The 288358-nt window shown below is 36.0% G+C and overlaps 7 protein-coding genes across 7 annotated transcripts; 1 reads left to right on the forward strand and 6 right to left on the reverse strand.

The window, feature by feature from the left end:
• Nucleotides 1–13067: 13067 nt before the first annotated feature.
• Nucleotides 13068–35878, reverse strand: LOC149189240 (UDP-glycosyltransferase 85A8-like). The gene is made up of 2 exons (XM_089413169.1): nucleotides 35272–35878; nucleotides 13068–14424 (listed from the first exon to the last, which is right to left on the reverse strand). The coding sequence occupies exons 1-2, from the start codon at nucleotides 35813–35815 to the stop codon at nucleotides 13514–13516; spliced, it is 1455 nt and encodes a 484-aa protein (XP_089269295.1). The 5' UTR covers nucleotides 35816–35878; the 3' UTR covers nucleotides 13068–13513.
• Nucleotides 35879–40125: 4247 nt separating this feature from the next.
• LOC149189241 ((R)-mandelonitrile beta-glucosyltransferase-like) lies at nucleotides 40126–72454 on the reverse strand. Its single transcript, XM_089413170.1, has 2 exons — nucleotides 71829–72454; nucleotides 40126–40623 (listed from the first exon to the last, which is right to left on the reverse strand). Exons 1-2 carry the CDS (start codon nucleotides 72370–72372, stop codon nucleotides 40136–40138), a joined length of 1032 nt encoding a protein of 343 aa, XP_089269296.1. The 5' UTR covers nucleotides 72373–72454; the 3' UTR covers nucleotides 40126–40135.
• Nucleotides 72455–76376: 3922 nt separating this feature from the next.
• Nucleotides 76377–140647, reverse strand: LOC149189242 ((R)-mandelonitrile beta-glucosyltransferase-like). The gene is made up of 2 exons (XM_089413172.1): nucleotides 140076–140647; nucleotides 76377–77102 (listed from the first exon to the last, which is right to left on the reverse strand). Exons 1-2 carry the CDS (start codon nucleotides 140617–140619, stop codon nucleotides 76561–76563), a joined length of 1086 nt encoding a protein of 361 aa, XP_089269298.1. The 5' UTR covers nucleotides 140620–140647; the 3' UTR covers nucleotides 76377–76560.
• LOC149189243 (putative germin-like protein subfamily 1 member 9) lies at nucleotides 99852–101025 on the forward strand. Its single transcript, XM_089412390.1, has 4 exons — nucleotides 99852–100063; nucleotides 100178–100314; nucleotides 100439–100575; nucleotides 100699–101025. Exons 1-4 carry the CDS (start codon nucleotides 99852–99854, stop codon nucleotides 100870–100872), a joined length of 660 nt encoding a protein of 219 aa, XP_089268516.1. The 3' UTR covers nucleotides 100873–101025.
• Nucleotides 115056–115871, reverse strand: LOC149189244 (uncharacterized). Its single transcript, XM_089413171.1, has 3 exons — nucleotides 115688–115871; nucleotides 115509–115584; nucleotides 115056–115408 (listed from the first exon to the last, which is right to left on the reverse strand). The coding sequence occupies exons 1-3, from the start codon at nucleotides 115854–115856 to the stop codon at nucleotides 115291–115293; spliced, it is 363 nt and encodes a 120-aa protein (XP_089269297.1). The 5' UTR covers nucleotides 115857–115871; the 3' UTR covers nucleotides 115056–115290.
• A 6639-nt stretch (nucleotides 140648–147286) lies between the features above and the next one.
• Nucleotides 147287–167319, reverse strand: LOC149189245 (UDP-glycosyltransferase 85A8-like). Its single transcript, XM_089413173.1, has 2 exons — nucleotides 166719–167319; nucleotides 147287–148522 (listed from the first exon to the last, which is right to left on the reverse strand). The coding sequence occupies exons 1-2, from the start codon at nucleotides 167257–167259 to the stop codon at nucleotides 147558–147560; spliced, it is 1506 nt and encodes a 501-aa protein (XP_089269299.1). The 5' UTR covers nucleotides 167260–167319; the 3' UTR covers nucleotides 147287–147557.
• A 97556-nt stretch (nucleotides 167320–264875) lies between these two features.
• Nucleotides 264876–265412, reverse strand: LOC149189246 ((R)-mandelonitrile beta-glucosyltransferase-like). Its single transcript, XM_089410164.1, has one exon. The coding sequence runs from the start codon at nucleotides 265410–265412 to the stop codon at nucleotides 264876–264878; it is 537 nt and encodes a 178-aa protein (XP_089266290.1).
• Nucleotides 265413–288358: the final 22946 nt, after the last annotated feature.

Raw genomic sequence — 288358 nt, forward strand, 5'->3', positions numbered from 1 at the left:
CATCTCTAGTTCTTATGTCTTTCTATTTCTACATTTATTTTCTTGTTTTAGGATTGATTTAATGGTTAAGTGATAAAAATAGAGATTGAGTTTTCAATGTAGTTAGGATAGGATTTGATTCATAATAGAGGAAAGAATGTAATGACAGAGAGTTTAGATGATCGAGAATAGAGTGAGTAAGCGAGAGGTGTGACAGACATAGGATTTGAGATTGAAACAGAAGTCAAACAAACTGTTATAATCGAGTCAAGAGGGCCAAGACTCTGTAATTTCCATTTTCTTGAATAATTGATTGAAGTGTGGTGTGGACACACTGTTCTGGTGCATAAATTCATTTTTCTCTGTGTATCATCATTTTGGACCTTAATCAGGTGTCTTTCTATGTCTATGTGTTTTATTGGTAAAATCATAGTCTATTAGCATTAAGAGTTGACATTGAGATTTAGTGCTAAACCCTTGGTTAAATGTATTTCGTTAGGTTCTGTATCGATTAGCACTAAGAGTTAACACTGAGAGTTAGCATTAAACCCTTGGTTAAGCATCTTTCTTTAAGTTCCATATCGATTAGCGTTAAGAGTTAACCCTAATATTAAGCGCTAAACACTTAGTTAAATGTCTTTTCCTTAAGGTATGAATCAAGCACGTGGGCAGTTTTCCAAGGATGGTAAGTGGTATATCGTGCACCCTAAAGGTGGGAAGTAGTATTCAGAAATTTCACGCAATTACACTTAGCGAGCGACATGTAGCATAAGAAAACAACTTTTCTCACGTGCTTTTGGAGCATTAACATTCATGCAAGATTTCGCGTGAGATTGCACGACAACAGTTTGATTAGATGGGTTGCATCGATAGTGGAGATCGACCTTGTTATTTGGAAAGCGAGTTGCACGATAGTCGTTGGATCCGATGGGTTAGATCCAACGGTAATCACGTTGGAAGCTCCACGCAATTTAATCTAGATTTCGAACGCGATGTTTTATGGATTTTGATTTAATCTAGTTGAATTTTGGATCAATCATATCCATTTTTTATGAAAGGACAAGGTCCGATGGTAATCGCGTTGGAAGATGCATGTGATTTAATCTAGATTTCGAACGCGATAAAGTTTTGAATATGATTAAATTTATTTGGGATCTGGTCATAACGTCAAAGAGTTGAACAACGCAATATCCATTGGATCTGGTGAAGTGAGATCAATGGCGAGGATTCAAGTGCTTGATAAATTCAGATAAGCAAGACCCTCTGGGTGAAAATCCATCTATAGAGTCTATTTCTGCATGTTGATTGGTTACAAAGCTAAACTGTAGTCCAATTACAACCTACCACCTTATTTTCGTTAAGACAAAATGACAAAAACAAAAACAAAGTTATTTTATTTACATGCATAGCAGTAGAAGGTTTGACGGTTTGAATTTGCATGCTTAGAATAGTAGGATTAAATACATGTTAACTTAGCATTATTTTGTAGCAAAGCCTATTAGGAGTTAGTTAGAAAATGGTGTGTTTTAGCATTTGATTTCATTCTCTTCCCTTGTACTTTCTTTCTTGAAATAGGTTAAGGTTCCATTTCAAGCATTTCATCTTATGCAATTAGTTTAGGATTTGACTTCAGTACATGAACTCCATTACATCATGACAGCAAAGGAAGGACACATTGTATGCTACACATATAGTGCCGATACCTCTTAAGTTTCTACGAACCCCGGGTTGATATTTAAAGTTGGTAGCCTTGGGAGTTGCAGCATTCTTATTTCAATACCAAGGCTCATCAAGAAACAAAACATACACTTCTTCAGATTGAGCGTGATCTGGTACCTTTGACAGGTACCTAACATTAAGCACAGACTTGCCACATGACGCTTGACCAATCCAAGCATTGTCCAATCGTCAAAGTACACTTCCAGGAACTTATGAATGAAGTCTTTGAATGCCGCAATGACTACACGCGAAAAGATGGTTGCTGCATTCTTTAGCCCAAAAGTCATTACAGTATACTGAAAAAATCCCCATTCCGTTACAAAGGTCATCTTGCTTCTATCTTCAGGCGCAATTTTGATCTGATGATACCCAGAGAACCCATCAGTGAAAGAGTATGCTTCTTGGCCACTTGCATTATCCCTCATCAGTGAACAGGGTTAGGAAGGGGTCATGCACGCAAGCATCATTCAGCTTCTAGAGATCCACATATATCCTTATTTCTTCTTTCTATTTCTTTTCCTGAACCACTATTGGGCTTACCCAATCAAACTCTTCTACTGGTTCAATAATCCTTGTCGCGAGTATCTTATCCAAGTCAGCATGAGAACTTTCCTCATACTTAGGATTAAGGTGGTAAGGTCTTTGTTTCACAAGCTTTGCGTTCAGTTTCAGGGTGATCTTCATGACACCCAGGCAACCTATTATCCCTTTTAAATCAGAGAACTTTGTGGGGAATAAATCATGATATTCACGCAGGAGCTCAACAAACTTCTCTACTGTCGCATCATCCTAATAGTCCCCAATTTTTGCAAATTTTTGTTCCGCCTCTGTGCCAATGTTGACCTTCCTAGTTTTCAGTGGCTCGGTTATGTTAGGCTCATCTATCTGCGGACCTTCAACCTCGCGGTGACCTTCCGTTTCCGTAATATTAACTTTTCGGGGATCCTCGTCTACTTCTTCAACGATCACGTTATAGCATTCTAGTGCATGACTCAACTTGGTAGTCTAATCAGGTTGTATCAAGTCCAAAGGATCTTATGGTATCCTAAATATCGTTGCTTTAACATCTTGTAGCGCCATGTCAATACAGCGAAACCCATCCTCAAAGCTAAACGTCATGAACAATCCCTGGCACAGGATGTCCCATTCCTTTGTGCCATGGCGGAGCTCAGTTTCCAAGTACTAATTCATTGGTATGACACCCAGGGTATGACAAAACAGATGCACCCATTCAGGCTGGGGCTTCACGCCATAAACCTTATTCCATTTAACCAAGTGATTGTGTGGGTCATCTCGTCCATCATACTTATCTATAATATGCACTTTTGGCTGCCAAAAATGTATTCTCATCATCCTCCTATAGTCACGCCAATAACTAAAACAATCCTTGTGTGTACCCCACCATCCTGCAAGCGTAGCGCGCAGTACCCAGTCCAAGGCCTGGAAATGATGTTTCTTTGGTACTTCTCTCTCAAATGCATCCAAAAAGCAATCAACATTAGCTAGCCCATCATAATGAGGCATATTCCTGACTTCAGATGACATACATCGCAATGATTTGGTCATCATATTACAACACAATGTCGATACTTCATGTAGCCGGTTCTGCCAATTCTCCAATTATTCATCCAAATATGATGTGTAGGAGCTTTTGCAATCCCATGCAATGCATCCATCCACTGTTGGATTCACCCAATCCTGGTCTCGCGCTGTTAATTTGTAAATCTGGTTGAGATCGTCATTGCTTTCGTAATCTCGGACTAGTTCTGTATAGCGCGTTCCCTCCGCAGGATCCAGTGGCACCACTATGTAGAGCGACTTGTTTTCAAATATCATCTTTTGTTTCTTCAGGTTGACTACCCCATTCATGTCAGTGGCCCAATCAATTCCAAGAAGCGCAGGGTAGGGATTGTTATCATCCACAAACTCTATTACCTAAAAATCTGCTAGCATGCTTGCAACATTAACATCAACTGTGACCCCTTGCAGCCTCCCCAGTGGGATAATTTTCTGTTGATTCGCCATCCTTAACTGTATCAGAGACCACTAGAGCGCAAGTCTCCCCATTCTTTCCCAGGTCTGTTCTGGAAAAAATTCATGTCGGACCCCAGATCCAGGATAACTTGGTCCATCTCGTATTCCCTTATCTGCATGGTGAGTGTCATCTCCCACTCGGTCCTTGCCTTGTGCTTTCCAAGCTTCCTAACCATGCTCGGTTCACTCATAGCACTATCCTTACCATCGCACCGATTAATCAGCTCCTACAGGCCCTTCAAAACCTTACTGTCACGGAGCAACTTCATACAGGTCTCCAAGAACGTGGTAAGCATGGACAGGTCCATTTCTTTAGCTGGTTTCTCCTGACTTTCGAAGGTAGTGACATCAGCGAAGCTTTTCTTCGCTTCCATAAATGTTTCTTTTGTGTGCTCAAAATCAAACCTAGTCTCCTTTTCTAGTGCTTTGCAGACTCATACACCCTCTGCAGGTTGCTTCCCTTTATCCTACCCAGTAGTGGTTCCGCTCCGCAGCATAATGTTTACCTTAGGGTCTTCCTCGTGAGGCTCAGTTTTCATCATCTGGAGGTTCTGCATTGGTTGCAAATACTAGGCCCCCTTTTCACGAATCTTAGCCAACAATATTGGGCAATCCTCAGTCACATTGTCAAACTAAGTATAGTAGCAGCATGAAAATCACATTGGATTTGGATATCCCCTCGCGTAGTGTCGTGGGCCCCCGCAATTGTAACAAATTAGTTGTCCTCGGCCTCTTCCAGGCCCTCCTCCAACTCGGCCTCAGCCGCGTCCTTTATATTCACCTTGCGTTCCCCCAACACCTTGGTCTGGAGGATGCGTCTCTATCTGAATTTTGTATGCAGATGTCATATCCATCATCAATTCGTAACTTCAACAATTGTGCTCATCATGGCCTACTGATTGACAAAAATTGTAGAACAATTGCTGCAGTGTTTATACAAATTTCTGTAGCAAATGGCAATTATCAGCCGTGTGTTTCCCTTCTACCTGATATATATCACACCATAGCGCAGGTCCTGCACTTGGCCCTACTGCAGCCTCCGGTCGTAGAGGCATTGGTCCTCCTACTGCAACGTAGTTCGCGAACACTGGGCAGTGATCCTTGTCATGCCCTTGACCCTTGCATTTTATGCACCAAACCTCTTCACACACCTCCAGCTGAGCAGTTCTATCCTGCTTCAGACTTTGCATTTCGAGACAAAGGTTTTGCAACTGTGCATGAATCTGCTGAACCCCCAGATTCGGGTCTTGCATCAACGTTTCGTGCAGTCTCATTGCAATCTCCAAGGCTTCCGCCTGAGTCGTAATCTTCTGGTATGACAACGCAACCCTCAGGTGAGGCAGGAGTGAAGCCATGAACCACTCGCGGTGCTACCCATCCATCAAATTCATATTAGCTTCGCAGATTTTACACTTCAATCCCTAATCTAATTCCCAAGGGGTCTTGCTTGGTTTCATCACAATTTCCTTGAATCCCACAATCAACTACGTTTCGGAATTAGGCCCACTGAATTCCTTATTCAACGTGGTCTGGATCTCTGCCAGTGTAGCTGACTGGTTGTCATTAGAGTACTTCATGTACCAGGTTAGTGCGTGATCATGTAAAGCACTAACCAATGTCGTCACCTTCCTCATGTGATCATCAGCAGCGCCCTCAGCTTCCCAAACAGCCTTTATGAAGAACCAAATTTGGTCGGGGTGCTCATTCCCTATGCCCTTGAATACAGGTAGTTTTACGAGTTCACAATCTTTAATAGTGGAGGTGGCGGTGGTGTGGGTGATGCGGTGAGTGGTGGAGGTGAGGATGGAGGTGGTGTGGACGGATGTGATGAGGGAAGAGGTAGTGTAGGTATTTGCGGGAACCCTCGTCTTATCAACTGACTAGCACTCAGGGGAGAAATCTGCGATGTCCCTTAATCATCACTTAAAGGGAGTCTGATCAGTGGGCTATCCTTAGGACCTTTTCTTCCTTCATCCTTGAAATGTTTTCCGCTTCGCATAGCTCCAAACATCAAGGTAACCGCATAACCCGTTGTTCACACAAGAGCATCTTAATCCAAGTATTCAGTGATATTAAATACTTACCTCGTGTTCCTTTGAAGAAGCGACCCTCTGCTTCACTGTAACTGACAGAGGTATTGACTGCGAACTCATTCATAAATCCTCCTATGATATGGTCAAGCCAATGGTCAACAGTGCACGCGATCTTATATTCAGAAGCATATAACCTTCGTACTAGCTCCGGTGTCCAAACAATTGACTTATCAAGCCTCCACCTTCCTTGACCATCTGCCAACTTTGTGATCCACTCGTATAACTCAACCAAGAAGGAACAGAAGAAGATTTTGTGTATTTCTGTCTACAGGTATCTGTCCAGACACTGTTCTTTCATTAATCGCTGGGTCTCTTGTGCTGCGAATTCGTGGATCTTTCTATCCAACCAAGTTTCAATTTCTTTCTTAGTTGGATTCCAATGATATGACATCACACATCTCTCATGCAGATCCCGCTCCTGGCAACAGAACCATTTTTTGGCTTGATGGGCCCTCACCCGAGTTCAACGTTAGTCAACCAAGCAAATCCCTACACTACTGGCCCTTTCAGCATCAGCCTGTGGAGCGCGGACCGAAGTCTCACCCGAAGCAATATGGGGGGAAGAAGGAACCAATCTTCCATGCCCTGAGATGGTTGTGATGTCGGTCTATACTTCTTGATCCTACCTTCGTGCAGATCAATAAGTCTTTAGGGATTATCAATGTCCCTTCTCTTCCGTCCTTCAGTACATCCACAAAGGTACTCAACTGATCTTTGCGCAGCCCTAACCCGAGGTCCAGGCACTTACGCGCCTTTGTGATTGAATTACTATATAAGTTCCCAAGTTATCTTAAGTGTTACCTAATCTACCATGCATTTACAGTTACCTTCACGTAATCCTTTACTCTTGCTTGCATTCAATTAATAGATATAATCAAATACATTCACGCATCAAATAAGCATTATAATGTAAACCCAAATCGTAACATAATATAATCAGATGCATTAAACAGAGACAAAATACACAATGATTATAGAATAATTCTCTTTATTGATATCTCAAGTTCAGTACAAACTCTATCCGCCCTACGCACATAGCTGCAGGGGTCTGCGCACTCAACTGTAGAATTCCACCCTAGGCCTCTGCGCACTCAGCTGCAGAGCCTCTACCTATGCTAAGACTCGAGAACACTTAGAACTTCTTACCCAAAATCCTTCTTCTTGTTTTTTCTTCTTAGACTCTTCTAAGACTCCCTTTTTATACAATCCCATTGTTTGCGAACCATGGGTATATATTTATAGCCGACATGATACAAAACAAGCGCGGACAACCCTTTGACCTCTTTGCGCTATGTGACCACAAAATGTGGAGACTTTACATCTCTATTACAAAATTTGGGCCTTCTGCCCCAAAACATGGGCTTTTAGCCCTGAAATTGGCTCTTGGTGGAACCCGTTCCCAACAGGAGGAACAATTTCCATACCTTTCGTTACTCCTAGCACTGTTATATTTGGCTCTACTTCCATTCCATCTTCAAGTGGGGGCACCCAACCTTTTACCTCTAGCACTGGTTTTTTCCCCTACGGAATGCCGACTAGCACAATTCCTTCTGTTCTGTTAAGTATTCGATCAGCTGCCTCCACATCCATGACTTCCATGGCAAGTGGGTCAACTTATTTTCAGGGTTTCCCATTTGGGGGCAGTCACATACCACATTACAACCCATCTTTAAGATCAATACCTTTTACCTCTATGGGTCAACCTCCTATATGACCTTAAGGAAGTGGAGTCGAGAAAACAAGACCTTACAAACCTCCCTCGAGTGTTAAAGGACCCGCAAGAGCTAGTCCACCAATCCAGGTGCTCAACCCCTGAGTTAACCTAGCCTTTCAATGAATTAAACCCCCAATCGCTCACATGACAAGGCATGCATGTGGCTGGAACCCTCCAGTCGCTCCCACAATGCCTTCAAGGGAGAGAGAGTAGTCCTTTTCATCCAGTTCTGTTCTAGAGACCGCGATATTTAAGCCAATTTTTCAGGGCTAGTATCCAAACCACTACCCAGAACTTTATGAGACTTTCTGAGACAATAAATGACACCAAGACAAATATTCTAACATAAAATTTGATCAATAAATTTAACTAACCAAGCAAAACCATGACATTCATTCCATCAAACACATGATGAACATGCAACCTACAGGTCATGAGTGTGAGTTTGAACATAAGGACATGAAAACATATTATAGGTTTAACAAGAAGAACCACTGCGTTCTCACATTAATTTTCATAAAATCAATTATGTCTTGCATTCATTATTCATTTAGTTACAAATAAAAACATGGAAAGAGCCATGACTAAGAACTGTCAAATAACCATGCTTATAACCAACATATAACTAGATAAATGAAAATGAGAGAACAACCATTAAAGTCACATAATAATAAGTACATATAATCATCAAAAGAATGGGAAACTTAGCTCTTATTAAACATAGGAAAAATCCAACCAAGTTTGGGACTTCCACGTGCCACCCGACCATAGATTGGTTGAACCAAATCTTTCTTACAGCCAATAACCCTCGTGCCAAATTCCAAGCATGAATATGAGATCTCATGGGATAAACCAATCCATAAACAACCAAGGGAATCCAGAGGTTAAACACCTCTACCCTCACCATACCGTGACCTCACCTAAATTGGTGGTGATATCACAAAACCAAATTTAGCTTAGATGCCTCAGAATTTCTTCTCCAATACCTTGAGGAATTTTCTCATCTCCACCCTCCAGCTTTATCGTGTATGCCACCATTACCATTCAAGAGATTCCTAGGCCTTGTAGAATTTTCCTGAGACCACCTTACCCCGATCTAAAATATTCGGGTAATCTAAACCTCAAACCAAGAAAAGTCCCATCACATCATAGCTATCCAGAAATGGCAAGGCTAGGCTAAAATCCACTGTTGAAAACTGGCAAAATCCATGCCAATGATAGCAAAAGCACCAAATACCAACATGCACATACCATGCATGTCAAAACCAGCTAGGAAATCATACATGCAACGTGTTACCTACAAGTATTCCTCCTAAAGCTTCTTGATCCAACTTTTCCTTGCTTGATCCTTGCTTTTCCTTTGCTTTCCTTGTCCTTCCTTTGCTTTCTTTCTTTCATTCTCCTCTTGGTGTTGTTCTCCTCTCTCGGACTAATTCCAAAATTGAACTAACAAAAAGTTGTGAGTTGATCCTCATAATCCTTTTTGTCATTAATGCCTCTAATTTCTTCAATTTTGCATTATTTTCCTTCATTTTCCTCCTCACATGCAACCTGTGACCTTTCACCTCCCTTTTCTCCTATTTTCCTTTATTTTCATAAATAAAATTCCAATTAATGCCTTTGTGCCTTTTCAAAGCCTTTGCCATTGCCTTTACCAATTTTCTCCTAGCCATAATAATCGAAATGAACACCCACTAGGATGTTTTGCCCAACATTCATCTTGGATAAAACTTGGTTCATTGTAAATGGGTTTACAAACCGGCTAATGTAGCAAATGAGTTTTTTGACAAACTTAAGGCATGTCTTGTGGAAAAGATATTTTCACAAATTGAAGGGGTTGAATATCCTAAAAACCTTTGCATATATTGTAAACATGAATTATATATTCCTTGTGTTGTTTCCTTATGCCTTCCAAAGCTATTTAAATGTACAAGATTGAGGCTATGATCCTCTTTCTACAAGGTGATATACATGATGAAATCTACATGGAGAAGCCTCATGTTTAAGAGTAGGATTCTTCTAATATTTGTTGACTTCAAAGCTCATTGTATGGTCTCAAACAAGCTCCTCAACCTTGATATGAGAACATGGATAGTTTATTCGCTCCTATATGGTACAATCATTGTCATTCTCATCCTATAGTTTACATTTAGAGGAAGAAAACATATATTTTTACTATTTGATCCTCACAGGGAGTTTTTCATCTAGTTATGCAATTCTTAATAGTTAGGAAGTTATTTGGATTGGAGAATTAATGATAGAGTTTGACATTCATCATTTCATCCCACTGAACTACAATTATTTGGCTTGGTTAATTTTACTACTAAACTACAAGTTGTTCACATGAGGTCTAAATAAATGTTAACAACATGTTGAGATCTAAAATTTTAAGTGAAATTTATGATTCGGTTGTTGATAGTAGTCATTCATTCTTGGTTAATTTTCCTACTGATATACAAGTTCATCACATCTTCACTAAACCTTCCACATCAAATTTAAAGTATGTTGAGGCCTAAACAAATGTTAGCAGTATGTTTGGACAAAGATCCACTAGTATGAGAAAATGAAAGCAAAATTGTAATTAAACTCTGTAAAAACTGAAATAAATAACCTAAATATACTGTGAAATGTTTTGTGATGGTATGTCTCTAGGGTTGGTGAATAGTATGAATGTAAAAAATGCAAGCTCAACAAGGGTTGAACTTCTTTTATAGTTTTTTGCACTTGAATTTGATTGGTAGTAAGGATTGACATGGATTTAAATCTCTCAAGTTTGAATGTGTGATCTGGATTGATTTGAATGTGATCCAATGGTTAGGAATTTGTTATGGTCGATCTATGTGATTTGAACTGTTTTAATGGGAAATTTAATGGCTTGGGTGTCATTTATTGAACACAATGATTGAATTGTTGAATAACACAACAATTATGCCTAACACACATCAACTTTTTATATGTGTAGGCATGAATGTGCATTTGGGATACATAACTTTAGTTCAGTTCAGTGGGGTTTGAAGTGATGAATACTTTGTATTTCTGAAATAAACCATTTTGGAAGGATTTGTAGTTTCATTTGTTTTCTAGCTGGAAAAAGATGTTTTGTACTCTTGATATTTAAAAAACTATTTATGAACAGTTGTGGGCCTAGTCAATATTTGGGGAAAACTTGGACATAAATTAAAAGATATTTGCACTTACTATTATATATTTTTGTTTAAATATTGGTTGCACATCTCTCAATTTCTAGTGCCTTGGGGAAATAGTACTATAAAAACTACTGATCCTTTCGCAACATTAGGCATCTCCACTAGTGATATCAATTATCTAATTTTATTTTTTTATTATTCTCGGGTAGAGGGATTCCATGCTTTGTTTCTCCCACTTTTCAAATCCACATGCTTTGTTTCTCCCACTTTTCAAATCCACATTTACTTTTGTTGCTTAAAGTAGACGTCAATATTATATGTGGAGATTAAGTCGGTGCATCACCCGTCATTTGTCATATACGCTGTTACTCATTCATGCTAAATACAGAGGAGAGGATGAATGGAAATACTAGGATAAGCCACATATTCCACATGCACCAAGCTTTCTTTCCTAGTGGCTAATAAATACCATTGCATCTTGCATGTAGAATCTACTTTCCAACATAGACTTATTCATTTCTATTTGCACTCTTTATGCCTAATGATTATCCAAAGCAGTAGACCATTTTCCTGTTACGCCGCAAAATTCTCTGAACTTTAGCTCCATTACCCCACAGGCCTTTCATGTCACCTTGTCGCTTTGTTGCTTTTGTCAGTTGTGGGTTGGATTCTAAATTTTACGTCTTCGTCATTTCTTTTTTAAGGAAAGCAACAAGACAAGAGCCTAATCGTATTTTAACATTTTATGTTATATTTTTCTATCAATTTTATTAAAAGTTTGGTATGGTTTAGTCGGAAACAGTTGTATAGTTTATATAATTTGAGTAAATACTTTAAAATCTATTTTAAATCATTAAAATTCATATTTAAGCTGATATTGGTTTACAATTTTTATTTATTTTTTAAATAATCTATATGTGCTTTTTAAATAGGTTAATTGTTTTTAAAATTAATAGTAATAATAATAATTTAAAATAAAGTTGGGGGAGACATAAATGGGAGGAGTTATCTTTCAGCAAATGAAGAAATATTTTTGGTTTCCATGTTTATAATTTATACTTAAATGTGTATAGTGTAGGATTACATTTTGTGATTCATGACAAAGATGAGCTTCTAGTAAATCCAAAGATCCATTATAGATGAGCCTATGCTTATCTCGAAGTCTCATCTTAAAATCTTAGTATTGTAGGTGTTGCATAGTGCGATACTTATCTTGGAGTCTCAACCAATAGAATCACTAACTTCTTTTGTTTTCTATACTTTTATTTGAAATTTATTTCATATATGTATATGTATATATGGATACAGGTAAATTTGAAAGTTGCCTATTAAATTGATGGTTTGAAAAATTAGGTAAAGGCCAAGAAAGCACTGGAAAAGGGGTTTAACTTTTAGTGGCAAAATAAATGAGGGGATTGATTAGTTTAAGAAGAAAAATAATTAAGTTTTGGAAGATAGTGGATATATAATGACCCAAAAATATTTTCATTTGGATGACTATAGAAAATAAGGCATTGACAATGAAATCACTATTATGTTATATCAAAATAACAAAAAAATAAAAAAATTAATCAATGGTACATAGGGCTCTAAAGAAAGAGGTGAGAAGTAAAAAAAAATGAGAAATTGCAATGTCAAATGAAGAGTATTAAAGAGGAAATAGCATGTATAGAACCAACAAAACAAATTCTCAAAGTCAATTTAAGGTCCCAAACAATTCTCGCACAATAGTGTTAGCTCCACATTTAAATCCTAGAATTAGATGTAGTTATTTCAAAGTACAATGTTGAGATGAACTTTGTTGGACCATCTATTTTAAGTGTATAATGAAAAGAACTTAATACATAACAACATTCTAGATTGTCTTGTCTTGTCTTAGTAACTTGAGTTGTTAGGAGCTAGGTGTGTTCTTCCATCTAGTTGGGTTCAATCTTGAGAGACATGTGTGATCCATTGTGATGAGGCTAAAAGGGTAGGTGTTTCGGTTCAATTCCAAGGGACATGTTTGGCCCATTGATAAAGCTAGAAGTGTAAACGGCCCAACTAAAAAAGATGTTTCTCAACTATTGCTAAGTCACAAGTCATTGCTATATTTGACTTGTGGACATTCTTACAAACAATAACACCTGACTACACAACTAGAGTAAATTCCTTCAACCTAATTATGTCATAGAATATCCTCACCAAAACCACTAAAAAGCATACATTAATGTATACCCCTAGTAACTACCTAACATTTTAAAAAGATCAATTTCTAATTTCTTCATCACCAAAACTCCACCTAATTACACGTGCAAATAATAAAAAAACATTGGTTCTCACCATCCTATACAAGATTTTTAACACGTTCTAAAAATTTCCCAACAATGATTCAACAAGGGGTGGTTGATTAAACCTCCATTGTAACTTTTCATAATAAAATTGTCCCTCAACTACTTGCACGAGAAGCGAGAAGATAACATCGCTTGCCTGATAAGATAACATTCTAGGTGATGGATATGACACACACATTTCCATTAATTTATTTAAACCATGAAATGCAGTGAGGCTGAGCATAACATTTATGTGAGCCATATATATAACATAAAATGTATTACGGGCATTCACCCTGTGAACACAGAGGTGAGTGAGACCTGAGAGGCTTTAAAGCCCTCCCCATCCCTGTTCGTCTAGGAAACGGGAGAGGTATCCAAAGATTCAGCACAAATTTTGATAGTGATCATCACCTTATTCTCAAATCTCCATGTATTTTTATGGCATATTCTGAAAACCGAGTCACATGGTTTCATTTTCGGATTGGACTGCTTTACTCATCGTCATCATGTCTTTTACAAAGTGTTTAAATTCAGGAAAGAAGATCCTCCGGGGAGGACTGCCTTCGTTGACGACTCCTTCAGCCTGAGAACGTTGTCTCTCATCTTCTTTCCTTCCGGTGTTGTCATCATTCTCCTGATAACATCCTCCACCTCTTCTTTCATGACCACCTTGTGGTTATCTACCTCCACATCCTGGAAAGCTAGGCCGATTTTCCACACCTCCTTGGCGAATCTGCAGTTAAGGAACTGATCAGCGGCATATGGGAATCCCACTACGTGAACTCCCATGCTCATTGCCTCCAAGGTAGAGTTCCATCCGCCGTGTGTGAGGAACAATCCCACTGAGACATGGGCAAGTACTTTTGACTGTGGTGCCCACTTCACAAACAGTGCCCGCTCCTTTGTTCGTTCTTCAAAGCCGTCGGGTAGTATCGCAACCTGGCTTTCTGCAATATCCGACCGAAGAACCCACAAGAAAGGTTGTCCGCTGCCCTCTAGCCCTAGCGCTAGCTGTTCTCGCTGTTGCTGAGATTTCGCAGCCATGCTCCCAAAGGAAACGTATATAACTGATCGTGGTTGTTGCAGATCGAGCCATGCGAGGCAGCTCTCCTCCTCCTCCAACAGACTGCTGCACGAATACCTTCCCTGTAAAAAATTGGGAAGAAAAAGAGGTCCAATGGCCAAAGCAGGACAGCCATTCAAACAGAGTGCTGTTATTGCATCCCTCCCTTCCAGTTCCTCGAACGTGTTCACTAATACGTAGTCGCCTTTGCTTTGTTTCTGTGATTCGTAAAGAAAGATATTGAAACGAATGGCCGACGGATCGTGGTCTGCTTTCCGGTAAATCAGGTCAGTTGGCTTCAATGGTGGGATGTTGCCCGGACGGCAAGTGATGAGTTTTTCTTGATTTCCGGCTTCCCTTACTGAACAAGTCACAAAGAAAGTAAAATCATTATCTTTGCAGAGCAAAAGAAAAGCATTTAGGTTTCTATAGTGTAGTGGACACGGTACAGAAAATAAAAATAGAAATGAAATGATTGCTTTATCTTTCATTCTCAATCTCCGATACTTTCATTGCAATTAGAGTCACGAGGATTAGCTCGATATACATCGTAAATATATAAATCCCGAAAAGACTCATGTAAACATGGAAAATTAAAGATAAGAGTAATAATCAATCATTTCTTATAATTTTGTTTTAATTTTAATTTTAATAGATAATTAATATTAATTAAATAAATCCGTGTTTTTCAAAATCTGGATAAGTCTAATAGGAAAAAGATTGATAATTTTGTATGCTTAAGTCACCCAAGACCCACTTTTATAAGACAATCGAAGATGAAAGTAATAATTAATAATAATAATTTTTTTAACAATAAATAACTTTGTTGAATAAATAAAAATTAATAGTTTTTTTAAAGTAATCAAAAAATTATTTTTTTAGAAGGCGATTAAAGAAGAGAATAATAATAAATAATTTTGGAATGAAGATTTTTACACTTTACTCATTTTGCGTGACGGCATGTTTGAAAATAATAAATTAGAAATAAGGGTGGGTAACCCTTAATCATGAATTTTCAAATTTATCCTATATGAAGATCGAATTTTCAGATTTACTATCCATGGGTCAATTGTTCAGTCGAAACATTGGACATTGAAGTTTCTTCATACATTTTTTCCTAAATTTTTTTATTTCTAATAATAAATTAATTTTAATAAACTTATTTTTATTTTAAAATAATCATTAATAATAAATAAATTTATAAATATAATATATGAAATTATTCTTATTAATATAATATTATTATATTTTTTATGTTAAATAATGGAAAGCTAATTTTTATAACATTTAACATTGATTTAAAAAATTAAATTAAATTAATAAATAAAAGGTAGGAAAAAAATTATAAAAAAAATGTTACTAAAACTAAAACTATTTCTATTTTGGTTGATGGTAAAAAAAAGGGTGAGATTTGAAAGATGAAATACTACCATTTCTAAAAACATGTACTAATAATACGGGAACCTACTTAAATCATTTCTAAAAACATTGAATAATGAGTGTTGCTATTATTATTATATATATTTGTATAAGTAAAGGAGGCAAAAATTATCAAAGCCCATTAACCATATATATATGAGATAAAAAATGCCAAATTAGATATCTGTAGGGACATTATAATTTATTTAGCTATGATATTTCACATTGTCTATTCATATTATATAAAAAATTATGTTAGTTAAATTCTAATTTATTTATTTTAATAATAAATAATAGTTTTTTCCCCAATTTAATTGGTGCAACTCAGTGGTAGATTGGCAATTCCCTAATTATAGATTCCTTGGTATAATAATAATAATAAGAATAAGAATAAAATTTTGAAAACAATTTTTACTTAAAATGTTAAAATTCAAATAAATAAATAATATATAAATTTTTAAAAATAAAAAGCAAAAAGAGAATTAAATATTGCAAAATAAAAAAGAGGAAAAAAATTCAAATCTAGTACAGACTAATGATTTGATATACCATAGAATTTCAACATTTTATCTTCAGATCTAGCAAGACAAAGTGTGGACCATTATCATATTTTCCTCATGTAATAAGGAAATTTTACTTTTGAAAGTTATAACTAAAACATTAAAATGTAATATTACAACTCACATCTATATATTTAAATGAATAAATAAAACTCCCCGGTTGGGGTGTGAGATGATATCCGGGCGTTGATGGGATCCGTGCCATGGCCAAATGAGTAATGGGAAAGCGCAGTGGATGATTGATTTCCAACCCTCACACAATCACGTTCAAGTGCAAGGTGGCAAAGTGCATGATAGACATTAAATGGTAGTGGAGTGACCAATGAGATATCTCATCATTGGGATTTTTTGCAACAAGCCTAACACGGTTTGGAGGTATTGTTTCATGTTTGCTTGCAATCTCCAGGCTGCCTGTGAAGGCATCTCAACAGGTTAGCCATCCAAGTGTAAATGGCTTCACCCTCTTCCTAGTGGATGACGACTGTGGGTATGCTAACTCTGTGTGTTTCATTCATACCCTTATCCCTGAGATTCATACGCTTATCCCTGAGATTCTCTACTCTCTAATACCTCACTAGAGGCGTGTCTTTAAGATGTTGTCTTGGGTCAGAAAGGAAACCTCTCATGAAATTAGGGAGGCAAGAATAGTTTACTCTAATGGGTTGTCTGAATATAGTAGAAGTATCTCTATCTGTTATGGAATTTTTCTTTCTAGGATGTGCATGCATTTTTGGTTTGAACAATGGAATCTAGTCTTCACTTCTTGCATGGGGGATTTTGTCTATTAATTAGTATCTTTGATGTACCTGTTGCCTTATATGAAATGGGGACTCCTCGAAAAGGAAAATCCTGAATTGACACTAGGTCTTGCTCAAAGAACATTAGGGGAGGCATGGGTTGTTGTGAAAGGCCTGTTTTGACAAACCCAGTTCATTATCATGGTGAAACATATGGTTTATAGTCTTCATGCTCATAATCATGTTGTATTATGTTGTTGTAATAGTACATATTCGAACTCCCAGTGTTTGCGCTAGGACCCTAAGCTAGGTTGTCTCCCCAAACTAACAATCTTGGCTTTTGATTTCAGGTTATTCCATTACCTTTGTGGTTGGCATAGCTTCAGAATGGTGTTTTTGTTCTCTAGTAGAGATAACTCGACAAGGAGAGGTGCGGGAGGAATCAGGGTAGTGGTCAAAGGCGAGGAGGAAGCCAACCCAACCACGTCCAACTAGGGGACGGGGTCGTAGATCCACCCCATTTCTAACTCGGGAAGCTTCTCAAGCCTACAATCCCAACACTCAACCTCAAATCACCAGCTAATTTTTGGGTGAAAAGTTGACTTAAATCAACATGTAGAAAGAGTGGATCTAGATATGGAGGAATGGCAGGATCTTGTGCCGGACCCTGGACATTCAAGAGACTACCGCTCTCAATGTAAATAAATTGTGTATCTTTATTGGTTGATGAGGAATATCATAGCTAAAGCCTTGGCGACTTCCTCTGCTAAACCTTCCAAGACTGAAACAAAATTCTAGGAAATTCACAAGGAATTTCAACTCATTCAATTCCAGATTCAACAACAGAATGCCAACCTCGGCCGCATAGAGAAGCACATTCCATGCCTCCCTTAGACCAAATTGTCAGGTTCCAGTGAAAAATACCCAACACCCGTGGACTCGTCCGACGAGTAGCAGCATGACTTGCATAGTTTGACTTTTTACATTTTGCTATGTATAAATGAATGATTTGCAAACTTTGATGTTTTGTCTTAGTTATCTCGTCACTAGGAGAATTAAGGACAATCGTGCCTATATAACTATGATACATAGTCTTAAACTCTTTTATTTTTGGATGGCTTATAATGCGGTAAGGATGCCAACAAACCTGGTTTCTCAATGGGTAGGTTGAAACCGCTTAACAAAATAGATATAGATGTAGAACCTACTTATTTTTGTTGAAAATAAATGAAAAAGATCTGTCAAACTTACACACAAAAAATAAATAAATAATCATATAAAATATTAAAGATACAATAAATTTTAAATGTAAACCACACAAATTACATTATAATTAAAATATAATATTACAACTCACATCAATGAACAAATAATTTAAATTACATTATAATTAAAATATAATATTACAACTCACATCAATGAACAAATAATTATATAAAATATTAAAGATACAATAAATTTTAAACATAAACATCACAAATTCATTTTTGCACCATTCCCCGTAAACAACGCAAGTAAGTATTGCTAAAGAAAAATAAGAATAAAAAATCATTCCAGTCCTGCTTAACATTCAAAACCACTTTATTGGAGTCTGAAAGATTGTCTTGATATCATTGATGGTAGAATTTCAACATTTTATCTTCATATGTAGCGGTACAAAGTGTGGGCTTCTATCTTTGGTTCTATATATATATATATATATATATATATATATATTACTCTGTCATGGAATCTCGTGAAATGCAGCGGTATAAGAAAGTTATCGAAACGTGTTGAATATTTTCGTCGCGAGAGGAGAAAACTTGCCTTCGTATGGTAAAACTCTTTTGGACTCAATATGTAAATCAGGATAGTAAATCAAGAGCAGCTAAGAATGAATATATAACTTTAGTGTGCACTAACTCTTTTCAATGAAATTTGATAATCACGAAGTCAAGGCATTAAAGGAACATGCGGAGGTGGAAGACCTAAAGAAGACTCACATAGAAAAACCTTATGAGGAGAAGCCATCAAAGAAATCATTGTGCATGAGTTTCTGTAAGTTTTAACTTTTTCCTTCAGAATAGCATGATTGCTCGACACAAAGTCGTCTTTGTAGATGAGTAGGCAACAAGAGTTAGCGAGTTAAACATGTGATCAGGATTGTTGTGGCCATTTTTGTGCTTATACGAAGCTAACTGTACATCCTGACTATTCGTGTAGTAGACAATAAGACAACATGGAAAGTCAAGGGGACATCCGCGGGACCTTGACTATGAAGGCCTCCTAGGAACACACAAATTTCTTACTAGTAAAGTCCAAATACCTTCATCTGCATATGCTCTGTAAATTTTAAGGTCTGGACATAAAAATGCCTCGAAACCAGATCTATTTGGTCGATTGCAAAAGGCACAACAATATTTTTTCACATTTTTATTTGAACCTAAACCAATGCTTAATGGAAATAATTCTATCATTTTCACATGATTTGATTTGATTAAAGCCCTTGGGATCATGATTGACAGGAAAGAAATAGGCTTTGAGTTACATTAACAAAACAACAACTTTTGGTATGATTTGGTTCAAAGCTCCAGGAAGACTGTAACTATCAGGTTAATAATATACACTCATATATTTATTAACTTTTATCAATTCATATATTTATTAACTTTTATCAATTCATATATTTATTAACTTTTATCAATTTATATAATTAGATTACAAAATTCCATGAAAATTGGTGAGCCCTTTGAAAACTAGCGAGGAGTGAACATGGGATAAATGTTAGGAAAATGAAATGATAACAAATTAATCTTTTAAATTAAAATAAAAAAGACTTTAATCATTTATCATGTTAACAAGCATTATAACTTGCCATGCTCAGTGCAAAACTAATAATAGTCAATAGGCAAATCTATTTATAGAGTCCTACCTAGCTAGAGACTAATAAGACAGAGAAACTACCATGCCATATGAGAGAAAGAAAATAAAATGCAAATAAAACATTATATATATATATATATATATATATATATATATATATATATATATATATATATATATATATATATGAGTATAGTTATATAAATAAAATGGTTGTGAAATGTAAGATAAGCATACAAACACTTATTTATGATATATTCATGCAAACTAGTACAACCATATAAATTAAATGGCTAGTAAATGTTAATAGGTATCAATCTATAATATAGGTCAAAACACTTACTTCATGATACATCTTTCAAAAGACACATAAAAACTATCTAAATTAAATTATTATAATTTTTTATTATAAAAACAATTAATATATGATTTAAACAATATTCTTAACCACAGAGATTCATCTCACTTTAACATAGAAATTATTAACATGTGAATAGCTTTTGATACACTACCATGGCTTATCAATACCACATGCCAAATATGACACATTGATATGACGTTTTCTTTTATTAATTAATTTGAGATAAAAAAAATTTAGAAAAACAAAACTAATTTGGAAATAAATATTACTCATCAATCTATGAATACAAATATGAATTTTCTAGCATATTCCCTTGAGATTAAATCTCTACCAACCACCTAATAATTACATATAATTGAATTAAAATTTTGGAAGACCTATTCTGGAATAGACATACCTATTGGCATACTTAAATGTTGGTAAACGTCCATAGCATCATTCCATGATAAACATCCAAACACTTAAGATACATTTCGAGTTGCCAAAACTTAAACAATTAGCTAAATTATAACGTTATATTAATTATTATTATATTAATTATAAAAAGAATTAATATAAAAATTAAAAATTTATACATCAAAAAATAAACATGTAACAAAATTTTCAACCATGGAGATTCACCCTCACTCATGAGATTCTTAATTTTAAATAGACTTTGTCACAATCCCACATACCCAAAAAATATGTAATCATTTTAGATGACACTTGCTCATATAACAATTTTTTAATTAATCCAATTATTTAGAAAGACAAAAAAGGAATAACTATTTTGGAGATAAATCTCAACCTTTGATCTGTGTATATGACTAAAATATTCTAAAATATTCCATAGATATTAAATCCATACCATCCATATACCATATACTGAATAATTATTGATAATTAAATTAAAATTTTGGATGTCTTGTTCCAAAATAAACACACCTATACATGTAATAAATGGAAAGAGGTATGTCATAGCCATCACCTAAAATGATCTCTAATCATGCAAGAAAGTAATTGAGTGCACATTTTATTATGAAAAGCTACAATGAACATTTAATCAACCATCCCCTTATTCAAGCATTGTTGGGAATCTTTTTGATGCGTCAAGATCTTGGATATGATGGTGAGATTTAGTGTTTTTATTGTTATTATTTATAGGTGGATTTTTGGAGATGAAGAAATAAGAAACTCATCTTCTTATAATATTTTAGGTAGTTTCTAGGGTTTTATTTAAGGTATATGGTTCTTAGTGATTTTGGTGAGGATATTCTATGGTATCTTTTTGTGGAAGGCATTTACTCTAGTTGTGTAGTCATGTATTATTGTTTGTAAGAATGTCCACAAGCCAAACATGGCAATGACTTGTGACTTAGCAAGCATCGAGATATGTCTTTTGCAATGGGAGCATTTACCCTTCTAGCCTTATCAAAATGGGCCAATAATGTTACTTGGAGTTGAACCTAGTGGGCACACCTATCCTCCTAGCCTCATCACAATGGCCTACACATGTATCTCTGAATTGAACCCAGGTAGATGGAAGCACAAAAATTTCTCCCGATAGCTTGAGTTTATAAGACAAAACAAACTAAAATGTTGTTATGTATTAAGTTCTTTCTTTTAGAGACCTAACATAGATGGTCCAACAAAGTTCATCTCAACATTATAATTTGAAATAACTACCTCTAGTCCTAGGATTTAAAGGTGGAAAAAACATTGATGTATCAAGAGAGTTTGGGATCTTAAATTTAATTTGAAAATTTGTTTTTCTTGTTCTATACATATTATTTCCTCTTTAATACTCTTCTTTTGATATTTCAATTTCTTTGGTTTTTTTTGGGTGACTTCTCAACTCTTTCTTTAGAGATTTATGTATCATTGATTAAATTTGTATTTTATTGCTATTTTCACATAGCATATTAGTGATTTTATCGCCAACCCTTAATTTCTATAATCATAGAAATATAAATATTTTTTAGCTCATTATATGTTTGCATCTCAAAATATTTGCATCTCAAGAGATTTGATCTCTCTTGATGCTTGGGTGCCACCCACTAGTAAAGGAATACCATTGTTTCACCCTCTACTAGAGGAATACCGAGGTGTCAATCAATCCTCTTCATTCTTCTATATTGATCTGAAAGGGAAAATTGGTTTTGTTGTGCTAAATTCCTTTTCAAAATATTTTAAAAGTTCTTAAGGATTCATGATGTTAATTGCAAGTTTAAACATGAGTTTTTGAGTGCTTTTATGTAAATTTTATGTGCAAATTAACATAAACAAATGATTGAATAATAACATATAAAAGACATGAACATCACCAAAAACAGTATCACAACAGCGCATGATGAAGTGAATACATCAATTTACAATACTCAAAAAGCTCTGAAACATATTCCAATGGCTCTAGAATTCCCAAAAATTCCTGTGTAGCCTATTTCTACTCCCGATTTGGTCAAAAACTGAAGAATTTATGGCTTCCCCAAGTATTTATGCTAATCACACCTCAAATTCCCCAAAATTCAGCACCATCCTACAAATTCGCTCCAAATCATGCTAACAGAGCGACACTTTCACCGATTTTCGTGAAAAATTGTTGGATGCTTTAATTAGCCTCCAATGCCTTATATCCGAAATTTGTGGCTATATGAGGGACACGTGCCCGGGGCTAAGGCCAACGACCTGCCCTCGTTGACCGGGCCCCCACTCCATTCACTAGTGGTCGTATTGGTGGCATGTGCCCAAGGGTTGGCCCCCATGGGTTGGCCCTTTCCCCAAATTGGTGCACCCATACAATTGAAATATATGTCGAAACCATTATATGTTTACACTTATGGCATGATGTATTGGTATGTGGCTTGTCTCGTTGCTTGGTGATCATGGGTTCGACCCTCACTGTTGTTGCCTAGGCCTTGACCAAAAATTTTGGTGGCCCCTGGGCTGCCATGTGCCGACCTCTAGTTGGGCCATGGGTCAACCCGTGGTTGGCCACCAACCAACCAACCAAAAACCACCAAATTGCACCCAATGAGAGTGTGCCACTTGGCACAATGTGATTCTCCGAAGGTCGTTGACCATTCAAACTACACATAGACCTACACAGTCAGCACCACGTCAGCAATATAGACTGCTGACTAGGCTGCCACATTTTACAAAAATTCGCTTGTTTGGGAAAGTGAAGAGAACATGATTCTGAAAGCATATGTGTCCATTTCGTGTGAAATGAGTTGCATCGTATTCACCAAGACGAGCACTACATGGTCCTTCAGGCTCCATGCCAATCTGGCAACTTTGAATTATGAGCTATTTTTTTTAGCACCTGATCATTCCTCCCAACTGGAAGCCTTTTGGACCCCAAAATATCACTTTCAATTGTCCAACGGGTGCATATACAATTCCCTCACCTTTCCAATCTCGATCCATTTAGATTTTGAAGGATTTGTTCCTTTGAGCCCCACTCGAAGGTAATCCACATTCCCTCGTTTTGGAGACCTTGTTCTTCGGTCAAGAATGGTGTCTTGCTATAGTTCATCAATGTATTCAAGAGAAAAATCCTCAATGGAAGGAATTTGGACATTTTCTCCTTGATTTTATATCAAAAGAGGTTCATACAAACTTAAGTTCTCAACATTAACAACAACATAAATTTGCATATATGAAGGAAAATCCAACCTAAAGGCATTGTTACCAATCTTTTCCATAATTTTGAGTAGACCATATCTAATTGGTTTTAGCATTTTACCTTCTCCTTAGATCCTCTCTTTGCTAATGTGAAGGAAAAATTCATCTCTAAATTGTAACTTGTGATTTACACGATGCTTGTCGTGCCTTTCTTTATACTTTCCTTGGCTCTTTTTTAGCTATTCTAGAACTCTTTGGTGTACCAATTGGATTTGTTCAATGAACCTTCTTTCTTTGTCTATGTCACTATGAACATCAATAACAACATCTTTTCTAAAAATGAAATCCAGAGGAGACTTAGGAAAGTATCCCAAACCTACTTCAAATGGCGATGCTTGAGTTGAAGAGTGCTTGGCCTAGTTGTAAGCATGTTGGATGTAGTGAAAATGTTCATTCCACAACTTAGGATGCTTGCTACAATACCCACAAAGAATATGTATCGCCATCCTATTCACCACCTCTGTTTGACCATCTGTTTGTGGATGAAATGTTGTACTCTTTTTCAATTCGGTGTCCATGAATCCTCACAAGATTGACCAAAAATTCCCAACAAAGTAATAATCTCAATCACTAACAATGGATGTGGCTAATATAAAATTCACTAATGGTCGTATCGGTGGCATGTGCCCAAGGGTTGGCCCCCATGGGTTGGCCCTTTCCTCAGATTAGTGTGCCCATACAATTTAAATATATGTCGAAACCATTATATGTCAACACTTATGGCATGATGTATGGGTATGTGCCTTATCTCGTTGCTTGGTGATCGTGGGTTCGACCCTCACTGTTGCTGCGTAGAACTTGACCCAAAATTTTGGTGGCCCCTGGGCTCCCACATGGCGGCCTCGAGCTAGGCCACGGGTTAGCCCATGGTTGGCCACCAACCAACCAACCAAAAACCAACAAATTGCACCCAATGAGAATGTGTCACTTGGCACAATGTGATTCTTCGAAGTTCCTTGACCATTCGAACTGCCACATAGAGCTACACAATCAGCGCCACATCAGCAATATGGACTATTGACTAGGCTGCCACATTTTACAAAAAATTGCTTGTTTGGGAAAGTGAAGAGAACATGATTCTGAAAGCATGTGTGTCCATTTTGCGCGAAATGAGTTGTGCTGGATTCACTATGACAAGTGCTACATGGTCCTTTAGGTTCCACGCCAATCTATCAACTTTGAATTTTGAGCTATTTTTTTTAGCTCCTGATCATTTCTCCCCACTGGAAGCCTTTTGGACCCCAAAAGATCACTTTCAATCATCCAGCGGCTGCATATACAACTCCCTCACCTTTCCAATCTCGATCCATTTGGATTTTGAAGGATTTGTTCCTTTGAGCCCCACTAGAAGGTAATCCAAATTCCCTCGTTTTGGAGACATTATTCTTCGGTCAAGAATGGTGTCTTGTTGTAGTTCATCAAGGTATACAAGAGAAAAATCCTCAATGGAAGGAATTTGGACATTTTCTCCTTGATGTTCTATCAAAAGAGGCTCATACAAACTTAAGTTCTCAACATTAACAACAACATAAATTTGCATATATGAAGGAAAATCCAACCTAAAGGCATTGTTACCAATCTTTTCCAGAATTTTGAATGGACCATATCTAATTGGTTTTAGCATTTTACCTTCTCCTTGGAGCCTCTCTTTGCTAATGTGAAGGCAAAATTCATCACCAAATTGTAACTTGTGATCTACACGATGCTTGTCGTGCCTTTTTATATACTTGCCTTGGCTCTTTTTTCGCTATTGTTGAACTCTTTGGTGTACCAATTGGATTTGCTCAATGAACCTTCTTTCTTTGTGTATGTCACTATGACCATCAATAACAACATCCTTTCTAAAAATGAAATCTAGAGGAGACTTAGGAAAGTATCCCAAACATACTTCAAATGGCAATGTTTGAGTTGAACAGAGCTTGGCCTGGTTGTAAGCATGTTGAATGTAGTGCAAATGTTCATTCCACAACTTAGGATGCTTGCTACAATACTCACGAAGAAGATGTATCGCTCTATTTGACCATCTGTTTGCGGATGAAATGTTGCACTCTTTTTCAAGTTGGTGTCCATGAATCCTCACAAGCTTGACCAAAAATTCCCAACAAAGCGATAATCTCGATCACTAACAATGCATGTGGGCAATATAAAATGCACCCATACATTCTAAAAGAATAACTGAGTAATTTGTTCATCTGAAATTTCCTTTCTACATGGCCTAAAAATACACATTTTTTTGAACCTATCCACATCTACATACAAATAATCATGACCTATTTTTGACAATGCAAAACCTCCTACAAAATCCATAGAAGCACTCTCCCACGGTCGTGAAGGAACCGAAAGTGGTGTGTACAATCCTAACCTCCTATTGATAGGCTTACTGACTACACATAATCAACATCCTTTAATAAAACGTGACACACTTTCAAGCATACAAGGCCAATAACAATACCTTTGTAGATGTGCCACCATATTACTTACACCGAAATGACCAACAATAAGAGAAGTATGTTCCTCTCTTATGATGTTGACTCTTTGTTCCTATGGAATAAAAAGCTTTCCAAGATGGTACAACAAGTTATCATGCAATTCCTCTACTTGGTTACCTTGACTCAAGATTGCATAAACATCATGAAATTCATTGTTTAACACATATTGCTCAATATCAATTTAATTAAAAACATAATTATGCTTGAGTAAATTAGTTGCACTAATAATAGGCATAGAAAGCATATTAGGAACCTTATTATAGATACCTTTCTTATACCTTTTTACCAAGTGGAATTGTTGAAGAAAACCCATCCATCGGAAGTGCCTTGATTGCTGCAACTTAGATTGAGAGTGCAAGTATTGCAATGGCTAATGATCAGTGTGAATGATTGTTTCCTTACCCATAAAGTAGTGTTTCCACCTTTTCACACTTTCACCAATGCATACAATTCCTTGTCATATGTAGGATAATTAATCATTGCACCACTGAAGGTTTCTGGATGAAAACAGATCGGCCTACCATGTTGCACGAGGACTGCACCCATGGTGTAGTCACTAGCATCAGTATGGATCTCAAATGACTATCTCAAGTCTGGAAGTCCAAGTACTAGAGTTGAACTGATATTTTCCTTCAATGCATCAAAGGCCTTTTGTTGTTTTCCTCCCCACTGAAAAACCTTTTTCACACTAGTCAATCCATGCAAAGGAGCTACTATAGAAGAAAAGTCAGCAATGAATTTCCTCCAATATTTAGTTTCTCCCAAAAAACTTCTTACCTCAGTAACTGTCGTAGGCCTTAGCTAATTCAAAATGACATCAACCTTGGAGGGATCTATTTTCAGATCACCTCATCCAACAATATGACCCATGTAAACTAAAGAAGTTTTTCCAAACTCACACTTTGACATCTTTAAATACGACTATCTTTCCTTAAGACATCAAGTACTTTTCTCACATGTATGACATGTTCATCACAAGATTTATTGAAAATTAAGATGTCATGTAATTAGACTATAACAAACACATAGAGAAATTGCCTCAGCACATCATTCATCACACGCATGAAGGTAGCAGGAACATTACATTAACCAAAAGGCATAACTAGCCATTCAAACAAACCTTTTTTTGTTTTGAATGTTGTCTTCCAAATGTCTCCTTCAACAATTCTAATTTGATGGTAGCCACTCCTTAAGTCCAACTCAGTAAATAATTTGCATCTTTCAATTGATCAAGTAAATCTTCTATTCTAGGCAGTGGGTAATGTTTATTTTCCATAATCTTTTTCAATGCACAAAATTCCACACACACATGCCATGTTCCATCCTGCTTTGGCACCAAAAAAATAGGTGACCCACATGGCGAAGAACTTGGCTTGATGATCCCTTTATCCAACAACTTTTGAATTTTCATTTTAATTTCTACACTTTCCATCACTAACATCCTGTACATTCCAATGTTAGGGAGAGGACTATCTTGCTGCAACTGTATCTCATGTTGGATTCCTCTCTTGGGAGGTAATCCTTTTGGTTCTTGAAACATCTCACCATATTGGTTAACAACATTAACCAATTCAGATTTCAATATTTAATAGCAATCTTGAAAAGCTTCATTTTCAACATCATTCTTGGGTTTGATCATTAGAAGCACAAAATTCTTGCTAGAATTCACTAGTCTTTTCATCTGCCCCGCATTAACAAGTGAAATATTCAGTTTCTTGCTATGAGCTGTCACAATATATTCTACTCCATCTTTGAACAAATGGTATTTTTTTTCATGTCTATGGGTGACAGCCTTTCTGTCATAGAGATACAGGTTGCCCAAAACTATAACACATATGTCTAATGGCACAACATCAAGCTCCAATTCATCTATGAAATTTGCAGTAATGGTGAATTTCAGTTTACACTTTCTGGTTACTTGCAATTGTGCATTGTCACACACCCATCCTAACGGATATGTCTTATGATGTGGAATGGTTTCCAAGTTTAAATTTTTGACAATGCTTTTAGAGATGAGATTGGCTTGAGAGCCACTATAAAAAAGAATATCAATTTTTCTATGTTTTGAGATTACCCTTATGTGAAAAAGTTCTATCCTCTTCATTTCATTTGGAGTTTCATTGTGTAAATTTGAAGTACTAGTGATAGAAATGGATTCTTTTCCTTTCATACCCATCGCTGTAATTTTAGTTTCATCACCCGAATCGGATCCCAAATCTTGTTGAGTGGTTGCAGCTGTCTTTTGTTTTCCCTTGTTGTTGAATTTCCTTGGTTTCATCTCAGGATGAAGCTTCCAACAATGAGATTCATCGTGACCCTATTTGGAACAATTCCTGCATGTTAAGTTCTCTCCTTCCTTCTTAATAGATGCATTTTTCTTTCTCTTCCCTTTCAAACCCTTTTCTTTTCCTTTATCCTTAAATGGATTTTTACTACCCTCTTCTCAAGTATTTTTTCCTCTTGCGTCAATATGAGTAGCTTGCACACACACCTCATCTAGATGATTGGGATTAAACATAAGGATAGTATGACTAAGGTAACTGTGTAAACCCCCTATATACTTTAGCAACATGTCTTCTGATTGAAAATCCACACCTAACATTAGAGACTGTTTCCTAAATTCTTGGGTGTAATCTTGCACATTTTCACCTTTAAGTTATCTAAAGTTCTGCCAATTCATGATGGATTTCTACATATATGCTAGAGGGTAGAATTTTCTTTTAATTGCAGTAATCAAATCAGACCAAGAAATTTATATCTTATCATGTTCTTTTATCTCTTCTTGTGTCTTTGATTCCCACCATACTAATGTTGCACCCTCTAGCCTCAAGGAAGCTAGATGAATCTTTATGTCATCATCTTGAAGTTTTTGAATTCTACAATAGGCCTCTAACTGATGGTAATTGTCAAGCTTCTCTTTATTCACTTCACTATTATACATGGGAAGTTCAAATTTAACATCAAGTTTTAACAAGGGTGATTTACCAGTTCCTTTTGAGGTATGTTGATGAGTATGAGTAAGGGTTGTATTAGTGGAAGAGGGTGAAGATGGCTATGAAGATGAAAATGAAGAAGAGGGTGGAGAGGGTGGAGGCTTACCTCCATTTCCATTACCTCCTCCTCCTGAAGAACCTTCTCCTTTGGGAGGCTTGGAGCTTTCACCCTATATTCTGGTATTCTTCTCTCCATAGAGGACCTTCACCATCTTTTTCATATCAAAAAAGGCCTTCGTAAACACATTCTCATCCTCTGTCATGTTTTTAACCTCTCCTTCATGGGACATGTCCACTGAAGCCTCAACTGCAACTTGTGGAATAATTAGTGGTGGAGATTGTGGAAACCTTGCACTCCTTCTCCTTGACCCAACTTTAGGGCTTTCAACCAGCTTCCCTTATCCTCTCTTAAGCTTCAACCTTGTAAGCATGTAATTCACCTGCAAACAGTTAAATCGTTCTTGCACAAAGAAAACAAAGAGCTCTGATAAAAAACTTGATCTGAAGGGGAAAATTAGTTTTTTTTGTGCTAAATTCCTTTTCAAAATACGTTAAAAGTACTTAAGGATCCATGAGGTTAATTGAAACTTTAAACGTGAGTTTTCGAGTTCCTTTATGTAAATTTTATGTGCAAATTAACATAAACAAATGAGTGAGCAATGCCATATAACAAACATGAACATCACCAAAAGTAGTATCATAGCAGCACATGATGAAGGAGTTCACCCCTCCTAGGCTATGTCTCCTTAGTCGAACTTCCAATGGCTTGACCCTCTCTATTATGCTCAAAAGTCTAAATACATTAGTTTACAATGGTCAAAAAGCTCTGAAACATATTCCAATGGCTCCAAAATGCCCAAAAATGCTTGTGTAGCCTATTTTTGTTCCCGATTTGGTCAAAAACTGAAGAAGTTATGGCTTCCCCAAGTCTTTCTACTAATCGCACAACAAATTCCCCAAAATCCGACACCATCCTACAAATTCGCCCCAAATGACGCTAATGGAGCGAAAATTTTGCCAACTTTCGGGGGAGATTGTCAGGCGCTTTAATTAGCCTCTAACTCATTATATTCAAAATTTGTGGCTATATTGGGGCTATGTGCCCAGGGCTGAGGCCAATGGCCCGCCCCTGCCAGTCGGGCCCCCACTCCATTCGGTAGTGGTCGTATTGGTGGTACATGCCCAAGGGTTGGCCCCCATAGGGTGGCCCTTTTCCTGGATTGTCACGCCCATACAATTTAATCATATGATGAAACCATTATATGTTAAGACTTATGCCATGTTATATTGGTATGTGGCTTCTCTCGTTGTTTGGTGGTCACGGGTTCGTTCCCCGCTGCTACTACCCGGTCCTCGACCCAAAATTTTGGTGGCCTCGGGCTGTCACGTGGTGGCCTCTAGCTAGGCCACACGACTAAATGACCAACAAAAAACCACCAAATTGCACCTAATAAGAATGTGCCACTTCGCACAATGTGATTCGTTGAAGGGCGTTGACCATTCAAACTACCACATAGACCTGCACAGTCAGTGCCACGTAAGCAATATGGACTGCTGACTGGGCTGTCACATTTTGCAAAAATTCACTTGTTTGGGAAAGTGAACAAAACATGATTCTGGGAGCATACATTGTCCGTTTTACGCAAAATGAGTTGCACTAGATTCAGGATGAAGAGAACTATGTGGTCATTCAAGTTCCACACCGATCCGATAAATTTGGATTTTGAGCTATTTTTTTTAGCACCTAATCATGTCTAGATCCCTGAGATGCTTGTGAAAGTGTTCAAGAAAGTGCATGATAACCATACGATTTTCATATCTTTCCATAATCATTTGGCCTAGTAAAAATTTCACCTGCCAATACATGTCTACAATGTGCATGTAAAGATTGATCCTACCCCTTGGGTGTCTTGTATCTGGGATCTGAAAAGCCCATTCAGTCAGCACTTCCGTGTTTGAGAGAGTAGTCTTGTTAGAGGATGCTTCTCCCTTAGATCAATAGAGTACTTTCTAAATGTTGTCTAGTGTAAGCTCCTGATACCATGATGCAAATCCTTCTAATCTATGAAGCATACAAGTGTGGCCTCAATGGACCCATTCTTGATAATAATCAACCCCTCTTTGAACTTGATCCTGTTGGCATGGCATGTTGGTCGTGCTAGGAAAAGGAATCTAGACAATGAATAGTCTCAATCCCATGTGTGAGAGTTGCAAAGGTGCAAGCCCAAAAAATATTGAACTTGAACCAAAGCACCAAGTCTCCCTAGAGTGAGAAAGGGGCTATAAAATTCCACCACCCACAGATTTTTTGCCTAGCTTACAACACCACTAGAGTCAATAAACCACTTGAAAATCCAACTTTTGATAGTGCAAAAGTTGACATGTCAACAAGACTTTGACTCTATTCGTAGAGAGGGTAAGTCAGTAACACTAAAAGAAGACACCAAACAAGATAGGAAGTTGAGGCTCTACCCCAATAATTTCCCAAGGAAAGAAGGAAAAGGAACTAAAAATGAGCAACAACAGATCGACCTATCGGCTACAAGTTTCCTAGCCAAAACATCCCAGCACCAGTATCGATAAACCAAAAACACGGAACTCCACTCAACATGAGATAACCTCCAGGCAATAAGGGAACCAACACTCGTCAAATAGGGTGGAAGACAATAATGGAAAGCTTACAATAGAACTGGGGGAATGGACTTAACAACTTACTCTAATATTGTCAAACAACAAAAGTGGAAATCTCCACTTTGATAAACCATCATGAGAGAGTGAGGATAGAAAAATAACATACCAACACTCTCGTTTATACACCACATAAATCCTCTTGATGTAATTCCAACTTAATTGAAACGAATGAAAGTTAGGGACAAACATAATGATACCAGGTAGTCGATGAAGCCACATTGATTGGAGGAGGACACTAGTTACATGCAGGAAGTAGACCAACTAAGGGGTTGGAAACACCACCTTGTAGACACCTTCCTCTTGCTACATGTTTAGATGCCCTAATCACTAGCAGGGTGGACACAACCTACCCCACTTGATTCCCTCTATATGTAGCCAAGCTTCGAACATTCCATTGTTGTGAATTTAACAAAATGGGTGAAATTGTTGCCTCTCCTGACATCACACAAATACAACATCTTCCCTCACCAGCCATAACCTATCATCTTCATCTTCCCAATAAGGATGAAAAATATTGCTCAATATCCAATATTCTAATGTGTTATGTGCATTAAGCTTCATTGGGGGTGAGCGCCACATCCCCTAACTCGTTTTTCAGGTTGGATAGTGTCGTCTAGTGCACACCCATTGCCACATTTGTCACCCCATTCAGAGTAAAAAAACATAAAATTTAATTAAATCATAACTTTATTATTATTATTATTATTATTATTAAAATAATTAATATATGAGTTAAATACATATACATTTAAAAACCATGTAACAAGTATTTTAAACCATGGAGATTCATACTCATTTTATCATACATGTTTGTTATAATAGTGTACATTGATTTATCAATACAAATTTTCCAAAAAACCATAAATCATTTCACAATGCAAATATTTTATATAATTTATTTTAATTTCATTTTCCAACATTTTTTAATTAAATTGGAAAAAAAAAGGTATTTGAAATAAACACTTTAAAATATTTTGTGGAGATTCATGTCCTAAAATAAACACATCGCTCACAATTTTTTATCTTAGATTTAATAGTTTTAAATTGTATTTTATATTTTAAATTTATCTTTTTATAAAGTTTTAGAAATAAATAGGAAATTTAAAAAAAAACGAAACAAAAATATTTTTTTTAATTATTTTTCATTTTTTTTATAAATTTAGTTAAATATTTATTAATACATCTCGAAAATATATTTATTATTTATATAAAAATTGATTAATAATAAAACTTTAAAATAACAATAATAATAATAAGTTGAGGTGGAGAGGCATGTGGCTACCATCGTACTAGCTCATGGGCTAGCCAGATATAGCCACACACCCCGTGTTTAATATATTTCATGCAACATACACCATTTAGCATAATGCTCCATCGTCCGACGATATCAAAAGTTAAATCCTACAAGGAGTTTATGTTAATGGGGTCGGCAAGCAGTATGAGCATATCTGGAGTAAATAGAATGTGTACTAGGTAGCAAGGGGAGCCTATCAGTATAGGCTCTCACACCAAAGCAACCTTCAATTGGCAGTATTTGGTTTCAAATCATAACACTATGATCGCCAAATCATTATTTGGCAACGTACAAGGTGTGGCTCTGGTGTATCTTCTTAGGAATGGAGGCAATCCAACAACTTGGAGGTTGGGGTTTTTTCTTCTTTAACACATGCATCACGTCAAGATTGGCATTCTCCTCCTCGTCAATTATTTAGGGTGAGAGTTAGTTAAACTTGGGATCTCTTCCTCGAGGATACAAAGAAGAGTTAGCTAATACAAGTGGTTTCCCTCACCCTCCTTTTGGATTATGCACAATCCCTCACCCTCCTTTTGGATTATGCACAATCCAAGGTTTGTGGGTGGTTTAACGGTAAACGGGTAGTGTTGGAGGTGAAATTTCCATCCACCATAGGTACTCAAGTTAAATTCATCGTTTCCCTCAGTGTCAAATCACTTCTAAGTAATAGTAGTCCGGGGCGGCATCAACCAGCAATTAGACTCTTCTTATCAACTTATAGTTCGAATAGTCCATCTGTTGAGGACTTAGTCTCCTTTGCTTCCCCAGTAGCAACTCAACCAATCTGCACTCTACTCTACTCTACTCAAGGCTTTTTAGGATTCTTGATTGGCTAGCATCTTTGCACTATGCGGGGCCCTCAAGGGCTCATCAGTGCTCAGAGACCTAACCCCCTCCAGTCTCGTTATTCTCTTTGAGAAATGACGATCAGTTGATCGGTGCGGCATATTACCAGGAACGTGAGCGTTCAAGGGTGCAAATGGAGGCTGAGGGTTTGACATCCAGATATGGGGAGCTCATTCTCAAGCTCATTCTCAACCGTTTCAAGAGGAAGTCGCCCACACAAAGCGTGAACTAGTTGATGAGTGAACTAGTTGATAAAAGGTGCACTCTCACTGATATAGAGTTTTTGACAAAGGTGGAAGGCTAGGTTCCGAACGCAGGATATACCAGAGGCCTTTACAACTAATACACGTACACTATTGATTTTTATTGGCACCTGAAATTTCATGTGGGAAATGTTTTACTTAATAGAAATGAAATTAACAAAAAAACATCCCACTTGCATAGGCACATGATATCAATGGATCAAATACTAGTAAATCTACAGAAGCAAATGGGCATCCCACTTGCTTCCCAGACAACAAGAAGAATCCATACTACAACAACCATGGATTCTATGGATTCTAGTACCTCTAATTAAATGTCTTGTAGTTATCATGTTTTGACTATTTAGATGTTTATGCTGTGTAGTTTTTTTGCTCAAAAATAGTTGTAGAGACCAAATAATTAGTTATTGTATTTTTGTTTCCATGATTCTGACGACGACTCTTTTTTCTGGAATCAATACAACAATTAATATTTTGTATTTGGTATAGTTTTTCCAAACCAAAATAAACTCTTGTACAGATAAATATATATATCTAATCAGAAGAACTAGAACATATTTAGTTATTAAAAAAAATACTTATTAGGAAAATTATTCAACAATTCTCGCAAATTGTAAAGTGTCCACCGATTAATCCTGTAAGATCACTGTTAAATTCTGTAAAATTAAATTCACAAAACGTAACGCGTCCTAAGATGAATCTTTCATGGTCATGGACAAATTTTGTAAAATAAAATTCTCAAATATATAATTAAAATGAAAAATAAAACAACGCTGTGTACTTAACAGAAGAAACGATTCATATTAATACCTAAATAAATGGACACCTAAAATTATTTATAGTTATCCCAGTTTAAATTGAATTTACGGAAACGGAGAAATAAAAAAGAATATGTATGGCATATTTGGGATTTTTTTACAACTTTGCTCTGGTATACTTTTCTATTTATCCAATTCAAAATATTCAGAAATTAAATTCAACGGACTAAAAAAATCTATACTGGGTATCGACTGCAAAGAGAAAGACATACCATTTACTGGAATATGTCCCTCAGAAGCAAGCAAATTGCTGTAGCATTGAGAAATGGAGGCAGCAGCACATACAGGCCAGAAGATAACTCTGGGCAATTTCATATTGCTCGCGACTTGCTCCGTGCAGGACATGAAGGCGTCTGTGATTATGAATGTGATGGGTGGAAATGATGGTGATTTGCCATGATCAGTGGTAAGCAGGTCCTCCAAAGCAGGGCCTAACTTTTGCAGCGAAATTAATAACTCGGTCGTGTTGGAGATGCGGCCATGGTTAGGGGGTAAACCATCAGGAATGGACAGAAAACGAATTCTCCCTCCTTGCTGCTCCAAATCTAGATCGCCTTTGGAAACAGGAGATTTAGGTTTCTTTGAAGTTTCCACCATGCGTTCATGTATCCACTCAGTATTGACGAAAGTGACAAACACTCCCCTAATAGCCAACAGCTGCGCCAATTCCATGAGAGCATTAACATGACCCTGTGCAGGAACTGGCACAATCACTGCATGCAGAGCATGTTTCCCCTCTTGACTCGTCATATTCATATCAATATTGCCCAACTTTATTAGTTTCTTTCCCTTAATCCAGCACCACAGTTTCTTGCTCTGGATTTGAGCTGCGAATTATGCACATACCACTGTTCTTATTGAGTACATCTCATTGTCATCGACCTAAGCAGTGATGTCAGTATCAAATAATTGCGGTCCATGTTTTGTTTGTGCACTTCAACTTGCTATTTGTCATCAATGGCAACTTGCCAACAAACTTTCCTAAATCATTCTCATTCTCATGATTCACACCTATCTTTATTTAATATTAAAAATACCATGTTTATTAAGTATTTAAAAATTGGAAATCGATGGGCAATCGAAAAAGTGATTTTTCTTTTAAGATTTTATAATATTTTTACTACTATTTTTTTAATTTTTTAAAGATTGGTTTTTAAATGAAGATTTTAAAAAGTTCAATATGAATCATTCCCCGCAATTTTATGTACGAAAATCACCGTACAGAAGACTATAATATCAATTACGAAAGTTTATTGTTTTATTTCATTCATGATTCTCGGCTACAGCGATTCCATACTTTGTTTCTCTGACTTTCCAAATCCATGTTTGCTTCTTTTGCTTAAAGCAGACGTTAATATTATATGTGGAGATTAAGTGGGTGCATCGCCCCTGATTTCTCATATATACGCAGTTACTCTTTTATGCTAAATACAGAGGCAACGATGAACGGAAGTACATGGATAAAGATAAGATAAGCCACGTATTCCACATGCGCCCAGCTTTCTTTCCGGTGGCTAATAAGGACCATTGCGACAGGAATCTACTTTCTAACGTAGATTTATTCTTTTTTATTGCATTTTTTGGTAGGGTAAGAATTTCGAAACAAGTACACTTCGCCCAGCTTTCTTTCCGGTGGCTAATAAGGACCATTGCTACAGGAATCTACTTTCTAACGTAGATTTATTCATTTTTATTGTATTTTGCAGTAGGGTTAAAATTTCAAAACAAATACACTTTTTAAATAGGAGGAACATTTTCGCATTTCCCATGAGTATTCACAGTTTTAATAAGAAATTTACAATTTTACAAATTTTTTACCTATATTTAACAGACAAAGCACCTCATAATAAATAATTTCTTTTTTCAGTCTCATAATAAATAATTTCATAACAAATAATTTACATGTCAATTTCTATCCCTGCTCTCTATGCTTATTAACTATTTTAATAGCATACCATTTTTCTTTTACCCAGAATAATTTCATAACAAATAATTTGCCTACAATTTCTATCCCTGCTCTATACCTATTGACTATTTTAATAGCATACCATTTTCCGAAATCCTCTGAACTTTAGTTCCGTTACCCCAGAGGCCTTTCATGTCACCCTCCCGCTTTTGTCAGCTGTCGGTTGGATTTAGAATTTTACGACTTGGTCGTTTCTTTGTTTGGGAAAGCAACGGGACAGGCTAATCGTATTTTGACATTTGAAGTCATATTTTTACTATCAATTTTATTAAAAAGTTTGGTATAGATCAGTCGGAAACAGTTGTATACTTTATATAATTTGACTAGATACTTTAAAATTTATTTTAAATAATTAAAATTCATATTTAGTTTAATATGTGTTTAATTTTTTTTTATTATTATTAATGTATATATTTTTTAATATGTTAATTATTCTTATAATTATAAATAATGATAATTTAAAATAAAGTTGAGGGTGTAAGAGTGGAAGGGGTTATTTTTTCGTCTAATGAAAAATATTTTACATTTCAATGTTTATCGTTAAGTGTGTACAATGTAGGATGAGGTGTTGTGATTGAAAACAAAGATGAAATTTTTCTAATAAATCCAAAAATCCATTATAGATGAGTTTATGCTTATCTTGAAGTTTCATTTTAAAATTTTAGTACTATGAGTGTGGCATAGTGTTATATTCATTTTGGAGTCTCAACCAAGAATCACTAACTTCTTTTGTTTCCTATAATTTTATGTATGCATATATGGATGGGGTAAATTTTTAAGCCACCTATCAAATTGATGGTTTGAAAAATTAGGTAAAGGAAAAGAAAGAAGTGGAGACGTGGTTTAACATTTAGTGGCAAAGTAGATGAGGGAATGATTAGTTTAAGAAGCAAAAGAATTAAGTTTTGGAAAATAGTAGACATATAATGACCCAAAAATAAGGCATTGATAATGAAATTATTGATAGGTCAAAATAACAAGAAAAATAAAAATTTAAATAATGGTACATAAAGCTCTAAAGAGAAAGGTGAGAAGTAAAAAAAAATTAGAAATTGCAATGTCAAATGAAGAGTATTAAAGAGGAAATAAAGAGTATTAAAGAGGAAATAACATATATAGAACTAACAAAACAAAATTATCAAAGTCAATTTAAGATCTCAAGCTCTTTTCATACATTAATGTTGGCTATTCTAGGATTAGATGTAGTTATTTAAAATTATAATGTTGAGATAAACTTTGTTGGACCATTATTTTAAGTGTCTAATGAAAAGAACTTCATACATAACAACATTCTAGTTTATCTTGTCTTAGCAGCTTGAGTTGTTGGGAGCTAGGTGTGTTCTTCCATCTACTTGGGTTCACTTCATTGTGATGAGGCTAAAAGGGTAGGCGTGCCCACTGGGTTTAAATCCAAGGGACATGTTTGGCCCATTGTGATAAAGCTAGAAGTGTAAACACCACCTCACTATGAAAGATGTTTCTCAACAATTGCTAAGTCACAAATCATTGCTATATTTGACTTGTAGACATTCTTACAAACAATAATAAATGACTACACAACTAGAGTAAATGCCTTCCGCTTAAAGGTGTCATAAAATATCCTCACCAAAACCACTCAAAAGCAAACCTTTAAGTAAACAGCTAATAACTACCTAACATATTGAAAAAAAAAATCAATTTCTAATTTCTTCATCACCAAAACTCCACCTACAAATAATAAAAATAAAATGCATTCGTTCTCATAGTCATATCCAAGATTTTGACATGTCGAAAAAGGGGAGGTTGATTAAACTTTCATTGTAACTTTTGCATAATAAAATTTTTCATGAACTACTTGCACGAAAAGATAACATCTCAACTATTTGCTTGCATGATAAGATAACATTTTAGGTGATGGATATGACACATTTATTTCTATTAACTACATTGGTATGCGTGTTTATTTTGAAACAAGATTTCCAAAATTTTAATTTACTTATCAACAATAATTACTAGGTCGATGATATAAGTTTAATCTATATAAAATATTTTAGAATATTCCTAGTAATATACACAAATCAAAAGTAATTATTATCTTTTTTATTTTTTAATTAAATTAATTAATTAAAAAAATATAATATAAACAAATTTCATATAAAATGACTAAAAACGTTTTGAGCTTGATCAACCATAATATCAAGTCATAATATGACAACAAAAAAATCATAATATTAAACCTTGATATTACAACAAAACCTATTTAAAATTAAAAATGTCATGACTAAAAAGTAAATTTCCCTATTTAAAATTTTTACCATGGTATCTCCATATGATACAGGGGAGTTGGAATATTTACTAGATCATGTAATGGAAAACTAAGAAAGCCTTAAAATTAATGAAGTTATTTACAGTAAGGCTGATCATAACATTTATGTGAGCCATATATATAACATAAAATGTCTATTAACAAAAAAAGGTTAAAAATATATTTTTCAAAAGCCACAAAATACTTTTGTTAAGAAAAATATTACGGGCATTCACCCAGTGAACACAGAGGTGAGCGAAACATGAGAGGCTTTAAAGCCCTCCCCATCCCTGTTCGTCTAGGAAACGGGAGAGGTATCCAAAGATTCAGCACAAATTTTGATAGTGATCATCACCTTATTCTCAAATCTCCATGTATTTTTATGGCATATTCTGAAAACCGAGTCACATGGTTTCATTTTCGGATTGGACTGCTTTACTCATCGTCATCATGTCTTTTACGAAAGTGTTTAAATTCAGGAAAGAAGATCCTCCGGGGAGGACTGCCTTCGTTGATGACTCCTTCAGCCTGAGAACGTTGTCTCTCATATTCTTTCCTTCCGGTGTTGCCATCATTCTCCTGATAACATCCTCGACCTCTTCTTTCATGACCACCTTCTGGTTATCTACATCCACATCCTGGAAAACTAGGCCGATTTTCCACACGTCCTTGGCGAATCTGCAGTTAAGGAACTGATCAGCAGCATATGGGAATCCCACTACGGGAACTGCCATGCTCATTGCCTCCACGGTAGAGTTCCATCCGCCGTGTGTGAGGAACAATCCCACTGAGACATGGGCAAGTACATTTGACTGTGGTGCCCACCTCACAAATAGTGCCCGCTCCTTTGTTCGTTCTTCAAAGCCGTCGGGTAAAATCGCAACCTGGCCTGCTGTTCTAGCTGTTCTAGCTGTTGCTGGGATTTCGCAGCCATGCTCCCAAAGGAAACGTATGTAACTGATCGCGGTTGTTGCATATCGAGCCATGTGAGGCAGCTCTCCTCCTCCTCCAACAGACTGCTGCACGAACACCTTCCCCGTAAAAAATTGGGAAGAAAAAGAGGTCCAATGGCCAAAGCAGGACAGCCATTCAAAGAGAGTGCTGTTGTTGCGTCCCTCCCTTCGAGTTCCTCGAACGTGTTCACTAATACATAGTCGCCTTTGCTTTGCTTCTGTGATTCGTAAAGAAAGATGTTTAAACGAATGCCCGACGGATCGTGGTCTGCTTTCCGGTAAATCAGGTCGGTTGGCTTCAATGGTGGGATGTTGCCGGGAAGGCAAGTGATGAGTTTTTCTTGATTTCTGGCTTCCCTTACTGAACAAGTCACAAAGAAGGTATAATCATTATCTTTGCAGAGCAAATGAAAAGAATTTAGATTTCTACGAGGATTAGCTCGATATACATCGTAAATATATAAATCCCAAAAAGATTCCTAAACATGAAAAATTAAAGATAAGAGTAATAATCAATCTTAATTAAATAAATTTATGTTTTTCAAAATCTGGATAAGTCTAATCAAAGAAGATTGATAATTTTGTATCCTTAAGTCACCCAAAACTCACTTTATAAGACCATTGAAGAAGTAATAATTAATAATAATAATAATTTGGAATAAAGATTTTTACACTTTACTCATTTTCAAAAACGGTAAGTTTGAAAATAATAAATTAATAAATTAGAAATTTTGAAAATAATAAATTAATAAATTAGAAATAAGGGTGTGTAACCCTTAATTATGAATTTTCAAATTTACAATTCATGAAAATCGAATTTTTAAATTTACAATCCATGAAGGTGGGTAATTGTTTAGTCAGACATTACAGTTTCCCCATACATTTTTTCCAAATTTTTTATTTCTAATAATAAATCATTTTTAATAAACTTATTTTTATTTAAAATAATCATAAATTTATAAAGATAATATATGAGATTAGTATTATTAATATAATATTATTATATTTTCTATCTCGAAATAATGGAAAGCTAATTTTTATAACATTTTAATATTGATTTAAAAAAAAAATTAATAAATAAAATTTAGGAAAAATATTATAAAAAAAAATATTATTGCAATTATTTCTATGATGGTTGATAGTAAAAAAAAGGTGATATTTGAGAGATGGAATACAATTATTTCTAAAAATATTGACTAATAACACAAGAAACTACTTAAATCATTTTTAAAAACATTAAATAAGGAGTGTTGGTAAATGAAACACAATTATTTATATATATATATATATATATATATAAAAGTAAAAGAGACAAAAATTGTGAAAGCACATTAACCATATATATATGACGAAAAAATTGTCAAATAGATATTAGTAGGAACATTATAATTTATTTAGTTGTGATATTTCACATTGTGTATGCATATTATATTAAAAAAATATATTGTGTATGCATATTATATTAAAAAAATATATATGTTAGTTAAATTTTAATTTATTTATTTTAATAATAAATAATTATTTTTTTTTCCGTATTTAATTTCTGATGACCTAGTTGCCTTTGCAATGACTCAGTGGTAGATTGACAATTCCCTAATTGTTAGATTGCCAATTCCCTAATTACAAATTCCTGTATTAAATAAATAATAATAATAATAATAATAATAATAAAATTTAGAAAACAAATTTTACTTAAAATGTTAAAATTCAAATAAATAAATAATGTATAAATTTTTAAACATAAAAAGCACAAAGGGAGTTAAATATTACAAAATTAAAAAATAGGAAAAAATATTCAAATCTAGTACAAAATAATGTTTTTATACCATAGAATTTCAACATTTTATGTTCATATCTAGCAAGACAAAGTGTGGACCTCTATCATATCTTCCTCCATGTAATAACCAAATTTTACTTTTAAATTTATAATTAAAACATTAAAATATAATATTTAGATCAATAAATAATCTCCCTAGTTAGGGTGAGAGACGATAACCAAGCATTGATGGGATCTGAGCCATGGCGAGGTGAGTAATGGGAAAGGACAGTGGGTTGTCAATTGTTGGCCCTTGCACACTCGTGTTCAAGTGCAACGTGGCAAAGCACATGATAAACATTAAATGATAGTGGAGTGATCAATGAGATATCTTATCGCTAGGGTCTTGTGCAACAATCCTAACTCAGTTTGGAGGTATTGTTTCAGGTTTGATTGCAATCTCCAGGTTGCCCATGAAGGCATCTCAACAGGTTAGCCATCTAGGTGCAGATCGCTTCACCCTCTTCCCAGTGGATGACGGTTGTGGGTATGTTAACTCTGTGTGTTTCATTCATGCCCTTATCCCTGAGATTCTCTACACTCTAATAGCTTGCTGGAGGCGTGTCTTTGAGATGATGTCTTGGGTCAGAAAGGAAACCTTTCATGAAATTTGGGAGGCAAGAATAGTTTACTCTGATGGGTTGTCTGAATATAATAGAATTATCTCTGTCTATTATGGAATTTTTCTTTCTAGGATGTGCATGCATTTTGGGTTTGAACAATGGAATTTGGTTTGCACTTCTTGCATGGGGGATTTTGTCTATTATTTAGTATCTTTGATGTACCTGTTGCCTCATATGAAAAGGGGATTCCTGGGAAAGGAAACTCCTGAATGGACACTGGGTCTTGCTCCAAGAAGGCTCGAGGAGCCATGGGTTGTTGTGAAAGGCCTGTTTCGGCAAACCCAATTCATTATTGTGGTGAAAGATATGGTTTATAGCCCTCATTCTCATAGTCATGTTGTATTATGTTGTTGCAATTCTACAGGTTTGAATTACCATTGTTTGTGCCAGGACCCTAAGCTAGGTTGTCTCCCCAAGCTAGTAGTCTTGGCTTTTGATTTTAGGGTATTCCATTATCTATGTGGTTGGCATAGCTTCAGAATGGTGAGTTTGTTCTCTGATAGAGATAAATCGACAAGGGGAGACCATGGGAGGAATCAGGGTAGTGGGCAGAGGTGAGGAGGAAGCCAACCCCAAGCACGTCCAACTAGGGGACACAGTCGTAAATCCACCTCATTTCTAACTCTGGAAGCTTCTCCAACCTACCATGCCAATACTCAACCTCAAAATCACCAGCTAATTTTTGAGTGGGAATTTGATTTAAATGAATACGCAGAAAGAGCGGATGTAGATATGGAGGAATGGCAGGATCTTATGCCGGACCCTGGATATTCAAGAGGCTACTCCTCTCAATATCAATAATTTTTTTATCTTTATTGGTTGATGAAGAATATCGTGGCTAGAGGTTTGGTGACTTCCTCTGCTAGACCTTCCAAGACTAAAACAAAATTCTAGGAAATTCACAAGGAATTTCAGCTCATTCAATTCTAGATTCAACAACAAAATGACCGCCTTGGTCGCATAGACAAGCATTTTACATAACTCCCTTAGACCAAATTGTCGGGTTCTAGTGCAAAAGACCCAACACGCATGAACTCATCCCATGAGTAGTAGCATGACTTGCATAGTTTGGTTTTTTACATTTTACGATGTATAAATGAATGATTTGAAAACTTTGATGTTTTGTCTTAGTTATCTCGTCACTAGAAGAATTAAGGACAATTCCTATATAGCTATGATATATAGTCTCAAACTCTTTTGTTTTTGGATGACTTATAATGCTATAAGGTGGCCAGTAGACCTAATTTCCCAATGGGCAGATTGAGGCCACTTAACCAAATAGGTATTGATGTAGAACCTACTTGTTTTTCTTGAAAATAAATAAAAAAAATTTGCCAAAATTACACACAAGAAATGAATAAATAATCATATAAAATATTAAAGATGCAATACATTTTAAACATAAACGACATAAAGTACATTATAATTAAAATATAATATTACAACTCACATCAATAAATAAATAATTATATAAAATATTAAAAGATATAATGAATTTTAAACATAAACATCACAAATTCATTTTTGCACCATTAGCCATAAACAACGCAAATAAGTATTGCTAAAGAAAAATAAGAATAAAAAACATTCGAGTCGAAATGCATTGAATATTTGCATCACGAGAGGGCACAACTTGCCTTCGTCTGGTAAAAATCTTTTGGATTCAACATGTAAATCAGGATAGTAAAGTAGGAGCGGCTAAGAATGAAAATATAGCTTTATTGTGCCCTAACCCTTTGTAATGAAATTCGATAATCACGAAGTCAAGGCATTAAAGGAGCATGCGGAGGTGGAAGACCTAAAGAAGACACGCATAGAAAAACCCTCTGAGGAGAAGCCATCAAAGAAATCATTGTGCATGAGGTTCTGTAAGTTTTAAATTTTTCCTTCAGAGAAGCATGATTGTTCGACACAAAGTCCTCTTTATAGATGAGTAGCCACCCAGAGTTATCAAATTAAACATATGATCGGCATTGTTGTGGCCATTTTTTCACTTATACGAAGCTACTGTAGATCCTAACTATTCGTGTAGCAGACAATAAGACAACATGGAAAGTCAAGGAGACATCCACGGAACCTTGACTATGCAGGCTTCCGAGGAACACACAAACTGCTTAGTAGTAAAGTTCAAATACCTACATCTGCATATGCGCTGTAAATTTTAAGGCCTGGACATAAAAGTACCTCGAAACGGGATCCGTTTGGTCGATTGCAAAAGGAACAGTAATATCTTTTCATACTTTAATTTGAACCTAAACCAATTCTTAATGGAAGTAATTTCATGATTTCCACATGATTTGATTCGATTGAAGCCCTTGGCATCATGATTAACATGAAAGAGATAGGCTTTCAGTTACATTAACAAAATAAAAACAAACTCTGGTAAGATTTGGTTCAAAGCTTGGGGAAGACCTAAACCAATTTTTAATGGAAATAATTTCATCATTTCCACATGATTTGATTCGATTAAAGCCTTTTGGCATCATGATTAACATGAAAGAAATAGGTTTTTAGTTACATTAACAAAATAAAAACCTATGGTACGATTTAGTTCAAAGCTCGGGGAAGACTATAACTATCGCGTTAATAATCTACAGTCATATATCTATTAACTTTTATCAATTTATATAGTTATATTATGAAATTCCATGAAAATTGGTGATCCTCGTGAAAATTGGTGAGATCCAGGGGTGAGAAAATTTCATGGGAAATCCAATGAAATGAAATGATAAAAAAATATTTTTCAAATTAAAATAAAAAATACTTTAATCATTTATAAACTTAAGCATTATAAGCTGTCATGTTCAATCTAAAACTAATAGTAGTCAATAGGCAAATCAATTGCTAGATTCCTACCTAGCTAGGCTCTAATAACACAAAGAAACTACCAAAAATGATATCCCACACGAGTGTTAATAGGTATCAATCTATGATACAGGTTAAAACACTTACTTCACCATACATCTTTCAAAAAACACATAAGAACTATCTAAATTAAATTATTATAATTATTAATTATAAAAACAATTAATATATCATTTAAACAATATTCTTAACCATGGATATTCATCTCACTTTAATATAAATAGCTTTTGATACAATATCATGGCTTATCAATACCACATGCAAAATATGACACATTGATATGACGTTTTCTTATATTATTTAATTTGAGATTAAAAAACAAAAAATTAGAAAAAACATAACTAATTTGGAAATAAATATTAATCCTCAATCTATGAATACAAATATGAATGTTCTAGTACATTCCATTGAGATTAAATCTCTACCAACCACCTAATAATTGCACATAATTGAATTAAAATTTTGGAAGGCCTATTCCGAAATAGGCATGCCTATTCGCATTAAATGTTGGTAAACATGCATAGACATCACTCTATGATAACCATCCAAACACTTATGATACATTTCAAGTTGCCAAAACTTAAAAAATTAACTAAATTATAACTTTATATAAATAATTACTATATTAAATATAAAAAGAATTAACATACAAATTAAACATTTATGCATTAAAAAATAAACATGTAACAAAATTCTCAATCATGGAGATTCACCCGCACTCACGAGATTCTTAATTTTAAATAGGCATTGTCACAATACCATGGCTTATCAATACCGCATACCCAAAAAACCTTTAATCATTTTAGATGGATAGCTTTTTAATTAATCAATTAAAAAGAAAAAAAAAAGAATAACTATTTTGGAGACAAATCTCAACCTTTGATCTGTGACTAAAAATATTCTAAAATATTCCATAAATATTAAATCCATACCAATCATATACTATCTACTGAATGATTATTGATAATTAAATTAAAATTTTGGAAGCCTTGTTCCAAAATAAACACACTTATCCATGTAATAAATGGAAATAGATATGGCATAGCCATCACCTAAAATTATCTTCTATCATGCAAGAAAGTAATTGAGGGAAAAAATTATTATGAAAAGCTACAGTGAAAATTTAATCATCCGTCCCCTTATTCAAGCATTGTTGGGAATATTTCTGACGTGTCAAGATCTTGGATATGATGGTGAAATTTAGTGTTTTTTTTTTGGTGGAGTTTTGGTGATGAAGAAATAAGAAACTGATCTTCTTCTAATATTTTAGGTAGTTCCTAGGGGTTTATTTAAGGTATATGGTTCTTAGTGGTTTTGGTTAGGATATTTTATGGTATCAATTTGTGGAAAGCATTTATTCTAATTGTGTATTCATGTATTATTTTTTGCAAGAATGTACACAAGCCAAACATAGCAATGGATTGTGACTTAGCAAGCATTGAGACATGTCTTTCACGATGGGAGAGTTTTCCCTCTAGCCTTATCAAAATGAGTCAATCATGTCCCTTGGAGATGAACCTAGTGGGTGCACCTATCATTCTAGCCTCATCACAAAAGGCCAAACATGTATCTTGGAATTGAACCCAGGTAGATGGAAGAACAAACTTTCTCCCAACAACTTGAGTTGCTAAGACAAAAAAAACTAAAATGTTGTTATGTATTGAGTTCTTTCCTTTAGAGACCTAACATAGATGGTCCAACAAAGTTCATCTCAACATTATAATTTGAAATAACTACCTCTAGTCCTAGGATTTAAAGGTGGAGCATACATTGATGTATTAGGAGAGTTTGGGATCTTAAATTGACTTTGAGAATTTGTTTTGCTTGTTATATACATACTATTTCCTCTTTAATACTCTTCTATTGATATTGCAAGTTCTTGTTGGCATTATGATACAGGTGTTGTCCTTGATGGCAACTTACTAAGATGACAGGTCACAGTTCAGGCTCACAGAATGAAGAAAAAGAGATATACGCAGGTTACCCTTGATAAAGCCGCGTATACATGCGAGTTAGCCGACCAAAAGGTGCATATATGTATACACGCACTTTCATGCAAGGGAAGGCGCATACATTGGGTTTTGGTCCGTGGTATTTGGACCATGGTATTGTGATCCATGGTATTGGTCCAAGGTATCTTGTCCGACGTGTTAACCCCAGGTATTTGGTCCAAGGTATTGGTTCTAAGTGGTTTTGGACCATGGTATTGAGTAAGGCCTAAGACTATAAAAGGAGGAGAAGATCATTAGGCAAAGGCACTAAGAAAGTCTTGAATATCTGATGAAGTATGAGATCTAGTATGCAAGTTATGGGTTCATGATGCTTTGATCTAAGCTAAGGAGGAATCTTAGCGGTTGATGGAGAACAATATCTAAGGATAGATCGGGATCTAATGGCTTGGAATGAATCATCTCTATATGGTTTGATCATGCTTATTCTAGATCTGTATACTGACACATATAATGTTCTGTAAATGTTATGATCTGTGTATGACTGATGTCTGGAACAGTTGCAAAGTTATTAGTAAATATTTTCAGATCTATACGCGGGTTGGATTTGGTAAAAGCACGTACATACGTTGGTTTGGTTCATCATAGTAGCATATAGATTATGAGATATGATATTTGAAGTTGCAGTTGGATCTGGTTATTGTTGCAGAATTATGTGTTCTACTCTGTGTTCTGGTGACTATGTTTTGTTGACAGGGTTTTAGTGATTCTATGTTGGGTGATTCAGAAATGAATGATGCAAGTGTAGTTGATGGTTGTATTGCAATAGTGATTGCTTTTGTGCTTCAATGTTGTTAATGGGTCCAGTATGAAAATTGGATGAAACGTGGCCTTTGGATTAAGATGTTGTGTTCCATGAGCATCCAGTCTGAAAATTTATGAAACATGGTACCCGGAGGAAGAAAGAGAAGGTTGTAGCCTTCTGTAGGTCAGCACCTACGTACTAGTACATCAGCTAGTACAAGAGCTATGGGGGTTGTAACTCTCTTCCAGGAGAAGTTGGAGAATGAGAGAAGGTTGTAGCCTTCTACAGGTAGAAGCCTGCGTATTGGTATAAGTCTGCTCCAGTACATAAATATTGTAAAAAGAAGTTTCTGTTAAGAAATTTACTACATAACATAAATAATTACTGAGAGGAATAAATATAAAAATAACCAGCAACAACCATAAACACATAAACACAAATTTTTATCCGGGAAAACCCCAAATCCGAGGAAAAACCCAACCATAATGAAATTTCATTATCCTTGGCCAAAACCCTGGCCAATCCGGCCAAGTGAACCTTCACTGCTCACCTCCAGGCCTTGCATTACAATGAAGTCCTTCCAGCCTTCTATAAGCTCCATTACATATAATACCACGAGCAAAATACTATGGGTGCACAATACCATGTGCCCCAAAACCATCACTGTTTAACCTGGTCAACTTTGACTCTATCCTGAGTCAAGTTTATCTAACAATTCCCCCCTTAAACTTGACTTGGGGTTCCTTGACTAACTCCAGCCAAACCTGCTAAGTGAGACAATCTCGCTCACTCTAGCTCTTACCCCCCTCGGAGTTTTTACCCGAGGTATTGTTAACCCGACATCCCCCCTATCACCTAGGTCTAACCCAGACTTTACCGGTGATCACCGAGGGATACACATGCCTTACCAGGTCTTACAGTAGTATGCCCATTTACATGCAATAATTTTGACTTCATTAAATATTTTTTTTTTTGTTTATTGCTGCTACGATTCTGATCCATCCTCTCTCAATTTGATTTGCTCAAAAACTTCTATCAAACCACTTCAACTGTGAGCCCGACGAGAACCTTGTAGATTCCAGCACCGATGGCCTCACGTAGCAGAAAACGAACAATTTTTTCAAAGCCACATGAACAATTCATCAGCATGTTCCAAACCGCTAAATATCACAAGTGTACTGCGATCCCTGGCAGTTACGACACTATCTTCCACACATTCTCCTTGAGGTTCTTCCGCGTACGATTGTTCCACCATTATTTTCCAGACCCAGATCTGTAAAAAGCTTGCATTTATCTCATCAGCCACTATAAACCCCTGGCATCAAAGAATCCCTTTAAAGCCAATATCTGGCTCCGATACCAGTTGTTAAGAAATTTACTGCATAACATAAATAATTACTGAGAGGAATAAATATAAAAATAACCAGCAACAACCATAAACACATAAACACAAATGTTTATCTGGGAAACCCCAAATCTAGGGAAAAACCCAACCATAATGAAATTTCATTATCCTTGGCCAAAACCCTGGCCAATCCGGCCGAGTGAGCCTTCACTAGTCACCTCCAGGCCTTGCATTACAATGAAGTCCTTCCAGCCTTTTATAAGCTCCATTACATATAATACCACGGGCAGAATACTATGGGTGCACAATACCATGTGCCCCAAAACCATCACTGTTTAACCTGGTCAAATTTGACTTTATCCTGAGTCAAGTCTATCTAACAGTTTCTTATTAAAGGAAGATAGAAACGAACTGCAGTAGGTGGTTTTCACGCACATTGGGTTTGCAACTTACATCATGGTGTTCATGTGTGCTTCTTGTGTGTGATGATCTGTCCTGTTTTACTACATCTGTTTACTGTTCATGTGGTTAATGGAGTTCTGATGCACTAACTAAAGATCAACATTTAATGGATTAACTCGATCATAAGTTTACTAGATATATGCTAGTCGGATTAGACACAATTGCGTGTACACGTGGGTTCTCGTAACTGAAGTAGCGTATATGAATTTGACTATGGAAATGAAAAATTTATTGATTTGATAACATTGATTCAACCCCCCCCCCCCTCTCATTATTATTTCCAACAATTGGTATTAGAGCCGGTCCTTTGGTAGAAGCTTGATCGCTTGAAGGAGATCCGTAGAGCAATGGGAAGGAAGCTAAAGAAGAAAGCACCTCAGAAGAAGAAGACATCTCAAAGGAGCTATGACAGTGGGAGAATCGATTGGGGAATATGTGGAAGAAACACTTCAGAATCAGAATCACTTCTAAATGAAGATGAACAAGCAAAAGATCTATCAGGTATGAATTTGTTATCCTCTGGTGATACATTTCTCCATCCATTTGAAGATGATGAAAGTGATAGTGAAACAATTGAATTTTCTCTTATTGGTGAGAAAGAAATATATCAAATAGAGGCAGAATTTAAAAGGCTTACAGACAAAATTAGAGATCAACAAGATCTATTGCACAAAAGGGAATGTGTCTCCAAAGAAGAAGTTACCAAACTAAAATCTCAACTAGAGGAAGGAAACAAGGTAAGGAAGCTATTCAAGGAAAATGAAGATCAATGTCAAAAGTTGCAGGATGAAGTGACATCATTAAGAAATGAAGTAAATGAAAGGAGCACAACAATCAAGAAACTCAAAGATAAATCTAGTTACTATGAAAGTCTTGAAGCTAAGATCCTCTCGCTAAAAGAAGATCTTGAATAATCAAATAAGCATAATAAAGAACTACTCCAAGCTTTTGAAAAACAAGAAAGCGAAGTTCTTGAATTAAGACATCAGTTGGAAGAAGGAAGAAAAGCTGAAGGAAACATGAAGAAGCAGTATCTTGAAAAGGAAGAGTAACATCAGGTTAAGGTAAATATCTTGAAAGGTAAATTAGAAGAAAAGGATAAACTATTACGAATTCAAGACAGTACTAAGATTTTGGATGATATTCTTAGTAGTCAAAGGTTGCCTACTATCAAAACTGGTCTTGCTTTTTATGAATCTGTTGAAGGTGAATCTAGCTCACAAGGTGAGGCAAGGAACTCTAATGAGAAATCTAAAATGCTCACCAAGGAACAACCCAAGAAAGAAATTCCTCAAAGAAAATCTTTTATTCCTAACTATGGAAGTGATATTCAGTCAATTCCTCAAATGAATAATGTTGAATGCTATGTATGTCATAATTTTGGACATGTTGCAGCCAAATGTAGAAGAAGAATGGTTCAAGACCATCACACAGAAAGATCATCACATTCCAAGTACTTTAAGGGATATTGTTTTTCTTGCAATATGTTTGGTCACAAAGCCATTGAATGTTATAGAAGGAACATGAAACATATGAGATGTTATGCATGTAACAAGCTTGGACATATAGCAAAGGAATGCAGAAACAAAGTACGGGCACCATACCAAAAGAAGAAAACGTCATCACACTTGAAGATATGGAAGAAGAAGGAAGTACAGTCAAAAATATGTGGCCCAGCACAATGTACCGACATAACAGACTCAGAGGAAGCTGAAAGTGTGAAAATTCAGTGTTCTAAATATCATACACAAGTTTCATGAAGAGAAGTCGCATTTATACGCAAGTTAAAAACTGTACAGTCACGTATATGTTAGTTTGAGGAAAACCAATGAGATAGGGTCACGAAAAAGGGTCTGATATGATTCAGTCCATTATTTGCTCTGTTTGATAATGGTTACAATCTGTTGATGATGTGTGGAAATGTCTTGATACTCATAAGATGTTTAGAAGTGTTTTGATCCTAACTTGATGATGATGATGCCTTGATACTTCTTGCTGATATATGCATGATTAGATCTGACAATAAACAGATGGCACAGGTTTAGGGGGAGCGTATGCTTTGAATAATGCATTGTTGGCATTATGGTTAGAAGTCCTTGATGATGATGCTTATATGGCTAAATGATACATCTTGCTATATGTTGTCCATAACAAAATCTCATATGATTCTTGGGGTACATAGTTGGTGTTCAGATCAGATTTGTGATTGATTCTCTGATGATGCATATATGTTGCTTACATGGTGATCTTCATAAGGATAAGGAGAAGTACAAAGCCTGAATACACAACTTCTTTACTTGATGATGAGTCACTCATATGCTACTGTCAACATATAATACAGTTATGATGAAGGATTCCTATAGTTCTTGGCACTCACATGGATGAGGATTGTTGCTGTTGATGATATCAAGAAGTCTTGGCAAAAGATCTTGAGCTCAAGATACATAGTGCTATATATAGTGTGCTGGATACATGGATGATTACTCAAAGTTGCTTTGTTGGAGACATGATGATAATGAGTTTTTACCTATATGATGATAGGTTAATGCTTATTTATGATTGATTGATGCAGATGAGGGATGTTCCCGAGTGATGATACATGGATGGTTTATAAGATCATGCAGATCTTGATGATGATGAGATGACTATGGTGTTTTTCACATATGATATATTGTGAATGATTTTGTATACAGAATTCATTCATGGAAGGCTATGATGATGTTCAAAAATGAGTTGATATCTATATGCAAACATACCTTGTTACAAGTTGATGACTTCTACACTAATGGACATATACAGGTTGCTGATCTGGAAGCGATTGATAGATGCCTATGAAGTAGATCATACAGTGCTGATGATACTTTCTAATGACTATCATAGTCTTGTCTTAGATATTTAGTCTCTATGTCATGCATTTCTTTTATTATCAAGGTCATGTAATGACCTGTCTTATTTCCCCACTATGCCTGGGAATGGATGATGTAATGTTCTTGTTTTATCATGTATAAGCTTTTGGTGTATCCCCACTTGGTTGGGTGGATGAGTCAATATTGGTATATCCCCACTTGGTTGGGAGTTGGATGTATGTATGAGCCTTTGGTGATAGGAAGGTCATTTAAGATGTATAGGGTCATATTTTTGCTGACCTTGCTTACAGTCAGGGGGAGCATGAATAGCACATTTCAGCAGAGCAGAGATTTCAACATGTACTCAGAGGGAGCATGGACAGATTGGTACATCTTGGCATATACAAAGGGGGAGCTCAATCAGAGATTTGAGCAGTACTCAGGGGGAGTATGGACAACGGAATGTATATCAGGAAAGAGAATATCTTGGTTCGCCCTTTGCCCTTGATGTCAAAGGGAGAGAGTGACTTGGTGTGGTTGTTGCCATCAAGTCCAAAGGGGGAGATTGTTAGCATTATGATGCATGTGTTGTACTTGATGGCAACCCACTTGTAGCAGAACATCTCACTTATATATAACTAGATGAATCTACAGAAGAGATATCAGATATGACAGAATACATGGGATGCAGCGCAACTCAAAGGAATCAGTTCAGATGTAATGTACAATGGCAATGATAGTTCTCAGTATGGCAAGTTAGCTTTGCCATCAAGTCCAAAGGGGGAGATTGTTGGCATTATGATACAGGTGTTGTCCTTGATGGCAACTTACTAAGATGACAGATCATAGTTCAGGCTCACAGAATGAAGAAAAAGAGATATACGTAGGTTCCCCTTGATAAAGTTGCGTATACACGCAAGTTAGCCGACCAAAAGGTGCATATACGTATACACACACTTTCATGCAAGGGAAGGCACGTACATTGGGTTTTGGTCTGTGGTATTTGGACCATGGTATTGTGATCCATGGTATTGGTCCAAGGTATCTTGTCCGACATGTTGACCCCAGGTATTTGGTCCAAGGTATTGGTTCTAAGTGGTTTTGGACCATGGTATTGAGTAAGGCCTAAGACTATAAAAGGAGGAGAAGATCATTAGGCAAAGGCACTGAGAAAGTCTTGAATATCTGATGAAGTATGAGATCCAGTATGCAGGTTATGGGTTCATGATGCTTTGATCTGAGCTAAGGAGGAATCTCAGCGGTTGATGGAGAACAAGATCTAAGGATAGATCGGGATCTAATGGCTTGGAATGAATCATCTCTATACGGTTTGATCATGCTTATTCTAGATCTGTATACTAATGCATGTAATGTCCTGTAAATGTTATGATATGTGTATGACTAATGTCTGGAACAGATGCAAAGTTATGAGTAAATATTTGCAGATCTATACGCGGGTTGGATTTGGTAAAAGCACGTACATACACTGGTTTGGTTCATCATAGTAGAGTATACATTATGAGATATGATATTTGATGTTGCAGTTGGATTTGGTTATTGTTGCATAATTCTGTGTTCTGCTCTGTGTTCTGGTGACTGTGTTTTGTTGACAGGGTTGCAGTGATTCTGTGTTGGGTGATTCAGAAATGAATGATGCAAGTGTAGTTGATGGTTGTATTGCAGTAGTGATTGATTTTGTGCTTCAATGTTGTTAATGGGTCTAGTATGAAAATTGGATGAAACGTGGTCTTCGGATTATGATGTTGTGTTCCATGAGTATCCAATCTGAAAATTTATGAAACGCGGTACCTGGAGGAAGAAAGAGAAGGTTGTAGCCTTCTGTAGGTCAGCACCTACGTACTAGTACATCAGCTAGTACAAGAGCTAAGGGGGTTGTAGCTCCCTTCCAAGAGAAGCTAGAGAACAAGAGAAGGTTGTAGCCTTCTGCAGGTAGAAGCCTGCGTACTGGTATAAGTCTGCTCCAGTACAGAAATATTGTAAAAAGAAGTTTCTTATTAAAGGAAGATAGAAATGAATTGCAGCAGGTGGTTTTCACCCACATTGGGTTTCCACCTTACATCATGGTGTTCATGTGTGCTTCTTGTGTGTGATGATCTGTCCTGTTTTACTGCATCTGTTTACTGTTCATATGGTTAATGAAGTTTTGATGCACTAACTAAAGCTCAACATTTAATGGATTAACTGAATCATAAGATTACTAGGTATATGCTAGTTGGATTAGACACGGTTGCGTGTACACGCGGGTTACCATAACTGAAGTAGCTTATATGAATTTGAGTATGGAAATGAAAAAGTTATTGATTTGATAATACTAATTCACCCCCCCCCCCGCCCCTCTCAGTATTATTTCCAACAGTTCTTTGTTGCGTTTTTTGGTGACTTCTTACCTCTTTCTTTAGAGCTTTATGTATCATTGATTAAATTTTTATTTTATTGCTATTTTAACCTAGCATATTAGTGATTTTATAGCCAACAACTTAATTTCTATAATCATAGAAATGAAAATATTTTTGGCTCATTATATGTTTTCATCTCAAAATATTTGCATCTTAAGAGATTTGATCCCTCTTGATGCTTGGGTGCCACCCGCTACTAAAGGAATACCATTGTTACACCCGCTACTAGAGGAATACTGAGGTATCAATCAATCCTCTTCATTCTTCCGTCTAGATCCCTCAGATGCTTGTGAAAGTGTTCAAGAGAGTGCATGATAACCATATGATTTTCATGTCATTCCAAGATCATCCAGCCTAGTAAAAATTTCACCCGCCAATACGGGTCTACATTGTGCATGTAATGATTGAGCCTACCCCTTGTGTGTCTTGTATATGGGATCCAAAAAACCCATTCATTCAGCACCTCCATGCTTGAGAGAGTGGTCATATGAGAGGATGATTCTCCCTTAGATCAAGAGATTCCTTTCTAAAAGTTGGCCAGTGTAAGCTCCCAATACCAAGATGCAAATCCTTCTAACATATGATGCATACAAGTGTAGCCTTGATGGACCCACTCTTGATAATAATCAACTGTTAGAAAATTATATATTACAAAGCAATGGAACACATAAAATATTGCAGAAATATAAACACAGAAAACACATAAAACAAGAGAGACACAGACATACGTGGTTCACCCAGTTTGGGCTACATCCACAGAGAAACAGCCAGTCCTTCTTTTATATTATCCAGCCAACTGAAGAGATACAACCTATAGCAGATCCGCTGTAATTCACTCTTCGCTCTCAATCTCCTCTCTCTTCCTCACTCAGAATACAGATCTACATAGACGCAATACAATTCCCTCATATATAGCGAGGGGTTGCCTTCTAGGGAAAAAAACCCTAAATTAAACATAACTTCTACCGTCGGATCTCCGCCTAATGAACGGCCTAGATTGACTACGAAATTACAACATTTTACAAGGCAATTTTACATCTATTCTCAGCTTCGGGGACGCTGCCCCCGATCCCCACACCGTGGGACCACTGGCCCCTGGACCCCCCAGCCGAGAGGGATTAGCCTCCCTGGACCCCCACAAAGGGGACAAGTCCCCCCCTCACCCCCCCGCGTGGAGGGGTGTACAATCTTCCTAGGGTATACATCCGGCTGAAACCTTTGAATACAGAAGATAATTAGGCTCCACACCCAACAATCTCCCACTTGGAGACTGATTATAGAAACTCCACCGCTGCTTCATTTGCTAGAAAACGACTCCACTTTGGACCTGGTTGTTTCTCATCTTCTTCATCATACTTGAAGACCAATTGAAACTAAGCAAATTTTCAGTTTCTCCCTGGTTACAACTTTTGTTAAGATATCTGCAGGATTCTGGCTAGTGAGTATCTTTTTCAACTTCAACTGTCCATCTTCCAATGCTGACCGTATGAAATGGTACTTGACCTGTATATGCTTAGTCTTGGAATGAAATGTAGAGTTCTTTGCAAGATGTATGGCACTTTGGCTGTCACTGTATAACCTGCCCAACTCCTGCTTCTTACCCAATTCATCCAGAAACCTTTGTAGCCAAATCATTTCTTTACTAGCCTCTGTAGCAGCAACATACTCTGCTTCTATTATTGAGAGTGCAACAACACTTTGCAGTTTTGGCACCCAACACCAACCTCTCTTTGAACACAATAATGTTGCCGCGGTATGTTGGTCCTGCTAGGAAAAGGAATCTAGACAATGAATAGTCTCAATTCCATGTGTGAGAGTTGCAAAGGTGCAAGCCCAAAAAATCTCCAGCTTGAACCAAACCTAAAAGTCCCCCCTGGAGTGAGAAAGGGATTATAAAATTCCACCACCCACAAAAATTTTACCTAACTTACAACACCAATAGAGTCAATAAACCACCTGAAAATCCACCTTTTGATCAAGCAAAAGCTTGCATGCCAAAAAGACTTTAACTTTATTTGTAGAGAGGGTGAGTCAACAACACTAAAATAAGACACCAAACAAGATAGGAAGTTGAGGCTCTACCCTAATAATTGGCTAAGGAAAGAAGGAAGAGGAACTAAAAATGAGCAACAACAAATCAACCTATTGACTACAAGTTCCCTAGCTAAAACATACCATCACAAGTATCAGAAAACCAAAAAGATGGAACTCCACTCAACATGAGATAATCTCTAGGCAATAAGAGAACCAACAGTGGTCATATAGGGTGGAAGATGATAATGGAAATCTTAGAATAGAAATGGGGGAATGGGCTTAACAAATCACTCTAATATTTTCAAACAAAAAAAGGGGAAATCTCCACTTTGATAAACCATCACGAGAGAGTGAGGATAGAAGAAGCAAAGACCAACACTCTCGTTTATACACCACAAAAAGCCTCTTGTAGTAATTCCAACTTAATTGAAACAAAGGAAAGTGAGGGTTAAACATAATGATACCAGGTAGTTGATGAAGCCACATTGATTGGAGGAGGACAAAAGTTGCATGCAGGAAGTAGACCAACTAAGGAGTTGAAAACACTACCTTGTAGGTGCCTTCCTCTTGCTCCCTGTTTAAATTTGCTAATCACTAGGAGGATGGACACAACCTACACCACTTGCTTCCCTCTGTATGTAGCCAAGCCTCCAACATTTCATTGTTGTGAATTTAACAAAGTGGGTGAAATTATTGCCTCTCCTGACATCACACGAATACAACATCTTCCCTCACCATCCACAACCTATCGTCTTCATCTTCCCATTGAGGATGAAAACTTTCGTTGAATATCCAATATTCTCATGTGTTATGTGCATTGAAATTCATTGGGGGTAGGCACCACATCCCCTCACTCATTTTCTAGGTTGGGTGGTGTCGTCTAGTGCAAACTCCCTGCCACATTTGTCATCCCATTCAGAGTAAAATAACATAAAAATTAATTAAATCATAACTTTATTATTATTATTATTAAAATAATTAATATATGAGTTAAATATTTATACATTTAAAAATCATGTAACATGTATTTTAAACCATGGAGATTCATACTTATTTTATCTTATCAAGGAGGCTTGTTACAATACTGTACATTGATTTATCAATACAATATTGTCCAAAATACCATAAATCATTTCATAATGGAAATATTTTATATATAATTTAGCTTAATTTCATTTTACAACATTATTTAATTAAATTGAAAAATAGAAAGGTATAACTACCTTTGAAATAATCTTTACCTCTATATTACTACTATTTAAAATATTTTGTGGAGAAACCGTGTTCCAAAATAGACACATCGCTCGCAATTTTTTATCTTAAATTTAATAGTTTTAGATTGTATTTTATATTTTAAATTTATTTTTTATAAAGCTTTAGAGATAAATATGAGATTTAAAAAATAATTGAATAAAAGTAATTTTCTAAAAAGAGGAAAATTTTTCTTTTCATATATATATATATTTTTATGAATCTAGTTAAATATTTATTAATACAGCTAAAAATTATATATTTATTAATTAAACTAAAATTAATTTAAATAAAAATTAATTAATTGAAAAACTAAAATAACAATAATAATAATAATAAGTTAAGGTGTGGAGGCATAACAATAATAATAATAATAAGTTAAGGGGGGAGGCATGTTTTTACCATCCTACTAGCTCATGGGCTAGCCAGATATAGCCACACACCCCCTTAAGTGTTTAATATATGTCATGCAACATACACCATTTGGCATAATTCTCCATGGTCTCATAATATCGAAAGTTAATTCCTACAAGGAGTTTATGTTAATGGGGCTGGCAAGCAATATAAGCATATCTAGAGGAGTAAATGGAATATGTACTAGTTAGCAAGGGGAGCCTATCAATCTACGCTCTCACACCAAAGCAACCTTCAGTTGGAAGTAGGAGGAAGACATTTGATTTCAAATCATAATAATATTATTGAGAAATCATTATTTGGCAATGTACAAGGTGTGGCTCTGGTGTATCTTCTTAGGAATGGAGGCAATCCATCAACCCGGAGTCTGTGGTTTCTTCTTCTTTAACATCCATCACGTGAAGGTTGGAATTCTCCTTCTCCCCATGAATTATTTAGTGTGAGAGTTAGCTAAACTTTGGGTATCTTCTTTGAGGATACAAAGAAGAGTTGGCTAATACAAGTGGTTTCCCTCACCCTCCTTGTGGATTATGCACAATCCAAGCTTTGTGGGTGGTTTAACGGTAGATGGGTAGTGTTGGAGGTGAAATTTCCATCCACCATGGGTTATCAATTTAAAATTTATCATTTCTCTCAGTGTCAAATCACCTCCAAGCAATAGTAGTATGGGGTGGTATCAACAATCAATTAGACTTTTCATATCAACTTGTAGTTCGAATAGTCCATATGTTGATGACTTAGTCTCCTTTGCTGCCCCCAATAACAAATCAACCAATTTCCACTCTACTCTACTCAAGGTTTTTTAGGATTCTTGATTAGCTAGCATCTTTGCACTATGCGGGGCCCTCAAGGACTCATCAGTGCTAAGAGACATAGCCCCCTTCAGTCTCATTATTCTCTTTGAGAAATGAAAATCAGTTGATCTAGCTTAATATGGAAACTTGTTGGCAATGTTGACTTGCTCTTTCAATTGACATTCATCATGCCCCAACATAGAGAAAGGGTATGTTGAGGTGCGACATATTACCAAGAACATGATGTAGGAGCGTTGGCTTAGAAACATCATTGTATTTTAGTAGACATAGGGGGTCTTGTATTTTCAAGGAAGTTGGATTCCTATGTATGTAATTATTAATGTTTTAAGTGATTAGAATAGGAATTAATTAGATATTGTGAGGATAATTGTAAATTCTCTCGAATGTAGGAGAACATGAGAGATTAATGATGATGAGAGAGTTAGAAATCAATTGAAAGTCTTGGACTAGAAAGTGGTTTCATGATTCGAGGAGCTAGAGAGGATTCTTAGGGATAAGTAGGAGTCAAAAGTGGACTTCGAGGATATTGAGGAGTTAGTTCAACGGATTAAGGATCTGAAGTAGAATTAGTTCAACAAAACCTTTTGTATAAATGTAAGCCTAAAAGGCATAAATAGGAAGTAGGTAGAGAAGTAGCTAGAGAATAGTTAGAGGAGTCAGTCAGTCAGACTATAAGCCTACGGGAAAGAGAGGAACAAAGGCCACTGATACAGAATATTAGGCTAAGGAAAGAGTTCCTATGTAAATACATGTTTATTAATACAAACAACTCAATTCTGAGTTATGTGTGTGTATGGAATGGGTTAATTGTAATTTGTGTGTGAATTACAGATTTTGTATCGTATATATATGGAGGTGGAGTTCGGGTAGAATCAACGGTGAAATACAGAGAAGAGTAACATAACAACTCCCAACTACGGTTGGGTAGAAGTTGTTGAGGCACTCCACAGTTGCAATTATGTGTAGAGTTGTCTTAGAGATAACAATTCCAGTAATAGAAGTGTTGGGTAGAATTGTTAGTCAGAAAGAGGTTCGAGGAGAGAACCATATAGCTTGTGTTACGACTTTGTATACATCGAAGGAAGCCTTTAGTGTTACAGTGAAGGTGGAAGAGCATAAAGGCAAGTGGAGTTAAGCGAAGGTGAGATTTGTGGCAGAACAACGAAGGGCCAGATCCCTGAAGAAAACCGGAATCACATAAGACATTGAAGAAACGACATAAAACCAAAGTAAAGAGTTGTGGGGGTAGAAGAGGGAAAATTCCCTTGATCGTGATTAAAGTCCCACAATTGATCTCAACCGTCGATCATAGAAGTGAACACTTATGTCATGGTCAACTACGGGGGTTGAAAGATTGATAACCCGCGTGCTAGTTGAAGGGCAGTAGACCATAGGATTTAAAGGCCTCATCATCCAATGGATATCGGGCCATAAAGAGATCAAACATTAATTGCAAGGGCAAACCCGAACTTTTATAAATTGAGGATTTATAATTCTCATCAGGTCCGTAAAGGCGTTAAATGTTGTGCAAGTGATCCACCCAACATCGCTGGGGACCATCGAATCAAGTGGATCTTGATCAACAGTTAGAAAGCGTCAGGTTAATTTAGTGATTGGGAAAAATTGTAGCCATCGGATTGAAGGTAAGATCGACGGTAGAGATTCAAATGAAAAGATTTGTAGAAAAGGCAGACCCGAGGAAGTTATAGGCGTGACTTTAATTTATTTGAAGTCTGGTTGTGTTATCGGATATCACATGTGATAAGCGATGAAGTCATGTGATGGTTTGATGCGATATTGTGACAACGTTGATCTGGTGAATGAAATCAACAATGGGGAAAGTAGTCACATATCACAAGTCAATAGTTTCAAAGGAATACTCTATTGAGTTATAAGGTTTCGCGAAAAGGACTAACCAAGATTGCCATAAAGGGTGAAGGGTTGAGTTATAAAGTCCCGATAGAAAGATAGATGAAGGGTTAGATTATAGAAAGTCTAATGAAATGTCTCTGCATGAGGTTTAAATGAAGGGGCCTTAACCTTATCTTATGAAGGTTTGACCAAGAAGGTCATAGTAATTCTTGGGACGAATGAGATTATGCATTTTTTTATGCATACTGTGGGTAGCGGGTCTTTCGCTGTGTCAGAGTGGTATCAAAGATAGTTAAAGCTCTTTCTTAAAGTAGAATTGTGCAGAATACAAGTGTGATTGCAAAAGAAAGAGGAGATTAGATTATTTGAATCTGATAAGTAGAAGACATGACATAAGATGAGAGTATGTGATATTATTAATCAGAGATTGCAAAAGCATAAAGAAAACACAGTGATGTTTTTTTTCTTGAGGAAAGTGGAGGTTCACTCAAATGTGAAGAGTGGATGGAGACTGCTTGTGACGCCATGCAGTGGTAGTGAACCTGAAGAGTCCAACTAAAGGTTGGACAGAGAGGATAATAGTGTTCTCAGAAGGAAGCTGAGAAGAAAACTTTTGAAAGCTTGGGAATGATCTTTGGTTTGAATAGCATTGATATACAGATGACAACAAGGGAAGGTGAGAAGATTGCAACAACCTAGACCAAGGAGTGCTCAATTGGTTCCAGAGGAAAGAACTAGAGAAATGCTAAAAGACTGAGCTCAAAGGAGAGAAGCTTAGTGAGGCATATGTAGCAAGAAGGAGACTTGTTACTGCAGAGGTAGTGTTGTAGCTCACAAAGGCAATTCCACAAAGGATGTGGGTAGAATTTCTAAGGGATGAAGAAAGTTGGTAAGAATTTCTGAGTGAAAGGAGAGGTGGTTAGAACCTAGTATTTCATTTTTGATTGAAGTACAAGAGGAAAATTGTGTTCTTAAAAGGTGTAGATGAGTTGAAGCCTAGAAGGAGCAGAGAGAAGTGCTCAAAGAGGTTCCAGAGAATAGAGAACCAAGTGCTTGCCAAAAGACCAAGTACAGAGGAAATCTTGGTGAGGTAAGTGGCAGCAGGGAGGACTTGTTGTTGTAGAGGCTTTAATGCAGCTCATAGTAAGTGAGTGAGGAACTCATGAAGATAGAGAAGAAGATGACTATTGATAGTCATAATAGAGATAACAGAGGTTCTGAAGAAGACCACAGCAAAAGAAAAGTGAAGAAGGAGAATGCCAAGGTAAATGGCAAGAGGATGAGTCAAGAGGAACGTGACAAGGAGATTGTAGAGTTAAAAGAACAACTCGATGCATTAAGAAGGATACTGGAGGAAAGCCAAAGACAAGGTTGGGCCTTGAGGAAAAAGGCAGTGAAGTGGTCTAAGTTACAGAGAAGACTACAACAGAGGCAAGTGAAGAGCTTGATGGAAGAACTCGGAGAAGTTGAGTTGGAAATGGAAGTGTCCATTTATGAAATAGAACAGGGTGAAGTTTTGGATGAAGATGAATACTGGAGATCTATGGAGGATCTTATGAATCATATGAAGGATTCAGAACAATAAGGAGATATGATGACTGCAGCATCAAGTGAGACCACAAGGTCTTATGTTTTTAGAATTGATCGTTTGTGTATGATTCCAGGTATTGCAAGAGAAAAGAAACCTTTTGAAGATGTCTTCAGAATAAATGAAGATCTAGAAGTAAAAGGTAATGAATAGAAGATTAAAGGCAAAGAAGAGACTATGTCAGCTGAAAACATAGTAAAGGATCATCATTCCATCATGATGATAGGCACAGTGGAGATAACTAGGGAAGCTTTTGAGGCAATCAATAAAGAAGAAGGACTAAACTCTCATCAAAGCATCAGTGAATGGGAGACAGAATTGGAGCTACTAGGGAAATGGCTGAAAGCACTAGTAGGGAAGAAAGAAACTGATGAAGATTGCAAAGGATATGCAAGGGAGGAAGAGGAAAGAGTCCAATGAAGAAGGGAGTTGGAAAAGCAGAGGATATATACTCAGGATAGATTCCTGAAAAAGGAAGACAAAGAAATTGTCATGAATGACAATCATAAGGAAAAGGATATGGCAATGAAAGTTCAGCAATTTGACATTACAGAAGGAAGAGTTCATTATTGTGAACCAGAGCAGAGAGATATCATTGAAGAAGATGGTATGGAGGAGAGACTAGCTGACAGTCTCATGAATTCTTTTGAGAATTCAAATCAACATACTGATGTGCTGATAGAGGAGGAGAAATAAGAGCAACATACTGATGTGTTGCCAGAGAAGGAAAAGGTAATGAGGCCTTATATTTTTAATTCTAATAATTGTTTTATGATTACAGGATTTGTTGAAAATGAGACAAACATGTTTCAAATTGAGGAGTCAGTTTTAGAACTGAAGAAGACTGGAAGTTGCCAGGACAGACATGCTGATGAGGAAAAAGAAAAGCATGAAGATACTATGCTTGAAGAAGTTAAATTGATTGTTAGAATCAGTCAAGAAAGTGAAGGACAATTACTAAGGGTTGTCAAGGAAGAAGAAGGAAAATATGTTGGAACTGATGAACAACATAGTGATGTATTTGAGGGGAATCAAGTACAAAGGAAATTGGAGGACAATTTACTTTTTGAAAGTAAATTTACATATATTGAACAAAGGTTGTTTGGAAAACAACAATAGGGTAAGGATGAAAGGTCGGTAGTAAGAATCCAACAACTTCAAAGAGAAGACAGTAAACAGCAGTTTGAAGATGAGTGGACAGAGTACAACAACAATTGGCAAAGTAATTATCAGTCAAAGGATAAATTGGACATAGAGATTGAAAGAATAATAAGATTGATGATGAAGGTACCTCAGAAGAAAACAACAATAAGAAGACCAAGGAGCAGCAGAAAGAGAAACACAGCAGTAGACTGTGACAGCATAGCTAGTGCAGAAATATAGCATAAAGTGTGGAAACCTGGAGAACAACAACAAACAACTTCAGCAACCAAAGGCAAAATACAGAACAAAGTATGGGATCCAGGGAGACAAAAGACAAAATCACATGATCAAGAGATCATGATTATTTTAACCTTGGGAGTCTGATGCAGGAGCATTGGCTCAGAAATATCATTGTATTTTAGTAGACATAGGGGTTCTTGTATTTTCAAGGAAGTTGGATACCTATGTATGTAATTATTAATGTTTTAAGTGAGTAGAATAGGAATTAATTAGATATTGTGAGGATAATTGTAAATTCTCTCGAATGTAGGAGAACATGAGAGATTAATGATGATGAGAGAGTTAGAAATCAATTGAAAGTCTTGGACTAGAAAGTGGTTGCATGATTCGAGGAGCTAGAGAGGATCCTTAGGGATAAGTAGGAGTCAAAAGTGGACTTAGAGGATATTGAGGAGTTAGTTCAGCAGATTAAGGATCTGAACTAGAATTAGTTCAACAAAACCTTTTGTATAAATGTAAGCCTAAAAGGTATAAAGAGGAAGTAGGTAGAGAAGTAGCTAGAGAAGAGTTAGAGGAGTCAGTCAGTCATATTGTAAGCCTACGGGAAGGAGAGGAACAAAGGCCACTAATACAGAAGATCAGGTCAAGGAAATAGTTCCTATGTAAATACATGTTTATTAATACAAACAACTGAATTCTGAGTTATGTGTGTGTATGGAATGGGTTAATTGTAATTTGTGTGTGAATTACAGATTTTGTATCGTATATATATGGAGGTGGAATTTGGGCAGAATCAGAGGCGAAATACAGAGAAGAGTAACAGAACAAATTCCAACTACGGTTGGGTAGAAGTTGTTGAGGCAGCTCCACAGTTGTGATTGTGGGTAGAGTTGTCTTAGAGATAACAATTCTAGTAATAGAAGTGTTGGGTAGAATTGTTAGTCAAGAAGAAGTTCGAGGAGAGAACCATATAGCTTGTGTTATGACTTTGTATACATCAAAGGAATCCTTTAGTGTTACAGTGAAGGTGGAAGAGCATAAAGGCGAGTGGAGTTAAGCGAAGGTGAGAGTTGTGGTAGAACAGCGAAGGGCTAGACCCTTGAAGAAAAATGGAATCACAGAAGACATTGAAGAAATGACATAAAACCAAAGTAAAGAGCTGTGGGGGTAGAAGAGGGCAAATTCCCTTGATCATGATTGAAGTCCCGCAATTGATCTCAACCGTCGATCATAGAAGTCAACACTTACGTCATGGTCAACTACGAGGGTTGAGAGATTGATATCCCGCGTGCTAGTTGAAGGGCAGCAGATCGTAGGATTTAAAGGCCTCATCATCCAATGGGTATCGAGCCGTAAAGAGATTGAACGTTAACTGCAAGGGCGGACCCAAACTTTTATAAATTGATGACTTATAATTCTCATCAAGTCCGTAAAGGCGTTAAATGTCATGCAAGTGATCCACCCGACATCGCTGGGGATCGTCAGATCAAGCGAATCTTGGTCAACGGTTAGAAAGCATCGGGTTAATTTGGTGATCAAGAAAAAGCGTAGCCGTCAGATTGAAGGTAAGATCGATGGTGGAGATTGAAATGAAAAGATTTGTGGAAAAGGCGGACTCAAGGAAGTTATAGGCCCAACTTTAATTTATTTGAAGTCTAGTTTTGTTATCAGATATCACATGCAATAAGCGATGAAGTCACGTGATGGTTTGATGCGATATTGCGACAACGTTGATCTGGTGAATGAAATCAATAGTGGGGAAAGAAGTCGCATATTGCAAGTCAAGAGTTTCGAAGGCATACTCTATTGAGTTATAAGGTTTTGCGAAAAGGACTAACCAAGGTTGCAATAAAGGGTGAAGGGTTGAGTTATAAAGTCCCGATAGAAAGATAAATGAAGGGTTAGAATATAGAAAGTCTAATGAAATGTCTCCACATGAGGTTTAAATGAAAGGGCCTTAACCTTAGCTTATGAAGGTTTGACCAAGAAAGTCATAGTAATTCCTGGGACGAATGAAATTATGCATTTTTTTATGGATACTCTAGGTAGCAGGTCTTTCCCTGCGTTAGAACGTGAGCATTCAAGGGCGCAAATGTAGGCTAAGGGTTTGACATCCAGATATGGGGAGCTCATTCCTAAACCGGTTCAACAGGAAGTTGCCCATACAAAGCATGAACTAGTTGATAAGAGGTGCACTCTCACTGATATAAAGGTTTTGGCAAAGGTGGAAGACTAGGTTCTGAATGCAGGACATACTAGAGGCCGCACAACTAGTATGTGTACACTATTGATTTTTATTGACACTTGAAATTCCATTTGAGAAGAGTTTTAGTTGATAGGAATGAAATCAAGGAAGACATGCACATGATATCCATGGATCAAATACTTGTATGTCTAGAGAGGCAAATGGGAATCACCATGGAATCTCCTTCACACGTTAATATTGACGACTCCAGATTTGATTTGTACCACTCGGTAATACCTTTTTCCAATGCATAGCTGGCAGCATGTGGTGCTATTACTTAACACACAACATATAAACCAAGACTACATTGCTCGCAGGATCTGCGACTTGTGGATTCAGGAAGATGGCACACTTTTTTAAGGTAAGTTTGGTGGGTTACATTTTTATCATATTTAATATTGAATTGGTGAAGGAAAATGGTAGGCATAATTATTTTGATGGTGACGTTTGCAAATAAAATAACTTCTGGTCTCAATACTTCACAATTTCACTTAGAAAATAATAGAAATTTCGGTATGATTTAGAAAATTTGACAGAAATTTTTCAAAATTCAGGTGCCAGAGTTTTAATGATGTTGAATCCATTTCTACAACCAAAAAATAGATTTAAAACACTGCCCAATTTAGATTTCTAAAAAAATTAACCCCATTTCAACTAAAAATTCACTCTTCAAACTAAATTGAAATTATGGCCTCTATAGAAAAATGTCATAAAATAATATTTAAAATTCTTAATTTAAAGAAAATATTAATTTAAATTAGGAAAAGGTTACATATTCCTTAACGAATATATTTTTCTCTTATTGTTAAGAATACAAATTTGTAAGAAAATTTATATTTTAATTGAGAAGAAAAAGTAATCTGGACAATGAATAGTCTCAATCCCATGTGTGAGAGTTGCAAAGGTGCAAGCCCAAAAAATCTTCAACTTGAACAAAACCTCCAAGTCTCCCTTGAGTGAGAAAGGGACTATATAATTCCACCACCCACAGATTTTTTGCCCAACTTACAACACCAATAGAGTCAATAAACGACTTGAAAATCCACCTTTTGATAGTGCAAAAGCCTGTTGCCAACAAGACTTTGACTCTATTCGTAAACAGGGTGAGTTAGTAACACTCAAAGAAGAAACCAAACAAGATAGGAGGTTGAGGTTCTACCCGAATAATTGCCTAAGGAAAGAAGGAAAAGGAACTAAAAATGAGCAACAACAGATCGACCTATCGGCTACAAGTTCCCCAGGCAAAACATCCCACCACCAGTATCGATAAACCAAAAATATGGAACTCCACTCAACATGAGATAACCTCCAGGCAATAAGAGAACCAACACTCGTCAGATAGGGTGGAAGATGATAATGGAAAGCTTAGAATAGAACTGGGGGAATGGGCTTAACAACTCACTCTAATATTGTCAAACAACAAAAGGGGAAATCTCCACTTTGATAAACCGTCATGAGAGAGTGAGGATAGAAAAAGAAAAGGCCAACACTCTCATTTATACACCACACAAAGCCTCTTGCAGTAATTCCAACTTAATTGAAACGAAGGAAAGGCAGGGATAAACATAATGATACCAGGTAGTCAATGAAGCCACATTGATTAGAGGAGGATATCAGTTGCATGCAGGAAGTAGACCAACTAAGGGGTTGGAAACACCACCTTGTAGACACCTTCCTCTTGCTACATGTTTAAATACCCTAATCACTAGCGGGGTGGACAAAACCTACACCACTTGCTTCCCTCTGTATGTAGCCAAGCCTCCAACATTCCATTGTTGTGAATTTAACAAAATGGGTGAAATTGCTGCCTCTCCTGGCATCACACGAATACAACATCTTCCCTCACCAGCCACAACCTATCATCTTCATCTTCCAATGAGGATGAAAAATCTTGCTCAATATCCAATATTCTCATGTGTTATGTGCATTGAAATTGATTGGGGGCGGGCGCCACATCCCCTGACTCATTTTCTAGCTTAGGTGGCATCGTCTAGTACACACCCACTGCCACATTTATCACCCCATTCAGAGTAAAATAACATAAAATTTAATTAAATCATAACTTTATTATTATTAAAATAATTAATATATGAGTTAAATACATATACATTTAAAAACCATGTAACAAGTATTTTAAACCATGGAGATTCATACTCATTTTATCATGGAGGTTTCTTATAATACTGTACATTGATTTATCAATACAAAATTGTCCAAAAACACAATAAATCGTTTCACAATGGAAATATTTTATATATTATTTATTTTAATTTCATTTTACAATATTTTTTAATTAAATTGAAAAACAAAAAAGTATAACTACCTTTAAAATAAACTTTAGCTCTCTATCTCTTACTACTATTTAAAATATTTTATAGATAAACCATGTTTCAAAATAAACACATCACTCACAATTTTTTATCTTAAATTTAATAGTTTTAGATTGCATTTTATATTCTAAATTTATTTTTTTATAAAGTTTTAAAAATAAATATGAGATTTAAAAAAATAATTGAATAAAAATATTTTTTTAAAGAAGTGAAAAATTATTTTTCATATTTTTTATGAATCTAATTAAATATTTATTAATTAAATTAAAATTAATTAATAAAAAATTTAAAATAACAATAATAATAAGTTGAGGTGAGGAGACATGTTGCTACCATCCTACTGGCTAGCTCATGGGCTAGCCACAATTCCCGTGTTTAATATATGTCATGCAACATACACCATTTGGCATAATGCTCCATCGTCGGACGATATCAAAACTTAATTCCTACACAGAGTTTATGTTAATGGGGTCGGGAACCAGTATGAGCATATCTTGAAGAGTAAATAGAATGTGTACTAGGTAGCAAGGGGAGCCTATCAATTCACGCTCTCACACCAAAGCAACTTTCAGTTGGCCGTAGGAGGAAGACATTTGGTTTCAAATCATAATACTATGATCGATAAATCATTATTTGGCAATGTACAAGGTGTGGCATTGGTGTATCTTCTTAGGAATGGAGGCAATCCAACAACCCGGAGCTGGGGGTGTCTTCTTCTTTAACCTCCATCACGTGAAAGTTGGCATTCTCCTTCTCCTCATCAATTATTTAGGGTGAGAGTTAGCTAAACTTGGGTCTCTTCCTCGAGGATACAAAGAAGAGTTAGCTAATAAAAGTGGTTTCCCTCACCTGTCCTTGTGGATTATATACAATCCAAGGTTTGTGGGTGGTTTAATTGTAAACGGGTAGGGTTGGAGGTGAAATTTCCATCCACCCTCGGTTCTCAAGTTAAATTTTATCGTTTCCGTCAGTGTCAAATCACCTCTAAGCACCAGTAGTCCGGGGTGGCATCAACAAGCAATTAGAATTTAATTATCGACTTATTGTTCGAATAGTCCATCTGCTGACGACTTAGTGTCCTTTGCTTCCACAGTAGCAACTCAACCAATCTGCCCTCTACTCTACTCAAGGTTTTTTAGGATTCTTAACTGGCTAGCATCTTTGCACTATGCGGGGCCCTCAAGGACTCATCAGTGCTCAGAGACCTAGCCCCCTTCAGTCTCGTTATTCTCTTTGAGAAATGACGATCAGTTGAACATAGCTTCACGTGGCAACTTGTTGGTAGTTTTGACTTTCTCTTTCAATTGACATTCATCATGCCCCAACATAGAGCAAGAGTATGTTGAGGTGCTACATATTACCAGGAACGTGAGCCTTCAAGGGTGCAAATGCAGGCTGAGGGTTTGACATCCAGATATGGGGAGCTCATTTCTCAACCGGTTCAAGAGGAAGTTGCCCACACAAAGCATGAACTAGTTGATGAAAGGTGCACTCTCACTGATATAAAGTTTTGACAAAGGTGGAATACTAGATTCCAAATGCAGGACATACTAGAAACCTCTACAACTAATACAAGTACACTATTGATTTTTATTGAAACTTCAAATTTCATGTGAGAAGAGTTTTAGTTAATAAGAATGAAATCAAGAAAAGATATCCCACTTACAGAAGCACATGATGTCAATGGATCAAATACTCGTATGTGGGCATCCCACTTACTCCCCAGACAACAACAAGAATCCCATACTACAACAACCATGGATTTTAGTACCTCTAATTAAATGTCTGTAGCTATCATGTTTTTACTATTTGGATGTTTATGTTGTGTAGTTTTTTAGCTCAAAAATTGTTGTAGAGACCAAATAATTAGTTATAGTATTTTTGTTTTCATGATCCTGACCACGGCTCTTTCTTCCGGAATCAATACAACAATTAAAATTTTGTATTTGGTATAGTTTTTCCAAACCAAAATAAACTCCTGTACAGATAAATATATATCTTTAATCAGAAAAAATAAAACATATTTACTTATAAAAAAATACTTATTAGGTGAAATTATTCAACAATTCTCGCAAAACGTGAAGTGTCCTCCGGTTAATCCTGGAAGATCACTGCTAAATTCTGTAAAATTAAATTCACAAAACGTATCGCGTCCTACGATGAATCTTTCATGATCGTGGATAAATTACGTAAAATAAAATTCTCAAATACATAATTAAAATGAAAAGTAAAACAACGCTGTGCACTTAACGGAAGAAACGATTCAAATTAATACCTAAATAAATGGACACCTAAAATTATTTATAGTTATCCCAGTTTAAATTGAATTTACGGAAACGGAGAAATAAAAAAGAATATGTATGGCATATTTGGGATTTTTTAACAACTTTGCTCTGGTATACTTTTCTATTTATCCAATTCAAAATATTCAGAAATTAAATTCAACGGACTAAATGTTAAAAAGAAAAATCTATACTGGATGTAGACTGCAAAGAGAAAGACATACCATTTACTGGAATATGTCCCTCAGAAGCAAGCAAATTGCTGTAGCATTGAGAAATGGAGGCAGCAGCACATAGAGGCCAGAAGATAACTCTGGGCAATTTCATATTGCTCGCGACTTGCGACGTGCAGGACATGAAGGCGTCTGTGATTATGAATGTGATGGGTGGAAATGATGGTGATTTGCCATGATCAGTGGTAAGCAGGTCCTCCAAAGCAGGCCCTAACTTTTGCAGCGAAATTAGTAACTCGGTCGTGTTGGAGATGCGGCCATGGTTAGGCGGTAAACCATCAGGAATGGACAGAAAACGAATTCTCCCTCCTTCCTGCTCCAAATCTAGATCGCCTTTGGAAACAGGAGATTCAGGTTTCTTTGAAGTTTCCACCATGCGTTCATGTATCCACTCAGTATTGACGAAAGTGACAAACACTCCCCTAATAGCCAACAGCTGCGCCAATTCCATGAGAGCATTAACATGACCCTGTGCAGGAATGGGCACAATCACTGCGTGCAGAGCATGTTTCCCCTCTTGACTCGTCATATTCATATCAATATTGCCCAGCTTTATTCGTTTCTTTCCCTTAATCCAGCACCACAGTTTCTTGCTCTGGATTTGAGCTGCGAATTATGCACCCACATCTCATTGTCATCGACCTAAGCAGTGATGTCAGTATCAAATAATTGCGGTCCATGTTTTGTTTTGTGCACTTCAACTTGCTATTTGTCATCAATGGCAACTTGCCAACAAACTTTCCTAAATCATTCTCATTCTCATGATTCACACCTATCTTTATTTAATATTAAAAATACCATGTTTATGAAGTATTTAAAAATTGGAAATTGATGGGCAATTGAAAAGTGATTTTTCTTTTAAGATTTTATAATATTTTTACAACTATTTCCCCGCAATTTTATGCACGAAAATCACCGTGCAGAAGACTATAATATCAATTACGAAAGTTTATTGTTTTATTTCATTGATGATTCTCGGCTAGAGCGATTCCATACTTTGTTTCTCTGACTTTCCAAATCCATATTTGCTTCTTTTGCTTAAAGCAGACGTTAAAATTATATGTGGAGATTAAGTGGGTGCATCGCCCCTGATTTCTCATATATACGCAGTTACTCTTTTATGCTAAATACAGAGGCAATGATGAATGGAAGTACATGGATAAAGATAAGATAAGCCACGTATTCCACATGCGCCCAGCTTTCTTTCCGGTGGCTAATGAGGACATTGCGACAGGAATCTACTTTCTAACGTAGATTTATTCATTTTTATTGCTTTTTTAGTAGGGTTAGAATTTCGAAACAAATACATGTCGCCCAGCTTTCTTTCCAGTGGCTAATAATGCTACAGGAATCTACTTTCTAACGTAGACTTATTCATTTTTATTGTATTTTTTAGTAGGTTTAGAATTTCAAAACAAATACACGTTTTAAATATGATAGAACATTTTCGCATTTCCTACTAGTATTCAATAAAAAAATTTACAATTTCGTACCTAACAAATCACCTCATAATAAATAATTTGCCTGTCAATTTCTATCCCAGCTCTCTATGCTTATTGACTATTTTAATAACATACCATTTTTCTCTTATCCAGAATAATTTCATAATAATTTCATAACAAATAATTTGCCTGTCAATTTCTATCCCTACTCTCTGTACCTCAATTTCTATCCCTGCTCTCTGTACCTATTAAAACATACCATTTTCCTCTTACCCAGCAAAATCCTCTGAACTTTAGTTCCGTTACCCCAGAGGCCTTTCATGTCACCCTCCCACTTTTGTCATCTGTCGGTTGGATTTAGAATTTTACGACTGGGTCGTTTCTTTGTTTGGGAAAGCAACGGGAAAGGCTAATCGTATTTTGACATTTGAAGTCATAATTTTTAAATCAATTTTATTAAAAAGTTTGGTATAGATTAGTGGGAAACAGTTGTATACAAATTGACCAGAGACTTTAAAATTTATTATAAATTATTAAAATTCATATTTAGTTTAATATGTGTTTAATTTTTATTGTTATTATTAATGTATATATTTTTTTTTAATATGTTAATTATTTTTATAATTATAAATAATGATAATTTAAGATAAAGTTGAGGGATGTAAGAGTGAAAGGGGTTATTTTTTTGTCTAATGAAGAAATATTTTATATTTCAATGTTTATGATTAAGTGTATACAATGTAAGATGAGATGTTGTGATTGAAAATAAAGATGATCTTTTTCTAATAAATCCAAAAATCCATTATAGATGAGTTTATGCTTATCTTGAAGTTTCATTTTAAAATTTTAGTATTGTGAGTGTGGCATAGTGTTATATTCATTTTGGAGTCTTAACCAAGAATCACTAACTTCTTATGTTTCCTATAATTTTATGTATTCATATATGGATGGGGGTAAATTTTTAAGTCACCTATCAAATTGATGGTTTGAAAAATTAGGTAAAGGCAAAGAAAGAAGTGGAGACGTGGTTTAACTTTTAGTGGCAAAGTAGATGAGGGAATGATTTGTTTAAGAAGCAAAAGAATTAAGTTTTGGAAAATAGTAGACATATAATGACCCAAAAATAAGGCATTGATAATGAAATTATTGATAGGTCAAAATAACAAGAAAAATAAAAATCTAAATAATGGTACATAGAGCTCTAAAGAGAAAGGTGAGAAGTAAAATAAATTATGAGAAATTACAATGTCAAATGAAGAGTATTAAAGAGGAAATAAAGAGTATTAAAGAGGAAATAACATATATAGAACTAACAAAACAAAATTCTCAAATTCAATTTAAGATCTCAAAGCTCTTTCCATACATTAATGTTGGCTATTGTAGGATTAGATGTAGTTATTTAAAATTATAATGTTGAGATAAACTTTGTTGGACCATTATTTTAAGTGTCTAATGAAAAGAACTTAATACAACAACATTCTAGTTTATCTTGTCTTAGCAGCTTGAGTTGTTGGGAGCTAGGTGTGTTCTTCTATCTAGTTGGGTTCACTTCATTGTGATGAGGCTAAAAGGGTAGGGGTGCCCACTGGGTTCAAATCCAAGGGACATGTTTGGCCCATTGTGATAAAGCTAGAGTGTAAGCACCCTTACTATGAAGGATGTTTCTCAACAATTGCTAAGTCACAAGTCATTGCTATATTTGACTTGTAGACATTCTTACAAACAATAATACATGCCTATACAACTAGAGTAAATGTGTTCCACCTAAAGATGTCATAAAATATCCTCACCAAAACCACTTAGAAGCAAACCTTTAAGTAAACAACTAATAACTACCTAACATATTGAAAAAAAGATCAATTTCTAATTTCTTCATCACCAAAACTCCACCTACAAATAATAAAAATAAAAAAGCATTGGTTCTCATAATCATATCCAAGATTTTGACATGTCAAAAAAGGGGAGGTTGATTAAACTTTCATTGTAACTTTTGAATAATAAAATATTTCATGAACTACTTGCACGAAAAATAACATCTCAAGTATTTGCTTGCATGATAAGATAACATTTTAGGTGATGGATATGACGCATTTATTTCTATTAACTAAGTTGGTATGGGTGTTTATTTTGAAACAAGATTTCCAAAATTTTTATTTAATAATTTTTATTTACTTATCAATAATAATTATTAGGTAGATGATATGAGTCTAATCTATAAAAAATATTTTAGAATATTTCTAGTAATGTACACAAATCAAAAATAATAATTGTCTTTTTTATTTTTTAATTCAATTAATTAATTAAAAAATATAATATATACAAGTTTCATAACCTAAAACTTTTTTTTAACATACAATATTGATAAACTATAATATCAACTCATAATATTACCCAAAAAAAAAAATCATAATATTAAACCTTAATATTACAACCAAACCTATTTAAAATTAAAAATCTCATAATTTTTACCGTGGTATCTCCATATGATACAGGAGAGTTGGAATATTTACTAGATCATGTAATGGAAAACTAAGAAAGCCTTAAAATTAATGAATTTATTTACAGTGAGACTGATCATAACATTTATGTGAGCCATATATATAACATAAAATGTCTATTAACAAGAAAAAAATGTTAAAAATATATTTTTCAAAAGCCACAAAATTCCTTTGTTAAGAAGAATATTACGGGCATTCACCCAGTGAACACAGAGGTGAGTGAAACATGAGAGGTTTTAAAGCCCTCCCCGTCCATGTTCGTCTAGGAAACGGGAGAGGTATCCAAAGAGTCAGCACAAATTTTGATAGTGATCACCTTATTCTCAAATGTCCATGTATTTTTATGGCATATTCTGCAAACCGAGTCACATGGTTTCATTTTCGGATTGGACTGCTTTACTCATCGTCATCATGTCTTTTACGAAAGTGTTTAAATTCAGGGAAGAAGATCCTCCGGGGAGGACTGCCTTCGTTGACGACTCCTTCAGCCTGAGAACGTTGTCTCTCATCTTCTTTCCTTCCGGTGTTGTCCTCATTCTCCTGATAACATCCTCCACCTCTTCTTTCATGACCATCTTCTTTCATGACCACCTTCTGGTTATCTACCTCCACATCCTGGAAAACTAGGCCGATTTTCCACACGTCCTTGGCGAATCTGCAGTTAAGGAACTGATCAGCAGCATATGGGAATCCCACTACGGGAACTGCCATGCTCATTGCCTCCAAGGTAGAGTTCCGTCCGCCGTGTGTGAGGAGCAATCACTTTTGACTGTGGTGCCCACCTCACAAACAGTGCCCCTCCTTTGTTCGTTCTTCAAAGCCGTCGGGTAAAATCGCAACCTGGCCTGCTGCGATATCCAACCAAAGAACCCACAAGAAAGGTTGTCCGCTGCCCTCTAGCCCTAGCGCTAGCTGTTCTAGCTGTTGCTGGGATTTCGCAGCCATGCTCCCAAAGGAAACGTATATAACTGATCGCGGTTGTTGCATATCGATCCATGTGAGGCAGCTCTCCTCCTCCTCCAACAGACTGCTGCACGAGCACCTTCCCTGTAAAAAATTGGGAAGAAAAAAAGGTTCAATGGCCAAAGCAGGACAGTCATTCAAAGAGAGTGCTGTTATTGCATCCCTTCCTTCGAGTTCCTCGAACGTGTTCACTAATACATAGTCGCCTTTGCTTTGCTTCTGTGATTCGTAAAGAAAGATATTTAAACGAATGCCCGACGGATCGTGGTCTGCTTTCCGGTAAATCAGGTCGGTTGGCTTCAACGGTGGGATGTTGCCCGGAAGGCAAGTGATGAGTTTTTCTTGATTTCTGGGTTCCCTTACTGAACAAGTGACAAAGAAAGTATAATCATTATCTTTGCAGAGCAAATGAAAAGCATTTAGGTTTCTACGAGGATTAGCTCGATATACATCGTAAATATATAAATCCCAAAAAGATAGCTGTAAACATGAAAAATTAAAGATAAGAGTAATAATCAATCATTTTTTATAAATTTATTTTAATTTTAAATTTAATAAGTAATTAATATTAATTAAATAAATTTATGTTTTTTAAAATCTGGATAAGTCTAATAGAAGAAGATTGATAATTTTGTATCCTTAAGTCACCCAAAACTCACTTTATAAGACCATCGAAGATGAAAGTAATAATAAATAACTTTGTTGACCTACCAAGTTAATAAATAGAAATTAATAGTTTTTTTTAATCAAAAATTTATTTTCTTGAAGGATTAAAGAAGAGATTAATAAAAAATAATTTTGGAATAAAGATTTTTACACTTTACTCATTTTCAAAGATGGTAAGTTTGAAAATAATAAATTAATAAATTAGAAATAAAGGTGTGTAAATTTTTAATCATGAATTTTCAAATTTACAGTTTATGAAGATCTAATTTTCAAATTCTCTATACATTTTTTTCTAAATTTTTTATTTTCAATAATAAATCATTTTTAATAAACTTATTTTTATTTTAAAATAATTATCAATAATAAATAAATTTATAAAGATAATATATGAACTTAGTATTATTAATGTTATTATATTTTCTATCCTGAAATAATGGAAAACTAATTTTGATAACATTTTAACATTGATTTAAAAAAGAAAATTCAATTAACAAATAAAATTTAGGAAAAAAATTATAAAAAAAATATTACTGGAACCATTTCTATTATAGTTGATGGTTAAAGAAGAGGTGAGATTTAAAGATGGAATACTACCATTTCTAAAAACATTGACTAATAACACATGAAACTACTTAAATCATTTCTAAAAAGGTTGAATAATCAGCGTTGTTAAATGCAACACAATCTTTCATATATATATATATAAGTAAAAGAGACAAAATTTGTCAAAGCCCATTAACCATATATATATATATATAAAAGAGGGAAAAATTGTTAAATTAGATATCAGTAAGGATATTATAATTTATTTAGCTGTGATATTTCACATTGTGTATGCACGTTATATAAAAGAATATTTTAGTTAAATTGTAATTTACTTATTTTAAAAATAAATAAAAAATTTTCTGCTTTTAATTTGTGATGACCTAGTTGCATTTGCAATGACTGAATGGTAGATTGGCAATTCCCTAATTCTTCCAATAAATAATAATAATAATAAAATTTAGAAAACAAATTTTACTTAAAATGTTAAAATTCAAATAAATAAATAATATATAAATTTTTAAACATAAAAGCACAAAGAGAGTTAAATATTACAAAAGAAAAAAATAGGAAAAAATATTCAAATCTAGTACATATGATACCATAGAATTTCAACATTTTATGTTCATATCTAGCAAGACAAAGTGTGGACCTCTATCATATCTTCCTCCATGTAATAACCAAATTTTACTTTTAACTTTATAAATAAAACATTAAAATATAATATTACAACTCACATCTATATATTTAAATGAATAAATAATCTCCCTAGTTGGGGTGAGAAACGATAACCGGACACTGATGGGATTGGTGCCATGGCTAGACGAGTAATGGGAAAGGACAGTGGGTGGTCGATTACCGGCCCTTGCACACTCGCGTTCAAGTGCAAGGTGGCAAAGTGCATGATAGACATTAAATGGGAATGGAGTGATCAATGAGATATCTTATCATCGGGATCTTTTGCAGCAAGCCTAACTTGGTTTGGAGGTATTGTTTCAGGTTCGATTGCAATCTTGAGGTTGCTCGTGAAGGCATCTGAAAATGTTAGCCATCCAAGGGCAAATGGCTTCACCCTCTTCCCAGCGGACAACAGTTGCAGGTATGTTAACTCTGTGTGTTTCATTCATGCCCTTATCCTTGAGATTCTCTACACTCTAATACCTCGTTGGAGGCGTGTCTTTGAGATGATGTCTTGGGTTAAAAATGAAACCTTTCATGAAATTAGGGAGGCAAGAATAGTTTACTCTGATGGGTTCTCTGAATATAATAGAAGTATCTATGTTTGTTATGGGATTTTCTTCCTAGGATGTGCATGCATTTTTGGTTTGAAAAATGGAATTCGGTGTGCACTTCTTGCATGAGGGATTTTGTCTATTATTTAGTACCTTTGATGTACCTGTTACCTAATATGAAAAGGGGATTCCTTGGAAAGGAAAATCCTGAATGGACACTAGGTCTTGCTCCAAGAACGCTCAAGGAGCCATGGGTTGCCGTGAAAGTCCTATTTCGACAAACCCTGTTCATTATCGCAGTGTTCATTATCGCGGTGAATCATATGGTTTATAGACTTCATGCTCATAGTGTTGTTGTATTATGTTGTTGCAATTCTACAAATTCGAACTCTCGTTGTTTGTGCCATGACCCTAAGCTAGGTTGTCTCCCCGAGCTAGTAGTCTTGGCTTTTGATTTCAGATTATTCCATTACCTTTTTGGTTGGCATAGCTTCATAGTGGCGAGTTTGTTCTCTGATAGAGATAAATCGATAAGGGGAGGTCACAGGAGGAATCAGGAGAGTGGTCAGAGGTGAGGAGGAAGCCAGCCCGAAGCACGTCCAACTAGGGGACAGGGTCATAGATCCACCTCATTTCTAACTAGGGAAGCTTCTCTAGCCTACCATGCCAATACTCAACCACAAATTCACCAGCTAATTTTTGAGTGGGATGTTGATTTAAATCAATAGGCAAAAATAGTGGATCTAGATATGGAGGACTGGCGGGATCTAATGACGGACCCTGGATATTGAAGAGGTTACTCCTCTCAATATCAATAATTTTTTTATCTTTATTCGCTGAGGAAGAATATCATGGCTAGAGCCTTGGCGACTTCCTCTGCTAGACCTTCCAAGACTAAAACAAAATTCTAGGAAATTCACAAGGAATTTCAACTCATTCAATTCCATATTCAACAACAAAATGCCTGCCTTAGTTGCATAGACAAGTATTTTCCATGCCTCCCTTAGACCAAATTGTCAGGTTCTAGTGCAAAAGACTCAACGCACGTGAACTCGTCCGACGAGTAGTAGCATGACTTGCATAGTTTGGATTTTTACATTTTTCTATGTATATATGAATGATTTGCAAACTTTTATGTTTTATCTTACTTATCTCGTGACTAGGAGAATTAAGGACAATGAGGCCTATATAGCTATGATATATAGTCTCAAACGCTTTTGTTTTTAGATGGCTTATAATGCGGTAAGGTGGCCAATATACCTAGTTTCCCAATGAGTTAGTTGAGGCCACCTAACCAAATAGATATGGATGTAGAACCTACCTGTTTTTCTTGAAAATGAATGAAAAAGATTGTCCAAACTTACATAAAAAAATTGAATAAATAACTATATAAAATACTAAAAATACAATAAATTTTAAACATTAACGACACAAAGCACATTATAATTAAAATATAATATTACAACTCACATCAATGAATAAATAATTATATAAAATATTAAAGATACAATGAATTTTAAACATAAACATCACATATTCATTTTTGCACCATTCCCCATAAAGAACGCAACTAAGTATTGCTAAAGAAAAATAAGAATAAAAAACATTCCAGTCCTGCTTAACATTCAAAACCACTTTATTGGAGTATGAATTAATGTTTTGATATCATTGATGGTAGAATTTCAACATTTTATCTTCATATGTAGCAGTACAAAGTGTGGGCCTCTATCTTTTCTTCTCGTGTTATCTTCTTCATATATATAAATCTCTCTATGCTGGAATCTCACGAAGTGCAGTGGCATAAGAAAGTTATCGAAATGCATTGAATATTTTCATCATGAGAGGACACAACTAGCCTTCGTCTGGTAAAAATATTTTGGATTCAGTATGTAAATCAGGATACTAAAGTAGGAGCGGCTAAGATTGAAAATATAACTTTATTGTGCACTAACTCTTTGCAATGAAATTCGATAATCATGAAGTCAAGGCATTAAAGGAGCATGCAGAGGAGGAAGACCTAAAGAAGACACACACAGAAAAACCCTATGAGGAGAAGCCATCAAAGAAATCATTGTGCATGAGTTTCTGTAAGTTCAAAAATTTTCCTTCAGAGAAGCATGACTGTTCGACACAAAGTCCTCTTTGTAGATGAGTAGGCAACCAGAGTTATCGAGTTAGACATATGATGAGGATTGTTGTGGCCATTTTTGTGCTTATTGTTGAGTCTTGAAAATGTCATTCATTTGCATTACACTTTCACTATTATGTCCATTATATCATTTCCATTTCACCTCCATTTCACTACTATGTCACCACATTCATCCCACTTTCATTATCATTGGGCCACCTTTATGTTTTTCCAATCTTTATTATTTCTAAGCCTTTTAAGTGAATTTGTGGTTAAACATTAGAAAATAATGTGCATATGCTTATACCTAACAAATGGGTTGAGGTTGTTGACATGTGTAGGTTGAAAGGAGACTTCTAGAAGACCCTTATGTGGCACCCCAAGGCCAAATTCGAATTTGGTTGGAAAGAATCATGGGATCATGAGGATATGTGTCACATCTCCTAATTGTATTGTAACTCTAAGAAGACATGTGTCTTATCAGTTCCTATTTTGATTAGGACTCTAGAGGTAGAGGGAGAGATTCATGGATTCTCATTAATGAGATGGCTCTCATCTTTTTGTATAAATAGGAGATCTCTCTCCTTCATTTGTTAGTCTTTCCTTTTAGTCTTTTTCTTAGTCCTTTTAGCTTGTTAGTCCCATGGCTTTTGAAAGCTTTGGAGAGCTTTGTTGTACTTTGCACTTTTGAAGAAATTGAATAAAGCTTTGATGTTCTCAACATGGAAGGAGATGTGAAGTAGATGTCATGGAGCACATTAGGATGTAAGGTAGAGTAGATTTCATTTTGTAAATATTGTTTTGTAGAATGTAAGGTAGATTAGATTTTTCATTCATGCAATTTTAATTCATGCAAGTGTGTTTAATTTTGCTTTGATTTCATGACTAATGGCATATGTGATCATCTTGTCTATGTTGCTGACCTTTATTTTTCTAGTTTGATTTTCATTAGTATCATTTCTTTAACTTGCACTTTACTTTCTGCTCTTAGATATCAAGTTGTTCATCTATTGATGGTTCTTTTTCCATAATCAAATAACTTTATTGGAGCCAAAATATCACTTAGTACAGCTTGGTTTAGTTTGCTTTAAGACTAACATTGCTGATTTGTTCATAACTGTTATCACATGATAAATCTAGCTGAAAGGCAAAAAGGTTAAGAAAAGGTTAAAGTAGTGTGATTTGTCTCCGTTATGTAGTGTCACTTAGATTTCAAATTTCATTTTCATTTTAAATCAGCAGCAGAGATACTGGGCCGATGTCATTAGTCCTTTATTTGATGTCTTTATTTTCCTTTAAGAATTTGATTTCATAGGTAGTAGGGGGCCCCTGCCTTGTATAGTTGTCACTTTAATTTCTTGCATTTCTTTTTCTTATTTCATGTATATTAATGTACAGATGTCTTTACTTTATTTTCTTGTATTTCTTTTTCTGATTTTCATGTATATTAATATACAGTTTGAATTACTGCATTTTATTTTCTTTTTAACATGTATATTATTGTACATAAATTGCTTTCAAGTTGATTGTAGATTAGTGATGCACATAGCCTTTTAATGAACTAATGACGTGATAGAATCATCTTGTCCTTTTGCTGAAGCAGCAAGGATACTGGGTCTCATAGTCATTCTCTCATTATTTGATTATTGCATTTTATTTTGATTGAACTAGTTGTATATTTACACTTTTGTTTAAATACTAACTCCATCAATAACATGTTTTAAGTTCTTTTGAAGTGCTAAGTTTTGGAAGTTACCATTAAGGACATAGGCCTTGTCTTGAAATCTTTATCCATACTTGTCCTTTAAAAGTATTCTTAAGACCTTAGAAAACCAACAAGAACAAAACCCCAAAAAACAACATAAACTGTAAAACAACGAAGTAAGAGAAAGGTTAACTAAGCACATATAGTGCACCACACTTCATCAGTTTACGATACCCGGATTGATAATTTATGTAGAGAAATTTAAGACGTTAAATTGACTAGACATTTTGGCGCCGTTGCCGGGGAAGTGTAATTAGGAGACCTTATTTCTTACATCTGAAAAAAAAAATTAACAATTCTTGAGTATGCTCTCCTCTTGCACTTTGTGTGATCTAGAGGATCAGAAAAAGGATTGTTAAGTAAAAAAGGAAAAATAATAATTCTTGAGTATGCTCTCCTCCTGCACTTTGTGTGATCTGCAGGATCAGAAAAAGAATTGTTAAAAAAAAAAAAAAGATAGGAGACAAAATAAACTTCATCACTTCAATTGATTCAAGAAAAAAAAAAAAAAAAAGAGAAAAAAAAGGAGAAGAGAAAAAATAAACTTCATTTCATTTCCATTTTCACTCCATGCCATCCATTTCATCAATAAAAGTTATTTCCCCATGATCATTTCCATTAAGATTGCCTAACTATCTCTATTTAGCTAAGTGGTTGCTGTGACACTGGTTTCCGCAGCTGATACCTGTTTCCGCAGCTGATACCGGTTTCCGCAGCCACCACTCTGTTTTTCACATTTACAGTCAAGATGTTAGTGCAATAAAATGAAAATGCAGGAATGACTAAGCAATATAAAAATTCACAATTTCAGAGAAAAAAACAATCTATGGCTATCTCCATTCCTAGGTATTCGGGAATAAGCTCCTCACAGTTGTTCATTATGAAAACCCTTCTCACATAAAGCTTAATATTGTTGAGCTTCTTCTTTGTATCAAAGAGATCGAATGGAGCCCTCTTCGGAACAAAGAGAACAGCCTTGAACTCCAATTGACCCTCTACAGAGAAATGCTTCACGGCCAAGTGATCCTCCCAATCATTGGTGAGACTCTTATAGAACGATGCATACTCTTCCTTTGTAATCTCCTCTGGCTTTCTCATCCAGATGGGCTTTTGCTTGTTGACGAGACTCCATTCATGCGACACTTCCTTTACCTTCTTTTTCTTCTTATCTTTCTCCTTTTCCTCCTCCACTTCCTGGATATCCCCTTCATCTTCCTTCTTCTCCTCTGTCTCCTCTTCGTCGTCACTGACCTCCTTCTCGGTGGTCTTCTCAGTCCACAAATAAATGGGGTAGCTAATGAACTCGGAATGCTTCTTGATCAGATCCTTCAGCCGCCTCTCCTCCAAGTATTCCATATAAAAAATTTTCAAAATCAATTTCACAGCCGAATGCAGAACTGTTAACTCAGGAAAAATGCGTAAACACAGAAAAAATGTCAAACTTCAAACGTTCGATTTGACCAAATGGAGACGAATTTTGAAAAACTAAAACATGGGTTTTTTGGCCAGGTGGGTTAGTTAGATAACCCAGAAACCGTTTGAAGAAATTTGTGGCGGTCTGGGAGAAATCTTCGGTTCTTTGGAGCCTCGTTTTTGCCACCGCGTGAAGAAAAACGTGAGTTAACTGATAGTTTGATGTGTTCGGCGTACCTGAAGAAGGGGAATTCAAATTTGGTTCTATGCTGCCACCTCTACCATGTCCTCTGCCCATATGCCACCCGTTGCAATTCATTAAAACCAGCAGTGATCCAAGTGAAGACAGCTCTGTTTTCACTCCATTACGTGATTTGGTTGGATACGGCTCTTCACAGCCGATTGATAAACGTGGCGTGAACCAAGCACGACTCTTCTCCACCGTATAACTCTTATTTCCGTTGCTTGTCTTCCACTCCCTCACTCACTCACACCATTTCCACTCTTATTCTCGCTGCAAAATCCACAGTTCTGTTTTAAACTCCACGGCTTTGTTTCAAACCCCGCAGCTCTGTTTCAAGCTCCACAGTTCCGTTTCAAACTCGTATTACCTTGCATAACACTGCGGCTATTCCACTTACAGCCGTAGTCCATCCATATTTCCCGTGAGCATCCTCCTTGAGCATCCATAAACAGTCAAAGCTTCAGCCGAAGTTGAGATGGGGAAACTGCTTAGTTTGTTCTTCCCTTGAACGTCCACACACAGTAAAATTTTCAGCCGGAGTTGAAAGCTGAGAATGGGAAGCTTGGCAGAGCTGAACCGTGAATTGCACTAGTTAAGTTAGTTGTCTTGAAGGGGCACATTTTTTTTCTCTTCCACGCACACAACCACTCCATTTCACAGTACTTTCTACACTCTGCACTTTCCGTAGCCAATACAATGTTTCCGCAGCTCACACAGGCTTTCTGCAGCCAATCCCGGATTTCGCAATTGTTTTGTTAAACTATAGGTTGCAGGTGTCATCAGGCAAAACAAGTCACATGGGTAGCTAGGGAAATGTTGGTACATGGATGGTGTCCTATTCATTCGATCAAATTTGATGAAAAAGACCCCGGTCAAAGGGAAGTCAAAATGTGTGTTATCCCAAAGTCGCCACATAGAGTCGCCACACTAAGTCGCTGCATGTCAAGAAAAAATAATAATTTTGAATCAATGAAATGAACAAGTTATTTTCTCACTTTTCTAAAGGTATTGATTAATTTTGGACTGATAATGAAAGATGAATGGCTAACTTTTTATTCAAGATTTTTAGCTACAGAGCTGTTCCCCAATTCTGTAGCCAGAAAAACCTCATTGTTCAAATCAGCCTATCTTTCTCATACAAAATCAGATTTTGATGATTTAAATACCATTGGAAAGATCTCAACAAGATCTATACAATGAGAAATATATCATTAGAGTTTGAAATGGCAAATAATGAAATAAATTGCTGAACGGAAGCAACATCAACTTGAGGCACTAATTCCAAAGCAGGTATAAATTCTTTTGATTTTTCCTTTGAGAACTTGTTTCATTAATACAAATTCTTTGTTTTGTGTGTAAATATCATAACTAGAGAGATTGATCACCTCTCTCCTTTGATAATCTTACATTCCATTGCAGAAGAAGTATTAGTTTTTTTGCAGGTTCCAGGAGGAAGGACAAATGACTACAAGAGAATGGTGTCTCTCTAAGAGACCAATTTGTTTCATAAGAGGATGATCAACAACAAAGAGGAAATATGCTGATGTAAAATCAGATCCAAACACTTGAAAAACTTTCAGATACTATTGTCTCCATCACATCCATCCATCACATCCATACTTCATAATAAACCATTCACCTCATTCCACTCCATACTTTTCACTTACATTCACATACACTTTCCATCTCTTTTTGTCCATTCATAACCCACAAATAAAAGCAAGAGGCTCATTCACATGCTTATTGCCATTGCCATTTCTGTTCTCCATTGCCATTTTCCATTTTCATTTTCCATTCCTTGTCATTTTCGTTCCACAAATAAGCCCTGCTTCAATGCAAATTATTGAGTCCATAGTCCTTTGAGTCTAAGTTCTTTGTAAAAACAGCTTGAGGCTTGCATGCCTTAATGGCAAGTCCTCATGCTGACAAACAATGGGAATACATTAATGTCCCTTGTTCGTTAGATCTTCTAGGTGATTCGACATCAGCAAATTCATTCGTACCTAGCAAGATGTGTTTGGGCATCTTGACTCTCATTGTCATCAATGGTGAGAGTTCTCGTGTTGACTAGTGGCATCCATTAATGGCCACTAAGCCAACAATTTCCTACTATGTTCGACATCAGAACATCTTTTCACATAGTAGGAATTGTGCCAATGAGTTTTGAAGACATGAAGACTATTATTTTCAGCATTTTGGAGCAGATTCAGCAAGTTTTAGTAGAAGCAATAAAAAATCATCTTATCTCTCTACCCATGACTCCTCTTGATCAGCCACTTGAAGAAGAAAATGATCAGAAGTTTTCAGCCACCACACATACAACTCATCCATTCCAAAGGGTAAGTGAAGGTACGGAATTTTCTAACTTTTAACCATAGAATTCCATAAAAAGCTAGAATGATAATTGTTGGAAAAACATTTCTCTTCCTCATTTCATAAAATTGCCAATACCATCAGTTGGGGGGGATACATTCATATTCATATCTTGCCATGTCCATATCATATTCAAGAGCTCACATACTTCCAACATATATTAATTATTACATTGCTATTATGAACATACAATGGCTTTTGAAAAAGTGCTTAAAGGATAAATTGGATACAAACAAAATCATGGTTGTCACACAAGAACCAACCATCATGCAATCCAATAAAGATATACTTTGCAACAATAATCAAAATATCATTATGCAAAGTTCAAAGATCAAAATAGAAGGCAACAAAAAAAAATGGTTGTGATGCAGGAGCATCTGGTCGACAGGGCACAGACCGAGGAGAGGCAGAACAGGTTTCTGAAGAAGATTGGGAGAAGTGAATATTTCTACAGAAGGACAGCAAGACTGTCTTAGTTTTTTTTTCATTATTATCTTTTTTTTGTTGTTCTTTAAGGATTGGACTACAGCATTTAGTTTCTTAGCTTAAATGACTTGTTAACTTGTTTCTGTTTCAGTTGTAATAACAGGTCCTAACTATAATAATTAAGGACTTGTAGTTATAGGTTTTGAATTAAGATTATTAGAGAATTAGACAAAAGACCATAAATCATGGTAAAGCATCAAACCCTTACGAGACAGCAAGCACAGATAAACTAATAATAGCCAAATCATGTAACTGGAGTAACTGTCAGGTAACTGTAATCTGGAACTAACTACCAGTTACCTAACCACTGAGTTATGGTATAAGAAGGGAGGGAAAATACATGTAAAAGGTTCTGGAGTGCGACATTGAAATAAGAGAAATAACAGAATACTATTCTTTTTCCTTCATATATATTATTCAGTGCATCCTAACTAACTTACAGATTGTGATTTTATGTCCTCAAAACATATCTTACATCTACAGAAATTCTTATCAATGCATCTATTATGAATGCGAACCGTGACAGAGTTTCACACAGCATCCACGCACAAAACATCTAATTCCATTTACTGTTTACATCCATCCATTGCAAAGTAACATTGTAACCAAATTTCATTAAGTCGAGAGGCAAATGCATGCATACATAAAGTTCTGTTCATTACAATAAATTGCAGGTCAAACAGTGACAGGGTAACTCCAAGTACAAGCGTCTCACAACCAGCCGAAGCGAAGTCAAGCGAAGAACAAAAGGAGTCGAGCAATCAAGCAAGAAGAGCCACGGTCCTCAAACCACAGGTAAGCAACCACACCGAAGTCCAAAAAGGAATTATTACATTAGCTGTGTAAAAAAAAATTATTATCCAGACATAACATTGCCAACGGCCAAGCAAGCGAGAGCTCACAAGGCTAACTAAGCACGGCTGTAGCATGACCAAGTGATAAAAGGCAAAGGACCGAAACATTCGTCGACCAATACCACAGAAACCCTCTGAAGATTACAGAGTGGGTCGAACCCCCAAAAAATACTTGACTCATTAACGAAATACAGACACCCATGGCAAACAAATCCCGTGCAGACCAAAAGACACAGAGAAAGGTGAAATAGAAACAGAGCTACCCGAAAGATAGGCGGTCGAATCCCCTGCAAGGCCACGGAACCAGTTACCTGCAATCACCGTGACAAACAATGTTAGGGTCGCGGACATAAACAAGCTCATGCAATAGTAAATAAACCATGAAAGCCGAATAGACAGGACAGAGGAAGGAAAGACCAGACGGGTAGGACCTTACCAGTTGTAACCAGGTCCATAAACCGCAGAATGCTCAGTGACAACCTAACCACAGAGGAGCTATGAAGGGTTAGGCAAGCATTCGAGTTGAGAATACGAATATATAGCATGCAACGAATTCTTACCTGAATCGACGGAGTTGGGCGATGGTTTGAAGCCAGAGACGGAGCTGCAAGTTTGAGTTCCCCACCGAGACGGAGCCGAACCTCTGAACAGAACCCATAAGCAGAACCGAATACCATAACAGAGCCACAGAGGGCGGAGTGTTGCAGAGAGTGACAGAACTCATAAGCAGAATCAAATATCAGAACAGAGCCACAGAGGGCGGGGCATTGCAGAGAATAACCAAGTTCATGCACAGAGCCGAAACACCAGCATAACCACAGAGAACAAACAAACAGTGAAAATGACCGAATGACCGCAAACAATCCGGAGAAAAGGCCAAGTGAGGATTAGGGTTTTGTCAAATCCCAAGGCGGACAGGTGGAGCGTGGAGAGGCGGAGAGGTACAGGCGGGTGATTAAATATCATTGCAATATAATCACACAAGTCCACGTAAGGTGCGGGAGTGAAGGCCACGTGGGCTGGGTCCCCATCAATTGGTACGTAAATGGATTAAGGATGGAGATACTAGATGAAATTAGTATTCTTTCTCCCCGGAATATTGAAGAAGCCTTTCAGAGCGCTGTTAAGGCGGAGGAAAAGATTAACAGAAAACAGAACAGCAGAAGAGGGAGAGGAAGTAGCAGAGGACGAGGACAGTCCTACGGAAGAGGTAAGAGTGCTGCAAACAGCGAAGAAAGCAGCAGTTCAAAAGCTTCAGGGACAGCCGAAAAAGGAGATAGCACCAGAGGAGGTCGGTCATACCAGAGAGGACGAGGAAATGGCCGCGGAAGAGGGGCGAATGTCCAGTGCTACAGGTGCCACAAGTGGGGGCACAGAGCCTTTGAGTGTCCAGAAGCTGAACAAGCTGGTCAAAGGGGAACGCTGATGGCACAGCCTGAAGAAGCTGAAGCACAACCCCGGGAAGTGGAGGACATGGCAGAAACGGGGGAAGCTTTAATTTTGAATAAAGTGTTGATAAAGCCAACCAAAGAAGTGGCTGAAACAACCCAGAGGAAGGCACTATTCCGGACAGTTTGTAAGTCGCATGGAAAGTGCTGTAAGGTAATTATAGACAGCGGGAGCACTGACAACTTGGTAGCCACGGAAATGGTGGAAAAGTTGGGGTTGAAGCGGCTGAAGCACCCCACACCTTATAAGGTGTCGTGGCTGCAGAAAGGACACCAGTTGTTGGTCGATGAACAATGTGAAGTGGAGTTCCGCATTGGCAAGTATCACGATACAGTGGTCTGTGATGTCATGCCAATGGACGTGTGTCACATACTGCTCGGAAGGCCATGGCAGTATGACAGGAAGGTGACACACGATGGAAAAACAAATTGTTATAAATTTACAAAGGATGGGGTCAAACATACTCTTGTACCCATCAAGGAGGAAGATACAGCTGAGTCCAGTGGGACAAAAGCATTATTACTTGGAGGAAAGCAGTATATAAAACAGATTGAAAAAAATGAGATTAATTTTGCAGTGGTAAGGAGAATGAAGCCAGTATTACTGAGCGTGGAAAGGTCAGAACTGCCTAAGGAGATCCAGGAGCTGTTAGAAGAATTCAATGAAATTGCGGCTGAGGAGTTACCTGATAAGTTACCTCCCAAGAGGAGCATCAGCCACCATATTGACTTTATACCCGGATCAAGTTTACCGAACAAGGCAGCGTACAGAATGAGCCCCAAGGACAATGAGGAGGTACGCAAACAAGTGCAGGAACTGTTAGACAAGGGACTGATCAGAGAGAGTTTAAGCCCCTATGCGGTACCTACAGTCCTTGCACCCAAGAAGGGGGGAGAATGGCGAATGTGCACAGATTCGCAGGCCATAAACAAGATCACCATTCGATATAGGTTTCCCTTGCCTAGAATGGATGATATGATGGACTGCCTTAGTGGGGCAGCGTATTTTACTAAGATCGATCTGAAAAGTGGGTACCATCAGATCAGGATAAGAGAGGGAGATGAGTGGAAGACAGCCTTCAAGACCAACGAAGGACTGTACGAATGGCTGGTCATGCCATTTGGATTGAGTAATGCTCCAAGCACTTTTATGAGATTGATGAACGAGATGTTAAAAGAGTTTATAGGAAAATTTGTCATAGTCTATCTGGATGATATTTTGATTTTCAGCAGGACGAAAAGAGACCACCTTCAGCATATCCGGAGGGTGTTCGAAAAGCTGCAGCAGAACAAACTGCTGGTGAATTTAAAGAAATGCACTTTCTTGCAGAAGGAGTTGATTTATCTGGGATTCGTGGTAGCAGAGAATGAGTTGAAGATGGACCCAGAAAAGATTGAAGCGATCATGAGTTGGCCGTCACCCAAGAGTTTGTTCGAGGTACGTAGTTTTCACGGTTTAGCAAGTTTTTACCGGAAGTTTATCAGGAATTTTAGTGAGATCTGCGCACCCATGTTGGAGACCATCAAGAAGGCCAGCCAACCTTTTTGCTGGACTAAGGCGGCAGAAAACAGTTACCAACTCCTGAAGCGTAAGATAATGGAAAGGCCAATCTTGAGACTGCCCGATTTCAGCAAACCTTTTCAGGTTCGGTGTGATGCCAGCGGGACAGCTATTGGCGCTGTACTCAGTCAAGAGGACAGACCAGTGGCATTCTTTAGTGAGAAGCTGAATGAGAGTCGGCAGAAGTATTCGTCATATGATAAGGAATTTTATGCAATGGTTCAAGCCTTGAAACATTGGAGGCACTACTTACTGGGAAATGAGTTCGTTTTGTTCTCTGATAATTCTGCTTTGCAGTATATAACTCAGCAGCACAAACTGAACCATAAACATGCCAAGTGGGTGGAGTACCTACAGAGTTTCACCTTTGTGTTGAAACACATAAGTGGGCAAGCCAACAAAGTGGCGGACGCTTTGAGTAGAAGAGCCCTGCTCTTACAGGAAAGTGGCATACAGGTGATGGGATTCGAATACTTGAAAGATTTATACCAGATGGACGCGGATTTCAAGGAAGCTTTTGAAGCATGCCAGAATCCCGTATTGAGAAATACAAGCCCATGGCTAGATTACAATCTACAGGAGGGATTGTTGTTTCGAGGGGGACAGCTGTGTGTTCCAGATTGTTCGATGAGGGAAAATCTGGTGAGAGAGAAACACAGTGGCGGACTAGCGGGACATTTTGGTGTCAATAAGACAGTGGAGCAGCTCGCGCACTTTTATTACTGGCCGAGGATGAATCGAGACGTGCAGCGATATATAACCAGGTGTAAAATCTGCCAACTAGCAAAGGGACACAGCCAGAACACGGGGCTGTATACACCCCTACCTGTTCCAAGCAGACCGTGGGATTCAGTCAGCATTGATTTTGTCCTAGGATTGCCTAGAACACAAAGGGGGTATGATTCGGTGATGGTAGTGGTGGACAGGTTTTCAAAGATGGCTCATTTCATTCCTTGCCGGAAGACAAGCGACGCCACGAACGTGGCACATCTTTTTTTTACAGAAGTAGTTCGACTACATGGCTTACCAAAAACTATTGTTTCAGACAGGGATGTGAAATTTACAGGACATTTTTGGCGCACCCTGTGGAAAAAGCTGGGCACACAATTAAACTTCAGCTCTGCGTATCACCCGCAGACTGATGGACAAACAGAGGTGGTAAACAGGAGTTTGGGCAACTTATTACGCAGCTTGACGGGAGAAAACTCACGATTATGGGACCGAGCTCTTGCCCAGGCAGAATTCGCTTATAACGATTCGCCAAACAGGAGTACCGGTCTTAGCCCATTTCAAATCTTGTATGGTATGCATCCGCGAGGAATACATGAGTTACGAGATTTGGGACAGCTAGAAAGAAGGAGTGCAGACGGGGAAGATTTTGCAGAAGCAATGAGTGAGCTGCATGAAAAGGTCAAGACAAGACTACAGGACAGCACGCAGAAATATAAACAACATGCAGACATAAGGCGGCGAGAGGTAAACTTTGAAATTGGGGACGAAGTCCTTGCACATTTGGGCTGGGAACGGTTTCCTAAGGGCACGTACAACAAACTGAAGTTTAAAAAAATCGGCCCATGCAAAATTCTACGAAAATTCTCAGCAAACGCATATGAAATTCAGCTGCCACCTGATATAGGCATATCACCCATATTCAATGTGGCAGACCTGTTTCCATACCATGCCCAAGCAGAGGAAGGACGAGTGGTACAGCCACAACGGGATACCCAGTTCGAGGACAATCTTTGGAAGAAACAGTTACCATCGGTCAAGACTCATGAGATAGAAGGAATCATCAGCACGCAGGTGGCCAAAAAGACGCGCAGAAAGGAATATCTGCGTTATCTCGTTAAATGGAAGGACCGCCCAATGGAGGACAGTTCTTGGCTTGACGAGATGCAGATCCGAAAGGCAGGTTACTCGGTGGAAGAACTCATGGAACGGAGCCATGAGAACTCTCTTTTACCCCGGCAGCCTGATGCAGGAGCATCTGGTCGACAGGGCACAGACCGAGGAGAGGCAGAACAGGTTTCTGAAGAAGATTGGGAGAAGTGAATATTTCTACAGAAGGACAGCAAGACTGTCTTAGTTTTTTTTTCATTATTATCTTTTTTTTGTTGTTCTTTAAGGATTGGACTACAGCATTTAGTTTCTTAGCTTAAATGACTTGTTAACTTGTTTCTGTTTCAGTTGTAATAACAGGTCCTAACTATAATTGTTAAGGACTTGTAGTTATAGGTTTTGAATTAAGATTATTAGAGAATTAGACAAAAGACCATAAATCATGGTAAAGCATCAAACCCTTACGAGACAGCAAGCACAGATAAACTAATAATAGCCAAATCATGTAACTGGAGTAACTGTCAGGTAACTGTAATCTGGAACTAACTACCAGTTACCTAACCACTGAGTTATGGTATAAGAAGGGAGGGAAAATACATGTAAAAGGTTCTGGAGTGCGACATTGAAATAAGAGAAATAACAGAATACTATTCTTTTTCCTTCATATATATTATTCAGTGCATCCTAACTAACTTACAGATTGTGATTTTATGTCCTCAAAACATATCTTACATCTACAAAAATTCTTATCAATGCATCTATTATGAATGCGAACCGTGACAGAGTTTCACACAGCATCCACGCACAAAACATCTAATTCCATTTACTGTTTACATCCATCCATTGCAAAGTAACATTGTAACCAAATTTCATTAAGTCGAGAGGCAAACGCATGCATACATAAAGTTCTGTTCATTACAATAAATTGCAGGTCAAACAGTGACAGGGTAACTCCAAGTACAAGCGTCTCACAACCAGCCGAAGCGAAGTCAAGCGAAGAACAAAAGGAGTCGAGCAATCAAGCAAGAAGAGCCACGGTCCTCAAACCACAGGTAAGCAACCACACCGAAGTCCAAAAAGGAATTATTACATTAGCTGTGTAAAAAAAATTATTATCCAGACATAACATTGCCAACGGCCAAGCAAGCGAGAGCTCACAAGGCTAACTAAGCACGGCTGTAGCATGACCAAGTGATAAAAGGCAAAGGACCGAAACATTCATCGACCAATACCACAGAAACCCTCTGAAGATTACAGAGTGGGTCGAACCCCCAAAAAAATACTTGACTCATTAACGAAATACAGACACCCATGGCAAACAAATCCCGTGCAGACCAAAAGACACAGAGAAAGGTGAAATAGAAACAGAGCTACCCGAAAGATAGGCGGTCGAATCCCCTGCAAGGCCACGGAACCAGTTACCTGCAATCACCGTGACAAACAATGTTAGGGTCGCGGACATAAACAAGCTCATGCAATAGTAAATAAACCATGAAAGCCGAATAGACAGAACAGAGGAAGGAAAGACCAGACGGGTAGGACCTTACCAGTTGTAACCAGGTCCATAAACCGCAGAATGCTCAGTGACAACCTAACCACAGAGGAGCTGTGAAGGGTTAGGCGAGCATTCGAGTTGAGAATACGAATATATAGCATGCAACGAATTCTTACCTGAATCGACGGAGTTGGGCGATGGTTTGAAGCCAGAGACGGAGCTGCAAGTTTGAGTTCCCCACCGAGACGGAGCCGAACCTCTGAACAGAACCCATAAGCAGAACCGAATACCATAACAGAGCCACAGAGGGCGGAGTGTTGCAGAGAGTGACAGAACTCATAAGCAGAATCAAATATCAGAACAGAGCCACAGAGGGCGGGGCATTGCAGAGAATAACCAAGTTCATGCACAGAGCCGAACACCAGCATAACCACAGAGAACAAACAAACAGTGAAAATGACCGAATGACCGCGAACAATCCGGAGAAAAGGCCAAGTGAGGATTAGGGTTTTGTCAAATCCCAAGGCGGACAGGTGGAGCGTGGAGAGGCGGAGAGGTACAGGCGGGTGATTAAATATCACCTAACCCTTAATTACACAATCAACAAATATCTCATTGCAATATAATCACACAAGTCCACGTAAGGTGCGGGAGTGAAGGCCACGTGGGCTGGGTCCCCATCAGGTTGTAACACAAGAACCAACCATGTTGCAATTCAAGTGAAACACTTTGCAGAAATATGAAGTTATCAAATGATATCATGCAAAGTTGAGCCAAAGCTCAAGGATCAAAAGAGTTAATGTAATATATATTGCATGAGGACATGCAATAGCTTCAGTTGGGGGGTATGTTGAGTCTTGAAAATGTCATTCATTTGCATTACACTTTCACTATTATGTCCATTATATCATTTCCATTTCACCTCCATTTCACTACTATGTCACCACATTCATCCCACTTTCATTATCATTGGGCCACCTTTATGTTTTTCCAATCTTTATTATTTCTAAGCCTTTTAAGTGAATTTGTGGTTAAACATTAGAAAATAATGTGCATATGCTTATACCTAACAAATGGGTTGAGGTTGTTGAACAATGTAAACTTTGAAACGGGAACTGATACTGTTACCCGTTTTGTAGAGGTGGCAAAAAAATGACCCGATTTTCAAAAGTGGTGATGCAGAATACACATGCTTTTTTTAGAACATGGTTTTTGGAACTTTAATTTTTTCATGTGCATTAAGTTTTAGAATGGTAGTGAATGGTAGTGATTTTCATCCTGATTTTAAAAAGTGAGTATTCTGCATCACACCCTTTTTTTAAAAGACCTATTTTTTGACTATAAATTTTCTAGTGTGTGAAATGTAAAAAATTATTTTCTAAATTTGATAGTTTTTGAAGTGGTCATTTTATTCATATTTTCTTGTTCTCTATCTTAATTTTTTTTTTTTTTTAGTGGGGTTTTATTGTTTTGCGTTTTTAAATTAGAAAGTCGATAGTTTGAATTTTAGATAATCTACATATTTATACATCCTTAATTAATTTTTCAATCCACATGAAATAATTGTTTCTAAAAAACAATATTTTTTAACAATGGACATAAAAATAACCATTTTTAACATAAATATAACAAAAAAACTAAACGTTTTGATAATTTTTTGCTAGAATTAACATGTCAAAATCACAATTTTTATACAAAAATATTAACTAAAAATGGTCAAATAATAGTTTTTTTTATGAATTTCATGTCAAAAAAATAATAATAACAACTTTTTTTTTCAAAAAATAATAATTAACTAAAAAATCAATGCGAAAATCACAGTTGTGCTCTCCCCCGCCCACCCCTCCACCGCCACCGCCCCCGCCCACCCCTCCACCACCACCGCCCCCTCCCCGCCCACCCCGCCCACCCATCCCCCGCCACCGCCACCGCCACTGCCCCCCCGCCCACCCTGCCCACACCCTCCCCGCCCCCCCTCCACCGCCACCCCGCCCACCCCTCCACCGCCACCGCCCACCCCTCCCCTGCCACCGCCCCCTCCCCAGTCCCCCCGCCCACCCCGCCCACCCCTCCACCGCCACCGCCCCCTGCCCGGCCCACCCCGCCCACCCATCCCCCACCACCGCCCCCTCCCGGCCCCCTTGCCCACCCCTCCACCACCACCGCCCCCTCCCCGGCCACCCCTCCCCCTCCCCCTCCCCCGCCCCCTCCGCGGCAGCGGCACCCCCGGGCCGCCTCGCCCCGCCCTCCTGGCGGCGGGTCGATTCCGGGAATCGACCGCCGCCGGTCGGGCAGGGCAGGGCGGCTCGGGGGTGGCGCTGCGCGGATCTAGAACACATCTACCCAAATCTTCAAGTAATTTCGAATCAAACAATGAATACTTTATTCTCCCACCTTCACATGCAATTGTTTTATTTCTAGACGCACCTTATGAGGGACAATGTTGAAAATGGATCCACCTTTTTTAAGAGTTGATCTAGTCTATATACTCGTCGCACTTCATTTTATCCCATTCTCTTCTCTTAAACTTCTCTTTTCATTCCTTTTCTAGTTTGTTTCCTCCTATTTGAATTCTCTCATGCATCCCCCTAGCAACTTCCCCTGAATCCTTCTTCTTATTCCAAGAATGGAGGTGAGACACCTCTTTAGTCTTCCTAGTCAGAATTTGCCTCCAAAATTTCTTAGGAGCTAGCTTAGAGAGGTGTAAGAGATTCCCTTGTCTTTGACGAATGTATTGCCTCTTTTTCCTTTTAGTTAGGGCTTTATATATTTTTATCTTGTCCATTTTAAGAGATTCATCAACAGCTTCCTTAATTGCTCTCCTCGCACTTTTACACTCTTTGTCATACCATGGATTGGTTTTGCTATTTCTTTTATTATTTGATATAGGAAAAATAATTTGCAAAATTTGATAACTAATTCTCTAAATCCCTTTCCAAGACTAACACTTGAAAAATCAATTAGGTAACAAACATGCTATTAGATAGAACTATTTGTTTCTTTATTTCACCAAACCAAATTGAAAAAATAATTTTATAAATTAAAAATCAATAATACAATCTTAGAAGCAGTTTAAACCTATTATTATAATCATGATGTGAAATTGAATAGCTAGATTCTTAGCACATCTAATATTCTCTTTTATTCTGCTATCAATGATATCATATTTTCCAACGTTTGATACATTGTGCAAGGCCTATCTATATAAAAGGATCATGAAATACAAAAAATGGAGAACCTTTTCCCACGAGCATGTGTGTGCTTGACACAATAATACTTGCAACAACAAATATTCAATAAGATGTAGACACTTTTAAATTGGTTGTAATTTGGAGAACCTGATCTTTTTTCAACCTTTTGAACTCATTTCTGTATCAGCCATAGCCAATATTATGCTTTGACTTCCTTAAAATTTTCAATGGTTAGAAGAATAAATTACTGATTAGCAGAAATAGTAAGATATGTACAATTTTGGTTTTGTTAATATCACAGTTATGAGATCAAATTACATATTATAAGTTTAGAAATTTAATTTAAGACATCATTAAATCATTATCCAATATAGCATACAACATTTAACCTTATAAATAGTGTTTTATTAGCACAGGGTCCACATTAAATATATTATTTACTTCTTCCAAATCATCTGGGGAGGGTTTCAAATGGTCTGCCTTCCATACGCTACATGCAGAAAATACATTCCAAATAAGATTTAATTTTATAAATAGTGTTTTTGTTAGTACAGGGTCCACATTAAATATATTACTTACTTTTTTAAATCGTTATACATCTTTACAAAAAAAGAAAAAGGCAGTGACATCATTACCAAGGCAGTGACATCATTACCATGCAACTCTTGTGTTATAAAGAATACGAAATTCAAATATAAAAGTGTTTATGAATATCAAATATAAAAAATTATATATATCGTATAATTTTTTATTATACATTTTTATACTTTGAAATTCGCATATTTTAAAGCTCCAAATTACTTTTCCATTATTCTAGAGTCGTATAAGACAACCAAGTTGAATAATCAAACACCAACTGGAAACTAAAAGTCCGATATCTTGCGAGAAAACTCGAGCGTTGTACTTAATATGTTATTTCTCAAGTGATTCTCTGTATTCTATGTTTTTAAGAATTCCTAACTAAGAAGTTGTTTGCTAAACCAACCAAAAACCGAGACAATCAGGCACAAAATCATGACAATTTGTAATAAAACAATAACTAATATACTGTATACAATATTGAGGAAAGCTTGATGATGGTAATACAGCAAGGAGAAAAAACTAAAATATTCGGTACCGTAGCAAATAATCCCTGAATATATAAACTAGAGCTCACAAGCTCCAAAGCCGGTACGGGTCGATTCCCGGAATCGACCCGCCGCTGGTCGCGCACCCCCGCGCCGCCCCGCCCAGCCCGACCAGCGGCGGGTCGATTCCGGGAATCGACCCGTACCGGCTTTGGAGCTTGTGAGCTCTAGTTCATCCCACATTTTATATTAATATGGCAAGCTTAACCACACATAACGAGAAAATTAATGACTTGCATGTACATCTGCCGTAATAAAAGAAAAACACTATAATTTTATATCCTACTTTGCAAATTCCATGTTGCCACTGGCTAGCGCAAAAGATAATATGTAGCGCTAGCCAATGAATTTTCGGTAATTTGCTTCTAGTGGGCGAAGGTGGAAGATGGCTGGTGTGGTATAGATATGTGGACTAGAGTTTGTATCAAAATTGAGTACATGCTCCCACTGCAATTATTAATATTTACTGAGTCAAGCCTGATATGGAAGTTGAACATATCCTAAAGACTAGTCCACTCAGTGATCGTCCGTCCATATATAGAGAGTTGTATGGGCAATACTATCAAGCGTTGCACTGCACTCGCGCAGTTCTATTGATGAGATATTATAAACAATGGTGGCATAGAGATATTGATGAGGACAATTTCATGGTTTCAAGCCTATAAATACTCATTACAGTGGTATGAATCTACACAAGCAACTAGTCTAATACATCGTTTCGTTTCGTTTATATCTTGCAAGTGAAGATGAAGGCGAGTCCAGTCCTACTTATTTCAGTTGTGTTAGTCTTTGCTACTTTTCTTAGGTCTGCTTACTCTGCAGATCCAGACCCCGTCAGAGATTTTGTGACGGGATTGAGTACCTTCACTCTGCGTAACATTTTCAAGAATGGAGATGTTAGTAGCGATACCGGAGGGATTCGAGCTGCAACCAATCCTCAAAACTTTCCTGCAGTCCAGTAATGTTCAATATATTCATGTCATTCATATTCACATATTATTTGCTTGTAGAAATATTTTGTTTGTATGGTCTGTACATTAAATTAATTAACGGTGTTAAACTGATTTGGCAGAACGCAAGGGCTATCTGTAGTGAGGTTTAAAATGGTTCCGTGTGGAAGCAACCTTCCTCACACCCATCCAAGAGCTTCAGAAGTTCTCTCCCTTTTGTCTGGTGGACCCCTTCAAGTTGGCTTTGTTGACACCACTGGTAATCCAACTACCAACCCACCTTATTCTCTTATTATCATGATGTCTATTCACTTATTATTATATATATATATGATCTGATCATTCAAATTGATTTGTTGTAAATTAATAATTAATTTATATAGGTGCGTCACACATTGATATTCTTTACCCGGGGGATGTTACCGTATTTCCCAGAGGTGTGCTCCATTTTGAACTCAACGTTGGAAAGGTGGAAGCTGAGTATTTGTCGGCACTTAACAGTGAAAATCCCGGAACTTTGGTATGCCTTCCTCCCTGCACCAATTATATCTTCATTATAATTTGAAACCTAGTGCCGCAATATTTCGAATGGTTGTTGATTATATAACGTTATGCGTTCCTATATTGTTTTATATGATTTCAGACGAGCACCGAAGCTCTATTTCATATTCCCCTGAGAGCACTGGCAACATCGTTGAACGTGGACCAGAAGACCATAAATGGGCTGAATTCAACTGTGCCCCGATACGCTCCTGGTCTGAAGAAAACTGTAAAGAGTGGTTGTGTCCCCGGCAGAGATATTACCACAGCCTTTTAGTCACCTTATAATTTACTGGAATAAACCACGCCAACACGTAGGCGATCAAGTAGCCAGAATGACTTTTGTCTTTCGACATTGAAATGATAATAATGATGTTGTAAAAATAAATAGTTGTGATGTCAAAATAAATGATTGGGAATTTCGTTCTTGGTTTGATTCATCTCCAACCCTGAATACTGAACAACTACATCTGCCACCATCTTTTTGAGGAGAAAAAAACGCTTTCTTTTCCTTCCTTAAAAAAAAGAGAGTACGTTCTATCAAAACATCAGTTTACGTGTGTATTCCATTTTATATGTTTCTACGATTTGCTTTCTACTAGATCTCCCATAATCGATTAGATGTTTACGTGTAATTGTGTACTCAACATGTATATATGGTTTGCTATCAAAATGTGGGATGAACTAGAGCTCACAAGCTCCGAAGCCGGTACGGGTCGATTCCCATAATCGACCCGCCGCCGGTCGGGCAGGGCGGGGTGGCGCGGGGGTGGCGCTGCGCACCCCCACGCCGCGCCGCCCCGCCCGACCGGCGGCGGGTCGATTCCGGGAATCGACCCGTACCGGCTTCGGAGCTTGTGAGCTCTAGTTTATATATTCAGACGGATTATTTGCTACGGTACTGAATATTTTAGTTTTTTCTCCTTGCTGTATTACCATCATCAAGCTTTCCTCAATATTGTATACAGTATATTAGTTATTGTTTTATTACAAATTGTCATGATTTTGTGCCTGATTGTCTCGGTTTTTGGTTGGTTTAGCAAACAACTTCTTAGTTAGGAATTCTTAAAAACATAGAATACAGAGAATCACTTGAGAAATAACATATTAAGTACAACGCTCGAGTTTTCTCGCAAGATATCGGACTTTTAGTTTCCAGTTGGTGTTTGATTATTCAACTTGGTTGTCTTATACGACTCTAGAATAATGGAAAAGTAATTTGGAGCTTTAAAATATGCGAATTTCAAAGTATAAAAATGTATAATAAAAAATTATACGATATATATAATTTTTTATATTTGATATTCATAAACACTTTTATATTTGAATTTCGTATTCTTTATAACACAAGAGTTGCATGGTAATGATGTCACTGCCTTGGTAATGATGTCACTGCCTTTTTCTTTTTTTGTAAAGATGTATAACGATTTAAAAAAGTAAGTAATATATTTAATGTGGACCCTGTACTAACAAAAACACTATTTATAAAATTAAATCTTATTTGGAATGTATTTTCTGCATGTAGTGTATGGAAGGCAGACCATTTGAAACCCTCCCCAGATGATTTGGAAGAAGTAAATAATATATTTAATGTGGACCCTGTGCTAATAAAACACTATTTATAAGGTGAAATGTTGTATGCTATATTGGATAATGATTTAATGATGTCTTAAATTAAATTTCTAAACTTATAACATGTAATTTGATCTCATAACTGTGATATTAACAAAACCAAAATTGTACATATCTTACTATTTCTGCTAATCAGTAATTTATTCTTCTAACCATTGAAAATTTTAAGGAAGTCAAAGCATAATATTGGCTATGGCTGATACAAAAATGAGTTCAAAAGGTTGAAAAAAGATCAGGTTCTCCAAATTACAACCAATTTAAAAGTGTCTGCATCTTATTGAATATTTGTTGTTGCAAGTATTATTGTGTCAAGCACACACATGCTCGTGGGAAAAGGTTCTCCATTTTTTGTATTTCATGATCCTTTTATATAGATAGGCCTTGCACAATGTATCAAACGTTGGAAAATATGATATCGTTGATAGCAGAATAAAAGAGAATATTAGATGTGCTAAGAATCTAGCTATTCAATTTCACATCATGATTATAATAATAGGTTTAAACTGCTTCTAAGATTGTATTATTGATTTTTAATTTATAAAATTATTTTTTCAATTTGGTTTGGTGAAATAAAGAAACAAATAGTTCTATCTAATAGCATGTTTGTTACCTAATTGATTTTTCAAGTGTTAGTCTTGGAAAGGGATTTAGAGAATTAGTTATCAAATTTTGCAAATTATTTTTCCTATATCAAATAATAAAAGAAATAGCAAAACCAATCCATGGTATGACAAAGAGTGGAAAAGTGCGAGGAGAGCAATTAAGGAAGCTGTTGATGAATCTCTTAAAATGGACAAGATAAAAATATATAAAGCCCTAACTAAAAGGAAAAAGAGGCAATACATTCGTCAAAGACAAGGGAATCTCTTACACCTCTCTAAGCTAGCTCCTAAGAAATTTTGGAGGCAAATTCTGACTAGGAAGACTAAAGAGGTGTCTCACCTCCATTCTTGGAATAAGAAGAAGGATTCAGGGGAAGTTGCTAGGGGGATGCATGAGAGAATTCAAATAGGAGGATTCTCATAGATATGATTGCGCTTAGTTAAAAAACAACTGTGCATATTCATTGAACCCTTATGCTTTGGAACAATACAAATATTAGGATTGGATAAGTTCTTTAGTGATGCATACACCCTTTGGTTGGAAGTCCTCACATGTATAGTGTATTTCAAGACCATATTACACTTCATGGACTCTTAAAGACTATTGTAATATATTGTATTTTATTATATGATACTGTGAAGGATGCCTCTTAGGTCAGCAATGGTCCAAGTAGCATGTTTTTGAAAAATTAATTGTATATATTAAATTTGTTATTTATTATGTGAATGTTTGAGCAACGATATCTATATTTGGTCGAGCTCTATTATTTTGTCTGTACTCCAATTATATATAGGTAGCATTATAGTTTTGATGAAAATTTTAAGGTGACGTTAGGTTGCCTTCGCATCCCCGACTACAGGTTTCGAGGGTGGACGTCAGCTTGTATGTGCGATACAACGGACAGAGAGACAGTACGCGACAGAGAGACTCGGCAAAGTGAAAAGACACAGACATTCTCCATTGACGGGCAGCTTGGGTTTTACCAATTCCACACATCAAATGACGATCCACATTACCAATTCCACGCAGCGGCACCCCCGGACCGCCCCGCCCCGCCGGACCGGCGGCGGGTCGATTCCAGTATCAACACTTTCGTTTTGAAGCTATATTTTGCAGGAAAATTTCATAGAAAATTTCGTAGTCATTGCCATTTTTAAAACAGCCGCAAAATTGACACCTAAAAAAAAAATCATTATTCCAGTATCAACACTTTCGTTCTGAAGCTATATTTTGCAGGAAAATTTCGTAGAAAATTTCGTAGTCACTGCCATTTTTAAAACAGCCGAAAAATTGACACCTTAAAAAAAAAACATTGTTCCAGTATACACACTTTTCATTTTGAGCACTATTTTTGTGGTTTTTTGGGGGTTTTTGGGCCAGAGTTCCCGTTTTGAGTTTATAGTTCCCGTTTCAAAGTTTACATTGTTGTTGACATGTGTAGGTTGAAAGGAGACTTCTAGAAGACCCTTATGTGGCACCCCAAGGCCAAATTCGAATTTGGTTGGAAAGAATCATGGGATCATGAGGATATGTGTCACATCTCCTAATTGTATTGTAACTCTAAGAAGACATGTGTCTTATCAGTTCCTATTTTGATTAGGACTCTAGAGGTAGAGGGAGAGATTCATGGATTCTCATTAATGAGATGGCTCTCATCTTTTTGTATAAATAGGAGATCTCTCTCCTTCATTTGTTAGTATTTCCTTTTAGTCTTTTTCTTAGTCCTTTTAGCTTGTTAGTCCCATGGCTTTTGAAAGCTTTGGAGAGCTTTGTTGTACTTTGCACTTTTGAAGAAATTGAATAAAGCTTTGATGTTCTCAACATGGAAGGAGATGTGAAGTAGATGTCATGGAGCACATTAGGATGTAAGGTAGAGTAGATTTCATTTTGTAAATATTGTTTTGTAGAATGTAAGGTAGATTAGATTTTTCATTCATGCAATTTTAATTCATGCAAGTGTGTTTAATTTTGCTTTGATTTCATGACTAATGGCATATGTGATCATCTTGTCTATGTTGCTGACCTTTATTTTTCTAGTTTGATTTTCATTAGTATCATTTCTTTAACTTGAACTTTACTTTCTGCTCTTAGATATCAAGTTGTTCATCTATTGATGGTTCTTTTTCCATAATCAAATAACTTTATTGGAGCCAAAATATCACTTACTACAGCTTGGTTTAATTTGCTTTAAGACTCACATTGCTGACTTGTTCATAACTGTTATCACATGATAAATCTAGCTGAAAGGCAAAAAGGTTAAGAAAAGGTTAAAGTAGTGTGATTTGTCTCCTTTATGTAGTGTCACTTAGATTTCACATTTCATTTTCATTTTAAATCAGCAGCAGAGATACTGGGCCGATGTCATTAGTCCTTTATTTGATGTCTTTATTTTCCTTTAAGCATTTGATTTCATAGGTAGTAGGGGGCCCCTGCCTTGTATAGTTGTCACTTTAATTTCTTGCATTTCTTTTTCTTATTTCATGTATATTAATGTACAGATGTCTTTACTTTATTTTCTTGTATTTCTTTTTCTGATTTTCATGTATATTAATGTACAGTTTGAATTACTGCATTTTTTTTTCTTTTTAACATGTATATTATTGTACATAAATTGCTTTCAAGTTGATTGTAGATTAGTAATGCACATAGCCTTTTAATGAACTAATGACGTGATAGAATCATCTTGTCCTTTTGCTGATGCAGCAAGGATATTGGGTCTCATAGTCATTCTCTCATTATTTGATTATTGCATTTTATTTTGATTGAACTAGTTGTATATTTACACTTTTGTTTAAATACTAACTCCATTAATAACATGTTTTAAGTTCTTTTGAAGTGCTAAGTTTTGGAAGTTACCATTAAGGACATAGGCCTTGTCTTGAAATCTTTATCCATACTTGTCCTTTAAAAGTATTCTGAAGACCTTAGAAAACCAACAAGAACAAAACCCCAAAAACAACATAAACTATAAAACAACGAAGTAAGAGAAAGGTTAACTAAGCACATATAGTGCACCACACTTCATCAGTTTACGATACCCGGATTGATAATTTATGTAGAGCAATTTAAGACGTTAAATTGACTAGACACTTATATGAAGCTACTGTAGATCCTAACTATTTGTGTAGCAGACAATAAGACAACATGGAAAGTGAAGGAGACATTTGTGGAACCTTGACTATGCAAGGCTCCTAGGAACCCACAAACTGCTTAGTAGTAAAGTTCAAATACCTTCATCTGCATATGCACTGTAAATTTTAAGGTCTGGACATAAAAATACCTCGAAACCAGATCCGTTTGGTCGATTGCAAAAGGCACAGTAATATCTTTCATACTTTCATTTGAACCTAAACCAATTCTTAATGGAAATAATTCCTTCATTTTCACATGATTTGATTGGATTGAAGCCCTTGGCATCATCATTAACATGAAAGAAATAGGCTTTCAGTTACATTAACAAAATAACAACCTGTGATACAATTTCGTTGAAAGCTTGGGAAGACTCTAACTATTACGTTAATAATATACATTTATATATCTATTAACTTTTATCAATTTATATAATTATATTACGAAATTCCATGAAAATTGGTGATCCTTGTGAAAATTAGTGAGTTTTTGTGGTAAGAAAATTTTATAGACAACATGGGACAAATGTTAGGAAAATGAAATGATAACAAATTATTTTTAAATTAAAATAAAAAATACTTTAATCATTTATAAAGTTAAGCTTTATAACTTGCCATGCTTAGTCCAAAACTAATAGTAGTCAATAGGCAAATCCATTGCTAGATTCCTACCTAGCTAGGGACTAATAAAACAGAGAAACTACTTAAAATGACATGTCACATGAGGGATATTGCAAAGAAAATAAAATGCAAATAATATATATATATATATATCTATATAAATAAAATGGTTGGGAAATGTTGATAGGTATCAATCCATGATAAGGATACAAACACTTATTGATGATATATTCATATAAACTATTACAACCATATAAATTAAATGTCTAGTAAATGTTAATAGGTATCAATGTTAAAACACTTACTTCACCATACATCTTTCAAAAAACAAATAAGAACTATCTAAATTAAATTATTATAATTATTGATTATAAAAACAATTAATACATGATTTAAACAATATTCTTAACCATGGATATTCATCTCACTTTAACATAGAAATTCTTAGCATGTATATAGCTTTTGATACAATATCATGGCTTATCAATACCACGTGCCAAATATGACACATTGATATGACATTTTCTTTTATTAATTCAATTGAGATAAAAAAAAATTAGAAAAACATAACTAATTTGGAAATAAATATTAATCCTCAATCTATGAATACAAATATGAATGTTCTAGCATATTCCCTTGAGATTAAATCTCTACCAATCACCTAATAATTACATATAATTGAATTAAAATTTTGGAAAACCTATTCCGAAATAGACATGCCTATTCGCATTAAATGTTGGTAAACGTCCATAGGCATCAATCCATGATAAACATCCAAACACTTATGATACATTTCAAGATGGCAAAAACTAAAAAATTAACTAAATTATAACTTTATATAAATTATTACTATATTAATTATAAAAGGAATTAATATACAAATTAAAAATCTATACATTAAAAAATAAACATGTAATAAAATTCTCAATCATGGAGATTCGCCCTCACTCATGAGATTCTTAATTTTAAAAAGACTTTGTCCCAATTCGATGGCTTATCAATACCACATACCCAAAAAAACTTTAATCATTTTAGCTGACACCAACTCATATGATAGTTTTTTAATTAATCAATTTAATTAAAAAGGAAAAAAGGAAATAACTATTTTGGAGATAAATTTCAACCTTTGATCTGTGTATACGACTAAAAATATTCTAAAATATTCCATAAATATTAAATCCATACCAACCATATACCATCTACTGAATATTTATTGATAATTAAATTTGGAAGTCTTGTTCCAAAATAAACAAACCTATCCATGTAATAAATGGAAAGAGGTATGTCATAGCCATCACCTAAAATTCTCTTCTATCATGCAAGCAAGTAATTGAGGGAAAATTTTATTATGAAAAGCTACAATGAAAATTTAATCAACCATCCCCTTATTGAAGCATTGTTGGGAATATTTTTGACATGTCAAGATCTTGGATATGATGGTCAGATTTAGTGTTTTTTATTATTTATATGTGGAGTTTTGGCGATGAAGAAATAAGGAACTGATCTTCTTCTAATAGTTTAGGTAGTTTCTTGGGGTTTATTTATGGTATATGGTTCTTAGTGGTTTTGGTTAGGATATTCTATGGTATCATTTTGTGGAAGGCATTTACTCCATTTGTGTAGTCATGTATTATTGTTTGTAAGAATGTCCACAAGCCAAATGTAGCAATGAATTGTGACTTAGCAAGCATGGAGACATGTCTTTCGCAGTGGGAGGGTTTACCCTTCTAGCCTTATCAAAATGAGCCAATCATGTCCCTTGGAGATGAACCTAGTGCGTGCACCTATCCTTCTAGCCTCATCACAATAGGCCAAACATCTACCTCAGAATTGAACCCAGGAAGATGGAAGAACAACCCTTTCTCCCAACAACTTGAGTTGCTAAGACGAAAAAAAACTAAAATGTTGTTATGTATTAAGTTATTTCATTTAGAGACATAACATAAATGGTCCAACAAAGTTCATCTCAACATTATAATTTGAAATAACTACCTCCAGTCCTATGATTTAAAGGCAGAGCATATATTGGTGTATCAGGAGAGTTTGGGATCTTAAACTCACTTTGAGAATTTGTTTTGCTTGTTCTATACATACTATTTCCTCTTTAATACTCTTATTTTGATATTGCAATTTCTTTGTTTCTTTTTTTGGTGACTTCTTCCCTCTTTCTTTAGAGCTTTATGTATCATTGATTAAATTTTTATTTTATTGCTATTTTGACCTAGCATATTAGTGATTTTATTGCCAACACCTTAATTTCTATAATCATAGAAATGAAAATATTTTTGGCTCATTATATGTTTTCATCTCAAAAGATTTGCATCTCAAGAGAGTTGATCCCTCTTGATGCTTGGATGCCTCCCGCTACTAAAGGAATATCACTGTTTCACCCGCTACTAGAGGAACAATGAGGTGTCAATCAATCCTCTTCATTTTTCTATCTAGATCCCTCAGATGCTTATGCAAGTGTTCAAGAGAGTGCATGATAACCAAATGATTTTCACAAGTCTATAATGTGCATGTAATGATTGAGCCTACTGTTTGTGTGTCTTGTATATGGGATCCAAAAACCCAATTCAGTCAACACCTCCATGTTTGAGAGATTATTCCTATGAGAGGATGATTCTCCCTTAGATCAAGAGATTCCTTCCTAAAAGTTGGCCAATATAAGCTCCCAATACCAAGATGAAAATCCTTCTAATATATGATGCATATAAGTGTGGCCTTAATGGACACACTCTTATAATAATCAACCTCTCTTTGAACCCAATCATGTTGCCGTGGTATGTTGGTCCTCCTAGGAAAAGGAATCTAGACAATGAATAGCCTCAATCCCATGTGTGAGAGTTGCAAAGGTGCTAGCCCAAAAGATATCCAGCTTGAACCGAACCTCAAAGTCTCTGTGGAGTGAGAAAGGGACTATAAAATTCCACCACCCACAAAATTTTTACCTAAGTTACAACACCAATAGAGTCAATAAACCACCTGAAAATCCACCTTTTGATAAAGCAAAATTATGCATGCCAAACAAACTTTAACTCTATTTGTAGAGAGGGTGAGTTAATAACACTGAAGGAAGACACTAAACAAGATAGGAATTTGAGTCTCTACCCAATAATTTCTCAAGGAAGAAGGAAAAGGAACTAAAAATGAACAAAAACAGATTGACCTATCAGCTACAAGTTCCCCAGCCAAAACATCCCAACACAAGTATTAGAAAACCAAAAAGATGGAACTCCACTCAACATGAGATAATCTCTAGACAATATGAGAACCAACACTGGTCATATAGGGCGAAGGACGATAATGGAAAGCTTAGAATAGAACTGGGGGAATGGGCTTAACAACTCACTCTAATATTTTCAAACAACAAAAGGGGAAATCTCTACTTTGATAAACCATCACAAGAGAATGAGGATAGAAAAAGAAAATACCAACACTCTCGTTTATACACAACACAAAGCTTCGTATAGTAATTCCAACTTAATTGAAAGGAAGGAAAGGGAGGGATAAACATAATGATACCAGGTAGTCGATGAAGCCACATTGATTGGAGGAGGACATCAATTGCATGCAGGAAGTAGACAAACTAAGGGGTTGTAAACACTACCTTGTAGGCGCCTTCCTCTTGCTCCCTGTTTAAATTCACTAATCACTAGTTGAGTGGACACAATCTACACCACTTGCTTCCCTTTGTATGTAGCCAAGCCTCCAACATTCCATTGTTGTGAATTTAACAAAATGGGTGAAATTATTGCCTCTCCTAACACCACAAGAATACAACATATTTCCTCACCAGCCACAACCTATCGTCTTCATCTTCTAATTGAGGATGAAAACTTTTGTTGAATATCCAATATTCTCATGTTTTATGTGCATTGAACTTCATTGGGGGCGGGCACCTCATCCCCTGACTCATTTTCTAGGTTGGGTGGCATCATCTAGTGCAAACCCACTGCCACATTTGTCATCCCATTCAAAGTAAAATAACATAAAAATTAATTAAATAATAACTTCATTATTATTACTATTAAAATAATTAATATATGAGTTAAATAAATATACATTTAAAAGTCATGTAACAAGTATTTTAAACCATGGAGATTCATACCCATTTTATCATGGAGGCTTGTTACAATACTGTACATTGATTTATCAATACAATATTGTCCAAAAAACCATAAATCATTTCACAATGGAAATATTTTATATATAATTTATTTTAATTTCATTTTACAACATTTTTTAATTAAATTGAAAAACAGAAAGGTATAACTACCTTTGAACTAAACTTTAGCTCTCTATTACTACTATTTAAAATATTTTGTGGAGAAACTATGTTCCAAATAGACACATCACTCACAATTTTTTATCTTAAATTTAATAGTTTTAGATTGTATTTTATATTTTAAATTTATGTTTTTATAAAGTTTAGAGATAAACATGAGATTTAAAAAAAGAAAAGAAAATTTTGCTTTTCATTTTTTTTAATAAATCTAATTAAATATTTATTAATACAATTGGAAAATATATTTATTAATTAAATTAAAATTAATTAATTGAAAATTTTAAATAATAATAATAAGTTAAACGGGGGAGGCATGTTTCTACCATCCTACTAGCTCATGGGCTAGCCGGATATAGCTGCACACCCCCTTAAGTGTTTAATATATATCATTCAAAATACACCATTTGGCATAATGCTCCATGGTCTGGCAGTATCAAAAGTTAATTCCTACAAGGATTTTATGTTAATGGGGTTGGCAAGCAGTATGAGCATATCTGGAGAAGTAAATGGAGTGTGTACTAGTTAGCAAGGGGAGCCTATCAATCTATGCTCTCACACTAAATAAATCTTCAATTGGTAGTAGGAGGAAGACATTTGTTTTCAAATCATAATACTATGATCGAGAAATCATTATTTGGTAATGTACAAGGTGTGGCTCTGGTGTATCTTCTTAGGAATAGAGGCAATCCATCAACCTGGAGCTTGTAGTTTCTTCCTCTTTAACATCCATCACGTGAAGGCTAGCATTCTCCTCCTCCTCATCAATTATTTAGGGTGAGAGTTAGCTAAACTTGGGGTATCTTCCTTGAGGATACAAAGAAGAGTTAGATCATACAAGTGGTTTCCCTCACCCTCCTTGTGGATTATGCACAATCCAAGCTTTGTGGGTGGTTTAATGGTAGACGGGTAGGATTAGAGGTGAAATTTCCATCCACCCTGGGTTCTCAAGTTAAAATTTATCGTTTCCCTCATTGTCAAATCAGCTCCAATAAATAGTAGTCCAAGGAGGCACAACCAAGCAATTATATTTTTCTTATCAACTTGTAGTTCAAATAGTCCATCTGTTGACGACTTAGTCTCCTTTGCTACCCCTAGTAGCAACTCAACCAATTTGCACTCTACTCTACTCAAGGTTTTTTAGGATTCTTGATTGGCTAGCATCTTTGCACTATTTGGGGCCCTCAGGGACTCATCAGTCCTAAGAGACCTAGCCCCCTTCACTCTCGTTATTCTCTTTGAGAAATGATAATCAGTTGATCATAGCTTAACGTGGCAACTTGTTGGCAGTGTTGACTTGCTCTGTCAATTGACATTCATCATGCCTCAACATAGAGCAAGGGTATGTTGAGGCCCGACATATTACCAGGAACGTGAGCGTTCAAGGGCACAAATGTAGGCTGAGGGTTTGACATCCAGATATGGGGAGCTCATTCCTCAACCAGTTCAAGAGGAAGTTGCCCACACAAAGCGTGAACTAGTTGATGCAAGGTGGACTATCACTGATATAGAGGTTTTGGCAAAGGTGGAAGACTAGGTTCCGAATGCATGACATACTAAAGGCCGCACAACTAGTACACGTACACTATTGATTTTTATTGACACTTGAAATTCCATTTGGGAAGAGTTTTAGTTGATAGGAATGAAATCAAGGAAGACATGCACATGGATGAAATACTCGTATGTCTAGAGAAGCAAATGGGAATCACCATGGATTCTAGTACCTGTAATTAAATGTGTTCTAGTTATCATGTTTTTACTATTTGGATGTTTATATTATGTAGGTTTTTTTGGTTCAAAATTAGTAGTAGAAATCAAATATTTAGTTATAGTATTTTTGTTTTCATGATTCTGATTATAACTCTTTCTTCTTGAATCAATTCAGCAATTAAAATTTTGTGTTTGATATAGTTTTTCGCAATTAAAATAAACTTTTGAATGCATAAATATATATTTCTAATTAGAAGAACAAAAAATAGTTATTATTGAAATTTTAATTAAGGTTATTGAGAAGAGAGGCAATCAGCGTCTCAGCTCATTCTATAGCACAGCCCAATATGATGTGTGGTCATCAAAATTGAAATTTTACTATATCTATCAAAAATAAAAGAAATCTAAAAAATCCGAAAAAATATGCAGATAAAACCTGTAATATCACTGTTAAATTCTATGAAATTAAATTCACAAAACGTAACGCTCCTGCGATGAATCGTTCATGTTTATTTCGTTAATAAATTCTGTAAAATAAAATTCTCAAATACATAATTAAAATGAAAAATAAAACGACGCTGTGTCCTTAACGGAAGAAACAATTCGAATTAATACCTAAATAAATGGATACCTAAAATTATTTATAGTTATCCCAGTTTAAATTGAATTTACGGAAACGGAGAAATAAAAAAGAATATGTATGGCATATTTGGGAATTTTTTACAACTTTGCTCTGGGTGTACTTTTCTATTTATCCAATACAAAATATTCAGAAATTAAATTCAACGGACAAAATGTTCAAAAAAAAATTATATTCGATATAGACCGCAAAGAGAATGTAATGACCCCGGTAACCTGTAATTCTAGATAATTACTGTGGTAAAAACAATATGAGTAATAACTTATTATTATTAAAAGACATTGTTATTTTTTGAAAGTGAATATAATAGACTATTTTGCACATGTGTATGGATGAAATGCTGGCAGCCTTCAAAAGGAGGATTTTCTATTAAAAGAAAAATAAATCAGTTATGAAACTGAAAAACAACTGCCTCTCACCCAAGGAAAAGTCCTGGGAGGAAAACCTCTGGGCTGTTGATGAACAGTTGAGGAAAGTTTCCAGAGAGAGAGAGCAAGTGGAAAAGTGGGTTAAGTCTAGTTGTGATCAGATAACCCAGCACAGTGGTGCATGAGTCTTGTTGAGGGCTGCAGGCCTGCAAGACGGCTCGGGGGGAGAGTCCAGTGCAGTGGATCTCAAGGTTGGGAGGTTAAGAGCAGAAACATTGCAGGTGACTTTTGAAAGTAAGGACTTCAGTAGCAGGAATAACCAGGTACGCTTCCTCTAGTTGGTTAAAGAAAAAGCACAGGTATTTAAGAGTACAAGAAGATACAATAGTTGTATTATTTCTTTAAGTTATTGTGGTATGATAGATAGGATAAAATTACAGTTTCTTTTCCAAGAAACTGTGATGGAAGGTGTGACTGTGTCACATCTGTAGAATGTATTCATTTAAGCTCGCACAGTTACAATGTGCTCAGCTTGGAGCCAACTAAGAACTGTGGAAATGGTAAGAGGGAACAGTACCATTTAACAGTAGGAACAATCAGAGAAATAAACTAAACAGAAAACCTTAATGTTCCAGGAATTTGGAGAGTAAAGATTTGGGAAACCGGAAAGGCCGAGCTGGCTATAAATATTATACAGACACAGAATCTGAGTTTGTATGTAAACAATATTAATGCATAAGTCAAAACTATAGTTACGAATTTAACCATGTGCAACTGTTCTTTAAATTAATGCTGTGTAAGCCGAACGAGATAGTGTAAATGAAACGTTTATTCGAGAACGTTACGGTATTAACAGTGCCGTGTGAACATGATATATTAAATAAACCAACAACCCAGGAGCTGTACTATCATTTCAACCAATAGCTGTATAGCGGAACGTGGACACGGACAGCAGTGATATAAAGAGAAGCATTATAAAGCTTAAACATTGACGCACGTCAAACCCTAACCTCAGAGCTTGGAACCGGTTACATTCATAGGAACAAGCTAAATTAACTGAGCATGTTGTACAGGAATCAAGATATAACATCGAACAAAAAACGTTAAGTAAGCACCTCGTCAAATAATAGCCATATAACCCTGCTAGTTGAGTTATGGCAAAGACTGTGCGCGGAGGGGTAAACCCTACATTCATAATACGAATGCAGGACAACCCTTGTCGCCGTATGAAAATGCATATAAGAATTTGAATCGAACTGTAGAAAATCAAGTACAAATAAACCTTACGGAACTAAGTCATAATAACCTTATTGCAATAGAAATGCCATAACTGTAAACGTTATCGAGTATTGGAAAAGAGCGGCAGCGAATACACAGAACATTGAACTTAATCATAGTAACCCTAATGCAAAGGAATATTATAACTGTAAATTTGTCGAGTATGAACGACAAACTTTCATATACACCAGAACGAAGATTTAAATGTCCATTAACAGATATGGATATGTATATATTCAGGAAACAGAGTCATTAAGAAACTGTAATAAAGTATTACATTAGCCATGAAGAAGTCCAGGCCGGACAAACAGAGGGGAGCCGCAGGTATTAACATGGCAAACGTTCTTAAACTCATACATAACCTTACAAATCCATCAACAGCTCGAAAGAGCTTTCAAACGAACAGACAATGTCAGATGAATCTGAAACCCTAGCTAGTTACATACATAAAACATAAGGCGTGGAAGCCATGAACCCTCATGCTGGATAGACCGCCAAATGAGGCCACCAGATTTAAAGTGCATAAGGGTTTTGAGCACGGTAATAACCTGAGACAATAGGCAGAAACAAGCCCTGTCTCAGCTGCATTCACCTTTCATCAAATCATGAAATTTACCATGAGAAGAAACTGTAAGCGGATAGGCATACCTTAGGATCTGTAGCAGCCAAACCCTCTGGCTCGCTGTGGAGGATAAATCGTGGACAGCGACGGATTTGTAACTATCTGTAAGCAGCAACAACCATAGTCAGGGTACCGACGATTACAGGAATACCAATAAACTGGAAGCTAACTGAAATGTAACATTTAAAGAGTACGCGGATCGAACCTGAGGCTGGTAGGAGGAAATGAGCAGGAGAGATTGCAGAGGGTTCTGTCGAAGAGCTCAGCTGTTGCTGAGTGAGCAAATGAACCAACGATGAATCCGCTGAACAAATATATACCATGACAAACCCTAAAACGAGCTGGGCCGTCCGATAAGGGAGAGCAATCTCCATCGTTGAATTAGGCGGGAGGCCTGGCGCCAAACCCCAGAACAGGTCAGCTCACCACCAGTCACATGGGCAGCACGTGATGCTGGGCCATCTGGCCACGGAAGCTGTGAGCTGGCTCCACAGTACTGCCATTTGGCGTTAACTTTGTACCAAAACATTAAAGCGAATCAAGCCAACTTATGTCAAACAAAATAACAAGCATCGGTAATGCGGAACTTAATCGAGGGAAGGGTTAAGTTATATATGATGCCGCAACATGAATTAACCAGTTATTAAATCAATTAACATATGCTTAAGGGGGTTACATTGTGAAAAGGGGAGTTACGTTGTAAGAGTGGTGACGGGTCCACATAAGGTTAGGAGTATAGTAGTGTAGGGTGTGGGTAACGGGTAAGTTACCATACTCTATATATATATATAAAAAAAAATTATTTACTGTTTTGAGTTGAATTATGATGAGATCGTGACAATGTGGTATCAGAGCAGAGGTTTCAAAACTGTGGCCTCTGGAACAACAAAGATCATCTTATAATGTATATATAGAGACAATGCAACTAATTGCCTTTCTTGTGTATACCAGGAGAACCATATACATTTAGCTAACTGAGTTGCAGTGATGGGTCGAATCTGAATAGGATGTTTAATGCCCTGCAATTCCTGCTGCTGCCCCAAATCATCCTTGTAGTATATGGTCTTGGTTTTGCAATTCACCAACGACCAGTGCTTTTCCAGCCAATCCATACCAATAAGAATGTCAGATCTATGCCATACAAGTTGGCTATGCGAACCAGAAAGATAAGATGTCTGCATTAGATGATATTCCAGTGGTACAGGAATTTACAGATGTATTTCCTGAAGAGGTACCGGGTTTGCCTCCAAGAAGGGACATAGACTTCACTATAGAGTTAATACCGGGGGCGGCACCGGTATCGCGAGCACTGTACCGGATGAGCATACCAGAGTTAACGGAGTTGAAAATGCAGCTCCAAGAGCTGTTGGAGAAACAGTACATTCGACCCAGTGTGTCACCCTGGGGAGCTCCAGTATTGTTCGTGAAGAAGAAGGATGGAACCCTTCGCATGTGCATAGATTACCGGCAGCTGAATAAGCTCACGGTCAAAAACAAGTACCCTTTACCCAGAATAGATGAACTCTTTGATCAAGTGAAAGGGGCAAAAGTGTTTTCCAAAATTGATCTGCGATCTGGTTATCATCAGATCAGGATTAAGGATGAGGACATTGCCAAAACTGCTTTCCGGACACGCTATGGGCACTACGAATTTGTAGTGCTACCTTTTTGTTTGACCAATGCACCTGCCACTTTTATGTGCATGATGAATAACGTGTTTCACAGGTTTTTGGACAAGTTTGTACTGATATTCATTGACGACATATTGATATATTCTCGTTCCCAACAGGAACATGAGGAGCATCTTAGATTGGTATTACAAACTCTTCGGGAGCATCAGCTATATGCTAAGTTTAGCAAATGCGATTTCTTCAAAGAGGAAATTCAGTATTTGGGCCATGTGATTACGAAAGAGGGAATTGCAGTTGACCCCGAGAAGAAAAAATCTATTATGGAATGGCCTATACCCAAAGACGTTGCTGATATCAGATCCTTTATGGGGTTAGTTGGTTATTACCGGAGGTTTGTGGAAGGCTTTTCTAGGATAGCCTATCCTATCACCTCATTGCAAAAGAAAGGAAAGATATTCAGATGGACAGCAGAGTGTCAACAGAGTTTTGACCGCTTGAAACACCTCCTCACCACTGCACCCATCCTGAGGATCGCTGATCCTAATAAGGATTATGTGGTGTGCACCGATGCAAGCAAGGAGGGCGTAGGAGGAGTACTAATGCAGGAAGGAAAAGTAACAGCATATGAATCAAGGAAACTAAAAGAGCATGAACAGAGATACTTTGCTTACGATTTAGAGTTAACTGCTGTGATTCACGCACTAAAGATGTGGCGACATTACCTTCTTGGAAAGAAATTTCTGTTGTTAACAGATCATCACAGTTTGACGCATTATTTCAGCCAACCTACATTAAATGCGAGGCAAGGCCGTTGGGCAGATTTTCTAAGTGGGTTTGACTTTGAAATAAAGCATTTAAAGGGCAAAGAAAATCGGGTGGCAGATGCCTTAAGTCAAAAGGTACATTGCTTATGTGAACTTTCAGCCAGCAGGTGGCGGAGTTCGCTGGTTGAACAAATAAAAACAGCAGCCAGTGATGACTCTGAATATCAACATTTAAAACAGCAGGTACATCAATCTGATAATGGAAAGTTACAGCAAGGGTACACATTAGATAATGCTGGATTGCTGTATTTTAATAAAAGAATGTATGTACCTGATTCAAATGACCTTAAGAAGCTGATTTTAGATGAGTTCCACATCAGCCACTACACTGGCCACCCAGGGTACCAAAAGATGGTCACGGCACTCAAGAAAGAGTATTTCTGGCCAGGAATGAAGAAGCAGGTGGTGGAATACTTGGCAAGATGTTTGGAATGCCAGCAAATTAAGGCTGAGCATCAACACCCAGCGGGACTGTTGCAGCCTTTGCCTATTCCGGAATGGAAATGGGAAACCATTTCCATGGATTTTGTAACCGGGTTACCACGAACAAAGAAGGGCAATGATTCTATTATGGTCGTGGTTGATAAATTGAGTAAAGCAGCGCACTTCATACCTGTGCAGTCCACTTACAAGGCGGTACAAATCGCGCATCTCTTTATGCAAAATGTGTTCCGTTTGCATGGAATGCCAAAGGTAATCATATCAGACCGTGATGTGAAATTCACTTCCACCTTCTGGAGAACATTGTTTGCCGAGTTGGGCACTCGGTTGAATTTTAGCACGGCTTATCACCCACAGACCGATGGTCAAACTGAGCGAGTCAATCAGGTATTGGAAGACATGTTGAGGGCGAATGTGATGCTAAAGCCTGGTCAATGGGAAGAGTATTTTCATCTGGTCGAATTTGCCTACAATAATGGGTATCATACTTCAACCCAGCTAAGTCCCTTTGAGGTTCTGTATGGGCGAAAGTGCCGCACACCCTCAAGTTGGAGTGGACTGGAGGATAAGCTGAGTTTGGGTCCGGAAATGTTAAAAGATATGGAAGATATGGTGAAGAGAGTGCGAGCAAACTTAAAGGCTGCACAAGACAGACAGAAAAGTTTCGCAGACAGGAAAAGAAGATTTACAGAATACAATGTGGGTGACCATGTGTTTGTAAGGATTCAAACCAGAAGGAGCACACTGCAGTGGAGTGGGTGCGCCAAACTGGCTCCTCGATACTTTGGACCGTTTCAGATCTTAGCTAGAGTGGGGCCTGTGGCCTACCAACTTGCTTTGCCCAGTCATATTAAGATTCACAATGTGTTCCATGTTTTTGTCCTAAAGAAATATGTGTATGACCCTAAACATGTTATTCAATGGCAAGATGTGCGGGTAAGAATTGATCCGGTTGTTTCGATTATGCAGCTATGTTCAATAGGCAATTGATTATGTACTGGTTGTTTGCAGGTCGAACCGGAAGGCGAGGTCCTGGTCGAAGCACAGAGCATTCTCGACCGGAGAGAAGTGCGGCTGCGGAAACGGGTTATTACCCAAATTAAGGTGTTGTGGCAGCACTATGGCCCTGAGGAGGCTACGTGGGAAGACGAGGAACCTTTCAGAAAGGCTTACCCGAATTTATTTAATGAGAATGGACATCGGGACGATGTCCAATCCCAGGGGGGGAAGATGTAATGACCCCGGTAACCTGTAATTCTAGATAATTACTGTGGTCAAAACAATATGAGTAATAACTTATTATTATTAAAAGACATTGTTATTTTTTGAAAGTGAATATAATGGACTATTTTGCACATGTGTATGGATGAAATGCTGGCAGCCTTCAAAAGGAGGATTTTCTATTAAAAGAAAAATAAATCAGTTATGAAACTGAAAAACAACTGCCTCTCACCCAAGGAAAAGTCCTGGGAGGAAAACCTCTGGGCTGTTGATGAACAGGCAGAGGAAAGTTTCCAGAGAGAGAGAGCAAGTGGAAAAGTGGGTTAAGTCTGGTTGTGATCAGATAACCCAGCACAGTGGTGCATGAGTCTTGTTGAGGGCTGCAGGCCTGCAAGACGGCTCGGGGGGAGAGTCCAGTGCAGTGGATCTCAAGGTTGGGAGGTTAAGAGCAGAAACATTGCAGATGACTTTTGAAAGTAAGGACTTCAGTAGCAGGAATAACCAGGTACGCTTCCTCTAGTTGGTTAAAGAAAAAGCACAGGTATTTAAGAGTACAAGAAGATACAGTAGTTGTATTATTTCTTTAAGTTATTGTGGTATGATAGATAGGATAAAATTACAGTTTCTTTTCCAAGAAACTGTGATGGAAGGTGTGACTGTGTCACATCTGTAGAATGTATTCATTTAAGCTCGCACAGTTACAATGTGCTCAGCTTGGAGCCAACTAAGAATTGTGGAAATGGTAAGAGGGAACAGTACCATTTAATAGTAGGAACAATTAGAGAAATAAACTAAACAGAAAACCTTAATGTTCCAGGAATTTGGAGAGTAAAGATTTGGGAAACCGGAAAGGCCGAGCTGGCTATAAATATTATACAGACACAGAATCTGAGTTTGTATGTAAACAGTATTAATGCATAAGTCAAAACTATAGTTACGAATTTAACCATGTGCAACTGTTCTTTAAATTAATGCTGTGTAAGCCGAACGAGATAGTGTAAATGAAACGTTTATTCGAGAACGTTACGGTATTAACAGTGCCGTGTGAACATGATATATTAAATAAACCAACAACCCAGGAGCTGTACTATCATTTCAACCAATAGCTGTATAGCGGAACGTGGACACGGACAGCAGTGATATAAAGAGAAGCATTATAAAGCTTAAACATTGACGCACGTCAAACCCTAACCTCAGAGCTTGGAACCGGTTACATTCATAGGAACAAGCTAAATTAACTGAGCATGTTGTACAGGAATCAAGATATAACATCGAACAAAAAACGTTAAGTAAGCACCTCGTCAAATAATAGCCATATAACCCTGCTAGTTGAGTTATGGCAAAGACTGTGCGCGGAGGGGTAAACCCTACATTCATAATACGAATGCAGGACAACCCTTGTCGCCGTATGAAAATGCATATAAGAATTTGAACCGAACTGTAGAAAATCAAGTACAAATAAACCTTACGGAACTAAGTCATAATAACCTTATTGCAATAGAAATGCCATAACTGTAAACGTTATCGAGTATTGGAAAAGAGCGGCAGCGAATACACAGAACATTGAACTTAATCATAGTAACCCTAATGCAAAGGAATATTATAACTGTAAATTTGTCGAGTATGAACGACAAACTTTCATATACACCAGAACGAAGATTTAAATGTCCATTAACAGATATGGATATGTATATATTCAGGAAACAGAGTCATTAAGAAACTGTAATAAAGTATTACATTAGCCATGAAGAAGTCCAGGCCGGACAAACAGAGGGGAGCCGCAGGTATTGACATGGCAAGCGTTCTTAAACTCATACATAACCTTACAAATCCATCAATAGCTCGAAAGAGCTTTCAAACGAACAGACAATGTCAGACGAATCTGAAACCCTAGCTAGTTACATACATAAAAATTAAGGCGTGAAAGCCATGAACCCTCATGCTGGATAGACCGCCAAATGAGGCCACCAGATTAAAGTGCATAAGGGTTTTGAGCACGGTAATAACCTGAGACAATAGGCAGAAACAAGCCCTGTCTCAGCTGTATTCACCCTTCATCAATTCATGAAATTACCATCAGAGGAAACTGTAAGCGGATAGGCATACCTTTAGGTTCTGTAGCAGCCAAACCCTCTGGCACGCTGTGGAGGATAAATCGTGGACAACGACGGACTTGTAACTATTTGTAAGCAGCAACAACCATAGTCAGGGTACTGACAATTACAGGAATACCAATAAACTGGAAATGAGCAGGAGAGATTGCAGAGGGTTCTGTCGAAGAGCTCACCTGTTGCTGAGTGAGCAAATGAACCAACGATGAATCCGCTGAACAAATATATACCATGACAAACCCTAAAACGAGCTGGGCCGTCCGATAAGGGAGAGCAATCTCCATCGTTGAATTAGGCGGGAGGCCTGGCGCCAAACCCCATAACAGGTCAGCTCACCACCAGTCACATGGGCAGCACGTGATGCTGGGCCATCTGGCCACGGAAGCTGTGAGCTGGCTCCACAGTACTGCCATTTGGCGTTAACTTTGTACCAAAACATTAAAGCGAATCAAGCCAACTTATGTCAAACAAAATAACAAGCATCGGTAATGCAGAACTTAATCGAGGGAAGGGTTAAGTTATATATGATGCCGCAACATGAATTAACCAGTTATTAAATCAATTAACATATGCTTAAGGGGGTTACATTGTGAAAAGGGGAGTTACGTTGTAAGAGTGGTGACGGGTCCACATAAGGTTAGGAGTATAGTAGTGTAGGGTGTGGGTAACGGGTAAGTTACCATACTCTATATATATATAAAAAAAAAAAATATTTACTGTTTTGAGTTGAATTATGATGAGATCGTGACAGAGAAAGACATACCATTTACTGGAATGTGTCCCTCAGAAAGAAGCAAGTTGGCGTAGCGTTGAGAAATGGCGGCAGCAGCACATAGAGGCTAGAAGGTAACTTTGGGCAATTTCATATTTCTCGCGACTTGCTCCGTGCAGGACATGATGGCGTCTGTGATAATGAATGTGATGGGTGGATATGATTGTGAATTTCCATGAGCAGTAGTAATTAGGAGGTCCTCCAAAGCTGGGCCTAACTTTTGTAGCGAAAGAAGTAACGCTGTCGTGTTGGAGGTGCGGCCATGGTTGACGGTAGACCATCAGGAATTGACAGAAAACAAATTTTCCATTCTTGCTGCTCCAAATCCAGATCGATTTTGGAAACAGGGGATTTAGCTTTCTTTGAAGCTTCCACCATGCGTTCATGTATCCACTCAGTATTGACGAAAGTGACAAACACTCCCCTAACGGCCAGCAGCTGCGCCAATTCCATGAGAGCGTTGACATGACCCTGTGCAGGAAATGGCACAATCACTGCGTGCAGATCATGTTTTCCCTTTTTGATTCATCATATTTATATCAATATTGCCAAAATTTATTCGTTTCTCGTCCTTTAATCCAACATCACAGTTTCTTGCTCTGGATTTGAGCTGCCAATTATGCACCTACCACTGTTCTTATTGAGTCCATCTCATTGTCAACAACTTAAGCAGTGATGTCAGTATCAGATTATTGCGGTCGGTTTTGTTTGTGCATTTCAACTTGGTATTTGTCGTTAATGGTAACTTGCCAGTAGACTTTTCCTTCCTTTCTGCAGGATAATCTTCTTCACACGTTAATATTGACGACTACAGATTTGATTTGTACCACGCGGTAATACTTTTTTCCAATGCATAGCTGGCAGCATGTGGTGCTATTACTTAACACACACCATATAAACCAAGGGAAGTTCTTATTTCCACTTCTATAGGTTTATTAATGCGCCTTGATATGCGTCTTTGATAGCCCGATGTAACATAGCATTATTTTTTTTCCACCTCTATAACAGCATGCGTGTTATATCTGGCTATCAAGGATGCATGCATGTGAGGGCGCATTAATAAACCTATAAAGGTGGAAATAGGAACTTCCTAAACCAAGACTACATTGCTGGCAGGATCTGCGACTCGTAGATTCAGGAACATGGCACACTTTTTTAAGGTAAGTTTGGTGGGTTGCAATTTTATTATATTTAATATTGAATTGGCCAAGGAAAATGGTAGACATAATTATTTTGATGGTGACGTTTGCAAATAAAATAACTGCTGGTTTCAATACTTTACAATTTCATTTAGAAAATAACAGAAATTTAGGTGTGAGTTAGAAAATTTGACAGAAATTTTTCAAAATTCAGGTTACAGGGTTTTGGGTGTCAGAGTTTTAATGATGCTGAATCCATTTCTACAACCAAAAAATAGATTTAAAACACTGCTTAATTTAAATTTCTAAAAAAATTAACCCCATTTCAACTAAAAATTCACTCTTCAAACTAAATTGAAATTATGGCCTCTATAGAAAATAGCACCCAGCGTGCATGATTAGACGGCTGGGGCGGATGGCTTTCGCTCCCCTCAGCCGAGTTTGAACCCTGCGGAGACCCCCTTTCGACGAATTGTGATGGCTTTGCCGTATCTGCCGGCTTTGGCCGTATTGTATTCCGGCTTCTGCCGTATTCTGACTGGCTTCGGCCATAATGTAATCATGAGGGCTGCGGCCATATGTAGATTTTCACTCTGAAAAAAGAAAATGTCATAAAATAATATTTAAAATTCTTAATTTAAAGAAAATATTAATTTAAATTATGAAAGGGTTATATATTCCTTAACGAATATTTCTCTTATTTTTAAGAATACAAATTTGTAAGACCATTGCATATTGCGTCTACAATCTACTTTTCAACATTGACTTTTTTAACAGCAGACCATTGCATATTGCACTCTTCATGCCTATTCACTATTTTAACAGCACACTATTTTCCTGTTACCCCGCAAAATCCTCCGAACTTTAGTTCCGTTACGCCACAGGCCTTTCATGTTACCCTCCCGCTTTTGTCATCTGTCTGTTGGATTTTGAATTTTACGACTAGGTCGTTTCTTTGTTTGGGAAAGCAACGGGACACGCTAATCGTCTTTTAATATTTAATGTCATATTTTTCTATTAATTTTATTAAAAAGTTTGGTATGCATTAGTCGGAAACAGTTGCATAGGGTATATAATTTGACTAAATATTTTAAAATTTATTTTATAAAATTTATATTTAATTTTATTATTATTAATGTATATGTTTTTTAATTATTTTTTAATTATTAATAATAATAATTTAAAATGACCCGGATGCGGGTGTCTTTACTAGCCCCTCACCATGGCACGCGCCATGACAACTGTAGGCGGAAGAGAACGCCGACGCCTGTACAAGGCAACCTGTACAGAGCTCTTAGAGTTAATGCAATGGTTTATTATTCTTGGTCTGCGGCAAAAGAGAGAGGACGCTGCATTAATGCCGAGCATGGCAATTCAGGCTCTGATGCGAAAGGGGAGAAAGGCCCAAAGCCTTTCCCCCGTGTTGAACCTGCAGGTTAAGTATTCTATGGCTCTTGAAACGCTAGTCACAGCGCAGAACCATTCTATTGTGACTTTCAGTGCACTGAGTGAAGGCATCTTGTCTGCAAATTCTCAAGGGCTCGCTGAGTGTTTGGTTGTGCTTATCCTTCAAGCCATGCTGCGCAGTAGAGGGGTTCCTAGGCATGGAGGAAGGTCTGGCACCCGCGTGATTCTGGACGATTTACACCCAATTGCGCCAATTGCTGTAGAGCCACCCTCATCCTCTAGTTCGGAGCAGGAGTGTCTCCTCCCACAGGGCACTTACCAGACCTTCAGATTTCGTTTTCCTAGCCGCCTTGTTCGCCCTGAAGTGGTGGTCACCTTTACAGTCTTCATCTCTGAAGATGAGCCTGGCCGGTCTAATTCCAGCTCCCCCACAGTGGAAATTGTCTAAGACAGCGATATCCTCCTGACTGATATGGAAGGTTTGGTGTATCGCACTCATCGACACGCAGCCCAGCAAGCAATTCAGGAAACTTCTGGCTATGAAGCCTCTGTGCAAGAGGTCCAGCCGCTGCCCAATTCCAATGTGGAGATGAACGTTTACAGCCCCTGTGCTCCAAGACAGGGCATTACCGGTCATGCCGCCGCTGTACACGAGGTCATGCCACCGCCCAATTCAAATATGGAGGGGGAAGTCTTCAATGTTCGTGCTTCGCCAGTTCAGGGACACCCGCTTCAGAACGAAGACGAGTCGGTGATTTGGCTCGGCCCGCCAAGCCCAGATACTGGAAGGCAGGAGGCCACATCCAACCAGCCAGTATAAGTCACAGGTGCTCTGTTTTAGTTTTTCTTACCGTCATGATACTGCATCTCATGTTGTGTTTTTGGAGTCCTTTTTATGTTTTTGGGTTAGATCTTTGCTGCAAGCCTCAGGCTTCAGCAATTTGCTATTTCTGTTAAATGGTTCATGTTGTAAATTGGCTCTGTCCGGCCAGTGAATATGCAGTCTTTGTCATTTTGGGTCTAGATTGTATGAAGTCCAAGAACTATAATGGACTCTGTCTCATGATACGGTTAAAGTTGCTTAAGCTTGAGGACTGGCTTCGGCCTCCTCACAGAAAGTAAACCTCTGTAAATATTTTATTTTCCTTAATATAGCAGTAGTCTTAATTTAGAAAAATAATAATAATAATTTAAAATGAAATTGCCGTGGGCAAAAGTATGAGAGGTTATCTTTAGCTTAATGAAAAAATATTTTAGATTTCAATGACCCAAAAATATTTCCATTTCTATGATTATAGAAAATAAGGCATTGAGGATGAAATCCCTATTATGTTAGGTTAAAATAACAATAAAAATAAAAATTAATCAATGGTATATAGAGTTCTAAAGAGGGGTGAGAAGTAAAAAAAATAAAGAGAAATTACAATGTCACATGAAGAGTACTAAAGAGGAAATAGCATGTATAAAATCAACAAAACAAATTCTCAAAGTTAATTTAAGGTCCCAAACTCTTCTCATACAGAACGTTGCCTCCACCTTTAAATCCTAGGATTAGTTGTAGTTATTTCAAATTATAATGTTGAGATGAACTTTGTTGGACCATCTATGTTAAGTGTCTAATGCAAAGAACTTAATACATTACGACATTCTAGTTTGTTGTGTCTAGCAACTTGAGTTGTTGGGAGCAAGGTGTGTTCTTCCATCTAGTTGGGCTCACTTCCGAGAGACATGTGTGTCCCATTGTGATGAGGCTAAAAGGGTAGGCGTGCCCACTAGATTCAATTCTAAGCGACATGTTTGACCCATTTTGATAAAGTTAGAAGTGTAAACACCACCACTACGAAGGATGTTTCTCAACTATTGCTAAGTCAAAAGTCATTACTATGTTTGACTTGTGGACATTCTTACAAACAATAACACATGACTACAAAACTAGAGTAAATGTCTTCCATCTAATGATGTCATAGAATATCCTCACCAATACCACTAAGAAACATACCTTAAGTAAACACCTAGTAACTACCTAACATATTAGAAAAAGATCAATTTATGATTTCTTCTTCACCAAAACTCCACCCACAAATAATAGAAAAGCATTGGTTTTCACTATCATATCCAAGATTTTGACACGTCCTAAAAGTTTCCCAACAATGGGTCAACAAGGGGAGGTTGATTAAACCTTCTTTGTAGATTTTCATAATAAATTTCCCTTACTACTTGCATGAGAAGATAACATCTCAACTATTTGTTTGCATGATAAGATTACATTTTAGGTGATGGATATGACACATCTCTTTCCATTAATTATGCTGGTAGGTGTGTTTATTTTGAAACAAGACTTCCAAAATTTGAATCTAATAATTTTAATTTAGTTATCAATAATTATTACATGGATGGTATGGGTTTAATCTACACAAAATATTTTAGAATATTATTATTATTATACACAAATCAAAAGTGGTTATTGTCCTTTTTTCCTTTTTAATTAAATTGAATAATTAAAAAATATAATATGAGCAAGTATCATATAAAATGACCCACAATTTTTGGTGCATGTAGTATTGATAAACTATTATGAAACCAGCTCACAAAAAGATAGAAAGGATAGATAAATTCCTTAGATATAAGCCTCTTCAAGGAGGCAACCTCCTTTACATTACACAAATGAACAATTCTTGGATAATACAAATGACAAGGCATCCTTTCTATATATAGGAGTCTAAGGGGTCATAATATAATCAGAGTGGACATAACAATAATAATGTAACAGCACAATAATAACAATAGTGGGCTTCTATGGGGCACAATAATAACAATATGGGGACTACATGAGCACAACAATATAATAAGGGGTTTGTAATAATAACAATAAGGGGTTACACCAGTGGTATAGGGACCTAACATGCCCCTCTCCTTCAAAAAGTGTTGTCCTCAACGCTTGAGTAGTTCTTGATGCTTCTGTATAAAATTCTTGTCCTCCCATGTGGAATCTTCAGCGGGTAAGTTCTTCCACTTGATAAGATACTCTGAAATTGAATGATTTCGTAGCTGTCAAGTTCTTGTTTCTCTAACTACTCCAGGTTCCAATATGATTTTTCCTTCCTCGTCAAGTTCTAGAAATATTGTTTGAATTGGGATCTTCTGCAACTTTTGAATGAGTTTCCACCCTGCTTTGTCATTCTTTCATTCATCCCTTGTTTTGTTTATTGAGTTTGGTTGGATAATTATACCAACCCCTAGCATTTTTGCAACCATACATTCAATTTCACTCTTTTGGGCATATGGATATCTGTAAGGCATGATGTTTGGAGGAACACTTCTTGGAAGTAAATGAATAACATTGTCATGATTACGAATAGGTGGGAGGCATTTGATTGTCTCAAATACTTTGGAATGATTGTCCAAGACTTTTTGGAGATCTGGAGAAATAGATGATTTCAATCTGGGAACCTCTAGCGAACATAATTGTGCAATTATGCCACATTGTTCTTTCTTTAGAAGCTTTTTCATTGTGTTAAAGTTGATTATCTTTCCTTGTTTCCCTGTGATACCCCTTACTTCAACTTCCTTTCGATTCGAAGAAAATTTCATGAAACGTTCTTGAAAATTAAAAGCTATTGTACCCAAGGATTGTAGACATTGGACTCCTAGTACAACATCAGCACCACCCATTGAAATGGAAAGCATTGGGATATTCAATACATATTCTTCCATGGATAGCTTGATATTATGCCACTTTCCAGAGCAATTTATGGTTCCTCCACTTGCAACCATCACTTGGCACTATGGTGTTGGATATATGAAGCAATTCAATTCCTTGGCTATCTTACAATGAATAAAATTATGGGTACTACCCGAATCAATCAACACTATTACCTTTTTCTTCTTGATATGCCCTTCTATCTTGAGAGTTTGAGGAGTGGTAATTCCTGTCAATGCATTACAAGATATGGTTAGATTCATTTCATCTTTCTCTGGGATTGGTTCCTAGTATATATACTCTTCTTTCAATGTTTCTTGTTCCTTTTCTTGCTCCTCTTCCCCATCTATGTAAATTAATTTCTTCTCAGCACACTTATGACCTTTAGTGTATTTTCTATCACAATTGTAACAAAGCCCTTTTACTTTTTTTTCTTTCAATTGTTTTGGTGTAAACCTTGTAGGTGGTGAACAGATAGGAGCAACAACAGATCTATCTTTATAGTTATAAGTGGTTGGCTTCCTTGTTTCCATAATTTTGCTTTCAACTTTTCTTGCCAACATGTATGCCTTCTCCAATGAATCAAGTTCCCAAAGGCGAACCTCATGTTGGATGTTATCATTTAAAGTCCCTATGAAGACTTCAATCCTATGCTTCTCTGGAATATCATTTACCCTTATATTCAATTTTTGGAAGTCCTCAATGTCCTCTACCATCAAACCCTTTTGTTCTAGATTTATCAATTCGCTAAAGAAGGTGTTACTCTTTGTATCCTCATAATGTGCTATAATTTCTTCCGCCAAAATTTACCAAGTGACAATTGCTTTACAAGAACAAAGCCCTTTATACCATAAAAATTGATTTGGTTCTAAATATAAAGATGCAATATATACCTTTTGTAATAGTGGTACATCATGTAGATCAAAATATTTCTCCATCTGTAGTATCCATGTTACTGGATCCTTGCCATCAAAATTCCTCATATCTACCTTTGGAATATGCTGGGTCTTCAATCCAATGTTATATTCTATGAAATCATCATTAACATTACGTTTGTTCTCATCATGAGTTTCCTCTACTACCTTTTCGCCATTAGGAGGCCTTTCTTGTAATAGCTTTGTCCCACCTTCCTTCAAACCTTCCATGTATTTCTTCAAATCTTCCCCGCATTTCTTCCAATATGCTTTCATATCATCGATATCAGCTTCGATGAAATAGATAAAACTATTTATCTTAGCTTTGATTACATTCTTCAAATCATCCAACCAATTTTGATTACTAGGTGTTTCTATTTTCTTGATTTGATTCATTCTTTTCGTGCTTTTAGGACCTCGATCTTGAATATGTTGTATCTCTAAACCTGCGGATCTCCAAGGTTTGAAATTGTGACCTGTGGTAGCCCTCTGAGTCCTCTTTCTAACCCCGTAAGTCTTACCATCAATAGAAACATCCTTTCTAAAAATGAAATCCAAAGGAGACTTTCTAAAGTATCCCAAACATGCTTCAAATGGAAATGTTTGAGTTGAAGAGTGCTTGGCCCGATTGTAAGCATGTTGAATGTAGTGCAAATGTTTATTCCACAAATTAGGATACTTGCTGCAATACCCATGAAGAAGATGTATCACCATCCTGTTCACCACCTCTGTTTGACCATCTGTTTATGAATGAAATGTTGTACTCTTTTTCAATTTGGTGTCCATGAATCCCCACAAGCTTGACCAAAAGTTCCCAACAAAGCGAGAATCTCAATCACTAACAATGGATGTGGGCAATCCAAAATGCACCCATACATTCTGAAAGAATAACTGAGCAGTTTGTTCAGCTGTAATTTTCTTTTTACATGGCATCAAAATACACATTTTTCTGAACCTATCCACAACTACATACAAATAATCATGACCTCTTTTTGACAATGGAATACCTCCTACAAAATCCATAGAAACACTCTCCCACGGTCGTGAAGGAACCAGAAGTGGTGTGTACAATCCTAACTTCCTATTGCTAGGCTTACTGACTGCACTCTTTGAACATCCTTTAATAAAATGTGACACACTTTCAAGCATACGAGGCCAATAACAATACCTATGTAGATGTGCCACCATCTTACTTACACCGAAATGACTAGCAATAAGAGAAGTGTGTGCCTATTTTATGATGTTGACTCTTTCTCCCTGTGGAATACAAAGCTTTCCAAAATGGTACAACAAGTTATCATGCAAATGATAATTCAATTCCTCTACTTGGTTACCTTGACTCAAGCTTGCATAAACATCATGAAAGCCATTGTTTAATGCATATTTCTCAATATAACTTTCATGAAAAACATAATTACGCTTGAGTAAAGTCGTTGCACTAATAATAGGCCTAAAAATCATATTAGCAACTTTATTGTAGATACCTTTCTTATACCTTATTACCAAGTGGAATTGTTGAAGAAAACCCATCCATCGGAAGTGCCTTGATCGCTGCAACTTAGATTGAGAATGAAAGTATTGCAATGTCTGATGATCAGTGTCAATGATTGTTTCCATACCCATCAAGTAGTGTTTCCACTTTTTCACACATTACAGAAATGCATACATTTCCTTGTCATATGTAGAATAATTAATCACTGCACCACTGAAAGTTTCTGAATGAAAAAAGATAGGCTTACCATGTTGCATGAGGATTGCACCCATGGTGTAGTCACTAACATCCATATGGATCTCAAATTACTATGTCCAGTCTGGAAGTGCAAGTACTAGAGCTGAACTGATCTTTTCCTTCAATGAATCAAAGGCCTTTTGATGTTTTCCTTCCCACTGAAAAACCTTTTTCACACTAGTCAATGCATGCAAAGGAGCTAATATAGAAGAAAAGTTAGCAATGAATTTCTTCCAATATTGGGTTGCTCCCAAAAAACTTCTTACCTCAGTAACTGTCATGGCCCTTGGCCAATTCAAAATGACATCAACCTTGCAGGGATCTATTTTCAAATCACCTCCTCCAACAATATGACCCAAGTAAACAAAAATGTTTTTCCAAACTCACACATTGACATCTTTAAATACAATTATTCTTTCTTTAAGATATCAAGTACTCTTTTCACATGCATGACATGTTCATGACGAGATTTATTAAAAACTAAGATGTCATCTAAGTAGACTATAACAAACACATCAAGAAAAGGCCTCAACACATCATTCATCACATGCATGAAGGTAGCAGGAGCATTACATTAACTAAAAGGCATAACTAGCCATTCAAACAAACCTTGTTTTGTTTTGAATGTTGTCTTCCAAATGTCTCCTTCAACAATTCTAATTTGATGGTAACCACTCCTTAAGTCCAACTTAGTAAAATACTTTGCATCTTTGAATTGATCAAGTAAATCATCTATTCTAGGCAGTGGGTAACGGTTCTTTACCATAATCTTGTTCAATGCACAGAATTCCACACACATGTGCCATGTTCCATCCTGCTTTGGCACCAAAAAAATAGGTGACCCACATGGCAAAGAACTTGGCCTGATGATCCCTTTATCCAAAAACTCTTGAATTTTCTTTTTAATTTCTACACTTTCCATCACTGACATCATATACATTCCAATGTTAGGAAGAGGACTATCTTGCTACAGCTGTACCTCATGTTGGATTCCTCTCTTGGGAGGTAATCCTTTTGGTTCTTGAAACATCTCACCATATTGGTTAACAACATCAACCAATTCAGATTTCAATCTTGAATCACAACCTTGAAAAGCTTCATTATCTATATCATTATTGGGTTTGATCATTAGAAGCACAAAATTCTTGCTACAACTCACTAGTCTTTTCATTTGCCCTGCATTAACAAGTGAAAGATTTAGTTTCTTTCTATGAGCTCTCACAATATATTCTACTCCATCTTTGAACAAATGGTATTTTTTTCATGTCGATGGATGATAGCCTTTCTATCATAGAGATACGAGCTGCCAAAAACTATACCACATATGTCTAATGGCACAACATCAAGCTCCACTTCATCTATGAAATTTGCAGTAATGGCAAATTTCAGTTTACACTTTCTAGTTACTTGAAATTGTGCATTGTCACACACCCATCCTAATGGATATGGCTTATGATGTGGAATGGTTTCCAAGTTTAAACTTTTGACAATGTTTTCAAATATGAGATTAACTTGAGAGCCACTATCAAAAAGAGTATCAATTTTTCTATGTTTTGAGATTACCCTTATGTGAAAAAGTTATATCATCTTCTTTTCATTTGGAGTTTCATTGTGTAAATTTGAAGTACTAGTGCTAGAAATGAATTCTTTTCATTTCATACCCATGGATGTAATTTTAGTTTCATCACCCAAATCAGATCCTAAATCCTGTTGAGTGGTTGCGATTTTCTTTTGTTTTCCCTTGTTGTTGAATTTCTTTGGTTTCATCTTGGGATGAAGATTCCAACAATGAGATTCATCAATGCTTGCATGTTAATTTCTCTCCTTCCTTCTTAATAGATGCATTTTACTTTCCCTTCCCTTTGAAACCCTTTTCTTTTCCTTTACCCTTAAACTAATTTTTACTGCCCTCTTCTGGAGTTTTTTTCCCTCTTGCCTCAAGATGAGTGGCTTGCACACACACCTCATCTAGATTATTGGGATTAAACATAAGGATAGTATTCCTAAGGTAATTGTGTACACCCCTTATGTGCTTCAACAACGTGTCTTGTGTTTAAAAATCCACACCTAACATTAGAGACCTTTTCCTAAATTCTTGGGTCTAATCTTGCACATTTTGACCTTTAAGTTGTCTAAAGTTATGCCAATTCATGAAGGATTTCTACATATATGCTAGAGGGTAGAATTGTCTTTTAATTGCAGCAATGAAATCGGACCAATAAATTGAGCTCTTATCATGTTTTCTTTATCTATTCTTGTGCCTTTGATTCCCACCATACTAGTGTTGCACCCTCTAGCCTTAAGAAAGCTAGCTGAATCTTTATGTCATCATCTTGAAGGTTTTGAATTCTGCAACAAACCTCCAACTCACGAACCCAATTGTCAAGCTTCTCTGCATTCACTTCACCATTATACATGGGAATTTCAAATTTAACATCAAGTTTTAACAGGGGTGATTTACCAGTTCCTTTTGAGGTATGTTGATGAGTATGAGTAAGGGTTGTATTAGTGGAAGAGGGTGAAGATGCCTATGAAGATGAAGATGAATAAAATGGTGGAGAGGGTGGAGGTTTACCTCCATTTCCATTACCTCCTCCTCCTGAAGAACCTTCTCCTTTGGGAGGATTGGAGCTTTCACCCTACAGTCTGCTATTCCTCTCTTCATAGAGGACCTTCACCATCTTTGTCATATCAAAGAAAGCCTTCCTAAACACTTTCTTATCCTCTATCATGTTTGTAGGCTCTCCTTCATGAGACATGCTCACTGAAGCCTCAACTGCAACTCGAGCAAAAATTGGTGGTGGAGCTTGTGGCAACCTTGCACTCCTTCTCCTTGACCCAACTTTAGGGCTTTCAACCAGCTTCACTTCTCCTCTCTTGAGCTTCAACCTTGTAAGCATGGCATTCACTTGCAAATAGTTAAATCCTTTATGTGCAAAGAAAACCAAGAGCTCTAATACCAAACTTGATCTGAATGAGAAAATTAGTTTTGTTGTGCTAAATTCCTTATCAGAATATGTTAAAATTACTTAAGGATTCATGAGGTTAATTTCAAGTTTAAACATGAGTTTTTGAGTGATTTTATGTAAATTTTATGTGCAAATTAACATAAACAAATGACTGAACAAAAGGATATAACTGACATGAACATCACCAAAAACAGTATCACAGTAGCATAAGATGAAGGATATCACCCCTCCTAGGCTACGTCTCCTTGGTCCAACTTCCAATGGCTTGACCCTCTCTATTTTGCTCAAAAGTGTAAATACATTAGTTTACAATGCTTAGAAAGCTCTAAAACCTATTCCAATGGCTCCAAAATTCCCAAAAATGCCTGTGTAGCCTCTTTCTACTCCTGATTTGGTCAAAAGCTGAAGAATTTATGGCTTCCCCAAGTCTTTCTGCTAATTGCACAACAAATTCCCCAAAATCCGACACTATCCTATAAATTCGCCCCAAATCACGCTAACAGAGTGACAATTTTGGTGATTTTCGAGCGAGATTGTCAGACACTTTAATTAGCCTCCAAGGCCTTATATCTAAAATTCGTGGCTATATTGGGCCCATGTGCCCGAGGATAAGGCTAGCGGCCCACCCCCGCTGGCCGGCCCCTGCTCCATTCGCTGGTGGTCATATCAGTGGCACGTGCCCAAGGGTTATCCCACATGGGCTAGCCCTTTCCTTGGATTGGTATGTGGCTTGTCTCGTTGCTTGGAGGTCGCAGGTTCGTTCCCCGTTGCTGCTGCCCGGACCTTGACCCAAAATTTTGGTGGCCTTGGGTTACCATGTGGCAGTATCTGGCTAGGCCACATGTCAACTTGTGGTTGGCCACTAAACAACCAACAAAAAACCACCAAATTGCACCCAATGAAAATGTGCCACTTGGTACAACGTGATTCACCAAAGGTCATTGACCATTCAAACTACCACATAGACTTGCACAGTCAGCGCCATGTCAATTGTATGGACTGCTAACTGGGCTGTCACATTTTGCAAAAAATTGCTTGTTTGGGAAAGTGAACAGAACATGATTCTGGGAGCATATGGTGTCTGTTTCATGCGAAATGAGTTGCACCAAATTTAGGATGAAGAGCACTACACGGTCGTTTAGGTTCCAAAATGATTCAACAAATTTTAATTTTGAGCTATTTTTTTGAGCACCTGATCATAGCTAGCTACTTGAGATGCTTGTGCAAGTGTTCAAGAGAGTGCATGATAACCATACGATTTTCATGTCATTCCAAGATCATCCATCCTAGTAAAAATTTGACCTGCCAATACAGGTCTACAATGTGCATGTAAAGATTGAGCCTACCCCTTGGGTGTCTTGGCTCTCGGATTCAAAAACCCATTCAGCCAGCACTTCTGTGTTTGAGAGAGTAGTCCTATGAGAGGATGCTTCTCCCTTAGATCAATAGAGTCCTTCCTAAATGTTGGCCAGTGTAAGCTCACGATACCAAGATGAAAATCCTTCTAACCTATGAAGCATACAAGTGTGGCCTCAATGGACCCATTCTTGATAATAATCAACCCCTATTTGAACCCAATCCTATTGGCATGGCATGTTGGTCCGGAAAAGGAATCTAGACAATGAATAGTCTCAATCCCATGTGTGAGAGTTGCAAAGGTGCAAGCCCAAAAAATCTTCAACTTGAACAAAACCTCCAAGTCTCCCTCGAGTGAGAAAGGGACTATATAATTCCACCACCCACAGATTTTTTGCCCAACTTACAACACCAATAGAGTCAATAAACCACTTGAAAATCCACCTTTTGATAGTGCAAAAGCCTACTGCCAACAAGACTTTGACTCTATTTGTAGACAGGGTGAGTTAGTAACACTAAAAGAAGAAACCAAACAAGATAGGAGGTTGAGGCTCTACCCGAATAATTGCCCAAGGAAAGAAGGAAAAGGAACTAAAAATGAGCAACAATAGATCGGCCTATCAGCTACAAGTTCCCCAAGCAAAACATCCCAACACTAGTATCGATAAACCAAAAATATGGAACTCCACTCAAGATGAGATAACCTCTAGGCAATAAGAGAACCAACACTTATCAGATAGGGTGGAAGATGATAATGGAAAGCTTAGAATAGAACTGGGGGAATGGACTTAACAACTCACTCTAATATTGTCAAACAACAAAAGGGGAAATCTCAACCTTGATAAACCGTCATGAGAGAGTGAGGATAGAAAAAGAAAAGGCCAACACTCTCATTTATACACTACACAAAGCCTCTTGCAGTAATTCCAGCTTAATTGAAATGAAGGAAAGGCAGGGATAAACATAATGGTACCAGGTAGTCAATGAAGCCACATTGATTAGAGGAGGATATCAGTTGCATGCAGGAAGTAGACCAACTAAGGGGTTGGAAACACCACCTTGTAGACACAACCTACACCACTTGCTTCCCTCTGTATGTAGCTAAGCCTCCAACATTCTATTGTTGTGAATTTAACAAAATGGGTGAAATTGCTACCTCTCTTGGCATCACACGAATACAACATCTTCCCTCACCAGCCACAACCTATCATCTTCATCTTCCAATGAGGATGAAAAATCTTGCTCAATATCCAATATTCTCATGTGTTATGTGCATTGAACTTGATTGGGGCCAGGCGCCACATCCCCTGACTCATTTTCTAGCTTAGGTGGCATCGTCTAGTACATACCCACTGCCACATTTATCACCCCATTCAGAGTAAAATAACATAAAATTTAATTAAATCATAACTTTATTATTATTAAAATAATTAATATATGAGTTAAATACATATACATTTAAAAACCATGTAACAAGTATTTTAAACCATGGAGATTCATACTCATTTTATCATGGAGGTTTGTTATAATACTGTACATTGATTTATCAATACAAAATTGTCCAAAAAAACAATAAATCATTTCACAATGGAAATATTTTATATATTATTTATTTTAATTTCATTTTACAATATTTTTTAATTAAATTGAAAAACGAAAAAGTATAACTACCTTTAAAAGAAACTTTAGCTCTCTATCTCTTACTACTATTTAAAATATTTTATAGACAAACCATATTCCAAAATAAACACATCACTCACAATTTTTTATCTTAAATTTAATAGTTTTAGATTGTATTTTATATTTTAATTTTTTTTTTTAATAAAATTTTAAAAATAAATATGAGAGTTAAAAAATTAATTGAATAAAAATATCTTTGTAAAGGAGGGAAAAATTATTTTTCATATTTTTTTAATGAATATAATTAAATTAAAATTAATTAAATAAAAAATTTAAAATAACAATGATAATAAGTTGAGGTGGGGAGACATGTTGCTACCATCCTACTAGCCACACACCCCGTTTTTAATATATGTCATCCAACATGTACCATTTGGCATAATGCTCATGGGCTAGCCACACACCCCGTTTTTAATATATGTCATCCAACATGTACCATTTGGCATAATGCTCCATCGTCCGACGATATCAAAAGTTAATTCCTACAAGGAGTTTATGTTAATGGGGTCGGCAAGCAGTATGAGCATATCTGGAGGAGTAAATAGAATGTGTACTAGGTAGCAAGGGGAGCCTATCAATTTACGCTCTCACACCAAAGCAACTTTCAATTGGCCGTACTCACACCAAAGCAACTTTCAATTGGCCGTAGGAGGAAGACATTTGGTTTCAAATCATAATACTATGATCGATAAATCATTATTTGGCAATGTACAAGGTGTGGCTTTGGTGTATCTTCTTAGGAATGGAGGCAATCCAACAACCCGGAGCTTGGGGTTTCTTCTCCATTAACCTCCATCACATGAAAGTTGGCATTCTCCTTCTCCTCGTCAATTATTTAGGGTGAGAGTTAGCTAAACTTGGGTCCCTTCCTCGAGGATACAAAGAAGAGTTAGCTAATACAAGTGGTTTCCCTCACCCGTCCTTGTGGATTATATACAATCCAAGGTTTGTGGGTGGTTTAATGGTAAACGGGCCTCACCCGTCCTTGTGGATTATATACAATCCAAGGTTTGTGGGTGGTTTAATGGTAAACGGGTAGGGTTGGAGGTGAAATTTCCATCCACCCTCGGTTCTCAAGTTAAATTTTATCGTTTCCGTCAGTGTCAAATCACCTCTAAGCACCAGTAGTCCGGGGTGGCATCAACAAGCAATTAGAATTTAATTATCAACTTATTGTTCGAATAGTCCATCTGTTGACGACTTAGTGTCCTTTGCTTCCACAGTAGCAACTCAACCAATCTGCGCTCTACTCTATTCAAGGTTTTTTAGGATTCTTAACTGGCTAGCATCTTTGCACTATGCGGGGCCCTCAAGGACTCATCAGTGCTCAGAGACCTAGCCCCCTTCAGTCTCGTTATTCTCTTTGAGAAATGACGATCAGTTCAGAGACCTAGCCCCCTTCAGTCTCGTTATTCTCTTTGAGAAATGACGATCAGTTGAACATAGCTTAACGTGGCAACTTGTTGGTAGTTTTGACTTTCTCTTTCAATTGACATTCATCATGCCCCAACATAGAGCAAGAGTATGTTGAGGTGCTACATATTACCAGGAAGGTGAGCCTTCAAGGGTGCAAATGTAGGCTGAGGGTTTGACATCCAGATATGGGGAGCTCATTTCTCAACCGGTTCAGGAGGAAGTTGCCCACACAAAGCATGAACTAGTTGATGAAAGGTGCACTCTCACTGATATAAAGTTTTGACAAAGGTGGAATACTAGATTCCACATGCAGGACATACTAGAAACCTCTACAACTAATACAAGTACACTATTGATTTTTATTGACACTTCAAATTTCATGTGAGAAGAGTTTTAGTTAATAAGAATGAAATGAAAAAAAGATATCCCACTTACAGAAGCACATGATGTCAATGGATCAAATACTCGTATGTGGGCATCCCACTTACTCCCCAGACAACAACAAGAATCCCATACTACAAGTCTACAACAACCATGGATTTTAGTACCTCTAATTAAATGTATGTAGCTATCATGTTTTTACTATTTGGATGTTTATGTTGTGTAGTTTTTTAGCGCAAAAATAGTTGTAGAGACCAAATAATTAGTTATAGTATTTTTGTTTTCATGATCCTGACCACGGCTCTTTCTTCCGGAATCAATACAACAATTAAAATTTTGTATTTGGTATAGTTTTTCCAAACCAAAATAAACTCCTGTACAGATAAATATATATCTTTAATCAGAAGAAATAAAACATATTTACTTATAAAAAAATACTTATTAGGTGAAATTATTCAACAATTCTCGCAAAACGTGAAGTGTCCACCGGTTAATCCTGGAAGATCACTGTTAAATTCTGTAAAATTAAATTCACAAAACGTATCGCGTCCTACGATGAATCTTTCATGATCGTGGATAAATTATGTAAAATAAAATTCTCAAATACATAATTAAAATGAAAAATAAAACAACGCTGTGCACTTAACGGAAGAAACGATTCAAATTAATACCTAAATAAATGGACACCTAAAATTATTTATTGTTATCCCAGTTTAAATTGAATTTACGGAAACGGAGAAATAAAAAAGAATATGTATGGCATATTTGGGATTTTTTTACAGCTTTGCTCTGGTATACTTTTCTATTTATCCAATTCAAAATATTCAGAAATTAAATTCAACGGACTAAATGTTAAAAAGAAAAATCTATACTGGATGTAGACTGCAAAGAGAAAGACATACCATTTACTGGAATATGTCCCTCAGAAGCAAGCAAATTGCTGTAGCATTGAGAAATGGAGGCAGCAGCACATAGAGGCCAGAAGATAACTCTGGGCAATTTCATATTGCTCGCGACTTGCGACGTGCAGGACATGAAGGCGTCTGTGATTATGAATGTGATGGGTGGAAATGATGGTGATTTGCCATGAACAGTGGTAAGCAGGTCCTCCAAAGCAGGCCCTAACTTTTGCAGCGAAATTAATAACTCGGTCGTGTTGGAGATGCGGCCATGGTTAGGCGGTAAACCATCAGGAATGGACAGAAAACGAATTCTCCCTCCTTGCTGCTCCAAATCTAGATCGCCTTTGGAAACAGGAGATTTAGGTTTCTTTGAAGTTTCCACCATGCGTTCATGTATCCACTCAGTATTGACGAAAGTGACAAACACTCCCCTAATAGCCAACAGCTGCGCCAATTCCATGAGAGCATTAACATGACCCTGTGCAGGAATTGGCACAATCACTGCGTGCAGAGCATGTTTCCCCTCTTGATTCGTCATATTCATATCAATATTGCCCAACTTTATTCGTTTCTTTCCCTTAATCCAGCACCACAGTTTCTTGCTCTGGACTTGAGCTGCGAATTATGCACCTACATCTCATTGTCATCGACCTAAGCACAATGGTCAAATTTGAAGGTCTACTCTTAATTTCATTTGGAAGGCCATATATTTATCTAACCCTTCAAGGATGAAAGGTTATAAGAAAAGAATCACTTCTACTGAAAATTATATATTAAATAAACCCCTCAAAAAAATTCCATAACGAAATAGTGTCAAATATTGTCAAATTCTATTAAAAAAAGGTAAACATATGTTTCTTCTATTCATTCTATGATTTTCAAAAGTATTTGGATTTAAATAATTGAAAATATAAATATATTTTCCCAATAGAAATGGATTTCTAGTTTTCATTTATTTCCATACATCATAAGTAGCATTCCAATCTACCTCATTCAGAGCATGATGTGCACTTAGAAATAGAAACATTAACATATCTAGTGTCCCCAATGAAAGTCTTTATCTATCATCATTTTTTATCCTGTTTAATTTTCAAAAGCCTCTTTCACACACTAATGTGGTTGTTGGGATAACAAGAATAGCTTGCCATAATTGCATCAAATATGGAAAGTCTTCAAACCATTCATGTTCATCTCCACATAGGTCTCATGTCATACATATGATTTTTAGGGTATGATTTACAAATAGCACAAATAAATTCATTCATTTCATCCAAACATCTAGTAGTATCCACAATAGATGATTCTCCAACGCTAATTTTTTTCACATAAACATTTCAACTATATTTTTGTTGGACAACCTATATCATTCACTTCTTCATAATAATGTTGAGAAGTGAAAAACTTAGCCACATTAAATAAATGTAAATCTATGAATCTCCTGTCTAAATATTTAATCACCTTTACAATAAAACATTTTCCCAAAAGAATACAATCATATAGTAGCCCCGAATATTTTCATCTTTGGAAAAATTTTGAACCTCAATGGATGAAAATGTACCATACTATGCAGGCATTCCTCTTTATGCTTTAACTAAGAAAGAAGACATATGCATTGCATCTACAACAAAAATTCTTTCCAAAAATTGTTTATGAAGCATGCTAATAGAAACATCTAAATTTGTGTCAATATATGTAATATCAACATGATCCTCTTCGAACCTTTGATTCAACTTATTTAATTCAACGAGCATGTCTGCAAGTATATGGATGCAAATTTTCACTTGAAATATTGTTGCCAACTCATTCATTTTTTTCTCCCCTAACTGCCAATCCTAACAAATAATGCATGAGTTTAACACGTCTTTCCATAACCTTTCCTCTTGAGATCCACCTAATTTTATGAATTTGTAAGACCACTAACTTAGTGATTTAAAATGTATACATTAGCTCTCTCAATTTTCCATGTCCTTTAGTTGATTTTCCACGCCATGGATAGACTTTGTTTCAAAGTTGTTAGTATATCGCAACTCTGGGAAATGAGATGAAGCCTCATTGCTTGTTAATGATTCCTTGTGAGCCATGCAATGGATAACTAATAAATCGGGACCATACGAAGCTTAGGAGATAAACATTCATGAATACCCCTCATGGAAGATACACCATCTGAACAAAAAGCAACAAAATTCATCAAATATAAATCCATTTATACTAAAAGAGTTCTCACTAGATCATACACACATTGAGCTATTCCATCCTTTATTTGAAGTAAACAATGTTAAACATTTACCTTTTCCTCAATTCGTCAAATATGTAATATAAACAATCAATTGGTGTTCCATAATTTGATCAGTTCATTCATCAACTGAAATTGAGTAAAATGACCTATGCAAAATCTTCTCTTTTAGATTGTTCCAATACACCTCTTTAGAAACTTGAAGAAAATATTTTCCTGGTGTGGTATTTGTGTATGCATAAATTCATTGTTAGAAGCATGCGTGGAGTGCATTTATACCAATTCAAGTCACATATGGACTTATACATTTCTAAAGATGTATAGCAACACAATACATGTTTTCAATCATTGATATAATTTTCTCCTTCCTAGAATTTACCATTACTTCTACATGTTTAGTGATTGGAATATTGCTTCAATGGATTTTTCCCTCCAAAATTTGTAAAACAAAAATTGAGCTTTTGATTTTGCATGGCCACTTATACCAATAACATGAAGAGTGGTAGTTCCCCCTTTTGAAAATGGAGTCTCACTTTTAAATTTAACACGTCAAAAACATTTTATCCTTTCATTACCATTAAATGTTCTAAAACATAAGCCCATGGAAACCTTGTATTCTATTTAGATTTGAATATTATTTTGTGTTTCTTTGATGGGTTTTCTATTTCAAAAAGCTCTACACTATTTGATTCATCATATTCATGTAGATAAGAATCAACTTAATTTTGAATATTACATGGTTGATCAGAATGTTGTGTAAGACCAAATGATTCAAAATTTGACAATTTCATTTTATCCTTCTTAGGACGACCAATAGGAAACATTTTTCAATATTTACACTATTAAATAAATGAAAAAATAGAATAAGTAAATACATAAATTAACAATCCTTTTATAAAAAAAATTCAACCTGAGCAACATGCCATAGGATTTGACTATAGATTTCTTGATAGGTTATTCATTGATTTGTTGAATTATGTTTTGTAACATTTAAGGAAACTTGTAGCTTTATGATAGAGAACAAACACTTCATGAAAAATGGTACTTGGACAAGAAATATGTATGGATTTAAACAACGAAGAAAAATAAGTAAGAGTTTGAATGAGAGCATTATAGTTGTGGAGTCCAATACCCTAAATATAAAATAGATATTCTTTTGATATTTGGTCGATTCATATCTAGCCACAATTTTGATTTCCTAGGGTGTGGATTCTATGGTGCCGAGGATAAATTGTGTGACCACCAAGGCTGTCATTTCTTCAAGGAGTGTTGCATTAAAGAATCCATAGAATGAAAAAACCAAATGTTAATGAAGATATGAGGAGGTTAATGAAAAATACCTTATAGTCTAGCATCGAACGATAACTTTACTTCTGTGGATGATGGGTTGCAATTCAAATGAAAATGGAAAAAATGGATGCAGGGAAAGAGCACTCAAGGATAATCACGGAGGAGCAAGAGCATGTGCATAGTTGTTGAATGGTTATTCAATGTGCTCTGTCGCCTTGTGCTAGGTGTAATATTACCATTACTGTTGCATGTATTATTGTTGCAAGTTGCATCATGTTGGCGTAAGTTGGGGGCCTCAGGGAAACATCCCCAAATCATGACATAACTATTAAATTGTATGAGGTCATTTGGACTTTGACTGGTCTCTTCTATGAAACTATCACTAGTCAGAGTGATTTATGCACTAGTACAGACTCAAAATTATCATAAACTTAAAAAATTATTGACAGGCTATTAAAAATATTACCCTTCTTTTGAAATATAAAAATTTAATCTAACCTTTGTAATTGATGAGTGATTTTGATATTTTAAATTTTTTTCGAAGTGTATTTTTTTTTTATTCCTTCTAAGAAAGGCCAGGAACCTAAAGAAAGGCTAGGAAGGGTTCAATTTTGAACGTTGCCTAAGCAGTGATGTTAGTATCAAATAATTGCGGTCTATGTTTTGTTTTGTGCACTTCAACTTGCTATTTGTCATCAATGGCAACTTGCCAACAAACTTTCCTAAATCAATCTCATTCTCATCATTCACACCATCTTTATTTAATATTAAAAATACCATGTTTATTAAGTATTTAAAAATTGGAAATTGTTGGGCAATTGAAAAAGTGATTTTCCTTTTAAGATTTTATAATATTTTTACTACTATTTTTTTAATTTTTTGAAAATTGGTTTTTAAATGAATATTTTAAAAAGTTCAATTTGAATCATTCCCCGCAATTTTATGCACGATAATCACCGTGCAGAAGACTATAATATCAATTACGAAAGTTTATTGTTTTATTTCATTCACGATTCTCGGCCAGAGCAATTCCATGCTTTGTTTCTCTGACTTTCCAAATCCATATTTGCTTCTTTTGCTTAAAGCAGACGTTAATATTATATGTGGAGATTAAGTGGGTGCATCGGCCCTGATTTCTCATATATACGCAGTTACTCTTTTATGCTAAATACAGAGGCAAGGATCAATGGAAGCACATGGATAAAGATAAGATAAGCCACGTATACCACATGCGCCAAGCTTTCTTTCCCGTGGCTAATAAGGACCATTGCGAGAGGAATCTACTTTCTAGCGTAGATTTATTCATTTTTATTGCATTTATTCATTCATAACAAATAATTTGCCTGTCAATTTCTATCCCTGCTCTCTATACCTATTGACTATTTTAATAGCATACCATTTTCCTCTTACCCAGCAAAATCCTCTGAACTTTAGTTCCGTTACCCCAGAGGCCTTTCATGTCACCCTCCCGCTTTTGTCAGCTGTCGGTTGGATTTTGAATTTACGACTTGGTCGTTTCTTTGTTTGGGAAAGCAACGGGACAGGCTAATCGTATTCTAACATTTGAAGTCATATTTTTCTATCAATTTTATTAAAAAGTTTCGTATAGATTAGTCGGAAACAGTTGTATAGTTTATATAATTTGATTAGATATCTTTAAATTTATTTTAAATAATTAAAATTTATATTTAGTTTAATATGTGTTTAATTTTATTATTATTATTATTAATATATATATATATTTTAATATGTTTATTATTTTTATAATTATAAATAATAATAATTTAAAATAAAGTTGGGGGAGGTAAGAGTGGAAGGGGTTATTTTTGGCTAATGAAAAAACATTTTACATTTCAATATTTATGTTTTATGTATGTACAATGCAAGATGAGGTGATGCCATTGAAAACAAAGATTAGCTTTTTCTAATAAATCTAAAAATCCATTATAGATGAATCTATGCTTATCTTGAACTCTCATTTTAAAATTTTAGTATTGTAAGTGTGGCATAGTGCTATATTCATCTAGGAGTCTCAACCAAGAATCACTAACTTCTTTAGTTTTCTATAATTTTATGTGTGCATATATAGATGGGGTTAAATTTTTAAGTCACCTATAAAATTGATGGTTTGAAAAATTAGGTAAAGGCAAAAAAAGAAGTGGAGCCGTGGTTTAACTTTTAGTGGAAAAGTAGATAAAGGGATGATTAGTTTAAGAAGCAAAATAATTACGTTTTGGAAAATAGTAGACATATAATGACCCAAAAATTAGGCATTGATAATGAAATTATTGAAAAGTCAAAATAACAAGAAAAATCAATTTAAGATCTCAAACTCTTTTCATACATCAATATTGGCTATTCTAGGATTAGATGTAGTTATTTAAAATTATAATGTTGAGATAAACTTTATTGGACCATCTATTTTAAGTGTCTAATGAAAAGAACTTAATATATAACAACATTCTAGTTTATCTTGTCTTCGCAGCTTGAGTTGTTGGGAGCTAGGTGTGTTCTTCCATCTAGTTGGGTTCAATACATTGTGATGAGGCTAAAAGGGTAGATGTGCCCACTGGGTTCAAATCCAAGGGACATGTTTGGCCCATTGTGATAAGGCTAGAAGTGTAAGCGCCCACACCATCCAAGGGACATGTTTGGCCCATTGTGATATGGCTAGAAGTGTAAGCGCCCACACCATGAACGATGTTTCTCAACAATTGCTAAGTCACAAGTCATTGCTATATTTGACTTGTAGACATTCTTACAAACAATAATACATGACTACACAACTAGAGTAAATGTCTTCCACCTAAAAATGTCATAGAATATCCTCACCAAAACCATTCAGAAGCAAATCTTAAGTAAACAATTAATAACTACCTAACTACCTAACATATTAAAAAAAGATCAATTTCAAATTTCTTCATCACTAAAACTCCACCTATAAATAATAGAAAAGCATTGGTTCTCATTATCATATCCAAGATTTTGACATGTCGAAAAAGGGGAGGTTGATTAAACTTTCACTATAACCTTTCATAATAAAATTTTCCATGAACTACTTGCACGAAAAAATAACATCTCAACTATTTGCTTTCATGTTAAAATAACATTTTAGGTGATGGATTTGCCACATTTATTTCTATTAACTACATTGGTAGGCGTGATTATTTTGAAACAAGATTTCCAAAATTTGAATTTAATAGTTTGAATTTACTTATCAATAATAATTATTAGATGGATAATATGGGTTTAATCTATATAAAATATTTTAAAATATTTTTAGTAATATACACAAATCAAAAGTGATTATTGTCTTTTTAAATTTTTTAATAATCAATTTTTTAATTTTTTAATTAAATTAATTAATTAAAAAATATAATATAAACAAGTTTCATGGCTTTAAAACACTTTGAACATACAATATTTTAAATCATCATATCAGATCATAATATTACAGCAAAAAATCATAATATTAAACCTTTATATTACAACAAAACCTATTTAAAATTAAAAATCTCATAATTAAAAATAAATCTCCTTATTTAAAATTTTGACCATGGTATCTCCATATGATACACGAGAGTTGGAACATTTACTGGATCATGTGATGGACAACTAAGAAAGCCTTAAAATTAATGAAGTTATTTATAGTGAGGCTGACCATAACATTTATGTGAGCCATATATATAACATAAAATGTCTATTAACAAAAAAAAACGTTAAAAATATATTTTTCAAAAGCCAAAAAATTCTTTTGTTGAGAAGAGTATTACGGGCATTCACCCAGTGAACACAGAGGAGAGTGAAACATGAGAGGCTTTAAAGCCCTCCGCATCCCAGTGAACACAGAGGTGAGTGAAACGGGAGAGGTATCCAAAGATTCAGCACAAATTTTGATAGTGATCATCACCTTATTCTCAAATCTCCATGTATTTTTATGGCATATTCTGAAAACCGAGTCACATGGTTTCATTTTCGGATTGGGCTGCTTTACTCATCGTCATCATGTCTTTTACAAAAGTGTTTAAATTCAGGAAGGAAGATCCTCCGGGGAGGATGGACTTCACTGCGGACTCCTTCAGCCTGAGAACATTGTCTCTCATCTTCTTTCCTTCGGGTGTTGTCATCATTCTCCTCATAACATCCTCCACCTCTTCTTTCATGACCACCTTCTGGTTATCTACCTCCACATCCTGGAAAGCTAGGCCGATTTCCCATACCTCCTTGGCGAATCTGCAGTTAAGGAACTGATCAGCAGCATATGGGAATCCCACTACGGGAACTCCCATGCTCATTGTCTCCAAGGTAGAGTTCCATCCGCCGTGTGTGAGGAACAATCCCACAGAGACATGAGCAAGTACTTTTGACTGTGGTGCCCACCTCACAAACAGTGCCCGCTCCTTTGTTCGTTCTTCAAAGCCGTCGGGTAAAATCGCAACCTGGCCTGCTGCGATATCGAAACAAAGAACCCACAAGAAAGGTTGTCCGCTGCCCTCTAGCCCTAGCGCTAGCTGTTCTAGCTGTTGCTGTGATTTCGCAGCCATGCTCCCAAAGGAAACGTATATAACTGATCGCGGTTGTTGCATATCGAGCCATGTGAGGCAGCTTTCCTCTTCCTCCAACAGACTGCTGCACGAACACCTTCCCTGTAAAAAATTGGGAAGAAAAAGAGGTCCAATGGCCAAGGCAGGACAGCCATTCAAAGAGAGTGCTGTTATTGCATCCCTCCCTTCGAGTTCCTCGAACGTGTTCACTAATACATAGTCGCCTTTGCTTTGCTTCTGTGATTCGTACAGAAAGATATTTAAACGAATGCCCGAAGGATCGTGGTCTGCTTTCCGGTAAATCAGGTCGGTTGGCTTCAATGGTGGGATGTTGCCCGGAAGGCAAGTGATGAGTTTTTCTTGATTTCTGGCTTCCCTTACTGAACAAGTCACAAAGAGAGTATAATCAAAGATAGTATAATCATTATCTTTTTCAGAGCAAATGAAAAGCATTTAGGTTTCTACGAGGATTAGCTCGATATACATCGTAAATACATAAATCCCAAAATGATTACTGTAAACGTGAAAAATTAAAGATAAGAGTAATAATCAATCCTTTCTTATAAATTTATTTTAATTTTAAATTTAGTAGATAATTAATATTAATTAAATTAATTTATGTTTTTAAAAATCTGGATAAGTCGAATAGAAGAAGATTCATAATTTTGTATCCTTAAGTCACCCAAAACTCACTTTATAAGACAATCGAAGATGAAAGTAATAATTAATAATATTAATTTTTTTAATAATAAATAACTTTGTTGACCTACCAAGTTAATAAATAGAAATTAATAGTTTTTTAAGTAATCAAAAGTTTATTTTTTAGAAGGGATTAAAGGAGAGAATAATAAAAAATAATTTTGGAATAAAGATTTTTACACTTTACTCATTTTCAAAGATGGTAAGTTTGAAAATAATAAATTAATAAATCATAAATAAGGGTGTGTAATCTTTAGCCATGAATTTTCAAATTTACAGTTCATGAAGATCGAATTTTTAAATTTGTGATCCATGAAGATGGGTCAAGAGTTTCTCCATGCATTTTTTCCTAAATTTTTTTATTTTTAATAATAAATTATTTTTAATAAATTTATTTTTATTTTAAAATAATTATCAATAATAAATAAATTATAAAGATAATATATGAGATTACTATTATTAATATAATATTATTACATTTTTTATCTTGAAATAATGGGAAGCTAAATAAGGACATTATAATTTATTTAGCTGTGATATTTCACATTGTGTATGCATATTATATAAAAAAATATGTCAGTTAAATTCTAATTTATTTATTTTAATAATAAATAATATTCTTTTTCAGCTTTTAATTTGTGATGACCTAGTTGCATTTGCAATGACTCAGTGGTAGATTGACAATTCCCTAATTGTTAGATTGCCAAATCCCTAATTACAAATTCCTCTCGTAAATAAATAATAATAACAAATTTAGAAAACAAATTTTACTTAAAATGTTAAAATTCAAATAAATAAATAATATATAAATTTTTAAACATATAAAGAACAAAGAGAGTTAAATATTACAAAAGAAAAAAAATTGGAAAAAACATTCAAATCTAGTACAAAATAATGTTTTGATACCATAGAATTTCAACATTTTATGTTTATATCTAGCAAGACAAAGTGTGGACCTCTATCATATCTTCCTCCATGTAATAACCAAATTTTACTTTTAATGTTATAATTAAAACATTAAAATATAATATTACAACTCACATCTATATATTTAAATGAATAAATAATCTCCCTAGTTGGAGTGAGAGATGATAACCAAGCACTGATGGGATCCGTGCCATGGCCAGACGAGTAATGGGAAAGGACAGTGGGTGGTCGATTGCCGGCCCTCGCACCCTCGCGTTCAAGTGCAAGGTGGCAAAGTGCATGATAGATATTAAATGGGAATGAAGTGATCAATGAGATATCTTATCATCGAGATCTTTTGCAGCAAGCCTAACTTGGTTTGGAGGTATTGTTTCAGGGTCGATTGCAATCTCCAGGTTGCCCATGAAGGCATCTCAACAGGTTAGCCATCCAGGTGCAGATGGCTTCACCCTCTTCCCAGCAGACGACAGTTGCGGGTATGTTAACTCTGCATTATTCATTCATGCCCTTATCCCTGAGATTCTCTACACTCTAATACCTTGCTAGAGCCATGTCTTTGAGATGATGTCTTGGGTCAGAAAGGAAACATTTCATGAAATTAGGGAGGCAAGAATAGTTTACTCTGATGGGTTCTTTGAATATAATAGAAGTATCTATGTTTGTTATGGAATTTTGCTTCCTAGGATGTGCATGCATTTTTGGTTTGAACAATGGAATTTGGTGTGCACTTCTTGCATGGGAGATTTTGTCTATTATTTAGTATCTTTGATGTACCTATTGCCTAATATGAAAACGGGGTACGTCGGAAAGGAAAATCTTGAATGGACATTGGGTATTGCTTCAAGAATGCTCGAGGAGCCATGGGTTGCCGTGAAAGGCCTGTTTCAACAAACCCAGTTCATTATCTTGGTGAAACATATGGTTTATAGTCTTCATGCTCATAATCATGTTGTATTCTGTTGTTTCAATTCTACATATTCGAACTCTCATTGTTTGCGTCAGGACCCTAAGCAAGGTTGTCTCCCCGAGCTAGTAGTCTTGGCTTTTGATTTCAGGTTATTCCATTACCTTTGTGGTTGGCATAACTTCAAAATGGCTATTTTTTTCTTTGATAGAGATAAATCGATAAGGGGAGGCTGCGAGAGGAATTAGGATAGTGGTCAGAGGTAAGGAGGAAGCCAACACCAAGCACGTCCAGCTAGGGGACGGGGTCGTATATCCAGCTCATTTCTAACTCGAGAAGCTTCTCCAGCCTACCATGCCAATACTCAACCACAAATTCGCCAGCTAATTTTTGAGTGGGAAGTTGATTTAAATCAATAGGATGAAATAGTGGATCTAGATATGGAGGAATGGCGGGATCTTATGACGAACCTTGGATATTCAAGAGGCTACTCCTCTCAATATCAATAATTTTTTATCTTTATTGGTTGATGAAGAATATCATGGCTAGAGCCTTGGTGACTTCCTCTACTAGACCTTCCAAGGCTAAAACAAAATTCTAGGAAATTCACAAGGAATTTCAGCTCATTCAATCCCAGATTCAACAACAAAATGCCTGCCTTGGTCGCATAGAGAAGCATTTTCCATGCCTCCCTTAGACCAAATTGTCAAGTTCTAGTGCAAAAGACCCAACACGCATGAACTCATCCGACCAGTAGCAGCATGACTTGCATAGTTTGGATTTTTACATTTTTCTATGTATAAATGAATGATTTGCAAACTTTGATGTTTTGTCTTAGTTATTTCGTCACTAGGAGAATTAAGGACAGTCAGGCCTATATAGCTATGATATATAGTCTCAAACTCTTTTGTTTTTGGATGGCTTATAATGCGGTAAGGTGGCCAATAAACCTGGTTTCCCAATGGGCAGGTTGAGGCCAGTTAACCAAATAGATATGAATGTAGAACCTACTTGTTTTTCTTGAAAATGAATGAAAAAATTCATCCAAACTTACACACCAAAAAATAAATAAATAATCATATAAAAAATATGTAAAATACAATAAATTTTAAACATAAACATCACATATTCATTTTTGCACTATTCCCCATAAACAACGCAAATAAGTATTGCTAAAGAGAAATAAGAATAAAAAACATTCCAGTCCTGCTTAACATTCAAAACCACTTTATTGGAGTATGAATTAATGTTTTGATATCATTGATGGTAGAATTTCAAGATTTTATCTTCATATTTAGCGGTACAAAGTGTGGGCTTCTATCTTTTCTTCTCGTGTAATCTTCTTCTTCTCGTGTAATCTTTCTCTGTCATGGAATCTCACGAAATGCAGTGACATAAGAAAGTTATCGAAACGCATTGAATATTTTCATCGCGAGAGGACACAACTTGCCTTCCTCTGGTAAAAATCTTTTGGATTCAGCAATGTAAATCATGATAGTTAAGTAGGAGCCGCTAAGAATGAAAATATAACTATATTGTGCACTAACTCTTTGCAATGAAATTCGATAATCACGAAGTCAAGGCATTAAAGAAGCATGCAGAGGTGGAAGACCTAAAAAGGCACACAAAGAAAAACCCTATTAGGAGAAGCCATCAAAGAAATCATTGTGCATGAGTTTCTACAAGTTTAAAAATTTTCCTCAGAGAAGCATGTCTGTTCGACACAAAGTCCTATTTGTAGATGAGTAGGCAACCAGAGTTATGAAGTTAGACATATGATCAAGATTGTTGTGGCCATTTTTGTGCTTATATGAAGCTAATGTAGATCCTAACTATTCATGTAGCAGACAATAAGACAACATGGAAAGTCAAGGAGACATTTGCAACACAAGTAGTCAAGTTCAAATACCTTCATCGGCATATGCGTTGTAAATCTTAAGGTCTGGACATAAAAATACCTCGAAACCAGATCCGTTTGGTCTATTGCAAAAGGCACAATAATATCTTTTCATACTTTTATTTGAACCTAAACCAATTCTTAATGGAAATAATTCCATCATTTCCACATGATTTGATTCGATTAAAGCCCTTGGCATCATGATTAACCTGAAAGAAATAGGCTTTCAGTTACATTAACAAAATAACAAACTATGGTAAGATTAGGTTGAAAGCTGGGGAAGACTTTAACTATCAGGGTAATAATATACATTTATATATCTATTAATTTTTATTAATTTATATAACTATATTATGAAATTCTATGAAAATTGGTGATTCCTATGAAAATTGGTGAGTTCTAGTGGTGAGAAATTTTCATGGGCAACATGGGACAAATGTTAGGAAAATGAAATGATAACAATTTTTTTTAAATTAAAATAAAAAATACTTTAATCATTTATAAAGTTAAGCATTATAACTTGCCATGCTTAGTCCAAAATTAATCATAGTCAATAGGAAAATCGATTCCTAGATTCCTACCTAGCTAAGGACTAATAACACAGAGAAATTACTTAAAATGACATGCCACAGGAGAGATATTGCAAAGAAAATAAAATGCAAATAAAACATTATATATATATATATATATATATATATATATATTAGTGTAGTGATATAAATAAAATGGTTGGAAAATGTTGATAGGTATCAATCCATGATAAGCATACAAACACTTATTTATGATATATTCATGTAAACTATTACACCCATATAAATTAAATGGCTAGTAAATGTTAATAGGTATCAATCTATGATACACGTTAAAACACTTACTTCACGACACATAATTCAAAAAACAAATAAGAACTATCTAAATTAAATTATTATAATTATTAATTATAAAAACAATTAATACATGATTTAAACAATATTCGTAACCATAGATATTCATCTCACTTTAACATAGAAATTCTTGACATGTAAATAGATTTTGATACAATATCATGGCTTATCAATACCACATGCCAAATATGACACATTGATATGACGTTTTCTTTTATTAATTAATTTGAGATAAAAAAAATAGAAAAACATAGCTAATTTGGAAATAAATATTAATCCTCAATCTATGAATACAAATATGAATGTTCTAGCATATTCTCTCGAGATTAAATCTCTTCCAACCACCTAATAATTACATATAATTGAATTAAAATTTTGGAAAGCCTATTCCGAAATAGACATGCCTATTGGCATTAAATGTTGGTAAATGTCCATAGGCATCAATCCATGATAAACATCCAAACACTTGTGATACATTTCAAGTTGCCAAAACTTAAAAAATTAACTGAATTATAACTTTACATAAATTATTACTATATTAATTATAAAAGGAATTAATATACAAATTAAAATTTATACATTAGAAGATAAACATGTAACAAAATTCTCAATCATGGAGATTCGCCCTCACTCATGAGATTCTTAATTTTAAATAGAATTTGTTGCAATACCATGGCTTATCAATAGTGCATACCCAAAAAACCTTTAATCATTTTAGATGACACCAGCTCATATGAGAGTTTTTTAATTAATCAATTTAATTAAAAAGGAAAAAAAGGAATAACTATTTCGGAAATCCTTTGATCTGTGTATACAACTAAAAATATTCTAAAATATTCCATAAATATTAAATCCATATGAACAATATACCATCTACTGAATATTTTTGATAATTAAATTAAAACGAAGAATAGGGTATGGAAGTCGGTTTTTTTTGGAGAGGCTGGGAGATGGCGCGCACTCGTGAAGGCCTTGGTTAACCTAGGGTTTCTTCCTGAGCTCTGCAGAATTCCGTCACGGTTTCGACAAGGCGCACTGTACACCCTACATCGTAGCAGTCTACACCCGTCGCTTTCGGAATATGACCTGTGGTAGGATATGGACGATAATATGGAGACGGAAGCGGTTGATTATTCTGAGGAGCCTTACCCGGACAGAGTCATCTTTGATAACCCTAGTTTCACTCCTGCCCCTCCGATTGTATCGACTTCGTCGTTGGCTGGCCCGGAACCGTCTCATCGACCTCCCGTTGTTTCCCTACCGCGACACAGCTCTGTCCCTCCCCTCATCGGGTCTCACCCTATCGAATCTCCTAATTTCGAAGTCCCTCCACTCTCTCCGGGCACCCTACACATTCTATCCTCTCACACCCCTCCCTCGCCCTCTTTTGACCCGCTTTCCTCATCTTTTTTTACTGCTCCTTCTGTCAATCCTCCGGTCACTGCAGCGGCGCATACCTCTTGTGTGGGAGCCCGACCATCTGGGTGTTTCGAGACTCCTGCTGTCAAGGTTAAACCAGCTAAACAGTTCCCTCAGGAAGGCGTACCAAACCCCCTGGTGGACCACCCGTCTGCTCCCCATACCAGCAAAAGGAAGTCGAAGTGCATCAAGGCTACCTCAAAGGATATCACCATCAGGTTCGGTGAGACCTCGGCAATAGGCGATTTTGCAATCATGGCAAGCACTGTGTTGGTGGGGCATGTCCGGGGACGGGCATATTCGGCCAATAGGCTGACACAATGGGTGAAGGAGATTTGGGGAGGTTTGCTTATTGATCTGCCAGAAGTCCATGTCCTGCCAAGAGGTTGGTTCTCACTACATTTCTCAAAGGAAAGTTACACGGACCTGGTACTGGCACATTGAAATGGCCCCGGTCCTCCTCAAGAGGTGGAGTCCTTTATTTGACCCAGAACGTGAACAAATTGGAGCTGGACCGATTTGGGTGCGCTTGCCGGGTCTTCCACTGCAGTTCTGGGGTGAAGAAGTTTTCATCAGGATTGGTAATGCACTGGGTACATATCTAGATCATGACCGCACATTTGTGGAATCAAGAAGCAGGACCCTCGCGCGTATATTGGTTCACTTGGATACCCGTGAAGGGCTGGAGGAAAAGATAACACTACAGTGGGGGAGATACATCAGAGTCCAGATACTGGACTACGAGGGGGTCCCGTTCCGTTGCAGGCGATGTCACAAGGTCGGGCATCTCTACAAAGACTGCCCACTCAACCGAAAAGCTGAGGACTCCCCGAAGAACACTCCTGCACCTTCCAGGGCTGCTTCACCGGTCTCCTCGCGCCCCATTCCTACTGGTCCGTCTCCGGTGGCATCCTCACCAGCGGTTGACCCTGGACTCAGGCACTCCTCGCCGCCGATGACCAGGGCTCGCTCTGCAGCTGAAGCAGTTTCAGCCTCGGGTACTCCTCTGAACCCTCCACTCTCTTTTATTGATCATATTATTAATGATACAGGTGCCTCTTTCCAGACATCTATGGCTCATTGTACTATGTCATCCCCTCCCCTCATTGCCTCCACTGGCCCCTCATTGCTCTCTCCCTCCTCATCTTCTTCCCCCCGACCATCCTCCGAGGCCTCTCCCCCTCATCCTTACTTCCTTCGGTCCAGATCCCATTCCAAAGATTTGTCGGCCCACCAGTCTGGTCTTGGTATCTCTTTCCCCAGAGCCGCCACCCTGCCTACCAAAGGCAGGAAGTCTGATCTCTCAAAGGCTATTAAGAAAGAAGGGGCGGAGGTCATCTCTGGTCGTCAATCCACCATTGACGGGGTCCTTAGAGCAGGATATACCCCGTGCAGTGTTCCCCCATGAAGTTTTTATCTTATAATTGCAGAGGGTTGCCTCTCATCGAGATTGAACCTATTGATATCATCCTGCTACAAGAAACTCTTTGCTCGGCCGATCAAATCTCTCAATCCTTTCAATCCTTGACCCCGGGTTGGTCCTTTGTAGCCCTCGATGCTGCTGGTCGATCCGGAGGACTAGCCATTGGATTTAACCCTCGCTCCATTAAGGTTGAAGCAACTTGGGGGGGGTCGGGTTTTTTGGGTCTAGACATTTTCACAGCTGATCTGGGCATGAATCTCAGGATTGTGAATGTATATGCCCCTTGTATTCAAAGAGAACAATTTTGGCAGCGACTCTTACATCTCTCCCTCATGGATTCGGAGCAGACAATAATCGGAGGAGATCTCAATTTTTCATTGGGATACAGGGAATCATGGGGATCGGCGGCACAAATCGACTCTATCACAGATTATATGACTAATCTGTTAGAGCAGACAAACTTTGTGGATATCCCCATGCATAAACTCCTTCCTACCTGGAGGAACAGGAGGGTGGGCGATGCAGCATTGGCCCGTAGACTTGACAGATTCATCATGAAAGATTCGCTCCTTCATTAGTTGCATCATTACAAGCAATGGGTGGGCACGGGAGGCATTTCGGATCACGCGCCTATATATCTGGAAATTCAGGGGCCTTTTAAGAAACCAAAAGCCCCTTACAAATTCAATCACACCTGGCTGAGAGACCTGTCATACATTAAGATGGTCTCTGAATATTGGACTGCTCATCCCATTAATGGAGCAGAATCCCTTGCAAAAGGGTTCTGCAAAAACCTCTCTGAGATCAAGCACCTCTCCATTAATTGGGCCAAGGAAAAGCATGCTCGGGAAACCTCTCAACTCACCCATATTGAATCAGAGTTGAGCTCATTACTCGATGATCGGGGCCTGGGTTTCATCACAGCAGAGGACAAGGGTCGACTGATAGAATTGGAAAACCAGAAGGCTAATATTCTAAAGGAGCGCGAAGAATCCCAGAGATTGAGTAGAGCTATTTGGTTAAAAGCAGGGGACGATAACTCGAAGTTTTTTCACAGCTATGCCAAAGGTCGAAAGGTGTCCAACACCATTTGGAAACTCCCCACTCCTGAGGGAGACATGGCTGACTCTTTTAATAAGCTTGCCCACCTTGGCATCACACATTTCAGAGATCTTTACAAATGTCCCCGTGAAGCAAATCTTCCTGATATTATCAATGTAGCGAGACATTTTCCGAGATTTGTTGATGAGGATGATGCAGAAGAGCTAAATGCTCCGGTTACTTCTGGGGAGCTAGAAGGTATTTTAAAATGGTTCAAAAAAGATAAGAGTCCAGGCCCGGATGGATGGACCATTGAATTCTATTTGGAATTTTATGAAATCCTGGGGCAGGATCTTCTGAATGTCGTGGAGGAGAGCAGAACATCGGGGTCCATCTACCACGCCATCAACTCGACCTTCATAGCTCTCATTCCAAAATCTGACTCCCCATCTTCTTTTGATGATTATAGGCCTATCTCTTTGTGCAACTGCCTTTATAAGATCATTTCCAAGACCATTGCCAACCGCCTCAGACCGATTCTCTCCAGACATATTGCCCCACAACAATTTGCTTTCCTCGAATCCAGACAGATTCATGAAGCCATAGGTTCGGCTCAAGAAGCCATCCATTCTATCTGGTCCAAGCATCTCAAGAGCATCATTCTCAAGATTGACTTATCCAAAGCTTTCGACCGTGTCAGTTGGCTCTATATCAAGATGCTTCTTATCCATCTGGGATTCCCCCACATTTACATCACTTGGATTATGGCCTGTATTACATCTCCTTCCTTCAGTATTCTCATCAATGGCTCGGCCTCACACTTTTTTCACTCTGAAAGGGGACTGAGACAGGGCTGCCCACTGTCTCCTCTACTCTTCCTGATTGTCATGGAAGGTCTCAGTCGGCTCATTGCCTCTGCAAAAAGGAATGGCGATATCTGTGGTCTCCGGATCTCAGATGATTGCTCTCTCACTCATCTACTATTTGTGGACGATGTACTCATTCTGTTGGATGGAAGCATACGGGATTCCAGATCTTTTTCCAAGATTCTTCTTCTCTTCTCCTCCGCTACAGGTATGCTCGCAAATCATTCCAAATCCACTATCACTTTCACTCGCACATCGGTTCATGAATCACATTTTGCACAGCAGGCTTTTCCCTACAGCATTCACCCCTTGGATAGGGGCCTCAAATATTTGGGTTACTGGCTAAAACCTACTTGTCAAAGAATTGCTGATTGGGTTTGGCTGGTTACAAAGCTGGAGAAGAGACTCACAGTATGGAGCTTTAGATACTTATCAAGGGCAGGCAGACTGGTGCTTATCAAATCAGTCTTGGAGGCCACTCCGGTCTTCTGGATGGCACTTGCATGGATCCCGCGGAACATTCTAGCGCGTATTAAACAACTCTGTAACAGATATCTCTGGAATGGCAATCAGGACAAAAGATTATTTACCTAGATAAGCTGGCAAAATATAGCGCTACCTAAGAAATGGGGCGGATGGGGGCTCAAGGACCTTCCCCTCTTTGCTCAAGCACTTGCTGCAAAAATGGGCTGGTCACTGATGACAAGCCAGAATCTTTGGGCACAAATATCATACCATAAATACATTTGGCCTCAGAGCTTATTGGACTGGATCAGACTTCCATCATGGCAGACGACGGGATGCTCATCGGTATGGAAGGCACTGCTCCATTCCCTTCCCCTCATTCGAGACAATTTGGTTTGGAGAATCAATGATGGCTCGCTGGGTAGGATTGGACAAGATCCGTGGATAGGAAGTGGGGGAAGACACATACTAAATAGAGATCTCATCAGGCACCTACATGCACGAGAGATCAGGGTATTCGCACACATCGTTGATCAACAGAACACAGACATTTTCTCACAGGCATGGAAGTCGGCTCTACAACTCGACCTCCCTCCACAATGGCATCAGGAGTGGCTTGAATATACCTCAGCATTATCTGAATCGCATATTCGAATCAAACAGGGGCCTGATGAATTAGTTTGGTGTTTGGCAGATAATGGTATATACACACCAAAGCCAGGCTACTGTTCCCTCATTCAGCATAAAAAACCTGATCTGTCTTTGCACTGGTGGCGAGACATTTGGAAGCTTACTGCACCTCCGCGTACCAGACTTTTCTTCTGGTGTGTTCTTAAGGATATAGTTCCCACGGGAGAGCACCTAACCCATAGAGCGATTTATGGGCCATCTTGGTGTATATTGTGCAAAGAGGCATCAGAATCAACTGTACACCTCTTCCTACATTGCACAGCAACCCGCTCTCTTTGGCAAAACATTTCCACATCTATAGGCTTTGCTGGGTTTTGGACTGGAGACGATATACAAAGTGCATGGGAAGATTGGAATCGTAGTCATCCGGGATCAAAGCTACTGAACCTTCCCTTAGTGGTCAATTGGCATATATGGAAGGTCCGCAATAGGTACATCTTTGATAACATGGCTGTGTGTTGGCCACGCACAGAAGCTGGCATTATCTCCTCATACTTTGAACTGCCCGACCCTACTCCCCCTAGGGAGAGACGCATTCAACCACCCCCCATCATAGACAAATCTGTCCCATGGGCCTTCTTCGATGGGGCCGCGAATCAAAATGGCTGTGGGGGTGGCTTCATACTCCACATCAATGAACACCACAGATACAAAGTAAAGCTGGGGCTCGGTGCGGGCTCTAACAATTTTGCGGAACTCATGACCCTCCGCCACTTATTACACTTCTCTCTGGGACATCAGTGTTTAAATCTTAACATTTTTGGGGATTCAAAGAATGTTGTAAATTGGTTCAATCATTCTACAATATGTCACATTCACACACTCAACAACATATTGTATGAAACACATACTTTCAAGGCAGCATTTAACTATATCTCTTGTATCCACATATACAGGGAATATAACTGCAGCGCTGATCAATTATCCAAGGAGGTCGTGCTACTTCCCAGAGGAGAATGGTTAATACTGGAGCAGCGAGGGACTGAGGAATACCGCTATTACCACAGGCCATATATAGACCAGCGATATCAGAGGGACAATAGTCCCTGATCTAGCAAATGATTTAATGACAAGATCTGAAGTATAAAATTTTTTGTAAATCTTTTTGATATATATAGAAGGACACATTGATAATGGACCCTGCGTGGTCATGTACAGGCGTTTTTTAACTAGACTGTTAAACTGACTATATAAACAACATTTTTGTATTATCAGCCAGATCACCCTGCGTGGTGTATCTGGATGGACGGCACTGTTTACAGCATATGCTACTGCATTTACAATATATAATTTTCTCTATCTTAATGAAAATTACGGATTTTTCCAGTGGAAAAAAAATTAAATTAAAATATTGGAATTCTTGTTCCAAAATAAACACACCTATCCATGTAATAAATGGAAAGAGGTATGTCATAACCATTACCTAAAATTCTCTCCTATCATGCAAGCAAGTAATGGAGGGATCATTTTATTATGAAAATATACAATGAACATTTAATCAACCATCCCCTTATTCAAGCATTGGTGGGAATATTTTTGACATGTCAAGATCTTGGATATGATGGTGAGATTTAGTGTTTTTTTTATTTATAGGTGGAGTTTTGGCGATGAAGAAATAAGGAACTGATCTTCTAATATTTTAGGTATTTTCTAGGGGTTTATTTAAGGTATATGGTTCTTAGTGGTTTTGGTTAGGATATTCTATGGTATCATTTTGTGGAAGGCATTTACTCTAGTTGTATAGTCATGTATTATTGTTCGTAAGAATGTCCACAAACCAAACATAGCAATGAATTGTGACTTAGCAAGCATCGAGACATGTCTTTCATAGTGGGAGAATTTACCCTTCTAGCCTTATCAAAATGAGCCAATCATGCCCCTTGGAGATGAACCTAGTGGGTGCACCTATTCTTCTAGCCTCATCACAATAGGCCAAACATGTATCTCGGAATTGAACCCAGGTAGATGGAAGAACAAACCTTTCTCCCAACAACTTGACTTGCTAAGACAAAAAAAAACTAAAATGTTGTTATGTATTGAGTTCTTTCCTTTAGAGACATAACATAGATGGTCCAACAAAGTTCATCTCAACGTTATAATTTGAAATAACTACCTCTAGTCCTAGGATTTAAAGGTGGAGCATACATTGATGTATCAGGAGAGTTTGGGATCTTAAATTGACTTTGAGAATTTGTTTTTCTTGTTCTATACATACTATTTCCTCTTTAATACTCTTCTTTTGATATTGCAATTTCTTTGTTGTTTTTTTGGTGATTTCTTACCTCTTTCTTTAGAGCTCTATGTATCATTGATTAAATTTTTATTTTATTGTTGTTTTGACCTAGCATATTAGTGATTTTATTGCCAATGCCTTAATTTCTATAATCATAGAAATGAAAATATTTTTGACTCATTATTTGTTTTCATCTCAAAATACTTGCATCTCAAGAGATTTGATCCCTCTTGATGCTTGGGTGCGTCCCGCTAATAAGGAATACCACTGTTTGACCTGCTACTAGAGGAATATTGAGGTGTCAATCAATCCTCTTCATTCTTTTGTCTAGATCCCTCAGATGCTTGTGCAAGTGTTCAAGAGAGCACATGATAACCATATGATTTTCATAGGTCTATAATGTGCATGTAATGATTGAGCCTACCCCTTGTGTGTCTTGTATATGGGATCCAAAACCACATTCAATCATCACCTCCATGTTTGAGAGATTAGTCCTATGAGAGGATGATTCTCCCTTAGATCAAGAGATTCCTTCCTAAAAGTTGGCCAGTGTAAGCTCCCGATACCAAGATGAAAATCCTTCTAACATATGATGCATACAGGTGTGGCCTTAATGGACCCACTCTTGATAATAATCAACCTCTCTTTGAACCCAATGATGTTGTTGTGGTATGTTGGTCCTCCTAGGAAAAGGAATCTAGACAATGAATAGTCTCAATCCCATGTGTGAGAGTTGCAAAGGTGCAAGCCCAAAAAATATCCAGCTTGAACCAAACCTCAAAGTCTCCCTGAAGTGAGAAAGGGACTATAAAATTCCACCACCCACAAAATGTTTACCAAACTTACAACACCAATAGAGTCAATAAACCACCTAAAAATCCACCTTTTGATAAAGCAAAATCCTACATGCCAAAAGTACTTTAACTCTATTTGTAGAGAGGGTGAGTTAATAACACTGAAAGAAGACACCAAACAAGATAGGAATTTGAGGCTCTACCCCAATAATTTCCCAAGGAAAGAAGGAAAAGGAACTAAAAATGAGCAACAATAGATCGAACTATCGGCTACAAGTTCCCCAGCCAAAAAATCCTAGCACAAGTATCAGAAAACCAAAAATATGGAACTCCACTCAACATGAGATAATCTCCAGGCAATAAGAGAACCAACACTGGTCATATATGGTGGAGGACGATAATGGAAAGCTTAGAATAGAATTGGGGGAATGGGCTTAACAACTCACTCTAATATTGTCAAACAACAAAAGGGGAAATCTCCACTTTGATAAACCATCACGAGAGAGTGAGGATATAAAAGGCAAATACCAACAATCTTGTTTATACATAACACAAAGCCTCTTGTAGTAATTCCAACTTAATTGAAAGGAAGGAAAGTGAGGGATAAACATAATGATACCAAGTAGTTGATGAAGCCACATTGATTGAAGGGGGACATCAGTTGCATGCCGGAAGTAGACCAGCTAAGGGGTTGGAAACACTACCTTGTACGTGCCTTCCTCTTGCTTGATGTTTAGATTCGCTAATCACTCGCCAGGTCGACACAACCTACACCACTTGCTTCCCTCTGTATGTAGCCAAGCCTCCAACATTCCATTGTTTTGAATTTAACAAAATGGGTGAAATTATTGCCTCTCCTGGCATCACACAAATACAACATCTTCCCTCACCAACCACAACCTATCGTCTTCATCTTCCAATTGAGGATGAAAACTTTTGCTGAATATCCAATATTCTCATGTGTTATGTGCATTGAACTTCATTAGGGGTAGGCACCACATCCCCTAACTGAATTTCTAGGTTGGGTGGCATCGTCTAGTGCAAACCCCCTGCCACATTTGTCATCCCATTCAGAGTAAAATAACATAAAAATTAATTAAATCATAACTTTATTATTATTATTATTATTATTATTATTATTATTATTATTATCATTAAAATAATTAATATATGAATTAAATACATATACATTTAAAATCATGTAACAAGTATTTTAAACCATGGAGATTCATATCCATTTTATCATGGAAGCTTGTTACAATATTGTACATTGATTTATCAATACAATATTGTGCAAAAAAACATAAATCATTTCACAATGGAAATATTTTATATATAATTTAATCTAATTTCATTTTACAATACTTTTTAATTAAATTGAAAAACAGAAACATATAACTACATTTGAGATAAACTTTAGATCTCTATTACTAATATTTAAAATATTTTGTGGAGAAACCATGTTCCAAAATAGACACATCACTCGCAATTTTTTTTTTATCTTAAATTTAATAGTTTTAGATTGTATTTTATATTTTAAATTTATTTTTTTTATAAAGTTTTAGAGATAAATGTGAGATTTAAAAAAAAAAAAATTGAATAAAAGTAATTTTTTAAAAAGGAATTTTTTCTTTTCATATTTTTTTTATGAATCTAGTTAAATATTTATTAATACAACTGGAAAATATATTTATTAATTAAATTAAAATTAATTTAAATAAAATTTAATTAATTGAAAAATTAAAATAACAATAATAATAAGAAGAAAAAGTTAAGGTAGGGAGGCATGTTTCTACCATCCTACTACCTCATGGGCTAGCCGGATATAGCTACACACCCCCTTAAGTGTTTAATATATGTCATGCAACATACACCATTTGGCATAATGCTCCATGGTCTCGCAATATCAAAAGTTAATTCCTACAAGGAGTTTATGTTAATGGGTTTGGCAAGAAGTATGAGCATATCTGGAGGAGTAAATGGAATGTGTACTAGTTAGCAAGGGGAGCCTATCCATCTACGCTCTCACACCAAATAAATATTCAATTGGCAGTGGGAGGAAGACATTTGTTTTCAAATCATAATACGAGAAATCATTATTTGGAATTGTACAAGGTGTGGCTCTGGTGTATCTTCTTAGGAATGGAGGCAATCCAACAACCCAGAGCTTGTGGTTTCTTCTTCTTTAACATCCATCACGTGAAGATTGGCATTCTCCTCCTCATCATCAATTATTTAGGGTGAGAGTTAGCCAAACTTGGGGTATCTTCCTTGAGGATACAAAGAAGAGTTAGCTAATACAAGTGGTTTCCCTCACTCTCCTTGTGGATTATGCGCAATCCAAGCTTGTGGGTGGTTTAATGGTAGACGGTTAGTGTTAGAGGTGAAATTTCCATCCACCCTGGGTTCTCAAGTTAAAATTTATCGTTTCCCTCAGTGTCAAATCAACTCCAAGCAATAGTAGTCCGGGGTGGCATCAACAAGCAATTAGATTTTCCTTATCAACTTGTAGTTCGAATAGTCCATCTGTTGGCGACTTAGTCTCCTTTGCTGCCCCTAGTAGCAACTCAACCAATTTGCACTCTACTCAAGGTTTTTTAGGATTCTTGATTGGCTAGCATCTTTGCACTATGCAGGGCCCTCAAGGCCTCATTAGTCCTAAGAGACCTAGCCCCCTTCACTCTTGTTATTCTCTTGGAGAAATGACAATCAGTTGATCGTAGCTTAACGTGGCAACTTGTTTGCAGTGTTGACTTGCTTTGTCAATTGATATTCATCACACCCCAACATAGAGCAAGGGTATGTTGGGGTGCCACATATTACCAAGAACGTGAGCGTTCAAGGGTGCAAATGTAGGCTGAGGGTTTGACATCCAGATATGGGGAGCTCATTCCTCAACTGATTCAAGAGGAAGTTGCCCACACAAAGCATGAACTAGTTGATGAAAGGTGGACTCTCACTGATATAGAGGTTTTGGCAAAGGTGGAAGACTAGGTTCTAAATGCAAGACATACTAGAGGCTGCACAACTAGTACACATACACTATTGATTTTTATTGACACTTGAAATTCCATTTGGGAAGAGTTTTAGTTGATAGGAATGAAATCAAGGAAGACTGGCACATGATATCAATGGATCAAATACTCATATGTCTAGAGAAGCAAATGGGAATCACCATGGATTCTAGTACCTCTCATTAAATGTCTTGTAGTACCTCTGATTAAATGTCTTGTAGTTATCATGTTTTTACTTTTTGGATGTTTATATTGTGTAGGTTTTTTTGGCTCAAAATTAGTTGTAGAGATGAAATATTTAGTTATAGTATTTGTGTTTTCATGATTCTGATCATAACTCTTTCTTCTTGAATCAATTTAACAATTAAAATTTTGTATTTGGTATAGTTTTTCCAAATCAAAATAAACTTTTGAATATATATATATATATATATATATATATATATATATATATAGTGTGGGTTTTTTGGCTCAAAATTAGTTGTAGAGATCAAATATTTAGTTATATTATTTGTGTTTTCATGATTCTGATCATAACTCTTTCTTCTTGAATCAATTTAACAATTAAAATTTTGTATTGGTATAGTTTTTCCAAATCAAAATAAACTTTTGAATATGAGAAGAAAAAATAGTTATTAGGTGAAATTATAATTAAGGTCACTGAGCTGAGATGCAATGAGCCTCTCTGCTCATTTTACAGGCCAATATGATGTGTAATGCAAGCCCTATGTCATCAAAGTTGAAATTTTGCAAAACAAATCTTAAAAAAAAAATTAAATACCTATACAAAACATTTAAATTATATCAACCCCATAAAAATAAATTTAAACATGAAAATTAGATCCCTCAAAACTTATAAGACTCAGGTTAGATCCATATTTAAAATAGATCTGTGCTAATTATTCAACCATTCTTGCAAAACAGTAACATCTAGGCCGATGAATAATAAATTCACAAAACGTAACGCGTCCTGCGATGAATCTTTCATGATCGTTGATAAATTCTGTAAAATAAAATTCTCAAATATATAATTAAAATGAAAAATAAAACGACGCTGTGTCCCGAACGGAAGAAACAATTCGAATTAATACCTAAATAAATGGATACCTAAAATTATTTATAGTTATCCCAGTTTAAATTGAATTTACGGAAATGGAGAAATAAAAAAGAATATGTATGGTATGTTTGGGAATTTTTCACAACTTTGCTCTGGTGTACTTTTCTATTTATCCAATACAAAATATTCAAAAATTAAATTCAACGGACGAAATGTTCAAAAAAAAATTATATTCGATATAGACTGCAAAGAGAAAGACATACCATTTACTGGAATGTGTCCCTCAGAAAGAAGCAAGTTGGCGTAGCATTGAGAAATGGAGGCAGCAGCACATAGAGGCCAGAAGATAACTCTGGGCAATTTCATATTTCTCGCGACTTGCTCCGTGCAGGACATGATGGCGTCTGTGATAATGAATGTGATGGGTGGAAATGATTGTGAATTTCCATGAGCAGTAGTAATTAGGAGGTCCTCCAAAGCTGGGCCTAACTTTTGTAGCGAAAGAAGTAACTCTGTCGTGTTGGAGGTGCGGCCATGGTTGGACGGTAGACCATCAGGAATTGACAGAAAACGAATTCTCCATTCTTGCTGCTCCAAATCCAGATCGCCTTTGCAAACAGGGGATTTAGCTTTCTTTGAAGCTTCCACCATGCGTTCATGTATCCACTCAGTATTGACGAAAGTGACAAACACTCCCCTAATAGCCAACAGCTGCGCCAATTCCGTGAGAGCGTTGACATGACCCTGTGCAGGAAATGGCACAATCACTGCGTGCAGATCATGTTTTCCCTTTTCATTCATCATATTGATATCAATATTGCCAAACTTTATTCGTTTCTCTTCCCTTAATCCAGCACCACAGTTTCATGCTCTGGATTTGAGCTGCCAATTATGCACCTACCACTGTTCTTATTGAGTCCATCTCATTGTCAACGACCTAACCAGTGATGTCAGTATCAGATAATTGCGGTCCATGTCTTGTTTGGTCAGTAAGGTTACGTTATTGTTGTGCACTTAAACTTAGTATTTGTGCCAGCAAACTTTCCTTTCGTTTCTGCAGGATAATCTCCTTTCGTGGTAATACTCTTTTCCAAAGCATAGCTGGCAGCATATGGTGCTATTTCTTAACACGCAACATATAAAACAAGGCTGCATATCTCGCAGGATCCGCGACTCGTGGATTCAGGAATATGGCACACTTTTTTAATGTAAGCTTGGTGGGGTTACATTTTATTATGTTTAATATTGAATTGGTGCACGATAATCTCCTTCGTGGTAATACTTTTTTCCCATGCATAGCTCGCAGCATATGGTGCTATTACTTAACACGCAACATATAAAACAAGGCTGCATTGCTCGCAGGATCCGCGACTCGTGGATTCAGGAATATGGCACACTCTTTTAAGGTAAGCTTGGTGGGGTTACATTTTATTATGTTTAATATTGAATTGGTGCACGATAATCTCCTTCGTGGTAATACTTTTTTCCCATGCATAGCTCGCAGCATATGGCGCGCTATTACTTAACACGCAACATATAAAAGAAGGCTGCATTGCTTGCAGGATACGCGACTCGTGGATTCAGGAATATGGCACACTTTTTTAAGTTAAGCTTCGTGGGGTTACATTTTATTATGTTTAATATTGAATCGGTGAAGGAATTTGGTACATAAAATTATTTTGATATTGATATTGATGTTTGCAAATAAAACACTTCTTAGTTTGAAGAGCTCATAATTTTACTTAGGTCATAATTTTACTCAGAAAACATCTTAGTTTGAAGAGCTCATAATTTTACTTAGGTCATAATTTACTCAGAAAACATTAGAAATTTTAGTAAGGTTTAGAAAATTTGGTAGAGATTTTTCAAAATTCTGGTTACAAGATTTTAGGTGAAAGGGTTTTAATGATGTTGAATTCATTTCTATCGTTAAAAAATATATTTAAATTTTAGGTGAAAGGGTTTTTATGATGTTGAATGCATTTCTACTGTTAAAAAATAAATTTAAACACTGCCAAATTTAGATTTCCCCATTTCAGTAAAAAATTCACTTTCAAACTAAATTGAAATTATAGCCTCCATAGAAAAATGTCATAAAATAATATTTAAAATTCTTAATTTAAAGAAAATATTAATTTAAATTATGAAAGGGTTATATATTCTTTAATATATATATATATATTTTAAGAATACAGATATATAAAACTTTAAACACAAAACTGGTTTTGTGGGCCTTGCACCCATTTGACCATTGCATCTTGCATCTATAATCTACTTTTCAACGTTGACTTATTAGTCTTTGCCTCTATCATAACAGGGACTATAGCCATCAAACGTTGACCGGGTATTAAATCACTTTGACTGATTAACCAATTGTAGATTTTTAGAGCTTAACCAAAGTTTATTGCTAACAATTTTGCATTATGAAAATTTTAACCAAACTTCTGAATTGAACCTCTTATTGCAAGCTTCACATACCTCAATGTTATTTTAACCCAGGGGAAGCTATTTTATCCTAATTGGGGAAAGTTATTTTATTTAAAGTTTTTGGGAAAGTTATTTTATTTAAAGTTTTTGAAATAACGGTCGAAGCAAAGTTTTCGTTTTCAAAGTTGAGACAACATCGCATAAACCCATCGAGCTTACAAGCTTAGCTTGTCACTGTTTGCTGCCAGGATTACAGCTAACACGTTCATTCCACTACCCTCTTCCTCTCTTCATTTTGCAGACATGTTGTTCTTCCGCTCTTCATTCCATTGCATGTTAGCTTCCGCTCGGGTTTGTTCAGGCTGTCGAGATGAAAATTCATTGAAATGATCTCTGTTCCATGAAAATTCATTGAAAAGATGAAAATTCATTGAAATGATCTCTGTTCCATGAAAATTCATTGAAATGATCTCTATTCCAGGCATGTTTAAAAATTCATTGAAATGATCTCTGTTCCAGGCATGTTTATTGAAATGATCTTTAATGTAACAACCACAACCCTCTGTATTCCCATGCTGAAGTCACAAACAAAAAGAAATTGTTTACGCTTCTTCCTGTACGTAGGATTAGTGGCAGCATCAATCCAGCTTGATAGAAGGGCGAATGCACCCATTTTCACTGGCCTGGTAAAACAGACAACAAACTCACAGGGGGTTGCGAGTGTCGCTTAAAATCTGGCGAGAAATCCTACAGAAACAAGGCAACAACACAAATATCTAATCTTTGCCACCGTGATGGTAATGACCAGAAGAACAAACATGGATTCCAGAACTTTATGCTCATCAAAGTTGTTATTTATATTACCCTACTAAAAATTTATATTACTTTACTTCTAAAAATAAAAATAGAAAGGGAGATTGCTTGTTCAATACCTGGAACATTGATGTCCTTCCAGGACATCTTCTCCAACGAGTTTCTGTGTCCCAAAACAACCTCCCCTGCATTCATGGTATGCTCAACGCATTTGCTGCTCCAACATCCTTGGAGGAAAAAAGGCAAAGTGGCAGAAAATACTTGTGTAGCAACGAGCCGAAGATGCAAGCTGCAGACCAACCAAGGCAAAGTGGCAGAGAATACTTGTGTAGCAACGGAGCGGAAGACGCAATCTGCAGACCAACCAAGGTAGGGCGAAGGTAAGTAGTGAGGCTCAACCCTTTCTAATTCCTTCGCCCATCTCAGTTATACAAAATAAAATAAAAAAAGAGAAGGACCGCTTGTAAAATATTACACTCTTTCTTCTCAAGAGTGAAAAATGTTCCATTTTTAAATAAGTCACTGGTCTAGTCGACTCCTAGCGAGCTGGGGCAGTGCAGGAGCCTAACTTTCATGGACTTGTCAGTGAATAATCTTCAGGGTCCGATACCACTCGGTCTGGCTTCTCTGCATCGCATAGTGGAATTAGGAATATCTAGAAATTCCTTGACGAGGAATCTCGACGGGAGATTTCTGGCCAATTGGACGAATTTGGTGTTGCTTCAGCTGCAAAACAACTTAATCTCAGGGAGCATACCTCCGGAAGTGCGGATGTTGAAGAGACTTGAACTCCTATTCCTCTTTCAGAATTCCTTTGAGGGGCACATTCCGGCAGAGATAGGGAACTGTTCCAACTTGTAGAAGCTTGACATTGCACATAATTCTTTAACCGCACTGATTCCTGTCGAGCTCGGAAAGTTGACATCTCTTGTCATACTGAATCTCTTTGAAAATAGCTTGACGGGAAGAATTCCAGAATCAAAGAATTGAAGGCACTGACAATGCCAGATATTTCCGGCAATAATCTGATGGGATCCATACTGGAGGGCATATTCCGGCTTCCTAATTTGAGCCTTTTTAAGCTGCATAACAACAATTTATCTGGAACAATCTCTTGCAGTTTTGGAAAATACAATAATTTGACAAAGGTAAGCCTATCCAATAATAGTCTCACTGAAAACCTAAAGACTAATTTCATATTGTGTTTGGTGGCAAGAAGTTGAGAGGCGGTGGTAGCCAACGACCTAAGAGGTGGCAGACGGTCTCTTCAATTCCTCGGCGGGCATGGCCATCACCAGAAGACGTGCGTGACATCAGTGAGAGGCAACGTGGGTTGCATGCAAGCACGATGTGGACCATAAAAAGCCAAATGAAGAGGTCTAGTATAAGTTAAAGTAACCTCGGAGTCCAAAAATTTTTCATGACTACACCCAAATTTAAAAATATTGTAGGGCACAGGCCTCGTAAATGCATTTTTCTCTTTTTCATATTTTAAACAAAATGATGTGTTTTCTGAACTGAAATATTATAATACATCTTGCAGTCAGTTCAAATAGGCGTTATCCATTTTTCAAGTGATTTACTCTATATCTGTGAATGCAAATAAGCGACGCGGGCATCTTTTACGGCGACTCCTATATCCAACCAACCTTATAGTAAAGTTAATGTGTTTTGACATGGCCGCTTGATACCCAGATATAACACGCCTGCAGTGATGACAAAGGAAAAAAAAACACGTGTTATATCAAGCTATCAAAGGACCATGTCAAACCGCATTAACTTTGCTATAAAATTAAAAATAACATTTCCCATTTTTTACATCATTAGAGTTAATATTTATCATTGTAGGGCACGTTTTACAAAATTGTTTAATTTTGTACATTTTAATGTTAAAATTTAATATTAAATTTTTTTAAAATATACCGCATTGTAACTTAATTGATACCTGTTTTATTGAATATTAAATTTTAATGTTTCTCTTTTCTGCTCCCCTCTCCTCAAAAGACGATCACGAGATTCCAGCAGGCCGACAATACATTGCTTTCTATATTTCGATTTCGCCCACAGATTTTTGTCAGTGGCATTGTGATCCAACCAGCAATACATCCGGTGCGGTTGCTCCGCTGCGATGGATCTTGATCTCGTATTGAAGGGGCACATTTCGACAACAACCGTAACGTCATTCTGCCCCTCCAGACTCCCCACCGGGCGCTGTGCTGTATATTCACTTTGTGGCACGGACTCCAATAACTGGCCATCGAATTGCTCTTGATCTCGTATTGAAGGGGCACATTTCGACAACAATAAATCAATACCTTTTTCTAAACACGCTGGAGCATGTATTTTAATGAAAGAACTATACATGCCCTTAGGTGGTTGCATATCGGCAGGGACTACCGCCGCTTGCGGATCTTGTTTATTCCTGTTGCACTCTTCATGCCCATTGACTTTTTTAACCGCAGACCATTGCATATTGCACTCTTCATGCCTATTCACTATTTTAACAGCACACTATTTTCCTGTTACCCCGCAAAATCCTCCGAACTTTAGTTCCGTTACGCCACAGGCCTTTCATGTTACCCTCCCGCTTTTGTCAGCTGTCTGTTGGATTTTGAATTTTACGACTAGGTCGTTTCTTTGTTTGGGAAAGCAACGGGACACGTTAATCGTATTTTTATATTTAATGTCATATTTTTCTATCAATTTTATTAAAAAGTTTGGTATGCATTACTCGGAAACAGTTGTATAGTTTATATAATTTGACTAAATATTTTAAAATCTATTTTATAAATTTATTATAAATTTATTATTAATGTATATGTTTTTTAATTATTAATAATAATAATTTAAAATAAAATTGGGATAGGGAAAAGTATGAGAGGTTATTTTTAGTTTAATGAAAATATATTCTAGATTTCAATAACCCAAAAATATTTCTATTTCTATGATTATAGAAAATAAAGCATTGAGGATGAAATCACTATTATGTTAGATTAAAATAGCAATAAAAACAAAAATTAATCAATGATATATAGAGTTCTAAAAAGGAGTGAGAACAATGTCAAATAAAGAGTGCTAAAGAGGAAATAGCATGTATAAAACCAACCAAACAAATTCCGTTAAACCAGAGGCCTTTCATGTCACCCTCCGGCTTTTGTCAGCTGTCTGCTGGATTTTGAATTTCACGATTTGGTCGTTTCTTTGTTTGGGAAAGCAACGGGACACACTAATCGTATTTTAATATTTAATGTCATATTTTTCTATCAATTTATTAAAAAGTTTGGTACGCATTAGTCGGAAACAGTTGTATAGTTTATATAATTTGACTAAATATTTTAAAATCTATTTTATAAAAAAATATATTTAAATATATTTAATTTTTTTATTATTAAGGTATATGTTTTTTAATTATTTTTGTAATTATTAATAATAATAATTTAAAATAAAATTGGGGTAGGCAAAGGTATGAGAGGTTATTTTTAGGATGAAAAATATTTTAGATTTCAATTAACCAAAAATATTTCCATTTCTATGATTATAGAAAATAAGACATTGAGAATGAAATCACTATTATGTTAGGTCAAAATAACAATAAAAATTAAAAAATAATCAATGGTACAGAGTTCTAAAGAAAGGGGTGAGAAGTAAAAAAAATAAAGAGAAATTACAATGTCAAATGAAAAGTATTAAAAAGGAAATGGCATGTATAGAACCAACAAAACAAATTCTCAAAGTTAATTTAAGATCCCAAACTCTTCTCATACATAATGTTGGCTCCACCTTTCAATCCTAGGATTAGATGTAGTTATTTCAAATTATAATGTTGAGATGAACTTTGTTGGACCATTTATGTTAAATGTCTAATGAAAAGAACTTAATACATAATGACATTCTAGAAACTTGAGTTGTTAGGAGCAAGGTGTGTTCTTCCATCTAGTTGGGTTCACTTCAGAGAGACATGTGTGTCCCGTTGTGATGAGGTTAAAAGGGTAGGTGTGCCCACTGGATTCAATTCTAAGGGACATGTTTGACCCATTTTGATAAAGTTAGAAGCGTAAACACTGCCACTACGAAGGATGTTTCTCAACTATTGCTAAGTCAAAAGTCATTACTATGTTTGACTTGTGGACATTCGTACAAACAATAACACATGACTACAGAACTAGAGTAAATGTCTTCCACCTAATGATGTCATAGAATATCCTCACCAAAACCACTAAGAAGCATACCTTAAGTAAACACCTAGTAACTACCTAACATATTAGAAAACGATCAATTTATGATTTCTTCTTCACCAAAACTCCACCCACAAATAATAGAAAAGCATTGGTTCTCACTATCATATCCAAGATTTTGACACATCCTAAAAGTTTCCCAACAATGGTTCAACAAGGGGAGGTTGATTAAACCTTCTTTGTAGATTTTCATAATAAATTTTCCCCTACTACTTGCATGAGAAGATAACATCTCAACTATTTGTTTGCATGATAAGATTACATTTTAGGTGATGGATATGACACATTTCTTTCCATTAATTATGATGGTAGGTGTGTTTATTTTAAAACAAGACTTCCAAAATTTGAATCTAATAATTTTAATTTAGTTATCAATAATTATTACATGGATGGTATGGGTTTAATCTATACAAAATATTTTAGATTATTCTTATTAGTATACACAAATCAAAAGTAGTTATTGTCCTTTTTTCCTTTTTAATTAAATTGATTAATTAAAAAAATATAATATGACCAAGTATCATATAAAATTACCCACGAATTTTTGTGCATGTAGTATTGACAAACTATTATGAAACCAGCTCACAAAAAGATAGAAAAGATAGATAAACGCCTTAGAAATAAGCCTCTTCGAGGGGGCAACCTCCTTTACATTACACAAATGAACAATTCTTGGATGATACAAATGACAATGCCTCCTTTCTATATATAGGAATCTAAGGGGTCATAATATAATCGGAGTCGACATAATAATGATAATGTAAGGGCAAAATAACAATAGTGGTGGGGCATAATAATAACAATATGGGGACTACATGGGCACAACAATATAATAAGGGGGTTGTACTAATAACAATAAGGGGTTACACCAGTAGTATAGGGACCTCACATTCCCCTCTCCTTCAAAAAGTGTTGTCCTCAACACTTGAGTAGTTCTTGATGCTTCTGTATAAAATTCTTGTCCTCCCATGTGGAATCTTCAGCGGGTAAGTTCTTCCACTTGATGAGATACTTTGAAATTGATTGATTTCGTAGCTGTCGGGTTCTTGTTTCTGTGACTGCTCCAGGTTCCAATATGATTTTTCCTTCCTCGTCAAGTTCTAGAAATATTGTTTGAATTGGGATCTTCAGCAACTTTTGAATGAGTTCCCACCCTGCTTTGTCATTGTTCCATTCATCCCTTGCTTTGTTTATCGAATTTGGCTGGATAATTATACCAACCTCTAGCATTTCTGCAACCATACGTTCAATTTCACTCCTTTGGGCATATGGATATCTATAAGGCATGATGTTTGGAGGAACACTTCCTAGAAGTAAATGAATAACATTGTCATGATCAAGAATAGGTGGGAGGCCTTTGGGAGTCTCGAATACCTTGGAATGATTGTCCAAGACTTTTTGGAGATCTGGAGAAATAGATGATCTCGATGTGGGAACCTCTAGCGAACATAATTGTGCAATTATGCCTTGTTGTTCTTTCTTTAAAAGCTTTGTCGTTTCGTTGTTGGGTTGTGTTATATTATTTCCACATAGTTAATAGGGGGTTTGAAGGGCACCCGTAACCCCACTTTATGGGGTCCGGGGTAGCGCCCCGGAAAATTTTGGTTTTGGACCGTATGTTAGGTTGGGCGGACCCACCTATGGTTTTGTGCATGATTTTCGCACATGTTTTTTGGACGCGATGGTTTTTGGTCCATGGTATTGGACGCCATGGTTTTCGGTCCATGGTATTGGATGCTTCGGCATGTATAAATATGTATTGTAACATTGAAAGGAACATAATGAAAAATCAAGCTAGTAGTCCCGGTTTTGGGATCCAGGGAAAAAATCTCTGTGCATATGTGTTTTATGGGTTATGCTCTCGCATTGTTTATTTTCTTTGTTTAAGAATTCGTATGCAGGTAATTTCTGTACAGGGTTAAAACCTACATTTGGTATCAGAGTTGTTTTGGCTTCAAGGGGACGCCTTTGTTGCTGAAGGGTTTCGCTCGAGCCTGTGGTAGACCCTGTTCAGTGGGAGATCTGCGAGATCGATTCTGGTGGTGAAAGAAGATGGCGAGCAGTGGAAAGATAGAGATTGAGAAATTCAATGGTCAGAATTTTGAGTTGTGGAAACTCAAGATGGAGGATCTGTTGGTGGATAAAGATCAGCAGATCGCGGTAGATCCGGGTACTAAACCATCGGGAGTGACCGATGAAGAATGGAAGAAGTTGGATCGGAAGGCAAAGAGCACAATACGATTGTGTGTCTCGGATTCAGTATTGCTGAATGTATCAGGGGAAGCTACGGCAAAGGCTTTGTGGGTCAAGTTAGGGACTTTGTATCAATCTAAGTCTCTGGTGAATAAACTGTTCCTATGGAAAAAGCTGTATAACCTGAGGATGAAAGATGGAGACTCGGTGACAGAGCATCTGAATGCGTTTAATATTGTGGTAAGTCAGTTATTATCTGTTGATATTAAAATTTCAGATGAAGATAAGTGCATCAGTCTGTTGTGTTCTCTACCAGATTCGTGGGATAGTCTGGTTATTGCAATAGGTAGCAATGCAACTGCTTTGCAGTTTGATGAAATAGTCTCAGCCTTGCTGACAGAGGAGATGAGACGGAAAAATATGGACAACCAGAATGGTGATGCCTTGTCTGTAAGAGGACGGTCCCAGAACAGAAACAAAAATAAATCATCGAGTGGGAGATCTAAATCTAGAGGGAGATCTAAATCTCCAGGAAAACCTACAAAGGTGGTGTGCTGGAAATGCGGAAAGGAAGGGAACTTCAGAAGGGATTGTAAATCTAAAGCTCCTGATAAAGGAAAGGGATCTGATGATGCTCCTTCTGCAGAGGCGAAAACCACCTCAGATGAAGTTGGGGATGTGTACTTGGCTTCTTCAAGTACACATGTAGATCATGAGGCATGGTTGATTGACTCAGGTGCATCCTTTCACTTCACTCCCCATAGAGAGTGGTTCTGCGAGTATGAGAAATACGATGGTGGTGATGTCTTCTTAGGAGACGATAGGAAGGCTAGAATCATTGGTCGGGGAAAGGTAAAGTTGAAGTTGCAAGGTGGAAGGGTTAGAACACTTCCGGGTGTTCTACATATTCCTGCATTGGCTAGAAATCTAATTTCTGTAAGCAAGTTGGATGATGCAGGTGTAAAGACGGTGTTCGAGAAAGATACCTGCAAGATGGTTCGAGGAGCACTAATATTAATGCGGGGAGTTCGGATTGGAACTCTATACAAGATGCAAGGTAGCACTGTTGTTGATGGGTGCAATAGTTCTATGGTTCCTGAAAATGGAGTAGAGAATCTAGTGGTCTCTGGAGAGAAGACCATGTTGTGGCATCAAAGGCTTGGACATATTGGAGAGAAGGGCCTTTGAATACTTCATGGTAAAGGTATGGTAGAAGGTATGAATAATAGCTCTCTGGATTTTGATTTCTATGAAAATTGTGTATATGGGAAGCAGAATCGAGTGAGTTTCCCCTCTGGTGGTAAGAGGACGAAACATATATTAGAGCTTGTACACAGTGATGTGTTTGGACCTGTGAAGGTTCCATCACTGGGTAAGTCTGTGTACTATGTATCATTCATAGATGACTTCTCAAGGAATACATGGATATATTTTCTTAAGAAGAAATCTGAAGTCTTTGACAGGTTTAAAGAATTTAAGGCTCTGGTGGAAAATCAGACAGAGAAGAAGATAAAGGTGCTGAGGACAGATAATGGTGGAGAATTTTTCAGCAAGGAATTTGAAGAATTTTGTAAGAAGTGTGGTATAGCACGACAGAAGACTACTCCATATACACCTCAGCAAAATGGAGTCGCAGAAAGAATGAACAAGACGTTGATGGAAAGGGCAAGAAGCATGCTCAGTGGTGCTGGGTTAGGACATGAATTCTGGGCAGAGGCGGTGGATACTGCATGTTACCTGATCAACAGATCACCTTCATCAGCGTTGGAGGATAAGACTCCACAAGAAGTATGGACTGGTAAGAAACCCTCTCTTTCACATCTAAGGGTATTTAGATGTGATGCATATGTACATGTTCGAAGGGAGAAACGAACCAAGTTGGATAGTAAATCTAAAAAGTGCATCTTTATTGGGTATAAGGATGGTTTAAAGGGTTATAAGCTTTGGAACCCAGTCACACGGAAGGTTGTGTATAGCCGAGATGTGTTGTTCAGAGAGGTAAAAGATGCTATTCAACATGAAGTCCAACTAAAGGAACCTAAGAAGATAGAGTTTGAGCCAAAGGAGGAAGAATCAGACTCTGCAGCAGAGGAGGAATCAGAAGATGAAGAGCCACAAACTCCGGCTGTGAGAAGATCAGTTCGAGAAAGAAGGCAGCCAGAAAGGTATAGTCCATCTGCTTTCAGTTCAAATTTTTCTTTGTCTGTTACTGATAATGATCCCAGAACTGTGAAGGAAGCAGTGGATTCAGAGGATGGAAAACTCTGGAAAGAGGCCATGGTCGATGAAATGGCATCTTTGCACAAAAATGAGGTTTGGGATCTGGTGGAGTTGCCGGCTGGAAGGAAACCCATTGGCAGCAAATGGGTGTTCAAGAAGAAGACAAATGCAGAAGGAAAGGTGGAGAAATACAAAGCTCGGTGAGTAGCAAAAGGTTATTCCCAGGTGCCGGGAATTGATTTTGGTGATATTTTTTCTCCTATTGCCAAGGTAACTTCTATTAGATTACTTTTATTTGTTGCTGCTGCTTTTGATTTTGAGGTAGAACAGATGGATGTGAAGACAAAATTTCTTCACGGGGATTTGGAAGAGGAAATTTACATGAAGCAACCTGAAGGCTTTGCGGTGAAGGGTAAGAAAGAACTGGTATGCAAGTTAAAGAAGTCTCTGTATGGGTTAAAACAGTCACCAAGGATGTGGTATCAGAAATTTGATACATTTATACGGGGACTTGGCTTCACCAGAAGCAAAGCAGATCATTGTGTGTATTTTAAATTAATAGGTGACTGTATTATTTATCTGGTCTTGTATGTGGATGATATGTTGCTGGTTGGAAATGACAAAGAAATTATCCAGGATTTGAAGACCCAATTGTCCTCCAAATTCGACATGAAAGATCTTGGTGCTGCAAACTATATTTTGGGCATGGAAATTAAAAGAGATCGGTCAAAGAGGAAGCTCTGGTTAAACCAGAGGAAGTATGTCGAGACAATACTCCAGAGGTTTAATATGCAGGATAGTAAACCGGTGAAGGTTCCTATTCTTGTAGGTGTGAGGTTATCTGCTGAACAGTGTCCCAAGACACAAGAAGAGGAAGAGGACATGTCCCGTGTTCCATATGCAAGTGCAGTGGGTAGCCTGATGTATGTAATGGTCTGTACTAGACCAGACATTGCACATGCAGTGGGAGTATTGAGCAGGTTTATGTCAAAACCTAGGAAGGAGCACTGGACAACAGTGAAGCGGGTTTTCAGGTATTTGCATGGCACTAGTGATTATGGTTTGTGCTACCAAGGAAGACCAGGATTGGACAAAGTGTTGGATATTCATGGCTTTGTTGATGCAGACTGGGCTGGAGATATGGATCAGAGAAGATCTATAAGTGGGTATGTGTTTAACCTATTTGGAGGTGCAGTCAGTTGGATGAGTAAGAAACAATCTGTAGTGGCACCATCAACTACAGAGGCAGAATACATGGCATCCACTCATGCAAGCAAGGAAGCGGTTTGGTTGCAGAGATTGTGTTCAAGTATGGGGTTAGTATAGGGAGCTATAAGAATAGACTGTGATAGCCAAAGTGCAATTTTCTTGGCAAAGAACCCTGCTTATCATTCAAAGACAAAGCACATTGATGTTTAGTATCACTTTGTGAGGGATATGATAGAAGACAGAAAGGTGTTGCTGGTAAAGGTGGACACTTTGAAGAATACTGTAGATGCATTGACAAAATCTGTGAGCTTTGAGAAGTTCTCTTGGTGTAGAGAAGCAATGGGAATCTCAGGGCTGAAAAAATGACTAAACTCTCCTGTGGCCCCCTGTGGAAAGAAAACAACAAGTGGGAGATTGTTGGGTTGTGTTATATTCTTTCCATGTAGTTAATAGGGGGTTTGAAGGGCACCCGTAACCCCACTTTATGGGGTCCGGGGCAGCGCCCTGGAAAATTTTGGTTTTGGACCATATGTTAGGTTGGGCGGACCCACCTATGGTTTTGTGCATGATTTTCGCACATGTTTTTTGGACGCGATGGTTTTCGGTCCATGGTATTGGACGCGATGGTTTTCGGTTCATGGTATTGGATGCTTCGACATGTATAAATATGTATTGTAACATTGAAAGGAACATAATGAAAAATCAAGCTGGTAGTCCCGGTTTTGGGATCCAGGGAAAAAATCTCTGTGCATATGTGTTTTATGGGTTATGCTCTCGCATTGTTTATTTTCTTTGTTTAAGAATTCGTATGCAGGTAATTTTTGTACAGGGTTAAAACCTACATTCGTTAGATTTGATTATATTTCCCTATTTCCCTGTGATACCCCTTAATTCAACTTCCTTTCCTTTCGAAAAAAATTTCATGAAACGTTCTTCAAAGTTAAAAGCTATTGTACCCAAGGATTGTAGCCATTGGACTCCTAGTACAACATCAGCACCACCCATTGAAATGGAAATCATTGGGCGATTCAATACATATTCTCTTATGGATAGCTTGATATTATGGCACTTTCCAAGGCAATTTATGGCTCCTCCACTTGCAACCATCACTTGGCACTCTGGTGTTGGATATAGGAGGAAATTCAATTCCTTGGCTATCTTACAATGAATAAAATTATGGGTACTACCCGAATCAATCAACACTATTGCTTTTTTCTTCTTGATATGCCCTTATATCTTGAGAGTTTGAGGAGTGGTAATTCTTGTCAATGCATTACAATATATGGTTAGATTCATTTCATCTTTCTCTGGGATTGGTTCTTGGTCTATATCCTCTTCTTTTGACGTTTCTTGTTCCTTTTCTTGCTCCTCTTCCCCATCTATGTAAATTAATTTCTTCTCAGCACACTTATGACCTTTAGTGTATTTTATATCACTATTGTAACAAATCCCTTTTGCTTTTTTTTCTTCCAATTGTTTTGGCATCAACCTTGTAGGTGGTGAATAGATAGGAGCAACAACCATTCTATCTTTATAGTTATGAGTGGTAGGCTTCCTTGTTGCCATAATTTTTCTTTCAATTTTTCTTGCCAACTTGTATGCCTTCTCCAATGAATCAGGTTCCCAAAGGCAAACCTCATGATGGATGTTATCATTTAAAGTCCCTATGAAGAATTCAATCCTATGCTTCTTTGGAAAATCATTTACCCTTATATTCAATTTTTGGAAGTCCTCAATGTGATCTTCCATTGAACCCTTTTGTTTTAGATTTATCAATTGGCTAAAGAAGGTGTTACTCTTTGTATCCTCATAATGTGTTATAATTTATTCCATCAAAATTGACCAAGTGACAAGTGCTTTACAAGAACAAAGCCCTTTATATCATAAAAATTGATTTGGTTCTAAATATGAAGATGCAATATTTACCTTTTGTAACAATGGTACATCATGTATATCAAAATATTTCTCCATCTGTAGTATCCATGTTATGGGATCCTTGCCATCAAACTTCCTCATATCTACCTCTAGAATATGTTGGGTCTTCAATCCAATGTTATATTCTATGAAATCATGATTAACATTACTTTTGTTCTCATCATGAGTTTCCTCTACTACCTTTTCGCCATTAGGAGGCCTTTCTTGTAGCAGCTTTGTCCCACCTTCCTTCAAACCTTCCATGTCATTCTTCAAATCTTCCTTGCATTTCTTCCAATATGTTTTCATATCATCGATATCAGCTTCCATCGAATAGATAAAACTATTTATCTTAGCTTCCATCGCATTCTTCAAAGCATCCATCCAATTTTGATTAATAGGTGTTTCTATTTTCTTGATTCGAGTCATTCTTTTTCATGCTTTTAGGACCTCGATCTTGAATCTATTGTATCTCTGAAACTGTGGATCTCCAAGGTCTGAAATTGTGACCTACGGTAGCCCTCTGAGTCCTCTTTCTAACCTCGTAAGTATAATCAAGATTTGATTCTCCAAGGAAGAGTTATGTCAAATCTCCCAAGATGACCTGATTATAGACTTGTTCAGTAGAGCAAACATGTACAAAGTGTCACGTGTCACTGTTTTGACTTTAGGTTCTTAAAATGATACCCAACAAACTACAGTTCGTCTAATTTATATCACTTTTTACGAAATTTCAATCAGATGCTTAGAGAGAGAGTTATGACGATCTTTCCAAGGTCACGTGTTTGGGATGTAATTTGGGAGCCTGCAAAAACCCTAACTTCCCTCGATCATATCTCCAAAAATATAGAAAGAAAAGATCTGAAATTTGGACCCAAGGTTCAGAATGATTTCTTCTCAAATGGGTATTTTTTAGCTTCTGAAACTTTGTAGCGAAACAGTTATAGTGAAAATTTCACGATGACTTGTTTGGAGTAGAAAAACCCTAGAATCCAAAGCTCTGATACCAAATGTTATGAAACCAACTCACAAAAAGATAGAAAAAATAGATAAATGCCTTAGAAATAAGCCTTTTCGAGGGGGAAAGCTACTTTGTGTTACACAAATGAATAATTCTTGGATGATACAAATGACAAGACCTCCTTTCTATATATAGGAGTCTAAGGGGTCATAATATAATCAGAATCGACATAACAATAATAATGTAAGGGCACAATAATAACAATAGTGTGCTTCTATGGGGAACAATAATAACAATAGTGGGCTTCTATGGGTAACAATAATAACAATATGGGGACTACATGGGCACAACAATATAATAAGGGGGTTGTACTAATAACAATAAGGGGTTACACTAGTAGTAGAGGGACCTAATATAAACCATGATATTGGCCCGTGGTATTGCAACAAAGCTTATTTAAAGCCATGATATTGACTCGTGATATTGCAACAAAGCCTATTTAAAATTAAGAAACTCATTAGTGAGGATGAATCTCCATAATTGAAAAAAATTTCAAGAACCAAATGAAGTTATTGAAGGAAAATATGTGATATAGGAAACCTGAAGTATTTAGAGGTCACATAATGGACAACTATGAAAGCCTTAAAATTAAATTTTTCATGAATGAAATGAAGTTGTTTAAACCATGAAATATAGTTAGGTTGATCATAACATTTATGTGAGCCATATATATAACATAAAATGTCTATTCACAAAAAATGCATTTTTTATTTCTATTCCATAAATTTAAAAATATATTTTTCAAAAACCAAAAAAAATATTTTGTTAAGCAAAGTAATACAGGAATTCACCCAGTGAACACAGAGGTGAGTGAAACCTGAGATCATTTAAATCCCTCCTCATTCATGTTCATCTACATCTAGGAAACAACAGAGGTATCCAAAGATTTAGTTAGAATTTTGATAGTGATCATCAACTTATTCTCAAAAATCGTTGCATTTTTACGTCATATTCTGAAAATTGAGTCACATGGTTTCACTTTAGGATTGGACTCCTTTACCCATCGTCGTCATGTCTTTAGGGAAAGTATTTAAGTTCAGAAAAGAAGAAACTCTGGGGAAGATGACCTTCGTTACTGACTCCTTCATCCTGAGAATGTTGCCTCTCAACTTCTTTCCTTCGGGGGTTGTCATCATTCTCATCATTAAATCCTCCACCTCTTCTTACATGACCACCTTGTGGTTATCTACCTTCACATCCTAGAAATCTAGGATGGATTTCCACATGTCGTTGTTGAATCTGCAGTTAAGGAACTGATCAACAACATATTGAAATCCCACTACAGGAACTTCCGTGCTCATTGCCTCCAAGGTAGAGTTCCATATGCGTGTGTGAGGAACAATCCCACTGAGACATGGGAAAGTACTTTTGACGGTGGTTCCAACCTTGTAAACAATGCCCACTCCTTTGTTCATTCTTCAAATCTGTTGAGTAAAATTGCAACCTGGCCTTCTATGATATCCAACCGAAGAACCCACAAGAAAGGTTTTCCACTACCCTCTAGCCCTAGCGCTAGCTGCTCTAGTTGTTACTGGGATTTCACAGCCATGCTCCCAAAGGAAACACATATAACTGATCGTGGCTGTTACATTTCAAGCCATGTGAGGCAACTCTCCTCCTCCTCTGACAAGCTGTTGCGCAAATACCTTCGTTGTAAAAAAATGGGAAGAAAAAGAGTTCCAATGACCAAAGTAGGACAACCATTCAAAGAGAGTGTTGTTATTACATACCTCCCTTAGAGTTCCTCGAATGTGTTCACTAATACATGGTTGCCTTTGCTTTGCTTCTGTGATTCGTAAAGAAAGATATTAAAATCAATTCCTGACAGATCCTAATTTGTTTTTCAGTAAATCAAGTCAGTGGGCTTCAATTCATGGATGTTTCCTCGAAGGAAAGTGTTGATTTTTTTCTCGATTTATCGCTTCCCTTACTGAACAAGTCACAAATAAAATGAAAAGAATTTAGTCATTCTTAGCACTGATAATGATGGCGAATATACTTCTCCTACTTTTGAACAATATCTGAAGGACAATGGAATCAAACACCAGACTTCCATACCTTATAATCCGCAATAGAATGGTGTTGCAGAACGTATGAATAAAACTTTGCTTAATATGGTTATATCTATGATGTTTTTTAAGAATGTGAAGTTGATGTTTTGGGGAGAAGCAGTTCTTTGTGCAACATATATTAGAAATTGTTGTCCTTCTTCTGTTAGCAACAACAAAACTCCTTATGAACTTTGGTATAATAGACTTCCAACTATTCATCATTTCAGAGTTTTTGGATCTAAATTTTATGCTTTCACCCCTAAGAAACAACAAAATAAATTAGGTGCAAAGAGTCAAGAATGTATATTTTTGGGTTATTCTAATACTTATAAATCTTATATGCTTTATGATGAAGAAAATAATAAGTTCATCATTTCAAGAGATGTTATTTTTCTTGAATCGGATAAAAATAATTCCACTATATATAGGAAACTGACTCATTTGGAGAAATTTGCATCCAAAAAAATCTATTTTGAATCTAATAATGATGTTCCACTCACTGAAGGGGCGGTTCTCATTATGGTTCAGTCTATGGTTTTTCCATCTTTGAGTCATGAGAATGATGAGGATGTTACCGTTGAAGAAAATTTGGAGGATAATGTTGTTTCTACAAGGTCATAAAGTGTTCCTGAGGAACTTGTACTTTAGGATGAGCAACCATCCCAACCACTTTAGCAACCTTTACAAAGATCCAAATGTGCTCAAAAAGTTCCAAGAAAGTATGATGATTTTGAAACAAGAAGGTCTTCCAAAGGTGATTCAGGTAACATTTCTCATGACCGTGAATTTAATCATTCTACAATTAGTGAACCTAGTTATTTTGAAGAAGGTGTTAATTGTGATGAATGGAAAGACACAATGAAAAATGAATATGACGTACTTATTAAGAATGGAACTTGGAGGTTAGTGGATTGTTCCTACGAGCATCAAACCTATTGGTTGCAAGTGGGTGTACAATATAAAGTACAAGGGAGATGGTTCACTTGATAAATACAAGGCAAGGCTTGTAGAAAAGTGCTACGCTCATAAGGAAGGTGTTGACTAAAAAGATACCTTTGTTCCTATAGCAAAATGGGGCACAATTAGAAATATATTTTCTCTTGCAACTTAGAATAGCTGGAAGATACACCATATGGATGTTAAAATAACTTTTTTGAATGACGATTTGAAGGAGGATGTTTATATATTTTAGCAAGAAGGTTTTGGTGTCAAAGGAAAAGACACAAAGGTATGTAAGTTGGTGAAGGCTTTGTATGGACTCAAATATGCATCTCTAACATAGTATGAAAAATTAACTGAACACCTTCTCAAGTTTAATCATAAGTTATTTAATCTGGATGATGCAACTCTTTTTGTTGAGAAGATTAGAAAGTCAGTTGTATATGTAGATCATTTGATGATCAGAGGAAACAATGATGACTATATAACGTCCGTTAAAAGAGAATTATTAAAAGTTTTTGACATGACAAATTTTGGTTTATTTCATTATTATTTAGGAATTGAAGTTGATCAAAACCCCAAATATATTTTTATTTGTAAAAAAAGGTATATTGGACAGCTATTGGACAAATTTTGGATGAAAGATTGTAATCCTGTCGCTACTCTAATAGAGAAAGATTTGAAGATTACTTCCACTGAAGGAAGTACGTTTGAAGATCTGACAAAGTATAAATAACTTGTTGGAAGTTGAAATTTTTTAACTACTACTCGACCTGGCATAACTTTTGTTGTAGGGAAACTTTCCAAGTTCATGCATTAGCCATGTGAAGAACATTGGAATGCAGAAAAGTAAGTTCTCAAGTATTTGAAAGGCACTCAAACATACGTCATCAAATATTCCAAAGTTGCAAATTTCCATCTCACCGGCTACTCAAATTCTGATTTTGATGGAGATAAGGAGAATGAAGTCTCTACTTTTGGTTATTTGGTGAGTCTTGGATCAATAGCCATCAGTTGGAGATTACACAAGCAATTTGTTCCTGTTGATTCTACCACCAAAGTTGAATATTTTGCAGCAACTCAAGCTACAAAATAAATCATTTGGCTTTGCAAAATACTTGAAGACTTATAGGAGAAAAAAAAGGCTTCAACTCCACTACTTATTGGCAACTCTTATGTAATTCAGTTGACCAAGAATCCCAAGTTTCATGATTGAAGCAAGTATATTAACACGAAATATCACTTGATTTGACATTATGTAGAGGAAAATTTTATTCATTTGACGCATTCTCCTAATTCATTTGACACATTGTCCTACTTCATAGCAAATTGTGAACATATTTACTAAAGCACTCGGATGAGAAAAGTTTGAAAATTTCAAAATGTTACTTGGCATATTAGATGTCCCTTTGGATTAAGGGGGGAATTTTAACTAATCCTTCGGGACTGTAAATGTGAATTATTAGTTTTAATTATTTGTATATTTCATTTTTCTACGGTCCAAGAAGTTAACACTCCGTAATTTTTATAGGCCGAGGAGAGAAATCCAGAGGTAACCACAAACCACTTTTAGGCAAGAATCTAGCCCTTCTAGCATTGGAGAGAGCCCTTTCACTTAGGTTTCTCAACTAATCCGATATTAGGCTAGGTATAGTGCTCAATAAGGTTTGATTTTCAAAGGTTTGCTGGTAAGAAAGGAGACAAATCCATTGGGTATGGAGTCATGTAAAATTGATTATTTGTCCAGTGAGAAGATGAAGAGAGAAAGGTTTTTTTCCACAAGGGCAAGGTAGGAAGTCTTGGTGATGGAATTGATTCATTGTAGGAGGGTGAGTGTGAGGGAAAAAAATGGAAATAGCACCAAGAGTGTCAAAATATTGATAAATTTTGAATTTTTCTTTAAGAAGAAAACATAGATCACTTGGTAAAACTAAAGCAGAGCACCTTTTAGATGAATTATGAGATAACTATCTGGCTTCCAAGCATGAAGACATAAATTAAAGAGATGTAAAAACATAAGAAAAATTTAAAACATGAAATAAGCACAGCACCATCAAGATCTGACACAAGAATCCCTGCAAATCATCTTCAATCTTTCATTCACTATAAAAAATATTCAGAAAATAAAATGCACAAAAGTCTCTTTCCCTGCAATTTGACCAACAACCTTTTCCATTACATGTACATCATAATGTAGACTCAATATTCATTTCCCACATCTAGGGGTCGAATTACTCATTAGGAATATTGTTTCAAACTTCTGCAATTAAAATAGAATTGGCTGCTTAATACTAGGGACTACATAACTAGATACTTTTTAAAGAATTTTACATTAATATATTAGCTCCAAATTGAGCTCATGAGTAACTTCCTACTTTATCATAATTAAAACAACCATCAAAACAAATTACATCAAGTTTTAGCTAAGATAACTCGCTCAAACATAACTCTCTCTAGAAACGCAGTGCTAGCACTGTGTAACCTCCAATTTCTTCAGCAAGGAAGAAATGCAACACTAGAAAAAACAACACTTGATGGTTTTGGTACTTGTGGTCAGTTTATAAGCTAATTAATGGCTTCAACCCTTGTAAATGAATCTACACATGGTCACCTTCCCCTTCAGAAACTTAGCTTTACCATACAATACCTCAAAATCTGATAAAACCTCATGAGGGAAAAAAAGCAGTGCCTACGTCAAAAGCGCAACACCATCTTCATTTCTATGGTTTAAGTGGTGAGGTTGTTTGTAGTGAATATGTACACATTGATGATGATGCTGACTTTGTAATAACCATGCCATATACTTCTTTCAAACTTCCCTTTCTAAAAAATGCCAAATGTCCACCTTGACACCAAAAATCCTAATGCTGGCTAGGGTACAAAATGTTTCAAAATTACTTCTTCAGAATAGATTCATAGTTGTGACTAGATATGGCTACTAAAGGAGATTTGTAAAAAAGATAAACACCTGGGACTTCAATCCTATAAACAAGCTTACTTAAGGGAAAATCCAAAAAATAAAATTTTGTTACTACACCTCCTTTCAACATTCAAAGCTTGGTTGCCTCATCCAATAGGTCCAATTTGCCTCTTTCTTTCTCCTGTATCTCCCTCAATTGTTTCTTAGTGTCCCTTAGTTATTTCCTCATAAATATGTTATGCCTACATACATTTTCATTTTCCTATGAAGTGGAAGGGATCTACTCAACATGTATTTGGCATCATCCATGGCTGGTTGATAAATGTCCATAAGGTCACTCCATTGCTTCCTCATCTTACCATCATATTGCTTTAGCCTAGAAATTTCCTTGTGAGCCTCCTTTAACTGTTTTCTCATCCTGTTAAAAGTGTGTTTTACTTCATCTAGCTCTTTCGTTTCTTCTTGGATGGATTTTTATTCTTGTAGTTGTAGTTTTCCTTCTTGAATTTACATCTTTGCTAATGTAGACCTAGTAACCATGATCATTGGAACCTCTTCCTTCTCAACATCTTCTTAAACACACAAAATTAGGGTGGGAAGGATTGAATTTAGTTTAAACATATGGCATACCTTGCAAATGGAAGTTGTATAGAGGAAAAAGTGATATTGGCCATGATAAATGAAAAGTAGACAAGACTGTGTGGAAGTGCAACAATTAGGAGAAAGTGTAGCAAATTGAGAAAAGCGTAGCAATGGAGAAATTAGCTATTTTTTTCAGGTTTTCAATGGTTTTGGCTGGATTATGCATGCAATTGAGAAGTCATTTACGACCAAAGAATAAATATAAGGTCAAGTTTGCACCTGTGAAAGAGAACTGACCATTGATTTGCGATAAATGTAGTGTTTTGTGGAAACATAACACCCTTGCCTCATTTGTGCAAAAATGTAGCACAATCAATCCAAAAGCCTCTTATGTGAATGAAAAATAAATGAGGGAAATAGGATGAAGGGTGCAATGCAAATAACCTCCAAAATAGTGGAGTTGATGGAGAAAAAATTGATTTTAAATCGTGATGATGAATGCGCAACACCTTGTGGAAAGTGCAACAACCTGTCCTTTTGACCGTTGTACTTTGGCTGAGGTCATGACCACGCATGAAATGAAATATAAACTCACTCAAACACCTACAAATCAGTGCCCAATCTTTTTCATGATTTATTTGATGTAGCTTGACCTCTAGTCTTAGGTGACTAACTCATGATGACAAAAAGTTTTTATGACACCCTATGATTACTCCTTTAATAATGAAGCCTCAATACATTAGACATTTGGAATTTAGCAAGATATAAAAACTTTGCACGACACTCAACCCAAAACTATAACTTTTTTAAACCGTACTAATTAGGATATCAAAACTAACTTTCACAACTTGACCTAAGATAAATAGAAAGACTAACATGACTAAGATCCCTATACTATAACACTCTAACACAGGAATAATTGTCTGGTACAGACATTGTGGATGTATAAATACATGATTTTTCCTTAATAAAGGTGCACAAGTTTCATTGTGGATTTTATGTGGGCATGTACAAGAAATTAAATTCAACTAACAAAATGTTCAAAAAAATCTATATTTGATATAGAATGCAAAGAGAAACATATACCATTTACTAGAATATATCCCTCGGAAGCAAGAAAATTGGTGTAGCATTAAGAAATGGAGGCAACAACACATAGAGGCCAGAAGATAACTCTTGGAAATTTAATATTCCTCGTGACTTGATCCATGTAGGACATGCAGGCGTCTGTGATGATGCATGTGATGGATGGAAATGATGGTGATTTCCCATGAGCAATGGTAAGGAGGTCCTCCAAAACGTGGCCTAACTTTTGTAGTGAAATAAATAACTCAATAATTTTGGAGATGCAACCAATGTTAGGTGGTAAACCATTAGGAATAGGCAGAAAATGAATTCTCCAACCTTGTTGCTCCAAATCTAGATTGCCTTTAGAAACAAGATATTTAATTTTCTTTGAAGTTTCGACCATGTGTTCATGTATCCATTGAAGAAAGTGAGAAACAATACCCTAATAGCTAATAGTTGCACCAAATATAAGAGAGAATTAACATGACCCTGTGCAAGAAATGGCACAATCACTGCATGCAAATCATGTTTCCCCTTTTGATTCATCATATTCAGATCAATATTGCTAAACTTTATTCTGTTATCTTCCCTTAATCTAGCACCACAATCTCTTGCTCTGGATTTGAGCCGCGAATTATGCACCTACCACAACAAAGTTTACAATTATATCGCTTACGCTCACTTATTACTATCCCCAAATAATCCTAAACGATGCATTGTAAAAAAATGAAGACACATAGAAATCCTTAAAACCATAAAACTACATCAATCAAATGAAAAGAAAATCTTCTACTTCATTCATATCTGGTTCATGTTTTGTCATAAGAATTTATGAGGATCTGTTCTTATTGAGTACATCTCATTGTCATCGACCTAAGCAGTGATGTTAGTACAAGAAAAATAAACAAAATTGTGGTCCATGCTTTGTTTGATCAGTAAGGTTATGAGATTCTTGTGCACTTCAACTTGATATTTGTCATCAATGGTAACTTTCTTTTAAGTAAAAAAGAACATATCTTTTCATTAATAAAAACGGTATTATAACAACTTGTTTCAAATATTCTTACACCTAAAAAAATCAAGGATCTTTAAACATTGGTCCTCCAAAAAAAAAACAACGTTTTTTGTAGATATTGTAGGCAACAAATAACTAGCCTACCATTGGGTAGTTAGTGTGTGGGGTTGTATATTCCCACCATTGGATAATGCACTTGCTTAAATCCAATCATGGGTATATACAACCCTTGAACATCTATTAACCAATGGAATGCTCGTTATTTTCTACCAATATAGTATCCTGCATCTCTCAATTCTATCCATGAGTCATGGATATCTGTTAGTATAGCCCATCCATTAATGGTAACTTGCGGGAAAGCTTTCCTTTCTTTTTATTATCAGGTTCTCAATGTTTTGCAAAATCTCATGTTATAATGTCATTCGCACATTAATATTGACGATTCTGATAGATTTGATTTGTACCACGTGATAATACTTGTTTCCAATGCATAGCTAGTAGTATATGGTGTTATTACTTAACATGTAACATATGAAACAAGGCTACATGGCTGGCATGATCTGCGACTGGTGGATTCAGGGACATGACACACTTAATTACTTTGATATTGACAACTTACTTATGTATTTGAAAATAAAATAATGCATTTTCCCCACAATTTAGCCCAAAAAGCAATAGAAATTTTAGCATGATTTTGAGAAAATCTTGTAGAATTTTTTGAAAATCCGGGTTACAGTTAGATTTTGCATGCCTAGGGGTTTTCAATGGTGTTGAATCCATTTATGCCACCACAAAATGGATTTAAACACTACCACATATAGATTTCTAGAAAAAGAATTCACCGGATTCCCACAAAAAATTCACCATTGAGGCAAAATTGTGGCCTGCATAGAAAATGCCATAAAATAATACTTAAAATGCTTGATTTAAGCAAATATTAATTTAAATTATAAAAAGGGTTATATATTCTTTATTTTAAGTTAAAGAGTACATTCTTATCCCATTTTTAAGAATAAAATTTGTAAAAATACTTATATTTTAATTGAGAATAAAAACTAAATATATATTTTAAAATAAAATTAATTTAAAGAAATCACCATTTTTCTATTTTTTTATTTTAAGCTTGGCGGGACTACATCTTCATCATGTCCAATATATCAACTGCTATCGGGGCGGGGATTTGAACCGATGACTTCACATCAAGGAGTGCCTTAACAAAGCACCTGATCACTGTTTATCCAAGACCCTGTGGACACCATTTTTCTATTTTGATATTGTAAAAAATGATGAAAAAGATAAAAGTCATTCTTGTTGAGCCTTATTTATTTTCTTTGAAATAATTTCAAAATATATAAAATGACAACAAAAAACTTTAAACATAAGGTTTTGTGGGCCTTGAGCCCTTTTTGCTTTAGGTTTTTGTTGGGGTTTGCTGACCTGCATTGTTATGATTTGTTGACCGTTGTTTTGGGATTTTCTAGTGCTCCCTACTAGTTTTTTTGGTGGGCTTGTGTGCCCTATTATCTATTTTTTTTTTCACAGTTTATGTAAACAATTTTCATTTTAATGAAAAGTGTTGGTCTTTCTTTTGAAAAAACAGATCATAATCAAAAATTTGTGTGACATCTATATAAATATGATTTGTTTTGTGTATCTATTTGATGATTAAGTACTTGATATTAAATTAATATCTCAAGGCTATCACAATCATGCTTAACCATAGGAGTCATGCTTGTTATAAATCTCATTAGAAAATTGTCATAACTTGAGGCCTTTATTGAAGGGTGGTAATTCTATCAAGACACTATAAGAGCCATGAAAATAACATTCTTGTTTTATAGGGTTCTAGGAACATGGAAATCTAATATGATTCCATCCATTTCCTATTATGTAAGCTAAAACATCTATAATTTCCAAGGTCAATACAAACACAAAGAAGAGAGAAATTACTCATCAAGAACACCAACTATGTTATTCTTAGTGAAGACATTTGTTGTTCACTTTATCTCTCAAACCATGCAAAAAATGCAAGACGTAGTAGATTTATAGCATAATCCCTATTTCATAGATCTCTTGATAACATTAATTATGTTACCTTCTCTATATCTTACATAAGAATCCCATAGAAGTATAAAAAAATGTTGCTTCAAACATTAAAGTTGTAAAAAATACATCCTATTTCTCTTGGGCTTCATAAAGGTAAAGAGAAAGAGATGTCAGCAACATTTCTCAAATATTTGACACTTATAATCACACTAATACGAATGTTTCTAGAAAGAACAAGAGGTAAGTGAAGCTTGTTGTAAATAAATATGCATAAAATTGGGGAAAGGAGAATGAACGAAGTAAGGAATTGACAATGTAGAAGATCACATTTCTTACTATTGCAACCCTAATTTTGGAATTCATGATGTAGAATATCAAACTTCTTACTATTGTAATCATAATTTTCTTCATGTTCATACTTAATCAATAATATGCAAGTTATCACTGATATTAATAGGGATTTTAATCACAAAACAAATCATTAACATAATTTTGTGTGAAACAAAGAAAAACTATGCATTATATTTACTAGAAGCTTGAACAAAACTATAGAAGATTGGTGTATTGTTGAGAGAATTATGTTGAAGTATTAATTACGTAATTTTTACTTCATGTGGATTCCATGATTTACAAACTTAGTGATGGAGAGACTAGAATACTGACTAAAGCTACAGAAGATTCTTGGATTGTTGAGAGATTTGCATTCAAATACTAATTATGTTTTTTTTTAATTAAGAATCTATTGCCATAATGTAGATGCCATGATCTACATGCTTATTGGTTGAGAGGCCAACAAATGTTCTCAAATAGTAAGAAAATATTAGATAACATTGCCATAACCATGTTAGATTTTTCAATATGCTAGATGCTTTTACAAAAAAGGAATCCTATATGAATATGAAGCAAAAGAAATGGCCTCATATCCCTGGGTTAATTGGATTTCTATTTTTCTCGTCTTAAAATTATCAAGGTTCAGTGGATGTTTATTTTTTTCTCTTTAAAATTATCATTGAATTGGACTCATTTATACTGAATCTTGCTAATAAATTTGTAATTCCATTAGAATTTACACCCATAACCCATAACTAACTATTTTAGAATTTTGTAAATCCTAGAGGGGAGACAATGATAACAAAGGGAATGGAATTATGGTGACTAAAGGAATTGAACACATTAAATACGATATTAAATGTCATGCTATTTATCATATCAATATAGATAAAAAATGCACATAAGACATGAATTTATTTGGGGATTCCCATAGAGATAGTGTCCAAACTTCTCGTGTAATCTTACACTAAGTGATACTTAAAATGTTGGATATGTTAGTATAATGATAGGATTCTCTAGGTAGGGGTTTGTGATGGAATTTATTTTGTAGAAGGATAAACTATATTAAGGAATAGATTGGAGCCAATAAAAATAAATAAGATATTTAGTCTTTAGATACCAAAGGAAAAGAAAAATAATGAGTGCCATGCCTAAGGAAAGTAATGGGTATATAATATTAAATCATTCTTGACATGATTCACGTCCATATTTATTTAATATTAAAAACACAATGTTTATTAAGTATTTAAAAATTGGGATTTCATGGCGATTGAAAACATGATTTTCTTTTAAGATTTTATAATATTTTACTACTGCCTTTTACATTTTTAAAAAGTGTTTTTGAATGAATATTTAGAAGAATTCAATTTTAACATTACCAGCAACTTTATGTATTTCAAAAGAATGACTTAATTCCCTCAAAGACTGCAAATGTGAATGATAATCATCATGCAGAAGGCTAGGGGACAAATTAAGCTTTGCCTCTAAAGGGACACTCTCCTTCACCGTTTATGTTTTGTGCCATTTGGGGTCTAGGGTTCAGTCTTATTTTGTTTGGGGTTGGTGTGTGAGATTTCTGCTTCCCTGACTGTTGTTTGGCTGACCTCCATTTCTCGTTCGCCTGCTGCTCCATCTTTTCCCTGCCATGGATTCATTCTAGTGAGCACTGCTTTGTGGGTTGTTTAGGTTTTAGCTTGTTGTTGTGTGTGATTTAGCTTGTTATGAACTATTTCTACATGCCTGTGACACAACAACACCTGGTAAATTTGTCTCTTTCTGTCCTCTACAAAGTTTCAGTTGGTTCAACGGTGGATATGGAGGTTTCGAGTTCTAGTGGGTTAATATGAAGGTAATTTTGCCACCCCATCAATTTTACATCCAATTTATGTTGCTTTTCATGGTATTTTAAGGTTGTTTTACACCTATTGTGTTTTGTCTTGCATGTATGTTGGGTTTTGGTTGTAGGTCATGTATGGAAAACTACCAGGGTGTTCAATAGAAATGCAAAGGCATTTTGTGGCACATTGGCTTCATCGATGGCTATCCAATATGATATTTAATCCTACCAACCCATTATCTCTATGTTTGTCAACACATTCCATCCATATTCTAGGAATTTTAGTCCATTCGGTGGTTTCTCTAAAAATTCATGGGGTTTTTATAAAAATTCATAAGGTTTTTGTAAATTTGGAAAACATTGTTTCCTATCTGCTTGTAATTTAGGGTTTTCGATGTTGCTAAATTTTGGGTTCTCTATAAATTTAGTTATGATATTGGTTTTTGTAAAAGTTCATAAGGATTTTCTAAATTTGTTTGCTATTTGCTTGTAAATTAGGGGTTTTGATGCTGCTAAATTGTGGGTTCTCTATAAATTTGGTTACGAAATTGGTTTTTGTAAAATTTCATAGGGTTTTGTAAATTTATTTGTCATTTGTTTATGAATTAGGGTTTTCAATGCTACTAAATTGTGGGTTCTCTATAAATTTGGTTATGGTGTTGGCTTTTGTAAAAATTCATAGGGTTTTTGTAAATTTGTTTGCTATTTCCTTGTAAATTAGGGTGTTTGATGCTACTAAATTGCGGGTTCTCTGTAAATTTCGTTACAATGTTGGTTTTCTAAAAAGTCATAGGGTTTTTGTAAATTTGTTTTTTTTTGCTTGTAAATTAGGGTTTTGATTGCTGCTAAATTGTGGGTTCTATGTAAATTTGGTTATGATACTGGTTTTTGTAAAAAATCATAGAGTTATTACTCCCACAACGAATTCCCCAGACCATGCTTCTTTGCTTTGATGAGGTAACAATCTTCGTAGTGCATTATTTTAAAGATGTTTCTTGTATTACCCAAGTGCTCCATTTCATAGTCAATTCTTCCTCAGTGTGCCACAAATTTTAAATATAGGTTGGATTTTCATTATGTTTACTCCTTTTTATAAACCCGTTCTTGGAAAATTATCCTTTTTCTTCCTTTAGAGAGGCATCATAATCTTTCTACGCATAAATGGATCTTTATTTTTATTTTAAGTTTTCCAGATCAGTTCCCCTTCTATGATTTGTGTAATTCCCTTTCGTGCATTCTAGCATGTCGACCTTATGATATTTCCATATCGCTTCATTGTTTCTAGAGTCCGCCTATTCTCATTTCATTGCATAGTTCGCCAGGATGTTTGCATTCTGTAGGCACTGGTGTACCAACTGAGTGGTCCATTTCCATTAATTGTAAATTTGTGTCTTCATCTTCTTTACACAGTCTCTGTATCTTTATCTAGACTCTACGTGGGGTATGCTACTTGGAGATGTAACTCTCTCTGTTCTTTGACTATAAAACATTTGGATGAACAATCAAAGTGAAATCAATTCGATTCTGTTCTAAGAAGGAAACAAAAAGTAGAGTGGAATTTGGAAAATTTGTGTCAATCATTATGTGAGTGCGAGTTAAAAATATAAACACCAAATTACAATGTTATTAGCTAAGGACATGATTTTCTTCTCATTTTGTCTTTTGTTGTTAGGAAACCTAATAATATTTAGTGCAGTTTATTTGCTTGATTAAAAAACCTCAAAATGTTTTATAAGATGGAATTTTGAAAAAGAAATTCTATATTAACCCAAATTCCAATCAATTTTATTTTTTGTTTAAAACAGAACATGATTCAAGATATTTTTACCCTCCTTTCTCATATTGCTTACTCAATATACATTTTCTTTCCTATCCCATCATTTTTAGAATTGTAAGGTTTTCATTTCAATCTAAATTTAATTGATTTTATTAAGAATTTTCATATGTTTATCTTCAAACTGCCTTAGGCATCTTTGTAATTTGTCAACTTCCTTTATTCAGATTTGGCAGAACTTTCTTAGCTTAATTGACATTGATGCTTGAAATTGATTGATACGTTGATATTCTACTTTGGAGATTGCTACAACTCTTGAAATTTTTTCCTTCAACATGTTATTTCGCCTTTACTATTCTACATGGTAGTTATTTGGCCTATAATAATCTCCATGATTGAAGTTAGGCTTCAAACAAATTGGTTGTATCTCATTTGTAGGGTATTCATTTCAATCTATAGTTAGACGATTTTGTCAATAATTTTCATATGTTTGTCTTCAAAATTCCTTAGGAATATTTACAATTTCTCATCTTCCTTTATTTAGATCTAGAAAAAACTACTCAGCTCAATTGACATTGATGCTTGAAATTGATTGATATGTTGATATTCTACTACAGAGATTTCTACAACTCTTGAAATTGTTTCCTTCGACTTGGTATTTCTTCTTTAGTATCTACATGATATTTATTTGGCCTATGAGAATATCCATGATTAAAGTGAGGCATTAGACAAGCTAGTTGTATCTCATTTGTAGAGTATTCATTTCAGTCTACAGTTAATTGATTTTTTCAAGAGTTTCGATATGTTTGTCTTCAAAATGCCTTAGGCATATTTACAATTTCTCTACTTTGAGTAATTCTATTTAGAGTTCAGCATGTATCATTGTTGGGATAGAAAGGTTTGATACTTTTTATTTTACTTTCCTATCATAGTAAATGGGGATAGAAAGGTTTTGATAATTTTACTTTTATTTTTACGAATATATCACAGTAAATTAGGTTTGATATGAGGTGTGAGGTTTGGTACTTTTACTGTTCACTGTTTTATCGAGTTTTCATATTATAAGAAGTTACCTGTTCAATATTTCATTATTCCCTCATTTGTAATTTAATTGACAACTCAAGTATAAATGTGTTGTAACATTTGGTGTGTATAGGCATAACATAAATTACCATTTGCATTCTCAGATAATATTTATCCATTATAATGTACTATGAATGTTCCTTCTTAAATGGATTTTGATAACAATGTTGCAAACAATATGGAATAAAATTACCTAGGTTATAAGCCAAAATATTCATGTGACAAGAAAAAGAGGAAATCCATAAAAAATCCACATCATAATGTGGTTGCAATGAAAAACATATGATTTCCCTATTCTTGATGGCCTCAATAATCTTCAATGCCCAAACTTGTTGAATTTCCTAGTTGAGCTATGTAGGTTGGACTACCTAATAATGGTTGATTAGGATGTATTGGATTTTTTCCATATGATTGAATCCAATATTCCCCTTGCAACCACGGAGGAATTGAGTACCCATAGCTCACACTTGTGCTACTAACTACCAGAGAAGTGTTTGATAAGCATACATAGGATTGAAACCTACATTGGTAGGAATATAGCAAGTCGGTATACCCCAATTTTGATAGTGAGAGACTTGATTGTTTATGAGGTATTAGAATAATGGTGTATTGTATGTAATATGGTCCAATTTGCTTCACATCATCCTTCTTTCATTAATTGTGCTTGCATAATTTTCAACCATATCAGTGATCCCTTGTTCGTTTTCAAGGATTTGTTGAGCCTTTCTTGCTTCCTTTTCATTTCTTGCCATTTAATTTTTATGCTCCTTCTCTTGCCTTACTTTCTCTATTTCAAGCCTTTCCTCTGCTCGACATTGTGCTGCAACAATACATGTTGCCTTCTTCTCCTTGAATAAATCCTTCTTTTTCTGTTTTAATTCCTAAATTTCAAGTTTCTTTTTTCAAACTCAATTAATAGGGTTATATAGTCTTCTGAGGTGATTAACTGTGAACTTTGGCCCAAAAAAATACTACCTAGTGTTCCTTTTTTTTTCATTGACACTCTCTCTACTGATAGCTTTAGGAACCAACCAAGTATTTTTTCCTTCCCTGCCACTTGCATGTCATTGCTTGACACCTACCTTCCAATATCTGGGATAACTAATTAAACTATATTATTCTCTTCATCTTATGCCTCATTATGTGCACTCTCTTCTTCTATTGATCTATTGCCCACAAAAAAATGAACAATTTCAATATTCAATTATGTTAGTTTTGAATGCATGTTCATGCTTTGTTCACTGGTTCTTGAGACACTATGTTTGTTCAAATTCATCGTGGCTTCTGTCTGCCATGATTGTGGGGTTACCTGGCTTGGTAATGTGAGTTGGTCATTGTTGCTTCCTAGTGAAATATTACCAATGTTGTTTTCAACTACATTGTTATTGTCAGTTTCATGTTCAACAAAGTCATTAAGAATATCAACAACATAATTTCCATGTGCTTCAGTTGGTAGAATGACCTCCATGCTATTTTCAATTGTTTCATGATTATACTTTGTTTCACTTACATGTTCATCATCATCACCATAGAAGTGTCCTTGAGAGAGGGGAAATCATATTATCAGCTGCAATTGCATCTTCCTGTTCATCTACTTCTTCTTGCACTTCAACATCTACTTGGATGTTCCCTTCTTCTTGACCATCCACATGAAACGCATGGCTACAACCAGTATCATGCATAAGAGAATCATAATTCAGTGGTCAGATTCTAGTCCTACTAAAGATCGCCTTGATATTTGATGGTATCAAATACCTTTTAAACACTTTACTTGCAAGCTTTGTTAGCTCGAACATTTTCACCTCAACCCCTAGATTCTTTGTCATCCATGAAGCACACTCTGACCCGAAACAGTTCTTGAAAGGGCCAAACGCACTAACATCAAGGGGTTGCAATCTATGAGTGCTGTGAGTAGGCAATGTTCATAGGTCTATGCCAAAATTGTTTGCCTCCTAAATTGTTTGCACAACAATGTGGCTTCCATGGCCATCTAATATCAATAGGTGTTTGTTTTGAGGTGAGACACCACCTGGTACAGATGAAGCAAAGTAACAAAGACAATTTAAAAAAAGTTATTTAGTCATCAATGCATGGGGACGTGTAGCCATGCATGCGCCTGGTTCACAATTTTGTATATAGTTTTTCAATTGATTTTTACCTATGAGTATTTAAAATGTTTGGATTGAAGCACCAATTGCATTGATACAACATAAAATAGTTATCCACTCCCCACTCTTAGGAAAAATGTTTGGCACATTTTGTCTCCCTCTTTTGGTAACTACCCACATGCCACAATTCCTTTCTACATGTAAACATGTTTCATCACAATTCCATATATGATTTTCTACATAAGAATGCTTATTGTATGCACTAGAAAGAGTGTCATAGAACTTAGATAAAATTGTAGGGTGTAGATTTAAAGATCTGTCTCTGTTAAGTCCCTCAGTTGTATGCAATACAAGGTTTGGATGCCTTATTTTAAAACTAAACCACCATGATTTACTAGGAAACCCATATTTTAATGGGTATGGCCTCCCCTAATAGATTTGAACAAATGAGGATTTGAGTTGTATCAACTCTAGCCCATGTCTCGATTGGGCCATCTCCTTACACCACACAATCACTTCGATCTCCTCCTCTTTAGTCATCACTGTAAGAGGGCCTCTATGTTTTGTATGAGTGAGCCCATTTATCTAATAATGTATTGATGAGGGAGCAATACCATGTTTCTTTGCAGATGCCTAAAATGAATATCCATTAAAATATATATCATCAATTACAACTAACATGTCTTATTTTTTCCAACCTCTTATAGAGTTTATAGTGTTAGTTGAACTTTCCCCTTGGACTGTGGTTGATGGTGGGACAACATCAACTTATGTCCCATGGCCATCCTCAACAACATTGTTGGGAGCATTGTTTACATTCACATGATCTGTCATGTCCTCATCTGATGAAGGGAATCATAGTTAGGCACCCCTGGTCACTCGCCTGCTCCTTATCCTTGTACAAGAAACATAAATAACTATTTCCATAGATGCAACTACCTGTCGATTTATTGCATGCATTGAGTTAACAATAATTGAAAACCTACTTTCATACAAGCTAATAGTATTTTTTATTTCTACAGGGAATTAACAGCGTGTATGTTAGTAAAGGCTTAACAAATTTTCATACATATGCCTTTTTTATAGTATCCTTGAAAAATCAAATCTACAGAAGGAATTTGTTGTATGTCTTCAAATATATTAGTAATTGTTTTTTTGATAACTTATTTTTACACTTAAAATACCATGATTGTATTTGCACTTGGAAAACTACTGCCAGTGTGTTGAAATTGACCTATAATTGGCTGTATGTCTTCAATTGTATCAATATATGTTTTAGATAATAAAAATATGCGTTATAATAAAATGATGTAGATGTTGGAGGAATTGTAACTAAAAATTGTGACATCTGGCTCCTTTTCTAGTTAAGATGCTGATCTCGTCTAGTTCTTTTTTATAAATTGTTTTATGACTTAAATATTTTAGCCTCTTTTTTTCCAATACTTTTGTTCCTATAGATAACAATCTTTAGGCATGGAGGAAGTTGTAGGCTTGCCTTGCCAAAGGAATTTAGCATCTCAATAGAAGATTTGGGCTTGCCTTAGTAATAGTTAGTTATTCTCCTATTGTGGGAATGTTTATGAGTTTTTCAATATTTTTATTCCTATAGATAAAACACTCTAAGAATGAAGGAAGCTCTAGGATTGTTTGTAATGCCCCCTCCCAAACTTACCCAAGTTCACCATTCCATTAGGGTAAATATGTGACAAATAGTTACTATGATATGACTCAACTCCCTAAGTACGGTTAAGGAAGTGGAATCAGAAAACCAAAACTTTACTGACCTTTCTCAGGTGCTACAGGACCCTCAGAAGTGAACCAACCACTCCAGGTGCCCAACCCCTGAGTTAACTTGACTTTTTAATGATCTGGACTCCTAGTCGCTCCCATGATAAGGCAAGCTAGCAACAATAACCCTCCAATCACTCCTATAAGCTTAATTCCCAATGATTTTAGATGAAATTACTCAATTCTATGCTAGCGATCCTGAGATCTGAGCCACTTTTTTGAGGCTATGATCTAGACTTCTGCCCAAAACTTAATGAAAATCTAAAAAATGATAGATTGCACAAAGACAAAGCCTTTAATTCAAAACTTGATCAAGGACTTAACCTGACCCATCCTAACCATTAAATAAATATCTTCAAACACATCATGAACATGTAATATACAGGTCATAATTACATATCTGGACATAAGGGTCTCATACTTATCAGAGAATAAACAAGAAGGTCTATTTAAGTCTCATAGTAGCTGCAAACATATCTGTTAGGTCATGCATTTAGTAACCACTCATTTACTAATTAAAATATGTTAAGTGGCATAACTAGAATCTATCATAAAATCATGTTTCTTACCAAAATATAACAAGAATAATAACAATGATAGAAAAACCATCAAAGCCACATAATAAAAATCATGAGCAGTCACAAAATACAAGAGGAAAGAGTTTGTATTAACATATGAAAATCCAATGAAGTCACGGACTTCCATGTACCACCCAACCATAGATTGGGCTTAACCAAGTCTCTCTTTCAACCAATCACCCCTGCGTTATATTCCAAGCATGAATGTGGGATATCATTGAAATAATTAACCAAAACCAAACCAGGTCTTCCAGAGGCTAAACCACCTCAAGCCTCAACCAGTGATTCCACCTCACGGTTGGACATCATTAACACCAACCAGATCGGTCTCTATCCAAGTTTTCCAGGGCTTCAGAGCGTTTGTTCCAACCCGACTCCAGGACTAGTAACTCAACCCACAACAGCCACAACGCTCCAAAGTGTTTCTCCAACCAAGGGTTTAGTGCTAGTAACTCAACCCACCAAGGGCTCCAGAGCATTTGTCCAACCGAGGCTTCGAGGACTAGTAACTCAACCCAAGTTGTTCCAGTGCTTCCAAAGTGTTTTTCAAACCAAGGCTCCAGGAACTAATAAATAAACCCACAACCATAAGGAACATGAGAACCAATAAAAAAAAATGGGAAAACCCAAAACACCATGGCTATATATGAAATGGCAAGGCTAGGAAAAACCACTTCTCCATGCCAATAACAGATCATAACCAAATAACCACATGCATATACCATGCATGCCAAAACTAGAAAGGAAATCATACAAGAAACTCAATACCTGCAAGGAAAACTTGTTGCAGTTGTTGATCTGGTTATCCTCTTGTGCTTTCCTACTTTTCCTTTGCCTCCTTTCTCCAAATCCAAAAGTATGCCAAAATCCTCCAAGAGTGCTCTAAGAAAACTCTAAGTGTGCAAGAATAGGAGAGAGAGAATAGAAGAGAGTTCCAAGATAAAACTGACAAAAGGTTGTGAATTGATCCTCATAAGCCTTTTTATCATTAAGGCCTCTATTTTCTTCATTTTCCTCTATTTTTCCTTCAATTTTCCTCACATGCAATTCTATGACCGTTCACCTTCCTTTTCTCCTATTTTCCATTATTTTCATAAATAATATGCCAATTAATGCCACTTTTCCTTTGTCATTTCCTTTTCTAATTTCCATAGCCATTTATTAGTCACAAGTGATCCACATCACTATGTTTTTTCCCCATATTTAGCTTAGAATATGTGTGACATGACCTTGGTCTTATTTTGCCTTTATTAGCTTTATTACATGATTTTTTAACCAAGGATGTTACAGAACCCTCCCCTTGGGGGAACACCATCCTCGGTGTTAAATGACACTTACAAACCAGAAAACACATGCTTCCTATGGAGCTTTATAACACAACTCGATGCAACATTTACCTCATATCCATCTGCTAAAACATAAACAACATATCATGAACACCATATTCCTTATTGGAGATTTATAACATAACTCCATGTGGCATTTATGTACATATGCATATATTGACATAACCAAACACAACATCAAAAATATACCAAAATACATCCACTCGACCCTGCACCTTAACTTGCACAATTGGTCGATTCCAAAGCATGAGCATCTTTCGCCGCAAAAGGAACTGAGGTTTCAGCTAGAATTCTTCTTCTGGATCCACCTGCAATACAGACTAATCAATCACATGATCAACATCTTTTATATATCTCCTAAGAAATGAAACATGGAAAACATCATGTTCTTTCACTTTTGGAGACAGTGCAAGCTTGTAGGCTACTAGTCCAATCCTCTCAAGAATATTGAAAGGTCCACAATATCTAGGTGCCAACTTGGAAAATGATCCAATCCTCAAGGAGCTCTTCTTGGGCTTGATGTGCAAGTACACCTGTTCGCCAACTTGAAACTCCTTAAACAAATTGTTTTGATATGCATAACTCTTCTGCCTATATTGTGCTACTTTTAGATTCTTCATGATTACCTGCATTTCTTGTTCCATCTCTTCCAACATGTCCGCTCCTATAAACACTTTTTTCACTGGATCACTCCAATTGATGGGAGTATTAAAACTCTCCCCATAAAGTTCTTCAAACAGACTCATCCTTAGCGACTCTTGATACCCATTGTTGTAAGAAAATTCTACCAGTGGAAGATATTCTTCCTACTTTCACTGCTGATGCATAACATACATCCTCAACATATCCTCCAAAATCTTGTTGACCCTCTCTGTCTATCCATCTGTCTGTGGATGATAAGTTGTACTGAAGGCCAAATTTGTACCCTAACCTACAAATAACTCCTTCCAAAACCTATAAGTGAACTTGGCATCTGATTGAGACTTATGCAAGAATGCAACAAAATATAGATATACACATAAAAACATAGATGCAACAGAAATAAAACTTCATTTGATTAATATAAAAGAACTGAAATATGATTACATACAAAAATCGAAATAAACTATCTCGGACAATGGTAGCTTATCTCTGAGAAGAGATGTGGTAGCTACATGCATCTAAACTATGTTACAATGAGGATCAAGGGCCTTTTTATGAACAACAAAGTAAGACAATAAACAACCAAAAACCTAACCCCGGAAGATGGAATGCGAAGAGTTTATGGGCCCTATTGAGGTTAGTTAGGCATCCAACCTCCTGGGGTCATAACATGGTCATATTATCTCTGTTTTGCGCATATCATACCTCGTTGGAAAAGTATCTCCGAGTACTATAAGGTTTGCTAGTAATGGAATGTTGCGAACCTTAGAAAAACATTTTTTTAGGTGGTCAAAACTTCTTTGGAAGTTTAGGACCCGAAAAATTATTAAAAATAGTAAATGCTGCTATAAACACGAAAACTAATGAAACCGACTAGAGGTCTAGGTGGAATAGGCAGGTGGCCACCAATATCTAATTGGATCAGTCCTCTCTCCTTAGGAATCAATGGTCCCCATTTCGTGCAAAGCCTCCATGAGGTGAGGAAACTTTTATTGAACCTGGTTGCTAATGAACGACTTTCCCTGGTGAAGGAGTTAGCTCACTTTGACAACTCGATATAGATGGATCCTTTTTCGGTGAGTGTTCTTGATCTGCATGTCCATGATTTGATCAGTTCTGACCTATTCCATGCAATCTGGATTTAATTCCATTGTTATGAGTTATTCTACAATGTTGGATGTGTTTAGCAATGGTGGAAAGTATAGCTGAAGGTGGTCCGCATTGAATACTAGGTGCAGGTCAAGGAATGATATAATGTTGAGCTTGAAGGCATTTTCCCGTACAACCTTTGTGATGGTTTACAACCCATATCAGAGTGGGTGAATCTTGTGGTGGGGCCCAGCGAGGCGTTCCTTCTGCAAATGTAGCCAAAATTTGTTACCCACCTGGAACTTGTGTGGCACCTGATGTTGCTCATGTCATTGCTTCTACTTAGCATTAGATCTGTCTAATATGTCATGGACCTACTTGTGGATGTGTTGAATGCATTCAATAATGTTGTTAGCCATGTCCTCTTTAGACTGGACATGACTCGAATCTTCTTGAGTAGCGAAAAATGGTATGGCCACATCAATGGGACATAGTGGATGGAATCCCAATCCCATCTTAAGGGAGTTGTGGCTAGTTGAGATATGGAGAGCTCTACTGTAGCTGTGTTGGACATAGGGGAGGCTTTGATCCCATGCGCATGGATGTTTTGAGTTTTACATGTGCAGAATGTGTATGATCATCTTGTTGACAACCTCTGTTTGGACATCAATTTGAGGGTGTAAAATCGTGGATTTAGTGAGCTTGGTATCCAACATCAACCAGAGACTTAGCCAAAATGTACTTAGGAACCTATTTTCCCAATTTGAGATAATGGATTGTGGGATCCCAATGTGTACCCACACTCATTCAAATAAGAGCTTAGTAGTGGCTTTTGTTTTGATACTCTTCATGCAGGTCACTAGAATGGCCATCTTAGAGAATTTTTCGACAACCATGAAAACCTAGTCGTTTCCATGCTTAATAGAAGGAAGGATTGACATGTAATCCATGGAGATTTATTCCCAAGGTCGAATAGGAATAGGTATAGGAGTATACAAGCCTTGATTCTTTATGATTGGTTTGGAAATGGCATAGGCAGTGCAAGATATGATATACTTCCCAACATCCTGTCAAAGGTTCGATCAATAAAAATACTTTTGTAGAACTGCCATTGTTTTCTCTACCTAGAAATGTCCAATGACCTGACTGTAGTGTGCCTCCTAAATAATCTTGGCACGCTTGCTTGAAAGAACAAAGAGGTGTCCTAGGTGGCATAACAGTGTATCCTGGAGATGAAAATTTGGAAGTTTCTCGCTTTCTAGGAGCATCTGGTATGTGTTGTCGAATTATGGACCGCTCTTGTAAAGATGTAGCCACCCTGCAGTCTCGTGGCCACAAGACTCAAGCACAGCAGTTAGTGCCATGACTGGCAGTTGGCCGAGGTAGTTTGCAATATTTTTGGTGCTGCCCTTCTTATACTTAATGTTCAAATGGAATTTTTGCAGTTATATCGACCATTTCTGATGCCAATTGTCATGCAACCTACCTTGTGTCTGTATGAACTATAGGGGTTAGTGGTCTGTGTGGATGACTATTTCCTTCCCCATAATGTAATGCTTCCATTGTCGACAGGCCTGCACAATGAAATACATCTCTTTGTCATAGGTGGGATACTTTTAAACTATGTATCAAAGTGTCTCATTGTGATATGCCACTAGACGCCCCTGTTGTGTAAGAATTGCACCAATAACATAGTCAGAGGCACATGTCTTGATCTCAAATGGTTGTTGTAGGTATGGCAATGTTAGCACTCGTGTAGAGCAGAGGCGATGCTTTAACTCGAAAAATTCCTTCTATTGGGATTTAGAAAAAAATAACTTGACTTGATGACTTGAATTGAAGGCTAAGTGATATGAGAGAACCCCAACACGAACCTACAATAGAAGTTAGAAAGACCCAAAAAGTTATGGAGCTTCGTTAGGGTGGTCGAGGTTGGCCAATCCTGAACGACTTGTATCTTGGCTAGGTCCACATGGACAACCCGCTCATCAATGATGTGCCACAAATATTGAACCTAGGTCATACCAAAAGTACATTTCTCCAAATTGGCACACAAGTTGTGTTGCCGTAGCGTTTGGAGGATGTATCAAATAGGTGGAGGTTCTCTTCCCAACTATGGTTGAAGATCATAATGTCATCCAAATACACCACCATGAATGAGCTGGTGAAGGTTCATAATATGTCTTCCTTCAGCCTCATGAAGGGTACTCGCAAGGCATGACCAGCATTCGAAAAGGCCCTCCTTGGATTTCAGGGCAGTCTTCCACACATCTAAGGGTTCGATTAGTACCTAGTGATAACTCAACTTCAGGTCAATATTGCTGAAATATTTGGCCCCCTTGATCTAGTCCAGAAGGTCGCTGTTACAGGGAAAAGTGTCTATATAGAACTGCTCTATCCCACTAAGGTGTGACAGCTGCCTTAGAAACAAACAGAGAAAAGCTACTTTCATTTTTCCTTTATGAATTATAGATAGAGAGGAACAGAAAGACCAACCTCTGTCTTGCGCTAATCTCCTGATTTGATTCCTCTCTTCTTTGATAGTCATTAGCTACCTGCTCCCTTGCACGGCCAGCTTCACAAAGTACCTATAAGATCATAGTAGCATAGCACTATACAAAGACATGGATCTATAATCATAAACAATCTAGGATCGGATGTAAATTGACCATACAAATGTAGCAAACATCAATGACACAAGAGCATGGAGGAAAACTTGAATAGCTTTTATTGATAAACAAGAAAGAGCCAAGAGGAGTTACAACCAGTTGTTCTGACCCAGCATCAACCTCTCAGCAAGGAAGCCCCTCTTCACCTCATACAAAGCTTAGATCACCCAACAATCTGATGTTTGTCTCAAGAAACCAACAACAATTCCTTACAATATGCAAAATTCCAGCCTCTGGATCTCTGGGATGAGGGATCCATATATAGATATCTGTAATGGAGATGAGTCAGCTTATGGTTTGATTAGTGTCTTCCCTCTGATAGTTCTTGCTTCCACTTGGAGATTGATGATCTCTTACTCATCCTTGGTCGAATTCAGAGATGCAAGTGTCACAGGAGAAGATTCTGGAAGCTTCCATTGACTCTCCACCTCGCGGAATGACACTGCCATTTGTCATTTCTCGCCCATCGCACCCCATAGAAGGGATTTTTGAAATGCAACACACCCACACAGTGTATTTAGGTGAGATGCAATGCACTTGGCCAGTGGAGCAGCTGAAATGATCATGTTTTGACTAATTCTAAGCAGTTTTTCATGGAGAACTTCTGGGAGAAGCTGTAATCTGTTGACCTTGTTCCTTTAGGGGTTAGAACAACACTTTTAGGGATTTAGGATCCCTTGGTTTATGGACATTTCATGCTTGGGGTTGTAGTTCCCAAAAATGTCTATAACAATTGCCCCCTAAAGCATGAGGCCGTTAATCTTTTGATGTCGGGTGAAATGCTTTATTACGAGGATCTGAAGTTCTTTCAAGCTGGGAGGAGACCTGTAATAAGATACAATACAATACATTATCTTCATAATATTTTCATGATCTAGCTGAGGCGGGAATTCCCATGCTCAGCTTTATAAATTCATTTTCATGTACATAGGACAGACAATCGTCTGAGTGTAGATTGATGATTCTGATAGAGCCATCATCCTTTTGATTGGATGATTATCTGTGCAGCAATGATGTACATTTGATGTCTTTATTTCCCTGAATATATGTCGCAGTCCGGATGGATGAAACTAGATCCGGGGTCTTCAATTTCGTTCGATCTTCACTCGAAGTACAAGTCGATCCATGTGAAAGCTGTTCTGGAGTTGAACATGGAAAGACATCGCCTGATTACCAGCCAATGATGTAAGCTATTAACAGGCGCGAGAGGAATCACTGATAATGATAATGACCCTCAAGGTACTGCAGTACAGTTCATGTGGTGTGAATAAAGGACTTGGCGTTGAACACCACGCAAAATCTTTCGGTCAAAGGCCATTGATGTAAACCTGTCGGCAGAAGTGAGAAACTTGCCATTGAGGCATGCAAGCTTCAAAGTACTGAATGGGGGTGTTCCTAGATCAACTTCTTGGATAATGAGCTGATGTCGACAAGAAGCGATCCATCACAGGAGGGCCTTAATGAATCCCAAATCAATGACACGGAACGGAGCAAATGATTTTAATGGAGGTGAAAACGATTTGGTGATATAAGGTTCAGGGTGGCGGTCATGAAAGAATGGAGTATAAATGTATGGTAGTGGGTGAGACACAGGTGAATTCTCTGAATGACTTCTCTTGAACATATCGACGACACTGATGTGATGGATTGGTAGCATTAACCCCAAATGTGGATGGTATGATGGGACCATGGTGATGTGACCGGTGAATGAAACAACCCAACCCGACTCGGACGCAGAGTGGAAGTGTCATGTTCAAGAGCGACTTGCTACCAACAAAGTTTCTTCAAGTTTTCTTCCCAATTTTCCCCAGTCATTGCTGACCAGTACCTCTTTATTTTTGTCAAGCTTGAGGAGGATAACATATGCTTGTTCTATAATTTGCCCTTCGGGCAAACCCATCGCTATGTTTTAACGAGCCTAGCGATAGTGAAACTCGTTCTCGTCTATAGACAAGTTTGTCGCTATTAAACTTTTAACGAGTTTAACGACAAAGATAACTAGGTCCTTTTCAATTTTAGAGAGTCTGAAAAGGAATGTAAAGGTAACTCCAAAATTCCTTTTTCGTCATCTAATCCCTTAAGTATGAACAAGTATAAAACAATACAGAAGGGATGAATTTTTGATACTTTTAATGAGCCGAACAAAACAAGCGCTCGATCTTTTTGTGTAATAATCTCTCAGGTCCAAAAAGATTAAAATTTAGAGGAGAGATAGCACTTCCGGTCCCTTTAATGAGATGGAGAGGCCAATGGCTCGGCAATCTTTTCATATTTTACGAGTCAGTTGAAAAGAGCTTAAAGGAGACTCGTCTTTTGAGGAACGAGTGATAAAATGGGTAGCAACTGATTCCAGGTAAGGTTTGGAATTTTCCAATCATGGCAGTGTTACAAGGATGGCTAGTGAGATCACTCTTCGCAGCTGTTCCTCAAAATGGGTAAACAATCAAATGGAGGTGAATGATCAGCCAATGCAAAAGTGGAGGTGATGGTGCAAACACGACCAAGGCTTTAATGGCTGAAGTACTACATTCACGATGGTTATTTACCGGGGAATAGTTCATTTTTTAATGAGCTTAAACGCAGGGGGAAACATTTTCTCATCTCTTATGTTTATTTTTTAACGAGCTTGAACTATGTGCTAAAACTGCTCGATTAATCCAGTCATATGATAAGAATGTCTCATATATAAAAACGACAATTTTTAGAGTTTTTCCCCACATCCTTTCTTTATGCAAGTTAGGAAACGACCAATCCTACGAGTTTAAAGGGTTAGAGGACCTACAAATTTTAAAAAATAAATAGTCGCTCTTCGCTTGCACACCAAAAGGCTTGCATGCCCCCAGGTATAAAACAAAATTTCAAGGTTACCCCTTCTTCTTTCCGTTAAAACATTTGTTTTACCGGGAGAGGCCTACCTCTTACAGGTTACCCAAATATTGTTTTATTCACAGCGCAAACAAAACACTTCTTCGGCGATGTTTACTGAAATAGACAAAGGTGAGTGAAGGAGGCTACTCCACTCACGTAACTTTGACAAGAGAATCTTGTTCTAGAATAACCCCCTCTTCCAATCACGGACGGGAGTACAGACTAGTCATATTCTCTCGCGGAAACCTACCCTATACCCGAAGTTTTCCTGCTGAAGCAGACCAGGGTGCATGCCCCCTGGGTTTCAGTCATGTCCCCCGAATCACTCGCGCTCATCAGGCAGGTGGACTGGAGATTGAGACATTTCTTGCGTGAAAAGACCATTCAGGGATGGTATATGACTATTTGCTCTGTATGATCCGGGAAATGAAAGCTGGTCTACGATCTTGACCACTCTTCCTTCGTGCGGAAAACGCATTACTCTAAAGAGTGAGGAGAAAATTGATCCTATGCAATAAATATAGTCTCGTCCAAGGAGTAGATTATAATCTAGGGGTCCTTGAACTACCATTACGTTCATGTGAATGGTTTTCCCCCTCAATGTTATGGGCACATTGGGAAGGATCCCTAACGGTCCACTGGTTCCTTTATCAAAGCTTGTTAGATTTCTCATCTCAGGAAAAAGCGATGGCGAACTAAGCGCTTTCCAAGTAGTCGAGGAAAGGATACTCACATAAGCCCCCTCATCTATGATGGTACCAACCATAACCATTCTATATATTTGAACAATGATTCGGAATGGTACACTAGCTGGTAAACAGGGTCTGCCTAGTTGATTCCAGTCGAAGGAGACAACTAGGTTTCTTGGAAGTGGGACCGAATAGACGACCGGGTATGACTCTGACGAACTTCCTTCCTATGGTAAAGGAACGGGTAAATTTCCCCCATGTTCATTGGAGTCTGTGCTTATGAAAAGAATTTGGACGGTGTTATCCTTATTCTCTTCGGTGACTGTATCATCTGAAGATGGAACCTCTGAAGGCAAGACCGGGTCAACTACTGCCTCGACCTTTTGACTTTCGTCTGGTATGGGTTCAGATGGTTTGTCTTCAATGATAGATGCTTCAGCCGACCACCTGAGTGGGCCAGCTGGATTTTCAACTAGTGACGGACTCGGCAAGAGTTTTTTATATCCAGGAGGAAGTCGTAGCGGTGAAACCGGACGATCATCCAAAACTCTTTTAGCCTCGTCTAAGAAGGGACAACAGTGGACGGCATGATCGCCTTCGCACAGTTTACAAGGAAATCTATATTTTCCTTTTTGTCCTGGGGCTTCACTTTCACTAGTCGACGGTGTGTTTTCAACATGATCATCAGAGGTTGACGACACCGGGTTGTGCAAACGAGGAGACCAGTCCCTTAAGATCCGAGGGATGCAAGGACAATCTCTATGATAGTGGTCCCCTTTGCAAATGACACATGGCGATTTAGGCCTGGTCAGTGCAGTGTGTGCATTTTCGCTAGACAATGCTCATTTGCCCCCATTCGCTTTTGGCTCCTTCTTCTTCTTCTTCTCTTTCTTCTTCTTTTCCTTCTTCTTCTCGGGTACTTGACTTTTGGCTTTACCAGCCCCATCAAGCGAAGAGGAAGGAGGAGAGGAAGAATTAGAGGGAGTAGAAGGTTGGTGGGTAACTCTGGACTCGTCTAGTTGCTAATTTGATTGTTCAGGAATTGCGGTGTTCTAAATGACAGAGGTTGAGAAGAGCCATATAGGCAAGCCGATTGTCAGTCCTGGAAGCGAGAATGTGGTCATATGGGGTGCACCAACATCTCCCCAAGAGGAGAAGAGACTAGCATTTCCTCCAAGGGGAATTCCTTGGTTGGTGGATTCCATTTTCTCAACCCAAGATCAACGTAGGAAAGGGTAATGAGTATTCCGTTTAAAATAAATTTTAGACGCTTTGACACAACTTGTTTTTTCAATTTTTAAGAGTCAAGAAAAAACAAAAGATGACTCTAGTCTCCTTTGATTTTTAATGAGCCTGAAGTGACAAGTGCTCAGATGGACCTTTTCTGTTAAGGAGATTGAAAAGGAACGAAAGGGGCTGCTCTGGAAATCTAGGTAGGCGGATTACCAAACCAATCGCAAAACTACAGAATACTTTTTACAGTACGGCAGGCAATCTTCCCGAATGCTGTGTTCAGTGCATTGTGATCGATAGGGTGGCAGACACGGCTTCCTATGGATAAAGGATTAAGCCTATTGGGGTCTCCCAAAATACACTAGACGGTACGTGGGAGCACAAGTCCGTACTGGCACTTATCGCCTCAAAGTGGAGGAATCACCCAACCATCAGTGAGAACAACAGTTACCAGGCTTTACGAAGCCGGAATACGTCTCCAGCCTAGACTTCTAAATGTTGTGTGTTAAGTTCCAAAGCGTTGTTAGATTCATTGAATTTATTTTATAGTTGATCTTGTTTATGAAGTTTGCCTTTCAGGTTCACCGCAAGATGTAGATGTAATTCCTAAAATGCAATCTAAGATGATAAACAAACTTTTTATCTTCTTTGTGCAATGAAAATCCTAGCTACTAAGGAAAGAAAGACAGAATCTTTTCACAAAGAGCAAAGAGCGCACTCTAAATGCACTTTCCTAAATCAAACCAATCAGACTGTCTATATGCAAATGCACATGCACGTATTTGTTTTCGACTTTCTTAGTATATGAATGCTAAAAATAAAGTTGATGCACAAATATGAATTTCTTTTCAAGCGACAAATATCAAAAAGTTTCCTTCCGAAATCAAAAAATGGAGATGATCACAACACCTTACTATTTTGAAATGAATACTTGTTCTTGACACTAGAAAATTACAAATTCAGACCAAAAACAATAGTAACAGGATAAATGACTATCAAAAGCAATCAAACTCTTTCCTACGATTGAAATCAACACTTGCGACAGTTTCAAATCAAAGGACGATAGTACGATTATGCTACTTTTGCAAAGGAGAACTGAAAATGACTCAACAAACACACAAAAACATCTACAGTTCTTTTGTACAAAGGAGGCGGAATAACAACAAGGAAAAGGGGTTTCAAACAGACATATACTGATCACAGGCAGCAAAATTCAGGAATAGAACTGGAAAGAATGAATCACAGAAACCAAAACTACACAGAGCCTAGTCTGATCAGCGCACCTGTAACACAGAGAATTTGAAATGCAGCGCACCTTGTCCACTCGGGAAGTGCACTGAAGTTCAGATTCTCTGAACAGTACCTGCGTTGGGCCAGAAACGAGATTCTGTTTGGGTTCCGGGTCACAGTTTGCAGTTCAGTTCTTGGGTTTTGGCCGAGCAAAAAGCAATCAGTAATGGAACAATCAGGGGTAGATCTAAGGAGGATCTAAGAGCTATCACAAGGGCAATCAGATAGTTTGTGAATTAGTTGTTTAAATCATAAACAGATCCAGTAGATGGATTGAAGTAGCATTTATCTACTTTGCATTTGTTATGGCAAATGCAGTTCGAATGCTACCTGTAAGTTTATGAAACAGACAACAAAGAATGATAAACAAACAAACTAATTCTTCCCCAGTATGGTCGCCATTTTATTACAGGGAAAAGTGTCTTTATAGAACTACTCTATCCCACTAAGGTGTGACAACTGCCTTAGAAACAAACAGAGAAAAGCTACTTTTGTTTTTCCTTTATGAATTATAGATAGAGAGGAACAGAAAGACCAACCTCTGTCTTGCGCTAATCTCCTGATTTGATTCCTCTCTTCTTTGATAGTCCTTAGCTACCTGCTCCCTTGCACGCCTAGCTTCACAAAGTACCTGTAAGATCACAGTAGCATAGCACTATACAAAGACATGGATCTATAATCATAAACAATCTACGATCAGATGTAAATTGACCATACAAATGTAGCAAACATCAATGACACAAGAGCATGGAGGAAAACTTGAATAGCTTTTATTGATAAACAAGAAAGAGCCAAGATGAGTTACAACCCGTTGTTCTGACCCATCATCAACCTCTCAGCAAGGAAGCCCCTCTTCACCTCATACAAAGCTTATATCACCCAACAATCTGATGTTTGTCTCAAGAAACCAACAACAATTCCTTACAATATGAAAAATTCCAGCCTCTGGATCTCTGGGATGAGGGATCCATATATAGATATCTGTAATGGAGATGAGTCGGCTTATGATTTGATTAGTGTCCTCCCTCTAATAGTTCTTGCTTCCACTTGGAGATTGATGATCTCTTACTCATCCTTTGTCGAATTCAGAGAGGCAAGTGTCACAGGAGAAGATTCAGGAAGCTTCCATTGCCTCTCCACCTCGCAGAATGACACTGCCATTTGTCATTTCTCGCCCATCGCACCCCATAGAAGGGATTTTTGAAATGAAATGCACCCACACAGTGTATTTAGGTGAGATGCAATGCACTTAGCCAGTGGAGCAGCTGAAATGATCCTGTTTTGACCAATTCTGAGCAGTTTTTCATGGAGAACTTCTGGGAGAAGCTGTAATCTATTGACCTTGTTCCTTTAGGGGTTAGAACAACACTTTTATGGATTTAGGAGCCCTTAGTTTATGGAAATTTCATGCTTGGGGTTGTAGTGCCCAAAAAATGTCTATAACAGTCGCCAATCCATGGGATTAGATACCTATTCTGGACAATGATCTTGTTCAATGCCTGATAGTCAATATAGAGTCTCCAAGTCCCATCCTTATTCTATACCAACATGATTGGGCTCCCACAAGGTGATGAAAATTGCCTGATGTCCTCTTTCTATAACAACTCTTGAATCTTCCTCTTGATTTCATCATTCTCCAAAATGGAGCATCAATAGATCAGTCCATTGGGTTGTGTTGCACTCGAGGTCAAATAGATGGAGTGCTTTACCTGACATTCTAGAGGTACCCCTATGAGTGAGTTGAAGATGTCCCTGTACTCCTCCACTACCTCATCCATCTACCACTACCGTGTGTGTTGGGTGAGGAGCTTGATTATCTTCTTTATTCAAATGTATCGCTACATTGGACCCCAGTTCGTAGTGGGGCAGCAACACTGCCCGTTATTTACGTTGCAAGGGGGGTCCAAGGGGGGGGAGGCAACGTAAATAATGGCAGTGCCCCCGAAGCTAGAAATAGATGTAAAATTGCGTTGTAAAATGTTGAAATTTTCTAGTCGATCTAGGTCGTTCATTAGGCAGAAATCTGACGGTAGAAGTTATGTTTAATTTAAGGTTTTTTCCCTAGAAGGCAACCCCTCACTATATATGAGGGAATTGTATTGTGGCTATGGATGGGTGTATTCTGAGCGAGAAAGAGAGAGGAGATTGTGTGAGAGGAAAGAGGGAATTACAACGGATCTGTCGTAGGTTGTATCTCTTCATTTTGCTAGATAATATAAAAGGAAGGACTGGATGTTTCTCTGTGGACTTAGCCCAAATTGAGTGAACCATGTATATTTGTGTCTTTCTTGTTTTTATGTGTTTTTTGTGTTTATATTTCTGCAATATATTTTTTGTGTTTCATTGCTCTGTAATATATAATTTTCTAACAATGCGGAAGAGCCCTGTTTGGAGGCCGTGATCACAATCTTCTTCTTGCCTTGAGGGTGAATCATAAGAAAAATAAATTTCTCATTTTGGGAATTGATCTTATTAATTTCTTCACAGTGATCAAAGAAATGGTGGTAGGTAGTGATACCTCTAATATTAAGTACGAATTATTTCTCAAAGTAATAATAAACCTAGACTCATACACAACATGTCTCTTCCACAAGTATGGTTGGAATAATAATACATCACAAACTTCAAGAGGATCAACATCACACAATACCTCATTTGTGAAGGGTTTTGATGCTATAAGGAAGGAGACATTATTGCCTGACATGGAGATCTCGCCCTTCGTGAAGCCACCTGATAGTGTACGACTGTGGGTGTGGCGTGGTTGGTAGACCCAACCGCTTCATGGCCTCTACTTAAATGAGGTTCTTTTGGATCTTGCTTTCGACCATGAACTACAATAGAGAACCCTTCACCCACATCTATGAGTGGAAGATCCACTCCCCCTCCTCTTGATCTTCGATCTCATCCTTCTAGATCTTAGTGGTGGCTATAGTTGCACTAAGCTCTGCATCGATAATCTAATTCCCTTTGTCATTCCCCTTGTTGGTTTCTTACTCAGAATCGAAACATGCATCTGATTCAGAAGCGTTTAACTCGACCACTAGTGACTGCTTGGCTCAAAACTCACTTGTGTTGTGAGTGGGGCTCTTATGGAACTCACACCATTTCCATATGTCCTTATTTATCTTTTTGGTGTTTTTCTTTTCTTACAGCTTTGTTGGGTTGTCCTGGATCACCACACCTTGGATTTGTCCTTTGTTCTATGGTTTGGGGGTGCCTTTCCCTTTCTTCATGTTCGCGGATCTAAAGTCTCGCTTCTTTTGTTTAAATTTATGCTTGATATTGACAGCATAATGATAGGAAACACCAAGTGAGGAGATGTCTAGGAACTCCATCTTGCCTTGTATGTACTTATGTGGACAATCATAGTACTTGAGTACCAAATTCCACTCAGAATCCTTGATACCGAGCTTCGTGCAAAGGGTATGGAATTATTTTTTTTGAACTCTGGCACATCTTGGTCCCTTCCGTGTGACAACATGGTCGACTTTATGTATTTATGTTCATAGCACCCGACAGGGTAATATTGTTCCATGATGGTGTCTCGGAAAAAATTCCAAGTGGATGCGGTTGAAAATAATGAGGATTCCCTCTCGTCCTTTTGTTCATAGTAGGTTTCCCACTAGTTCTTGACATATGGGGTGACTTTGAGGAGTGTAAAAGTAATCTTTTCCTAATTCGAAAAGTCATGAACTGAAAAATATCCTTCCAATAGATTTAACCATCTATCTATGGTGACTACACCTATCTAGTCTTCAAATATGTGAATGTCAAAGTTAACTTGTACCTTAAAAAGAGTGGTGCCTCAAGAGTGGCTACTGGATGAATATGCATCGCCTGTGGGTAGCCGCCGAAGGATCTAGGCAAATTTATCCATCATCGTGTTCCTCTGTTGCTCGAGGGCTTCCTTGAGAAATATTTTGAAAGGATATCCTGCCCCCTCATATTTCTTTTCTTCTGCCATGGGAGGTCGTCGAGGTTTGTGAGGCTGGTCTTGCAAAGGTTCAACCAGTTCGAGCCCTAACTCCTTATATCCCGACCTCATTGGGGACATGAAAAGAAAAATAGAGAAAGAGAATACTGCTTTGATACCACTTATTCGGACTTATGCAAGAATGAAACAAAACACACATATATACATAAACACAAAGATGCAACATAAGTAAAATAAAATTTCATTAATATCAAAGAACTGAAATATGTTTACATACAAAAATGGAAATAAACTAACTCAGGCGATGGTATCTTTTCTCTCAGAAGAGATGTGATGGATACATGCATCTAAAATGTGTTACAATGAGGCTCAAGGGCCTTTATATTATTGAACAAAAAGGGAAAACCCTAAAAACCCTAAACCCTAACCCTAGGAGATGGAATGCCAAGAGTTTGTGGGCCCCGTTGGGGTTAGTTGGGTAGCCAACTTCCCGAGGTCGTTACTTGGTCATTTTATCTCTGTTTGGCGTGTATGATACCTCGTTGGAAATATCTTTCAGAGTAATACAATATTTTGAATATGCCCATTACCTATAATTATGAGCCTGCTACGGACCTCAAAAAACAGTGTTTAGGGGTTTAAAACTGCTCTAGAAGTTCAGGACCCAAAAATTTCTAAAAATAGTAAATTTGGTTGTAAACAAGGAAATTGATGAAACCAACTAGAGGTGTAGGTGGAATAGGTGTGTGGCAAGAAATATCCACTTGGATCAACATCTTTGTCTAAATCAATCTTCATTGAAATACCATGCAACCTTACTATCTCACTGATGAAGACTTGTGCTACATCACTAGCTAAATAAGTAGACCTCACTAGAATGAAGTGTGCTATGCTACATTTTTCAACCTGAAAACCACAATCATAATAGAATCATGTTGTCTAGAAGTCCTCGATAAACATGTAATGAAGTCCATGGAAATTACCTCACATTTCCATTCTAGAATTGGAATTGGCTGCAGTAATCCACCTAGATGCTTACACCCTTCTTTTACCTTTTGACAATCCAAGCATCTCACAACAAACTCTTCCACCTATTTCTTAAAATTTGGCTAGTAGTAGAACTTCTTCACAGCTGTTAATGTCTTTTGATATCTCAAGTGACCTGAATATGACTTAACATGAAATTCCCATAATATAAGCTTCTTGAGTTCACTGTTGTCTGACAAATAAATCATGTCCCTACATCTCACCGAACCATCTGTCATAATATGATATTACATATCTTGTTCACTTGTATTCTATTGTTGTAACCCATGCCTAAGATCCTTGTACATATCATCCTATTGTCCGGCCTGCAAGATCTAATCGTGTAAATATGTCCCATATGAACTCATACCTGCTATGTGATTTACCTGTGCTCTCCTACTAAGAGAAACTGCAACATTTTTCTCTTTTCCCTTAGTGTACTTGATTTCAAAGTCAAACTCATTGATCATAGCCAACCATCTATCTTTCCTGGCATTTAGATTTGGTTAATCAAATAAGTATCTTAGCTCACTATGATTACTCATCAGAATGAACCTCCTGACAAGAAGATAATGCCTCCACATCTTCAGTGCATGGATGATCACTACAAACTCAAGATCATTTTTTAGAGAGTTCTGCTCATGCTCATTTAGTTTCCTTGATTCTTAGCATACCACCTATCCCTCCTACATCATGACTCCACCAAGTCCACTATTGCAAGCATATGTGCACACCACGAACTCTTTATCTGTATCTACAGTCTTAAGAATTCGAGCATTTGTTAAAAACTACCTCAACTGCTCAAAACTTGTTGCAGATTCCTCTATCCATTTAAATGTATTTCATTTCTTCTACAATGATGTAATAGGATAGGCAATCTGTGAGAAGTTCCTAATGAAACTCCTATAATAACTGGCTAATCCCCTAAATGATCTGACCTCATCCACATTCCTAGGAGCTTCCCATTCCATGATAGCTCTTATATTTTTCGGATCCATTGTTATGCCTTCCTTGGAGACAACATGTCGCAAGTAATTTACTTTTGTCTGAAAGAAGTTGAATTTACTAAGACTGGCATACAATTGATGTTCTCTTAGCAGTCTTAACACTATTGCTAGGTGTTCAACACGCTCTTCCCCATTCTTAAAATATACTAGTATATCATCAATGAATATAATCACAAATTTTTCCAGATAAGGACATAACACGCATTCATCAAACCCATGAAAGTAGCTAGAAAATTAGTTAGACCAAAAGGAACTACAACAAACTCATAATGCCCATACATGTTCCAGAAATAAGTCTTGTATATGTCCTCTTATTTGATCTGTACTTGATGGTATCCTGATCTCAAATCAATCTTTGAGAAAAATGTTGCTCCCTTCACCTGATCAAACAAGTCATTTATCCTTGGCAAAGAGTACCTGTTCTTAATCGTCACCTTGTTCAACTTCCTGTAATAAATGCATAACCTGAGAGTACTATCCTTCTTCTTCACAGAGAACACTGGTGCAACCCATGGTGACACTCTTGGCCTAATATATCCCTTGTCCAACATTTCCTTCAACTACAACTTCAATTCCACTAACTCTAGTGTGCTCATCCTATAAGGTGTGTTTGATGTTGGTGCTACCTCTAGTACCAACTAAATAAAATTTCCACTTCTGTGTGAGGTGACAACTATGAAATATTTATTGGGAACACATCTTGAAACTACTGTAAAACCAGGTACCTACTGAAGACCTATGCATCCTCAACATCCTTAGATTTTTCACTAGAAATATGCACTGTAAATAATACATATAATTTCCCGCGACTGTGCTTTTCCTACATAGTTGTAACCATTCTTACGGATGTTTTCTTCTTCTTACCCTGCGAGATTCTCTATTCTCCATTTTCATCCAAGAAATCAATAGCCTTTTCATGAAAATCCACCTTAGTCCTATGAAGGTACAACCAATCCATACCCAAAAACATATTGTAGGATCCTAATGAAATCACATTCAAATGTGATGATGTAGGCATGCCATTCAATTCAAATGCACAAGATCTTAACCAATGACGAACCCTTTTCTTGGTACGTGTAGCCAACTACAATAACAAATATTTTGCATGCACTTATTTATTCAAACCAAACTTATCCACCAGGTCATGGTTAACATAACTATAATTAGATCTAGGGTCATTCAAAATAGAAACAACTTGATTAAAAATCTTACCATCCATCTTTATAATACATACTTTGTGATTAGTATGCCTATCATCCAATGTTTCATAAATCCAAGGAATACTTTGTCCAACATACCCCACATTATGTGGCTCCTAATAATTGTAGATTATTGGTATGTGACCTTGATGTTGTCCACAATCCCTCCTACGATGATCCTGACCACAAGTCCAATATTGTAAAGGATTGTCACCATCACCCTTGTTTTGCTCCTCAGACTAAAATCACTATCCTATGTCAGATGCATTGAACTTCTTGTGCGGCACTACATTCTCTTTGTTACTTGTGTCATGTAGTATTCCTGACTTCTTATCCCATTTTACCATAGTATTTTCATTACCTTTCCAATCATGTCTAGATTTAGACCCACACTACGATTTCCCATAGCAATGTTTCAACTCTCTTATGGTTTCCTTAACTGATCTAGGTTCATCAAACTTAATACCGTCTTTCAACACTATCAATAACCCACTAAAGAATCTATTAATCAAACTTAATACTGCCTTTCAACACTACGTCTTTCAACATACCTCAAAAACTCCATGAATATGATAGTATACTCCTCATCGGTCATAGGTCCCATCTTCAACTCATATAACTCCTTTTCCATGTCATCATAATATCTCTCATATAGATACTTCTTCCTAAAAATTCTTTCAAACTCCCTCCAAGTGAACTCCTCTTCCTGAATGCCTCTGACATTATTCACGTGTTCTCAGCAAATGTCATATTTACCTTTAAGATTGAAGATAGTTATCCTAGATTTGATGTTCTCTAAATAATAATGCAATTTGAAGAACTTATTCATCCCAAATAACGAAGCTTCTGCATCTTGTGACATCTTCATTTATCTATCAAATGTCGGTGGTTTTTCTTTCTTGAACTCTTCTAGCAAATACTACTTCTCACTCCTCCTTTACATATGGTGATGCTGATGACCATACTATTTCTTTGAACTAAAACTAAGATAGAACCAATGATCGTTTCCCCTTCGGTCAAGTGTATCCAGAAATCTACTATCTCTAACTGTATCCTCTATATCCAACCTGTGTTTTAATGGAGACCTATTTCCATATGCCCCATTTGTCATTTCCTCCTATCCATGACTGATCCTAAGTGGTCACTATCTCTAGAAATATGATAGAATCTAAAGAATCACTGCATTCACCTCTTCTTGTTTCTCTTGTGCTCTAGAAATGATTTCCTGTGACTAAATCATCCTATCATTATCCGATTTACAACAAATTATTTTTGCCTTCATACTTTCTGTTAGTGTCGGTATCTTCATCCCTCCGTCAGAGATCAAATCCTCTTGTTGCATTGCATATTAGGTGTCTCACTCAGTCAGCTTCATTCCATTAGGAGTATGGATCATCTAACGGTAGTGGCTTGTTGTACATTTTCCCTCATGTCCTTTACCTGCTAGCCCATTTCCATTCATCAAGATCATCTGCAGTCACTTTTTGTCTTTAAATTTGCAAGAGTCATTTCTAGGATTTCAATTTCATTAGGTCCAGGGTTTCATCAAAAGGGTCTCCAAAATGTCCAATAACAGTCAGCAGGCACATGAGGAGGTTCTAGTACCAATAAAGTTCATAATAAATTGCTCAACAATGTATAGAGTTTTGAGGAAAAACAGAGTATTCTAGGTTTTTATTGTATTAATTCATGTATTTTCAGTTCTCTTGTATGTAAAGCAGCTCAGAGGCAACCCTGGTCTCCTACCCAAGCCTTAGTAGCTCCATCCCCTACAAAGCAATCAAAAATCAAGAAAAATCGAAGTCATTCAGTTCATCAAAAGCACAAAAAAAGTGAAAAGCTCAAAAAACAGAGTTGACAAGTAAAGTCACATTGAAAACATTATAAAAGTGGGTTTTATGAAGGAAAAATCAAAAGCCCTTGTATATAAATTGTCTTTACAATTCAAAAGCTCATTAGCACTCAAAGAAGAAAGATTGAGCAAAGTGAAGGTCATGTTGGAGAAAGGAAGCAAAATCGCAGCAAATAGTTCCAGTTTTGTAGGCGCGGCGCATTGGGTGAGTAGTGTGGCGCATACAAGCGGTGCGGCGCATAGAGCTGCTCTCCTTAGTGTTAATTTGCACTGGCGTGGCACACACAGGAGGCGCAGCGCATTGGGTTTGAGGCATGGCACACACAGGAGGCACGACGCGTTGGGTTTAAGGCGTGGTGCATAGAGCTGCCAAGCCTAATTTATTCTAAACTCTCTCAAGTCTCCAAAATTTCTCAAATCTTCAAATGTGCAAGTAAGTCAAGCTCTTTTCCTTGCAAATGAAAAAATTTTCTTAAAAATTTATGGTGGTTTAGTGTGAAAAAATTCAAACCCTATTTCCTTGCCATTTCTCAAAAAACCATTTACCTTGGGTTTGCCGATTTTCCATTTGTCATTTTGCTTCCAAGTTCATTCTACCACTCCCTCAATTTTCACTCCTCCAATTATTTTCTCACCTTATCCACCCATTCCCCAACTTCCATATTCAATCATCCCTATCCCTAATTCCCATTTTTCCCAAATCCTAACTATAAATCCCCAAACCCTAATTATTGTCCCAAGAGCTTCATATCACTATTCAGATGATTTTACCATCATTCAGAGGATTTTCATCATCATGTTAGGTTCCAATGGGTCATTTTACACCTTGTTCATGCTTCAGTTGTGCCTAGGTAAGGTTCATTTCCCTCTCCTAGGGTTTTGAAGGCAATTTCTATTGGATGGTCAAATCATCAATAAAACTTGTATCCTGATGTTCATACACCTTCCCCTATCCTTAATGTACCTTATTAAACACTTCCCATCACTGATATCCCTCAAATTCTTCATTTTCACACAAACCCTAGTTTCTTGCTACAACTTGGCAATTTTCTAGACTAGACCTGTGTTTTGACCTTTTGGACCCCTTCCCCTAACTCAATCTTTGAAATTCCACTTTCCCCTACTTCCTAACATCACTCCCTACTTCCAAAAATTTTCTGAAGAATTTAGAAGACCCTTATCCTCTTCATTTCGCTTCATTTCGACAAATCCCCTGTTCCACACATCAGGATAGGTTCTACTCAAATGATGTTTCTAAGCAAGAAAAGATGAATTTGGGAAAACTGAGAGAGGTTTTTGTCCACAATAGGCCAAGGAAGAAAATATTCCTTCAATTTTTACACAGGTGTCATGGTTTTAGAGAAATGTCAAAAATACAGTTGCCTCGGGAGAATTGATGCACCTCTGAAGTGACCTTGTGAAAATCAAGTTTTCTCCTAGCTTGGTTGGCCAAATGAATTGCTTGATGAGTCCAATGATAACTAGACACAAAGATATTTCGAATGAGCTATCACGAGGTCAATTTTGGGTTGAGGAAGATCTTCAAAAGTTGACTGCAACAACACTCTGCCTTTAGGCAGCCTCATTTGACACATTTTGACCAGTCTTAGGAGATTTGATTTTTGATAGGGAAAATGAATTCCAAATTGAAAAATTATAGTTGGATTGGAAAGTTGACTCAATACTCTTTCCAAAGAGCAATCCTGTGACCAATTTGGACATTGGGAAGGCCATCAAAACTGGTATGAAAAAATGCACTACGCATAGAAATTTTTAACACAAAATTTTCTGCCCTATGCACCGCGCCACCTGGCGCTCGCTTTTGATGGGGGCCTCCAAAGCACAAAAAATCAGCATTTTTGGATTTTTCATGAAAAAATATGCTTTCCTACCAATGGCCAAGAAATTTGGACAGGTTTTGAGCCCTAAGAAAGGTAAAAAACACTCAAACAATGACCTCACTGCCCCTATTTTGACACACAGGAAGTAGTGTTGGGAAAATGGACTTTTGGAGGGGCAAATGGAGGAAAAATTGAAAAATTCCACTTGGGTTGGAAATCAGATAGGTATACCTTTCCAAAAAGTACACCTGGAGCTCATTTGGACACCGAGAAGGCCTCCAAAAGTGGGTCCAAACAGGCGCGATGCATAGAGAATCAGGCGTGGCGCATAGAGGAAAAATTGCCATTTTGACCAAGTTTTGCTCTGTTTTTCGCCCAACTTTGGCTAGTTTCACTTTTTCACTTTCCTAATGGCAAATTTGTGATGTAATTTGATGAAAATTTATGGGTCATGATGTAAATATGTTAAATTTTCACTTGTAGAGGTAGATTCATCAGTTTAAAGGTTGTTTGAAACTGAATGAATCAGTTCCCTTGTTTCTAGAGGCATGCTGTTATGTTGCCTAATTTCTAGTTCTCAGTTTAGAATCAATTGGATCAGCTCCTAAACATGTGAGCTCGACCCCTAGAGGAAAGGATGAGCTATTCTTGTCTATATTATGTTGTTTTTCAGTCATTAGCATGGCTGGACTTTTGAGAAAGAAAAGAACTTCATTATACACTCATATTTTCATTTTGGCTAAGGAATTGAGACCAGGATTTGCAGCACTCTTTGGGATCCATGTGGCAATTTGTCTTGGTACAATGCTTTCCTTTGTAATTGTGAATTTTCTTATGTGTTATGTATGCCATTCTCTATCTTTTTTCTTCTGAACTAAACAAACAAGAGTGTAAGTAGAATCCATTGAAATTGCAGTGCTCTACTTGAAGTTTGCTTTATTTATTTGATGTTTTCAACTGTTTGGGGAGGATCCATGATTGCTATCTCCCTCTTCAACACCTCACCTATCTATTCATTCCATCTCATTCAATTCTAAGTGCCAAAAACAATTGCCTACCTTGCCCCATTGAGATCTCTGCAAGACTGAACCTCAATGCCCGCACCCAAAATCTGCTTTCCCATTTGAGGCAGCAAAAACATCATTTTATTCAATCAAACTCTTTTGCACACATACCTAGCCTAAAATAAGTATTCATATCAATCATCTCAAGCCTCATCGATCATAATTTGCTGAGATTGACCCGGAGAGAGCCCTCTCCTGACCTGGTAGGGCTAGCTACTAGGCTGAGCGTGGTTTGATGTTGGCCCTGGATCCTACCTTTTTCAGCCTGAGGTAAATCTAGGCACTAACACTTTCAATGTATCTGTTGTGTGAGGGGAGTACTCATCACCATGCTAATCATCTGATTTGTAGGGAGATTCACGTTAACTATAGTCGACAATTTTGCTATTCATCTTGATGTTTTTCCTGCAAACATACTTTAGACAAACCAAATATATATGTAATCAAACATGTACCTTAGTGAAGTCCAAGGGACGTTATCTTGTCTACAAGATCAATCTAGATTAGCACAATATATATATATATATATATATATATATAGAGAGAGAGAGAGAGAGAGAGAGAGAGAGAGAGAGAGAGAGGTATATATATAACCACATCAATATGTTGGCATTACGCAGGAGAATACCAATTTCATACAATGACCTTATGCATGACAATCATAATCATAACCATACATGCATAACAAACATATAGACATTGACAGACATAAAAAACACATATATAAATGACATGCATTCATGAAAAACACATCCCAATAACAACTTCATCATGAAAACACAACTGCAATAATGACCATCACCATGCATACATAACAAACACATATACAACCTACATGCATGATGACAAATACATTTCTCCCATCCAGTCCAAGTGTTGAACCTGGGAGATTTGATACCACTCTGTAACACCCTCCTCCCACACTTACCTAGGTTCACTGGTCCACCGAGGTAAATATGTGATGAAGAGTTACTATGATATGACTCAACTTCCCAAATATATATGTAATCAAACATACTTTAGTGAAGTCCAAGGGAGGTTATCTCATCTACAAGATCAATCTAGATTAGCACAGTATATATATATATATATATATATATATATATATATATATATATATATATATATATATATATATATATATATATATATATATATATATATAGAGAGAGAGAGAGAGAGAGAGAGAGAGAGAGAGAGGTATATATAACCACATCAATATGTTGGCATTAGGCACGTGAATACCAATTTCATACCCTTATGCATGAAAATCATAATCATAACCATACAATCATAACAAACATATAGACACTGACAAACATAAAAAAACACATATATAAATGACATGCATTCATGACAAACACATCCCAATAACAACTTCATCATGAAAACACAACTGCAATAATGACCATCACCATGCATACATAACAAACACATATACAACCTACATGCATGATGACAAATACATTTCTCTCATCTAGTCCAAGTGTTGAACTTGGGAGATTTGATACCACTCTGTAACACCCTCCTCCCACACTTACCCAGGTTCACTGGTCCACTGGGTAAATATGTGATGAAGAGTTACTATGATATGACTCAACTTCCCAAGTACAGTTAAGGAAGTGGAATCAGAAAACCAAAACTTTACTGACCTTCCTTAGGTGCTACAACCCCTAGGAGCTAATGAACAACTCCAGGTGCCCAACCCCTAAGTTAACTTGAATTTTTCATGATCTGGACTCCCAGTCACTCCAATGATAACGAAATACAAAGACTGTCACCCTCAAGTCGCTCCAATAAGCTTACTTCTCGACAACTATAGACTAAATTACTTAGTTCTATGCTAATGACCCCAAGATTTGAGCCACTCTTTTGGGGCTAGGATCCAAAGCTTTGCCTAAAACTTGATGAAACTCTTAGAAATGATAAATTAAACAAAGAAAAAGCCTTTAATTTAAAACTTTATCAAGGACTTAACTTGACCCATCCTAACCATGAAAAATATTTCTTCAAACAAGTCATGAACATGTAATCTATAGATCATAATTACATATCTGAACATAAGGGTTTAATACTTATTTGAGAATCAACAAGAAGGTCTATTTCCCTCTCTTAGTAGTTGAAAAGACATCTGTTAGGTCATGCATTCAATAACCATTCATTTACTAATCAAAATATGTTAAGAGCCATAACTAAAATCTATCATAAAACCACGCTTATAACCAAAATAATAATAATGATAGAACAACCATCAAAGCCACATAATAACAAGCATGAACACTCACAAATTACAATAGGAAATATTTCTTATTAACATATGAAAATCCAACGAAGTCATGGAATTCCGTGTACCACCCAAAAATAGATTGGGATGAACCAAGTCTCTCCTTCAGCTAATCACCCCAATGCCATATTTCAAGCATGAATGCGGGATCTGATGGAAATAACCAACCAAAACCAAACCAGAGATTCCACAGGCCAAACCACCTCAACCACCGATTCCACCTCATGGTTGGACATCACTAACACTAACCAGATCAATCTCTACTCAAGTTGTCTATGGCTCCATAGTGTTTGTTCCAACCTGGCTCTAGGACTAGTAACTCAACCGACAATTTCCAGAAGGCTCCAAAGCATTTTTCCATCCAAGATTTCAGGACTAGTAACTCAACCCAAGTTGTTCTAGGGTTTCCAAAGAATTTTTCCAACCAAAGCTCTAGGAACTAATAACTCAACCAAAAACCATAAGGAACATGAGCACCAATTAGAAAACAAATGGGAAAACCTACAATGCCATGTCTATCTAGGAAATGGAAAGGCTAGGCAAAATCACTGTCAATCTAGGAAAATATGCATGCCAATGATAGATCATAACCATGTAACCACATGCATATAACATGCATGAGAAAACTAGCAAGGAAATCATACATGCAACTGGGTACCTGCAAAGAAAACCTGATGTAGTTGTTGATCCTGATGTCCTCTTATACTTTCTTGCTTTTCCTTTGCCTTCTTTCTCCAAATCCAAAATTATGCCAAAATATTCCAAGAGTGCCCCAAGAAAACTCTAAGTGTGAAAGAGTATGGGAGAGAGAATAGAAGAGAGCTCCAAGCTAAAACTGACAAAAGGTTGTGAACTGATCCTCATAAGAATTTTTTTATCATTGAGGCCTCTATTTTCTTCATTTTCCTCTATTTTTCCTTCAATTTTCCTCACATGCAATTATGTGACCTTTCACCTTCATTTTCTCCTATTTTACAATATTTTCATAAATAATATGCCAATGAATGCCTCTTTTCCTTTGCCAATTTCCATAGCCATTTATTAATCACAAGTGATCCCCATCACTATGTTTTTTCCCAACATTCAGCTTGGAATATGTGTCCCATGATCTTGGTCGTATTTTGTCTTTATTAACTTTATTACATGGATTTTTTAACCAGGGTTGTTACATTGCCTTAGTAAAGGTTTTATTGAGCTATTAATTTCCTTTAAAAATGTTGAGCCTCATGTACATGAACGCTGAGTTTACAATCATAAAACTCAATCAAATTCTTTCTAAGGGTTAGTAATTTTCCTACTGTGAGAATGATTCTTAGTTTCCAATATTGTAATTCCTATAGATAACATTATGCAGGCATGAATGAAGCTCTAGGATTTCATACATAAAGGTTCTATTGAGGTTATAGGATAACCGAGTTGATGCATCTATCCATGAGAACCTGAATTTGAGATTTGAAACTTTTGTCCAACCCTAGTCAGTCCAACATTATGAATAATATATATCAACCCAAAATATCATTAAAAGTTTTAGAACCAAGTCTCATAGAATTTTCATAACATAGCTAAGTTGATACCAAGGAATGATTTACAAGATCTGCTGCACATAATAACCCAAGAAACCCCTATTTATAATACCAGTCTTCAGAGTAGGTCATGTGAATGCTCAACAACAACTACAAGTCTCTAAATAGGCACCACTGATCTAACTGAAGTTACCAAGAGGCATGACTAAGTTCTATCTAGCCTAAGAGTTTCATTAATAATATGGTCAAAATTTGTCATGGTAAATCCTCCTCGAACACAATGAAAATGCGTCAAATATGTCTCAGGCACGATAAAAATACATCACCAAAAAAGATTTCATTAGGTATTCTTGAATACCGAAATTAAATTTTGAATAATAGGACTAGGACCATAACTACTAGCAACCTACAACCTACAACCTACAAGGACATATGCTTTACATTTCAATGTTGTGTGTGGATTTCATGGTTTCCTGTTGGTGTTTGTGCATGAGGCAACCTGCAACCTACAACCTACAAGGATAAATGTTTTGTACAATTGAATATTTTTTAGTGCATTTCATGGTTTCCTCTGATAGTTTGTGCATGAGTTCATGGATAATGAGTTTGTGCATTTTAACCATTTCTAGTATAAACTCATTTCCAGTATTGGTATCCATGATTTTATACAGGTTGTCTTGGAAAACAAAATCCAGTAAGGTACACTGTCATGATAGTAAGGTGCTTATACATGTTGTTTATACACACCTATTATTCATGACATAATTTGGTAGTGCTTATGGTGGTGAGACTCTATCTACAAGGACTCACTTTGGATCTATTTTCTTTCGCACTAGATATGGATTTGTGCCTTGGTCTCAATCGAGAACACCTGGGAAAGCATTCTCTGATATGCTACCCTGGTTGAGGGTGGCATGTTAAGGCATATGAGGACATGAAGGATATATGTTGTTTAATTTTATTTCAAAATATAATTTGTTTCAAGGGGTTTTCCAGTTTGATGAGAATTACAACCCCAAATTGTCTCTTTCTCCTCCAAATTGTCATGTTGATGAAAATGCAGATGGTGATTACAACTTTTCTTGTGTAGAACAATAAGATGATTAAGAAGATGAAAATTAGCCTTCAACACCAACAAAAATTTAACAACCTGAAATCATGAACAATCTTTGAGGAGGATATTTTTTAAGTAAAGAGGCCTCACATGTATGGCTATGACCCAATTGATTTTAATTATTTTTCCAATATTCCTCACCATATTCATTCACCAACCACCACTGTTTCCCTTTTGAGTTATGTCATTTCACATTTTCTAGAATAACTCTCCCATACATGAATGGAATCGTTCCATGAAATAGGAATATTATTCCTCGATGAAGAATAACACATGGATTTCATTCCTCTTCTGAATCGATGAAACTTGGTTCATTCTAAATGTGTTTAAAAGCCTAGTAATGTAGCAAATGAGTTTATTGATAAACTTAAGGCATGTCTTGTGGCAAATATATTTTCACAAATTGAAGGGGTTGATTACCCTAAAATCTTTGCATCTATTGTAATGATGAACTCTATATTCCTTGTAGTGTCTCTTGATGCCTTCCAAAGCTATTTAAATGTACTAGTTTGAGGCTATAAACATCTTTCTACATGGTGACACAAATAAAAAGCATTTAGGTTTCTAAAGTGTAATGACACTGTAAAGAAAATAAAAATAGAAATGGAATGATTTCTTTATCTTTCATTCTCAATCTCCGATACTTCATTGCAATTAGAGTGACGAGGATTAGCTTCATATACATCGTAAATATTTAAATAAAAAAAATATTAAAAAATCTAATAAACCTGAAAAATTGAAAATAGAAGTACTAATCAATAATTTTTTTATAAATTTATTTTAATTTTAAAAATAATTAATATTAATTAAATAAATAAATATGGGAAATAAAAGAAGATAATATGTTTTTGACACCTTAATAAGGCTAACATAGGGAGATTGGATAATTTTAATCCCGAAGTCACCCAAAAATCATTTTTAAAAGGCAATTAAAGAAGAAAGCAATAACCAATAATAATAAATAATTTTTCCGTTGTTAATAATAAATAAAATTGCTAATTTAATAAAATGGAATGATTTCTTTATCTTGCATTCTCAATCTCCGATACTTCATTGCAATTAGAGTGACGAGGATTAGCTTGATATACATCGTAAATATTTAAATAAAAAAAATATTAAAAGATCTAATAAGCCTGAAAAATTGAAAATAGAAGTACTAATCCAGATTTTTTTTATAAATATATTTTAATTTTAAAATTTTAAAAATAATTAATATTAATTAAATAAATGTATATGGGAAATAAAAGGAGATAATATGTTTTTGACACCTTGATAAGGCTAACCTAGGGAGATTTGATAATTTTAATCCCGAAGTCACCCAAAAATCATTTGTAATATGCAATTAAAGATGAAAGCAATAGCCAATAATAATAAATAATTTTTTCGTTGTTAATAATAAATAAAATTGTTAATTTAATAAAGGGAGATTAATACATTTTTATTTTAAAGTAATCAAAAATTTATTTTTATAAGGCAACCAAAGATGAGAATAATAAAAGTAATCTTGGAACGTAAATTTTCAGATTTTGAATTCAGGTTTGAAAAAAGAAATTGGTGAAAAAATTTAGGGACAAATTTCAACGTCCAAAGTTTCCGGGCAATACTTTATTAGTAAATAATAAAATAATAAATAAGGGTGAGTAACTCTTAACCATGAATTTTCAAGTTTATGATCCTTCAAGATAGGTGAAGTGTTGGACACCTTTTTTCCTTGGGAAAAAATCAGTAATTTCATTTTTTATCAAAATTACATTCTATTTATACACTTCAAGAGTGTATTCTTTGAGACTTATAAATAGCCCCAAAAACAACGTGGAGAGGTCTGGCATCACTAAGTCTGTAAAGTGCCTAAAAACCACATCACAAATAATGATTTTAAAACTAGCGAGATTCTAGATCTTTAAGTTTAAAAAAACTAAATTGACAAAAAGCCATGCAATAGTTCAGGAATTGTGGAAATTCCTCAAAATCATTTGTAATATCAAGAGATAATTAAGAGTATGATATGGAAAAAAAATGTGTAAAAGTGAAAAGTAGAGCATATCTAGTGGTGTTGATTATCCTTCAGTGGCGGGAACATGTTCTGTCTTATCCATGAAAAGCCTGTCAAAAAACTCATAGTGATTAGATTCTATATATTCTAGGATGTGACAGGGACCCCGATCCATGAGAAAACCCTGTTTAGAAAGGAAATCGGTTGTCTAGTTCCTTTTGATGTAGGTATGAGCACATAAAAAATATGTAAAATATCTCTTCATTTTCAAAATATCTTGAAGCACAAGCATGAGATTTGTTTTTGACACTGATGACAATTGTTGGCCCAATTGACAATAAGCAAAGAGTCGTCATATACTTGAATCTAACCACATCCCTTATCGAAAGAAAAAACCAAGAGGGAATTGAGGACAATAAATTCAACTGAATAGTTGGTACCCCTCTCGAAACCCATATTAACGTGGAAGCTATGATCCTCAGTAAGGAAAGGTACAACCCCACTGCCCCCGCTACTTTGGTCAGCCTACTAAAAGGCTATGCCAAAATAGCTCGAAGGAATAGATTTGTGAGGGTTCTCAAATCTAATTTGATGCAATTTTAGTGTGGCTAAGGGTTCAGGAAGGTGATAAATAATTGTCATTACCTCATCTACTGTCATCTCTCACAATGGGAAAGGGTCTTGAAAAATAGATTTATTATAGGCTAGCCATATGCCCCAAGATGCTATGGGAGGAAGATATTTAAAAGTTTCAGTAGCTAGATTATGGAACCAAGCCCTTCAATAATATGCTACACACCTACACCCCCATACACATGTTGTGCCAAAAGAGGAATTGAGAATATCCCAAATTTCCCTTGAGAAGTGACAATTTATGAACCTTTGGCTTATAGTTTCTTCTAATGATCTGCGTAAGTAGCACCACCCCAGCCTAATATTGGAGAATTTTTACATCACATCCTACATGAGTGCTTTCCCTATGAGGAGACACCACACAAATATCATATACTTCAGTGGGTACTTCATCTTCCATATGAGTTTCCACCACCATTCTTGTTCAACTGGATGGCCCTCTATGCTAATATGAGGGTAACCAAGATTTGGGGTGTAATGCCCCGAGGGAGAAAAAAAACCAAATTAGCTCATCCTCCTGATATGAGAGTCTTACATTGGTTTCTTGTAGAGTATTCATGTATCCCATCCATTCTTCCTAGAGATGACCAAACAACCTACGAGATCGTGCTGACCTGCAACATTGTTGCCAAAGAGTTGTAATATTGGGGTCATGTGTTGGGTTGTGTTATATTCTTTCCACGACTATCCTATGTAGTGAACTGGGGGGTTAGAGGGGGTGTGGAGCCCCCCCTTTGTTGCACCGATTGCGTAGCGGGGGGAGTCATAGGGGGTTTGAGGGCTACAGGTAACTGCACTCTATGGGGTTCGAGGCAGCGGCCCAGAAAATTTTGGTTTTGGACCCTATGTTAGGTTGGGCAGACCTACCTATGGTTTCATGCATGATTTTCGCACATGGTTTTGGACACGATGGTTTTCGGTCCATGGTTTTCGACGCGATGGTTTTTGGTCCATGGTATTGGATGCTTCAACATGTATAAATATGTATTATAACATTGAAAGGAACATAATGAAAAATCGAGTTGGTAGTCCCGGTGTTGGGATCCAGGGGAAAATCAATGTGTATATGTGTTTTATGTGTTATGCTCTCACATTGTTTATTTTATGCGTTTTAGAATTTGTATGCAGGTAATTATTGTACGAGGTTAAAACCTACATCATGCACTGATCTAGGAGGATATTGGTGGCCACCCTCTAATCCCACTTGGAGCCCTACCAGTGCTTCCTTCAATTTTTCAGTTTCCTTAATTATAGCATAGTTTACTATTTTTAGCAGTTTTTCGGGTCCTAAACTTTCGGAGATGTTTTGAGGCCCTAAACGACGTTTTTTGGGAAATCTACCAGTAGTGATTTTTCTATTAAAAAATTGTCTTTTCCGTTGTAGTCCTTGGAGAGATCTTTCCAATGGGCTATCATGCGCGTCAAATGGAGATAATATGACCAATTCACGACCTCAGGAAGTTGGCTGTCCAACTCACCACAATGGGGCCCACAAACTCTTGATGTTACATCTCCTCGGGCTAGGGTTTTGGTTGTTTAGGGTTTTCTCTTATTGTTCAATAATAAAAAGGCCCTTGAGCCTCATTGTAAGACAGTTCAGAGGCATGTAGCCACCACATCTCTGCTCAGAGATAAGCTGCCATCGCCCTAGCTGGTTTATTTCCATTACTGTTTGTAAGCATATTTCAGTATTTTACATTAATGAAATGAAGTATTATTTCCGCTGCATATATGTTTATGGTTATCTCTGTAATTTGTTGCGTTCCTGTTTAAGTTCGGATCATGCACCTCTCATAATTCCTTTGTCCCTAAGCCAATTTACCACTTGATCAGAAATTATGAATCTTTCTTGCTACTATCCCAAGGATGAATACCTATTCTGATATGCCTCCCATCCCCAACCTTCCAAAAAATGCCATTACTAATAGTGTTGAGAGAAATTAGGACCACTCTCCATACTATAGATATGCTCAATCTTGGCTTAAGAGGGGAATAGAACCATTCTTCCACATTTAAAGGGGATATATATTTTGTTGTTACCACTCAAGTCCACAAAATTTCACAGGATATTAGTATCCACCCACATTTTTTGCTAATTCATTCAAAAAATGAAAGATGTTTTTGAGGCTCCATCCTCCTAAGTATTTTGGCAGTGTTATCTTCTACCATCTAACCCAAGTTGTAACTTAAAGATCTTTCTGACCAACCCACAAGAAAGAGAAACAAATTATTTTGGGATTTTCAAAGACTCCATTCAAAATCCAAGCGAGGGACATCTAGTAGACAGGAACGGCCTCCAAGAGTGATTTGACGAGGACTAGTCTGCCTGCCATCAATAACCATCTGAAACTCCAACCTTTGAGTCTCTTTTGAAACTTTGTTAGCAGCCAGGCCCAAAATGTTTTGGAGTAGTTTTTCAGTTTCAGTTGGAACCTAGGGTATTTTAATCCTTCTTCAAACTCCTAAAGTTCGAATGTAAAATTCCTTGAAAGATACCTGCTATCTTCATTTCCCAAATTAACACAAGAAATATATGACCTTCTAGCATTGATTTGCATGCTATTTTCTTTCCCAAAGAGTGTTATAACTTCAAAAAATTTGGCAAATTGTCTCAAAGAACCATTGCAAAAATTAATTTGTCATCTACGAAGATTAGATGCGAGATAATCATACCTTGTGCAAATGTTCAAGCCATATAAGTCACCTCATATTTTCACCTCAATAAGAAGAATGCTGAGGCCTTTAGCTTCCAGAAGAAAGGGGAGGGGGGATATAGGAAAACTTTGCCTTATGCCACTGGATGCATGAAATAATGAAGAAGCCAATCCATTGATTAGTATTATAAAGTAAATCGATTGTATGCAGCCCATGATCTAATTAACGAAAGGAGGAGGGAAGCCTACTTGAGTGAGAATAAGCCTAAGAGAGACCCAACTTACCCTATCATAGGCTTTCAAGAGGTCAATCTTGAGACAATACCCTTTTGATTGTTGGAACTTCATGTTGTGTAAAACTTCTTGAGCAACCCCTATTTCTTCATAAATTTATCTTCCCTCCAAGAAGCCAAACTTCTCTTTGGAGATAGACCTTGAAAAAATTGGTTTTATCCTTCGAGAAATGGTTTTTTCTATGAATTTGTAAGTGATATCACACAAGGAAATTGACTGAAATTCATCAAAGAATCGAGGATTGTCTCCTTTTGGAATGAGACAAATAAATGTAGAACTAAAAGTAGCTAAAACCCTACCTTGTTCTTTGGACTCATTAACTACTTTCAACAGATCTTATCTGACCGCCTCAAAAAAGGATGAGAACTCTTCAATTTCCCATCCATCCGACCTTGGGCTTTTGTCCTTTTGAGAAAATTTCCAAAACCTCCTTGAGCTCTTCGAGAGTTACTTCAAGTTGTAGATCTTCTATGTTTTCCTCCCTTGCATAATTTTGAAAGATCTGAGCCACTTGAAGGAGATCTATTATAGGGTTCTAGGGGTCTTCCTTGAAGAGAGACTGGAAGTGTGACTTTCCCATCTCAACCAACACTTCAAATAAGGATAATTATTTATGTTCCATGTTCTTCGTACTCCAAATGGTATTTTGAATCTTTCACCCTTTTTCATATGCCTGGAAAAATTTTGTGTTTTCATCCTTGCACTAGAGCCAAACTACTCTACTTTTGAGATGCCATGAAGCTTCTCTTGAGGCCAAAATTTCCTTTTTTTCTTTTTTCAAGGGATTTAAGGGTTTCCTTAAATGGCAGGCTTGAAAATAATTCCTCTCTTGACTAAAAAATTGTCTTCAACTCTTTCTCTATCACAAATAAGTCAATTTCCTCTTTTGCTCGCTTTTTCTTTTCTGGTTGCTTTTATATTCTCGAGGTTTTAATCAAACTACTCCACTACAAATCTACCAACTCTTTGGTCAACTGAATTCCAGTTTCTCTTAACCAAATTTAGAAACTCCTCTTCTAGAATAAAGGAGGAGTTCATTTGAAGGGCTTGGTGACTTTTTGTTGCCTCCTTTGATTTTTAAAAATACAGGAGAATGATCTGATTCATCCCCTACATCAACCCATTGTCTAGCCAAGGTTAGGTTGTACATCATATGCTCAGATAATACGAAGCTATCTAGTCCTTTCGCTACTCTATCAGGACCAACCTCACAGTTTCTCCAAGTCGACTTGATCTTCAAAGGCTCTATTTCAATAAGATTTTTTTTCTACTAGGTCAAGAGTGAAATAGTCCAAGAGAGAGTCCAAGACTACTCCAGTGCCCTAGGACTCAAAATTTCCTAGAGAAATGTTTCAATCCCCACTATGATTAGGCTCCCTTTAAGAAGGAAGGAAAATGAAAAGAAGTCATCCAAAAATTTTCTTTCATCTCCATTTGGGCCACATAAGTTCACAATGGTAAGATCGAGATTCAGTGCGAGAGAGAAAAATCCCAGTCCTATACCATATTTAATACTCTAAGAGGACACATGTTTAATGTGAAGAGAGTTCAAAGCTATTGCTAACTCAATTGATCTCCTATGGGAATCTATAGCTAAAAAGCGCCAAATACCAAGAAGAGATTTGAGGAGTCTAACTACATCATCACCCGCCCCAAGGTCTCTTGGAACATGATAATAGTAGGATTTTGAATCGAAACTAGACACTTTAAGGAAAGTTTCTTTGAGGGACTTTCCAACCCTCTATAGTTGAAAGATAAGGTTTTCATAAGTCCATATCACGTCCATGGTTCTAAGTGCCCCATCTATGGATTATTGTCTACCAATAACCATGTCAAATTATGTGTGTTCTTTGGATTTGGATATGTTAGAAATCCTTCCCCTACCCCTTTTTCCTCTTGATAAAGGCTCAATCCTTCCCATACCATTTTATTAGGCCATAGGAATAGTAAAAATGGGTTTGTTACAGAAATTGTGGAGAATAAATTTGTCTGATAAATCAAGTTCAAAATATGCTCTAGGTTTTGGAAATGAGGGAGATGAAGGCCTTGGAGGATCCCTAGGGAGGGGGTATGATGCATAGGGTAGGGGTAAGGAAGTGATGGGAAGACAAGGAGGATTGTAAGTAAAAAATATAGACGTTGCACCCACTCATGACCTAGAGTTGAAAAATAATCAATAAGAGAGGAAACCAAAGGATCAAAGGCTTACATACCAAAATAGAAGGCTTCATAGATCCAATAGGTGTTACATGAGTTGGGTCACCTCCTGCTACTATCTGAGCAATTTCCTCTAATATATTCTCTGGTGCTTATGAAGGGTTCGAAGGATCGACCATAGAGATGTTTGGAGGATCCTGGGAAGAATAATTTTTGTGTTGAATTGGATTATCACTGTTTGACGAAGTCATACAACTCTCCCTTTATATTTGTTTAATTTAGACCTTCTTCTTCTTCTTTTTATTTAATGAAATCCTGCAGAACTTGAACTATGTCCATACTGATGGAATTTGTGGCACTTAAATGACACCCCTTCATAGTCCAGAGGTTGGAGGGTGTTGTCACCATCCCCCATGTCTATAAATTCTAATAATCCCTCTCTAAAGTTGATGTTAACCAAAATCCTAGCCTTGACTTGTCTTTTGTCTGAAGGAAAGAGTTCTCCACATCTAAGGAGGACCCAAAACTATTTCCCAAATCCTTGAATATTTCCTCCTTCCATAACTCTAGCAGCCAACTAGGAAGCCACATCCAAACTAGAGATACATCTAATATTTCTAGATTCGCTTTAAAAAGAGGTGTCTGGAATTTGAATAAAGTAGGGGTTGAGTCTATATTCCAGACCTTCTGAGATATAGTTAGGGCTTCTTCGTGAGATTTGTAGTCGAGTTGAATCCACCCTTTACCAAGAAGAAAAATTTGTGGAGGGTTTACTACTTTTGGACTTACCTTTGCTTCCACCCATTCCTCCAACATTTTTATGTTAAACTTCCGACCACAAGCTTTACCAAATAGAGTTATGTCCGCCATCATAGCCACTTCCTACAAGTGGATGTCTACCCCAAGGCTCAGGTTGAACTTCAAGTGGAATTTTTTCCTTTCGATTACCTTATCTTGATCTCCCTTTGCACCCTGGCTAGAGGTCCCAAAATGACTTTAGGGACCATCAATGTTATGGTCATCCTATTCACCTCCCTGAGGTTCAACCCCCCCTCTTGTATTGGTCGGAATGGATGGGTTCAAAGGAAGGATTTGAGCCTTGTTCAATATAGGGTTTATACCTTCAAACACATGCAGCCCATAGAAGGTTTGTTGGGAGAAATTATGCAATGGCCAGAGAATATCCTATAAATATATAGTTCTTTACTCCCCTTTTGATGAAATACCAAAAAGCGAGCTTACATATTTGTAACCACTAAAATCCCCACAGCCAGCCCTACATAGGAGTCAAAGATCCTGTGAAGGGAGTGGAAACCGTTGTATACCCCTAAAAACCTTCTAGCAATGATTCTGCCTTTGAAAGAGATAATTGCCTGTGGTCCATTGCTAATAGCTGAGGGAGGGGGAAATCCTACAAAACACGTTCCCTCACCCCTAGCCTCCACTAGAGTTGATACCATGGGAAAAATGGGTTGGATAGTAAATCCTTCTATTGAATGACTCCTACCATGCCATGTCTCTATTAGCTCCTTTGAATTTTTAAAAATAGGGCCTGTGTTGATACCCACTATTTCATAATCCACTACATCCTCCATGGCTTAGCTGGAGCCCATTCTGGGGTGCCAAATCTGAAAGAGTCAGACCCAATCAAGCAAAAAAAAACACCACAAAACAGTTGCACTCTAGATTCTTCCCTGTAATGAAACCGAAAGAAGGTAAAATTTAAAACCCTATTGAGTCCCCTTCGCCCGAAGTCAATGCAAACTATGTTCTTCCATGTGAAAAGGTAAAAGTAAGCGGACTTTTACTGAGGGGAAGTGAGGCTTCCCCTCTGAATTTCACCAAACCCTAGCCCATCGCCAACCTTCATAGACCTCCCAATCGCCCACTCACCCTCGAAGGTTTCCACCATGAAGAGGCACATGAACATTCAAAGTGTTGGACATTGCAATTTCTCCATACAATTTTTTCATTTTTATCTTTAATAATAAATCATTTTAACAAAATAATTTTAATTAAATTTTTTTAAAATAATAAATAAATTTATAAATATAATATATAGAGATTGACATTTTTTAAGTAATGGAAAGCTTATTTTTTATAAATTTTAGCATTGGTTTTTTTAAAATTTTAAATTAATAAATAAAATCTAGATTTTTTTTATAAACAATGTGGCTAAAACTATTTCTAGAATTGTAAAAAAAAATACATATAAAAATATGGAATGCCATCATTGAAAAATAGCAGAGAAACTACCTAAATCATTTCTTAAAGTATTGCATAATAATGCATTGAAACTACCTAAAATGGCATGCCACACCAGAGATTGCAAAGCAAATAAAACTTTATTACAATAATTTTAATATATATATATAAGATTGTTATAAAAAATTTAATATAGGGAAATGTTGATAGGTAAAAAAGGCATGACTACTTTAGAGATAAATCTCAATCTTTGATTTGTGTATACTAAGAATATTTTAAAATATTCCATAGAGATTAAACTCATACCATCTACATGATAATTATTGATAGTTAAATTAAACTAGCAATTGTACCACATGTTGCAAAAGAACGTCCTAAGGCAATATCATAGGAAAGAGTAACATAGAAGAAAGAAGATGTGATAGGTTTGTTGTCATCCTTCCATCCTAATTGTTCTAACTTGGGTACCCTCTGTATGTTCTAGAAGTCTTAGAGTTTTGCAAGAATAAAATCTTGTAGTCAATCCATCAAATTCAACTTTGATATTATTTGGTAGTCATTCCATCAAATTCAAGCTTAGGTTTTAGATGCTAAATGAGATCCTTCATAGTGGAAAACTTTTACAATGTCTTTGTATCCCCCCTATTGTTACACCTATATCTTCTTTTCTTGTTTCTTTTCTTTGAGGCCTCATCAAAATTAAGCTTCCAATCTCCAATTCCAAGAGACTCTTAATTTCCTCTTGTAGGACATAGAGCCCAACTTTTAATGGACAATCAATTTCTAATTTGTATATTAAAATTTACATATGCATTCATTTGTTTATAGTGGTCGAGCTATTAGTTTTCATTTAGTTTTGTTATGGCAAAAAAGATATATTGAAAAATTCCAAAGTATACATTTTATTAAAAAAAAAGGAGAATCAATGAATCTTTACATAAGAATGCATAATGGCTTTGTCATATCTCTAACAAAAAATCTCAAAACCTTATCTTAGCGGACAGTTAAATGTTCATGTAAAAATACAGAATGGCAAAGTCATCTTTAGACAAAATTATGAGAAATATGCCACAACAAATGACAAAATAATGTTTTATATTAATTCCTAAGAGAATTCGGATGTCAAAAATATCCAACTACTCACAAATAAACAAAATAGCCACAAATATACTTTTATTCCTTAGTAGAACAGAAATGTCAAAATCAGATAACTACCTCCAATAAACAACATAACCACACATTCACTTCTTTTGATAACAATGAGAATGCTTCTCATTGCATCTTATAAAAATGTATTCCTGCATCCACGGAAGATAAATTCAATATTCCACTATCCTTAATGGAATCCTAACGACACTTTACCATATAATATTGGAAATTAATGATTATTACTTATTGTATGTTCTTCAATGAATTCTCTTAATGGCTCACTGCCATAGAAAATTAATTCAAAGAAAACTTGAATGGTGCTTACAAATGTATTTTGGCTTCATATGAGTTTCCCAGTAAAAGGAAGAAGGTAACTTTATAATTAATATTTCATATGAGGTCCTTGATTATAAAGTTTACAAACGAATAAGGTAATTCTCTAAACACTAAAGTTAACAATTTAATGAGGGGGGATTCCATAATATACACTACTATACCCAGTTTAAACCTTGGAAGGAGCCCTCATGAAAGTTGGCCTTCAACAAGCTCAACAACACTTTTGTTTTCTATGCCATCTCCATTGGTAACTTCAACAAATTTTTCGTAACCACTTCAAGTACACTCAACACATCATTATCACCATTAGAAACAACAATATTATCCTGATGTGCATATATCAATGGCTTTGTCTTTATTTTCCTCTTGTCCATCATCACTATTGCTAGGATCTACACTCTCAACTATAATTCGTACAACAAATCAACTATAACTCATACAACACACAACACATTTGTAAATTTCATAGACTACAAACCATTTATGGAATATCAAGCAAGTTCCTAACATAAGTGGACAATTCTGAATTAAGTGCGGTACTTGCTTTAAAAGCGTCATTAGTAACAGAACCTAGTAAAACAAAGATAAATATGGTAGCTCTTCATAGAAAATAAATGCAAGGAACTTAGATTAAGAGACAGGATGGTGTGTTTCCTATTGGATTTTCCATTGGCACTCATGGAAGTTGTTGGTAAGAGGTGGGTTTTCAACAGTTTGAAGAGATGGGATTATTCATGTAAATTTGAGTGAGGGTAGATTGTTGATTTTTGAATATGAAGGATACGAGTAAAGTTAAACAGTAGACCTCTTCCAGGTTTACTTTTAAAATTTTAATTTCAAATAAAACAAATAGTTGATTAATATTCTAAGATCAAGAATAAAAATAAAAATATCACAATTTAAAAATAACAATCCATTCATTTACGTTATGCTTTTAAAATCCAATTTGAAATGAATCAGATACACTTTGTTCAATGATTCTCTATTCTATGAGTTGAGTTAGATGTTTATTGATTTCCTTCCCTCTGTGTAATGGCCATCAACAAGAGGTTTTGCAACTAGTTAGTTCACAAAGGGAGAATAAATGATTAAAAAGTCCAAAGGACTCTCCTATGAAAATTGTTGTAATCTTCTCTTCCTTGGTGATTCACCGCACTTTTATAATTGTTGATACAAGGTATTTCGCTCCTAGTTTGTTCTAAATTTTGTATGCAATGATGAAAAATATAATACCAAATGTACAAATGCAGATGATTAGAATCTAACATGTTCATTTCTCTAATAGGCACATACTCTAAATTGCTCAAAGATTAAACCACGTCAAAAATGACATAGTGTTATCATATTGTGTCCTATTGTGGTATCTTCATTTGATACGGTTATAAGAAAATGTACGTTGAGAAAGTAGGGCTTCAACATCTGCATTTCTAAGCCTATTGGATATCATTTCGTTACAAACCAATACAATAATTATCATCCATAAAATTGAAAAATAATAACACCATATCCAAATTTTCTGCCACACAAAAGGGGTATTATGTCCATAAAATCGAAATTGAAAAATTTAAACCCTGCCATGCCTGCTTACTTGAAAGTCATATCATTAAAATACATCTTATCCAAAGAAAACCAAGTTTTGTAAATCAAACATTACACATAATTTGCACACAACGATGTTTCATGCCTTAAAAGATGATGCTAGGTGCAAATCCAGGTTAAGTTAGATTCAATACATCACACTTGTTGCATTTAATGTATGTACTGAATAGTGAATTCTATTATTAAAGGTACTTGTTATCTAAAGTATCTTAATTTTCTAAATATATTCTACATAATCTTCAAACAATAAAACAACATGTCTCAACATATGAGATTTTGTTACACTGAAGAATTATGTCTCTGAAACTTCAATTTGTGAAATTGGAATTAATGGTATTAACATGCATTCAAACATTGTGAAATACAAAAAAATTGAAATTCAGATGCATAACTCTTAGCCGCTTCAACTAGGAATCATCAAAGCTTAACCGAGCAAAATCCATTCTTGATCAGCACTTCCAATAGGATTCCAAAGACTTACTTGCAATTAGTATGTGGAAGGTCTAAATGGAGGAAAAATTTGTTGGCATTATGATACAGTTGTTGTCCTTGATGGCAACTCACTCAGATGAAAGATCATAGTACAACATGTCAACAACAAAGAATTATAAATCAGACTATAAAGAATGAAGAAAGAGAGGTATACACAGGTTCACCTTGACCAAGCTGTGTATACATGCAGGTTCACTGAACAGAAGTAGCGTATATGTACACACGCACTTTCACACAAGGAAAAGTGCGTATATCTTCGAAAACTAAGTTTTTGGTTTGAGGTATTTGGTCCAAGGTATTTTGATCCAAGGTATTGGTCAAGGGTATTTGGTCCGAGGTATTGACCCTAGGTATTTGGTCGAAGGTATTGGTCCTAAGTGGCTTTGGTCCATGGTATTGAGAAAGGCCTAAAATCTTATAAGGAGGAGAAGATCATTTGGCCAAGTGTGCAAGTATCGAATATCTGATGAAGTGTGAGATCTAGTATGTAGGTTATTGGCTTATGGTGTTGTGCTTGATCTGAACTAAGGATGAACCTTAGCGGTTGATGAGGGATAAGATCTAATGATGGATCGGGATATTAAGGCTTGAAATGAATTATCATTATGTGGTTTGATCATATATAGTCTAGATCTGAATATTGACACGTCTTATTCTGTAAATATTATGATCTAGGTATAACTGAAGTCCGGAATAGCTGCAGAATTATGAATTAATATATACAGATGTGTACACTGGTTGGATTCGATGAAAGCGCATATACAAGTCGGTTCAAGACATGGAAGTAGCGTATACCTTATGAAGTATGTTTCAATTGTTTCTATTTTATGTTGCAGAGTTCTGGGTTCTGCTTTGGGGTCTGGTGACTGTATTCTGGTGATAGTATTCTGAATGATCAAATTGATTGTGATTTGCTACAGTGACAATGGGTTGTCAAAGTTATGATTAAGTTTCAGTGATTGGTTGATGTAGATGTATTTGATGATTATATTGCAGTTATGATGTTGTTGATGGATCTAGTCTGAAAATTTATGAAATATGGTCCTTGGAGGAAGAAAGAAGGTCGTAGCCTTCTGTAGGTCACCGCCTACGTACTAGTAAACATATTGGCTAGTACAAGAGCTAGGGGGTTGTAGCTCCTTTCCAGTGGTAGCTGTAGAACGAGAGAAGGTTGTAGCCTTCTGCAGGTGGGTGCCTGCATACTGGTATGAGTTTGCACTAGTACAAGGTTGTAAACAGATTTTCTTATTATTGAAAGAAGACATAGACGACAACAATAGGTGGTTTTTACCCACATTGGGTTTCCACCTTATATCTTGGTGTTCATGTGTGTTTCTTATGTGTGATGCTTTATTCTGCTTTTATTGCACTATCTAATAAATCTCTGATATACTGATTAAAGCTCAATACATGATATTTTATCTAAATCAAAAGTTCTCTGCATATACGTTGTTTGCTTTAAGTACAATCGCGTATACACACTAGTTCACTTAGACGAAGTAGCGTATATAAATCTATTTGGGAAATAAAATTATTGATTTAATAATACTGATTCACCCCCCCTCTTAGTATTATTTCCAAAAATTGGTATCAGAGCAAGTCCTTCAGAAGAAGCTTGATCGCTTGAAGGGAGATCCATCATCATGAGTAATTAAGAAAGCGTGGGATCCATCAGACCACCAATCTTTGATGGGAGCAATTTTGTTTATTGGAAAATAAGAACCACAACCTATCTACAATCACTTGGAATGGATGTCTGGGAAATTGTGGAAGGAGGATATACATTTCCAATAGCAATTCCTATAGATACGGTAGTTAGAAAGCAATATGAAACCAATGCTAGAGCTGTCAATACTCTATTGGGAAGTCTGTCACAATCAGATTTTGTCAAAGTCATGCAGCTCAAATCAGCCAAAGAAATATGGGACAAAATTGTTCTGAGCTACGAAGGAGACTCTCAGGTAAAACGTGCTAAACTTCAAACTCTCAGAATTCAGTATGAAACTCTTAAGATGCACAGTGATGAAAGTATAGCTAGTTACTTATTATGTATAGATGAGGTTGCTAATTGTATGAAGAATCTGGGTGAAGAAATAAAGGAAGTTACCTTAGTTGAGAAATTTTAGGATCCTTGTCTGCTAAATTTGAATAAAAAGTGTCTGCCATGGAAGAAAAATAGGATCTGCAGACTATCACTATGACACAGCTTCACGAAATCTTAACTGCATTTGAGATGAGAAAAGGAGGACCATCAGATGTGAGATAAGTCACATTTAAAGCTTCAGAAAAAGGAAAGGAAGAACACAATGAATCATGACATATTTCAAAAGAACAAGATGATGTAAACTTTATCAAGAAGCTTCAACAGGGTTCCAGAAGATTTAGAGGTAAGCTACCCTTCAAATGCTTTGCCTGTGGCAGAGTCGGTCATTATGCTACCAAATGTCCTCATAAAGATAAATATGAAAAAGGGAAGGAATATGCAAAATGGAATAGAAAACAAGTTGTAAATAAAAAGAGTTACTATACTCATGAAGATAGCGATGGTTTATTAAATAGTGATGAAGATGAAAATAGTAATGACTATAGACTTTAATGGCTTATGATGATGATAATTTTTGGGATGCTTTAGAAGAGGATGACCTTCATGAAGAAATCTCTAAACTCAAAATCTTTTTAGAAGAAAATAATATGATTATAGATACCTTGACAAACCAACTTGCTAAAAAAGAAAAACACAATGAAAAACTAGAATGTGAAATTGTGGGTCTAAGAAAGGATCTTGAGAAAACGAAATCTCTCAATATTAGATTTGCTGAAGGATCATAGACCTTAAATGAAATTATCAATGTTTAGCATTCTCCTCTGACAAAGATGGGTATTAGATATACTGAAGAAGCATGCCAATCACAGTAGCCGTCAACCTCCACTAAAATCTATCTTGATGCAGCAAAGACTAGTGAACATTATGACAATCGTCAGCAAAGGCATAAAGTAGATCAGCAGGTAAATCAGACTCAAATTACTCCAAGGATGAATAGAAGCCACAACCAACATCAGGTAAATCATACTCAATTTGCTCCAAAGATGCATATCAATAGAAAATATAATCACCAGGTCAATAGGTTTGATAGTCGCAGCAACGTCTTTCATGGGCAATGTTTTTCATGTCATAATTTTGAACACAATGCTACTCAATGTGTTGCTTACAAAACCATCATGACTAGAAAAGCACGAAATCAAAGGAATGTAACAGGGGTAAAGAAAAGTTCCTATAATAACTTTTCTCTTCTTGAAAATGAAATAGAATGCTCAATCTGTAACAACTTTGGTCATGAAGAATCTGAATGCAAGAGAAAATTTCGGTAAACATCTCAAAAGTAGCAAACTCCATTAAATCCCAAGATATGGATAAGGAAATAATCTCAAACAGAAAGATGTGGTATAGCCTTGTATGCAGAAGCACAAGAAAATCAGTGGTACATCGACAGTGGATGCTCAAAACACATGACAGGTGACAAAGAAAAACTTCACTCATATAATGCCTTAGAAAAGGAAAGGAATGTCTCATTTGGAAACGACACTCCTACTGTCATAAAAGGTAAAGTCTCTGTTTTCTTGAAAGAAAAAGTTAAAGCTGGAAATGTTATGTATGTATATGGTTTAAAGCATAACCTGTTGATTTTCAGTCAAATGTGTGATCAAGGAAAGGAAGTGGTGTTTCAATCAAACGGATGTGTTGTTCGTGAGCTTGATACAGGAGAAACCGTGATCAAAGGTACAAGAACTCCGAACAACTTATACATACTCAAGGAAGGACAACAACAGTGCTATCTAAGTGAAAATGATGAAAACTGGTTGTGGCATAGAACATTGGGACATCTAAGATTTTCTCAAATAAGAAAAGCATGATGATTCAAGGTTGTTTGTGATCTTCCAGATATCAGCATCCCTGAAAATACAATATGCAAACCATGTCAAATCGGTAAGAAAACCAGAGCTCACTTCATTGAAAAAGAAGGGTCAACTAGTAAGCCTCTTGAACTTGTCCATACTGATTTATGTGGACCATCAATGAAAAAGTCACCTTGTGGATAATAATACTTTATTTTGTTCATTGATGATTTTTCCAAAATGTGTTGGATAGGTCTTCTAAAGGATAAAGATGAAGCATTTGAAAAGTTCCAAGCCTTCAAAGCTTTGGCTGAAAATAAATCAAATCGAAAAATCAAATGCCTCAGATCTGATCGAGGAGGGGAATTTACCTCGGATGAATTCTTTAACTTTTGTGAACAACATGGAATAAAAAGGAAATTCTTCACCGCAAGAACTCCTCAGCAAAATGGAGTGGTAGAAAGAATGAACAGAACTGTTCTACAAATGGCTCGAGCTATGCTATATGAATCTGGAACTCCTACAACCTTCTGGGGTAAAGCTACATTCGCCACTGTAACTATTCTCAACCAAGCAAATGTTCGGGTAAATAGCACTCAAACTCCACATGAACTTTGGTATGGTAAGACTCCTACTGTAAAATACTTTAAAATTTTTGGAAGCAAATGTTATATCAAAAGGATTGATAAAAAACTTGGTATGTTTGAACCCAGAGTAGATGAAGGTATTCTTCTTGGTTATTCTTCCAGAAAAAAAATTGTTGAAAGCATTAATGTTGTAGTTGATGAAGCATGCAAAAATCCGAAACATATAAAAATAGAAGATTATGACAATGAAGAAGATGGGGATTATTTTCCCACATCAAATCAAAATGATATTAAAGAAGAAACAAATGAAGCACCAGAAGAAGAGATAATGGTAGAAGAAAAGACTTCGTCTAGGTATGTTCAGAAAAATCATCCAAAAACTCAAATTTTAGGGGAAAAAGAGGCAGGTGTGCAGACACGAAGAACTATTACAGGGACCTCAAGCTATCTAGCATTACTATCCTCCACCGAACCTAAAAATATAAATGAAGCATGCAAAGATGAATGTTGGGTCAAGGCCATGGATGAAGAACTTGAGAAAATTGAAAAGAATGATACTTGGGAATTAGTTCCTAGACCTCATGATAAAAATATTATAGGAACGAAATGGATATTCAAAAACAAGCTAAATGAAAATGGAGAAGTCATTAGAAACAAGGCCAGACTTGTCTGTAAAGGGTATGCTCAACAAGAAGGTATAGATTTTGAAGAAACTTTTGCACCTGTTGCCAGACTTGAAGCCATAAGGATGTTTCTTGCTCTTTCTAGCTTTCAGAAATTCAAAGTATATGAAATGGATGTAAAATCAGCCTTCCAGAATGGAGATTTAGAAGAAGGAGTTTATATTGGACAGCCAGAAGGATTCATTCTTGGAAATGATGCAAAAATTGTATGCAGATTCAAAAATGCCCTCTATGGTCTGAAACAGGCTCCAAGGGCCTGGTATTACTGTCTTGACAAATATCTACACCAACAAGGTTTTACAAAAGCTTCAGCAGATAGCAATCTATATACAAAGATTGAAACTGATAAATTGCTAATTATTATTGTTTATGTTGATGATATCATTTTGGTAGCAATGAAGAATCCATGAGTCAGAATTTTGCCTCAATAATGCAGCAAGAATTTGAAATGTCCTTGCTTGGTGAACTTACCTATTTTCTTGGTCTACAAGTTCAAAAAAATAAAGATGGTGTTTTTCTTTCACAAACCAAATATCTCAAACAGATCTTGAAAAGGTTCGGAATGGAAGATTCTAAACTAGTATGTACCCCAATGGTAATAGGATGCAGTCTTGGCTCAAATGATGAATTAGCAGCAGTACATCAACCAACTTACAGATCCGTGATTGGCAGTCTGCTTTATCTGACAGGTACCCGACCTGACATCATGCATGTAGTAGGAATAGTTGGAAGATTCCAAGCAAATCCAAAGGAATCACACCTTCAAGTAGTCAAAAGAATTTTCAAATATCTTCAAGGAACTTAAGACTTTGGTTTATGGTATCCTAGAGATACAGATCTTACTCTTCATGCATATACAGATGCAGATTGAGCAAGAAGTGTTGATGACAGAAAAATCACTAGTGGTGGTGAATTCTATATGGATTCTAGGATGGTATCTTGGTTCAACAAGAAACAAAGTTCAATTGCTTTATCTACAGCTAAAGCAGAATATGTGGTTGCTACATCTTACTGCACACAACTACTTTGGATGATGCAAACCTTGCAAGACATTCAGATCACATGTACTCCACCCATATCCATTCTATGTGATAATAAAAGTGCCATGATTATTTCAAAGAATCCAGTCATGCACTCCAAGACCAAGCACATGCCCATCAAATACCATTTTCTACATGAACAAGTGCTTGAATGAAAGGTCAAATTGGAGTATGTTCCCTCCAAAGAACAGGTTGCTAATATATTCACTAAACCACTACCTAGAGAGAAATTTGAATATCTCAGACAAAAGTTGGGCGTAGTTGCTGCATCATCCTGCTATTAAATCCATTTTTTCGAGAAAAAGGTTATTATACACAGGTTTCATGAAGTATAGTCGTGCACACATGCGGGTTTATGTGGGTCAAGAAGTGTATATGTTTTTCAGATAATAAAAACAGTGGGGCAGGCTTTGATATGGGTGCTCTGACTGATATTGATGATTAATGTCTATATGCTATGTTCATTAGTTTTATTTGACTGACAAAGATGCCTTGATCATGGACCTATTAACAATGCACAGGTAGCATAGGTTCAGGGGGAGCATTAGCTTTCACGTACATTTAGCATTGTTGGCATTATGGTTGTTGAGTCTAGTTATGGTTTCAGATATTTATGCCATTTGTTGCTCAATTCATGTAAAAGTCTAGGGTGTGATATGTCTTGAATGAGTCCTCTTGGAAAAATGATGTAATCTGTATCCCCACTTTACATGGGATGGATGCTGTAATATTTCTTATTTCTGTCATGTATAAACAATTTGGCATATCCTCACTTGGTTGGGAGATGGATGCATGTATGAGTCATTGGTGATAGGAAGGTCATCCTCACATAGTTGAGTTATAGAGTCATGTTATTCTTTTTGGAGACCCTGATTGTGCTCAGGAAGAGCATGGATGATTTCAGTGCAACTTAGCATGTACAAAAGGGGAGCTCAATCAAAGAATTCAACATGTACTCAGGGGGAGCATAACCAGCATAATGTATGTCAAAGGGAGAAATTATCTTGGTCCACTCTTTGCCCTTGATGTCAAAGAGGGAAGGTGACTTGGTGTTGTTGTTGCCATCAAGTCCAAATGGGGAGATTGTTGGCATTATGATACAGGTGTTGTCCTTGATGGAAACTCACTGAGATGAAAGATCACAATACAACATGTCAATAGCAAAGAATTACATATCAGACTACAAAGAATGAAGAAAGAGAGGTATAAGTTGGTTCACCTTGACCAAGTGGCGTATACATGTAGGTTCACTGAAAATAAGTAGCATATACGTACACACGCACTTTCTCAGAAGAAAAAGCGTGTATATCTTGGAAAACTAAGTTTTTGGTCCGAGGTATTTGGTCCAAGGTATTTTGATCCAAGGTATTGGTCCAAGGTTTTTAGTCCGAGGTATTGACCCTAGGTATTTGGTCCACGATATTGGTCCTAAATGGCTTTGGTCCATGGTATTGAGAAAGGCCTAAAACTATATAAGGAGGAGAAGATCATTAGGCCAAGTGTGCAAGTATCGAATATCTGATGAAGTGTGAGATCTAGTATGCAGGTTATTGGCTTATGCTGTTGTGCTTGATTTGAACCAAGGATGAACCTTAGCGGTTGATGAGGGATAAGATATAATGATGGATCAAGATCTTAAGGCTTGAAATGAATTATCATTATGTGGTTTGATCATGTATAGTCTAGATTTGAATACTGCCACATGTGTTATTCTATAAATATTATGATCTGGGTATAACTGAAGTCTAGAATCGCTGCTGAATTATGAATTAATATTTGTAGATATGTATGTTGGTTGGTTTTGATAAAAGCGTGTATACACACTAGTTCAACACATGGAAGTAGCGTATAACTTATGAAGTATGTTTCAGTTGTTTCTGTTTGCTGTTGTGGAGTTCTAGGTTCTGCTTTGGGGTTTGGTGACAGTTTTCTGAATTATCAGATTGATTGTGATTTTCTACAGTGACGATGGGTTGTCAAAGTGATGATTGAGTTTCAGTGACTAGTTGATGCAGAGGTATTTCATGATTGTATTTTAGTTATGATGTTGTTGATGGATCTAGTCTGAAAATTTATGAAACGTGGTCCTTGGAGGAAGAAAGAAGGTCGTAACCTTCTGTAGGTCGCCGCCTATGTACTAGTAAACATATTGGCTAGTACAAGAGCTAGGGGGTTGTAGCTCCCTTCCAGTGGTAGCTGGAGAATGAGAGAAGGTTGTAGCCTTCTGCAGGTGGGTGCCTGCATACTGGTATGAGTCTGCACCAGTACAAGATTGTAAACAGATTTTCTTATTATTAAAAGACAATAGAGATGACAGTAGCAAGTGGTTTTTGCCCACATTTGGTTTCCACCTTATATCTTAGTGTTCATGTGTGTTGCTTATGTGTGATGCTTTATTTTGATTTTACTACACTGACTAATAAATCTCTGATATACTAATTAAAGCTCAATACATCATATTTTGTCTAAATCAAAAGTTATTTTCATATGCTTTGGTTTCTTTAAGTACAGTCATGTATACACGCTATTTCACTTAGCTGAAGTAGTGTATATAAATCTATTTGGGAAATAAAATTATTGATCTGATAATACTGATTCACCCCCCCCCCCCCCTCTCAGTATTATTTCCAACAAAATTATGCATTGGGAATCCTTAGGTTTGGTTTCAATAAGCTCAACCAGATCTGGTTCTAGAACCAGATTCAGTATCATCTTGTCCAATCTCATTCTCTACAACAAATTTGAGAGCCACGAGTCCATGATTTCACTTGCTTCTAATCCATATTGACCAGAATGGGATTACTTGTGCAATTTAAATCAACAAAAAACTATTTGAAAATACACTATCCGTCACATACCTTGGAAGGAGAGAGACAATATATGATAAGTTAAGAAGTATTTCTCACAAATCAAATATTACTTAAAAAATCATAAATTGTTGAGTATTTATGAAAAATCTAGTATTCTAAAGGCTAACAAGTTCAAAAGAATTGTTTAACTCTTTTATTTATTTATTTATTTTTATCTTTGAACCTAGAGGCTCATTCTACGACCAAGTATGGGTGATGTGTAAGTTTGTTCGTCTGTCTGTTGAGTTGACACTTGTTCTAATTAGGAATTATTAAAAAAAATTAATATGTTGTGAAGTTAGATCCCTACTTAAGATGGATCTATGCTGGTTATATTCATTGATTTCCATTGTGACTTGTTGATTTTGATAAAATATAGATCCAAAAAATAGAATAATTACAGTATTATGACCAAAAATTTTCATACAACAAATTCATAAATTTATTAATGTGATTGTGAGGCTAGTCTAGCAAGTTAAAATATGTTTGTACAACAGACTCACAAACTCATTGCCATGTTGAGGAATTATAACATGTTGAAAATGTCTTTGTAACGAACTTATACAACATGACTGCTAGAAAATCAACCATAATAATTGAATTAAACCATACATCCATCAATGTAACATCATCCATAATAATTGAGTTTGGCCATACACTCATCAAAATAAACATAACCAGCACAGGGGGCAGAATGCAAAGACAATTATCCAAAAAGAAAAACAACCTTGACCTTAGATAAATCAGTGCACACAATCATATATTTCATTGATGTGCATCATTTCTTATATAATAAAGTAGTATTCATTCCCTACAAAATGATGGGGACTATCATATTATATACAAAACTATAAAAATAAAGCAGAAAAAATTACAGATTTTGGGCCATTCAAGATGGGAAATAAAATGATTGAACAAGATTTACATGGGAAGACTAGAGATGATCATGTCTAAAGCCACAATTTTTTAGCACCTCGTCATTTTCAAAGTGCAAGGTCCTCTCCATCTCCTTCCTAAAATTCTCCACTGCAGGACTAACACCCTATAAAATGTGTCACAAATGGCTACCTCCTCCTCACCATTATATCGTCATTAACAATATAAAAATTCTAATTGCCCCACATGTAGTGATCCCTCATCTCTGCATAATCCCTGTTCATTTTCTTTGCATGCTTGTTATTCAACATTGGGTTCTAAATTTCACCGAGTTAAACTCAAGTGCATTTTAAATATAGAACGACTTTGTCCTAGATTATGTAAAACTAAGTGTTTTCTACTCTCTAGGAAAATATGTTTTTCAAATATAGTACTGCCCTTTCTTAGACTTGAAAAAATTAAGTGTTTACATTTTCTTTTATCAGTATTCTCTCCGAAGAGAGTACAATATAATCTCTAATTGAATTTCTTAACAAGGGCACCTGCATTACTTGCACTTCCTCTCGTCCTTCTGTAAATTCCTCCATACTATTCTATGCATTCTCTAATTTGTCCCTCTAATGTAGAGATTGCTTTTAGTGGACATTTTTCATACCATCTTCTTGATGGGTCATCTGTCATCTACAATGTTGATCGTCATTCAAATCGACTATTTATGGATCACAATACACCACTCTTGTCTCCCCTGCCACATCTCAACAATACCTATTAGTTTCTCCGAATAGAAATCAGAGAGAAGCTTTTGATTAGAGGTGTCATGTATTTGTTGAGATCTTCTTTAAAAACTACACAGGTGTGGCCGATGGGTAGATAAATGATCTCATAGGTGAAGTTAGGGTTACAACTGAGCATGACCTTTGAAGGGCTTTGTTTTTGCAGAGCATTTCTTTATCTGACGCTTTGAGAGAGAATAAATGATCTTCAAGTCGAAGTTGGGGTTGTAGACGAGCTGGACCTTTGAAGGGCTTGGTTTTCACAGAGCATTTATTGTGGACCTTTGAAGGGATCTGTTTTCGAAGAGCATTTCTATATCCAAGGCGTTGAGAAAGTTGTAGTGGGTTTTGATATTTTATTATTTTTGTAACTGACTAATAATTGTCTCCAATTTGATGGTAGAGACTATTTCAATCGTCTAACACTAAAATCAATTTTTCACGCGGGCATAGGTGGCATGGGAGGGAAGTTCTTCCTAGAGGACCGCCTTATGGCATAATTATTAAACTAAAACTTTGGAAACCCTTTTCCAAAATAAACACACCTATGAGCATAATTGATGAAAATATGTGAGTCATAGCCATCACCTAAAATGATCTCTTATCATGCAAATGAGTAGGTGGGGGGGAATTTTATTATGAAAAACTACAATGAAGGTTTAATAAACCATCCCCTTATTGAATCATTGTTGGTAAAATTTTTGGATGTGTCAAAATATTGGATATGATGGTGAGATATAGTGCTTTTATGTTATTTGTAGGTGGAGTTTTGGTGATGAAGAAATTAGAAATTGATCATTTTCTAATATGTTAGGTAGTTACTAGGGGTTTATTTAAGGTATGCTTCTTAGTTGTTTTGGTGAGGATATTCTATGGCATTATTAGGTGGAAGAGAATTACTTTATTATTATTTGTAAGAATGCCCACAAGGTAAATATAGCAATGACTTGTGCCTTACTAAGCGTCAATAAATATCCTTTGTATTGGGGGTATTTACTCTTCTAGCCTTATCATAATCGGCCAAACATATCCCTTGGAGTTGAACCCAGTGGATGCACCTACTCTTCTAGCCTCCTCGTAATGAGACAAGCATGTCTCTCGAAATTGAACCTAGGTGGATTGAAGAACAAACCATGCTCCCAACAACTCGAGCTGCTAAGACACAACAAACTAAAATGTTCTTATGTATTGATTTATTTCCATTAAAAACTTAACATAGATGGCCCAACAAAATTCATAAAAACATTATAATTTGAGATAACTACATCTAATCCTAGGATTTAAAGGTGGAGCCAACATTGATGTATGGGATAGTTTGGAACCTTAAATTGACTTTGAGAATTTGTTTTGTTGGTTCTATACATGTTATTTCCTATTTAATACTCTTCTTTGAGATTACAATTTAGAACTCTGTTCACGGTTGATTAAATTTTTATTGTTATTGTTATTTTGACCTAATATATTTGTGATTTCATTGTGAGTGCCTTAATTTTTATAATTATAAAATATGATAATATTTTTGGGCCATTATATGTCTAATATATTCCAAAATTTACAACCTTTACTTCTTAAGCTAATCATCCCTTCTTCTACTTTTCTGGTAGAAGTTAAACTCCTTCTCGACTTCTTTCTTGACCTCTACAAAGAGCTTTTTATTAGAAAATTTTGTGTCTAAAATTCAAGATGTTTAAAACCTATTCTTCAAAGGTTTTGAATTGAGATCTAAAGTGGCATTGCATTTTTTTGGGCCTCTACTTAGCAACCATTTGTTGTTTTCCAGCACCACTTATTTGTTGTTCGCCATCCCATTCATATATATATATATATATATATATATATATATATATATATTTCAGATAGAAAAACTTTGTAAAAGAATAATAAACATTAAATCTCAACAATCACCCTATTTTTCCAAAAAATAATAAAAAATTATAAAATCAAATACCCTTATCTCTAGCGTACTAATACAAATCACAATATAATTAAATCCATTAACATATCACAATTATAAATCAAATCTCTAAAAAAAAAAATGTGGTGTAAGAGCCAAAGCTACATTGATATAACCACAAATAACCTCTCATAAAGTGCAAATACTACGTTACATTTGGCGATACAATTCTTTCTATGAAATTCGCTTAAAACAACATATTACTTGGGACTTATACCTCTACACGGACAAAGAGTATGCTTCGCGTTGATCACTTGATTCCAAATAGACAAGTCAATTAATCATTTAATTTCATAGGGAAGCTAACATGTGTTTTTATAAACCGGATAAGGGGTTAAACTTGTGTATGAAAGGTTAAATTTGTGTATTATGGAATCATATTTTCTTTTGTTTTTGAGGCCTAAATTTTTTAGGATGAAAAGAAATTTGATCTTTTATATGTTTATGGAGTTTTGAACTAGAAATTTTCACATTACAAAGTGTCTTAACAATAAAATTCATCAGCGTCTATTCTACACCCTATGGTGGATGATTTGTTTGTTTGTTTTGTTTGTTTTGTTTTGTTTTTTTTTTTTTTTAATTCAAATTTAGTAATTTATTTTTTCAAGAATTGTGATTTTTTGTTATTTAAATACACTTTTGAATGTACAAATAAATTTATCCCCCCAAAAACCTTTGGGGCACTTACATTATCGAGATTAAATAACTTAAAGTTACAATTTCAACAATTCACTTTTGAATGTATAAATAAATTTACCCCCTAAAAACCTTTAGAGCACTTACATTATGGAGATTAAATAGTTTAAAGTTACAATTTCAACAAATTCCTGTTAAATATCTGAAAATCAATCAGAAATATATCGGGAAAATCTCCAAAAATTTGAATAGTTAAGCTTTTCAAATTAGCCAAGGAAAACCACCACTCACTGCTATTTATGAATATAGGCTGACTCAACATCTTTATTTACAAAAGAAACAATGCCACTTAGAATAACTTGATACTTGTTACACTTTATAAGAGAGAAATGTTACAGTTTTGCAAGTTTCCTCTCTTGTTGGATGCATATAAGTCTTAGGCCATTAACTTGTTTCCTTATATTAGAAGAAGAGTAACAAATTAAAATAGTTATAGATATTATAACAATATCATACTTCTTGTATTTTAAAAATGAATATAAGTAACATAGCGATGGAATTTAAATGGATGCTAAATGCCCAAATGCGTCAATGCATTATAAGCAACAAGACACTTATCTCATGCTACATCTCACCTTGCCAAGATTAAAAAAATCATAAAATAAGATAAATTTATGAGGTGAATTCTATTATCATAAAAAACATAAATTTACATAATATAGCATATATCATCAAATGAGTCTCTCGCTATGGAGACCTTACCATATCCAAAAATACACTCTCCATAAGGAGATAGATACATAAGTTCTAACATAGACAAAAAGAAACTCACTAAGTTAGAGAAAATGACCTAAACGTCCTTGTACAAAGTTAACTAAAAAAAAATTATGAAATCCATAACCAGGATCATAACATATCTAAACCGAAGGATTTTTATATGATGTTGGCATATAGATGGGTGCATTTTGGTTCTTTGGAGTGCACCCATTGCTAGAGGAAGTTAAGGTGTCACTCAATCCTCTCCATTTTATTTATCTAGATCCTTGAGATGCTTTTTTAAGTGTTTAAGAGAGTGTATATATCCATATGGTTTTTCTGTCTATCCAAGATCATATGATGTAGTAAAAATTACATTTGCCAATAAAGTTCTACAGTCTGCTTGTATTGATTGAATATGCCCCTTGTGTGTCCTGTATCTGGGATCCAAGTAACCCATTCAGTTAGCACCTTTGTGTTTGAGAGAGTAGCACAATGAAAGGATGCTTCTCCCTCAAATAAGGGGAGTTCTTCCTTAATGTTGGTCATTGTAAGCTCTCGATATTGAGATGCAAATCCTTCTAACCTATGATGCATACAATTGTGGCCTATGTAGGCGCGTTCTTGATAATAAGTGGCCCCTCTTCAGACCTGAGCCCACTAGCATGGTATGGTGGCCAAGCCGGCTAGAAAAAGGAATCGAGAAAAAAAAACTAGTCTTGGCCCTGTGTGTGAGAGTTGTATAAGTGCAATCACAAAAAATATCCATATGAAAGAAAGCCTCCAAGTTGTGTTGGAGTGAGAAAGGAACTATACAATTCCACCACCCACATAATTCTAGCCCAACTTACACCAACAACAGAGACAATAAACCACTTGAAAGTCCACCCTTTAACAAAGAAAAAACCTATATTCCAACATGACTTTGACTCTGTTTGTAGAGAGGGTGAGTCAATTCCATCGAAAGAACACACCAAACAAGATAGGAAGTTGAGGACACTACCCCAATAATTTCTTGAGGATAGAAAAAGAAGGAACCAAAAATGAGTAGCAACAAAGTGGCCTATTAACCGTAAGTTCCCCACCCAAAAAACCCAACACTGGTATCAAAAGATAAAAAGGCAAGCAATTCACTCAACATGAGATAAATTCTAGGAAAGAAGAGAACAAACATTGGTTTGATAGGGTGGAAGACAAGGATGGAAAGCATTGACCAAAACTAAGGGAATGAGTTTAGAAACCCACTTTAAGATTGTCAGACAACAAAAGAGGAAAGCGGGCCTCTAGGATAAAAGGGCATGAGAGAGAAAGGATAGAAAAAACAAAGACCACCATTCTCGTTTAGATAGCACACAAAGCCCCTACAACAATGCCAACTTAATTGAAACAAAGGACAAGGGATAAACATAATGATACCAGGATGTCGATAAATCCATGTTGACTAGAGCAAGACACGAGTTGCAAGCAGGAAGTAGACCAGCTAAGGGGTTCACAACATTACCTTGTAGGCACCTTCTTTGTTCTCAGTTTAAGGTCCCTTATCAGCAGCAAGGTAGACACAACCTCCACCAATTTCTTCCCTTTATATGTAGTTTCACCAAAGACATTATGTTGCTACGAAATTAATAACATGGAGGAAATTATTGCCTCTCTTGCCATCAGAGAAATACATTGTCTTCCCTCATTAGTTAGTACTTTTTATCTTTTCCTTCCCATCAAGGATAATAACTCTCGCTCAGTGTCTATTATTCTCATGCATTATGTACATTAAACTTCACCAAGAGAAGACACCACATCCCCATCTCATTTTCTAGGTATTGCCACATTTGTCACCGTATCAGAGGTAAAAAAAAAATCATAAAAAGTAATTACTTTTAACTTTATTTTAAATTATTATTATTATTAATTATAAAAAGAATACATATAACATGCAACAAAAATTTTAACGATATCATGGATTACCGATACCTCATTGTCCAAAAACCATAACTCATTTAATAGTGAAGATATTTTATATATAATTTATTTTTATCACATTTAAAAAAAACAACAATAACAAAAAACTACCTTTATAATAAACTTCAACCCTTTGTCGATTATTACTATTGAAAATATTTTGTGGAGAAATATTATTCCAAAATAAACACATCATTTACAATTTTTTTTCTATCTTAAATTTAATAGTTTTAGATTATATTATAAAACCATACTTATTTCTTGTATGTTAACAATGAGTATAATAACTAACCATTTTAATTTTTAAATTTAATTGTTTTATAAAGTTTTGTAAACAATTATGAGATTTAAAAAAAAATCAACAAAAATATTTTTTAGGGAAAAGGGGAAATTATTTTTTCTATATTATTTTGTGAATCTAGTTGAATATTTATTAATACAATTGGAAAATATAATTATTATTTAAATTAAAATTAAAATTAACTTAAATCAAAATTAATTTATATCAAAATTTACTTAATAAAAAAATTAAAACACAATAAAAAAAGTTAATTAAGTTCCCCTTATGATGCTCACATTTTAGTGGGACATGACAACACACCTCCTTAAATGTTTAATACATGTTATGCAAAGGCCATGATTTGGCATAATGCTTTATCACTCGATGATTTCAAAAGTTAATCCCTACAAGGAGTATATGTTAATCGGGTTAGCAAGCGGTATGAGAAGATTTGAAGGACTAAATGGAATGTGTGCCAGGTAGCAAGGGGAGCCTATCAATCTATGCTCTCACACCAAAGCAATGGCAGTGAGAGGTGAACATTTGGTTTCAAAACATAATATTGGGATTGAGAGATCATTATTTGGAAAGGTACAGGGTGTGGCTCTAGTGTATCCTCTGGAAAATGGAGGGAATCAAACACCTTAGAGCTTAGGTTTTCTTCTTATTTAACATCCAGTAGGTGAAGGTTGGAATTTTCCTTCTCTTTATCAATTACTTAGGGTGGGAATTAGCTAAATTTGGGGCCTTTTCCTCTAGGATACAAAGAAAGATTCGGCTAATAGAAATTTTTTCCCTCTCCCTCCTTGTGGATTCTACACAATCCAAGCTTTGTGGGTGGTTACAAGTTAGACAAGTAGTGTTTGAGCTTAAATTTCCTTCCAAGTCTTGGGTTCTCAAGTTAAAGATTATCCTTACACTCCTTGTCAAATCACCTCCAAGCAGTATTATTTTGGGGTGGCATCAATATGCAATTGGATTTTTCTTATCAACTTACAATTTGAATAGTTCATATGTTGAGGACTTACTCTCCTTGATTACCTCCAGCAACAGCTCAACCAATTGGCCCTTTACTCTAGTTGGGGCTCTTCAAGATTCTCGATTGGTTGACATCTTTGTGCTAAGTGAGTCCCTCTATGACTAATCAACACTCAGAGACCTTGCCCCCTTCAGTCTCATTATTCTCTTTGAGAAATGACCAGCAATCGATCATAGTTTGATGTGGAAACTTGTTGATAGCATTGACATGCTTTTTCAATTGATGTTCATCATGCCCCAACAGAGAGGAAGGGTGTGTTGAGCTACATCATATTACCAGGAATGTTTGCGTTCAAGGAGTGCAAATGTAGGCCAAGGGCTCGACATCCAAATGTGGAAGCTCACTCAATTAGTTCAAGAAGAAGTTTCCCAAAAAAAACATGAACTAGTTGATGAAAGGTACACTTTCACAGATATAAAGGTTTTGGCAGAGGTGGAAGAACGGATTCTGAATGCAGGACTTAATAGAGGCTTCTACAACTATATGTACATTATTGATATTTATTGGCACTTGAAATTTTTTTCTCAGAAGAGTTTTAGTTGATAGGAATGAAATCAAAGAGGACAGAGGTTCACGATATTAACGAAATCAAAGAGGATATCCCAGGTGTAAAGGCACATGATATCAATGGATAAAAGGCTCATACACCTAGAGAAGTAAATGGGCATCCCAATTGATCCTAGTTGGTTGCTCACAGGCAGCAACAAGGTACCCATACCATAATAGCCATTAATTCTAATAAATATGGTTGAATGTTTTGTAATTATCTTGATTTTACTATTTCTATTTTAAATTGTGTAGTGTTTTACGCAAAAATGGCTAGGTTAGAGGTCCAATAGTTAAACATGGTATTTTTGTTGTCATGATTTTGACAAAACTCTTTTTTTGGGATAATAAACAACTAAAATTCTATATACATTTCTGGTCTATTTTTTCTAGACCAAAATAGATGAATATATATCTCTAGTTTTAAAAAATACAAAATATTTGCTTAGAAAATAAAAATTAAATAGGTAAAATTATAATTAATGTCATTATTCAACAACACTCAAAGTGTAAAGTGTGTGATGATGAATCCTTTATGATCATTGTTAAATTCTAAAAAATTAAATTCTCAAATATAAAATTAAAATGAAAAATAAAACATCCATGTGCACTTAACGGAGTAAATGTGTGGCACACAGGAGTCCACATTGGTGTGGTGGTCCATGGATATGTGGTGTTTGAAGGGCCCATTAAAAATCACACTATTTTGTTGGTTGGTGTGGAGGAATTGTATTCTGACATGGGACAACTTGTGCAGATGGGGCTTACAAGGTCTTAGGTGATGTCTCCTTTTCGGTGAAGATCTGGAAATTATACTTCATATTTTTATCATTTGCAAGTTTGCCATTGGGATATGGGTGACCACTCTTTCCCATTTCAACATTGCTTACAGGCATTTCACTACATTAGAGCAATGTCTTTGATGGGAGCTAGAAGCTAGTGGCATTAATCGATACATTCCCATGTTTGTCATCTGGGAGATTTGGAAGGCCCGAAATCATCTCATATTTCAGGGTCTAAAACTTAATACTCACATGATTTTCTCCAAGATTATTGCTTGGACATAATGTATGGAACCAAGGAAGAAGACTTACAAGGACCTGTCAGGGAGGTATTTGAGCTCATAGACCAGCCTACACACCATTCTTTTTATGGTGTGCACAAAGGGGGAGATGCGGTTGTGGCGCTTGGCTCTGCATTACTGGGTATACCAACTACAAGTTGCATTGGTATGGGGGCTTGGGAACTAATACCAGGGCATAATTGGTGGCGTTATGGGGTATGCTTTGGTTTTCTATATAAAAAAAAGTTCATAACATACATGTATATGGGGATTCCATGACTGTTATTCAAGGAATCATGGGCACCATGACATTTGACCCCCCCGATCTCAGAGGTTGGAAGGAATGGGTGGCCACTCTCATTCATTCATTTACAAATTTTGATATCCAACACATCTACAGAGAAATAAATGTCACAACAGACTCCCTATCCAAATCAGGGTTGGAGGATTCAGAAAGATACATATACTTCTCCTTTGTTTCTGATTGTGCACTGAGTGTGGAGGTGCACATGGCTCTCCCATAGTCTATTTGGTAATAATTTGTTTATTTTCTCAATATTATTCAGTCATATGTAGTTAGTTTGTTCTCCTCTTTGGACTTTAGTCAATATTACCTTTTTGTGAAATAATGATGGTTTTTATTTAGATACAAAAGCTTGAAATGTTTTTTTACTTCAAAACAGTTAGACTTATTATGTTTGATGCAAAAATGCAGCACAATGATAGATACGTATGTAACCGAGTTTTTATGTCCCTTTAATTTTTGGCTGGAAAAAAATTAATTCAAATTAATATTTAAATAAATGAATGGCTAAATTATTTATAGGTATCCCAATTTAATTTGAATCCATAAAACTGTAGATTTGTCTCGATTTAAATTGAATATATATATATATAATATAGAGTAAACAAAAATTTTTAAATTTTGAAAACTAAATTTAATAATTGATTTTCTATTTTAGAGTTTCTTATCTTCTAAAATATTCCCCAAAAAAGATATTAAAATCAAAATTCTTAATAGAAAAAATGTTAAAAAACAACTTCTATTTTCCATTTACAAGATTCACAAAATCTAAAATGTATAATGAAATTATATTTCAATGGAAAAAAAAAAGTTAAATATATATATAAAGTGGAAAAAGAAAGACGTACCGTTTACTGGAATATATCCCTCAGAAGTAAATTCGGGTTGCACTGAGAAATGGAGGCAGCAACACCTACAGGCCAGAAGATAACTCTGCGGACTTTCATATTGCTTGCGACTTGCTCCGTGCAAGACATCAAAGCGTCTGTGATTATGAATGTGACGGATGGAAATGATGGTGATTTGCCGTGAGCAGTGGTAAGGAGGTCCTCCAAAGCGGGGCCTAACTTTTGCAGCGAAATAAATAAGTCGGTCGTGTTGGAGATGCGGCCATGGTTGGGCGTTAAACCATCAGGAATAGACACAAAACGAATTGTCCACCCTTGCTGCTCCAAATCTAGATCGCCTTTGGAAACAGGAGATTTAGCTTTCTTTGAAGCTTCCACCATTCGTTTATGTATCCACTCAGTATTGACGAAAGTGACAAACACTCCCCTAATAGCCAACAGCTGCGCCAATTCCATGAGAGCATTAACATGACACTGTGCAGGAATTGGCACAATCACTGCGTGCAGAGCATGTTTCCCCTCTTGACTCATCACATTCATACCAATAATACAAAACTTTATTCGTTTGATCGTTTCCCTAAATCCAGTACCACAGGTTCCTGCTCTGGATTTGAGTGGCAAATTATGCACTTTTAAAAGTGGAGTTCAAAATCATATCAGTATAAATTTATTAAATCCGGATTTATTATGAGTTGGAGGAATCTAGGTGAAATTTTTTTATATAATTATATAATTATTTTTTATTTTTTTATTTGGATTTATATAAATAAAATTTCAACTTAATAAAATATTAAAAAAAGCTGCACATTATAAAACTGTATATCATATACCCTGATATACACAGTAAAATAAACCTCTCAACTCAATCAATAAATTAAAATATATAATTTCTTAATAAAATATAGACAAAACTACACATCGGTAGAATAAACCTTTCAACTCACTCAATCAATTAAAAGCACGAACTCTGTCATCTCATTGTCACTGACCTATGTTTTTCCATAAGCATCTATGACAAACTGTTCTTATCGTGTTCATCTCATTGTCACTGACCTAAGCGGTGATGTCAGAATGAGACAAAATTGCAGTCCACGTTTTGTTTGATCGGTGAGGTTACGTGATTCTTGTGGACTTCAACTTGTTATTTGTCATCAATGGTGGCTTGACAGCAAACTTTACTTTTACCGTCAGGTTCTTAACATTCTTCAGAACACGTGTAATAGTTGTAACACCCACATATTTCATTTGTGATTCATCATGATTTTTTTCCCCTACATGCCATGGGCTGAGATAGGAATGCGGTGCAATTATTTAGACAATACACATAAAATGCTGCATAGCTGGCAATATCTGCTACCGATAATGTTATGAACATGATGATTAATTAATTATATTTGGAAATAAAAACATTGTTCTGCGAGATGGTCGTTCAAAATTACCAAGGGAATAGGGCCTAACCACAATTAAGCCACTCGGGATCACAGCGGTCTTTGGATTACACCAATTTTTAGTATAGTTGGATTTGAGCTTTTGAACCCACCTTTAGTATGACTGGATTTACAGTATCCTCTATGCTTTGTAAACTTTTGAACCTCGAATTTTTCGAAAGTAATACATGATTTTTACGACCATCGCTAATTGACCTATCTCAAAAAGCTGATTATTTTTAAATTTTCATTTACATTACCATTTAATAAAAATATCCCAAAAACCTATTTTTTATTTTTTTATTTTCATCTATGTTACCATTTGATAAAAACATGGTGAGATCATAAATATCATTCCACAGATTATAATTGTGAACTTAAAACTATTTGATTCGGTTGATCCACTTATTTTAAAGTTAAATTCAAAATTTTATATATTAATATTTAAAAAAAAATTCTTAACTATTTTAGTTTTGATCTATTTATTTTAAAGTGTTTAAAATTTTTTATTTTGTTGATTTATTTATTTTAAAGTTAAATAATATTTAAGATGTTTCCTACAAGGTGTAGAGTATATGGTGATCTCTGTTAAGACACTGGTGATGTAAAGGAGGTCATTATTTGTTCGAAACTTTGTGAGCAAAAATATAGCCATTGTAAGAGTTGGTGTACCAGTTCAAAACTTTGTAGATGTAAAGATCACCTGTACATGTTCTAAACTTTGTGGATGTAAAGGTCACCTGTACTTGTTCGAAACTTTGTGGGCAAAAATATAGTCATGCTAAGAGTTGGTGTGGCCCAAGGTGGGTGTGATCCTCCATTGATTTTGAAAACTTAGATGCCCCTAGATGAAGGCTATTCAAACCACAAGTTCAGTCCATGTTATCTCAAGACTCACATATCCTAGCAAAACAAAAAAATATACATTTAAAATAAATATTAATCTAAAAAATATAAAAATATAAAATAGGTGATGTCTTAAGAAGGTATGGGTTGAAACTACTGAGGAAGTAATTTCAAGGCTTACATATTTGAGCAAACAAAAAGAATATTTAAAATATTTGATTTAAAAAATATTAATTTAAAAAAATTAAAAGAAATAAAAATAGGTGATGTCTTTTTTATTTCAAGTTAAGGAAGCATATTTTCATCCAAAATTTTTTGGACAAAAAACTGTAAATATATTTATATTTGAATTAACAATAATATAACAAATAATTTCAAAATAAAATAATGTTTTCCAGTTCCACCCTATTAAAAAATAATAAACAAAAATAAAATTATTTTATTTAAAGAAATTTCAAAATATTCAAAATGACAATGTAAAACTTTAAAAACAAGGTAATAATCAATTTTTTCCGTAACATCTATATTAATGAAGATTTTTTTGTGTATTCAAAATGACAATGTAAAATTTTAAAAACAAGGTAATAATCAATTTTTTCCGTAACATCTATATTAATGAAGATTTTTTTTGTGTATCTATATATGATGGTTAAGTACTTGATTTTCAAATAACATCTTATTCGTATCAAAAATATGTTTAACCATAGAAGTCATGTTTATTATCAAAAAAAAAAAAATAGAAAATAACAAATTGTAATAGAACTTGATGTCTTTTATTGAAGTGTAGTAATTCTATCAAAACATTATAAGAGCCATGAAAATAGCATTATTGCTTTATAGGGTTCTAGGAAGAGGGTGATAGCATGATGTTGGGTTACACTTTTTCGCCAAACGAGGGGGCATTTTTTGTGAAAAATGATGTTCAATCAAGCAATTTTTAATGGCTAGAGTGAGTTATTAAAACACTTAAAAATAGTTTGAAAGAACATCTAATCAAACCTTCAATCTAGCTTATGTGTGGAAATTTTAAAATTTATGTAAATACCAATAATGATATGTAAAATTTAAAATTGTAAGTATTTGATAATTTAAAAATAAAACCAATTTTGATTATTAATTACATTTGAATAGGTAATTAACAATGGTGTGGATTAATTTCTCATTATATTTCTAGTGTTTTGGTGTAGAGATTTGAAAAAGGATTCTATCCTTCTTGCAATTGAAATTGTAATATTCTTATATTTATAATAATAACTTAAAAACTAGTTTTTAATATGATATAAATTTTCAATGTTATAATTTAAATAATAAATTGACTAAACACAAGAAAATTTATCAATTTGATTTCACGTAGACTAACGAGGCGGAGGAGTTGCCCAGAAAGTTACGGAAATTCTCATTATATTTAGAGGAAATCCAAGTTATAGTTATTAAACTTCAAAATTTTTGGCATCCTAGAGATTTTTGATAGTGTTGAATTCATTTCCACCATCAAAAACACAATTCAAACATTGCCTCTACAATATTTTTTAATTTTCTTTTACCCGGATTCCGGCCACTTTTGGCTGTCCAGGCAATTCCTCCGCCTCCTTAGACGACTCCATTTGATTTTAATAAATATTATAATTTTTTATATGAATAAATGTGGGACTTATGGAAATTTATATTTTAAAAATTTACTGAGAAGCTAATAAACACAATTCTTTCACTCATAATCATATCTATATAATTCATATATATATATATACTTGTTCAGGAAAAGAAATGAGTGTAGTAACGTAGTTGTAATAGTTGTAAGTTATAATTAATATAGTTGTAATGATGCAATGGTATATGCGGTTATAAATCTCTCTCAACCTGTAAAATATGATTGCACTCAATTATATCCTCAGTCTGCACAAGTGCCAAATATATATAGAAAATTTTACTGATGACTGAGGTTTGCAATATATTTTTTTTAAATAACAAAAAATATGGAAATCATAAATTTTAAAATATGACTAATTTGAATTTGAGTAATCTAGTTTTAAATGTGTATGAAACTATTTTTAAAATGATAATATTATAAAATTTAATTTAATTTGCATTGTTGTTTTATTTATTTATTTATTATAATTTGATTTATTTTTATTGAAAATTTCTACATATTTTTTTTATAAAATGACTAAGTATAAAAATATGTTTTCCCCCAAGAGGTGCTCGAGAACTTGTATAGGAGTTATGTGTAGGTGTAATGTAAGAAAAATTGTAAACATTGTCACATGTTGGCTTAAAATGTTAAATTTATATTAATATGTCCAATTTATAATAAATAAAGGATTGGTAAAAATTTGTATGTCGGTTAAAAGTAATATAGAGCCCAATATGGGGGAGATGTTGTAGTGTCCCTAAAAAGTTAAAAGTAATAAAAATAATAAAATTCAATTTGTTACTATAGAAATTAATGTGTAGGTTCAATACTTCTCAAGAAATTTCCCAAATCTACTTTACTCATATGTGGAATTTAATTCACCATCTAGAACAAGAACCATAAACATCCAAAAGGAATCACCACACATGCTCAAAACCCCTTACTATCTATATTGCATTAATTAGAGAATAAAGAAGAAATGCAATGCGCACCCTGCAGGTGTATAGTCTATCCTTCTGCCTGATTGACTGAACGTGGCCAAAGCTTAGCCAATTTCAAGCCTTCCCAAGCTGATATTTTCTTCTGTTGTTCCCTTGGGAAATTGCCCGATTTTTTAGGCATTTCACAACAAGGATTTACGCAATAACCTCAGCATGCACCACTTGTACACATGGGAATATGCTACAAATAATAGTATATTGTCTTAGAATATCCATCTGAACTAGGTAAGTTGAATTCTTTGCATGCATATTTTGAGTTGACTGATCAATTATCTAGTTGATCACTGAGTGTGGTTGAAGTTTCACTTCCACGACTTGACCTCCACTATTTCTTTTAATAGTTAGAACTAGTTAAACTAACAATAACTCAAACTAACTAAAACAGATTGCTAAAAATTAACAATCAATCATGTAGAAATGAACTCAAGCATCCCAAATCGAATTTACTGAGTTAACTAAGTGACAAGTTCCATGTCACCTCAGTTAACTACCTCCAAGTATTCTGTTGAAATTGAAATTTGAATTTTAATCTAGTTTGACGAAGACAATGTCAAAACTAGATTTTCTTACCGCATTCTCAACACTCCCTCTCAATAAGAAGGGGATTATCAACCACCCCTATCGTGCACCTATGGAACTCGAATTTTCTTCTTGACAAAGCCTTTGTCAAAATATCTACATCTTGTTCCTTTGTCGGAATTACTACAACAACATAATCTCTCTCTGCACACAATACTGTAGATGGTGACACAAGATATCAATATGCTTGGATTGATCATGAAAAACAAGATTCTAAGAGAGTTTGATACAACTATTATTATCACAGTAAATCAGAGTAGGATCCATCATCTGACCAAACAAGCCAAGACGTATTTTCCTCATCTGTATCACCTCACATGTTGCTTGACTTGTAGTCATGTATTTTGCTTCTGCTAACCTAAGTACCATTGATCTCTGCTTCATGTTTTACCATAAAACCACATAAAACTCAACACTGAAAATTCCTCTTGATGTTCTCTTTCGGTCTGATGGACTTTCTGCCCAATCTACATCAGTGAAGCCACACAACTTCACTCCCTCTGTCCGTCTATACCAAAGACCAAACCAGGTAGTGCCTTTGAGGCACTATAGAACATGTTTAGTTGCCCTCAAAAATAATTTGGTTTGCCTAACCATGGCTTGACTAAGTTGGTTGACTACATAACACATGTCTGGTTGTGTGTTCAAAAGATACGTGAGTGAACCCACCAACTGTCATTAAAAAGTCACATCCACTTCCTCACCTGAAGTGGCATCCTCTTTCCTTTGGTTGGTCGCTAGATGAGTCTCTATGGGTTTGCACCTGTCCATGAGAAACCTCTAAAGTATCTCATTGGCATACTTTCCTGAGAGACAAACAATTCCCCATCACCTTGCCATACTTCCAATCCAAGGAAGTAGTGCATGAGGCCCATGTCCTTCATCTCGAACTCTCTTGAAATGTCCTCCTTAAAAGATCTTTTCAGCTTCTCATCACTAGTAAGAATCCAGTGATCAACAAATAAAAAAATAATCAATAATTTACCTTCTCCCAAAATATGATAGAGGTTTGCATCTGCTTCACTTTTGGTGAAGTCCAAACTGGTGAGATAGCTATCGATGTTGTTGTACCAAGCATGTGGTGCTTGCTTCAGACCATACAATTCTCGCTTGAGTCTGCACACATGGGACTCTCAGTCATTAGTCTCGAAGCCTTCTGGTTGCTCAATATACACCTCTAAATGGATCTAGGATGGTATACTTAAAATCAAAACAATAAACAAATTATCATTTTTAAGAATTTCAAATTTGAAAAAGCAAAGTTAAAATATTTTATAGAAATTTATCATTATATTATTATAGTTATTTACTTATTAAAATAAAATAAAATATGGAAAATTAGACTTTGGAAAATATTTGAATATTTATAAAAATTATTTGTGGAATAAATAAATTTTATAATTTGCTTAAAGACAAGTATTGAGAGACTCCAATTTTTGTTCTTTTTTATTTTAAGATAACTATGATAGCTCTATCCAGCCTTTGTTTAACCCGATTGACCTATTTGAAATTTGAATTTCAAACACTAGATTAAACTTTTTAAGCACTAGATCTTGTTGAGGACCTAGAAAAGAGATTTTTAGCTCCACTTATGCAGATTTCTCTACAACACCATTTTGTACCCTTGTAGACCTAGGAAATTTTTTTTTCCTTAGGTGGCTGAGTTGATCAAGTTGGATTCATGAAGGAATCCTCTATCCAATGGTATATGAGTTTGACAATTTCGAATGCATATGATATTTTTCATCTAATTTATTTAAAATATAATGCTTGATTTTTTTTAACAATTTTAAAGAGGTTAAATAAAAAATCAATATCATAAAATATACACAATAAAAAAATTTCAAAAAATATCACTATTTTTGTTTAGGATTCCTCTTCAAAAAGGTACTCTTGGCTTTTCAATTTATTTAAATAGTTTAAAAAACCTTACTTGAACACATGTCACCAAAATGCAATTAAAATATTACTTGGCCAACTTTGAAAATAATTAAAAATATAGTTTCGGATAAAAAAATTAACATGTAAAATTTAGCTCTATGTGTAAATCGTGCTCATATATATATATATATATATATATATATATATATATATATATATATATATATATATATATATTGAAATTACAAATTTTAGAGCATGTTATGGTACATGAACACACACATACCTTTTAAGATGTGTGAACATTTGCAAAGACAAGACTTTCATTTAATGGAAAATTGACGTATTATAAAACACCTTTTTTTTTGCAAAATACTATCATTAGGACAACAACATAATTCTCCACAATTTATCTTTGTATTCCCAATCAAAATTCATAGTGCTTATATGAATTTTGAGGTCTTAAATTCGATAAAAGAGGAAAAAAATTGAAATTTCATTGCCACATTTAGCCCAAAAGTGTAACCGATCTTCATGCTTTCACCCAACATAGAAATCGAATATGATTCCATTAATTTCTTATTATGTAAGCTAAAACATTTATAGTTTCTAAGGTCAATGCAAACAAAAAGAAAAGGGAAATTACTCATCAAAACCACAATGTATGTTATTTTTGTTGAGGACATTGATCTTTCAAACCATATAAAAAATACATGACATAGTGAATTTATCCCTATTGCATAAAATCTCATTATAACATTAATTATGTTACCTTCTTTATATCTCACATAAGAATTCTATAGAAGCATACAAAATGTTGCTTCAAGCATTAAGGTTGTAACGAGTACATCTCATTGATTTGGGCTTGCTTTAACGTAGAGAGGATATCTCAAGAGTTTTTCTCAAATATTTAACACTTATAATCACATTAATACCAATGTTTCTATAAAGAAAAAAAAATAAGTGAAACTTGTGATAAATAAATATGCATAAAACTAAGAAAAAGAAAATAAACATAATAAAAAATTGATAAAGTAAGAAGATAACACTTCCTACTGCTACAATCCCAATTTTGGAATTAATAATGTAAAAGATCACACTTCTTAATATTGCAATCACAATTTAGTGCATACTACCATCCCAATTTTGGAATTGATGATGTAAAAGATCACACTTCTTAATATTGCAATCACAATTTAGTGCATATTCATACGTAATCAAGAATATACAAGTTATCATTAATCCTAATAGTGTTTATAATCACAAACAGAGTTTTGTGCGAAACAAAGAAAAATTATTCATTATATTTAATAGAAACTTGATCAAAGCTTTAGAAGATTCACGATTTGTTGAAACATTCAAATATTAATGGTTTATATTTTACTTTAAAATCTATTGCCATAATATGGTTGCCATGATTACATATACTGAGTGGTTGAGAGGTCCATCAATATTCTTTGATAATAAGAATATTAAAGCAGAAGTCAATATCAATATTATATGTGGAAATTAAGTGGGTGCATCACCCCTGATTTCTCATATATACGCAGTTACTCTTTTATGCGTTGCCATGATCTAGGTCAATCAATAAGTCTTTGATAATAAGAATATTAAAGCAGGAGTCAATATCAATATTATATGTGGAAATTAAGTGGGTGCATCACCCCTGATTTCTCATATATACGCAGTTACTCTTTTGTGCTAAATACAGAGGCAAGGATGAATGGAAGCACAGGGATAAGATAAGCCACGTATTCCACAAGCGCCAAGCTTTCTTTCCTGACGGCTAATAATGACCACCACATCTTGCGTGTAGTATCTACTTTCCAGCGTATACTTATTCATTTCGATTTTTACTCTTCATGCATATTGACTATCGAAAGCAACAGACCATTTTCCTGTTACCCTCTTTGTTTGCGAACGCAACGGGGACAGGTGCCGAATCCTATTTTGACATTTTATATCATATTTTTCTATAATATTAATAAAATATTTGGTAAGGATTTGATATTTGATATTTTATTTTTCTATAGTATTATTAAAAATTTGGTAAGGAGGTGTGGAAAATAGTGGTATAATTTCAATTTTACTTAAATCAGTTATGTATTTAAAATGCATTTTAAATAACTAAAAATTATAATCTACTCAAAATTATATTGTTGAATTTCATCCAAAAAAAAATAAAACATAGCATAACATTGTTGAATTCCATCCAAAAAGCTAAAACATAGCACAATTAAATTGCATTGTTTAATGCATGAAACTGTTTATTTAGTAATCAAATCATGAGTAGCTTTTCCCATTGTTTCCTTTCTTATTTTTTTAGTACTTTATAAAGTACTTCAACTATATAAATTAAACCAAATTAGTTTCATATTAAACACATGAAGGGATCAAATCTCTTATGTTTTGCACTCAAAAAAAAGGTTTGCACCTTAAAATATTTGGTCCCTCTTGCCACTTTATAAATACAAAACTAAACTGGGTATAATTGAATATTCTTATTAATGTCATTATAATATCATCTACCGATTATAAAATTTAATATTTGTATTAATATTTATTTATTATATTCACATAACCATATATATTTTTAATATTTTCAAAATCCTGTTATAATACTTTATTAATCAATTAATAAATTAATAACAATAATATTATTAATTAATAGATTATGATCAATCACTCATACTTTTTGTAGCAGTTTCCTTTTCAACCTTTTATCATCAATTTTATTATAAGACTCAATATCATTCTTTCATAATTGATGAAATATGGTCAACTCCAGTCACAGTGAGTTCAAAGTAGTCTTTAAGTGGGACTTTTTGGAGATTTTCACTAATTTCTCACAAAAACATTTGTGGTCAAATCTTGATTTGTGTTGTTTAAACTAGTTTTTTGAGTGCATATATGGATTCAACACCATTAAAAACTCTCGGGGCACTTTGATTGTGAAGAGTTCACCTGTAAAACTTGTGATTTCAATGAATCCCTATCGGATTTTAGACAAATTAGATGGGAAAAACTTGGAAAATATAATTCCTACTTGTCTTGGTATGTAAGTAAAAGAGCTTGTTCCTGTTCTTTAGGAGTTGTTTAGATGATTCCTAGATTAGTGTTTGGTTGAGAGATTTACTCAACTAAGTGATTGTGTGGTTAAGATAAAATTTATATCTTTAACCAATGGTTGATGTATTTATATGTGTGCTTAATCTAATGTAAGTAGTGTAGTTTTGGTGTGCAATCTATTTTTCAAATTGGTATTAGAGCCTGCATGGGCTTGGGCCTTGGCCCCTCCCAGGCTAGGGAAATGAGAGTATAGTAATGTGTGTGTTAGGTGTTTTCTTTATTCAAATCTTGTGACTGTGTGTATCAAGTGGCCAACATGTGGAACAACGAAGGAGCTGAGTTGAAACTATGTGCATCATTTGTTTGTGAGAAATGACTCATGTTGGAGTGGCCACCTGCGTATGATGCAATGGACTAGTTTTTGGAGGCCACCACTACTCATCCTGTGAAGATGTCGATGGTGTTTGTTGCTTGCTCCCCTTGTGAAGAATGAGTTATGTTGGATTATTGAGCATAATGGTTGCTATGTGAATAAAGTGTGGATGTAGATAGTTTGAGAGCACTACCTTCAGCAGTATGTGAATTGCAACAAATTAGTGACATTGGTAACATGTTGTACTTGAATAAATTTGAATCAAAGGAATCTGTAGCTCCAGGATTCAAACTATTCCCTCCACAACCTCCAATTGACACAAATAACACTTTCAGCTTTAGTCACCTCCGTAATGGAAAGTATTTTCTGTTTCCATTTAAAATTTACCCTTTGCTTTGTTTTCTGTTGATCCGAACTTAAACAGGAACATAAAAAATTATAGATATAAGAATAAATACAGAGATGCAGTAGAAATAACACTTCATTTCATTAATATCATAATACTGAAATATGCTTACAAACATAATTGAAATAAACTAGTTCGAGCGCCGGTAGCTTATCTCTAAGAAGAGATGTGGTGGCTACATGCCTTTGAATTGTGTTATAATGAGGCTCAAGGGCCTATTTATTATTGAACAACAAGAGAGAACCCTAACCAACCAAAACCCTAACCTTGGGAGATGTAACGTCAAGGGTTTGCGAGCCTCATTGGGGTTAGTTAGGAAACCAAGTTCTGAGGATTGTAACTTGGTCATATTATCTCTGTTTGGCGCGTAAAATACCTTGCTGGAAAGGTCTCTCCGAGTACTACAATAACTACAATAGGCCCCTTCCTATTGGCCTGTAGTGGAACTCAATAGAACGTTGTTTAGGGGGTCAAAAATGCTCCAGAAGTTCAGGACTCAAAACAATATTAAAAACAGTAAATGCTGAAATAAAAAAGGAAACAAATGAAACCAACTAGAGGTCTAGGTGGAGTAGGCAGGTGGCCACCAATATCCACCTGGATCATTCCTCCCCCCTTAAGAAGTAATGGTCCTCACTGCATGCAGAGCCTCCATGAGGTGACGGAATTTTTGTTGAACCTCGTCCCTAGTGAAGAAGTTGGCACACTTTGACAACTCAATATATTTCGATCCTTTGTTGGTGTGTTTTCTTGATCTATGTGTCCATGAGATGATTAGTTTTTTCATGTTGCATGTAGTCTGGGTTGAGTTTTGTTAGTGTGAGTTGTTTTGCAATGTCAGATGTGTCCAACGATGGTGGAAAGTATGCCCAAAGGTAGTCTACATTGAACATTGGGTGAAAACCAAGGAACGATGGGATGATGAGCTTGAAGGAATTGTCACCGAAAACCTTGGTTATGGTGTATGGCCCATATTGAAGTAGGTGAACCTTGCGATGGGGTCCAAAGAGGCGCTCCTTTTGCAAATGTAGGAAAACTTTGTCACCGACATGGAACTTGTGCATAAATCGATGCTGATCATGGTGCTTCTTGTACTGAGCATTGGTTCTATCCAATATATCATGTACCTGCTGGAGAATGTTTTGAATGCACTCTATGAAGATGTTATGTTAGGCCCCTATACTACTAGTGTAACCCCTTATTGTTATTAGTTAACCAACTTATTATATTGATGTACCCATGTAGTGCCCATATTGTTACTATTGTGCCCCATAGAAACCCATTATTGTTATTATTGTGCCCTTACATTATTATTATTATGTCGGCTCTGATTATGTTATGACCCCTTAGACTCCTATATATAGAAAGGAGGTCTTTTCATTTGTATCATCCAAGAATTGTTCATTTATGTAATGTAAAGGAGGTTGCCCCCTCGAAGAGGCTGAATTATAAGGCATTGATCTATCTTTTCTATCTTTTCTTGAGCTGGTTCCATAACATTTGGTATTAGAGCTTTGGATTCTAGGGTTTCGCTACTCCAAACAAGTCTTCGTGGAATTTTCGCTATAACTTTTTTTCTGCAACATTTCAGAAGTTCCAAAAAAACCCCATTTGAGAAGAAATCGCGCTGAACCTTGGGTCCGAATTTCAGAGCTTTTAGCGCTATATTTGCGGAGATATGATCTGAGGAAGTTGGTATTTTTGCAGAATCCTAAATTACACTCCAAACAGGTGACCTGGGAAAAATCGTCATAAATATCTCTCTGGGGATCAGATTGAAATTTCGTAAGAAGGTACAGAACAAGGACAGACTGTAGTTTTTTTTATATCTTTTTCAAATCCAAAGGTCAAAACAGTGACATGTGGCACTTCATACAAGTTCACTCTTCTGGAAAGGTCTATAATCAGGTCATCTTGGCATATTGTGCATAACTCTTTCTTATAGAATCCAATTTGGATCAGACTGGTGGCATTGGAAAGGGAACACAGAGGGCTACTATAGATCGCAATTTCAGAACTTAAAGATCTGAAAGCACTGAGTTATAGTTGTTTCAAGGTCGAGCTCCTAAAATCAAGAAAAAGCAAGATGAGGAAGTTTGATGGCAAGGATCCGGTAAATTGGATACTTCAGATGGAGCAATATTTTGATCTACATGGTGTACAACTGTTACAAAAGGTATGTATTGCATCTTCATATTTAGAACCAGATCAATTTTTTCAGTACAAAGGGCTTTGTTCTCATAAACAACTTGTTACGTGGTCAATTTTCACAGAGGAAATGATAGCACATTATGAGGATACAAAGAGCAACACCTTCTTTAGAGCAACACCACAACAATTGGAAAGATTAAAAGGGCTTTGTGACATAGTGGAAAGAAGAATTAAGGAAACCAGGAAGCGTACCCCTCACAACTATAAAGATGGAAGTGTTGTTTCTCCTAGCCTTCCACAACCTACAAGGATTACACCACAACAATTGGAAGAAAAAAGAGAAAAAGGGATTTGTTACAATTGTGATAGCAAATGCACTAAAGGTCATAAGTGTGCTGAGAAGAAATTATTTTACATAGAATATGAAGAGGAGGAAGAAAAGGATCAAGAAACATCAAAAGAAGAAGATATACGCCAAGACCCCACCTCAGAGAAAGAAGAAATGAATCAGACCATATCTTGTAAAGCATTGGCAAGAATTACCACTCCTCAAACTCTCAAGATAGAAGGACATATCAAGAAGAAAAATGTGCAAGAAGTGAAAGATCACATCCAGAAAGAAGAAATGAATCCAACCATATCTTGTAATTCATTGTTCGAAATTACCACTCCTCAAACTATCAAGATAGAAGGAAATATCAAGAAGAAAAATGTTCAAGAAGTGAAAGATCACATCAAGCATCAAGAAATGAATCTGACGATAACTTGTAAAGGATTGGAAGAAATTACCACTCCTCAAACTCTAGAGATAGAAGGACATATCAAGAAGAAAAAGGTTCAAGCAGCGAAAGATCACATCAAGCATCAACAACAAGTTATCCAACTTTTAAAGGATAACGCCACTTCGGTGCAAAATCAAATGAAACAACAGGCAGATAAACATCGTAGTGAAAAATGTTTTGATGTAGGTGATTGGGTATTTTTACTGCTACATCTCAAGCAAGCTATTTATGAGAAGGAAATGTTGGCAATACTACATGCACTTAAAAAATGGCGACCTTACCGAATGGGAAGACTCTTCAAGGATGAGGATGTGGAAGCATTGTTTCGTGTTATTTCTATTATCCAACCAGATTGGATAAACGAAGCAAGGGATGAATGGAAGAAGGACAAAGAAGTATGGCCACCTATTCAAAACTTGCAAAAAATCCCAATTCAAACAATATTGCCAGAAATTGAAGAGGAAGGAAAAATCATATTGGAACCTGGAGCAGTCACAAAAACAAGAACCCGACAGCTACGAAATCAATCAATTTCAGAGTATCTCATCAAGTGGAAGAACTTACCCGCTGAAGATTCCACATGGGAGGACAAGAATTTTATACATAAGCATCAAGAACTACTCAAGCGTTGAGGACAACGCTTTTTGAAGGAGAGGGGCATGTTAGGCCCCTATAATACTAGTGTAACCCCTTATTGTTATTAGTATAACCGACTTATTATATTGATGTACCCATGTAGTGCCCATATTGTTATTATTGTGCCCCATAGAAACCCATTATTGTTATTATTGTGCCCTTACATTATTATTGTTATGTCAGCTCTGATTATGTTATGACCCCTTAGACTCCTATATATAGAAAGTAGGTCTTTTCATTTGTATCATCCAAGAATTGTTCATTTATGTAATGTAAAGGAGGTTTCCCCCTCGAAGAGGCTGAATTATAAGGTGTTGATCTATCTTTTCTATCTTTTCTTGAGCTGGTTCCATAACATGTTAGCCCTGTCGGCTTCGCACTATATGTGAGTCGAATCTGCCCGAGTGGCTACAAATGGTATGGCCACGTCAATGGGACATAATGGTTGAAATACCAGCCCTACCAGAAAGGGGTTGTGGCCCGTTGATCCGTGGAGAGATCTGTTGTAGTTGTGTTGTACAAAGGGGATACTTTCATCCCATGTGTGTGCATTCTTCGAGTTGTACATGCGCAGAATGTGTATGATCATGCTATTGAAAACATCTATTTGGCCATCAGTATGGGGTTGGAACGTTGTGGACTTAGTAAGGTTTATATCCAAAATCAAACAAAGGCATGATCAAAATGCACTCAGGAATCTATTGTCCCGATCTAAGACAATGGACTGTGGGATCCCAAAGTGTACCCACACTCGCTCAAACAAGAGCTTAGTAGTGGCCTTCATTGTGAAACTCTTCTTGCAAGCCGCCATGATAGCTACCTTAGAGAATCTGTTGATGACCATGAAAATGCAGTCATTGTCATGCTTAGTAGAAGGAAGTCCCAACATGTAATCTATGGAGATAGATTCCCAAGGTCGATTAGGAGTAGGTAGAGTGTTGGGTTGTGTTATATTCTTTCCATGACTAGCCCACGTAGTTAATTGGGGGGTTCCAGGGTGGTGGTGCCCCCCCACCCTTCGTTGCGCTGATCGCATAACGGGGAGGTCACAGGGGGTTTAATGGGTGCAGGTAACCCCACTCTATGGGGTCCGGGGTAGTGCCCTGGAAAATTTTGGTTTTGGACCCTATGTTAGGTTGGGTGGACCCACCTATGGTTTTGTGCATGATTTTCGCACATGGTTTTAGACGCGATGGTTTTTGGTCCATGGTTTTGAATGTGATGGTTTTCGATCCATGGATTGAATACTTCGGAATGTATACATATGTATTCTAACATTGACAGGAACATAATGAAAAATCAAGATGGTAGTCCCGATTTTGGGATCCAAGGGAAAATCTCTGTGTATATGTATTTTATGTGTTATGCTCTTGCATTGTTTATTTTCTATGTTTTAGGATTCGTATGCAAGTAATTTCTATACGAGGTTAAACCTACATAGAGGAGTATATATGCCTTGCTTCTTGATGGTTGGTTTGGAAATGGTGCAAGTTGTGCAAATCTAATGTACTTCCTAACATCCTGATGAAGTTTCAACCAATACAAATACTTCTACAATCCCGCTGCTATTTTCTCTACTCTGAAATGTCTAGCGACTTGGCTGTAGTGCACCTCCCAAATCATCTTGGCACACTCGCTTGAATCAATACATATGTGTCCTAGGTGGCATAATGGTGCAACATGAAGGTGAAAATTTAGAGCTTTGTTCCCTTCCAAGAGTGTTTGGTATGTGTTGTCAAATTCTGGATTGCTCTGGTAAAGAAGTGGCCACCCCGAAGTCTCGTGCCCACAGGTGTCGAGCATAGTGATCAATTCCATGTCTAGTGGTCAGCTGATGTGGTCTGCAACATTATTGGTGCTTCCCTTCTTATACTTAATGTTCAAATGGAACTGTTGTAGGTAGGTCGACCATTTTTTATGGCAATTGTTCTACAACTTCCCTTGTGTCTGTATGAACTGCAGGGGTCATTGGTATGTGTGGATGATTGTTTCCTTCCCCATAAGGTAATTTTTCAATTAACATAAAGACTACACAATGAAATATATTTCTTTGTTGTAATTGGGATACTTTCGCACTGTGTATGAAAGTGTCTCACTATGTTAAGCCATTGGATGCCCTTGCTGAGTAAGAACTGCACCAATAGCATAGTCAGAGGTGTCTGTCTTAATCTCAAATATTTTTTGAACGTATGGTAATGTGAGCACTGGTTTAGAGACGAGGCGATGCTTCAACTCAGAAAACTCCTTCTGCTCAGTTTTGGAACAATTTTTTTTTTTCACCCTTAGTGAATTGAATTAAAGGCCAATTGATATGAGTGAACTCGAACACGAACCTACGGTAGAAATTGGTTAGACCTAGAAATTTACAGAGCTCTGTTAGAGTGGTTGGGGTTGGCCAATCTCGAATGAATTGTATCTTAGCTCGGTAGACATGTGATCTAGGTTTATATTGGTGGTCACTTGCCAATTCCACTTGGACACCCACCATTGTTTCTTTCAGCTTTTCAGCTTCCTTAATTGTAGCACAGTTTACTATTTTAGCAATTTTTTTGGTCCTGAACTTCTAGAGACATTTTGAGGCCCTAAATGATGTTTTTTGGGAAACCTGGGAGCAACATGGGTCCATGGACCGATGTTTCTCTTCTTAAAGTTGTAGTTCTCAGACATATCTTTCTAACGAGATATTGTGCACGTCAAACAGAGATTGTATGCCAAAATTACGACCCCGAGAATTTTATGTACCAATTTACCCAAACGAGGCCCACTGTTTGGTCTTTCATCTTCTAGGGATAGATATTTGGATGTTTAGGGTTTTCCATTATTTCTCAATAATAAATAGGTCTTCGAGCCTCATTGTAACACAGTTCAGGGGCATGTAGCTGCCACATCTCTTCTCAGAGATAAGCTACCATCGCCCTAGCTACTTTATTTCCATTTCTATTTGTAAACATATTTCAGTATTTTACAGTAATGAAATGAAGTATTATTTCTTCTGCATATCTATATTTATGGTTATCTCTGTAATTTGTTGTGTTCCTGTCTAAATCTGGATCAACATGCACACCCTACTCATTAATGATGTACCCCATATATTAAACCCAAGGCATGCCAAAAATGCATTTCTCCAAATTGGCACACAACTTGTGTTGTCGCAGGGTTTGAAGGAGTTGTTGAATATGGTGGAGGTGTTGTTCCCAACTCCGGCTAAAAATTAAGATGTCATCTAAATACTGCAGAATTGTTTCATTCTTATGCATCTTGATACTTCGAAGCTTGTCCTTGAGAGCCAACTTCATGTGGTCACTATTGTTCTCGAACGACTTTGTCAGTGTTTTCCACATTGCAAACAAAGTCTCTTTTTAGTGGATATTCGAGACAATATTATATCGTACTCCCTCCAATATGATTCTCCCCACTTTGGCCACTTCATTCTTCCACTGAGCAAGATTCTAGGAATCAGATGCTTGGGGTTTTGCTACACATGTCTTGATGTATTCTAGCAGCCCATTATCATCAAATACTTCCTTCATGCGATCCTTCCAGGAAACAAAGTTTGAGGTGCCTTCTAAGGCATACTCAAGCCTGAGTCCATTGAAAGCCATCTTCTTAGTCCTAAAGAAAACTTGCAACAATGATCTTCAAATTCGAACATCGTGCAATGACAACTTCAAAATCTATGTTCTACAATGATTCCAACTCTGATACCATGTATAAATTAATGTGTATATTCAATACTGCTCATGAAATTTGCTAAATCACAATACATGAAGCTACTCTACTAACCTATGGAAGTTAATTCACCATCTAGAACAAGAATTATAGACATGCAAAAGGAAACATCACACATGCACAAAGATTTATCTATGGGAAAGAAACTGCTAAAAACCCCTTACTATCTGTATTGCATTAGTTAGAGAATAAAGAAGAAATACAATGCTTTCTCAAGCCTGAGCACAACCTGCAAGTGTATAGTCTATCCCTCTGCATAACTGACTGAACCTGACCAACACTTAGCCAATTTCAAGCCTTCCCAAGCTCTTATTTCCTTGCACTATTCCCTTGGGAACTTGCCCCTATTTTTAGGAATTTCGTACCAAGGAATTGCACAATAGCCTTAGTTTAATCTATGACCGCATGCACTACATGTACACATGGGAATATGCTATGACTGATAATACATTGCCTTGCAATCTCCATCTCAACTAGGTAGCTTGAATTCTCTGTATGCAACAATTATTTTTGGTTGGTTGATCAGTTAACTCATTACTCACTTAGTATGGTTGAATTTCCACTTCCATAACATGACCTGCACTACTTCTTTTGATAGTTAGAATTAGTTAAACTGACAATAAATCAAATTAATTGAGATAAATTGCTACAAATTAGTAATCAATCATGTAAAAATGAACTCAAGCTTCCCCAAATGGAATTTACTAAGTTAACTGAGTGAGAAGTGGAATGTCACCTCTGTTAACTACCTCCAAGTTTTTTGTTGAAATAAAAAATCAAATTTTAATCTAGTTTGACTAAAGAAAAGTCAAAACTAGATTTTATTACTGCATTTTCAATAGTTACATTATAATTTTGTTTTTATTAATAAAATTATGAATAATTTTGAATTTAAAAAAAATATTAACTAAAACATTTTTACTTGGTGAGATTACATAAAAATAAAAATTAAACGACGAAAATAAAATTAATAATGAAACTAGCCTAGATCCATCTTAACTCTAAATCTATCAAGCTCCGAGAGGGATCAAATCTCTCGAGGTGCAAACCTTTATTCAAGTTTTTCACTCAGAAAAAAGGTTTTCACCTCGAGAGATTTGATCCCTCTCATTGCTTGATAGATGAGTTAAGATGGATCTAGGATGGTATATTTAAAATCAAAACAATAAACAAATTATCATTTTTAATAAATTCAAATTTTAAAAGGCAAAGTTAAAGTCTTTTATTGAAATTTATCTATATATTATAATTATCTTCTTGGTAAAATAAAATAAAATTTGGAAAATTAGACTTTGGAAAATATTTGAATATTTATAAAAATTATTTGTGGAATAAATAAATTTTATAATTTGCTTAAAGACAAGTATTGAGAGACTTCATTTTTTTCCTTTCTTTTTAAGATATTTATGATAGCTCGATCGAGCCTTTGTTTAACCAGATCGACCTATTTGAAATTTGAATTTCAAACACTCGATTAAACGTTTTAAGCGCTAGATCTTGTTGAGGGCCTAAAAAAGAGATTTTTAGCTCCTCCTTTGCAGAATTCTCTACAACACGATTTTGTACCCCTGGGGACTTAGGGAATTTTTTTTCCTTAGGTGGCGGAGTTGATCATGTTGGATTCATGAAGGAATCATCTATCCAATGGCATATGAATTTGACATTTTGGAATTCATAAGATATTTTTCATTTAATTTCTTTAAAATATAATGCTTGAAATTTTTTTGAACAATTTTAAAGAGGTTGAATAAAAAATTAATATCATAAAATATACACAATAAAAAAAAATTTCAAAAAATACCACTATCTTCATTTACAATTCGTCTTCAAAAGGGTACTCTTGGTTTCAATTTATTTAAATAGTTGAAAAAAACCTTACTTGAACACATGTGTCTGCAAAATGCAATTAAAATATTACTTGACCAACTTCAAAAAATAATTAAAAATATAATTTTGGATTAAAAAAAATTAGCATGTACAATTTACCTCTCTTTGTGTAGATCATGTTCATATATCTATATCTATATCTATATCTATATCTATATATATCTATATCTATATCTATATCTATATATATATATATATATATATATTGAACTTACACATTTTAGACCAAGTTATGTTACGTGAACACACACATACCTTTTAAGATGTGTGAAAATTTGTGAAGACATGCAATTGATGTGTTATATGATACTAATTTTTTTTTACGAAAAATATCGTTAACAACATAATTCTTCACAATTTATCTTTTTATTCTGAATCAAGATTCATAGTGCTTATATAATTTTTTTTGGTTTTCAATTTGATAAAAGAGGAAAAAAATTCAAATTTCATTGCCACATTTGGCCCAAAAGTGTAACCCATCTTCATGCTTTCACCCAACATGGAAATATAATATGATTCCATTAATTTCTTATTAAGTAAGCTAAAACATTTATAATTTCTAAGATCAATCCAAACAAAAAGAAAAGGGAAATTAGTCATCAAGACCACCATGTATGTTATTTTTGTTGAGGACATTGATCTCTCAAACCATGTAAAAAATACATGACATAGTGGATTTATCCCTATTGCATAAATCTCATTATAACATTAATTATGTCACCTTCTCTATATCTTACATAAGAATCCCATAGAAGCATATAGAATGTTGCTTCAAGCATTAAGGTTGTAAAGAATGCATGTCATTGATTTGGGCTTGCTTTAAGGTAGAGAGGATATGTAAGGAGTTTTTCTCAAATATTTGACACTTATACACTAATACCAATATTTCTATAAAGAAGAAGAAATAAGTTAAACTTATGATAAATAAATATGCATAAAATTGGGAAAAAGAGAATGAACATGGTAAGGAATTGATGAAGTAAGAAGATCACACTTCCGACTAGCGCAATCCCAATTTTGGAATTAATGATGTAGAAAATCACACTTCTTACTATTGCAATCACAATTTTGTGCATATTCATAAGTAATCAAGAATATACAAATTATCATTTATCATTGATCTTAATAGTCTTTATAATCACAAACAAAATCATTAACATAGTTTTTTTGTGAAAATAAAAAATAAAAAATTATGCATTATATTTACTAAAAACTTGATAAAACTTTAAAAAATTCACGATTGGTTGAAAAAATTACATTCAAATATTAATTTTTTATTTTTTACTTAAAAATTTATCGCCCTAATGTAATTGGCATGATCTACATACTAAGTGGTTGAGAGTTCAACCAATATTATTTGATAATAAGAATACTAAAGCAGACCAATATCAATATTATATGTGGAGATTAAGTGGGTGCATCACCCCATTTCTCATATACGCGATTACTCTTTTATGCTAAATACAGAGGAGAGGATGAATGGAAGCACGGGGATAAGATAAGCCACGTATTTCACAAGCGCCAAGCTTTCTTTCACCATCACATCTTACGTTTACACTTATTCTTTTCGATTTGTACTCTTCATGCATTTTGACTATCCAAAGCAACAAACCATTTTCATGTTACCTTCTTTATTTCCGAACGCAACGGGGACAGATGCGGAATCCTATTTTGACATTTTATATAATATTTTTCTATAATATTATTAAAAATTTGGTAAGGATTTCATATTTATATTATATTTTTCTATAATATTATTAAAAATTTTGTGAGGATGTGTTGAAAACAGTGGCATCATTTCACTTTTACTTAAACTAGTTAGATATTTAAAAATACATTTTTAAATAACTAAAAAGTATAGTTTACTCAAAATTATATTGTTGAATTTCATTAAAAAGACAAAACATTGTTGAATTTCATTAAAAAGGACAAAACATAGTTGAATTTCATCTAAAAGGACAAAACATAGCCTAATATTGTTGAATTTCATTCAAAACACCAAAACATAGCACGATTAAATTGTGTTATTTTTTAATGCATGAAAATGTTTCTTTAATAATCAAATCAGAAGTAGTTTTTACTATTGCTCCCTTTTTTATTTTTTTAAGTAGTTTATAAAGTAGCTCAATTATATAAATTAAACTAGCCTAGCTTCATATTAAACATATGTAAAGATCAAATTTCTTATGTTTTGCACTCAAAAAGAAATTGCACCTTAAAATATTTGGTCGCTCTTGGCACTTCATAAACACAAAACTCAACTGGGTATAATTAAGTATTCTTATTAATGTCATTATAATATCATCTACCTATTATAATATTTAATATTTATATTAATCTTTTAGTTATTTATTATATGCACATAACCATATATATTTTTAATATTTTCAAAACCTTGTTATAATACTTTATTAATCAATTAATAAATTAATAATATTATTATTTATTAATTAATATATTATGATCAATCACTCATACTTTTTGTAGCAGTCTCTTTTCAACCCCTTATCATCAGTTTTATTATAAGACTCAATATCATTCTTTGATAATTGATGAAATGTGATCAACTCCAATCATAGTACTAATTGGGTTCAAAGTAGTCTTTAAGTGGGACTTTTTGGAGCTTTTGGCAGTTTTCTGGCAAAATCATTTGTGGCCAAATTGTGATTTGTGTTATTTAAACTAGTTTTTTGGATGCATATATGAATTCAACACCATCAAAAATCCATGGGGCACTTTGATTGTGAAGAGTTCACCTGTCAAACTTGTGATTTCAATGATTCTCTTTCGGATTTTATACAAATTGATGGGAAAAACTTGGAAAATATAATTCCTACTTATCTTAGTTTGTAAGTAAAAGATTTTGTTCCTGTTCTTTAGGAGTTGTTTAGATGATTCCTAGTTTAGTATTTGGTTGAGAGATTTACTCAACTAAGTGATTGTGTGGTTAAGATAGAATTGCTATCTTTAACCAATGGTTGATGTATTTATATTTGTGTTTAATCTAATATAAGTTCTGTACTTTTGATGTGGAATCTATTTTTCAAATTGGTATAGGAGCCTGCATGGGCTTGGGCCTTAGCCCCTCC

The sequence above is a fragment of the Pinus tabuliformis genome, chromosome 3_1 (assembly GCF_031772625.1).
Source record: "Pinus tabuliformis cultivar Carrire ecotype Pingquan chromosome 3_1, CPIR1, whole genome shotgun sequence".
In the NCBI taxonomy this organism is placed as follows: domain Eukaryota; kingdom Viridiplantae; phylum Streptophyta; class Pinopsida; order Pinales; family Pinaceae; genus Pinus; species Pinus tabuliformis.

Coding starts and splice junctions, on each gene's coding strand:
- LOC149189240 (XM_089413169.1), bottom strand. CDS start 35,815: ATGAATATGACGAGTCAAGAGGGGAAACATGCTCTGCATGCAGTGATT. Junction 14,425..35,271: donor GGGACATATTCCAGTAAATG/GTATGTCTTTCT, acceptor TGACTTGTTCAG/TAAGGGAAGCCGGAAATCAA.
- LOC149189241 (XM_089413170.1), bottom strand. CDS start 72,372: ATGAATATGACGAGTCAAGAGGGGAAACATGCTCTGCACGCAGTGATT. Junction 40,624..71,828: donor GGGACATATTCCAGTAAATG/GTATGTCTTTCT, acceptor TGACTTGTTCAG/TAAGGGAAGCCAGAAATCAA.
- LOC149189243 (XM_089412390.1), top strand. CDS start 99,852: ATGAAGGCGAGTCCAGTCCTACTTATTTCAGTTGTGTTAGTCTTTGCT. Junction 100,064..100,177: donor CAAAACTTTCCTGCAGTCCA/GTAATGTTCAAT, acceptor CTGATTTGGCAG/AACGCAAGGGCTATCTGTAG. Junction 100,315..100,438: donor TGGCTTTGTTGACACCACTG/GTAATCCAACTA, acceptor TAATTTATATAG/GTGCGTCACACATTGATATT.
- LOC149189244 (XM_089413171.1), bottom strand. CDS start 115,856: ATGGAGATTGCTCTCCCTTATCGGACGGCCCAGCTCGTTTTAGGGTTT. Junction 115,585..115,687: donor TTTCCTCCTACCAGCCTCAG/GTTCGATCCGCG, acceptor TGCTGCTTACAG/ATAGTTACAAATCCGTCGCT. Junction 115,409..115,508: donor TGGCTGCTACAGATCCTAAG/GTATGCCTATCC, acceptor CTATTGTCTCAG/GTTATTACCGTGCTCAAAAC.
- LOC149189242 (XM_089413172.1), bottom strand. CDS start 140,619: ATGAATATGACGAATCAAGAGGGGAAACATGCTCTGCACGCAGTGATT. Junction 77,103..140,075: donor GGGACATATTCCAGTAAATG/GTATGTCTTTCT, acceptor TCACTTGTTCAG/TAAGGGAACCCAGAAATCAA.
- LOC149189245 (XM_089413173.1), bottom strand. CDS start 167,259: ATGATGAATGAAAAGGGAAAACATGATCTGCACGCAGTGATTGTGCCA. Junction 148,523..166,718: donor GGGACACATTCCAGTAAATG/GTATGTCTTTCT, acceptor TGACTTGTTCAG/TAAGGGAAGCCAGAAATCAA.
- LOC149189246 (XM_089410164.1), bottom strand. CDS start 265,412: ATGAATGTGATGAGTCAAGAGGGGAAACATGCTCTGCACGCAGTGATT.